The sequence below is a fragment of the Acanthopagrus latus genome, chromosome 2 (genome assembly GCF_904848185.1).
Source record: "Acanthopagrus latus isolate v.2019 chromosome 2, fAcaLat1.1, whole genome shotgun sequence".
NCBI lineage: Eukaryota > Metazoa > Chordata > Actinopteri > Spariformes > Sparidae > Acanthopagrus > Acanthopagrus latus.
In genome coordinates, this window is record NC_051040.1 from 13,901,575 (window position 1) to 14,158,454 (window position 256,880).

At 42.6% G+C, this 256,880-nt stretch overlaps 9 protein-coding genes and 1 long non-coding RNA gene across 16 annotated transcripts; 5 read left to right on the forward strand and 5 right to left on the reverse strand.

The window, feature by feature from the left end:
• The first annotated feature begins 579 nt into the window (after window positions 1–579).
• prkd2 (protein kinase D2) lies at window positions 580–39,277 on the forward strand. 2 transcript variants are annotated; one of them, XM_037077817.1, is made up of 19 exons: window positions 581–1,635; window positions 24,817–24,955; window positions 25,402–25,533; window positions 25,690–25,889; window positions 26,819–27,002; window positions 27,113–27,181; window positions 27,364–27,381; window positions 27,611–27,770; window positions 29,143–29,254; window positions 29,934–30,011; window positions 30,105–30,423; window positions 30,627–30,679; window positions 30,774–30,849; window positions 31,258–31,364; window positions 32,923–33,084; window positions 33,300–33,398; window positions 34,405–34,672; window positions 35,789–35,874; window positions 37,709–39,277. In XM_037077817.1, the coding sequence occupies exons 1-19, from the start codon at window positions 1,309–1,311 to the stop codon at window positions 37,925–37,927; spliced, it is 2,808 nt and encodes a 935-aa protein (XP_036933712.1). In that variant the 5' UTR covers window positions 581–1,308; the 3' UTR covers window positions 37,928–39,277. The 2 variants fall into 2 exon arrangements, with proteins under 2 accessions (XP_036933720.1, XP_036933712.1); XM_037077825.1 differs by lacking the exon at window positions 27,364–27,381 and having other exon boundaries at window positions 580–1,635.
• A 5,735-nt stretch (window positions 39,278–45,012) lies between these two features.
• gpr184 (G protein-coupled receptor 184) lies at window positions 45,013–54,993 on the forward strand. The gene is made up of 2 exons (XM_037084640.1): window positions 45,013–45,354; window positions 47,676–54,993. Exon 2 carries the CDS (start codon window positions 47,718–47,720, stop codon window positions 48,762–48,764), a length of 1,047 nt encoding a protein of 348 aa, XP_036940535.1. The 5' UTR covers window positions 45,013–45,354; window positions 47,676–47,717; the 3' UTR covers window positions 48,765–54,993.
• Window positions 54,994–55,400: 407 nt separating this feature from the next.
• On the reverse strand, window positions 55,401–65,880 carry si:dkey-202l22.3 (7 transmembrane receptor domain-containing protein). The gene is made up of 4 exons (XM_037084630.1): window positions 65,717–65,880; window positions 58,097–58,569; window positions 57,515–57,912; window positions 55,401–56,343 (listed from the first exon to the last, which is right to left on the reverse strand). The coding sequence occupies exons 2-4, from the start codon at window positions 58,551–58,553 to the stop codon at window positions 56,116–56,118; spliced, it is 1,083 nt and encodes a 360-aa protein (XP_036940525.1). The 5' UTR covers window positions 58,554–58,569; window positions 65,717–65,880; the 3' UTR covers window positions 55,401–56,115.
• Window positions 65,881–74,956: 9,076 nt separating this feature from the next.
• Window positions 74,957–83,852, reverse strand: si:dkey-202l22.6 (interferon-induced very large GTPase 1). 2 transcript variants are annotated; one of them, XM_037088386.1, is made up of 6 exons: window positions 83,796–83,852; window positions 82,229–82,443; window positions 81,958–82,088; window positions 75,399–80,394; window positions 75,024–75,259; window positions 74,957–74,991 (listed from the first exon to the last, which is right to left on the reverse strand). In XM_037088386.1, exons 3-5 carry the CDS (start codon window positions 81,998–82,000, stop codon window positions 75,121–75,123), a joined length of 5,178 nt encoding a protein of 1,725 aa, XP_036944281.1. In that variant the 5' UTR covers window positions 82,001–82,088; window positions 82,229–82,443; window positions 83,796–83,852; the 3' UTR covers window positions 74,957–74,991; window positions 75,024–75,120. The 2 variants fall into 2 exon arrangements, with proteins under 2 accessions (XP_036944281.1, XP_036944290.1); XM_037088395.1 differs by lacking the exon at window positions 82,229–82,443 and having other exon boundaries at window positions 83,796–83,848.
• Window positions 83,853–85,458: 1,606 nt separating this feature from the next.
• Window positions 85,459–89,727, forward strand: LOC119013663. The gene is made up of 4 exons (XM_037088408.1): window positions 85,459–85,881; window positions 87,381–87,494; window positions 88,848–88,890; window positions 89,157–89,727. Exons 1-4 carry the CDS (start codon window positions 85,828–85,830, stop codon window positions 89,303–89,305), a joined length of 360 nt encoding a protein of 119 aa, XP_036944303.1. The 5' UTR covers window positions 85,459–85,827; the 3' UTR covers window positions 89,306–89,727.
• Window positions 89,728–90,649: 922 nt separating this feature from the next.
• LOC119006323 (Down syndrome cell adhesion molecule-like protein 1 homolog) lies at window positions 90,650–202,963 on the reverse strand. 5 transcript variants are annotated; one of them, XM_037074957.1, is made up of 37 exons: window positions 202,914–202,963; window positions 200,074–200,160; window positions 199,819–199,957; window positions 183,579–183,899; window positions 174,603–174,749; window positions 129,932–130,078; window positions 129,460–129,738; window positions 127,979–128,254; window positions 126,994–127,293; window positions 123,751–123,893; window positions 123,142–123,271; window positions 120,719–120,997; window positions 120,173–120,301; window positions 119,823–120,002; window positions 118,344–118,549; window positions 116,864–116,960; window positions 116,623–116,751; window positions 116,183–116,350; window positions 115,831–115,901; window positions 115,078–115,318; window positions 110,522–110,668; window positions 110,269–110,424; window positions 107,882–108,021; window positions 104,989–105,142; window positions 102,769–102,886; window positions 102,467–102,630; window positions 102,195–102,293; window positions 99,400–99,588; window positions 98,652–98,780; window positions 98,334–98,492; window positions 98,043–98,198; window positions 97,839–97,869; window positions 97,594–97,712; window positions 97,277–97,429; window positions 96,968–97,162; window positions 96,534–96,842; window positions 90,650–96,272 (listed from the first exon to the last, which is right to left on the reverse strand). In XM_037074957.1, the coding sequence occupies exons 5-37, from the start codon at window positions 174,703–174,705 to the stop codon at window positions 95,683–95,685; spliced, it is 5,886 nt and encodes a 1,961-aa protein (XP_036930852.1). In that variant the 5' UTR covers window positions 174,706–174,749; window positions 183,579–183,899; window positions 199,819–199,957; window positions 200,074–200,160; window positions 202,914–202,963; the 3' UTR covers window positions 90,650–95,682. The 5 variants fall into 5 exon arrangements, 4 of the variants coding, with proteins under 4 accessions (XP_036930852.1, XP_036930843.1, XP_036930833.1 ...); XM_037074948.1 differs by lacking the exons at window positions 199,819–199,957; window positions 200,074–200,160; window positions 202,914–202,963 and adding an exon at window positions 194,962–195,183 and having other exon boundaries at window positions 120,182–120,301; XM_037074938.1 differs by lacking the exons at window positions 199,819–199,957; window positions 200,074–200,160; window positions 202,914–202,963 and adding an exon at window positions 194,962–195,183.
• LOC119006340 lies at window positions 202,920–206,903 on the forward strand. Its single transcript, XR_005070754.1, has 4 exons — window positions 202,920–205,110; window positions 205,287–206,358; window positions 206,526–206,562; window positions 206,788–206,903. It is a non-coding gene; the product is annotated as an uncharacterized LOC119006340 (long non-coding RNA).
• A 3,879-nt stretch (window positions 206,904–210,782) lies between these two features.
• fxyd6 (FXYD domain containing ion transport regulator 6) lies at window positions 210,783–225,018 on the reverse strand. Its single transcript, XM_037118057.1, has 8 exons — window positions 224,797–225,018; window positions 217,043–217,096; window positions 216,509–216,532; window positions 214,914–214,949; window positions 214,693–214,767; window positions 214,404–214,440; window positions 214,241–214,299; window positions 210,783–212,090 (listed from the first exon to the last, which is right to left on the reverse strand). Exons 2-8 carry the CDS (start codon window positions 217,089–217,091, stop codon window positions 212,056–212,058), a joined length of 315 nt encoding a protein of 104 aa, XP_036973952.1. The 5' UTR covers window positions 217,092–217,096; window positions 224,797–225,018; the 3' UTR covers window positions 210,783–212,055.
• Window positions 225,019–225,232: 214 nt separating this feature from the next.
• Window positions 225,233–236,672, reverse strand: tmprss13a (transmembrane serine protease 13a). The gene is made up of 13 exons (XM_037118095.1): window positions 236,505–236,672; window positions 232,836–233,010; window positions 232,595–232,705; window positions 232,131–232,295; window positions 230,840–230,966; window positions 230,263–230,358; window positions 230,049–230,092; window positions 228,816–228,978; window positions 228,365–228,546; window positions 227,690–227,788; window positions 226,909–227,051; window positions 226,188–226,340; window positions 225,233–226,068 (listed from the first exon to the last, which is right to left on the reverse strand). Exons 1-13 carry the CDS (start codon window positions 236,520–236,522, stop codon window positions 226,054–226,056), a joined length of 1,491 nt encoding a protein of 496 aa, XP_036973990.1. The 5' UTR covers window positions 236,523–236,672; the 3' UTR covers window positions 225,233–226,053.
• A 5,864-nt stretch (window positions 236,673–242,536) lies between these two features.
• On the forward strand, window positions 242,537–247,170 carry il10ra (interleukin 10 receptor, alpha). The gene is made up of 7 exons (XM_037087996.1): window positions 242,537–242,813; window positions 243,502–243,622; window positions 243,841–244,010; window positions 244,111–244,256; window positions 244,585–244,756; window positions 245,373–245,491; window positions 245,739–247,170. Exons 1-7 carry the CDS (start codon window positions 242,750–242,752, stop codon window positions 246,651–246,653), a joined length of 1,707 nt encoding a protein of 568 aa, XP_036943891.1. The 5' UTR covers window positions 242,537–242,749; the 3' UTR covers window positions 246,654–247,170.
• The last annotated feature ends 9,710 nt before the right edge of the window (window positions 247,171–256,880 follow it).

Below are 256,880 nucleotides of genomic sequence, written 5' to 3' on the forward strand. Positions count from 1 at the left end.
GAAGACACTGGAGAGTCACAGTCACGCTGGTGATTGTGGCAAACCCAGCCTCATTTCGAAGTGCATCCTGCCATGTGCAGAGTGCCATCTTGCCTTGCCCCGAGAGTTCCCCATCTCACTGAGAGTTGCATGAAAACAACTCTCCGGGAGGTGTGGTCCTATTCTGCAGTCTGGCAGAGGTGTGCCTGCTGAAAATGCAAGAGAAAAGGTGGTTTGAAATGACAAACAGGGCAGGAAACAGGAGTTTCAACGAGGGACAGAAAGAAAGAAAGGGGGAAGGGATGGGAGGGGTTTCTGCCCCCTCAGGCTACCGCAGGATCTTTTGCTGGGCTGGACTCAGGGAGGGAGCAAACAAGACGGATAACCCCAGCCCAAGGAAGGGAAAGAGAGAGAGCGAGAGAGAGAGAGAGGAAAGGGAGGAGGGAGAAGTTAGAGTGCAGGGAGTCAAAAGGCAGGACTCGCTGAGAGCCCATTGGCCCCGGGCTGTGTCAGTCATTTCACTTCCTCCTTGGCTGTGGCAAAAGCACAGAGGAGAGGGCAGGAGGAGGGAGGGGGAGAGGGAGGTACCCTCAGACAGCTCTCTCTCTCTCTCACACACACACACACACACACACACTGTGCTTTTTCACAAAAAAGACTCAGCTGAGGCTGAAACTGAAACAGGGCAAGACTCGTAAAAGCAGAGCAGTCTCTTGCTCTCCTTCATTCTCACAGTTTCCTGTTCAAGGAGGCCATTTTGTAACTCAGCCTGGAGAAGGAGCACAACATTTGTTTGGCATTTGTTTTTGTCTTCTCACTCCCACGGCCGGGAGTTTCTCAATCCACTTTGGACTTTCTCCTCTGCAGAGCAACTTCTTTGGACGAGAGAGGTGAGGGAGGGAAGGAAGAAGGTGGAGGAGGAGGAGGAGGAGGAGGAGGAGGAGTAGAAGAGGGCAGTTTCCCCCCTCTACACCCTCTGGCTGTCTCTCTTTTTGAAGAGTCTCTCGCGCACATTGCTCATGTTTGTCATGCCCGGACTGTGAGACGAGCCTGTGGACGAGAGAGCACGAAAGAAGAGGCTGAAAGCAGGAAAACAAACAAACAAAAAAAACCCACGCTGCTTCCTGGATAAGGATTTCTTCCTTGATCTGCCGGGAGGGGGTGGACACAGGACACAGAGGAACTCATGCTCAGTGTGTGTGTGTGTGTGTGCCCCCCTCTCTCCTCCACCGAGACAGTTTGAATGACTGTGGGTTTTCTGAGAACTCTTGACTGCACCTGGGGCGTGTGTTTGTGACTGTGTGTATGTTGATAGAGTCAGGAGTCTGAATGGCTAACGCGAGCCCTTGTATGCCCTCGGGGGCCATGGCTCAGGTCTTCTTTCCTCCCGGGGGCTCCTCGCCGCCCGGCTCCGCAGTGATGCAGCAGGGGACCCCCATATCAATGCCCTCTATGCCGGCTCAGGGTGGGTTTCCTGTGATGGACCTGTCACTAGGGCAGGGTCCAGGCGGGGCTGTGATGCCTTCACTGCCTCCTACTCCAGCAGGGGTGTCCTTCATCATCCAGATCGGCCTGACCAGAGAGTCTGTCCTGATGCCCCAGAGTGCAGACCTGGCCTACGTGAAACAAATTGCCTGCTCCATTGTCGACACAAAGGTAGGAAATGTGTGTGAAATCGTGCGTGTGTGTAAAACTAGGGGCTTTTTGCGTTCTCTCTCCAGGTGGAAAGCTGTTTTAAAGCCGCACATTCAGATTGGTTTTCCAAGCTGCCTGTCAGATGCCCAGTTTGGGCTGTACACATGCTTTTCTTCTCTTCTTTCACTCTTTGTCTTTCACGTCCCGGTCTCACACTACACCCTTTTTTTTTTTTTTTTTGTTTACTACTCTCAGAGGTAATTGAAAGGGTTTTGAACACGCAGCCAGACAAAGTGAACAGGCAGCTGTGACAGAGGGAATGTACAAAATGTCACAACTTGGCTCGGGCTCTAATTACAGCAATTAGCATTTTTCCCCTCACGCAGTCGGAGGAGGGCAGCGCTCTGCGAGGGCTCTGCCATGCACACATCCAGCACAGCAGACTAGCGGAGGGATGTTCGGGCTCAGTGTTTGGGGCAGAGTCGGGCTGATTTATGCAACACCTGTGCTGTATACGTGAAGTTTAAACAGAAGAAATGTAGGACACTAATCGCAACACTTATCTTACTGCATTGCACCCTGTGAGCCAAAAACAAGCGTGTCTCGACATGCAGTTAAAATGAAGTCAACATCCTTTTGTTGGGGAGCACCTTGACTTCACTTTCAGGAGGAATCTGAAGTCGTCTGAGGTGCCTGTGACCTCGATCTCTGTCAATGCTTCTCAGTGCAACATCAGCTGTTTTGCATTTCGTGTGAGAATAACAGTTCACACCAGGCCAATTTTAGTCCCCTCACTGAGCGCTTCATTGATTTCTTCTTTTTTCTTCTTCTTTTTCTCGCTGTCACCTATCGCATTATGTGTCCACAGGGCGTCAAAGGCTGTAGCTGAAGGACCTGGCATGATTTTAAAGGAAAAGTTCCGCCCAAAAATGATCGACTCAGCCTCATGCTGACAGAATCTCGGAGTAGACAGGGACTTATTTTTTTCAATTAGCTGCCCAAACAATTTCAGTGATTGTCAGTTTTTCTGTTCCTCTGGAGAACATACTTTGACTGCCTTGGCTTTGACTTTTGTGAGTGTGTACATCGCTGTTTTTCTGTCTACTCATTGAGTTTTTTCCTTTTTTGTCCACAGCAGCATTACAAATAACTACTCCAAATAATACCAATGAAATTCAGCATTTTACTTTTTTAGACAAAGATCACGATCATATATGAATATATGTATATATATATAATTCTCTAATCACTATTTTCAGCCACTCTGCTTGTGAGTTACATCACTGGGTCACCTCAGAGTCTTGAAGGTGCAAGGTGGTTTAAGTAAAAGACCTTTGGGAACAGTCCCAAGCTGTGGGACGTACATTACATTTGATGTTAAGCAAATGTATCTCCATTAGTGAACTGAAAACTTCAAAACAAACATGTGCAGGGTTGGGGAGGGGGGAGAAGAGCTAACATCCTCTTTGCAACAGGAAGCGATGGGTGTTATGGGAAATACAGTCTTTATTTGAGAACTGGCAGCAGTCTGAGAAGGCCATGTGTTTTTATCTGCCAATTAAACTGGTAGGTGATTAGATTAGCAGATTTCCACTGCCAGCTCAGCAGCTTTGTAAAAACTCCCCACAATTGCACATTTTCCAGCAAATACTGGTAGCTCTCTACAGCCAGCTTACCCGCGCTGCTAATCTGCTTTAGTGCAGCACAGTCTTTGTTTTCCTCTCTCATGTGAGTGGTTCCCTGCCATGGTTTATTCCAGTCAGATAGATCTGCTGCTGGATCTTCCAACTGTGTTTCCATATGACTGAAGTCAGATTGGGCTGCAACGAGTTTGAGGTGTTGCGGTGGTGCCGCCCGTGCGACTCACTTGTGGCTGCATCTTCTCCTCTTCCCCTTTTTTGTGTTTACTTAAGATAAACCAAAACTACTCCCCTGAGTAATGTGAGACAGGCTGTTACTGTTGTTGGGAGTTTTGATACTCTTGCGCCGTTTCTTTTCCTTTGCCTTGCTCTTCCTGAGCCATCATAAAATTCCAAGTTCCTTCCTTGCATAGTATTCCACTGATTGGCCATAAAAAAGCACCAGAAATTATCCGACACATGCAGCTGCTTCACAGTAAAGGACACCTCAAAGTACATTATCATATGGCAATTATTTTCATGTTAAAAACACTGTCTTTGCTTTAGTAACTGAGTGCATAGATTCACATTATGCTGTACATTTGAATCACTATAGATTAACACTGTTGATTAGAGACACGTGACAAGGAGACAATTGAGAGCTCTGTGTCACAACACGTGCTGAGAGAAGACTGCTAATTTTCAGGTTCAACATTTTATATTGGGTTACTCCTAGATTATGTTTACATGCTTTAAGGTTCAACAACCGCGTGGGTTTTCTTATACTGTCCAGTGCAACAGCACCGTATCGCCCCCCTCTGTCTGAAACTCCCGCTCTGCTCTGATTGGTCAGCTCAGACATGCCTGAGCTAGCACTGCCAACAACAACGGAGCAGCTGTGCTAAATCAAGTCTTAGGTGTCAAACTAGCCACGAGACATAAATTATGCAAATGTGTGACATGATGCCGTAGTGTGATGGCAGAAAGTCACGGAATTAAAGGCGGGACAGTGTTTTCTGTGGGAGAGAGATGCTTCCGTGGGTGCGGACTTTAACCTTCTTAACTTTCAAGACTTTTTACCCACCCAAGAACATATAAGGAAAGGAAAAAAGCAAAAAAAAAGCATAAATGGCCTCCTTTATAATATCTTAATTTGGGTCTTCTCCAAGCAAATATTTATGTGACCGTTAGTGATTAAGCCAGTATTATATATTTCTGACACCCATCAAAGTCTCCATGCCATAATCTTGCTTGTTTATTTCTCTAGATCAGCCCCATGATACTTTCTTGGCGAGTTAAGTGATGCTTGTTGGTCTGCATCAACAAAGGCAGACTTGTAGTTTGGAGTTGCTGGGACAACTGTAGCAGAAGCAAAAACAATTTGTCTCTCTTATTGGGCCATTCCTGTTCATTTTCCTCTGTGTGTGTGTGTGTGTGTGTGTGTGTGTGTGTGTGTGTGTGTGTGTCTGAGTTTTGTTTTTGATAACCATATGTAAGCAGTGACATGCTGGTGTCAGGGAAAGAGTGAGATGTAAGGGAAGCGGCAGGGAGGTGAGTTTGACACGCAGCAAGGTCACATTAAGAGTTATTAATTAACAAACTAGGCTAAAAAAATCACAGCGCTTCTTACATGGCAGCCCTCGTCTAGTCCATCTGGATTCTTTCTGGAATGTTGATTCATCCTAAATATACATTGGGTACCAGTTTGCGGCTCCCTCTCCAAAGCATCCAATTTAGACACAGACTCCGCCGTCAGCAAAAAAAACAGAGAAATTAGCATTCTTTTATGGTCTGCTTCTACCTCACTGTTTTCAACTTTTCAAGTCCCACTCTCCCGCTGCAACCAACAGACCAAACACACAAAAAACTTTATTTTAGATTTCTTGAGAAGATCCACAAGTTCAAACAAAAAACAATCCCAAATATGTGAGGTTGAACTGCGGGTAAATGTTCATAAGTTGATGACAGATATTTCAATTTGATGAACAGGTGGTGGTTTAAAAAGAAACACTGGTTGAGTGTTGGAACGCTTCATTCAGTAGAAACATTGTAAGCAAGAGAAAATAAATCTGAAAGAAAGTCCTTTAATTCCCTGCAAACAAAAAGACACTCTGAGCCTGATCTTTCCCAAGTCTTGTAAAACCAGTCACACACACACACACACACACACACACGCACGCACGCACACACACACACACACACACACACACACACACACACACACACACACACACACACACACACACACACACACACACACACACACACACACACACTCAGCAATCCCCCTAAATCCCCTAAATACAGAACTCCTGCCCTGCTCGGAGCTCCAGCTTTAGGTGAGACATTTGGACAATAGACAGCTTGTCCTGGTTGGGCCAACTGAGTGCGACACATGAGTTGGACCGCGTGCGTACGCATGAATGCCCACATTGGTGTGTTTTAGAGGGGTTGTGCAGGCAGGCCGGTACCCCACACCCCCCCGCCCACGTTCATCCATCTCTCCCATCCCAGAAAGGGTGAGTCACCGGCTCTGTTTATTCACAGGCTCCCTGCTTGTGTTCCATTGACACGTTTTTCCATTCACTTCTCTGCGGAGGAGCACAGAGGAGCTTCAACTCCCAACACCACCCCTGAGTTAATAGTCATCCTGATCTGAGCGTTAACCCGACTCTTTGAGGCCGTCAAAACCCGTCACAATCATCATCTTAGACTCCCCACTTCCCACGCCTGTGTGAAGTCTAACCTGGCTCTACACACCTGGCGGTAATGCTTGCCAGAATCCCATTTATTCTACCCCTCCTCCTCCCTCCTCCTCCTCCTGATGGAACAAGAACTAACAGTGTGGAAACCAGAGGTCTGTCTCCATTCAACCATGATGCAGCTCTGGTGCATTTGCTCTTTTGTTGGACAGGCCTCACTGACTCCCTTCTTCTGCTTCTGTCGCTATTTCCTCTCCTCAGTTTACCTTCTTTGAGTTCCCCCCACGACACAATGCTCTCATTCTACAGCCTGGAAATGAGACTTGGATGCTTTTTCGCCCTTAATGATGATGATGTGTGAGGTGTTTCCTGAAAATAGAATCCTAATATGAATGTAAATCCTCTCATCTCCGTTCCTTTCCTTTCCTGTCTTCTCCTCTCTTCCTTGTTTCCTGGTATAAAAAGCTCCTGACGTTTGTTTCCTCTCACTCTCCTTGGCACACGTACCTCCCGCTCTTCCTCCTCTCGTGCCTTCGCCCCCCTACCTCCTCTCTAGATCCCGCACTTCCTCTCCTTATCCGCTCATCTCCGGCCCCCTCTGTCCCGGCCTTATCGTCGACTTCCTCTCACGCTCTGCTGCCTCCTCTTTCTCCTCGCATCCCACCTCCCGTTCATCTACTCACCCCCCACCCCCCTCCACCCTGCTCATCTTTCTCCTTCGGTTGTTGGCCTCCTTGCACACTTCCAGTGAGTGGAAAGACATGGGGGGGGATTCACACTCTGGACAGGACAACACAAGTTGGGGCATTTACACTATCTAGGACATGATGAGTCAAAAATCCCCTACTCCCGAACAGAATGATTCATGTTTTCCAGCAATTGTTACACATCATCTACAGGTTAAGCCAAGCCATACAATTTAGAAACACGCGGAGCAGTACGGTGAAAAATGCTGTATGGTCACAGCTCGTTCTCAGCTTTGTGTTCCCCCACTTCACCTAGTTTGCCAAAAGGTGTGTCAGCTTAACGGTTTCCATTCTTCCGACGCCAGCAGCTCGCTGTATTTCGTCATCAGCGAGATGCGCTGCGATTTTGGGTTGACGTCAGTGGGTGTGTTGCAGTGTGTGTGAGTGTAAGCGAGAACCTGTTGAGTCTTGTCAGTGTCACCCGTGGTCACATTACTGGATTGTTGAGCGTGTCTGCAGGCTAATCTGCGATGAGTTACGACACATGTAACAGTCAGCGAGCTGTGTTGGAGCCAGCAGTGGAGGAATCACATCTCATATATATATATATATATACACATGTACATATACATATTATATTATAAATTTCACATTAAATGTCAGTTTAGCATGCCAGAGGCTGCCATTTAGTTCTTGAACATCGTCAACTTGCATCTACAATTTAATCTACTTCTGCATTTTGTAACAAGGAACTCTCTGATTAAAGTGTAAAATGAGGCAGCAGCTTCTTCTTTTCTTCGGGTTACATGATTGGAAACACAAAGAAACACCAGCAACTACACACACACACACACACACACACACACACACACACACACACACACACACACACACACACACACACACAGCTGAGACAGAGAGCCCCTGCCCTGGCCATTGTTTCCACCTCCGTTTTGGAAGGGGCTGTTTCTTTATCTCCCCTCCCTAGAGAAGGAGTTTGGCCCTGGGAATGGGATCATACACACCACCTCCTGTTTACCTCACTCTCTTGCACATATATTCTGCGCACACACACATGCACACACACGCACACACACACACACACACACACACACACACACACACACACACACACATTGTAAAGTAACAGTTGGCCCTGATTTTCCAGATAAAGGTCTGGTGTGACAGGCAAGGTCGTATTGTTTGTGTGAAAACAACATGGTTCCGTGTTGAGCGGCGCTGTAGGTGAGGATGATGAATTAATTTGGACTAAATTACAAGCGGCAACCGCACTTTAATTCACTGTCCTGATCTGGGGTCATGCTGTGAGGTGGGTGGGGGTAGTGGTGGTGGTGTTGGTGGTGGTGGTGGGGGTGGTTGTCTCGCTGCTTGGATTATTAAAAAAATCCTCCCATATGTGTCAGAGCAACTGGGCAAATACACTCTGCTTATCAGCCCGGACCTTTGTTGGTCAATGAATAAATGGCAGTCAATTAGCAGGACACCGGCAGGTGGACAGTGCAAGTGAAAGAGCAAACCGCGCCTCTATCAGGCTGCAGGACATTTGATGGCAGAGTGAAGATAACACCAAATACTCTGAATCTCACATTGGTTGTAACTGTCTGTACTGTCATCTGTACAGGATGTGGTGTCTATTTTTCCAAAATGTATCACTTCAGCCTCTCTCTCCTCATGTGTGTGAGCTCGCTCTGCCACATTTGCGTGGTAGCGGAACAGCTTTGCATGACTGACCGTGCTTGGTGTCGCCTGGCTGTTTGGTGGTTAGCTGCAGCGGGGGAGCTGAGTTTGCACGAGGACATTTGATTATTCAAATCACACACCACTGCCCGGAGGCCAGTGGCAGGGGTGTGTGTATCAGAGGGAGGTAGGGAGAGCTGGGATAATAGATGGAGAGTTAAAGGATTTTATATGTTTGAGTAGAAGCTGAGATTGTGATCTTGAAATGACAATTTTGGAGAATGCACAAAACAAATCTGTCACACTGGCAAGTGTATTAAAGGAAGGTTTGATGAGGAGATGAGGCAAGAAACAGTCAACATACAAGATTTTAAAACACATTTTGAATGATAAATCATTATTGTGATGGGGGCAATCATCCCCCCTGGTGCTCCTGTGTTTGACAGAACACTGTGAAAATGCTTTATTGGATGCCACCTATGGTAGATCAAATATAAAGTGGACTAAACATGATGCTCGTGCTCCACCTTGTACAGCTAGTTCCCTTTTAATTCAATTTTTGCCCCCTGCACCTCAAACATCCCGAGTCCGCCACTGTTACGCAGTACTCATGGCAGGGCTCCAGACTAATTATTCATACTGGTTGAACTGGTGCACCTAACTTTTCCATTAAACATTAAAAATCGGTCCACAGACTGACAGATGTATACACACCTGGTGAAATTCTTAAACTTCTGCTGTGTTGGTGCCTGTGACGATGGGGATCTCCAGGACCTCACTGCCAGTCAACGCTGTCGCAACTGTTGACAAGCCCAAATTGTGCCGGATTTATCTGAGAGAGAAAAAGAAGATTAACCGTGATTGTTACTCAGACTGTCCACTTTAAAGCCAGTGTAGGTCCTGTTGTAATGGTGCAAGCACAACAACAAGTGCAAAGCAGTGGATCATGGGCGCACGGGCTGCGTGGACGTCTTCAAGCGCACCTGCTTTTTTTGTTCATGTATGTGCAACAGAGCAAAGTGCAAGAGTGCTGAGTGAAGGTGTATACAGACCAGAGAGGTGGGGTGATTAATGCATACTCACTGAGCCAGTCACATCAGCAGTCTCATGGCTATGAAGCAGCTGATTCTGTGTCATACACGAAGACCTGGTCACATAATATCTTAAAATGTGTCACGGGAGTGCACCATCATGCATCTTGGGGATAAAACATGAAATGCCATTTTTGCTAGAAATGAACCTGGAAAAGAGGCACCTACACTCAGAAAGGATTTGACCTCTGTAATCTGACGTCTCTCCTACGGAAACGGCCTAGTGCTGAGTGTGTGTAGAGTTGTATGGGTCTTTGTACACCAGCCCGGTGTAACTTGTAAGGGACTCACCATGTAAACACTGGGTAGATGTGTATAATACAGATCATCAACATATCTGTCCAGCTGCCTTCAGGCGGCTGCAGAGATGTAATGAAATGCAACAGAGGGTCTTCAATAGAGCCCAGTGAATTCATAACCAGTAGAAATAACAGCCAAAACTAGTATTATGAGGCCCAAATTGTAATAAGGTGGAATTATCCTTTAAGACCTACCTGATTTTTGTCTCATTCATGTGTTTCTTGGGCCCCTGCATTCCTCCTCTTGATCTGGGCAAAGGAGACCTTATGATACTAATCCAGCGATTAGCATCAGTAAAAACGATTTTGTGCTGTAATCCAATTGGGAGCCGCAGAGCAGTGCTGAGCGGCATTCAGTAGGAAGTGACCACGCAGAGAGTTTGTACCAGGAGAGAATTTGTTTGAATGTCAGAGAAAGTGCACAACACAGGGCCCTTTGAGAGCAGGGAGAGCACTGCAGATCAAGGACAGATAAACACACACACACACGCACTTTCATAACACTGAGAGGGAAGCTGAAGTGATGCTCGTCCTGTTAGTGACCGCCATCCAAATGTCACACTTTTGGTTCTTCTTTTTGGTTATTAGAGCATGATCTCACTGAAAAACGGGGAGAGCTACATCGCGACAGCTCATGAAATTGTTATTAATAGTTATAATGCCCAATAAGGTGTGTGTAATGAGCGCGTGAGAGCGGACAATGGGCTCAGTGTGAAGGTTGACAGGGTGGGTTAGGTTCGTCTAGGGCACTACTGCAGTGTGGCCCAGACACATGCGTGTGTGTGTGTGTGTGTGTGTGTCTGCACGCAGACGACTCTCTGTCATGAGGGCAAATGGGCAAAAACACAGTCTTACCTCAGAAGATAAACACATGACATCAATACTGAAGACTAGTCAGTGGAAGAAGCAGTTTCTACACTGTTGTATTAATACTTCAAGGAGACCTATTACCTTTTTTCTTTTTAGTTTTATTCTGTTACTTCGGTGTTTTCTATGTTCATGCAAAAGATTTTGAAAGTTTAAATGGTTGATTTCTAAGTCACAGTGTCACGTGTGCATCATTCATGCCTAGCAGCTAGTTCGGATTCGAGAATTGACCCCACTGCTGTTCTGTCGTTGTTAGCGGTGCTGACACAGCAGTCTCTGAGCTGACCAATCAGGAGGGGGAGCATAGTGTTTCAGACAGAGGGAGGAATACAGTGCTGTAAACCTTTTCTATTAGTAGCTAAAATGAAATTATGAACTTGAAAATGAGCATATGTCTCATTTTAAAGGTCCAGTTTGTACGAAAGTCTGATTCCCCCACTCATCAGATCCTGACAGTTTGGGATGGCGGCGGACCTGACCCACAATCCCAAAACCCCAGCATACGACGCGCTGGAAATGAGACTCAAAAATCCTGTTCCATACAAACTGGACCTTAAAGTGAAAGATCTAGAATACTTCTTCTACCACTGCTCTCATGTTTGACGACTTACAGACGAGAAGCTAGAGCCAGAGCAACGTAACTCTATGTCGGTACAACACCTCTGATACGACATCATGACAATCATAGGTAATTGAACTTAATTATCATGTAGATGTGGCTGCAGTGAACAGAGGGTGTCTCCTCTGCATGTATCCATGTGGCGTCAGTGTTTGTGCAGGGAACAAACCCAAAACTAAAGGACCGTGTAGTAAGAGTCAAAGCATCAGCTGCTCGGCCGACCACATGCTCGTCATATGACCGGAGTTCAGCGTAGCCTCCGGCGCTTGCTCTCTCTCCCCTTTTTCCCTCTTTTTCAAAATTAGGGTTTAAAGCCCCGGCGCACATAGGAGAGAGACGAGAGGAGTGAAAAGAGGGAAAGAAAGAGCGGCCTGTGGAGTGGAGAGAGAGGGGGATCAGGCATAAAGGAAGAGGGGATGACTCAGAGTGCAGTAATGTGGCTATTGTGGCCCTCAGCATGCAGCTTTGAGTGTTTGTGTGTCCGGGGCACTCTGGGCACATGGAGAATGTGCAAACACTCTCCTGATGCCACAGTGTGTGTGTGTGTGTGTGTGTGTGTGTGTGTGTGTGTGTGTGTGGTTTTTCTTTACAATCACTCCTTAATCGACCTCTTCACGGCAGATCAATCTAGCAAAGGTCATAATATGTAAATGGCTCCCCCTGCAGCACCTGTGTTGACATCAGTCATCTCTCTCTTTCTATCGTTATCACTCATTTGATTATTTTTTTGCTTTTTGGTGTTGCACCAGATCTGATGGCACTTTTTAATATTCTGGGGACTTTCTTCTGATGTCAGTACAGGCAGATGATTTAACAGTGACTGGGGCGTCACGCTGTAATTCATGTGCAGCCATGCAGAGATGTTACAACGCCCCGCACTCATATTTCAACATGATTGTGACCTACTGTGAATGACAGCAATAATTTGTGTCATTTCTGTAGAAACAATAATGTACTACTTAAGGGTCATGTAACAACCAGCCAGGCTAGTCTGTTATTTGATCAAACTAGTTTACGGTCCTGTTCGAGGGAAATCTGACTGGATGTGGTTTTAAATTGCCGTAGACAGGTTCTTTGTTTCCTCCGCCTCTCTTTATCTGCAAAAATGCAAGACAAAAGTTGTTCTGCTTCAGCACGATTGGTGAAGTTGGGGAAAATGAATGATGGAAACCATATCTTTTACATTGAATTAGACGCTGAGGGACCTGCTTTCGCTTCTTCTTCTTTATATCCTGTGTTGTAGGTGCACCATGTGTTGTTGTGCTGCTCCACCAGCAAAAGACACCACAGAGCAGACTGCAGCAAACAAAACATGTTTCTAACATACGGTTTACGCCGTTACAATGAGATTAGTTGCAGTCTTTGTGGTGTGCGGACTTTTTTGGAAACTAACGTACATAATGTCACCTCATAAATTATGCATTAACAACTTTTTAAACTACTCTCTCTGTATGCATTCCAGTTTCGATGCTTCAGGGCCTCCAAACTTTAGCAAACATTGACTGTGCAGTGACTCTTAACCGTAGCGCACGTACGCACAGTTCCTCACCTCTGTGTGAGAGACACCAACCCTCCAAACCTCTAAAACTTCTAAAACAAATTCAACATGCATTTCCATAAATATAATTACAATGAACAATCCATGTAAACAGATGCTTCAGAGGATATGCCTTGTACAGTATTTGTTTTCAATGCGGAAAGCAATCGGGTTGCAAGCAACTTACAGTCATGTTGCTCTTGTGGCCTAAGGGGAGAGGGTGCTGTGCATTTAATTGCAATATCCCCAAATCAAGTCTGGCTTAGGGTTGCATGTCATCCCTCATCTCTCTCCCTATGTTATTTCCTTTTGACTCCTTAAAGGGTAAGTTCATCCAACAATGAATGTGCTCACCCCCCTGCTGATGGGAGGTCAGGTGAGATTTTGTAGTTAAACATTTCTGGAGCTTCAAAACAGCGTTGCAGGATTCCCCTACGCTGAAGTAGATGGGGACTTTTTCTAAAGATAACGTAAAATGCTCCATGCAGCTCGACTGGTGTTATCTAAGTCACCTAATTTGATTTGAAAAGACTTTATTTATAACCTTGACGCACAGTTGAGATCGTGCAAGCACTTGAGACAGGTTGCATGCTACAGCACTTTTAGCTTAGCAGCTACGATGAAGATTTTGGTTTGAAAGAGGGGTGTCAGTGACGTCTTTTCAGACCCATTTCAGATCTGGGGCTTCTGGGGACTTTGATCAGTTGTTTTGGAGAATGCTGCAACACTGTTTTCCTGCAAGGCTCCAGAACCACCGATGATTATGAAAAGGTACTGCTGCAGCAAAGCTTAAAAAAAGAGGTATTCCAGCAAAGATTTTACCCAAATATTTTTAATTTTTACTTCAAAATGATAATAACAATATCTGCATTATAATGTCTTTTAACAACTTACTTGTTGGTTTGTGTACTCACAGTATTCCAAATGTTTCCAGCAATGTTCAAACTCAAACATATGACGGTGCGTTTCAATCGGTCCCATGAGTTAGAGGCAGAGATAATACTGTGCTTTTATTGACACAAAATGATGTCTAGTTTTTGTTAACCTTACATGTGAATTTTATGCTGAAACACAAAGAAGTCTGATGGAGCAGTTTTGACATCAGCTCTCTCGTTTTGTTTCCATCTCAGACTCGCCTTCTCATCTCTCACACTGGCCTGTTTTCTGTCTCTCCCTCATGTCATGAATCACTGAGTTGTTCATTGTACACAGTGGGCTGAATCCAATGTTCCTATCAATTTACCTGCTCAGAACCAAGCCAAGGAAAGACAGAGAGAAGGAGGAGGCGGAGGAGGAGGATGGGTGGGGGCTTGCCAACAAAGGCTGGTTCAGAATAGCAGTGCGTGTCTCCTTTATCCCCGGACCCCTCTCTCATGCCTGGTCACGGCTCTCATGTTACCTCCCCGTCCTCCTTGATGCTCGGAGCAGAATGAGACGCTTTGTCCCTGCGCTCCTGCTCGAGACTAAGCCTCTTCCACTCGCTGGCTGCACACACACACACACACACACACACACACACACTGAACAGAGCTCTTTACGTCTGTCTCTTCTCTGAACTTTGTCCATTTCTATCAACTGTATGATCTCTCTGTTTGGTCTCCTCGCTGCCATACACTCTGAACTCTGCATCTGCTTGATCTCCAGGCTTCTGTGTGGCAATAATATCTTTGATTTTTGCTGCTTCATGTAAAATCATGTATGCATGTACTGGCTGATTATGTTTATGTATATGGATATGTGCGCAAGTTTTGCTTTTTGTTTTTCACTTCCCCCTCCAGTCTCTCAGGTTTACACAGTTATCTCTGGTATGCAGAAACTAGCAGGTCAGGAATGTTAACCTGATTACGTCTCTGCTCCCCGTGATGACACAGACACATACACGCATACACATGAGTAAGGGGAAAATACGTGTAAAGTACAGTAGAGTAGCTGGGTTCATTATGGAGAACATGACAAGCTAGCAATCGATACCAAATGCTAGAAACACATTGAGAGCTTTTAGAAGAGTTAGACTTTAGAGAGACCTCTCTAATCAAAGTGTGGGATTTCTTTTCTTTTTGCTTGTCATACTGTTCAAATTGTCTTATCAGATTATCTTATTATAAATTAATCAATTATGAAATTGCTGCATTAAAGGAGACGCACCCCCTCACCTGAATACCCAGTCTCCTGTGATTGGTCAGCACACACACGCCTGAGCCTGCAATACTAAAGACAGCAGAGCAGCTGTGCTAAATCCATTCTTCCGTGCCAAACGAGCCGCTAAGCATACATTATGCAAATGTCTGAAATTTGAACATTCAGGGGTGGAAAGACTGAAAAACAAACTCACAGCAGTCTGATGTATGGGTCAGTTTCTACCAACTTGAATGTAGGTCTTCTTGAAGAGCAGAAGCTGAAGCTCTGTTTTGATCCAACAAACTCCTGAGAAACATTTACTGTCCATTTAACTAGCAACTTACAGTGATTTCTCCTGCCATGCTTCTCCATGAGTAAACTAGTTGGCAAACCAAAGATAAGTGACTGACAGCTGCACAGATCTGCATTTTCTTTTGTTTTGCGAAAACACGCTATTTTTTAGCATCATTCAAACAATAAAACTTTCTTTATTAGCCAGAGAAGTCCTACTGGTTTACACTTTTAATGCGTTGTTCCTGTGTGTCGTATCCTTCCTCAGTATCATGTTTAAATAGATAACAAATCAAATCCAGGAAGAGAGAAGCCTTTGCATTTGCCCTTTAATGTCTCAATGGAACGATCATGATTGTACTGATTGTTATTATTTCCACTGATAAACTACATCCTGCTGCATGGGCTCTCAACTCATTGTGAACCTCCTACCACATGTGTGGTGTATGTTGTCACACAGGTACACACACACACACACTCCTGGGTGGTTGTTCCTCTGTATGGGTGTGTGTTTATGTGCGAGAGAATCAACATCACAACTGGCAAGTGAATCAATGAGTTATGGGTTGTGACATCATGAGGGCATGAGAAACTACGCTTTTCACTTGTCCTTCCTTGTGTACACACTTTCTGCGTTGATTTGTCCTGGTTTATGTTCTGCTTCTTTGTGCCTGCCAAGCCCAGTGATTGGCTGACGTCATGGGTGTCACGTCATTCCCTGTCCTGCCGGCACGCAGCTGTCACTCGATCCTGTGATTTAATGCGTGATGTTAGTGTAAAACCAACAGGTGCTGTTCACTTCTTGTTTTTTTAAAGGCGGTGAGTTTTTTTTTTTTTTTTCGCACTGACTCCACGGGTGCCTGAGGGCACAGAGAGGGCAGGGATGGCAGTCATTTTTGCCACCTGCTCCATCTCTATGTCAGCGCGTGACCTCACTCGGAGTTAAAAATAACACGTCGGTCTAGTCACACATTTGTTCCGTCCCCGACACTGTCAGCAAAAGAAAAAAAAAAAATTCCTGCGTCGCACCGAGTTGTTGTCAGGAGCTAATGAGGGCAGATCGTTGACGTCTTTACATGCCCGTTGCCAGGGCAACCCCTCATTAAACACTTCATCACTTTCAGAAAGGTGGGGCGTTTCTCTTTGAGTCCCGTGCCTGACATGTTAACAAGGACAGAGAGTGATGTGGTCCAACTATTAGGATGGTTTATGTAAATAGAAATACACACACACACACACACACACACACACACACAGAACAGTGCACGGCAACCCTCCATCATTATCCTCGAGAATGTGAGTGTGTACATGCAAACACGTGTGTAGAGGCTGTCTGATTTTTTACACAGTGAGACGTGGATGTTTACACAATGTCTGTTGTTTGAAGGGATGCAGCGTGTTTCCTCTCGACTATAAAATGGCTGGATCAGGTTCCTGTTGTGATAACCAGCTTCTGTTGCAGAAACACATCGGCGTGCAAGACCATGTAGGGCTATAGAGGTCACACTGTTTACAGAGCTCGGTGTCACAAGCGGCACGTTTTGTGTTTTATCCATGCTGATTCTCAGTCGTCGGGCCTGATTGATTCTGCAGAACTGCAGTGTTTCTCTAACACACTTCACTATGTAAACACGCATCCAGCTCCTGTCACTCTGTAACATCTCAGTCCACCAGTTGTTCTGAAGCAACAACTGCAACAGCTCACAGTGGTTGGAGATGATTTTTAATTCCATTTTGGTCTTAACTTCTGAACCCCTGAACATAAAACTGACAATTTAGTCACTTATTCAGTTAATCCTATTCCTCAGTTTAAGCCAAAATGGCAAAAGAAACACTGGGACGCATCATTTTTCATGTTTTTATCTGTTGAAAAAAACACCATTATCCCTCTACACCAGTGAAATCCTGAGATGGCAGTCGTTTGATTGAAAACAGTCAAATGAAGTGACCCACTCTCTCTTCTTTCTCCTCTCTCCTGCGCTGCTTACTCACCAGCCTCCAGATGACTGATAGCCACTGAGATTTCATATCAAGTGCTGTGTAGTTTAAAGCAGTTGTTGTAGCACTAAACTCAGAAATGATGCAAGTTTGCCTTGGACCACGTAAGACTGTATGATGTGGATCCATTGCATTTTCAGCTACAGGTTATCCCAGAATGTGGCATTTCAGCTGTAGCTGAGGTTGAATAATAAGCTGCTATTACAGCCTTTTTTCTTTTAAATTACATTTTCATTACTGTGCGAGTGTCTTTGTCTGGGTTTTTTTTCTTCCTGCGACTGACTGGGGGTCACTGCCTTACATTTAACATGTTGCCATTCTTACTCCTTGGACCCACATTGTATGTTTACAGGCACGTTACTTCACACCTTTTGTAGAGCGATGAACCACATTCTCAAGTTTGCAGTTTCCTGTGTCAAGAAGGTAACATTAGTACTCAAAATACTGCTAATGCTAATCATAGCACTATGGTAAAATACTGCTGCTGAAAGAATATGTGAAACTAATGGTTTACGGTGCATTGACTTTTACAATGCACAATGACGTAGAGTCAGAAAGGTCCTTTCTTAGTCAGTTGACAGAGTTTTCCCTCACATGTGGAAACGCATGCCAATGTGTTAATATCGAAGGAACTACCAGCAACAACCCCTAACCATGCAGGTTTCCTGCTCCCTGGGTGAATTCACAATGTTACATGTTGTGATGAAGAAACAAACACCCGTACGACTGCATTAATACCCATTTTATAAGAATAAATCCATCAGTGAGTCACTAAGCGGGCTTGATCTTGGCTGCTTTCCTGATGAATAACAGCCTAAATTTGCTGCGTGCCCTCAAACTACAGAGCTCTCTTTGGTTAGATGGCACCAAAGTTTTCTGCATTAATCTCATTATGTGTGAGCGCGTGTGATTGTGTGTTTGGCGGCTGACAGTGGCTCATGCTGAGCTGCTGGAGGGGAAGTGATGGGGAGGATGAAAAGCAAAAGCAAGCGGCTTTCTCAGCAGGACATAAAAGTTTTTGTGTTCTTCACACATACGGCGTCTTCAGATAAAGAGAGTCTATATTTAGAAGCTACGAGCCCTCGAGGTTGAACTACAACCGACGCTGCTGGACATTGGTGTGTGTGTGTGTGTGTGAGAGTGTGAGTGTGTGAGGTGCGTAGATGAGGTGATGCTAACCTGTTGCTGAAGTGTTAATAGAGAGCATCTGTGCGCCCTTTTCTTTCCGACTTTCAAATGAATTTCTCTTGAACAAATCATTGCCGCACTTCATCATTACATGAAGTTCATCTGAGGGCCTGTGCATGTAGCGGCACCGACCTGAAGTGCACCGGAAATGAAGAAGGACTGAGATCAGTGTTTGATATTCTACAGGTTCCAGTTATTCTGTGCTTGTGACCTGCATCCTACAGTATGACCTGGGGGGGTTGTTGACTAGAACCGCAAGAGCATGAGCGTGGTGGAGAGGGAGAGGAAATGGCAGCCGTATGCGTGTCTGAATACAATGTTTTTGAGCTTGAATTTCACTCACAAAGGCCCTGTCCCATGACATCACACTGATATGATGAGAAAGGAGTTTTTGTGTGTGTACTGTACACACGGGGTGATATCATTTGTTTTGAGAGTTTGGATCCTTTTGTGAGTGTGTGTGTGTGTGTGTGTGTGTGTGTGTGTGTGTGTGTGTGTTTGTTTTATTAATGACCGACTGTGTAATCGGGGTAGAGATGTTAGATGTTATTGACAGTAGAAACAGCATACTGAGTCCAGCAACAACAAAAAGTGACAATTGTCATTGTTTATGGCGATGGTGATGTGGGACGCATCGGCTGTGCAGGTACATCGTTGGTTTGTTGACTTTTCATTCCAGTTCGGCACCACTTGGACAACTTCCTTTTTAGCCCATCAGCCCCAGTGTGCCTTGCTTAGATTCTGCCTTCTGAATATCATAGGAGCCAGTTATTTTTTTCATTCATTTGAAAGGCATTTCAGTATCGACTGGCCTCATAACTTCCTTTGACCCACCAACTCCTGAGAAACATGTGCTCCCTAACAAAATACAGTATCGAACCTTTTAAGAAAGTGGGTTAGTCAAGTTGTTGGCGGTGAAGGAGCACTGCTGGCCGACCTTAACATTACATCAGCTCGGAGAGAGAGGGAGTGGACCGCATAGAGGAGAATATTAGTGACTGGTACAGCTCAAAGAAGATGTTGGAATGATTTTCTTTGTGGATCCTTTTCTCCAGTTCAATTTTTTACTTTACAGCTCTTTTGTATGTTGCTCCTTTTCAGAGTGGCACATACAACATATATTGTTAAAAAAAAGGGGAGGTTGATAAACAAGATAAACATCACTGAGGATGAAATTAAGGGTGATGGGAGAAAAAGAGGGAGGGTTAGGGGTAAAAAACAACAACAAAAAAAAAAACCTAGTCCATAATTCATTTCGCCTCATAATGGCTTCATTGGCCCGAAGAGCTGCAGGAATACTGCAGGCAACCTGATCCCTGGTAACCCAAAGAAACCAGCCGGAGACACGGCCCTGTCTCCAGGCAAACCACACTACACTATACTACAGTATGTATGATAATACTGCCAGTCCTTTGTCTCTACAAACACACAATCTCTTGCAACCTCTACCCTCTCAGTCATATAGCGCACACATAAACATATAGCCACGAGTGTCACCAAAAGACAAATAATGCGATTTTTCACGGTGTTGACACACAGACAGAAGTAATGTGCGGCTTCTCTGCTCTTCCCACCCTGCACTTTCACTGAAAAACTGGAACGGGGAGAGGAGAAAAGAAGAAAACGGTCATTTTCTCTGAGGTAACTGTGGTTTGTGGCATTGGGATTCTGTGCTTCTCAGTCGAGCTGTAAAGGCTTGTGGTCTGCACAGACGTGGCGACTGCACTTGCGGTCGGTACATTGTGTATGTTTTGGACAGCAGACGCAGGATAATGTAACTCGTCTTGTGTCTTGAGTCGCTCGGGAAAAGAAGTGTGCAGCAATGGCAACAGCGTGGGGTTAATGGCAGAGAGGCTGGCATCAAACAGCGGCGCGGGGCTTACAAATGACTTAGGCTGAGGGTTGTCTGGGGATTTGGGCAGAGCCGGGAGTCTCCTCTGATCTGGGCTTTTGTGGGTGTTTCTTAATTACACGCGGCAGCAGTTGGTCTTTATTTGCGGGAATCCCAGGTACTGATGCATGCATTTGTTACATCATTCACTCCTGTCAGAGGAGTTGTGGGTGGTTAAGTCTGGACTTGGGAAAAGTTTGGAGCCTCGTCCTTTTAGTATCTGTAGCCTGAAACATTTATAGAGACGTCTGTTGGAGACTGTCACCAAAGAAAACAACAAGATATTTCGTTACCAGTGGCGTGTAGACATGGAGATGTTTTTTGATTTATCTGGCTGGCACAGCAGATGCCATTATCTGCCTCCGCCGGGTACAATGGAGATAGAATTTCATGCGTGTTGCTCACAACACAACACAAACATTGCAAAATTCAGAGGCAGCGGCAGAAACAGTGTCCTTGTTTCTCTGGATGATCCACAGGCCTCATTGAATTGGTTTTACTGGAACTGTACTTAAAAAAAAGAAAAAAAAAAGTCCCTCTGAAAGCTGTTGACAGCATGTTTTATGGAGTATTCAGGCTGATTCTGGAAACACACGATGCTGTGAATTTTTTGAATTCTGCGATCACCACTAATGAAGCCAGTTCAGGCAGCCACGGCTCGAGTCGCTGCTGCGCCTGACGCGACATCCACGCACTGCATCGCATGTCCGACAAGTCCTTTTTAATCATGGTAGCTCATTTAAAACCCACTGTCCTACTGAACGTCACTCTGTGGACCCACCTCCTCCTCAGGGATCCACATGAAAGCTCTGAATCTGTGTTGCTCAAGGGAGGGACGTCATCATCACTGCCCACTCTCTGCTGTGGAGGTCAAAGCCTAGACGTCAAACAGTTTCACATATTAACATTCACGCACAGCTGTTTTTCATATGAGTTGACTTAAATGAAACCCCTTTCACCGAGTCATGGTCAAACTCTAAGGATAGTCTCGTCCCCAGTCTGAAGGCCCTGCAGTCGGTCTTGGTCGAGGCTGTTGCACCGACATTGGTGGATGAACTCTTCAAACTTTTTCATGGAAAACCCACCTGTTCAGGCAAATATCATGTACATCATATACTTAACCATGCCCACACAGACTAAGTAAAAGTTGGACAGCTGAAGTTTAGCATACAGGGCAGACTAAATGAGGTTAGGCTGAAGATGTGTTGAGTGAAACTATGTGCACGGCTAGATACTGATAAACACAAGCTAACAACCTCATCGTCAGAACAAATGTCAACTATGTTTCTGCAAAGCCATAGACACGTTAAAGCTTTACGTTTATTTATGTTGCAACTTCACGTTGTTTGTAGATTGAATTTTCTATTTCTCTCTTGTCTCACTGCTGTGCTTTGCTCTGCTTGGTTACAGGGACATAAAACGCTTGGTTTCGATGAGGAAAACATAAGGACGTTTACAAATATTGAAACCCACTCAAACTGCAGTCACCTGTTTGGCAGCCTTGTCACCTTTAACTGCACCACCACAGTGGAACTAGTAACATTATATCCTGGCGACTGGGCTGTAGTTGGATGAGCAAAACCTTAAAATGATTTCTTTAAAGCAGCTATAATCTGTATTTTATATTGACCACGTATAATGTGAGTTCTTGTATTTGAAGTCCCATCTGATTTACCCAGAGAGAATTACCACCAACTCTGCAGTTCTCTTTTCATTTTTACAAGCTTATTGTTTTCATTTTAAAGAGCCAAAATGTGAAAAAGTATGCTGTACAAATATTAGGTAAATCAAGTTTTGATTGTTTATACCAGAAACATCTCAATTGGGGCTAGGCTAAATTCAAACCTTAAAAGGAGATAATGTGTCAGTCTGGCTGTTTACAGAGAGTTTCCGCTGCCTCCAAGTGCCTAAAAAAAGTTTAACTTCTGCTTGCTAACTGTAAAAAGAAAGTTACTGTTTTTTTTTTTAATGTTCAAGTTTAACATTACCTCCATCCCTCAACTCTCTGTGTAATTCTTTCTTCTTTTACTGTGTAAAACCTTGTTTACTTTGTCCTGCTTGTGAATCAACTTGACATAACAGGTGTTCAAAACAAACAGAGGTGTCAATTTAAATAGTTACGCTATGTTCATTTGCTCTTTCACACCTGGGGGCTTGTGCTCCTCCCCCCTTTGTGATCACCTTTTTTAGGCTGTAATCTTGTGTCTGTGTGGTTCACATCATAGATGTCTGGGAAAGCAGTAACAGATCATGTGTAGGTTTTTGTGTGCTGTTTGTGTGTGGTTGTTGAGTGTGTGCTCAGTAGCAGTAGCCCACTGCTGGGGCGTGGTGGACTCACTGTGTAGCTTGGCAGCGGTACAAGCGCGGCCTGGATTTCAGATGTGGTGATGTGGAGTGCCTGTTGGGAAACTGAGGGGGAGACCGTGTGTGTATTTAGGAGAAAAGAAGGGAAATGGGGGGGGAAGAGAGCTTGTGTGTGTGTGTGTGTGTGTGTGTGTGTGTGTGTGTTTGTGTTGTAAGGAGGGTGTGTCTGATGGTTAGTGAGGAGGAGGCGTGTGTGTGTGTGTGTGTGTGTGTGTGTGTGTGTGTGTGTGTGTGTGTGTGTGTCATTGTGTCGCTCCAAGGTAGAGACCAGGGTTCCCCTTCCTGTAAGCTGTTAGAACCCAGCCAGATGGTGAATCTTGACTCCACCATGAGGAAAAAAACAACAACAAGACACACAGGGACGATTGTGTGTGTACTGTGTGTGTGTGTGTGTGTGTGTGTGTGTGTGTGTGTGTGTGTGTGTGTGTGTGAGTCCAACTGCGGTGTCCTGTGTGGTGTGGCCACTGAAGTGAACCAGGCAGCATTAACTATTCAGGAGAGCAGGGTTTCCCTATGACAGCCTCCTTTGCTCTGCTGACTTCTGACTGACACTCTCATCTCTCATATCTCTGTAAGAGCTTTATGGAAACACCTGTGTGTATGTGTGTGTCTGTGTGTGTGTGTGCGCGTGTGTGTGTGTGTGTGTGTGTGTGTGAGTGTGCATATGACTGATAAGAAGGTGGATAAAGTTTCCTCGTTGTCTTGCTTTCCACTTTGACTAAGTTGCTTGATTTGTGGAATTCAGCCAGCGTGTCCTGTTTATTAGTCAAAGTTTGTGTGTGTGTGTGTGTGTGTGTGTGTGTGTGTGTGTGTGTTGGTGTCTATATATTCCAGGGGTTTTACATAGCAGTGCATGTAATCATTAGTTACGGACATGCTGTCTAATGCTTGAGAACATATAGACATTCCAGTGCTGTACCTATATGAACCATGTTCACAAGGCTGCGTGTGATGTTCCCGAATGTAGACGTCACTAATGATAATGAAAACAGCAGAGCAGTGACTGTTTAGGGTGTTTGACGTTGTTTATAGCCGTAGTTTCACAATACCTGACTCTCCAACTCTGATAAAATCAACACCTTGAAAAAAAGAATGATATTCGATACCATGTTGGATGCCATGGTGAGAAAGGACAGACGCTGTTGGCATCAAATTTCAGATTTTTATCAAAAGACGAAAATGAAAAGGTATAACATGACGAGATATTCTTCTTTCTTTTTTCTTCTTTCTCTAAATATCACATCTTTTTGGAATCATCCATTTTTTTCTCTTTAGCTCAGGCCTCGCTGTTGGAGACAAGATATTGTATATATTTTTGTCAACACTAGTTTATAATATGCACAAAATATTCTCCCCACTTGATAATAAGCAGAATCAGAATTAGGGTTATTACTTGGTGTATATTGGTGTATAACGACACACATCGAAAGAATAAAGAAAAAGAAGTAGCATTGCAAAAGTCAAGAATCACATATTAAAGTGTAGTTTACAATAGAAACAATGACAATTATATATAAAAAAACACATGTAAAATATATATGAATGTGCAAAACTTTATTGATAGAGATATATAAACAAATATTCAAGTACAAAGCATATGAGATACATACACTAGAGAAGTCTGTGGAGTCTTTGCAGGATTTGAAAGTAGACAGGTCTGCGTGACACAGTTACCTGAAGACAAGGTCAAAGGTCTTTAGTTATTGGGAGTTTCTGTTACTGGTAATTCACTACAGTGCTCTAAAGATTCAGTTGTGGTTTAATATTGTTTTTATAGTTTAGTGAGAATATTCAAAAAATATGTAAAGGATTATTTGTTTGTTTTTTGCATTGTAATTTTTTTTACAACCATCATCATTTTGTTTTATTACACACATTTATCAAACAAAAAAAAACTGTATGGTAGCTACATGCTATTTTATCGATATTAAGTGAGTTAGGAAAAACATGTATCTAATTTCTAAAGTATGTTATCCAGTTTGATGATTTGATTAAGGGAATCAGATACAACATAAGGCACATACGTTTTTTTTAATTCAAACCTTTTCAATCATGATTTAAAGTCACAGAATAAAAGGAACAATATGTGTATTTTATATCAAGTGAAACATTTTCCATCACTTCCAGAACCATGTCAGTGACATAAAGCCATTTATTGACTTGTGTGTGAAATTCAACCACATCTACAGTTGACCCTCCTAACTTGTCCTTCTACCATGTTTTTCTTTATATAGTTCCCAGAGTGCGGCTTCTACGGCATCTATGACAAGATTCTTCTGTTTAAGCATGACACATCCACCAACAACATCCTGCAACTGGTTAAAAATGCCGGTGACATTCAGGAGGGAGATCTGGTGGAGGTCGTGCTCTCTGGTAAGAAACCGTCTCCTCTCCTCTCCTCTCCTCTCCTCTCCTCTCCTCTCCTCTCCTCTGATTTTTTTGTTTTGTAGGCCATCTCAGAAGTTATCACTGCCATGCCATTATTATTGTACCATTATTTGGGTACAAGATAACCCTATTCAAATATAAATGACCTTCCTTCTTCCCTCCGCTATCTCCCCTCCGCTATCTCCCCTTCATTACTGTTGTCACTCTGCATCAGCACTTGAAATCAGTCCTTATCTGCTTATTTTACTACCACTTATCTAATGATGGCCTAATCTGTTCTTCCATTGTTTCAAACTATAATAGTCCCCTGTCAGGTGGAAAAACCATCTCCCTTTCTATCCTGTCTCCCTGTCATCTATCGTATCATTCTTTATTCTGCACATTAAAAGTGTACCTTGTGACCTCACTCTACCCCCTGTCATCCCTTGAAGCGGCAGCCACGTTTGAAGACTTCCAGATTCGGCCCCACGCACTCAACGTGCACTCGTACCGGGCCCCGGCCTTTTGCGACCACTGTGGAGAGATGCTGTTCGGACTGGTCAGACAAGGGCTCAAGTGTGACGGTGAGGAAAATGGGGAGACGAGGCGTCACATTTTGATGTAGTTCACACATTTCTCTGAGAAATGAACTGTAACACTCACCAAATATGCTCCGTCTCCTCCCCCCTTGGCCTGCTCTGTCGGTGTCCTGCTTCTCTGATCCATGCTGCCCCCTGCAGGATGTGGACTAAACTACCACAAGCGCTGTGCATTCAGCATCCCAAACAACTGCAGCGGAGCTCGCAAGCGGCGTCTGTCCACCACGTCCTTAAGCAGCAGCCAGTCCCTGCGCCTCTCCACCACCGAGTCGGTGTTCAGTGTGGGAACGGTGTCCACCTGCGCAGAGGACGTCAGCCTCATCCGCTCACACACACAGATGGTACCTATGCACACACACAGTCAGTTTGAGACTGTTAAAGTGGAGGAAGTTTTAATTTAAGGTCACAAAGTAGGTAAAACCACCAGTAGGTTTTTATGTTGAGACTGAAAGCACATATGTGATGGCAATGAAATTTGAAAATATCAGAACAATTCCCAGAAACAATCCCAGTTATTCAGGATAACTATTAATTGGTGACATCAATGCCATTTTGTTAACATAAAATACATTATTTGTGGTTGATTTCTCCTTGATTTTCTCCAAAACAGTATTATGTAAACAAAAAATGGAAGCCATTTAGTTTGACAGGAAACATAAGCTTAAACCAGCTACAATCGATATTTTTCATCATAACAATCTATGTAATCATTAGAAATGTGTGACGAGAGAGCAACTAGCAATAAAGCCACTGAGAATTATCACGTCAATCTGCAGCTCCTCTCATCTACAGAGCCCCTAAAGTCCCGAGGGGTGAATTGATCTCGTTCACACAAATGATAATAACTTGTTGGCACAATATAACACAAGTGTACACACAAGACAAAATGAAGACCTTACTTGACCTCAGACTCCACACTCTGTGGAGTGTTTAGCGTTTTCGCATCACTTTCACCATTAGTAGGCAGCAACAACTGTTGACTATCTGCTCAGCACTAAACGCCAGACAGACACAGTTAACAACTAGCTGTACAGAGTTACAGAGATATTTACCTCAGGAGCAGGTAAAGACACACAGAATGAGACTATTGGATCTTTGCCCCATTGATGTGTGCAATTGTTTCTGCTGTCCCCGAATGGCTTAATTATTGCAAGTTTAAGAAATAAGAAATCAATTAATGGACACATAACAATTTGTGTTCTTCCTGTTTTAATTATGCACATACTATCAGCTTCATTGACACTCTCTGCTCCCTGTCTAATTTTGCCAGCCACGCACTGCTAGCGATGCCCGCCGCTTCTACACGGGCAGACCTGTTCACTTGGACAAGATCCTGATGAGCAAGGTGAAGGTGCCTCACACGTTCGCTGTCCACTCGTACACAAGGCCGACGGTCTGCCAGTACTGCAAGAGGCTGCTCAGAGGACTGTTCAGGCAGGGCCTCCAGTGCAAAGGTGAGAGAGGGGCACCTTCCCGAGACATCTGGTGTGATGCAGAATATTGGCTAAATTTAATCAGATTGCATGTAGTCGGATCTGAATAAGTTGCATATTGTTCCTTACAGACTGCAAGTTCAACTGCCATAAACGCTGTGCGTACAAGGTTCCCAATGACTGCCTCGGGGAGACCATCGGTGAGAGGAAATATAAATCTCTTTTCTAATGTGTTTGTGACTCTGTTAACACTGCATGGATTCAGTATTATGTTCTCATCTGCATGTCTCCATTGTCAGAATTAGCTTTATCTTAACATCCATACATGATATAACACATTATCTAACAAGACTGAAACTCACTAATGTTTTTATCTTCTCAGACAACAGAAGTAACTCCGGTAAGTATTATCAGTACTTGGTATTGTTGCATGTAAAGCTGTACTCTTCTGATAGTGGCCTCAGTAGCAGTAGCAGTAGTAGCAGTAGTAGCAGTAGTAGTAGTAGTAGTAGTAGTAGTAGTAGTAGTAGTCACAGCAGTAGCAAGTAGTTTTTCCACAGCATTTTAAACACAAAGCCACTTTAAATTAAGTCGCACTCAACCGCCCCTCTCCCTCATTTCCCCCCCAGACATATTGAGTCCCAGTGCGGACCCTGAGGTGCCCATGGACTACAGCACCGACTACGACGCTGCAGACAAGTCTTCAATGGATGACTCGGACGAGGCCTGCAGCATCCCTGGGTCCTTCTCTCCTGAAAACAATCAGGACGGAACCAGCGGTGATCAGAGGTACGAGGAAAAACACACACATATTTGGAGGAAAACTGCTTAATGAATGTTATAGGAACACCTGTTAGAACATAATGGTGCACACAGAAACTTATGGAGGCCCATAGAGGACTATATATGAATTTATATTATAATGTAAACTTTACACTGATAACGTAATAAGTAAAAATGAAATGAAAAATCGACAATCAAATTTGCAGTTTCATATGACAATATTAAAATTAAAACGGAAAAACTTTTATTCTGAAAGGCGTGAACTGTTCTCAAGCAGACACAATTCAAATGCAATGAGCAATGAGCCTCCTGTTCATAGCTTTTACATTTACATGTCACCATGCTCTCTTTGTGACAAAATGAAAATGCATTTCTCAAACAATTTGAAAATAAAAGGAGACAGTTGATGTTTAAATTTTTAAAGACTTGAACTGCTCCCAAATAGACAATATTTAAATGGAAATATAAAAATCAGATATTTTCACAATTGAAGTCCCAGTTAAAATGAAAATGCAATTTCTAATAATTTGAAAATGTGCACATTGATTGATATATGAACTTTAACTGTTATGATGTTTGAAAAAACAAACAAACAAAAAAACTTTTTTCAGTCTGTGGCATAAATTTGTTGGTCCAGTTGTGTTTGATGGCATTTTGGGGGATGTCAGTCTGACTGGGTCACTTGAGTCCACAATCCTAATTAAGACAGCCTCCCTCATTGTCTTTTAAGATGAAGGTCTAAGTATGTTGTCAATAAACCTAAATGCAAGTGACGTGGACAGTGTGCTGGAGCCTTCTTTCGAACAATCTGAAAATGAAAGCAACAGTCTATATTTAATTTTCAAACACCCTCTCTGCTGTACAGTGCTCAGTATTCAAATTCAAAAGACAAAGCACCAGTTTACTGCATTCACGCTTACATGCCACCACATCTGGTACTGTCAGGGCTAATACCAACAAACTGGTAGGATTTCATTACTTAAGACCCGCCTTCCTGAGAGGAGAGACAGGATGCATTTTCATTTCTTCCCCAAATGAGTGAGTTGCCATTCACGTGTAAATAGGCTGAGGGCACTTCTTTGCCTATTTCATTCAAACATACAAAAACGCTGAAGTTGTTTGCTGAAATGACAAACAGCTTCCATTTTCATTTCAATACTGTCATCCAGCAGGTGTGTGAAAGTGAAATGCATATTGGATGTATGTTCACTTTCATTTTTACTCAAACGACCTACATGGAGACATGAGGATTACAATGCTATTATGAAATAACATTTTAATTTTCAAACTGACATGATCATTTTAATATAGTCCTTTACTGGCCTCCTTATAAACACACGTTTCACTGACTACTGTCCTGTCCCCGTCCTCCTTCTAGTGTTTACATCCCACTGATGAGAGTGGTACAATCGGTGAGACAGACGACCCGTCGGTCCAGTACAGCTATCAAGGAAGGATGGATGGTTCACTACAGCAACAAGGACACACTGGTAAAAGCATGACCCAGCCTGTAATTCCCATGCTCCCCTCTCTCTGGGTATCTAAACCAGTCTGAACCTCTCCTTGTCATCGTTGTCGGAGCTGAACATATGGTTTTAGGTCACTTTATTCTAGATGCAAGAACTCACTTTCCTCTTTTCCATGACTCACTGCAGTGTGATTGTTGTTTACTTCCATTCACTTAGAGAAATGAAGGACGCACGGGTGAAAAACATAGTTATAGTTTTGTGTTAAGGCTAGCTCTCCCTGAAAACGTAACAGCACTCAACCGAATTAATGTCAGACTCAAGCTAAAAGGCTTTTCTTCTGCCTTTTTCTGTCTCAGAACTCAGTCTATAGATTTGACCTCTAAGAAACTTTTTTTCTGCCTTTTCTCGTGTCGTGTTTCCTCTCCGGCTTCACTGATGTCCTCCTTTCTCTTTCTTCAACTTTTCTCCTTCCTCTTTGTTTCCACCTTCTTCTCCCACAGCTTGTTCTCCTGCTCATCCTCCTCATGAGGCAAGTCATCTCTTTCCTGTGGATGTCAACTTTAAGCTTGAAAAATTTGTTCATATTGATCCCTGAACTTTGTCCCTGTTCCGTGCCCCATCCCTCACTCTCTCTGTCTTCTCTCCATCCAAACCCTTCAACGTCCCGCCATCCCACATCCTACTCCAACCCCCCCAACAGAGAAAGAGGCACTACTGGCGTCTGGACTGTAAGTGCATCATCCTGTTCCAGAACAACACCACCAACAAATACTACAAGGTAACTATAGATTACTCCATGGAAACCTACAATCTCAGCTCGTTTATTGGAAGTGTGCGCTCTTTTTTTAAAAACCGTTGTGTCCTCTTGCAGGAGATCCCTCTATCTGAGATCCTGGAGGTGCGCCCCGCAGGAAACTTCAACCTCGTGCCCCCAGGCACGAATCCTCACTGCTTCGAGCTCATCACTGGCACTATGTGCTACTTTGTTGGGGAGGACCCCAACACACTCCCTCCTGTGTCCCCCAGCAATCCCCAGACTCTCCCTCCGACCCCTCCCTCCCCCAGCCAAGTGGCTCCAAACAGCGGCATCGGCCGTGAGGTGGCCAAGGCATGGGAGAGCGCCATCCGGCAGGCCCTCATGCCCGTCATCTTTCAGGACGCACCACCAGCTGAGGGGAACACGACTCACAGTAAGTTGAGAGCAGCCGAATGCAAGTGGCAGTTGATCATTATGTTTATAAAAGTGGCTCACCTGAGATTTATGGATGGAAGTGAAAACAGAGTGCTGTTTCACCAGCCAACCAGGTGCTCAGGTGGCAAAAGAGCAAATATGAAAAAAACAACTTTCCAACTCACAGTGCCGTCTAACTTGCTCTTGGTGCTGTATTTTCAGGACAAGCCTCGATCAGCATATCGGTGTCCAACAGTCAAATACAAGAGAACGTGGTATGAGTTTAGTCATTTTTTGCAATTTTCTTCCACATTAATGATGATGATGATGATGATATTGATGATGAATGCATTAAATGTTCTTCTGCAGCAGGATATTGGTACAGTGTACCAGATATTTGCTGATGAAGTGCTGGGATCTGGCCAGTTTGGAGTCGTGTATGGAGGTATGTCGGTGTATGTGTAGTGATGCTGAACGAGCTCTAAGTTGCTATATATCATGAGGATCATCATGAATATGTTAAAGTGCTGTATGGGAAATAATGGGGTGTAAAGCTAAAAAGCTTAAAAACACTCAAAAAGTTTGAGTATACCAATACATTTGTAAAGTCTGTGTGCCAGATCTCAAATTGTGTTTCTGCTTGCATAACACGCCTGCATTTTTTACCTAATTGTCAGCAGAGGAGTTGCATTGTGGGTAATGTAGGCAACAGGTTTTAACAAGCAATAAGAAAAAAAGAGATGATATTCTCTTGCTCTGCAGCATCGGTTGGATAAAATAACTCAATCCATGTCTACCACGTGAGGTTCAGTTCACATCCACATCTGTCGCTAACGCTCCGTCTCTCCATCAGGAAAGCACAGGAAGACAGGGAGGGACGTGGCTGTCAAAGTCATCGACAAGCTCCGCTTTCCCACCAAGCAGGAGAGCCAGCTGAGGAACGAGGTGGCCATACTCCAGGTAAAACACACACATGCTGTATGTTTCACTGCAGCTGTGACACAGTACAGGTGCTTTGCCAGATAATGGATATCAATGCTGTTGTATTGGCACATGCATAAAGAGTTTTGACATCCCTTCCAATATTGCTGTCCATCGTGTCATTAATGAGGTTTGTACTGACCCAGTTCAACTGTGAGTGTCAATATCAGCGTGACGTCATGAGCCATGTTCAGGATAACCTCTAAAAGGAAGTACATAAAACACGTTCATCTTTGTTTACTTATAAGGAAGTCACGAGTCATTGTTTGACTTGGTCTGCGACAGGCTTGTTTAAAAAAGGAAGCTAAAGCCCTTAATCATAGTGCATTCTGTCTTTTAGCAGAAAGATTGTATCAGTCGCATCAAAGCTAAAACAGTTTACTCAATAAGTGATGAAAATATACAAGTGTGAGAGTTTTTCCCTTTGCTCTTTCAAACGCTCTCAATTACACCACTGTTCAAACATTTGGAATAACCTTTTGAATGAATTTAATTTCAAAAATTGTTCCCATAATTGTACACCAAATGTATAAATTGTGCACCAAATGTATTAAAATGTCAAGAAATTATTTCACATTATTTGAAGTCATTTGGAATATTGATTTTTGTATATTGTGAAATTTGGCTTTTAAATGGCACATTTTTTTATTTATAATATTTTACACGCAGTAGCTAAAAGAAGGTTGCTAAGTTGTTTAAACTGACTATGAACACATGCATGTTTGGGGAAAAAAGCTTGTGATTCATGTAATGATTGTTTTTTTTTTTTTTTATTAAAGGGCGACTCCACTAATTTTACGCGTCAAAGTGTGATTATAGGTCTTGGGGAGCGCTTCTGCATATGTGGAAAAAAAATTATAGCTGATTTTAAGCCTTTTGTGGCTCCAGAGGAAGCTGCCTGTAATTGGATAAACTGCCTCCAGTGATGTCACTCAGCAACTGTTGCTTTGTTTGTAATATAGACACCAGGATTTGTAAAGGAGGAAGATAGAACAATGATATTGCTGCTTCTGCTGTATTGATTTGGATCATTTAGATTTTTTAATTGAGAAATATATTTGAATTTTATGAACAGCCGTGTTTCTCTGGTTTAGGCTCAGAATTAAATGTACGCTGCATTGTTCACCAGCAGATGGAGTCAGATGTGCATCTGTCTCCCTGTTTGCTGTCTGACTTCCCCATCAGCTCCACTGTTATTCACTTGGCCTTTCACACTACAAAGACTAATTCACATCCTGCAGGTTTCGAGTGAAATACATTTTATAACATCACACCCCTCTGAGTCATATAAATGAGTGGTGTGATTCCCACTTTTGATGGCGTTTTTGGAGAATTGTTTGCAACAGACAATACATTTTCTGTTCTCCTGCTGTGTTTCACATTCCTCTCCTGTGGTTTACTGTCTGACTCTTTTTCTTCTTCTTCCATTCACCTCATATTCTCTCTCCCACCCTGTTTAACCTGCTCTGTCAATTCCTATTCTCTATACCATTCTTTCAACATTCCCAATTCTGCTCTTCTCTCTTCCCTCTCTCAGAGTCTACGTCACCTGGGCATTGTGAACCTGGAGTGTATGTTTGAGACCCCAGAGAAAGTGTTTGTGGTGATGGAGAAGCTTCATGGCGACATGCTGGAGATGATCCTTTCCAGTGAGAAAGGCAGACTACCTGAGAGGCTCACTAAGTTCCTCATCACACAGGTGTGTATGCGCCCAGGGAAGACACGATGATATGCAGTGTTGCCATGTGGCACGTATTTACTATAGATGCCTTGATGCCTTGATATTGTGCAGCACGTTACTGTGGTTCACTTATCTGGGCATCTCGATGAGTTTCAAATGCGTCACAACGTAACGTTAAAAGTGTATTGCTTCAAACTATACAGTATCCTGTTTGTGTGGGTATGTGTGCGCAGATTCTTGCAGCGCTGAGACATCTGCACTTCAAGAACATCGTTCACTGCGATCTGAAACCAGAGAATGTGCTGCTTGCCTCTGCCGATCCCTTCCCCCAGGTACACCACAAAAAAAAACCACAGAAACCCCTTCTTACAAACACGTCAGAGCACTTGAGTGTAGTTGCTCACAGAGTCTTTTCTAGATTTTGTGGCAACGTATGATGTAGGATTCCAAACCCTCTAAGGTGTAACTTTTAACATTTTAAATGCTTTAGTCTTGTGCACTTTCAGAGGAAAAGGTCAAATCTCACATTCCAACATCTCACGTAGATCCCAGCAAATATCATGATCAAACATACAGAATGTGATAATAAACAGGAGACATTTATCCTCCCCTACATCAAGATAAAGACAAGAGCTGACTGAACATATGAAAATATCCCCTTCCTTTCCAAAAAACAATGACATAAATAATGAATAGAATAGATTTGTCCAGATCGACAGCACAGGGCACCCACATGGCAAGACACTGGCATGTTTCCTGATTATATTTGTTATTCACAAATGCCTCTGTGTCACATCACCACTTCCCCTTTCTTTGTCTCGACCACAGAAAAGCTTGGCCAGCCCCATCAATGTGACAGCCTGTCCTCGACTTACTCAACAACGAAATTATAATGAAATTATACCAGTTTAGTGTGGGAGTTCCCGTTGTTCTTTCAGACGCTCTCAATTACGCTGCTGTTTGGAATTAGCTTTTGTATTCATTTTGATAATTGTTCCAATAATTTTAACAGAGATAAAGTACTACAATTCAGACACAAATGTATTTTCTCTAAATCATTATTGGACTGCAATTGGGATCCAATAATTCACAGTTCAGTACAGTAGCTCCTTATAGAATAATAATATCACAAATTGTTGAAAAAATATAAATAGAGGATACAAAAAGAAATAAGAGTGGGTCAAATAAAATATTGAGTTATCGCTATATTAAACTATATTAACACAAGATGATTCATCTTAAGGGACTATCCTTCAAATAATTAAATAAAATAATTAAATATGTGATAACTAAACATTTACAAATAGCCTACCGTTCCTCAATGTTTCCCTCTCTCAGGTGAAGTTGTGTGACTTCGGTTTTGCCCGCATCATTGGCGAGAAGTCTTTCCGCCGCTCGGTAGTCGGCACCCCAGCCTACCTGGCCCCGGAGGTTCTGCTGAACCAGGGTTACAACCGCTCATTGGACATGTGGTCGGTCGGTGTCATTATGTACGTCAGCCTGAGTGGGACATTCCCGTTCAATGAGGACGAGGATATCAACGACCAGATCCACAACGCTGCCTTCATGTACCCGCCAAACCCCTGGAAACAGATCTCCAGTGATGGTAAACAACAGTCCTCCCTTCGTGAAGGTTATAATGTTCCGTTTATGTTGAAACGGTTGCGGTATCATTTCAGCTGAATGGATGGACTCTGTTTGTGGTGCTGCTGAACGCGACTTTGCTGTGTTATACAGACAGATACTCTGTATGCAGTGTATGAGGAAGGTTAACGCAGGACAAGCCATTACTGGTTCAAATGTTTGTATTTCACAGTAACTTCTGCAATAGTTCTCTGACACACATAGTCTGGGTTTCAATGTTACATCATGAGTCATAAAGGAGAATTCTGTTATTTTCTTCATGTACGGGCAGAGAAATGATTCATATAAGTTTTGTGGATGGTCCAGAGGATCACATCAGCTTGCACTCACAGCTGCATTAAACGAATCCTTAGGGGAAACTCCGACCTGAAAAAAGTTATGTCCACTGAAAAGGCTTGTTTTTGCCACTGACACCCGGATGTCGGTATTTTTATTGTCTGAAAACAGCTCAGCAGAAAAGTTTCCAACAGAGAGAGACGCTTTTGTTAAATAATATCTCTTTTGTGACCAGAAACCCTTATCTCTTCTTACCCGAGGAGAAGTCTCGCTCTGAAATCTCTTGAGAAGAAGGGAGTTGTTGCTGGAAGACGTTGGTGGAGAGTCAAGAGTTGGAGAGAGGAGTGAATATCTAACAACAATCAACTTTAACAACCCACCTCGTGAGATTTCAGGGTGTCACTTGTGCTTCCAACTAACCGAATCTCATTATTTAACAAAAAAGTCTATCTCTGGTAGAATCATTTATTCAATGTTGTCAGAAACTTAGAATCACAGCAAAAAACAGGCACTTTTACTAGACGTAACTTTGATTGGTCTGAGTTTGCCTAAGGATTGTGTTGCGGCTGCTGCAGCTGAGGTGATCTGCTGGACTGTTTCCAAAATCTTTGGCAAGTATGAATCATTCACACATTCAGATGGGTAAATATAGGGCTAAGGCGGAATTTCCCTTAAATGTGGTTCCGTTTCATTACTCTTTATTTCTACCACAACTGCAGCCAGAAGTAGACTCATTCAGATGAAACAGGCATGTTAAAGCTTGAAGTTTGTAATGACGATATGCACACTTTTGTGTTCACAGCAATCGACTTGATCAACAACCTACTGCAAGTTAAGATGAGGAAACGCTACAGTGTGGACAAGAGTCTCAGCCACGTATACTTACAGGTAGCGCATAAAAACTACTCGTACGCACACACTAACACACATACTGACTTCTCACCGTTAAAGTAAAGAACAGGAAATGGCACTATTTCCAGAAGTGGTGGCTGCCAGTGACTCGAGCGGCAGAGCAGCACCTCACCTTAGCTTCACTTTCTCTTTTCACCTTCTTACTTCTGCCAACCCCAAAAAAAGTCTGTGACTAAAATGATGTCATCTTGTTCTGCCTGTGCAGTCAGCGAAATCTCACCCAGTCTGACGCTGTGATTTCAGGCAACCTGACCCTCTTTTTCCTGTCAAACCACTGTTTCATCTGCCTCTGACGGTGGGTGGCCGAGGGTTTGACTGGTGTGAGTATGTTCTGGGCTGCGGTAGGTTTAACTCCCTACCCAGCATGAGTAAGGCTGGGGAGACCCCCTGGCGGCCGATTTTGCCACTCACAAGGCATGCTGGGCATTCATTTACAAGGGCCTCAATGTCTTTGTCTATTCCTTGCCACCACACCAGGTTGTGGCATCTCTGTTTAAGCTTCACTATGCCCAGATGGCCCTCATGTGCCATAGACAGCACGCGGGCGTGAAGGGCCCCTGGAATCACAGTGCAAAGCTCATGTGCCACACATATGTCATTACAAAAAGAGAGCTCCTGTGGCAATTCCCTTGGCCATCCCTGACAAATGTAGGTGCAGAGCTGGTAGGTGACTGGATCCTGCTCTGAGGCTTCCCTCAGGTCCTGTAGAGTGACCGTAGACCCGAGCGGAGTGTGTAGCATGTGAATAATCTCACTTTCGATGTGGTTGAATTTGGTAGGCAGGGTCTGGGCAGGAACTGAACAAGAGAGAAGGTCTGCGATGACGTTAACCTGGCCAGGGGTAAACTGCAGAGTAGTTGTACCATCAAAGGTGGTCATACCAGCGATGCAGTCTCAGCGGCTTATGACTGGTGCCAGTAGAGGAGAGAAGAGATGTCAAGGCCAAGGTGGTCTGTTCTCAGCGTAAACTGGCAGCCATAAAGTTAGAGGTGCCATCTCTCACGAGCCTGTATTTGTGATAGTACAGCCCCTTTTGCCATGGCTGAGGCATCACAGGTAACCAGTGTATGACTTGATACGTCAAAATGTGCCAACACGTGGGGTGGGGTAAGTTGGGCTTTGAGAGTTTGCACTATTTTGGTGCATTCTGGAGACCAGACCCACAGCTCATCTCTCGCAGTGGGGCTGTTGTAGCTGAATACTGAGGCATGAACTTCACGTAGTATCCTGTCACGCCCAGGAACGATGCGAGCTGAGCAGCCGAGGTTGGTTCAAGAACAGAGAGGATGGCCTCCACATTGGATTGAAGAGGATAGATGCCCTCAGTGAAGAGTCGGAAGCCTACATATTCGATGGCCGGTGCAGCAAAAACACATTTGCTGCCATTGAGGGTTAGACCGTGCTTGGCCAGGGCTTCAAACACACTTTGCAGGCAACTGTCATGGATACCAGCAGCAAGGAAAACCAGGCCTCTGTTGTTGTTTTTGTTGCAAGAACCTTCATTAATCAAGCTTCAATGTCGCAGTAGCCCCTAATTTGTACCAGTGTTGGGTCATTCAAGTTCTCACTGGAGCACACACACACAGACACACACACACACACACACACACACACACAGACACACACAGACACACACACACACACACACACACACACACACACACACACACACACGCACACACACACACACACAATCTAAATTGATTACTGGATGATGTGCTATAAACACTTGAAAGCCCATTTAACGTTGATCCAATTTCAAAGCTCCTGAAACTGAAACTCTATTCCTCCGTTTATTCCCTTTTCACAGGACTATCAAACATGGCTGGACCTGCGGGAGCTGGAGACCAAACTCGGCGGACGTTACATCACCCACGAGAGCGATGACAGCCGCTGGCAAATGTTTGCCCGGGAACATACCCTGCCTTACCCGGCTCACCTTGTGCCGCCTCCTCCAGCACCAGCCTCAGACGATGAGGAGGGGGACGCAGATGTGCAAGGCCTCACTGAGAGGGTCAGCATCCTCTGACCAGAGAGAGAGAGAGAGAGAGAGAGAAAGAGAGAGAGGTGGAGGACTCGAGAAAGAGGGAGAGGGAGGGGAGGATGGGAAGAGCCTGAAAGAGACATCAAGTTAATCATATGGGACTTAAAAGAATAGTCTCCATCTGTTTAGACTTTCACAGCAACAAATCTGTGTGCCTGCAATAAATCAGCTTTCTCTCTTCCAGCCTGGTCATCAAGCGTCCTTCTAATGATTTATCTCTTCTGTTACTGGTCTTCTTTCATCTTTTTCTTGATGAAGACTGCTTGGCTCTATTTCAAACCCTCTTGAGCGGCTGACCCGGAGATCGGCGTCAACCCCGGCGTGGTCTCCTCCTCTCGCTTCAAACGGCTTCAAAGCGACAGCTGGAAATACCAGTGATCAGGATAAGAATTTGGGATCAGAGTGCGTACTGAGATATTCTTCTCAAGGAATAAGAGTTAAAATTTCAAAAATGAAACCGCCTCCCATTAAAATTAAAGTCATTTAAGTGGACTGACTGGAATGATAGTCCCTTGTATGCCTTCACTAAATACCGGTTCAATCATTTTTCGGAGATGAAGCCCTTTATGTTGACAAAAGACTTCCTCTGTGCTGGTAATTACTAATGTGTCAGGCATGGAGTCAAACCCAAATGCATTCCCATAAATGCATGTCCTGTTGTGAAAACTGGAAGTATCGATCCGGTGATAGCAAATCCTCCAGTAATTACCACTCGTCTTGGGCCACAATAGACGCTCAGAAGACACATGTGATTAAAGACGCCGTTGCGGGTTTAAATGAACTCGCATCGGACGGCTCGATACCTGCCATGACTGGAGAGCTTTTTTACAGTTACCACAGACACAATGACTGTTGCTGAATGGCGGAAATTGCTTCTTATTGTGTCGAGTTGCCCACTGTCAGCCATCTCTGAATTGAAAGCAGTTGTGTTATTTAAATGGTGAAAAAAACATCCACGCAGATTCATATGCCATCAATGGAGGCAGCATTTTTTTTTTTTTTTTTTTTAACACCTGACCAGGTATAAATGGACTGTCGTTGCATAGAGCGGACCTCTCCATATGATGAAAAGTGCATGGACGGACAGCTTGTGTAACTAAACTAGATTTTGGAGACTATTTGTAGTTTGATTATTGACTACCTGTCATGTCAATATGCTGCATGTTTCTGTGAAGTAGAATTATCTAAACACAATATAAAACATACTGTAGTTACAGTGGTCTATTATACACACGTGTGACCTAAAGTTTATGTAGTATGTATGTATGTAGACTGTGTATAACATGTTTGAAGGATCCTAGCCTTGGAAACAGATAATACAAACCTTGAACAATATTTTTCGTGTGTTGAGATGTTTTCATTTATGGTATCAATCATCCATACTGTCATCTATAGGTTGTAATTTTTCAGCTTTCAGCATGCACACAAATCTGTTATGACAATAAAATGGTTATTTATTATGAAAATACTACTCAGTCAGTCTGACACACTGTAATTTTGTCCCTCTTGGGCAGAAGAACAGATGATATCAGATATGACGACTGTAATTTCTGCTTAAATGCCACACGGATGCGCTCATATGGACGCATGCATTTACATATGTATTTGAGCGCACACACAATGCAATAATTACAGCGATGTCTCAGGCGTCAGTGGACAAAGATGATTTTCAAAGACACGTTGCACCTCACAGACTGAGTGGTACTCAGGAGGAGCCTGTGGCTATAGAGGCTGAGAGAGAGAGTTGTTTTCCTTTCTGTGATGAGCACCCTTCAGCCAGCCACTCTGGTGAGAGTGCACCCTTGTTCGCGCTACACTACATTCATCATCGCTGGCAAATGACACCAAAGGATCTTTATCCATTTCCGCTCGTTTTTTTTTGTATTTTTCAGTTGTAGGGATGTTCGTCACTATCGCATCAGCTTCCCCATGCTACTGCGTTTGCAGCAATGAAGAGAAACAAAGTCAAATCTCAGCGAGAGTTGTCCCTGACACCAGCAATCAAGTCTCTATTTAGAAAAAGAAAGCATTCAGAATAAAAGTGGTCAACTTGAGAATTTTCTCAAAAAGAAAACACTGTCTTCACAGTCGGGTCTCAGTTTTGTCCTGTAGAGATTAAAAGTGCTTCCTAAACGGATGGCAGCATTATTGATAAACGTGTATATAAACAGATGCTGGTATCAGTGCAGAACACGAGCATCAGGTAAATTCAACTGCAACATTCAGTTTTTTAAAAAAAACATTAAAGGAGCACTATGAAGCATTGGAGAAGAAATTCAAACTCAGAATTTTCATGTTTACAAAATTAATGAGCTAATACTACAAACTCAGAAGTGCAGAACAGTTTAACAATATATATAGATTATAGAAGGAGCACATATGTTGGGGACTATTTTAAAAAGCAAAAAGCAGAGACGTTGGGTTGTAGAGATCTATACCATGGATAAATATAGAACATATTTGGCTGCACAGACAATATCTGTTAGTAGGTTAGTAGTTAGCGTGCAGCTTCTGAGTGCAGCATCACTGTGGTTATTTTGAAGCTGTTAGTTGCTTAATGTTGCGCTCGCCTCTGCCTTAACCTCTGAGAACAATGAGTCATCATTAAAAGATTAAAATCTTGTAATCAAATTACTCAACAGTTGATGTATACTACTCTTGGGAAATTACAGGATATTGTAATGAAGGTTCTTAGTCATCCAGGTCATGGTCGTACTGAGCGCTTCAGTTTCGAAGAAGCCTCTCGGGTGAGAGGTGAGACGTCTTCAAGAAGCTGAAACAGGTCCAGTTGCCTACGATACAGCACTTAGTATCAGGATGAATGGAGTTTGTGGATTGGATGTTTTTCTGGGTTTCTAAATCATAATCAAGTCGCCTCAGCTCAGAGAGCCTGCTTCCTGAGATAACCATGAACTGAAACTCTGCCAGTGGAGAGACAAAACAAAAACCCTATTAGCTCTGGAAATGTTTTGTTTGTAATTGTGTAACATGATCGCGAATTCTGATTGCACTCTCCTCATCAGACGTACTGACTGCACAACAGATGACCTGCAGTTGGGCCATAATGTACATTAAAAGGCTGTGCCAGCTGCTGAGTTTGCCCTTGCACTCAGGCAAAATGCATTCTGAGAGGTAATAACTCAACAGTGTAAAACAGTTTGCAAAATGACAGAAAATTGCGGAGCAATTACGGTTTTCAGACAGATGCACAAAACCAAAAGGTAAACCAGAGCTCATTTCACAACACACCGGTCTATTCTAACTCTCAAAAAATAAGTGGGAGCTATGAAATACTTCTCATCATATATCTTCACAAAATGAATACGTTTATAGTTTTATGGTCACAGAATGGTTGATTAAAGGATAAAGAGACACTATCATGGTCCACTGCAAATTTACAAAATAAAGACCAAGCATGAATCAATTTATAAGATGACAATTTATTAAATGTCATATTAAACTGTAAATTGGCAGCAGTCAAATGTTACTTAAATGTGTGTGTTAATATTTCAACTTCATCATATTTGCATTTTGAGCAATGGATTCTTGTTTTAATTGATATGTGGATTTGTAAAACTATATTAACATAAACGTGCTTACTTACTTTTCTTCCACAGGTGTTTTGTCGGTTAATACTGACTCATTCAACTAGTTCCTTGTGGAGTCCCCGCACACCCACTCTTGGGTTCAGCAGGTGTTTTTAACAACCAGTGGTGATGTTGTACTGGTGGTGCCAATCTCAGAGTAGCAGTGGCAGTTCAGTTCCTTAAAAATGAAACCCATGCATGTGTTTTATTGGTGCAGCTTTCAGTGGTTTGGAGGGAATTCACATTGCTTTCTTTCAGATTCTTCTTTCCATGACAAAAAGTTTGTTCTTAGTAATGAAAGGGGGAAGATGAGAAATACAGGTGACTTCCACAGACTCTTCAACTTCCAAAGAATTTCTACTTGTACTTGTTAAAGCGACAGATGCTTATTTTCAGGTTTTCATTTCATTTTGGGCCACTACTAGAAAAGGTTTAGATGCTGTTGTGATCAAAAAACTTTGCTGTGATGCACAAGTAGGTATATACAACACTGCTGGAGCAAACCTTTAAAAAATATCAAGTGAAGGCTCTCTGTTGAAAAGGATCTCATATCACAGGGGGTTGACAAACGTGCCAGAATGTGAAAATGCCACTGACCACAAATGATTGCAGTCTTAATACAAATTTGGTTTTCTATGTTATCTTGAAAAAGAAATGCCGTCTGAAGATGAGGGTAAATCAGGAAGCAGAAAAAAAGGACAATAGACTGTAGCTGTAGCTGGAAATGTTAATACTAAAGGTTGTAATGATCACATGTCAAGCACAATAAGTTGTACAGGAAGCGGGAGCACTTTAGAATAACAAATATGCTGCACTTTACATAGTACAACATCTGCACTGCAGAGTATTTCCCTCATCGTAAACAGCTCATGCTTCCTGGAGTTACACTTGTTTATTAGAGAGTCATGTACAGCACAGCATTCCTACTTTCAAGTTTTAGCAGCTAAGCTACACAGTGTAATATTACAGTACATCTGCAATACTGACGTTCAACATCATGACAGTAAGCTGCTGACATTTAAACAACAGGTTGACATTTATTTTGGAGTCATATGCCCATATGTGATTTTTTTGGGTCTGAGCATGAAGTATAATTTGTTTGTGCTTGTTCATAAGTTAAATGCCAGTTTAGTGTAAGAGACAAAATCCTAAAATCACCTGTCCTCAATCTGCTTAAACGCTTCCCTTTAAGTACTAAATAGTCATTACTGCATTATACCATGAGCACTGAGTACTAATGGTTTGGACCAAATCCATCTTTGAACTCCACTTTCTTTTTGATCTCTGAGGACAGACGAATAAACACATGACAAAGTACTCAAAACCACCTCTGTGTGAGTTCCTGCTAGTTACACTCTTTTGAGCACAAAATGTTTGCTTCCAATTGTAGACATGGGATTTTCTTTCCTTTTTTAAACGTGCAAGCAAATTATGTGTCACAGATCAGCAAAGAAACATGTTCAGGGGAAACAGGAAACTAGTGATTTGTCACTGAAAAGGCTTCAAGTTGATTTTACCAACACAGGCTCCTGAGGCCTCATACTAATTTTAGTTGAACTTTGTAACATATTTTTGTTAGTTGATGTTACCTGGTGTTAATTGTTATATCAACCTTTTTACCTTTTACATTTGAGTTTGGATGAATCATCACACATCAAAGGATGCAAGTGAAAGAGAAAACACAAGTCACCACAAACTGCTTCAGGGTTGAGAGCAACTGCGTGAGTGTGTTCCTTGGAAAACTCAATGTGGTAAATACGTTAGTTACTGTTCCCAGAAGCTGTGAGTATGTTACCTAATTATCTATTATTCAAAGTTTTAAAGTGACTGTTAACCCAGACCACAAAGTACATATTTACATACTGCATATTGCATATTCTAACCCTCTAACCTGCAGTGTTATTTATGACTCTAGACAGTTTTAGTGTCAGCTGCTGGATTTGGGAGATATATGGCTGTAGACATGTCTATAGATATAGAATAGATTTGAAAAACTCAGCAGCAATGCCTCTTTCCAGAACTTATGTAATTAATCCACAGGCCTTGTTGTGAGAAGTTTCATGGAGGAACTATTTTCTTTCTACCAAACTACACCCATCAACCATATCACCGTACAGGAGGAAACATATATCTGCTCGTGGCCGAGAGGCTCCTGTTGGAAAAAAGCTAACAAAGCTAGCTATCTTAGGAGCTCAGACAAGGAGAGACCATCAACGTCTACACGATGCACTGTCACGACCACAAGCGTCTCATCTATAAATCACGTAGTTTTATTATATCTAAGAGAAGGCGGATATCTCCTAACCTCAGTACCTCACACCAAAACAATCTCCATGGATACACAGAGTCACAGGTAAGAAGGGTTAGGAAAAATATGTACTTTTGATTTGGGGATGAGCAGCCTTTTTCAGTTTTGTAGCCACATTTAATCATCACACAGAATGATAAAGTAAATAGATAAATAAATAAATAAATATCAAAGCCCTGCTTTCACCTTTGAATTTTCTATCAACTCAAACCTGAACTAAAACAGGTACCAACAGACACTTTTACAAACATCCTTTCTAGTATTTTCATTAAAACCCAACAAAGCCATCTTTATATAATCCACCACCACAGTGCCAGACTATGACATACTCACTTGGCCTCTACGGACAGAGAGAGAGAGAGAAAAAAGGTGATAAATGAGGGGAGGTCAGGCTAGAAAGCCCCTTTTCAAATATTTTACCATTAGACTCATCGGAAAAAAAAAAAAATATAATAACCATTTCCTCTTTCCAGTCTTTGCCTCCCACTGCTATCTCTGGATCTGGCCTCAGGTATGCATTCTTCCTCATAGGAGAACTACACAACATCTACAGCTGCTAAAAATGTTTACTCAACACATTAACAGATTGGCTGCAGGCATCCGTCACAGATTCTTTTCATAAACACAAAGGAGCAGCAAAGGAGTGCGTCTTGCACTGACAGACGGTTGTAAACTGTTTGATAACCACAAAACTCATACCTCTGCCTGGGAATCAGGTTACGGCACTGCACCTGAGTTCAGCATCAGTTCACCTGTCAAGCTCAGTTAGGGAGGGAAATGATTGAATCTGTTTTCGGATTCTTTGCAGAGGCAGTGACAAGAACTCTACGTCACGGAAGTTAAGACTAACAGAAAAAGATGATGAAGTGAAAGCTGCTTCAGTAAAGTTAATGATTACACTGGTTACACAAAGAAAAGTCTTGTATGAGTGATAGGGGAATGGAGGTTAAGGTGCATGACAAGCTGTCTACAGTAGCTGTCTGCCCACAGAGTTTCACTTCTCAAATAAATTATGATGATGATAGGGCGTTCATTTTTTTTCCCCACCTCTCACGAGTATTGACATCTGGTCCATCATCGTCTAGTATTTCCCCCACCCCCGAAGCTTACTTCCTCCGTGCACGTGTGCAAAAACCAGACCTCCCTCCTCCTACGTGTGTCTTCCCCTTTTTGTACTTTGCCTCATCTCTTCCCTGCACTCAGTGCTGACATTTCAACTCTGGCTGTCAACGGCAAGTTGTCTTATCCAGAGCGAAAAAAAGAGAAAGAAAAAAAACATTACACTCCGTAGATCTTGTGTAAGTTTATGATTATCTACTATAGAGAGTACCATGTGGGACTGCAGTGGCTTGGCGGCATGTCAGCAGCTCTGAGGAGTCTCTACTGAAGCTCGTCCTCTGACCATCCCGGGCTGAATTCTACCAATCCCGACACAGCTCTGGAATGTGTCTGAAACCCTTCACCCAGTGGACAGCCTGCGTTTACAATCAAGAGACACTCCTTACACCGAACAACAGGTGAGGTCATTATATTGATTACAAGAAGTGTAAGATGTCTGGAAATTACAGAATACTCAGCAAAGTAGCAGTGAAAAAGTAAAAAAGAAAAAACAAAGAAAAAGACAAGTTTGGTAAGCATGGTGTTAAAGTTAGTTAGAGTGAAAACTCTCGCTCGCTTTCCTAGTTTTCTTTTTGTCCCTGGTGCCTCCTGTCAAGGGAAAGACAGCGTGCTTGAGGCTGTGTGAGTCAGCGTTGCACACATAATTAGGCTAGAAATGTAGATTCTCTGTGGGGTTGAATGTTTTGATGCGGCTGGTCACTATCACAGGTTGAAGAATGCAGCGCTAACAAGAAGAAATAGTGGAAATTCAGAGGAGTGATCTTGACAGGTGGACTGAGACAAGAAATATATATATATTTTTTTCCACTTTGCCTCAGAAAGGACGGCTCCACACGCAGCAAATTCCTCCTCTTTGGTGAAACGGCTGCAGTTTTGCTCTTATAAAACCTCACTGATGACAAGGGTGTATAATAACAACCAGGCTTGGTCCAGCTTATAATGTTAACAAACACATAGTTGGCTCAGATAGATGAAGGGTGGACTGAAGCTCGGGCCAGCTGTGTTAGGTTGGCATGTATTGGGGCTGTGTAATGAAAACAGAAATGCCCCAAAAATGAAAACCTGTGGACTAGAGGAAAAAGTGAAGAAGACACAAAGTAGAGATAAAAGTAAAGAGTACAAACTTCTCATATTTGCCCATTGTCAGTAAGAGGGGGAGGTTAGTCATACGAGGCAGACTGATGACTAAACAGCAGTCTGTGAATAACATCAGAAACGCTTTCAGATTTAGGTGCAAAACTTTCCGACACCACACTCACTGTTGTTTCCCAATCCCCTGCTATCTGAAAATGTGTATGAATAATCCATTTGATCAAACCCATTTGAGGGAACAGAGGCATAAACACACACACACACACACACACACACGCGCGTGCACACACATTACAGTTTGCTAAAGACGGTCTGAGTCCAAATGGCTTCTCCATTATTGAGTTTGGTTGGGACAGCCTATCTCTTTCCAGACGTTAATGGCATTAGATGCTTCCTGAGCGTATAAACACACCAGAGAGCAGCCTGGAGGGGAAACGAAAAAATATCCATAAAGATACAGAACACAGGTTTAATTTCCTAATGCTGGAATCTCAGAGGGAGACAGGAAATTGTCAGAAAAAGTCTTGATATGCTGTAGATACCAAAGGGTCCTTGTCATTTTACATGAAATATGGCAACCATATGTTGTGTTTGTGGGAAGTGATTGTGGCTTCCGACTTTGCTTATGACATAAACCTGTGTGGGCAGTCATTTCTTACTCCTTTCTGTGCAATTTCTGCACCAGAACAATTTAAACAGGAAGCAGCACAGACTGGTATCTAATGTGCGTCTTGAATCACACCCACAGCTTTTTGATGAGCTGGAACTGACCGTGCATCAGCAGTGTAAATCAGGGAAGGAATTAATTGATTAATTCATATAGTGCATGGAGTCCACATTACTATTCCTTCAAGCCACATTAAACATTTAAATCCCTCTTGTCTGGGAGAGATGTCCAAGACAGCCAGTTCTGTTTGGGCTGCTGCATAAGACATTAAACTGGACGGTCAGTCGGTCCCTGGAAGAATAGGTCTAAATTAGCAATAACCGACTGTAAGTTGTTTTGTTCCCGTTGGATCACAAATGCTTATAAATCGGACTTAAGTTGTATTATGCACCGATTACAGTAAAATGCAAATGCTCGCTTTGCAAGTTCAGTCTGTGCTTCCCCTGCTTGCCATGCAGATTTAGAGCGTGCAGGGAAATGGGTGCAACAATTTCAAGACAGTTCAACAAATAGCAGCATTAACATAACGTATTCTGGTCGGCTAGGGGGGGCTGGCAGGAGAAGTTGATACATGGAATTCATCTGGTATGAGGCATTAGTTCCTTAAAACACTTAGATTCTGTAAAAGCGAGAACTCCTTCACGCAGAGCAGCTGAGGCAATGAGGAGGGAATTTTGGGCAATCTCAGTTGCTATAAGCGCTTTGGGTGCAAACTGTTATCGTCAGAGAGCGTGACTAAGCCTGTATCTTCTCTAGGGGGGACTTCAGCTCTCAGCCCGGACAGCATATGTTGAGCCAAACAGCCTCACATTATGGAGACAGGCAAATGATTGTATCGCTTGAGCTCACTGAACCACGAAATAGGATAGAGGATACAAAAATGTCCAAGCTATCCTTGGCGTGGGTTCATGTTTTTCAACAGACGAGCACTCACTGTGGAACTTTTTTTTTTGTCTGCAGGTGAATTTCTAACCAGAGAAGTGACAGAAAACAAAAGGAACAATGAACGTCACATCCACACCGACAGCAATGAGCACAACCGCAAACGCTACATGTGTAGACATTGATATCGAGAGCCCAATCAGTGACTTCCTGATGTCTGTCTACATTCTGGCTTTTGTCTTTGGTTTGATCTTCAATGTGCTGACAATTGGCCCCATTTGGCAGCAAATGCGCCGGCAAAACGTTTTGGGCATCTTCCTCCTCAACCTGTCCATCTCTGACCTGCTTTTCCTCTTCACCATGCCCCTCTGGATGAATTATTACCGACAGAACCACCACTGGCAGCTGGGTGTCCCCGCCTGCAGTGTAGCTGGCTTCTTCTACTACTCCAACATGTACATCAGCATCTACCTGCTCTGCTGCATCTCTGTGGACCGCTGCCTGATGGTCACCTACCCGCTCCGCTCCAAGACCCACCGTACCTCACGCTACGCCTGGACACAGTGCATCACTGTTTATGTCGTAGTGGCGGCACTGCACATCATGGTACTGGTCAATGATAACCTGAAAGACGCTCACGACGACAAAACGGGCAATGACCGTTGCTATGAGACTTACCCCATGGAGTCACCGATCGCCATGTTCAACCTGCTCAGAGTGGTCATCGGCTTCCTGCTGCCCCTGCTGGTGTTAGCCGTGAGCTACTGGAGGGTGCTGGCCACCGTGGGTCAGAGTCCCGGCCTGAGCGCCCAGGCCAAGAGGAAGGTCCGCCTGCTGTCCTTTGGGGTGATTGGCATCTTCTCAATTTGCTTCGCCCCATATCACATCATCCTGCTTACACGCTCGCTTGTCTTCTACCGCAGCGAGAACACACTTCCCCATGGAAGTTACTGCAAGTTTGAACAAAATATGCACTTTTTCTTCTCATGCACGCTGGCGCTGTCCAGTCTGAACTGCGTGGTGGACCCGGTGCTGTACGTGCTGGTCAGTAACGGAGTCCAGGAGGAGTTGAAACTGTGCTGGGCGAGGCACAGAAGGACACAGACAGATACAGACTGTGCTCTGACTGCATACAACAGAGGGAAGTCGAATACCAATTTAATATAAAAAGTAAGCCATACATATGTGGGTGGACAAATTAATTTGGATGTATATGTGCGTGTGACTGTGCATATATATACATGATTATGCATAATGCTGTAGCTCTTTGAACTCATGCCTTCATTCTCAGAGTTGGCCATTAAGTAGCAGCAGGATTATTTTCCTCACATAATCAACCTTTCATGCAGACAGTCAACATCCTTTGGTAGAAACCACATTGCCGCCTTTGTATTTTTTCTCCCTCATATCCTGTAGAGGAGGCGCTGAAATGATGTGCATCTCAGGACTCTGTAATTAGTTTGCACTCCGAGCTTCTGCCCTCCCAAGAGTTCTTCAGTGGCGGCCACTTCTGGTTTGTGGTTGGACGCTGCAGGATTTGAAGAGCTCTTATGTTTTCCCTCCAGTCTATACGAGGACATTGTGATTGTGATTATGTGGCCCTGGTCTAAGAGAAAAGTGCATTAGCTCTAAAGCATGCATGCCGTTTATTAGCATGACTGTCAGTGAAACATGTTGAATGTAACCATAAAATAAACCGGTGGTTGGAACAGGTGCTTGGATTTAAGTTTGTTTAGTTTGTGATGGTCGATTTTGCAGATGGCATGTACATTTCCGCATGGAGGTGAGGCTTTGGGAGATGATAAACAACTCGTACATCCAAACATGTTGCCAATAACGTCTCACACACAAAGGTAATCATAAATCGACCGCAGCACTTGCGTCAAGAGGGCAAAGGCTGCAATCAGGAAACCCATGTGTGTGCATAAGAGTGTACACGTGTGGGGGTGTGATTTATTTGAAGTGTTATAATGTTTGGCTTCTATTCGCATTCCTGTAAATATAGAGTACAGTAAGCAGGGTAAGGAAGGAAGGCAGTTGGAGGAAAAAGGAAGAAAGAAAGACAGGAGATGGGGCATCAACAGCTGTTATTGCTCTGTTTTATGTTTCGTCCATTATCCATACATTGGCTCTTTCATTCATCAGCAGAACGCTCTCTTGTGCACATCGATACATTACCAGCTGAGCACTTCACGTAAGGTGTATCCACTATGGAACCCGGGTCGGCAAGCTTTGTACAACCAGCTCTCTTCATCTAAAAGCCTTTACCGTCGAGCCTGTTGTCTATATATAGTATACAGCAACTCTGCTTCCTGCCAGCTCTTGTAAAATGTTTTGTCTAATTTGCCTAAGTGGAAACATAATTGCAGCCAGGATCATGTTAACAAGTAATGGTTTTTTTTTTTTTTTTTTTTTTTTTTTTTTATCAGTCCATGATGAATTGGACATGTAGGAAAACAAATGAGCGCTGACATGTTTATGCAACTTTGCAGGCACACTAATTTTAAATGTTCCCTTACTACTGCATGTTGATAGAGATGGAACCCTGGTGTATTTACGTACTTTGTGTACTTTTTTGTTATTAAGATAGTGTACACAAGTTGTTTTGCTGAATGTTAGATACCTGAAACATCAAGCCAATTCTATATTCATCTTGTTTTCAACAAATCCTGTCAAAAGGTGAAAACCAAGTGACTGATCCTACCTACATGTATTATCTGTGAAGTCTTATACTGCTTATTCTTCCATACTAAACACCTCTATCTACGTCCAGACACTGTTAAAATTTGATCAACAAATCACAAAATTGCGCTGAATAATGTTTTCCCACATCGTGGTAAATATGGACACTGAAGCTTTTTAGTCAATGCCACATTAACTGTCTTGCTGCAGGCTCACAAGAGCATCACACGTGTTAAACACTGGCCAAAGTTGCAAGATTTACTCATGTCTGAGTTAGATCTACAGTCTTCAACTGTTTTAGGAAAGTCAACAAACCATCATACCTCAACAAGTGAATAGGAAGATTGGCCGAAACAATATGACCCTTGCAGTGTTCAAGCAATATGCGCACTGGACCTTTCTCATTTACTCACAATTTAGATATTTAAGAAATCAATTTGTTTAGGTTTAGGCAAGAAGAGTACTTGGTTAGGTTTAGGTATGAAAACGACTTGGTTAGATTTAGGTTAGAAAAGTACCTGGCTCAGTTTAGGTAAGAAAACTACTTAGGTTTAGACAAGAAAACGGCCTGTTGCTCCTTACATTGCCTGACTTCCTCCTTAGCTGCCGTAATAATTACTATGCCTACTAGATGCCGCAGTCTCACACAACACATAAATATGTGTCATAATGAACTGCTTTTACAGTCAACCTGTGGTTGTTCTTCTGATAAGATTCATGCCAGCCTTTTAGGAGATGCTGAAACTGGTGAAAATTCATGAGCCCTGTCAGATTCTAGAGAAAGGTTCCCAAAAGATGCCCTTCCACCACCTCGTTATTTCCCCTCAGTACTGTTAGCTTGAGGCAATTTGAGGAAGCGCTGCTTGCAAAGGTGTTTCAACATCATATTTGCAAATGTAAAGATGCAGTCAAGTTCACCCCAAAGCTGCAGTCCATCATCCTGTGGCATTAGGCCCGAGATATTACAAATCCATTTTCTCTAGACCGGTCTTTTAATGAGCTTGCTCAGGCTGTAGCCAGACTCCTTGGGTGATCAATATGGTTCCATTGATTAGCTGTTCTGCCTCATAGCCTCATAATGCACAGTTGGTCTAGATGCACGACACACACAGTCAAGGCTATTCTTAGACCCAAGTTATTTTAGAAGGGAGCACTTTCACCTGTACATAACAGCACTTTTTAATTTCTTCAACAATTACAAGCAATCACTGCTAATCAGTTGATATTGATATTTAACTGCTGCTGTCCTGCTGCTGGCTCTCTTATTAGGTGTCTTAAATGACACAGCAATTCCTCATAATCACATCTAATTTGTATGAGCCCTAATGCATTTCTGAACCACAACCTCAAAGTGGTTTATCATTAGCTTTGATGGTTTCTTTAGCAAAACAATAAGTCAGATGTTTAAACATTCATATTCACTTACAGCAGACACACAGACTGCCACAGTTGAATCAAAATGACCTTATTCAAATATGTCATAAATGTTCAAAATACATGTTTATTTGAGTGAACATTTGTGTTTCTTGTACAGTCTGTTTCCAGTAATGTATATTTATTAGTTTTACACTGCATACCTCAATAGCCATTTTCACTGATGTTTCACATACATATGTACAGTATATTGTGTACGGATACTTAGTGGCCACTTTATTAGGTACACCTGTAAAATCCAATGCAATCCGATACAACATTTGAGCCATGAATTCTACTTTAACAGAGAGCTTATAGTTTGCAGTGGTGTTGAACTGGTTGATAGGAACTTTTTCTCCTTGCCTTTTTACCTGTTATAGCCATATACAACCGACTCTATGCCTCAGGTGCCACTGACAGAGAATTGACATTGATGTTAGCTAATGTAAGGACTGTTATATACTGTGGAAAAAATCTAACACCGCGTCACATGGTATTGTATTTACTGGGCATTGGATCAGAAGAGAAATCCCTTTACATCACTGGTGTTCAGTTTATTTGCATAGCAAATCTAAATAGTTTTGCTTGAACGAAAAGTCATATCATGTCTACTCGGAAAATGAAATCAAGATAAAGTTTTGCCTCTGAATGCAATCCTGTTTTGCACCTGACTCTCAAATGTCAAACCATTACATCTGCACATGACAAACGCCTGAGCTTTACTGAATCTCCTGCGCACGAAGCCTCATGTCTTGATAGAAGAGGTTTAAAAAATGACACAAAAGATTTTCCCACCTATTCAGCTCACAGACAGGAACTAACAAGAGCCATTTGTATTTTTACACCTGCGCGCATATGATGCCTGTGGTCGTCACTTGCAACCTAGTGTGCACCACTTTGCTTGCACGGGTGTGAACAATGGGTTTATGTGCATGAGATATCTACAAATACACATAAAATATCTTTTATGCCAGTTAGCAGAAACAATATTAGTTTGCTTTTTTATATTTGTATGACATTAATACATATTTGCAGTTTTTTTGCTTGAAAGGATGCTGCTCTTCATAGCTGCACTATGCATTCATGCTGCAATAACCACTTTCAAGTTATGTTCGAGATTTGATCCGTCAGTTGACTCAAAACCACTGCCCACACCAATTTTAAATATTCTCCTTGTCACTTTGCTACAGCCCATAAGTAGATAGTTGAAAAGAGATCTGCCTGGCAGCCCGGAGGACAGGCAAGTCTAGATCCCTGCTCGATTCTAAGTAGCTTAGTTTATTTCTATGAAAACACGTCTGAGCAAGAATACACTCACCACTATGTCTGTTGAAACACTACGCTTTGTATATCTATGTATCTTAATATGACACAAATGAAGTGGTGCAGCTCTCAGCCTTATACAAGCAACTAAAGTGGCCATGAAAGATCTTCCAAAAAGGGAAAAATAGCATCTCTACAGCATGTTTTTATTTGTATTTAAGATTTATTGTGTTTTTTTCTTTTTCTTTTTTTTTTCTTTTTTGTGGCTCTCTCATGACAGACTTGTATTAGCAAGATTTATGCCAATTTTATACAAAGGCATCATCTGGATGTTACTGATGACTGTGAGAGGCAGCAGAATAATACTGTATTATTGGACTTTTATGCCTGCAGTGCAGTAATTAGGTTTTGATTGTCCTGCACGAGGTGTTATTTTCTTCTTGGAGAAAAATAATCCGGATTTGTCACCTTTTGTCACAGATTCAGTGAACGCTGAAACAAAGCTGCAACAGCTTTAGTTGTTTTACCCATACACAAACCACATGATAATCCACTGTTTCGACTACGTGTGGCTATATAAGGACCAAATTGCAGTTTGTTGCGTGACTTATTCCTTTAACATTACAGTAGAACAAAATCACTGCTTCAACCCAGCTGATAAAAAACAGCAGCCCAACAGTCCCCTTTAATTCAGGCCAACCTAATTTGATACCAAACTCGATAACCTTGCATCACTAATCTAACAACCCAGAAGTGCTTAACCATAATTACCAGATCTTGAATATGCACAGACTCGCTTAAAGATACCAGCCAGGTGTATATACAATGTAAAGAAAGTGAGAAAGAAGTCCAGGATCCGTTCCTTCATCTAGATACATACCAGTGGTCTATGGGGTCTGTTCTGGGCTGAGACCCACCCTCCATCCAATTTTCATCATGAAAATGTGTTCAATAGTTTTTTGTGAAATCCTGCAGACAACAAACCAACAAACAAATGGGTATGGGGGAAACCATAATCTTCTTAGTGGAGCTGATTATGTTCATTCCTATCAAATTATAACAATGCCCCTTTTCCACTGGTCAAATATCCCACTGAAACCTGCATAGATTAGGCTTTTGTGTGCATTGGGAATGTGTAAACATTGCATAAACCAACAAAAACATAAACAAGCAACAATTTTCAACAAGAAATTTCCACCCGGGGTATAAGAGAGCTGGATCTCGAACCACTCTGTGCCTGTGGCCACTTGTGGTATTGCAACAACAAAATCCCAGGGTGTCCACAAAGCATTTTCCCATAGACCGCGTTTATAAAAGAGACGCCTGTAAAACTGTTGACACGATTTCTATCTGTATATATCTAGTTATCGTTTTTCTGACATCCTAAGGTAAAGTCAGAGGGCCAAGTGGGAGTGTGTGGGTGGTAGCCAGCAGGAGAAACACTAATTGGTAGATACAATGGTTTTCACAATGCAGAAGTAACTTTCATTCAAGTGAGGGGGCGCCATCCTTGAATCTGGCATCCAGTCTTCATTTTACAACCATGTGTTTGTCTTGTCATACAAAGCTGCAGGGGCTGTGGACTGGATTGCAGGCAGGTGAAATTCACCCTTTCAAACAAATAACCTTCCTTCAAAAGGACAAAACAGCACCCCTTGTACACCCGTTCAGAAAGAGCATCAGGGCAAACATCTAATTGAGTAGAGCTGAATGCAGTCTCAAGATTCACTAAGAGGGAGACACTGGGGCAAGCTGCTGAGCAACAGGCAACAAAACAATCAGGTTGTTAAAAGGCGACATTTGGAGAAGGAAAAGTGGGTTTGTCTTATCGGCTTGTGCAGAAGCTACAGTGAGGAGTTTAGTTTCTTGTCTGTTGGCTGACAGGAAAAATGGTGTTGTGGCATCTTTCTGTCATAATCTCTCCATTTATTTGTGTTTTATGTGACTTTGTCGAGTCATATGTAGGGTTTCACTGATCCTGCTTTTTGCTTGTTCCTTGTGTTGCCCTTCATCCTGAATAAATGTTCATCCATTGAGATTCCTGCCTTCCATCTTTACTTCGATGGATTGCCCTGCACTGTGATTGTGTGTAATCAATTGTCACAAGTTAACAGCAGAAAAATGTTTACTTTTTTTTTTTATCACAAGCAGACAATGAAAACCAGAGAAGCATTAATAGGATGCAGCAGGAATGCAACACAGCCACAGCCAGTGGAATCAAACTCTTAGAAGTGACTTTGCTGTTAACTACTCCTGCTCTGAATATTAAGATGATCCTTGTTTACCAGACGGAGCCACGGAGCCACAACACTGACACTTTGTTCATCAGATAACACCTTTATGAATTCGATTACATTCACAAACAGGTTTAGGGTGACATATAGGATTTAGACTTTATCTTCTACTGCTGCAGGCTACATTTTAATGTTTTTCACCCAGGTCCAAACTATGTGTATATATATATATATATATATATATATATATATATACACAAATGCACAGAGCCAAATAATAGAATAAATAGCAAGCAATGGGTAATAAATGTGTAATACAAGAGACGTGTAATTGATTACAGAACATTCAGTACCAAAGGGAGAGGAACAAAATAAAACATTGTCTAATACCACATTGTCTCTTTTGCACATCCTCTTGATCTGTACACCATTTTCTGGTGGAAGGGTTCACTGTACGGTCAGCTCCCCGTAGCCAAGTGTTTACTGTTTAAGTATAACCAGACCCTGTAACCCTGTGTAGCCACCCCCAGTGTCAGCCTCCAGCATCAGTCTGCTGCAGAGCCGCACAGCCTGAGGGTCTGTTTATGCCACTGCATGCCCTTCTAAAGCTGCAGGATCTGCTTAGTGTTTATGACAACAGCTATGCTGTCCAAGAAAAACACAGGGATCCCAATGGATGGCTTAATATTCTTCATCTTCATTCTAAACTACAGTCTGGCCTGGATCTGCCTCAGCGCCTGTTTGGCATAAGTGGCCTTATTTAGCTCTGCCTCTGCTGATGAAACTGTACAAGAGAGGGGCACATGTCTTAAAGTCACAAATGCTGCAAATACATGAAGAAATCTCATTTAAATGGACGTAGTCTTTTTTTTCATTCACATCGGTATTATGGTTGCAGGGCGCTGGCTATGAGGCATGGTCTGAAATCAGCTCCTGGACGTTGTTCTCTCCACCATCCCCCCCTGGCGAGTGCGGCAAGGACAGAGGTAGCCTTTCAGGTGCATGCGCACCTTGCTGTGCAGTGAGGCGTAGATGAAGGGGTTGTAACATGCAGAGCTCATGGCCACTAAATGACAGCAGACTTGTAAGACGTTAATGTAGCGCTTGTCTATGATGTGGAAGTCTGGGTCCAGGTCCAGCAACAGGTTCAACACCTACACAGTGACACAGAAAAACTTGTGTTATAGACCTGGTTGTAATTAATTTCAACTTATTGGTAATGAATTCCTTAAAAACACATTCAACTCAAAGCCAACTTTTCCTCTATCTTTCTTCTGAATATGAGGCAGCCTGGAGGCTGATCCCCTGCAGTTGAATTTATGATTGTCTGGCAGGTACCTACAGAGGAATGTTAATGTGACCTCTCTCCCAAGCCAAACTCCCAAAACAAGGTCTTCAACAGATTCCAATTTCATAGGGTACTTTTCATGTCTTATGTTTGTCCTCTATTCCTCCTATTTTGTTTGTTTTCTGATTCACCAGTGAATTCAAATGTGTCAGTCTGACTGTGGGAGAACGAAAGAACAACAAACAACTGTCTTCATTCCTCAGAAACATTTCTCTTTCCATGATCTGTTATAAACACGTGAGGCTGATCATTCCTGAGCGTCGGGTTTCATATGTTACATGATTTCGCTGTTCCCCAGCCTAAATATAGCTTTCAGTGTCCAAGAGACTATAATCACATTCTAGGTTATTAAATGATGATTTCATAATCTGAATATCAGTGAATACTCAGTACACAGTATAAATACAGACTGCAGCTTGTTCATGCACAGCTGTTTGTCAAACAGGTGACAGACAGAAATTCACAGATGCAGTTTGAACTTTAAGATTTGGGTTCACAAAAAAATACAGAAGTTAAATATGGATAACAGAAGATTGCTTTTATGAAAATTAATCATCATGATATCAGAAGGAGCGTCTCATCCCGACATGTCTGATGAGAGATAAAAACTGTGAGAATGAAACAGGAACTGAACTCAAGACAGCAAAGAGGGCACATCATTTTATTACATCATCAACTTTATTGATTATTCAAATCTCTCCGAAAGTTTTAGTTCAGTATTATAATTTGAATATATAGAGATAATTGCATTTTTGGCATACATTCAGCTGTTAAAAGTGACTGACAGCTGATCCAGAGGAAAGGACCTCTCATTTGTCTTGAGACAGATTTCCTTGATCCTCTCTCCTCCTGTGAGGAGAGTGGGCAAGTGAGGGAAATGTTGAAAAAAAAATCAAGAGCCATGAAAAGTACCCAGAGTTTATGTCAAACTGGTTTAGCTTTAGCTTTGTATCTCATAGCTGGGATCTAACACTCACCTGCAGGGGCAGCCAACACAGGGCAAAGGCCAGCACCGAGGCCACGAGCAGAGTGAAGGTCCTCTTCCTCCGTTGGCTCCAGCGCTGCTGGCTATTGGACGGCTCCCCAGGTACAGAATAGCGTTTTAGGCTGACAGTGATGGCACAGTAAGATATGCTGACTGACAGCAGGGGGATCATATAAGAGGTTGTGAGAATGAAGCAAGAGTAGACCAGCCGCAGGTTTCCACTATTCGGCCAGAACTCCTCACACACTACCAGGTCAATGCCAGTGGGTCGCAGGTCCAGGTAGCGTGTGTAGAGAGATGGAGGTGCAGCCAGGGCCAGAGATAAAAGCCAGACACCCAGAGTTACTGCACCACACCCCCACACAGAGATCCTCCTCCGCACTGGGTGAGCTGAAAGAAAGGGCGGAAATATAGTCATCTCAGTATTCCAAGAGGGAAAAAAGACAGCATGCATTGCTTTGTACCAGTGTCTTTTCTAATATCAAAACCATATGGTTCAAAAGAAGCCAATTTTAGAGAACCTTCAAGCAGAGGGTGTAGAAAAAGACTTCTCATTATGCAGAAGGCCCCTTACCTACTACAACATAGCGGTCCACAGCAATGGCAGTGAGTGACAGCACTGATGCAAACACCGTGGCACATTGCAGCAAAGGGACCAGGTGGCAGAGGGGTCTCCCAAAAGCCCAGCCGTGGCTGTCGAAGGCATACGACACAGTGAGTGGAACACAACTCAAACACATCAGCAGGTCCCCAGCCGCTAGGTTGCCGATGAAAAAGTTGGTGGCGTTGTGGAGTTTCTTGTCGGCCAAGATGCAAGCCAACAAGAAGGAGTTCCCAACACCGGCTACCACTACTATGAGGCAGTAGAGCGGCAGGAAGAGAGATTTGAAACGATAAAGCAGCTCCATGCCGATAAACATGTCCATCGGGTCACTGTGGTTGAGTCCGTGACTGCCTTCCAGTCTCGCTAGTCCTGCTTCATGGCTGGTGCTGTTGGTCATGCTGAAATCCTCCACCATGGGGATGTCCATGTCCCTGGTGGCCAACCTTAAAAATAAAGATGAGCATGGTGACAATAAATCAGCAAGTGCTGAGGGAGTCATCAGTCAATCAATCGAAGTAAGTAATCAGACTCACAGTAGGCATTACTTTGGGATCGCGTGGATAATCAATATGTACAGCCTGCACTTGTTCTACAGAATCGACCTAATCAAGGGGAATGACATTTCCTTAGATTTCAGCAGTCAGTGACAGTTATCTGTATGTCTGTGTCTATTCACAGCTATATATATATATATATATATATATATATATATATATATATATATATATATATATATACAACAACAGACTAGCGGGGGACATGTTGCTGTTGAATGCTTTAACTGTAGGTTTTCAGCTCTGTGAGCAACATAAATAAGATTCTTTGTACCTCCATTGTAACGATGCAGGACAATAAATCTTAGTGACTGATGTTTTAAAACCTCAAATTCATATAAAACCAGAGGTGGCTGCATGACTTGATACCACAACAGGTACTTTGCATAACTGCGCCGAAAGTCAGCATCCGTGACGGTACAGTATGGGGATGTGTTAGTGCTCATACACAATTTTGTTCACATTTGTTATCGAATACAGCACTTGCAACCTGGAACACAGCAGTACTACATTTGATCTTCCCACCCTGAGCTTGTTGATGTCAGAGGAAAATGGCACATGGCACCGTTAATTCTGAAAGGTACATGCAGGTTTTGGAGCAACACATGCTGCTATCCAGACGATGTCTTTTTCAGGGATGTCGCTGCCTATTTCACCAAGACAATGCAGGGTCTCTCTCTGCACAAGTTACAACAGTGCATAACAGTGTGGGTACACACTAGCCTGCCTGCAGTCCCAACGTGTGCCCCATTGAAAATGTGTGGCGCAACACAGACCCCAGACTGTCGGGCGACTGAGGTTGTGTATCACGAAAGAATTTCAGTTTCAAAACTTCAACATTGTGTCCTCAGTTCCCAAACACCGAAAGTTATTTGAAAGAAAACATGATGCGGTCTTCTCTGCAGTGATCTGCTGGGTAGGAGGAAGCACAGCGAAGGACAGGAAAAGCCTCAATTAGCTGGTCAGGAGAGCTTGCTCTGCCCTGGCCTGCCCTCTGGACTCCGTAGAGGAGCTGGGTGAGAGGAGGATGTTAGTCAAGCTGGCATCAATCACGCACAACACCACTCAGCCCCTGTATGAGACTGTGGGGGTCGTAAGCAGCTCCTTCAGCAGCTGTTACACGCCACCGCCGCAGGTAATTTATTCCAACAGTCGCCAGACTCTTTAACACAAAGATCACAAAAATGTAACACCACTATTCGTCTCCATCTCTCTCTCTCTCGTTCATCGTAAACAACTTCAAGCTACTTTGCACAACACATTTTTTATAAATGAAATATATGTATATAAATCACATAGTCTATATGCAATCTGATTTTCTGTGCAGTCATGTACACAATGTGTGTATTACAAGTATGGGTGCAGTTACACTGTGCAATCGTCCTCCTTCGTCATGTGTTTGTGTATAAAGTGAATATAGTCTTTGTTTCTTATTAGCAGTAGCATTTTTATTCAGGTCTCATATTATTCTGTTGTGTATTCTGTTGCGCTGTGTTTCCATTTCTTAACTATGACTCAGTCACTGTTGTAGGCTGCTGTAACAAGTGAATTCCCCAGTGAGGGATCAATAAAGCCTTTTCCTATCTCATCTGATGTAACACAGTGGTAATCACGCACCTGTCCCAACTTTTTGGAAACATGCTGCTGCCATCAATATCTCAAAAGTGAAGTTCATCAATTTGAACATGAAGGTTGAGAAAGATTTGCCAATCATTGTATTTTGTTTTTTATCTGTGTTTATACACAGCATCTCAGATTTTAATAGCTAGAGGGAAATTTTGTCCTGTTTGAAGATCAATGGACTGAGCTTGAGAATGAATTACTTCTCACGAAAAATACCTTGAAGTTTTACTGACTCAAAGGTGATCAGTGTATTTTTGCCCACCAGCGCCTTCTGATGTATCATGAATTTGAACATTACGCCCCCCGGGGCCTTTTTATTAAGACCGATTTCTAGCTGCTGATGTTGCATCAGTCTAGTCCACAGCTATAAAAACTATGAAAACGGGAAATCGCAGTGAACTCACTTGAACTGAAACTAATTTCAAGCCAAGTCTAGTGTTTACTTCAGAACACTTAAAGATAAAAATATCTGGTTCGGTAATTGTGGTTAGAAAATCAGACAGACACTAATACAGACAGACAGCAAACTAATTTGTTGGTCTGTGGCAACTGACTTACAATGTTCATTCATTCATTCATTCAAAGCTTTATTTATGACTCGGGGAATCAGTTGAGGGAGGCTCTCATTTTCAGTGATGCCCGAGCATGAACAGAGACATCAAGCCGCCATTTTGTAGGCATTTAATCACTCCAGCTCCAATGCAGCACCGAAAGCTGTCCAACTAAGATGCAACTTGCCTGCTGACAAATGAAAAATCATTTTAGCTCTGTTTAAACGACACTTGGATCATATTCCACAAGCCAGTGTCATTGGGGAATGCCATTCATGCAAGAAGATGGACTGAAAACCCCAAGGACACATTTCAGATTTTGAGAAATGGAGGGCAGAAATTGTTTAAGGAGTCTGTGAAAACAGTACGATGTGTTCCTCCTTCAGAGGCTTGTTGGATAATGGGAATTCACCCGAGTCTGACACGGTGTCATCCAGTTCAATTGTAGAAGATATAAGTTACCTTTGCCGCATTTTTCTATATCTTTTCTTTTCTTCTCTTTTCATGGTATGGTTTTCTTTCTCTAGCTCTGCCTTTGTCGGTACTTTTGACAGTTTTTTTCTTCTTTGTATGCCACCTGCGAACCACAATAGCTGTTCTCCATCACTGTGTGGCCTTTAAGCGTTTGGCAATTAATGCTGAAAGCACCGAACAGCCTCCATCCACTGCGTAAATCACTGCCTGCACTCTTTGAGTCTTTTCATCAATGCCAACGCTTTCTTTTGAAAAAGAGATTAAATCCTGACCTTTATATAAAGAGCAGTGTTTCTCATATATAAGATACGTTCTGACCAAACACATTTATTCTAACTTAAAGGAGGTTTTGTTATTATCTTTTCTTATAAAGGTCTGTGTAGAAAAAGGCAGTTGAATGGAAAAGCCACATTCAGAGAAAAGCCAATGCTGTGTAGCTGACTCTCTAGTCAGTAACATGATATGTGATATATGGTCGAAGTGACACTTCAAATGCTTTTATGCTTGGAATGACCAGGAATGTGTGGATTATAATTGAATGCAAGATATTTGCAAAAATGCCACCTGCTCCATTTGTGATCCCCATGCCCTCATGAGGGAGGCCTGACTCATGGACTGGGCATCACTCATCCATCTGTCGTTACAATAAACCAAACTCAAGTCTTTCATCGGGGGGAGGGAGCACACATGCCGGGCAGGGCATCGCTTTTGAAACGGCAATGAAACTACAGAGTCAGCCCCCTTGTGTGTTTAAATCGAAGAGATATCCAGTGGGGCACAACATGGTTTTGTTTTTCTTTCTTCTGTAACATTTAGAAAAACAGCAGCCCAAATATTTTTGAGTTGTAAATGTTGCCAGCCGTGCGGGAAAGTGACGCAAACCTAAACGATTTGTTTGAAAGATATGTGGTGAATTTCAAGCATCGCATCAAGGGTCAGATGGATACATTAAAGTATTCTTTTCTATTATTTAAGGTTTCAGATCGACTACTGCAGAGAAATGGAAGAGTGCTGGTCGATTGATATGCAGAAGGCATGAAGGGAATAAGAGTCTGCCACACTAGTAGCTTTTGAGGGTTCACTACTTAGTAGGCATTAAAACCAAAAACAAACCTGCATTAATTCAATGCATGGGGCTGCGCGGGTTAGTGTGTGTTGCTTCAGGTACCAATGAGACTCTATTCACTCTAATAAATCCAGTTGATCTGATAGATCTGTGTATTTGAAGGCTGAGACGACACTACGTTTACAGCAATTAAGAAGCACAAAGCACAGCTTAGCTGTATTTGAATGTCATTTGTTTTGCAGGTTTTGTACGTATCTGTTATATTCAAATGTGCAAAGTCATTGAAAGTGAATTGATCACCACCAAAAATGATGATGAGCCATTGTGAGGGACCAGTGAACGTCTGTGTTAAATTTCATGACAATCCATTCAAGTATTGTTGGGATATTCTACTAAACCACAGACTAGAGAAGAAGTCGTCTGATACTCACTGACCAGAATCATTTAAATTCATCATCTCAGCACAATGAAAGTCTGCAACAGTGTTCCAGGCAATCATACCCAATTGTTATTGACACAGTCTGGATATAAGTGGTCGACTGACTGACCGGGGATGATATTGCAGTCCTTTGAGACATGTCAGAGGGGATAAAATCAGAATAAATGAGAAATATAATGATAGCAGCTGCTTGTAGGACGGGACAGGAGTGAAAGCTTTGCTGAATATAAAAATGATGAATGAATCATATGCTCTGGCACTGGGTCACAGCCCATTTGAAATCCAGTGGGAGGTTTTAGACGGATGTCAGACAGTTAAAAGGCTCTATATCAAGGTGCACCCACTCAACCTGTTTCTACTGTGAATGTACCTCTTTTTATGAATGGATTCATGTCTGACACACCGCTGCTTCATTATCTTTAAAAATCAGGTCATGAGCCCAATTAGACTGTGTTTGAGCCCAGAGTGCTAAGTTTGTCAAAACCGAAACTATCGCTTATGTCGATTTATGCACAATTATAAATCATCATCAGTATTGTAATAAGGCCTGGGTTGAAGGAGGTTGCGGTAGAGTTTCTTTCTCTCCCATCACTGTCACGTGGTTGCTAAAATCTTTCACAGATGGATCTACTCCACGACGATCAATTCGAGGGGCCAATTCAAATGTTTTCAAGTGTCCAATTCAAAACTTGTAAGTAACCATTACTTGCTTTGCCCAGTCTCCACTTAAGAGCTTGTGAGTCTCCCATGTCTTTGATTCTTAATTTGTAATGTCCATGATCAGCAGCATGAATACTTCCTCCGAACCCATCTGGTCTCAATCTGTCTATATTATCTGACAGCCTGGAAGAAAACCCACCCTCGCCTAGTAACGCAGTTGCCATGGCCTTTTGTGGAAAACATCCAGACCCTGCAGCTAATTTGTGAGGCGTGATGAGAATTGAGAACCCTCAAAATGCAAAACAGGAGGGACAACTCCTGACGACTCTTTCTCTCGGCCTCACTCTGTTTTTCCTGTCTTTCCTCATGTCCACTTTTTATTTGCGCTCCCCAGCCCTGACCCTGACATTTCCCGAGCACTCGAGCACTTTATATAAATTTTGCATTTCTCACCTTTCACAGGCGGCCACGGCATACAAACAGAGCCAGAGGCAGAGGCCGAACAAATATGTACGACAAAAAAAAGGTCAAAAGTTGATCATATGCAGTTCTGATGAGGCAACTTAATGGTGTGATTTTATTCGGAAATCTAGGATTCCACTCCATTTGTCTCATAAACTTGGAGCCAGGCATAAAGAGTTTGTGCTTTTTAACTTTTGAAAACACATTTTTGTCACTCTATGTATCATCTCCACAGTTGAGATGTTATGCATGAATTGCATGAATATGAATATTTGAACAAAATACTGTTTTCTAATGATATTTCTCTGAAATTTTGCATTGCAGCAAGCTTGTCTCTCCTTGTCTGCAGGTCTAAAGGCCAAATGTTGGCTAAATGTTATTATCTCCTGCCGACCCTTTCATTACTAGAGGTCACATCCTCTTCAATTGCATCGGCTCCGCCAGGGAACAATCACAACTGAAGACGTTCAAACACACACGTATACATTTAAACAAGTGCAGGAAATTAAAAGACCAACTTCAGAAGTTATGAGCTGCCAAGAACTGGTCAAGAACTTTTTATTTTTTGCTGTTGCTGCATGGTAATGGTGTCGATTCATGCTTTACCTTACAGAAATAGAATAATACTCCTTGACCCTCCCTGCCAAAATACATTTCCTCCCCCATATTAATACAAGAAGCTTCGGCAATATATCTTTTGCCCCATGTCAGTCCTCTTGTTCGTCTTCAGGGATTGTGATTTCCTTACAACAGAGCTCATAAATGAAGTGCTGTTCAGCCATCTACTCTGTAATTTCGGCAGTGCCCTTCTCGTTTTTCATTCATGCTGACATTAAGTAGATGCGGATTGCCACGGATGCCGTGGGGAGAAGGAAATTTTAATTTTCCCAGTTGAAATTCCGTTTTTAATAAATTGGCAAAAAATGTTCTTTAACTGGTTCAAAGATACTCAAAACACACAAATTAGCTTGTAAAATCTAAATGCTTCATCAGCTTCATCTGCTGCAGGTCACATAGATTTAGAGAAGATTTGGGGATCAGGTGTGGCTTAAATCTTTGTGGGTGAGCAGCTGCCAACAGACATTCGATTTCTGAGAGAGACTGCGTAACCTGTTCATGTTAGATTCATTCTGTATTTGTCAGTTGTCAAAGGTATTTGTCTATATTTTTCATAGTATTTCATTTCCCATAAATACTTCTTAATTCATTCACAGAAAAAATCCAATATATTGTTGAATGTGCAAAACACAAATATTTGTCTTAAATGTTTACAAAATAGTAGAAGTACCACATGTATCTAAAGGATGTTCATATGCACGAACATAGGATGCATGAAGCACTGACCTTCCCCACACCATGCAAATCACAAGAAAGATGTCATCTTTGAGGACTGATGCACTTGCAGATGCTTTTGCCTCTTTGGTGCTCTGCACTCTGATGCTCCTTTGAAGCCTCACATATCAAACTGTTGCATTGTGAGACTGTCAGCACTCAGGTTGTTTTTTTTTTATATCAGAAAAGAGAGATAAAAGAGTCCCAGCACCTTTATGTTTATTGTACAAAGTGGTACTTATCAATTGGCAACTTGAAAAAAGTGAATTGACTGGAAAATTAAGCGAATTAATATTCATATTGAATTGGAAAGATACTTGTAAAACTGTTGATGCCCTCTATGTGCGTGTGCGTGTGTGCATGCACGGATGATTATCTGTAAATGTCAATGCATGCTGTGAATCAGCGATTAGATATCGTGTATCTTACCTGTGCTGATGTGTGAACCTGAAGATGTTAGGAATGTCCCTACGTGGTCCCTCTGCAGGTCAGCAAATGAGCTTATTTTCTTCTCCTTTCTTTGTCAGCTTTTTTTTTTCCTTCAGTCCTTTTCTTTCTAGTCACAAATCTTAAATCTCTAGTAAGAAAATGCTTTCCTGCAGCTTACGTGGAAGCCCACACTGATGTGAAGAGTCGTACAAGGAGACAGTGTTGCCTCACTCAGCACGGAGTGAGAGTGACATGAGGGGAGGGAGAAAGAGAAGGGACCAACATAACCTCTCTCCTGCAAATCCTTACAAGCCATGCCCCCTCCTACCTATTCTCCTTTATTTTGCCTGCATCCACACACTTTGCACGATAAAGGAAACACACAGTTCTGCACGTGTCTCTCACAACATGTTGCTGTGCAGCAACCGGTTGTTTGTCCTCATGAGAATGGGTAAGCTTTTTTTTTTTTTGCTTTATTCGATGTCCGAAAAGCCTCGACTGCCTGCAGAGTCTCTCGCGCCTGAAGAATAATAAGACAGAAAAGGGGCGAAAAAAGGAGTAAGTGAGAAAGAACCTAATCGTACATATCATTTTCGTCTCCAGGGTGAAGAGGGAGATGAAAAACCTCATTATGTTGCAAAAGAAGGAAGAGAAAAAAAGAACGATGGGCAGTCAGCTGAGTAAAACACATTACTGCATGTGGTTCATTTACAAATAATGACAAAAAAAATTCTAATTTGATTCCATTTCTTCTTCATTTCATTTCACATTTAAACATAGTTAATAATAACAAATGGTCCACATGAAGCAGCGCTTTTGATGTCATGTATGTTTGTGCAGCCGTTTGCGGTGTAATGCCCTCGCAGAGGAACCCCTGTTGACACATCGACAGCAGCTACAATGAAAGCGCCGCCGAATACCGTTCAGATTTTATCCCTCTCCCATCTCTCGATGGTAAACACTTTTGTTGGATTTATGATGAGAATCTGATACTTGAGGTCAGAAATCTGCTCCACAGGGTCTCCTCAACGATTTCATACGGCATTAATTGGGGGACCAATTCAATACAAGACGGACTACTCAATAGAACACTATCCTGGCAAACCCATGAGAGCTCGGAGCAAAACAACACCGAGTAAAAAGACACAGATAGGGCAGAGGAATAGCTATAGATTGCTACAGTTCAGAGAAATTCTGCCCTGCAGGTCTTTTTGTAGGAGCCTGAAAGAAAGCTGAATGTTTGATTGGTTTGTCACGCCGCCTCAGAGAGCTTTCAAAGAGAAGGGGACTGAAAAGGCAAAGGCACTGAGGAGACTTTCAGCTACAGGTCTTAGAAGATGAATGGAAATAAATAAACACATCAAATGTGCAAAAATTACGGGTTTTACTGTTTGAATGCAAAACATTGTGTCTTTCTACTAAGTAATTCCTGTCTTTGCCGACGTCTGAATGTTAAATGTTTGGCATAAATGTTAATGCACCGTGTTTTAAACTAATTGCAGGCCACTTGGACTGAATAATAATTACAGGGGCTTCTCTGCAGATGAGTAAGCTTTTAGCGTTCAGGCCCAGAGGTTTAAGACTACACTGATTCAACCTTGTTATCGGGGTGTCACAGCTATCTGTGTAATAGACTTGTCACTGACATTACTGTGCCTTAAAGGTAGAGGTGTATTAATTGGGTGACAGGGTCGACTCACTGAGCCAGTGTGGAGGGTATTGATATTCACTCAAACACGCAGCGACTATCAATATGTCAACAAGACTTCCATAATGTTGTTTTTTGTAAATTTCATACTAAATTTCCCCATTAAGTTATAATGTTGAATGTTGAAAAGAGGAGGATTCCTCAGAGATTCCTAAAATGTAAAGATTTATGCTACTGTCTTTACTTTATCTTGTTTAATATGAAGCACAGACAGGTGATGATTAGCTTGGCTTTGCATAAAAAATGGTATCAGGGTGAAATGGATCGGCAGGCCAAAATTTGCAGATTTCTCCCCTGACTCCCCAGGGTGGCAACTGGTTGCCTGGCGATTGTGAAGCCGCCAGAAAAACATGGAACCAAGCCAAAAATGTCCTGCACATCAATACAATAACACCTCTCCGTCTGGTTCGTTGCTACCTTCAGAGCAGAGTCAAAGACATACTGAAGTTCAGCACATGATACGTAAATATTAGGTTCAGTTTGGAACTCTCCAGCCTTACGGATGTAATATTTTCCATTAAAACAGGAAAGAGTAAAGTCAGTAGACCGTGAATCTGTGTTAGTAGTGGTATCAGCAGAGAAACTTCAACCCAGAATGTGTGAGAATGAGTACAATCATAGAATAAATGACTTATCGATTCAATTTCTGTTTTACAGAAAGGACATATTGGAGACATAGCTGCTTAGCTTTAGCTAACGTTATTTACCCTCATGTAATAAGAAACGTTATCTCGTTCACTCTCTCTCAAAACCATGATTGTGACACTGGAACATGTAATGTTATTAACAGCAACCAGCTGTCAGCTTATGTTAGACTCTAGCTAGTGTTGATACTCGATAATGAGGGTAAATTGTGTTTTAACAGGCTACATATTTTTTTGTCATTCAGGCCTACAGTGGTGGAGGAAATGAGGGATGTGGAAACAGTACTGAGAAATGTGATAACTGATAGTGATGAGCGCTCAGACAATTTATCATCTGAGGCTGCAGCTCCGCTTAGCTTTATCAAGCTTGATAGTGAGTTTCAGCTCATTGTTACACCATGCGGCCACAACTTTACTGTTTTGATTCTCCCTCACTGTGTGGTTTCAGCCACAGTAGGCTGCTGTTTTCAGCGACGAAGCTCCGAAAAACCTCACTGAAACCTCCTTGCTTTGTAACAGCAGATCAACCACAGTCAGCATCTATCTGGTGAACACAATGGAGCACTTTGCAGCTTGAGCACTGCGGCACCAACCCTCAGGGACCCAATCTAAAGGGTCCTGAGGTCATTAATGTGGCAGATAAGAACATTCTCCTTTCTGTGTGTAATATTTGTATAGGGAACAATGGATAACTGCGCATCTTTGGTGTTTGAGCAAGGATTTTTTTTCATGCATTCAACCACTTTTGACCACTATGCACAGACGCTCTCCCCATATTACCTAAAAGTAATTCAGAATCTCTCCTCGGGGAATCAAAGTGAAGAGCTTCAGTTCCCGCTGCAGAGTGCTCCAGGTTGAGGTGGCTGTACATCAAACAATCTGAAAAGATTGGAGAGGAAATCTCTTTTTCATGGACAACTTTGAAATGCGGCCTTTTTCATCTTCACTGACTTTAAGCTGATCAAACCTTTTTTTGATTGGAAAATATTTAAAGTACTGGAGAAAAGTGACAAAGACAGGCATTGGAGTGGGAAGCAGCATCAAACAGAGGAGAGTATATGTGATTGTTGTACTTGTGACACAGAGGCTGCTTTCGGCATTTACAGTTCCATTAGAAAACTGTGTTACTTCACAGTATGTGGAGTATTTGATTTTGATTCCCACTGAACTGTGATGTTTTCAGGGTGTTGCAGCACAGCACGTCTGCATCGCTGAATGTCACAGTCTGTCTTGATTTTGATTCAGTGCCCCTTTAGGACACCTTTAGTAACAAACAGTCACGGCAGATTAGCTTGACTTCACGCCTCGACTTGGCTCTGACCTCCATACGTACATATGTACATGAGCCACCCTGCAGGAAGGAGGGGATGCCGTGGAGATGGTAGCAGACGAGGCAGAGAGAAGACTGAGGTGACAATGTTCAGATGATTAACTGTCAAAGTGACAGCAGACGGATGGTGCTATCAATGTTGGGCAGTAAAATAAGGATTAGTCCATTGATTTTAGCAAAAAGCATGACTCAAGCAGATGCTGCGCTTTAAGTGACAATAAGACAGGATAAACACCCAGGAGACATCAATGAAAATAACAACACAATAGAAATTAAAGTGTGTGCAAGACGAGAGAAGGCAAGAGGACGAGAGATGTTCATTCATTTCACGCTTGGAAGCCCTTATCATCAAACCAAGTCAAGTGAAAAATCATTGCTTGCCTGTACTTACTTGTACTTATATCTGTTTTTTTTTTTTTTTTTTTTTTCATGTTTTCCACTCAAAATGGCTGATGAATTTACAGCATGGCCTATGGTAGGCATGACAACAGATTACAGCAGACAAGTGCATACAAAGACGAATACTTTCTACGAGAACTGTGTTTTTTCAGTCTAGACTGCAAACACACTTTCACTAGTTCCACTCACAGTAAAATAGCTTTCAAGTTCCCCCAACCATGTTTGGTTCAAAAACCAGTAATGGAAATCCAGGTAAACATTTCAAAAGCAGGAGACAAAGTGGAACGAGCACATCTGCTAATGCCACTTTCACAGAATAATTGTACGACTTCACTAAAAGAAGACCTATCAAGGTTTTTTTTCCTTTTTTCCCCTTTCCTTCAGTTTTTTTTATAGAGGTTCTTGTAAAAAGCCTTGAACATTAAAAAGGCCAAAGTCCGCACCAACAGAAGCTCCTCTGTGCTCCTGAAACACCTCGTCAATAGTATATCCTTTCATTTCCGTGACTTTGTGACCTCACATAATGTCACCATACCACATATGTGCATAATATATGCCAAGTGGCTAGTTTGGCACGTAGGAATTGATTTAGCACAGCTGCTCTGTTGGTGTTAGCTTTGCTGAGTCAGGCGTGTGGGAGCTGACCAATCGGAGCAGACTGGGTGTATTTGGGAGGGAGAGGTCTTAAAGAGACAGGGGCTAAAACAGAACGTTTCAGACAGAGGGGGAAATAAAGAGCTGCCGCACTAGACAGTATTAGAAAACGGATGTGTTTTTCGAGCAGTAGTAACCCAAAATAAAATAATGACTCTGACTAGTATCACAATACGTCTCCTTTAAAGAAATTCGTCAACACTCCAGTGCATGCTAATTGTAAACTGTGATTTTATTGCTCTGTTCTGTAAATGCAACATCAATTTAATGCCTGTCCATCCTAGAAGAGGATCCCTCCTCTGTGGATCTTCCTGAGGTTTTTTCCATCTTATTTTTCTACCCTGTTAAAAAGTTTTTTGTTTTTTTTTCTCATCATGGCAAGTTTTAACCCACAGTAATCGGACAAGTCAGAGGATGTCATTCGCTGTACAGATTTTAAATCCCGCTGAGGTGATGTGATTATGATTTTGAGTTATATGAATAAAATGTATTTGATTTACAAACAATGCACACATCTCCTTGACTCTGACTAAAATAAACATGAATAATTGGCAGCCGAGATGACCTCTCTTGTGCCCCGCTGTTGTTTGCCTGTGCCAAACGGGAATGTTTGCCCATCGTTATGACTGCTGTTAGCTTTATAAATTATGCTACAGCCTGCTGCTACAAGTCTGTGCTTGAGCCAGCTGGGGACATAATGAGCAGCAACCTGCCAGACAAAATAGGGCAGGACATCGTTTGATTGTTTTTGAGAACTATTGGGGGATTGCATCTGTTATTTCAGGCACTATTTGCAGCTGCATGTTCTTTCCTGCTCCGGCACTGGCTGATGGGGAGATCTCTAATGTACAAGACACATGGCAGCAGCTACAAGTAACACCTTATCATATGTGGTTTAGCAGGGGCTGCAGATTTTCTCTGGCATTTCGTTAACCTGAAATGATCCAAAATTACAGACATGTTAGCAATGTCCTGACCTTTTAAAGGCATGTCTTGCTTCTGGACATTTCTGACATATAAGCTTTAGTACAGCTGGGGAGTACATGTAGTCCTGTGGTGATAAAGATTTTTTTCTATTCTATTTTGGGAAACACTGCTCACTCAGTATTCCCTATAGACTGTTGACTCACACTGCCACACAACTGCACTTAAATTCATTAACACAGTTGCCTTACATCACCATCAAATGTACAGAATCATACCGGTGTTTCTGTGTAGTATTATCCATTTTCGATATAAACTTTGAATGATTCACAGGAAAGCATGTAATTGAAATTAGCTTCCCCCCCCCACCTTTCAGGCAGGTGCAGTAAAGCTGCAGATGTTCTTACATCTTGCCAAACTCACGCTGAAAGACAATGATGTATAATCAGCCAGTCTGTTCACTCCCACTCACCGGGCTGAAAAGGTTAAAGCTGTGTATCGCAGGCAGCGTGGGGTGACATTTGGTAGCTGTCTATTTGCGACAGAGTCCGAGGTGAAAATCTGGCAGAGCGTCTAACACTTTCAAAGAAATTGGGCCTGATATTGATGTGGTTTTTGAAACCATTTGAAGTGGATGAAGGACAGACTGCAGTACTACAAGCTAGAGTTCTATCTCAATTCTTGTCAGAGCGTCGACACATAGGGCAGCTTAAATCTCACCCACAGGCAGAGCTGCAGAGGAGACACCGATAGTCTGAGCCTGTGTAGTTTTAAAAGCCTTAATACGCTTTGGACTAAAGGAATATTTGTAATAATTCAGTAAACAATTGAGTGTCAGTAATTGTACAATAATCATGAAAAGTGCATTTATCAAAATCTCTCTTTCCCCGTGTCTTCACAATGAAGTGATTCACTCTCAGTGTGCGTCACTGCAGACACTGTGAACAGATTAGATAAGTTGCTCTGTGGTCCGTAGAGTACACCCAGTGCCACCTCCATTATCGGTGTGAGTTTGTGTGTTTTTGTGTGAGCAGTGCATCGTTACTGTCTGTGTATGTGAGGATGAAATAGTGGAATGACGCAAGGGAGATGCCAGAAATGGATGAATATCAGTATGCACTGTGTGTCACTGTGATGTGTGCTTCGTCTCCCTCTCAGCCTCACCCCACCTGCAAACATTTGTGGTTGAAACACTTTACAGAACGCAAGTCAATGTGGCAACTGTGTCCTGTTGGAAAAATCCAAAAAGGCTTTTCTCTGCTAATCCTTGACTTGCTTTGAAGTGGTCACAGCTAGTGAAAACTGGTCTACAAAAACAAAAAACAATGATACAGCTGCTTACTAGTTTTAACTAGGACATGTATTCCTTTGTCCTGATGAATCATGATATAAAATACTTCTCATGACATTTTAAGTCTTATTTTTTTGTATGTTATTTTGGATTCTTCCCTCATTGTTAGTCTAGACGACATACAGAGCAGCCGACTTAATCCCTTCACAGGGTACGGCTGAATAAATTTAGCTCTATGCCAGTTTATAAATGTTCTGCTAATGGCATACTGCTGGGTGTAAAGCCTTTTTACTCTGTCTGGCTGCAAGGAAGACTGACCCATACTGTGATCAATCAACAGTTTTCTGGGGAAAGAAACAATACGCTTGAACTTGGGCACTCAAATTTTGCTCATAAATAATTTGCACGGAGAAAATCAGACAAGAAAAAAACACTCAGTGTTAACCTTTGCCACCCTGACCTCATTTTCTCTGTACAGTATTTTATCCACTCAGATTAATTTCTGTTTAGAAACCTTTTGCTTCAGTAATTTCATCTAACTAAGATTTGGTGGACACTGTTGGATAAATATGAATTGTTGTACTTGTATGGCTCAACGTATACTGTCATTAATCCTGTCATTTATTTAAACAAGCTAGGTGTAAAGACAACCTGGCATGTAGATGTCCTTTGACCTGTTGCATGAAGTAGAGGTGCCCCTTATTACAAAGTGTTGAGGAGAAGTAAAGGAGGGAATGTTAAAAAGAAAACAACCAAGTGTGGGACTTCCGGACCCCCCAGGGCGACCTGCAACATATTGTTTAAATCTCTACTGCTAGCCTTTACACCACAAAAATAAGGAAAGAGGACTGCACACTTAGGAAAAGAGACTTAAACACTTGGGCAAATAATCGCCAGGTTGGCTCAGAGCCTGGCACCTGCAATTGAGCTTTTAAACCCACACAAGCCTTCAGCCTGAGATCCTTGTTGTCACATGGTTGTACAGAGTCCAAGCTAACGATCGCAGGTGACCTTTGCTTTCAGGCTTCGACCTGTCTGAAGGGATCTGTCTAGTTACTCTCGGTCACTGTCAAGGTCTTTTACTGTATGCAAATATCTTTCAACGTTCAGTTTTATCAGAGAAATTATCTGTATATCATTTATGTTATCCTAGTAATGTTGATCAATCACCGAATAACAATGTCCTTTAGAGGTATAATGGATGGACAAATGATGAATGATCTAGTGTCTAAAATCAATAATCCCTGATTCTTACATCTCCACATTGAGCTATCTGAGATTCTTCCATCCGACATTGCCCTCTTGTGGATTTCAACACTCGACTTTCCCCTATATTCATTCTCCTTGTTTATTCCGTTGGTGTTGAGTCGGTTCAGTAATGTCTATATCTGGTACCATAAGAAAGGCAATGTTTTTCCTGAGTGGCAGAGCCGGACCATGTGCACGGTCAGTGGAGTGTAGTTAAGGTGGCGCAGGACATTAGAGGATCCTGTCTGTGCTCACAGAGGACGAGTTGCGCAGTGTAATCTTCATCAAGTGTGTTGAAGTGAGAAAGTGATACAGAGAGGTTGTATTTTATAACTGTGCATGATACCGTTACACACAAGCTAAGATACTTAAAGGATGTTTGATGGCGATGATGTGGCAGAAACTGTCGGGGAAACTGTGGGATGCACACGATCCAATGCCATGCACTTTTACAGCCCACTCTTTATCCTATAACTCTAGAATATTCTCAGCTTTGTTTTAAATAATTGACACTAAATAGTACTGAATGTAAGCAAATTCAGACGTGACAGTTTGAGCGCAACTTAAGTAAATTAGGAATAAACTCTATGCAAAGTAGTTTTCAGTTCGATTCCATTTTAATACATTTTTCAATTAATGTTAATGAATGTCAATTAATGTAAAAATATTTTCAGTTCAAATGTAAACTGAAACTTTGCATATAAAACAAAAGGCTTATACACTCTAGTTACTTATTTCAAAAACAATGGACTTGACATTCTGTAAATTACTGCTGACTATACCATAAGAAAAAGATGAGACGATACATTTGATATTCCTGCTCTTCCCTAAATCAAACTTAAGTCCTATTTCTTTCTTATGACAAAGGGATTTAAAAGGTAAACAGAATCATCTAATTTTCTACATTGTTTTGTCTCAACAGGAATCAGTAGATGATATGGTTATATTAAAAGTGAGATAAAAAGAAAGACACATTATTACATGTGACATAAAAAATGATATGTATTTAAGGAAATATTTTTTTTCTTTTTTTTAAAAAAAACCCTAATTTTAAACTATTTTTTCAGTCAGTTTGATTAGCTTTTTGTCCAATTTTACCATTTTCATCAAATCCTTGATTAATTGCCAGATAAAATCTAAACCTGATTAATAAAACCTCACATCTGCTATGTTAAAGACAGCACTGAGCACTGACCAGTCCATAAATCAGCACTCTACAGAAAAGGCCACCTTCAGACTGTTCAAGGCCTCCTCCTCTGTGATCTTCCTCCAGTCGTCAGGAATCTTTGCTGCCTCCTGCTTGTATTCCTCTGCAAACCTCTCATTGAACCTCGTCAACACATATCTGTAAATCAAAGAATATTTAGCTCATTTCAGGAACATTTGGATACATATTTTACTGGTATAAAATGTACAGATTATGCATGAGAAACATTAAACCTTTCATAATTATGACATTTAGGCCTTAATAATCCACAAAGTACCTCCAGTAAGCTCTGGGGATGTGGTTGTTTGGGTCCTCAGGGTAGATGCTCCAGTCTGGATACCGGGAGAGGAGGCTGATGCATGCCACAGTCATGTCTTCTGTGTCATTACTCTGGCCTGGGTTGCTCTCAGTCACACTTTCAGGGCAACTGACTGTGGAAAGAGAACAGGACCTACGAGGTAACATGCCTTTAGGCCTGTGGAGCAGAGCCCTGTGAACCTCATGCCCCTTATTCTCCAGCTCACAGGGGGCTCTGCAGACAGGACATTTTTTGTCACAGCCCCTCACTCTGTTAAAGAGGGAGTTGTGAGGCTGAACTGGCAGGCATTGAAGAAATTGGATGATATCCACTTTCTGGGTGAACTCCTGGGCCAGATCCAACCGCATTGCAGCCAGCAACTCCATTAGACATGTGACAAAGCGATCCCACTCTGTGGTGATACTGAAGAGTGGTCCATCCAGAGAGGCCCGGGGGACATCCACGTCTCCATCTTCCTCTAAAATGAGACACGCTCTTTCCAGCAGTGGCTTTGTATCACTCAACACCCCATTGGTACCTTCTGCTGTTGCGCTTACTGCTGCCGCAATCTTTCCCACAATTTCTCCAAGTCTTTGTTGCCTCCATTTTTCCAAGTTGGTTGATTTGCAGAAGTAAGCCACCACTGTCTCTTGGATCTTCTTCCGTCTGTAGTCATCATAAGACTGAAAATATTCCAGGAAGCTTTCAAAGCAGTCTTCCTTTATCAGCTCCTCCAACAAGTTCTGGTGGAAAGCCCTTTGGGACTGATACTGCGGGAGTTGACCTTGGATCTCCTCTACAATGCGCATCCCCACTGGTTTATAGATGTAGTCCAACGCTGTAGGTTTGAGAACCATGGAGGTGAATGCTTGAGCCACCCTCTGACACTGGTCTCTCTTCCTGAACTGATAGATAAACTGTGCCAAGTACTTGCTCTTGGCTGCCGAGATACATGTCAAAAACTCTGTGTCCTTGGCATAGCGGTCATGTAGTTTTTGGAAGTCTTGGCATGCAGCGCTACAGAGATAAACCTTCAGGTCAACTTCAAAAGCTGATCTGATTTCCAGAGTTTTGTCCTTCAAACCGTTCTCAACATTTTCTAACAGTTCCTTAATGTAGCTGTCAGAAAAATCTGCTGGTGAGCTAGATTTATCTGCTGCAAACTGATTGTACTCCTCTATGAGATTGCTTGCCAACTTTTGAGCAGCCATCCTCTGTATTCTGTTGTTGTCTTCAAACATGTGCTTTAATCTGCTGCGGTATCCAAAGTGCTCATCATAAACGTAGAAGTTAGATGTCTGGTTTTGGCCAATGTCTTCAAGTTTTTTCAGGTGTTTCTGAAGCCCACGGCTGACTAGATTCTCTTTCAGGATATGAGTCACTCGTGCAGTGATATCGTCTGGTTCTGAAGGCCTGAAGTCAAAGTTGGACAAGATCTCACTCCACACACCCTCAAACTCCTCTTCCAGCTCTTCATCTCGGAGAAGAACTTTAGTTGACTTGCTTTTCTCTACCAGTGCTTGCATTTTGGATTCCTGTTCTTTTTCCAGTGAGGTCTCAAAGTTGCTCAGCTGTGTGGAAGAGCAATGGCTCTCAATGACCACATCCAACTGTTGTATCATCACTTCAGTTACTCGCTCTTGGAGGTCATCCATGTTACTCATTAGGACTGGCTTGAATGTGTTCATGTTGGGAATGCCATCTTTCATCAGATAGGATTCTACTTTTGACCTGATTTTGTTCACCTCTGTTTTGACTTCCTCCCTGGCTTCATCTTTCAGCTCACTCATAAGACCATTTTGGATCATAGCGTCTAGAGCCTTTGCCTTTGTAGCAATGATTTTCTTTGATGCCCCCGTATGCCACCTGTCCATGTGTTCTAGGAAACTATCCTCCCATTGGGAAAGCTCTGTGCACAATAAAGAGAAAGCTAAAGCAATGTCAGTATTTTGCAGACCAACAGAGAATGATTCTGCTCTCACTGCGTCCCAAACAGCACACATACGATTCATGATTTCAGGCAGACCTGTGGCTGCCGACTTGGCTGCACACTTCTTCAATGCCCCAAAGAGGTTTCGCTTCAGCTTTAACACAGCCTCACTATACAGTGGATCAATTGGTTCAGAGAGGGACATATTGTACCATGGCCATTTGACAGAGGTCATACATGTGGTGGTCTTTGTAAAATGGTTAATAGCATTGTTCATTTCTCTGTCCCCAGTCTCAGTCTGAAGCATATCAGATACACGCCTTAACTGCGAGGCTTGTAACACACTGTTTATGCCATCATCTAGGGCCAGGAGTTGGCAAACGGGCATGGAGCCACATTCTTTGATGCGTAGGAGAGCATTGGCTATAACACCAAAATCAGCTTCAAACTTGGTATCTGCATGAGAGGAGATGTTCTGCATTAAAACATCACTCAGTCCTGTTGCAACAGTGGCCATCTCATTGTCTTCGATCAGTGTATTTCTTTGGTTGTCTGAGTGGAGACCTTCTACATCGATTAGCAGCAGCAAATCACATTCAATCTCCTTTCTCAGGTCAATGGGGGGACACAGGGCGACCATATACACACCTCGAGTTGATCTTTGCCTTCCTTCAGGGAATTTCACCCCAAGTAATGCAGAAAAAACCTCAGCATTTCTAGCATGATGTACACCAAGGTTTGTCAGCACTCGGGTCCTGCACTGTTCTTGAGGCAGACGGCGTCTGAGCTCTGCAAAGACACAGCCCAGCCACTGCATGGGGATGTTTGAGGCATCTCCATCCATTAGTTCAAGTGGAATCCCGTAGAATAGAAGGTCCGTCGCCAAGCTAGGTAGACGTAACATGTTCTGGCTCCCACTGCCGGGGCTGATGTGTGTTAGCTCAAAAATTAGGCCCATCTCACGCAAAAAGTGCTCAAGGCCCAGCCAGTCTGGATCAGGTTCAAAAGGTTGCGACCATGAGGTTACCTGATCTTCAATGCCAGCATCTTGGCACATTTGTTGTTGGGATGACGCTGAATCTGAGTCAGCTAGTGTCAGCTGTGGTTCATTTTGCTGTTTCTCTTGGGAGCTTAAGCTTCCATTTTCTCCCGACTGCAAATAATTATTTTGGTCCTCAAACACTGGATCTGTAATTTGTTCTAACCCCTTGTCAATCACCTCTTCCTCTTGAATTTCTTTTTTATGTGACACCATTTCTAACTGCTGCTCTGGGACCATATCATCTGTGGACTCAAGATGGTCTTTCTCTTGGGGCTGTTGTTCTGTAGTATTTTCTGTAGACATTTGCAAGATGTGCCCAAACTCTTGGTCAGTCTCAGCTTGTAAATTAGAAACTTGTGGGTCTGTGATTACTTCATTTTGTTCCTCTTCAAATGATGAATCTGTGCAGAAACTGTCATCACTGTCCTCTAGATCATCATGGATTCCATTTGTGAGCTCATCAGAATGTTCTGGGATGCCATCTTGCTCTTCTATCTGCAGGTTTGTGAACAGTCCTTGGTGCCTATTTTGTTTTCCAATTTGCATCAGCTGAAGCTTCAGTTTCATCCAACTTAGGAAACAAGTCCTCTCCACTTTATCTGTTGTGAAAAGCGCATCAGTGAAATTCTTCATCGAAGGTGTCATTTTATAGCTGCTCAACTCGACCAAGATGTCTTTCTTTTCCTTTTGCAGTTGGGAGTTGATTTCGTTCCCTTCCTTTCTCTGTTTTCTCTCCTCCTTTTCTACTTGGGCCAGTTTGCCCCACAATTGCCCCTGCAAAGGAAGCTGTTTCTCTCTAAATTGAGCAGATCCCTCATCTAACCCTTTCAATACTTCCTCCACTGTGGCCATTGCCTTTTTAAAGACCACCCCTTCATCCACACTAAGGCCTAGCACCTCTGCTAATGTTGCTGCTGCCTCAAGTGAAACAAGCTTCAGTGTATCTGGTAAGAGATCACTCAGCGTCTCAGACAACCTGTCAGCCAGTTCCTCCTCACTCAAAGCTCTCCCTTGCAGGACTGATCCTCTGGGAAGCCCCATAACTTGACCAAGGTTCTGATCAGTAAACCCCACAACTCTGTTTTCATTTTCTCCAGTGTCCGATAGGTCAATCACTATGAGCTTGCTTGCCAAATTTTTGCAAGAAGCAAGAAGCTGTCTTTCTTTCTCTCTAAGATTCCCACAGAAAACAACCACAGCCGAAGACGTTTGACATAAAAAACTAAGGCATTTTTCATGTGCACTGGCATCACCACGCAGGTTAGAGATGACCACAGGGACAGGGAAAGTATCTCTGGCAGTGTTTCCAGTGGGTAAATACCATCCTATCTCTACAAGGCCATTGGAGAGTCTTCGGGGCAGCTGTCCTCCATCCATCCCTCTGTGGAGAAATGTTTCACTGGGTGATCCCAGTCCATTTATGACATTGTTCAGCACATTTGACTTGGAGACACCACATTGGCCAAGCTTCACACAAGAAATCACTGGCATGAATGTGCTGGCCAAATCCCCCTCGTGGACCTTCCCATGAGACCTCCATCGGCTCACAACACCTCTCGAAGGCCAAAGAAGGAAGCGACTTGGTTCTTCTGGATCTATGTTTGGAAGGATCAGGGGCACAGCAAACTGGCATTGCACCATGCGCACAGTCATCTCCTGCTGAAGGAAGGTGTTGGCAGACATAAAGACAGCTGTGACAAGATCAAGGGGGTTGATGTCACTCTGGCTTTCCCCAAAGTCATTGATTATCTCCTCGGGTGAGTTACCGGCACTGTTCGGAACATCATGCTGTCTTTTGCAGTTAGGGCTCCGTGCATCAGGGTGAAGCAGCCAAAGGCGTCGAAGGAAAGCACTTGGTAGATCTTTAAGCTCTAGTGGAGCTTGATTCTCAAAAGTCCAAGTGCTAATGTCCAACATAGATGCTGGATCCAGTGGTGTAGTCCAGAAGGGACCAAGGCCCAGCTTATGAAGAGTTTCTGTCTGGGCATTGTTCTTTAGAGTCTCTGGTTTGAAAGAAAAAAAAAAAAAAAGAAAAGAAAAAATTTAGGCTGTGCAAGGCTTAATTACTTCATAATTTGAAGCTTGTGCCCACTAACTAAAGCTGTCATATTTGATGAGCTGGGAGAGAGAACATGTTACATAATTGATATGCTGCACAAGGCAAGGATAAACTATTAGTATTTTTCTTATTTTCAACAAAACAAAATCAAATTTGTAGGAAGTATTATGAGGAATTCACGTAACTGAAAATTCAGTTGTTTGCCATTTTCCAAAGTATAACAATAACAAATGTGCAACGCCTGGTTAAATATCATGTTTACGGAAGTCACAGTTTAGTCTTAGACACCAGAACTAATCGGTTAGGTTTAGGAAAATAACATGGATTGGCTTAAAATAAAGATGTCTGTTCTTACTTATGTTATGTAAATTAAAAACAAGACAACCTTTACTTTTGTTCGACACAGGACTCAGTCTTCTCCGCAGCTGAAGTCCAGCGTTTGCACCAACAACCACCCTCAACCACCTCCCAATGTGGATGGTCCTCACTTCTTACACTATTACTCTAGATGTGTGCTTAAATCGTGACCATGACATGTTCGGAGTGAAAATGGCCTTGATTATGTTTATCGCATGTCTTTAAATGGCCTTAAATTGAGCTATTATCAATACTTAAGTCTTGTTTCAATTGTTAAGTAGGAGGGTTTGCTTTTAAAAAGGAAAAGTAGAAAATAACTCATAATTCATGATTGAACTGTCATTACTTATCACACTGACACGCTGTTTTGCTCGCTGTAACTTATTAGGCATTACATGTTATTCTCAGCTGTGACAAACAGCAGTGTTATCTTTAAAAAGACCACCCTTCGGTGCCATTATTATCAGGGGCTGGCACTCGCTGCCACCAACTCAATTATTCCTACATAGTAAACATATTGAAGCATTCAGCATTTCTGAGCTTCTATGCAAGTATATCCCTCCTGACCTGCACATTTATCTCATTCTGTTTCCAAAGCCACAGCACTCACCGACAGCCTCTGTAGTGATCAGCCCAAATTAATTTCTGCTGTCCTTAATTACATAAACAGACCTCGCAAAATTAAACTTCACAGCTAACCAAATTATTCTGTATCACGGTTGCTGTGCACACATTTAGAATTATTAGACAAAGCCTTTGCTAAATGAAGCAAAGGTGCTGAGTGTAGCCGCAGAATGCAAACATATTTGGATTAGCTGAGGTTTTTGGCAAACACAGACACTGTGTTGGCTTGGGTTACTGCAGCAGTGTCTCTGAAAAGATGCCACATGTTTGTTTGGTGAACTGCACACCTGACAGGTGCAAAATAACAAATATGGCAATAACAGATGGATCATAGGTCACCTTGGGTAATTATACTTTGGCTTATCAATTTATTAAACAATATCATGTAGATAAAGCACAAAGACCGATCTTATGAGAGTGTACAACATGAAGACATCTGTAAGTTCTGTAAAATAAATGGTGATACGATGCCACAAACCCTAAAAAAAAAAACAAAAAAAAAACACAAAAATGAAAGTAAACATACTTTTCTTTTTGCTGCTCAGCCTATTTGGGAGCTTGACTGACATGATGGATCCCGCTGAGTGTCTCTCGTCTCCGTTTAAAAGTTTTTCTCTGCTGGTCGACCACTACTCATGTAGAGTGCTGACTGGAAACCTGTGAATACAATTCATAACACAAACCTCACTGGGATACAAAAGGCAGCACTACACAGTCAAAAGTACCTTTGAGATTCTTTGGCCTAATACCGCTAACAGCACGTGCCTGAAAATGTAAAAATCTGTTGTCCTACTTACAATAGATGAGAATATGTCGCAGGCTGCTGTCTGAGGGGACTGATCATTGTGGAATGTATGAAGGAGGCAGGTTTGTCCTGACTTTTATCTTCTTGGAATGCCTAAGTGAAGCAGTGCACTCCACCCTGTTTCATTTTGCTTCTCACAATAAAACCTGGCCCATGACAGGCTGAACACGACCTGCAGATATGATGGCCTCTGCTCAGGTCAGGAGACTGTCAGGAAGATAAAGCACACAACTGAGGGTTCAATATTGGGGTGACTAACCCTTCGTTTTAGCACTTCACAGGTTGAAGCTCAAATGCAATTTACTTTTCGAGTTCAGCTTTTCCAATTTTGAGCAGTGGTCATACCTCATTGTTGAAAAGCTGCAATATGAGCTGAAATAACAGCTGTGGAAAAAGGGTTTGTTTGGTGGTGAGAGTATAAGGAAAGAACTGATATGTAATTTGATTTAGCTCACCACAAAGTACATCATTTTTTTTTAGTTTGGATAGTGTCTAATGTGATTTTCTTTAAGCTAACACTCGTAAAAAGCAACATTTGAAGACCTACTCTCATGTCAAAATTCACTTTTACAAGTAATTGTCCTGCATAAAATCCTACTGAAGCAAAAGCACATAATTGTTGTTAGTAAACTATACATTTAATGGAGTACAGTTTTTATTATATATTATCATATGTATTTATCATATATTACAATATTAAATTGTCAGTATTGATGATGCATATTAAGTATTATTGTACTTTATATTCACTGAGATAGTTTAGTCCAGTGGGTCCCAGGGACAAAAGAAGAACTTTTGTTCTTAGATATTATTTTGGGAGAGGAATGAAGAAAAAACAAAGTTCTGATAAAATTTGAATTGCTTTGGCAGTTTTTTTTTGTGAAATATTTCTGAGAAAGTAAATTTTAAAAGGAAGTATCTTTCTAGTAACCAGGTATCTTTTTTTTTTTTTTTTTTAATAAAATGACAAAAATCAAGAGTTGGGAACCACTGGTTTCATCTTTAACACATTGTATTAAATTAAATTAAAATTGACATTCATCTCTGAAAGCTTTGAATCTCAGCAGTTAGTCAAGTACAGTTTTCTCAGATAAATCAGTCACTTTCTTCTGAAATGTTGTGGCGGATACTGTCAGCATGAAGTCGGTGCAAGTAACTCAGGATTACACTTATGCACAGAGTACTCAGTGGCTTTCTATGAGCAATAATTAGAGCAGTAATTATTCTACACTTCATTGTGAAGATTAATCCAGCAGCCTCTCCCTAATGATCTAATATTCAACTGTATTGTTTTTGATTCTGATGCAGAGACGATGTGTAAGATGCTCATTACTGTAATTAGTTCCTGATTTACCCTTATTATAACATGTTGCCTGAGAAAGAGAACAAATAGAAAACATTTCCACTTAGGTAAAGCCAGTTTTTATGTCTTACTGAATCTTTTATCCTCAACTTATCTTATAATTTCTCCGATTAGACAAATATATACACTTTTAATGCAGAAATGCCATATCCCAGTGTTCCTTCCTAAAATGTGTACTATATAATAATGTTCTTACCTATTTCTTCTCTGGCAAAAGAAAACGGGTATCCTTCACATTTTAACTGTCACCATGTGATTGCACGTCTCTGTCATGAGAGCTCTTATACCAGCCTGTTCAGTGATAAGACACATTCCTGCACTTCTTCCTGATGCCACAAGAACAAAATGAACACCAGTCACATGCACACATCTAGAAACACGCAGACGAGACCACACACGCATGTGACATTGGCGCTTGTGTAAAAACGTCTTTACTTGACAGACTTGATATTCAGATAACAGAGAGCAGCAGTCTGTCTCTCTCAGAGCTGTCAGATCCTGATGCAATGTGTCCACAGAGGCCTACAGAGAGGATTATCATTGTCTGCAGGGGTCAGAGGCAACACTCCAGACAATGACGCACACAAACCCTGAGTCATGTGTGATCTCTCAGATATAGGTCTATCTGATTACTATGGATGAATAGCTGGCACACTGATGCTGACCTTTATTCATAGACAGCCTGTTTTCCTCCTGATTTGCTCGATGCCTAGAAAACCCTGTTACATAACATATTTTACTCTAGTGCAGGTCTAGGTGACTCTCAGGATAAGAGTGGATAATTGGTGCAGAGACACAAGTGGTGGGAGGACCTACACCCAATGTCCTGGACCTCACCTCCAACTTTGTTATTCCAAAAGAAGGTTTTGCAGGTAGACATTAAAGAAAGCCCCGTGGAACTTCCGTGTTGTGCTGGAAGCCAGTTGTTAGTTTATGTTGGCCGACGAACCTTAGCTCATGTTGTTCTACGTCAGCATAGCAAAGAAATTCACTGAGAAGAGTCCTTCACAAATAAGTCCACAGCCAGCATTAAACAACTGGCACCAATTAGGCTTGTATAGACAACAGAGAGAGATGGGGAAGACCGTCTCATTGTTCATGTCACGTTACAATCAGCTGACCAATAAAAAAGGGACTACATACAAATTGCCACAAATTGTTACATGGAGCACCTTAAAACACAAACATCCATGGGGATACAATGATAAGATATGAAAAGCAACAAATAAAAACATAAAATAAATGTAAACAGAACCTTACATTATCCAGACCCAACAAAAGTTGTTTGTTATAAAGTTGTTATAATTGGGGTTCAATATATATTATGTGACATTTTTACAATACAATTTCCGCAAAAGCAGCTAAACATCACTTTAAAAACATTATTGACATCACCTCGGCTGTGAAAATATCTCTGAGACCCTTCATAGTATGTATGGACAAACTTTTTCCAGTGTCAGTATCAATTGGAACAGCTTACCAAAAAAATTACCAAAAAGACTACGAAAATACATTTAGTAACAACTTATTTAGCATTTATTCATGATTATGAACATTAGTAACACCATTGTTAAAAAAGGATAAATACCAGGCAATGAGATTTTTCCACAACCCAGCCACAACAAATGTGCTCCCACTAGATCTATAAAGCATGACTAAATGATTCATTACCCATTATCATACCTCCGAGTCAAGTGTTGCACATGAGCCTGTATAATTAACCCGCAAGATATTTGAATTGGAAGGGAAACTAAAAATATCCAAATTACACTATAAATTAGGTTTTCATATTTATTTCTTCTTTTTGTTTCATTTGTTTGTTGTTTTTTATTTATTTATTTTAAATCTTACATGTGTGAATTAAACCTGATCTGGCTCGAATGCTGGAGCGGTGGAAGCACACCTGAAGGATAAGTGCTGTGCAGAGGAAAAGATTACTGCCTCTCTATTTCTGTCCTGCAAAGCTCTTTAGCAGTCTTACTGTCGTGTGTCAGAGACTGTGAGAATGAACCATGTGCATGGGTGTGAGCTGGCTGTGTGTACCTGAGAAACTCAACACTGTGTGTTTAATTGTCCCTCCACTGAGCAGCCCATCGTTGCTTTCTTGATTTGCCTGAGTCTGTTCCTGTGTGGACTTATCTTTCCGGCGGCAGGACTGAGGAAAGTGACTGAAAAAACCGAGGAAAACATTCAGGATTAATAGAGACGCTAAAGGGAAAGTGGTCAAGATGTTGATCACCATGCTTACAGCCATGTATATGGTGGTCCGAGTCGTAGAATCGGTAAGAAAAATAGAATGATGGAATAGAAATAAGAGCAGAGATGGAAAGGTGATTATTATCTCTAGAAATTAGATCTGAGCTTAGTGTTGAGCTGTTATCATGATTGTTTAAAAATGTTTTTTCAATATTGGAGGAAATGGGAGCTCTTTGTTTTGCTGCAACCACAATGCTGTGTTTTCCTCAGCCTGAAGTGTTGTCAGTGTCAGTATTAATCATATAAATCAGGTTTATTAGTTTAGACTGCAGCTAAATGTAATTATGGTGATGTTAAAACAAGCAGGCAGATACAAATTATAATGAGGCTAGCATCGACAGCATCCAAATATAATTAATGTGATGCTGAAACAAAATACTCATGCACTGCAAAATCTGACCGAGTGACTTTATCCAAAATTACAAAATTAAGTAGAATAATCATTTTAAGGTGTTAGAACTTTTTAGACCGTACAACTTAAATTTAATAGTCTACTTCACTTGGTTATTCAGGGGTAATTGGTTTCCTGACTTTTTTTTAAAGTAAGCTTTTAAAACTTAGTGTTTTCAGTGTTCATCCCACTGATCACTCTCATCTTATTATGTAACCTGTAATGCTCACGTTTCTAAGAAATGATTTACCAGCACAGAAAAAAAAGAAGAGTTAAGTAGATTTCTGGAGTAGTGGAAAAGAATCAAACTCAACTGAAAATTGAAAGGTTTTAAGATTATTAGAGGCAAACCTGAGATGTTGGCGACAAAGATGTTCAAATAGAAAAAAGTTGATGATTGATGGAGTGTGAAAAGTATTTGGATCATTTACTTAAGCGAAGGTACTAAGTACTAGTATTTTTAAAAAAATGAAAGTACTCATTGGGCAATGAAGTGTATTCCTATTTAGATTAATATTGCTTCTGCATGAATGTGTATTTTGCGTTTCTCTGCTGTAAATGTTCATGGTTGAGTTTATTTGAACTGCTTGTTGGTTTCATCTGCAGCACTGCCTCATATACTTTATAATCATCACATGTTTGTACTCTTGCTGTACTATGAGAACCACGTACCTTTAAATCAACTTTCCATTAGCACAGATACACAGCCCAGTTTTCAGCTTTGTGACTTTGTATTTTACAGCTAAACCAATATGGTTTTTAAATAGTTTATGTTGCTTCAGAAGAAGATTTTTTCACTTGATCCTTTGGTTTACCACAAAGATTCAATATAAAGACATCTGGAGATACATGCTTTGGGTATGAGAAATTGTAATCTTAAAAGTAACTGGTAACTAAAGCAGTCAGATAAATGCAACTAAGGAAAGTATAACATTTGCCTCTGAGACGAAGTGGAGTAGAGGTATAAAGTAGCATAAATACTCAAGTGGAACCGGGATTCCCCAAAAGTTAGACGCTGTGTGAAATGTTAATAAAAACAGAACACAGTCATTTGCAAACAGGCAAACAAAAAAATCTACAAATAAATTATTCTAAAATGTGCTCTTTTTGCTAATCTGAACTCTTCACTTTCAGATAAGTGTCCGGTTTGCCCGGCAGGAGGACCCTTTGCCTTACATGGTGTCCCAGCCTTTGCCTTGGCAGATTCACTCAGTGTCGCACAGCCGGAAGAGCAGCAAAGCAGAGGAGGTTAGTAGCTGCTGACGCACCAAGGCAATTGATTCATTACAGCTAATTCAAGGCACATTCATTCTGCATGACTGACTCATCAACTATGATCACATCTTCTCTGCTGGGGTCCTCTCAGGGTTAAATCATACAGGAGCGCTGATGGTAGTTTTTGTTTTTGTTTTTGTTTTGTTTTTTTTGGATGAAAAGCAGGTAATTAAGCTTTTAATTGCAGAGTTTTGTTCACAGATTTGTTTTTTCTAAACTTCTTTTTTATCAAGCGGACGAGACTGAGCATGTGCAAAGTTCAGAGGTCAAACTTGACTCTGCATGTGAGCATATAAGCTTGTCACACGTTCTTTGTTTGCTGAAAGTGTCTCAGAGGAGAACAGCAGCATGGCCCCAGTGAGTCCATACATCCTTATTCAGGGATCACCACTGTCCGCAACTTTTCTGAGCACATCTCAGTCTGGACTATAATGCACTCCTCTCATGTTCTAAGCATAAAAAACATGCAGTTTACCAGTCTGGGGATATTTTGTGCTTTTTTTTTGTGCTGGAGGAAACCGTTTAATTTTGACGTAGAGCTTAGTAAAGATGAAACTGTCGACTAACAGCACAAACATGAGCAAAGAGCTGGACTAAGACAGGAAGAGGAAATGCGGTGGGTAACCGAGGTCACAGGTGTTCGGAAAAGAAGGCGAAAGACATCATCAGTCCTACAAAAAAACAAAAACAAAAAAACCGCTAGAGTTTAAAAACATGGTTGTAGGCAACGCAAGATGCCACTTTGACGTCTCTGGTAAAAGGAGAGAGGAAACCTCACTGATGAGGTCATGGAGCCGGTGTCACAGAAAAAAAAAACTGACGGGTAAGCAGGCTAAACTGGTCCAGTCCTCAGCCTCTCGCCTACCTGCCTCTGCTCTGCTTGAGCTGTAATCCCAATCAAGGGGATTTGTGTTTGAGGTCATTACCATCACTGTAGATAGAAAGGACACACACACACACACACACACACACACACACACACACACACACACACACACACACACACACACACACACACACACACACACACACACACACACACACACGTAGGCAGATGCAGTTTCACGTGAACCGCACATTCATTCCTAGAGGGTTGCACATTTTGTACAGCCAAGTACAAGAATTTTGCAAAAGTGCCTGTGTGATTATCTACTGCATGTCTCTGATTTTGTGCCGCTGGTGGCATGTGAACAACGTCTCAGATAAGATCTACAACACTGATAATCATCATACCTGACTGGTATCTCGCTCGCACAACTGATTCTTCCCTTCTGTGCGTCATTTGGAGTGTCTTCTAACGCCCTGATGTTCTGTTTTCATCCACAGTTTGACGGCCTCAGGAGGAACAGCATAGGGGTGTACAGAAAGAGTAAGTAGTTGCGTTGGTTCATTGTAATGCAGGCTATTTTTCTGCCACAATAAATCATTGTCATGATGTTACCATAAGGTTTTTTTTTCCCCCAATCAAATCAAGCATCAAGAAATCCAACTCAAACTTTGTACAGAAAAATAGCCCGCTCATTGTGAAAGCTAATGTCTACACCGTGTGCTTGAACTCAATCATTGCTACAGAATATGTCTCCATGGCCTTTGCTTCTGCCTCTCTGGCTGTGCCCTGTGCCCTGTCATGCTCAGACTCCAACGGCAGCAACGGGACCTGCTGCAGCATGCGCGCAGTTTCTCCTGTTCCTCCACTCAGCCCTGTTGAAGTGGAGAAGGCCGCCACCACCATCCAGAGCCACTTCAGGAAGTTCCAACAGAAGAAGCAGAAGAATGGCAAGTAGATGGAAATGGAGGGATGGTGAGAGAGGATTTGGAGCAGGGAGGTGGGGGACGGCTCACCGAGGGATGGATGAACTCTGTGCTCACACACATACACACATACATGTAAATGCACACTTGTGCAAATGTACATACATTCAGAATGAGTAGAGCTGGATTAGTGATACAGTATAAACAACAGCATACACTAATAGATTACTTGTAATACCATATTTAAAAGACATGTGAATAATTATATGTGAATTTTACTGTGTATCTGAATGTGAGAGTGTGTGAGTGACTGTGAGTGTGTTGTCATACATATATATGACCAGTGTTTTGTGTATATTAATATAAAAATAAATAATCACATAATTTGTCAATATTGTGGATCTTTAAAAAAAAAAAAAAAAAACTAACAAGCTATTTCAATAAACTCCTCTGTAAGCCCGTGTCCTGTTTCACTGCAGCGTGACGCCCTCTAGTGTCTCGATCCGGTTCTGGATCATGTTTTTTTTTTTTTTTTTTTTTTTTTCTCAGGTGGTTCATTTCTCTTCATTAATAATTTCAAGGGGCTGTTTGGAGGCCTCAAGTGTTCAGAATTAAATGAGTACGTAAGATGCTAAATAACAGCATGACTAAATCAGAACAACAATGACCGTCTAATCAACAAGAACAAAGCCCGAGTCACATCATCATTTCACAATGCCACTTTTCATTACAAAGTCTCTGTTAATCATGGTCACTGGAAAAAAGAAGTGTTGTGAAGTAACAGCTGCGGGAGTTCAATAACAATGACCTGCAATAGAGGAACAAAATTACGTTTTAAAAACAGTTTCATGTGTTTCACTTTTTTTCTATTTGTTAATTGTTTTCTCTCATGTATGACTTAAGCAAAGTTGAAATCTTTTCCCAGGATAAAGTTCCTTAAAAAATGTTTCAAAAAAAAAAAAGTTTAGACTTGGAAAAAAAGAAAAAAAAAGTTTTTGGCACCATTAAATTCCTTTCTCAGGATTTAAAATTGATTGTTATTTTAATTCTCATTTCCACCACAAGAGGGTGAATTAGCACCAGGACATTGTTACTAGGCCACTGCTTTTCTTAGAAAGAACCTCTGCCTTTGATGGGTCGCTTGGATTGGTGAGGATTAGACATGAGGTTCAGACATGAGGACTCCTCATGTCTGAACCTCTTACCTTTATCAGGATAGGCCAATCAGACGAATAGGAGGGCAGGTCTTAGAAATTGGATCACTGGAATTTAGTTTTAATTGGCCCAGGTTTAAAAATAACCCTATGTGATCTCTGTCTCCAACAGGATACATCATGTATCTCAAATTCATGGTTGTGAAAGAATGAATAATATTGTCACAGTTCATAAAAAGATAGCTTTATTGCACAAGGTGTTGAGTACTCTTTTTCTGTTTTTGTTTGTTTTCATAGAAAAGAAAATGTAGAGTTAAACACAAGCAATTGCAAATTGAAGCAACGTTTTCCCCATAAAAGTTTAAGGAACAACCTCTGCAATTTTAAAATGTTTTAATTAACCCCCTTTTTAAATTGTTCAATTCACTGTTCTCCCTTTTTTCTTTTTATAACCAGCAAAATTTTCGGAACATGCAATGCTGCTGTCCTCCCTCCAAAAAGTGGGATAATAATAAAAAAAAAGGCAAACTCTAAATAAAGCAACCTGTGACAAAGTAAAAAAAAAAAAAAAGAAGAAGAAAAGAAACTAAAGCGAAAAATATATTCAAAAATTAATATTAAAAAAAAAGGAGACAATGCAACCAAATGTCCTGTAAAAAAAGAAATCAATATTGTTAACTATGCATGGTCCACTCTGACGTGTTTCAACTGGTCCATAAATGAAGATAAAGCAGTGTCTGTATAATTCTATAGTTTTTTCATTAAGTCCTCTTCTGTTTCATTACAATAACTTCAGTTCAAAGTTTACATTGTGCCCTGGTTTCTAGTGAAGATGTCGAAAATAGTACTCATTTATACAAAACACTTTCCTATGTACACAAGTCTTCTATTATGGAGTAGAAATTATGTTGTATAGGTGGGCGAGGGGTACAGTGGGGAGGGGGGATCTGATTGGTTGAGCAGATGTGGAAAAGGTTGGGGAAGTATCACATGTGAAGTTTGAGCCTTATCAATGCAGATTGTGTCAGTTTGAAAAGGATGCTGTTGCATTTTTAAGGAAATAATCCACCATCAATCAGTCATTAGTCATTTTAAATACAGCCAGATGTTTAGTTCAGCTGCAGTTATCATGTTCAGTGAGAAATTGACCGTAGTGTAAAGCATTTGTTAGCAATTAGCTTCAAAAGCAAATAGTCTGTTCTGGTCTTTGATCTAATATGAGGTTATCCTCTCAGCTGAATATTGGATCTTACATTAGAGCTGTGAAGGGCCAACATCTGGAATTATTTAGGCTGAGTGGAATTAAATACAGCAAAATTACACAATTACATATTGATAGAATAAATAAACAGTACTTCCAAAATACCTTAAAGGAACAGTTCAACATTTTGGGAATTGCTGAAATTCACACAAATTATCTCTTGTTTGCTTAATCTGTACAAAAAGGCTCACTGGGCCTTTTGTAAAACAATGTCATGAAAGATGCTCCATACTAATGTTCTGTGTAGCTATCCTGGGACGTAAGGAAACATTTAATATTGTCATGCAGATGATAACAATGTTGTATGCACTGTAAAATCTGAAAAAGTTACTTTACTTCAAAAACCAAGGAAACTTACCTCAAAATTACTGAAGTAGACTAATAACTTCGGGTTGTTAGAACTGGTTAGCTTGACAACTTATATTTTCTTTACTTGCTAATTCGGAGGTAATCGACTTTTCCTGTTGACCTTTAAAATGGACAGTGTACAAGCTCAAATATACCGTTCTCTAGCATGGAAAATGGTACACTGTCAATTGTAAACGCTGTCTTTACGTAAGAAACAGTCAGAAAAACAAATATCTCAGATCACATGTAAGTTGCACAAGTTGAAAATCTTGAACAAGTTAAAATTATAAGTCCACTGGTAATTTTGAGAAAAATCGGTTCCCTCGATTTAGAACAATCTTTTCAGACTGAACAGTGTAGACAGGCATCAATTTGATCAAAAGAGGAATTTAACCTGTTTAATATGCCTGCAGCCAAAACAAAGTTGACGTGAAAAACGAGAAGACATTTATATAAAAAAAAATAGCGCTTTCAAAAAGATGATAATATGAAACCATGGTAACCAAAGGTGTGACATTTATCTTTATTGGAGAGTTATGAAAGTGTATCGATCTCATCTCACTATTTTCCCAAAATGCTGAACTCTTGTTTAGAATGTTACACACTGTGGACATTGACAGTAAAACTGTGAAAATATCAGATGGTGGACGTTTCCTTAAACGTACACGTTAGATCGAGCAAACTGACAGCAGATCTGCATTTTAAAATAGAGGCAACTTCACTGAAAATCGGGGAGGGGGGAAAGCAGGTTGGAAAGGAGTTTTATTTCATCGCTCCATCCAATATCCATACAACTGGAGTAAGGGAGCCTCTGTTTTTTGGTTGCTAACACAGGCCCGCCTCATTCCCAAACTCTTGTTTGTCTGAAAACACGACTCGAAAAACAGAAAGGCCAAAAGGAAAGGCATCGTAAGCATTAACAGTGAAGAGTAAAAATGAATTTCTCTCCTGTCTAGTTTGAAAATAAAAAGGGAGCATGAATACATCTATGAGCAGTTTTTTAAAAAGTTTTTACTGTGTGGTATGTTTTATTGGCCTGAAGTCCTGGAGTTTGGGGAGGACTCGCTATGACACAGATAAGAAACAGAAATACTTGTCGGTCTGTTTGCCTTCATTAGTTATAGTCAGTTAATGGCATTGAGTCTGTGAACACACCTTTGGAAGGTACAATACAACATTTTACAATAGGCTCACTTACTGTATAGGCTTGTCCTTGTTTTTACTGTTTTCTTTTTCAACACCACACTTTCTGCACTGAGCCATAGACCACAGTTAACCAGCGACACAATCTCACACTATATTTCGACTTTTACTGTGCTTTGTCCTTTTTCAGCCGCTTTACCTGCCGCGCAGGTGCTCGCAGCTGGAACATTTACAAAATCACAAGGGGGGTCACTGTATCATTCTTCAGACCGCAGTTTCACCATTTAACTTTCTTTCACACCATTTTCCTTTCTCGCCAAGATCTCCCATCCATGGTTGTGCTACCCGTTTAAGCTTCCCCTCGTATTGTTTTCTCTTCCTTCTCTTCTTGCAGTTTCTCACTCTGAGCGATTGTCTTGTGATCTTTTATATATATTTTCAATTAGAACGGCTTCTTATATTTCTCTGCTTTTTTCAATATTCATATATTTGCTATATATTTGAATAGAAATATATATGTACATACTTTTGAAAACAAACATATATCATAATCTTTTTTTCTATTGCGAGAGCCCTGATGTTACATTTTGCCATTTGCAAAACATTTGGAGCAACTCTTTTTTTTTGGAACGATCTTTGTTATGGGATTTAAGCTTTGGGAGAAGAAATGGGGGGGAAAAATAAAGTTTTAACAGATACAGTACCATGCATAAAGCTAAAATAAATTTCAGTGAGGTTGAGGGGACTTGAAAACACATCTTTTAGTTTTGAAGACCACTTATTTTCTGAAGAAATCTCTCTGCTATGTAAGCCCCCTCCCCGTTTCCCCGAACGCAACTGCAAACTCTGTCGACACTCGACCCCTTCGTCTATAATCTCAGTCATCGTCCGAAGATCTTTTCTTACAAATATGATTTTTTTTCCCCTTCTTGTATACATCTCAATAAAATTTGCTGTATGTTTGCAACTCGCCATGCGAGTTGTCATTGAACGTCAAATAGCATTTCTGCCTGTCTGTGCATATTAGACCTCTTCTCTCAGTCTGTCTGTCTTTGCAGCTAGCCGCGATGCTAGCAGTAGGTCACAGTGACACTGTATGGATATGATGGGGGACTGGGTGGGGGAAGGAGTGAAGGTGGGGAAGGATAGGGAGAGCGGAGTACAGGTAAATGGAGTTAAACGAAGAGTAATAGCATTCTGGCACCATGATGAGTCATAAAAAGGGGTCTCCTCCTTGTTTTTGTTCTGAGGCAGGAAAAGAGAGAAAAGAAAATCTTCCCTATTGTATGTAACTTCTCTCTCTCTGAACCCACTTCCTCTTCCCATTTAAGCAGTGCTGTCAATCACACTTAAAAACAAAGTTTCTAAACGCTGGACCAAATTAGGATCATAGCGTTACATCGTCAATCCCCCGTTCACAGGTACAAAATGAACAGTGTGTGTGTGGTGGGGGGTTCAGTTTTGACACAGACGTCTGCCCGAGAGGTCAGCATACTGATTGATTTTAAAAAGGTCCACTGTTGGTGTGTGCCTGCCACATGTATACATATATATATTTACACATATACACCCACACGCACACACACGCAGGCTTGTGAAGGTTTCTGTTACTTGGATCCATTCTAACGTTTTCTTAGTGCACATGAGATTATATTTCCATCGTCGGAAAACAAACAGAAAACTGACGGAAAACCCCCCCCCAAAAAAACAAGGTTGGATTCATCTTTTACTTGATGATGCTTGACATTTTTTCTTTTTTTTTATCTCCTCTGCATTGAGTCTGTTTTATAAAAGCATCAATTAAGACAACTATGCTGTGTCATCCATTGCATGTATAAGAAAAAATTCTCCACGTCTCAAAACTGGTATTGAGACGGCAGTCCTTGCGTTGCCTCTCAAGTATGAATCCGCGATGGAGTAACCTCTCAGAGCCAGTGTTAACACCAAGGTTGGTGGTTTATGCATACAGTAAAAGCATCCTGCCATGGCACGATGCTGTGATATGAGCTCTTCTTCCATCGGAGACCAGAAAAGTAACAGATTTAAAAACCTAAAAACCTCAAAACTCAAGCGACCTGGTTCATTCTACAACTGTCTTGATCCAGAAGACAAGACAGTGCACGTGGAAAGCATTTTGTGCATAAGTACTGAGTCCTTACCAGAAAATGAAAGTATGAAGTGAAACAGATAAATCATGTATAGTTTGGCAAGTGATTTCCAGGGTGATGAAATAAGAGAGAGAGAAAGATGACACAATAATAATAGAAAGCAATCAGGCAGAAAGAAAGGCAAACCCCTGTGCTGTGGAGACCCAACTCTGACCCCTTCCTACAGTAGTGTCAATGGGAACCCAACCAGCCCCCTGCAGCCTGGCACAGCGCAGGCACTGACGGGTCAGCTGTGCATGTGTGTGTTCCTAACCCCATTTTTCCATAGAGGCTCCAGGCAAGCGCTGGCTCGACCAGCATTAAGAGTTACAGTGACAGGCCGCAGTGATGGCAGGCTACACCAGCGTGTATGACTTGGAGTAGGCCCCCGCCTCCCTCCCTCCATCCCTCTGCTTCTGCAGTCTGCCTAAGCCCGAGGAGCTGCTCTCCAGGAGAGAGTCTCTGGATCCTCCCATCTTGGAGGAGGATGAGGAGGCACCTCCAGGAGTCCCTCCTGTGGCTCCTGCTACCCCACCTCCACCGGAGGATGATGACGCCCCAGCAGCTGCAGCGGTAGCAGCAGCGGCTGCCGCTGCACTCTGGGCCACTGAGGCAGAGGAGCCGGGCATGGTGAGAGTCCTCTGAGGGAGTGTGGAGCTGCTAGAGCTAGCAGACACTCCTCCACTCCCACTACCTCCACCACCAGCTCCTCCAGAGGAAGCCCCGGAGGAAGTGAGGTTGGACAGGCCAGAGTGGCCCATGCTTAGGGCCTGCTGCTTTGCAGAGTCCATAGTCACATGACGGCCCTGGGTGTGGTATGCCCGCTGGGCGAGGCCACGAATAGAGGCTTCACGTGGTGGAACCACTGGACATGGGTCATGATGCTCCGACTGCTTTCGGAAGAAGGGATCTGACTTCATGTAGAGGGGTAGGTTGCAGTAGTCACCTGGAGGAGGAAATGTCAACATTTGTGTTAATCATAAAAGGTTTTACATTGTGCATTTTAATCAACTTTACAGTTAATTGTATTAACAATTAAAGATAAGCACTGATTACTGATTTACGGTAAATCATTGTATCTTCAGCTTTCCAATGTAGTTTTTTCTATTCTGCTGCTATCTCAAGTTGATAGTAAACATTTAATTAAGTCTGATTCAGATATCTACAATGCCAAGTTGAAAGTAATTAAGAACAGGAAGCCACTCACTCTTGGCGCGGTGTGGAATGGGCACAGCTACATTCTTGCCACGATCATAGTCCTGGGGTTTGGGCGGCGAGGCAGTGAAACGGCAGATACCGGGCTCTGACGGCGTGCTCATGGACGTCATGCTGTCTGCATTGTCATTGGTACCTGTGGTCATCTGATCCGATGAGCTGTCAGAGATAAAGCACTCAGTAATCTCAAACTTGGCATGCTGCAGGTGTTCCTCTAGCTTGGCATGCTCGTATGCTCTTGCCAGCTCCTCGTAGGTGGACGAGGCGCTCTCTGTCGACACCATGCTGTTGCGACCCTTATCTATGGAAGGGAAAAGAGAGGAAATAAGGATGAGTACATATCCTCCTGTTTTACACAGGATTCTTGTGCCTTTTCTCATCTCTGCATACTACTGGCTGTAAGTGTCATTTCATCCATGTGCCAACCTGTGTCCTGTGAGAGGCTGGCACTGTAGCTGTCGCTCTCTGTGACAGTGATGCCGTGCTGGGAGCCAACTGTGCGCCAGTCTGAGGTGAGAGTGCGGGCTGGCGTGGAGGCCTGGCACTTGGTCAGAGTCCACTGACTGGAGTAGCGGTTCCTGATGCTATGGGCCGACTTGACACTCTTCCTCGACACCGGGTCTGGTGGTAAACGGATGAGGAAATAAGAGGTCAAAGACAGGGAGACGTAGCAGTTGCAACAAAACAGACTCAACTTCACATCCCTTACAATGAAAGCTTTCAGAAAGAACTTACTCGTCCCTGGTCTGATGTCTGACATGTCGATCAAAGGGCCGGTGTTCTGGATGAGGGCCGGATGATGGACAGACACACCTGTGCAGAAGCTCTGAGGGTTCCCAGTTTGGTTAAACTCTGTATCGGTCACAGGGATAGTGGCTTTGTCCTCACCTGTGGGAGACAGAACAAGTATTTCAGAAATACAACTTTAACCCTAATGCCTTCCCAATTTTCATGATGCATTTAAGAGAAAGACGGTTCGATCCGATGCTCATGCAGAGACACACAAACACACACAACAACTCCCTCTGTCTGTCTCTCTCGCTTCCTCTCACCAATTTGCTTGATGCCTTCTTTGTCTTCGATCAGCAGCTGCACTCTGGGGATGTCGATGTGTAACCGTGGGCCCTGAGGAGGCCCCTTCACCGGGGTGTCAAAGCTCCGGTTGTTTTTACTAAACCAGTGATACAAGACAAACATTCACAGTTTTAGAAAACTATTGCAAAGTGAAGATCTGTGAAATTATCTTGAGACAAATATATAACATTTCAGACTTTCCGTGTAGGAACAGCAGTCTCACCTTATCAGCATCTCTGCCAGACTTTTGGCATCTAAAGAGAGAAGTGAACATAACAGATTACTTTTTCCTGATAAACAAACCAATCCCTCAAAATAAATTAAACTCTTGAGACTTCATTCATGGTCCCCTCTGCATTCTACTTTGTTCTTCTTGCCAGTTCATTCCTACCACCTGGCTCCTACTCCTTTCAATTTTTTTCCTTACCTCTTAGTCTCTTCAGCCTCTTTTCCTTGCGTTTCTTGCGAATGATGAAGAGCAGTGCGACACAGAGGGTGACCAAGATCACAGGACAGCCGATAGAAAACAGCTTCTTGACATCGTCGTTCTTTTCCAGAGGAGATTTGATTGGAGGTATTGTGCCTAGATGCACCCAGGAAGAGATTAGTCACTGCTACTCTCAACACCCAACAACATTCAATATTTGTATTGATTTAATCATCAGAAGTAACATATATCATTCATCCAAAACTGAATGTCAAAGAGTCTCCTACTCACTTCCATCATAGTCCAGTGTTGCAAACTGGGAGCTCTGGTTGCCACAGCCGGCGCTGTTACAGGCTTTCATCTTCAGCTCGTACCAGGTGGCCTCACGCAGCTCTGCCAGGAACACATCTGTGGTGGCATTGGTGCGTACATTCTGCCACGCCCATGTACCTGCAAGTTCACATACAAACACTGAGTCTCTAATGGCTTTTCGTATTCTTACTGGATCCCATGAAAAGAAAAGGAAAGTTAGTTCAGTACGCATTCTTTTGATCAAACATCAGTTCTCCCCGATTCATTTGTTGTACAATATCTCAAGATATCACTCACCTTTTGGTCTGAACTCCAGTGTGACTGCGCTGATTGGACAGCCTCCACTGGCCCAGCCCTGCAGGTTGAGTCGGGCGTGGCTGGAGTTAATGTGGGTGAAGACAGGCTGGTCCTTGTTAAACTGCGGTTCTGTAGAAAAGACAAGATAATCAAGTAATTTTACAATTGTTCATATTTTTAAAGGATTGCATGTGTTGTGTTATAGAATAGGTAACTGGGGAACCTAAGGCAACATGGGCAGGCCTGCATGTGATTCAACAACATCAGTACCTGGCGAGCTACTTATCTTGGCAACAGATAACTTCTCCACCCTGGTGTTTCCAAGTGGTGTCATTATTAGCGCTGCTGTCTCAAAGACAACTTGATAGTTTCGGTTTTTCTCAGAGTTGCAAATAACAACAATTCGGTGGGACAATTAAAAGGTGCGTTAATATAAACATTTAGCCTGTAACAGAAATGTCAAAGCAGAGAGAATTGGTGCCAGGCTGCCCACCTGACTGGATCACCAGATAACCTTTCCTATCCAGAGATTTCATGCCCAGAATTTAATTGCTGAATTCTTCACTGTACATTTAAACCTTCATTGTTGACGACAGTGCAGAGACATCTCACATGTGAGCAAAACACCTATTCTGTCCTACAAAAATGGACGTCCATTTTTCTTTTGGGAAAATATGTATCTAATGTTTTCTTTTGATGTTTACTATGCCACACGCATTTCCTTCACCCTCCGTTCCAGGCATCTCACCTCTCCCGTGGGTCTTTGCCTCGATGATCTCACTGATGCGTCCCGCTCCGACGCTGTTCTTTGCAGCCAGCTTCACTTTGTACCAGGTACCGCAGCGCAGGTTGTCCAGTTTGAAGGAGCGCTCAGTGGAACTGATGAAAACGTCTTTCCATTCCTCTGTGTTGTCCACAGAGTATTGCAGCACAAAGCCTACACACACACACAAACACACAAACAGAACACGCAGTATTATATATACATTAGAATTATTTTCTTGCTTCATTACACGATTCCCTGTTTTGTTCACAGTTAAAATGAGGAGCTCCTTGCACTGCTCAGCTTTGAACATTAGTACCGCTGCTCTCCACGAGGTGGCAGTGTCAGACTGTGCTGCTCTCTCTTCGATCAGCCCCCCTGATTGGAGGACGCTCTAGCTGCTCCCTGTCTGTGCTGCCATTAGTTACCTACAAACCCCAAGACTGGGATGGCGCTGACTAAGCATCTATGTAAATGAGGGTATGCAATGTGGTGACTGTTTTTATAATCAGCTGCCTCGGAGAGCCAACTCCCTGCTGCTCTGAGACACTTTACATCTAATCCTCCAACTCTGTCTGTCTTTCCTTCTGCCTGCATATCATTATGTGCATGTGAGCATCTCCGTCTCTGCTTCTTTGTACTCTTCCTGCCATCTTTGTTTCCCCTCCCTCTCTCTCTAGCAGATGGTGCGATAGAGTCCAAAACAGTAGAGGGGTTAACATGTGCAGATCCTGCAGTGTTTGTTTATAAGTTTCACCGTCAACCTGTTTATAGAGGAGGCAGAACACAACAGAAGGTAGAGGAGAACAGTATAGAGCAGCACAATGACGGACTACTGTAGAACAGATTAAATGTGACATTGATTCTTACTGCAGGATTCATTTGTCTGTTTATTCACGTTAACCTTATCTGCACACAACCAGCTGAGATCTTTATTCATGAAAATATGCTGACATGTGGCTAAAGCCACTGCAGCTGTAATGCAAAAATACATGCTTGAAGATATACAGAAGCTTCCTGGATGTATGAGACACTGACAGATGTGTGTTATTCCTGCCTGGTGGCCCATCGTTGTTTGAATACAAAGCTGCACACGCAACACGCTGGTTGCCCCAAAGTTTATTTCACCTCCATGCAAATTATTGTCTTTCTCTCGGTTTTTCCCGGCAGAGTGCTCATCCACATGCAAAACACAGAAATAACTTTTTGTCACGGCTTTGGCAGCTTCACAAACTGGGAAACTGTTTGAGAGAACATTATTCCATACATCCAAGAAGCCCAATCGTCAGCTGACTCACTCCAGGCTGTGTCTGAGGGCCTGCCACGCACCGCTTGTGAGATTCCATATGAAACAGACAGCGAACCCTAACTGTGACTTGTGCAACCTCAAGACAGGGAGGAAGGGTAGAAAAAGGGTGTAAATGTATGTGCATTGCAGTGTGTTCTGTGAATTAGCAATAAAAACAGTTGTTCGCAAAATGGTTCTTAGAACAGTGTGGGACGATAACTCATTCTGAGCGCATCACATCAGAATCATCACACACCAAAGGCCTAACGTCAAAAACAGTCTCACAATCATTCAGATCTCAAGTCTGACTTAAAATGACACTTAAGTAGTTTCATTTTGATTTCGTATTGATCTTATCTCTTATCAAAGGTTAGACTTGACGTAAGTGGTTTCCTGCCGGTAGGGGATTAGTGATTTGCAACATGTATACATCCAAGCCTGTGGGGAACTTTGCATGAACTTAATGACCAACGTGTAGCGGCGACACTTTCTTCAACGCATGTTACCAAAAGTATTAAAGTGCAGTAAAATACAACATATAATGGCGTCGGTTATCTCATGTTTCATTTAGATACCATGGAGGCTGCACTGCTGAGTAAAACTGTGTGTACATCTGCCAAAGAGACATCATATTGTGAAGATTTTGGTTCACTTTTGGCGTCTTGCGCTGGGACTACTTTGAGGTTGGAAACTAGACGTCTCGACTAGGAAATTTCGATCCTTGATGTTGTCTGAACAGCAGCAGGTCCTCTGAATAATTTGAGTTACCTGGCTTCAGTCTCTTCTACCATGATTGTGATCTAGCTTTCTGAACCGCTTCATTTTCTCTTTTGGTCGATGCTTATTCCAGACCGTATTTTTTACAACAGGGAAATCACAGGGCAGGTATATAAGTTACAAATGAAGATTCTCAGAACCTGCTTAAGCTTTTCATGCTCAGCAGCTTTTATGAATCGAATATGAGCACACTGTCAGATATGATCTTGGTTATAGTACGTGGATCAAGTATAAATGTAAGAACATTTTCATAAGTGAGGTTTCTGGTGTTTGAGAGTCTGCTAAAGCTACAATGGGAGTCAGACAGATGCCCCTGCAGCACACTCACGCTTGCAAACAGCATCAACAAAGCAAAGGGATTGAAACCACATCTGCATGCCTATTAAGCCAACACACCTTCACAGCTTCTTCATAAAGAAACCACCAACAATCAGATAATCAAACAGACACATGGGTAAGAGGAGAACCGAAAACCAGATGGCAAATCAATATACTAATAGATCAGTATGCACACTAACAATGGTGAAGGTGAAAGAAAGACGGACAGAGGGTAAACTCAGATCAGAAGTCACAGGGACTTTTTTTTGTATTCATTCACATTCTATATATGAACCCATGTTGGTAACCTCAAGCTAAATCCTGTAAAGTCTCAGCTTTACATCAAACACGGAAGGACAGACAGGAAGATGGCATTGTTGTGCAGGGCCACACGTACCTCTGATGGAGCTGCCTCCGTTGTCTCCTGGTATCCAGGCCAGTGTAATGGAGGAGGTGGAGGTGGTGGAGACGGTCAGGCGAGGCTGGTCTGGAGGGACTGAGGAAGAGACCCAAAGAGTTTAGCGCACAATAATACCTGTACTTGCATAAAAGATTCTTTTTGAATCAATGGAAAACTCAATGTGTAAAAAGTCAACCATTTTTTATGATAAAAAATGAATTAGACTAAAAAGTATTTGAATTCTGCTGTCATGATTGCTATTTTCCTACCTTGCACCAAGAGGTTGACTATGATGGTGTCAAAGCCCAGCGTGTTGGTGGCCGTGCAGGTGTAGTAACCCGAGTCTTCAGCTTTGACAGAGCGCAGCACCAGTGTCCCATTGGACAGGATGAGACGCTGTCCATCGAGAGACACGGGGATGGCTGTGTCCTCACTAACAGGGAGGAAAAGAGGGCATCATAAGGTTTTTGATAAAAGGCGATTCATTTTGTTTCTCCTGAAATCACAAGCTTTACTATTCACTCTTAACGGGTAACACCTTAACCTCCACATTTGTTGGCAGGATTCTCACCTGTCTTTGGTCCACTTTATGGTAGGTGTAGGTTCTCCTACTGAGCTACAGGGCAGTCGCACTTCCTTCATCCAAGGAGTGGTCACCGTGCCCCCGAATGACAGGATCTTAGCCGGAGCTGGTGGAGAATGAAGAGTAAAAGCGTAATGGAGAGAGAGAAATAGAAGAAAGACCACTGGCACACACACAAAAAAGGCAATAGCCTAATTAATATCTACCAATTAGTTAATCTCGCCTTTGTCAAATAAACAATTTCCAAACACGATAATGAAATGCTGTAAAGATCCCAGAATGTGTCGAATCAATACAGAAATGTGATGCTTGATAAGCAATATATACATTGATTTGTTTTCCATTTGGGAGTCTTTCAATACATTTGATTTACTGGTAGAGAGAGAGAGAGAGCAGTGCATTCACCGTGAGTCACACCTGGCCGAAAAGAAATCTGTGTTAAAAGCAACATTGTCCGGCAAAGAATAGCATATGAATAATAATATGGAATGGGGCAAAGAGTGAGCAGAGAGGATTTGAAAAAATATCCGTACATCCAGGCACACAACCCTCTTATTCTCCGTCACTCCCCCACCCGCTCTCTCTCGCTTCCTTTCTCAAGCTTGGCGTCTTAATGCTGGCACTCTAGTGCACTTATGTTAAGGTTGAATGAAGTATTGAGTGGGCAAGCCTGGAGGACACTGCCTTTTACAGCTGCCGATCAGCTGACGCACCCACCCGTACGGGCGTGCACGCATACACTCGCAAACCTTTGCAGCCAGCAGTCAAAAGAAGGGAATAGCTACAGAAAAGGATAAGATGGTGGAAAGTGCACTCTATTCATTCTCACTCCTTTATCCTTCCTGTCTTTTAATCCAAAGGCTATTGATTTAACCGCCCTCTTCATTTTCTTAAACACTCAGCCTCTCTATTGTCTTGAGTATTTGTTAGCTCTGCTCCTGTCGTGTCATTTTCTCTTCTCTGCCCACCCCCTTCACCTGCCATCCACTCTTTGGCTCAGCCTCCTATCATTTCCCTGATGCGGGCCAGTTTATCTGGTGGCCTCCTGAACTCTGAAATCAATAGTGCCTGCCGCTCTGTTGCGTGAAGTCAAACAGGTGAGGTTTAAAAAAATAAAATGGGAAGGATTATATAGAGCAAGTGAAAGAGCAAGAGGGAGAATATTCACATGGTTCACAGCGAAGAGGAATGTAGAGCAAAACATCTTTAGAAAGATGTACTTTTAGTTCAAGGCATTGTCATTAAGTGGCTTAAAGAGGAATACTATTCTAGTGGCAGTTATGCAAGTTCTTATAAGAAAGTGTTGGCAAAGAAAGATTTTGAAATGCTCAACTGCCTCAGTGCCAGACTTTTGAAGACTGTATTTGAAGGAAAGAGAGTGTGAGAAAACACATATTCTAACACAAAGTAGCAGCTCCAGCAGTTCCAGTTTTCCATATATTGACGAGATAAACAACATGCTAGGGCACCTTATGACATGGCTGCATATAAGAGTGTTCATTTTCATTGGTAATATAAACAGCTTGCAATCTAGGGGGCTCAAACCACTTGCTCACAAAGACTTCTATCAAATATAAATCACCTGAATGGGAAATTAAAGTGGTAAGTACAATGTAGTTGTTACAACTCATTCCAAACACAAACACCACATAAAATAAAAACAGATGAATTTCACAATGAGCGCCATCATACTGCTGTGATGCCATCTAAGTTTGCATCGTTGAGTAAAGCTTTGTGGATCTTGCTCAAGTCTGTGACCATTTAATAGTCACTTTCCTGTGTTCTGATAGTAGCGACTAATGCTGGCTCAATCAGAAATGAAGAGTGGGCTGCAGATATCTGGTAACCTCACCTGGTAACTTTCTCCACCTTCACCAGATTATTTTCATTTTTAATGTTCTAGTCCTCAGCACAAACTGACACTTGATTTAACATTACTTGAGTCAATTTATCACATTTCAACTCCCTCTGGAGACTCAAAAGTTTGTATACAACGTTTTCATATACATTTACAGTAGTACGCTTTAACACCTATAAACAGACTGTATTAAAGTCATTGCTCCTCAAATATTGATCAGTTTTAACCATGATTTAACCAAGACTCTTTTTTTTTACTTGCAAACTTCCAAAACCATGTTTTGCCGGGCGTCCAACCTCTATACTGTATGTCTCTTGTCATAAATATCCCTTTCATACTCAAGGACTCACCCTTGGCTGCTGGCTCCACAGTGACCTTGTCGCTGAAGTTGCCCCGGCCAGCGGTGGTGACGGCTGCAGCCCAGATCAGGTACTGCTGCCGGTGATTAAGGTGAGTGATTCGGTAGAACAGCAGCTCTGGATTCGCTTCATATTCGCTGGGCAGCTGGGGAGAGCCGCGAGTGGAAAAGGAATAAGTTAATACTGGAGGATGAACATGTCACATGATATTCCTTAAATATTAAGGGAAAATAAATGTTTCATATCCACTTTGGCCTAAATACTTTCACTTGTAACATTTTGTTGAAACAAGAAGTTTATTCTAAAGGCAAAAGAACACATAAAATATAGACATTTTGGACAGTTATATTCACCTAGGAATGACACATTTAAAGAATTTAAGTAACAAATATCATGTGACCGAGTCTGCTTTGCATTACACATGCTGAGGGGCATAACGTAAAATCTGGGGGATGCCAAAGACAAGATCATTTTGTCACTTTACTGGAGAGGAGGACATAATGTGAAGGACTGACTGAACATCATTCTAATGTGAACCAAGCTCTATATTCTCTCCTGGAGTTAGCACTACGGGAATAAAGCTGCAGAGGGTTCTGGGGCATAATATATTATATTACATTACATCATATTATGATATGATATGCCGAAAAGGCCGTGTGGAAGGATGGAGCTGGAGGAGAGAGAGAGACAGAGAGAGAGAAGAAGAGACAAGAGGGTTGAATTGGGGGGGAGTGAAGCCCACTCCCTCTCCTCCTCTGTTCTCCTCAGGGAGGGCAAACAGAGATATGAGACAGAGAAAGACAATGGGGGACAGACAAATGAGTCAGTCAGAGATATCATGAACAGTCGTACACTAATGAGGCCTATCTACTGCAGGCAGGAGGGGAGGAGAGGAGAGGAGAGGAGAGGAGAGGATGGAAAGGAAAGGAAAGGAAAGGAAAGGAAAGGAAAGGAAAGGAAAGGAAAGGAAAGGAAAGGAAAGGAAAGGAAAGGAAAGGAAAAAGGCACAAAGACACAAAGACACAAATATACAGACACACACAGATCCAGTGGCATACATGACCTGGAGGTGGATGTGTAATTGCAGTGTGTTTAACCCAGCCATGTGTCTGCTATCTAGACGTATATGCATCACTGTCCCCTCAACACACACGCACAACACTCACACACACACAAACACAACACACACACACAAACACAACACACACAACACACACACACACCCTCTCAGCAGTTCTGTCTGTTACTGAGCTTCCGTACTCTGATCTCAACTATGAACATGAAAAAAACAAAAACACGATCACAAATTTAACACACACGTGCTCTGAAAGGTGGCACCTAACATTCATCATCGTCCTGTAAATCACATGTTTTACTCCAGCGTGACACTGACTTGTGTCTCTGACTGACAGGCGCCGCACACAGATGAAATAGGGACGGCGATACGAGTGTCAAATGATTTGAAGAGTCTTTAAACGCAGCAGACCTGCAAAAAACCTGGCGAAGACACTGCAGCATAGCCTGAGCCTGCTGGGTTGTTGTCTGCAGAACGGTTTATTCTGGCCAAATAGATTCGAGTATTCATGTTGTTTTTCACATTTATGAGCAGGCCGTCATGGAGGAATCCACTGGGCTTTTTATTGCTTCCCTGTGTTCCCTGTTCATCATCCATTCCTCTTGTCTCCGTCCTTTTTCTATATTTTCCTCCCCGCCTATCCTTTTACCACACTGCGCCATCCTTTCCTTCTCCTCCTGCCATCACTCTTTATCCATCTCTTCATTTCCCCATCCCTCTGTCATCTGCGGGCCTTGCTTTTTCCTTCCATCTATCCACCAGGACCCCCCTCTGTTTTACATCCACTGCATCCCCCCCCCCCCCGCCTAACTCTCACGTACATCAACGTCCTCTTCTGTTCTCTATACTCTCCACTGCAGGCAGATGTATGGATGGATGGATGGATGGATGCATGGATGAATGGCTGGGTGGGTGGGTAGATGTTGGGAGGAAGGAAGGGAGGGAGGGAGGGAGGGAGGAGTGACAGAGTGTGTGTTGCTGTAACGGATATTAAAATATTCCTCCGGCGTGGAGATAGCGGTGATCCGGGGAACGATAGAGCGAGATAATGAAAAGAGGAACAAAAGTACTCCCCGCGCGTTGTGTCTGACCCCCCCATCCCTCCTTCCTTCTCTCCAGTTGCACTCATTTACATAGTAATCATCCTGAACTCTGCATGGGGGCTTCAGAGGGAGAAAGAGCGAGTGAAAGAGATAGATAGATAGATAGATAGATAGATAGATAGATAGATAGATAGATAGATAGATAGATAGATAGATAGATAGATAGATAGATAGATAGACAGATAAAACATGAGTTGCATATATACATGCACCTCTATACGCATGGTGTGATACATTTATGAGTGTGTGCGAGTGTGCGTGCGTGTGTGTCTGTGCGTAAGCGAGAGTGTGTGTTTGCTGTCGGCTTGTTTTCTGCCCTCGTTGATGAACAGATGAGGTTGTCCTGGCAACGTGATGAGACGCAGATATGCAAATGGGGCTGGAGGGTGAGCTTGCACGCACACACACTGCGGTATGAGGAGAGCTCATTTTCACACACACATCTCACCAAGACTGCAGCACTAGACCACACACGCAAACACACACACACACACAAACGGATACATACACATATCCACAAACACACAAGTGCAGAACGTCGTCATAATTGCATCAATTTTCATTTATATTAGCATCGTGTGTGTAACAAGAGATATATGCTGCATTAGGGAAAAGGATCCTCTTTGGTGTCGGCCATGTTTGGATGCTCCTCTTCCCCCACTTTTACCTCTTTCCTGAAACTCACCGCACCCCTCTCATAACTCACCGGTTGGCCTGACCCGGGGCTGGAGCAGTAGATGGTGTACTTGCGGATGATTCCATTCGGCTTGTGAGGGGGTAACCAGGACACCACGACACTGCTGGCGGAGGAGGGCACAGCTTTGATGCCAGCTGGGGGTCCGGGGTCTGAATCATAGAGGGGAGAGAAATGGAGGGCAAGAGAGTGAAGCGTGAACCAGTTTTCCTTTTTTTTTTTTCAGTGTGTACAGTAAACAGAGTTAATAGTGTTAAGCACGAACAGATCTGGGAGATTTGCCAATTTGTTGTTTTTTTGCCTTTTAAATTATTAAAACACAAGTGCTAAAAACATCCATGTGTTTCCACTAGACAGTTGATGAAGTGGTCGTTACTCCATATTTTCTCCTTTAATATATGAGGGGGGTGAGCTAACATGTTAAGTCTTATAGCAGCCATCCTAATTTTTGCTCATGATTTCAAGACAAATGTTTAGTTGAACAAACCAAAAAAAAAAAAAGGTGTCAAACGCCAGGTTCAGCATGTAATCATTACAACTTTCTCAGTTTTTCGGTACATTTAAACAGCTCTCTCCTTGTTACCATGATTCTGCTGTAGCAGTGATAAGAATAGAACAAAAATAAAAATGACAGAACAGAAAATGAGAGGTCCCTCCAAACCTAAAATATTTTCAACTCTACCACATGTATCATTTCAATATATCAATATCAATCAATCGTCATAGTCGTTATCAGGTAAATTAGCTTCCAATATTCAGCGTGAATGTTGACTAGGGCAGAAATTATTATCTGATCAACAGTACATTAAACTTTTTTCCGCATTTGACAAAACAAGTCATTTGATTTGGTTGGCTTGGGGAAATTGTAAAGGCCATGACATCTGATAGACTACACAATTAATTGATAAAATGATTGGCAGATTAATTAGTAATACAAATATTAAATTGTCTGGCACAGGCTCCCAACTAGTAACCTGTTAAACCTGCAATTCTTCATATCTAAGAAGCTGGAGAGAGGTTTTTCTTTTAATAAGTCAATGAAGATCTTTCTCTTCTGATTAAAATTTCTTCCCTAGAAGTACATAGTGCACCTTTAAGTGTATAGTAATCAGTGCTCCAACATGGATTCATGTTTACTGTTTTGTGTATTTGCTCTGATTAAAAATAAGATAAACATGTAATGTTTTCTTTCTTTTGGTGCAGCACAGATGATTATCAACACCTAGGAGGTCAGAAAACCGCAGAATTAGACATCAGGCATTAATTTAAAGTTAACACATTGTGTTAAATATTAAATCCACAAATTAACACATATTCAAAGGGACCAAATGAAGTTGCTCCTGGAGACAGCCTATAAAAGAACTGAATAATAGGTCTATGTCTTCCTCAGTGTCTACTGTATTATTGTCTTGATACAGAGGCAGAGAAAGGCGAGCTGAGAACTGCCTGTTTGCACAATTCCACAGCAAACACTTTTTTTTCCATATGCTGCAGACAGAACTGAGGGCAAAAGGGAAGGCAGAGACCCGGGAGAGACAGAGAACGTTGAACGTATGTGAAGAGGTTGCCCCTGGACACAGTGTCAACCCGCATCAGGGAAGAGGAGACACTCAACTTGCCCCTCGTGAACACACACACAGATTCACACACACATACACGCACACCCAAAGACGAGCTCAACACACATATTTGAAGACCTATCGCAGCAAGGCCAGCTCATAAAATGGAGATATAGTGAGAAAAGAGAGAATAAAGGCCTTTTCTCAAATGACACTTCTTAGAATGTGGCCCCCTCCTCTCTCTCTCTTTCTCTCTCTCTCTCCCTCATTTTCCTCATCTCCAGACGCTCGCCTCCTCCTCTGCCTGGCCCCAGGGAGGGAGAGGAGAGGCGGATACGGATGTAATCCACAGCCCGCCAGTGTAAGCACAAAATTAATTCTCTTTAAGCCACAAAGAATTAATCCCTCTCCTTGTGCTGGGTGCTGAGCTAGACTTGCACACAAACAATAGCGCATGTACACACACACGTGCGCGCACACCAACGCTAAGACACGGTACACATGTGCACACACACTTAACCCCTGCCAACACTTCCGCATATTCACACGCACAGACCCACACCCTGAGGCACCTTTTACCACACACACACACACACACACACACACACACACACACACACACACACACACACACACACACACTTTTTGGCTTCTTAATTCTCATTAGCACTGGTAATGGCACATCAGAGCACAAAGAGGTTTTAATCAGAAACCCTCAGCCTTACAAAGACCCCCTCTACACCCACTACAGCCTGAAACAAGGGCAAAAATAAACCCTGAACCTGCTCTGAAGGTGTGGTCAAAGCTAAATTCTTTTGATCTACTGAAATATGTACTCACAGTCTTCACGGGTTTGGATGTAGAGCACGTTGCTGCGGACTCCATCTCCAGCCTGGGTGTAGGCCAGCACCTGGATGCTGTAGTTGGTGAACTTCTCCAGGCCCCGGAGCTCCACCTGCTCCTTGATGGTTGTGATGTTTTGCATCTCGCCCCATTCTGAGACGCGAAAAAGAGAGTGACACAGAGATGTTCAGATTGAGGACCGAGATGTTAGAGGTCCCGCAGGTTTCAGATAAAGACGCGCTCAGCTCACCTCCGTCCGGGAAGACGGCCCAGAACACCACACGATATCCCTTCAATACACCATGCAGGGTCAGCCTGGGGGGTTCGGCCCATGTGATGACCGCTTCGTCCGATGTTACGGAAATGGCTCGCACGTTCTGAGGAGGCTGGCTGGGCACTGAAGACAAATAGACAGAGAGAGGAGAGCAACAATGAGATAAGTTATCAAACCATGCATCCCCAGTTATCTGACAAGTTTAATTTAAATAGAAAAAAGTCTATTAATTTATAAAAAGGTGCATCAAACCTCTCTGCTCCAACTCAAGGTTCTCTAATTTTTGGATGTCATCCTGATCAGCCTTGTGAACACAGTCTTGATGAACAGCTACAGTAAATTATCTGTTTTTTAGAGCAGGGATTTTTAATTCAATGAATGCTGAACTTTAATCAAATTTCTGTGGATGTTTAATGAGACTCTAAACTTTGATATCATATATGCATTTTAACTATTCTAAACCATTTTTTCAGGCTTTAAGTTGCTTATTCCACACTGACAATATCTCATATATCTTGTATTTTTTATGCCTTGAAACTTTGGGATCTGTTCCTCTATCATGTCAGGTTCTGTATGGTTGAAGGGTTTTGAAACCACCTGCAACAGTCAACTGAGCAAAAGTTCAAATCCACGACTCAACTTTTATAGGAAGCACCATTCCAACAAATGAATGTCCTCTGCATCACTGCAGGCAAACTTGCCCAAAATGTTGATATTTTTTGGATCTCCACCATAATTAAAGTAGCTATGCTGTTTCCTCTGTCTTCTGTATGTGGTGTGGAACATGATATCCAATACAATACCAATAAGAGTATTCTTTAAATTTGTAGAACCAAAGAGGTCAACTGTCTTCAATTTCCTGATTTCAAATTGTGGGATATAAAATCTTAGGATTGGATATAATGAGGTCAAATATCTTGGACTTTTTTATCGCGGGGCAAAAAGACAGATGACGATAATATGTATACAGTCAATGTCAGTGCTGTGAGATGTACGCACAACCCAAGTTCAGTATGTGTACAGATAGAATAAAGATGTCTCTGTCACTTCATACGCACATGGAGACTTCAGGTAGCTTTAAAAGACACCTTGAGAACAAAACTCAAAGAGAACTAGATATTGTGGTGCAAGTGGAATGTTTGTGGCTGCAGCAGTCAGGTGGTGTTTTAATGCTGTGAAGCAAGGGCTGCCATTGTCTCAAAAGCAGGACTGCATTGGCCGTCTTATTAATAAATAATTCAATAAACCCTCTCTAAAAAATCCTAGAAGGGATTTCCATATCAAACCTGAAGTGAGTAAACAGGCTAGCGATAGATAAAAAAGCTCATGACATGCATCCAGCCTGATGTATAGGACCATCTCTACAACCGCCATCTCTCTTTCTCTGTACAAGCCTCCTTCTGTCCCCGCCAGTCCAGGTGTCTCATCTATTGGCCACCGCTGACCATTAGTCTTTCAGGCTTTGAATAACGCGCACTGTTGACGATGAACAGAAGTCAACTTGTGAGAGAAGGAGGGGCAGGAAGAGAGGAAGAGAGGCGACTGAAAGACAGAGAGCAATGAAAGAGAGATCGGGCCAAGTCCACCAGGGAATTTCTCTGCAGCTGGTGGTGAGCGAGGAGTCGGGGAGGAGGACGGAGGAAGGGAGGGAGAGGAGAAAGGAGGATTAGAAGACTGAAACAGGGTTTTGCATGAATAAACCTGTAGGCTCCGAGTCTAAATAATTAGTCGGCAACAAAACACAGCCCAGTTCCTGTCTGCAGTCGCACCTTCGCAAGAGGAGAAATGAGGACTGAGAAGAAGGGGTGTGAAGAAAAAGGTGAGCTAAATGAGTACATAAGTTTTGGAAGAGAGGGCGGGGAACACAGGAACATAATGAAAGGCAGTTTTGGACTGGGGCTACAGGGGGGAGGAGACGGAGGGTGAGGGGGCAGAGGAAGAAGGGAGGAAGGGAGGAAGAGACTTAAAAGCAAGGGTAGCAAGGGAAGGGCAGAAAAAAAAGATGAAAAGAGGGGAGCGGAGAGACAATGCGCTCAGCTGTGGATAATTACAGCAGGAAGCTAGCAGAGGGAACGAGAGAGAGAGAGACAGACAGAGAGACAAGCTAATTATAATTATTTTTAGTATGCTTGTTGTTATCACTATTATCATAATGGCCATCAATATCACTGTCGCCACGGTGACAGCCACAGGGAAGAACTGGAGGGCTCTGTCTGCTCTGGACCAATGGGGCTCAGCCAACTGTTCACTGGGTGGACAAGTTTGTATGTGACGTGTGTGTGTGCGTGTGCTTGTTTGTGTGTGTGTGTGTATGTGTGTGTGTGCGCACGCGTGTGTGTGTATGTGTACCTGATTGTATTCAGGCAAATGTGGATGATGTATGAAAAAGATGCTACATGTTTGCATGATGCAAGAATAAATGATAAAAGAAAGAACACTAGAAGGACAATTTTTAAGTTTTTTTTCTCCAGAGATTGTTTAACTGTAGTTATTGGTGTTTCTATGCTGATGTCTGTCAGCTAGTTCGAATTTATTTAGCTCCTTAGTGGCCAAAAGTCAATTAATGCAGCTCACTTGGAAAATTTAATTTAGCAGGAAATGAATAAATAATTGACTTTTGGAGCTGCCAATGCCTTGTAAATCATAGCCTTTGAAAGTCCAAGTGATCCTACTGCTTTATCACTACACACCCTCCGTATCTCCCACAAGACTACCTTTGGCCCCACACACTATCTTGCCTTTTCAAATCTTCAAGGACCAGATTTATATTAATTTATGATCACTTACGTTGGATAAAATATCTTCCACCTTTCAGCAAAACTAAATGATAAACAAACTCAGCCCACAACACTGACCAGTGTCTTCCACTATGGAGTTTGTGGAGGATATCGGTGGCTATCGAATGTTTAAGGCAAAATGTGATTGTCTTTGATTTAAAAAAGATATCCTGAATCTTGTTTAATCATGTACCATCATTTGGTAGAGGGTACACATAAAGTAAACTCTATAAATATTGCACCTTCACATAAATGCTGAATTTGTTGGCAAGGGACAAAACTTTCATATCCGAGGCACTCTGTTTTTTTTTTTTTTTTGTATTTGTGATCCATCTGTAGTCCATTTATAGTCTGAGTGGAACTGACTCATCACGTTAAAATGGGAAACAGCCTGCGTGGAGAGCGAAAGAAGCTGAAACCAATAGCCGAAATGCAATCTCAAAACTCATCTGCTTCCGTCAGAAAACTGTTTTTGATTTGTTACTGATTGATTCATTTTTTTTTTTTTTTTTATGTATCTGCATCAGCTCCATCTCCTTTCTGTGTCTCAAGCTGCTAATCAGATTGTGAACACACAGAAGTCTTTAGGCCCATTTATCTGTTATCCACTGTCCAGATCTTGAGCCCAGAGGCCCTAAAAAGCAGCAGAGGTGCCAAAACTATTTTCCTTGGAGAGCCAAACCTAAAATCTAAGGGTGGGACAAGGGCCTATTTTATTTTATCTATTCATCATTCTATCTTATTGTGAATATGCAAAATGCTGCTAGGATTCCAAGATCCGATAACTCCAACTTTTTCTTTGCAAATGTCACATTCCCTACCATGCACATAAAATTAGGGATCCTGGATGAAGTGCATTTTATCTCACAAAAAATAAAACAAACAATCTATAGTATATCTGTATTCATTTAATTCATTCTTTTATAACTAAAAACATTTGGGCCACTTTTGGCTAGATCGGCTTCAGACAACAGTCGATTGGTACTGAGATTGCTGAAATTGAAACCGGAAATTACATGAGATTTGTCTTCGGTTCAGAGCTTGACAGACGTGTGTAGTCAGGACAACATATGTTTTCCGAAAGATTTCTTAATACTGCAAGACTGGGAATTGTTGAACATTTTTGCTATTTTGCGACTACGGCACTTACCTGAATGAATAAAAACCTGGCACTCGTATTCCTATGATTGTCTCTCATTATGTGCATTTTCCTGCATACTCACAGCCAGAAGCAGTTTAAATATCCCTGAACACTGTTCAGGATTTGTGCAGCCTAGGAAAAGAAAAGTGCTTTTGTAGTTCATTCATTCATCTAGTCGCTCACTGAACATTTGGCTGATCTACCCGCCAGCCATCGGGATGCATGGTGGCATCTCCACATCAATCACCCTCTCTGCAGTACTGCTGAATATGCACTGTGTCTACGAGACCATGTGTGTCCTTGGTATTTGTTAAAAAGCATTTGGACTCCAGCAGCCCACATTCATTTGTGTTGAAAGAACAGAGAAAATGTAGTAATTTTAGGTTACAAAGCATGGCATGATTTGACACAGATCAGACAGCGAGGAGGCAGAAAGAACAATGGCAACAGAGAAAGTGCAGTAACTGTGAATCAAAGCCGGCGTGGACAGAGGGCGATATTTCAGAATGTAGGTCTGGCAGTTTGCTTTTCTCCAGAATATAATGTGCCGATCGCTAACCCTTTTCATACATGCTGAGTTACGTTCTGAGTTTCTCCTTTATCCTGATCCTCACCATCCTCCAGTGTTGTAGCGTTGATCTCTGAGCTGGAAGGCCCTGTGCCGGCCCTGTTGAAAGCCTGGACGACCACGCCATACTGGGCAAACTTCTTCAGGTTGTCCAGAGTGTAGACCTCACTGTCGCCCGTCGCCTTCATCTCCACGATGCTGTACTGGCCGTTGCTGCCCGGTCCGTTCTCTCTGTAACCGATCTGGTAACCGCGGATCACCCCGTTCTGCAGCTCCTTCCTGGGAGCCTGGGGAACGCAAAGACAGTACTGACATCATACAACGTTTGCTGGCTGCTTCTGGATGCCTCGAAAAGACTACCAGTGTAACACAATCATACAGATTTTAAACTGTAAATATCAACCATGTCTGATATCATCGGGGTTGGCCCAATGAGTCTACGAGCAGTTCCAATGGAACTAAAACTGGATCTTTCAACCCCTCACCTTACCAGATAATCTGCTGAAGAGTGTTTGTTTGAAACAGACACTGCACTAGTCTTTTGAAATTGACTTAAATTCCCTCATAGTAACCAGCTTTGTCAATTTCAAGTCCCTCTGTTAGTTATTTGAAGGACAAAGGTGTAACAAAAAGCCATGCGCCTTGTTTTGTTCCAACACGACGAGGTAATAGCACAGGCCATAATGATGTTGTTTTATCCACATGTATGTACGCAGATCGGAAAGAACCAGCCCAAGGAGAGATTTGTAAATAAAATTCAAAAAAGCTGTTTAGACGTAAGACAAGTCTAACACTTTACCTTCCAGGTGACCCTGATACTCTGAGAGGTCACAGGCTGCAGGATCACCTCCATGGGAGGACCATCGGGCTCTGCAGAAGGAGGCAACAACACAGGGGTAGAGGTGGAGGCATTTGTCAACAAACATTCAGTGGCTTTCATTTTTCCAGTAAGTCTCACAGCTCTGCAAGACTCAGAGGTGCATTTTTTTTCAAAGATGGTTTCCTTTCTTAGATTCATTGAAATTGTCTTTCAATACAAAATGTGTATTCAAGGACGGCTATCAGCTACAACTCAGTTGAGAAAGCTTATACAATAAAGCAAAAGTGAAAGATTCACTCACAATGACATTAGTAAAAAAGCAGATACTCACGGGCTTCCTCTGTGCTGATGGTGAGCTCCTTACTGGCCTCGCTCTTGCCAATAGAATTGTAGGAGTACATGCGGATGCTGTAGACGGAGGCAGGGTGAAGGTCCACTATGTTAGCCTGATTGTTGGTGGGGGAGATGTTTCGAGTGGCGTGTTTCAGCTCCCAGGAGTCTGACAGAAAGAGAGGACAAATAACAGTTTTATTAAGTTTTCATTTGGATTTATTTGTGGAATCTTATTTTCTCACCCTTTCTGAATATCAGAGTCTTGCTTTTGTAATCATACAAAAATTTAATACAGAAATGGAAAGTCAAAATGTGGCAGTTTGTATTTTGACACTGTCAAATAAAGAGAATAAACACCAACTTCTAAGCATATTTTTCCCCTGTCGGACTCACTTTTCTATCTTCATTTTCGATAAGATGACAAATCTTTTCACTTACCTGTCTTGTTCTTGTACTCGATGTCGTAGGAGGTAATGACGCTGTTGCCATCAAATCTCTGTGTCCACCGCAGATTCATACTGCGATCTTTCACTTCTCGGACCTCCAACTCTGGAGGGTCTGGGGGCTCTGGGGATTACAAACAGAGGTTGTCATGAAAGGGAGGGAGGCAAAGTTAAAAGAAGAAGCCGTAGCACCTAAAGACGGAGTCAGTACATGCGGTTATACAGGAAATGGTTACCTTGCACAGTGAGCTGGATAAGGCCTCGTCCTTCTCCATAAGAGTTGATTGCATGACAGGAGAAGAAGACTGAATCTTCACGCTCTGCTGGCTTTAGCTGTAGGGACAGAGGCAGAAAGAGAAATAAGAGAGAGACAAACAGCTCTATCTTTGTGCAGGGAAACTGTAAAGCACAGCTTTGTGATGGAAAAGGGGCCTAGTGAGAATTGTTTCTCTACAGGACCAGTCTAGTGATGAATTGCATTTTGGGTGTCAAGACTTTTTGCACCATTTGACACACACAGGCTTGAGAACTTGAGAAAAGTGCGCTGAGAAAAGTGCACTGTGTCTGATGTACCCTGCGTGCTATTCATGTCTCTTTAGCTGGTGAAGGAGTGTCCGAATAGACCTCTGTAAGCATGTCAGCATCAAACGGGCTGCAAAAACAGTTATCTTCATCCACAATTGGTGCCATGCACTCCATGAATGCCCTCCTTTTTTAGTTTAAAGGCAATTTTGGTTGTTCTGTCTGTTTTAACTTGTTTACATTCTGTGTAGATACCATGAAGAGTAGCATATAATCTGCATCAACTAATGGGGATTCTCACAAAATCCCAATCCTAAAATTTGTACAGTATTTCGTTTGAGCACATTGTCAACCACATTTACTGACACCAAATCCAGTCGAGTGACCTTCATTTATCAGAACATGATTCAGCCCCTCTTTACATCACAGGCCTGTGTTGCTACCCTCTCTTAGTAACCTGACAAATCATGTTTTCATAAATGTAATAACTGTGCAACCTTGGAAAAGGATCAGATAGTTTAAGTTTAGAAACAGATGGTTTTGGGTTAAACAAGTATTGTTGTTGCCTAAACCTAACCAGAATTTTAAGTTAACCTTATAAGTATAACAGTAAATTTCATATATTTCAGACAGGAAACAAATCCCAGCCTCCCTCTGTGAAAGTCATTTACTCAAACCTTTCAGCCACAATGGCTTGATCCATCACCATTTTCAATCATTCTAATACTTCAAGAGATGTTATCTTTTGCTGTGCATTCAAACATCCATGCAACTCTGGATGTCCCAGAGCTGAACTTAGTTTCCTCTCAGGAGATGGTGATGGTAAGTTGTGGTGGGAGGAAAACATGGTAAACCTTTGCACACACTGTCGGTACTGAAGTCTACCTGCGGGCTGTAAGGTCATCTGAATGAGGAGTGTGCACCAGTTTTTCCTACTCTCAAACAATTAGACAGACCACGACTGTGACCAGCTTTTAACAACTCTATAACACACTGACTGATATGATAATGGACTCTGCTTGATCTCACCTTTATTCAATACACCTCAGGCAACAAAAAAATAAAGCACACAGCTCACTAGATTCGTACCTTGACTCATAAACACAGAGCTCGAACAGACAAAAGAGGAAATGGAATCTATTTGTCGGAGTCATAAAGACACTGCTGTCTTAATGTGTTTGAAGTGTTTCTCACCTTGAGCGTGGACAACACCTCGTCCGTCTTCTCGTTGGGACTTGTGGTAATGGAGTACCGGGGGTTGCGGTCGGGGTCGATGACCGTGTCGCCTCTCTCCCAGCGGATGATGATCGGCCATTCTCCCCTGGCTGTGCAGTTCAGCTCCTTCACATGACCCTTCTTAGCCATGGTGGTGTTGGGGTGACTGGTGATCATCGCTGGGACTGGAAGGAGACAGGAAATGAGAGTGTGAGATGAAGTTGGGGGGGGGGGGGGGGATGGAGCAGGGGGAAATGGTGACAGTAAACAGATTGATGAGAGGGATATTAGGCGGATAAAAGAGGGAGAGGGGGAAGGAAAAGGAAAGAGTAAGTGGATAATGAGTAGAAAGTAGGAAGAGAGCGGGGAGCAGGGGCAGTTAGAAAGGTGGAGTTCAGAGTCGCCAAGTTCCATTGCAGTAGAGTAATGAAGAGCTATGGTCAATGAGGTAAAGTCAATAAACCTCCTCTCTCATTCTCCAATAGTTAACATCGGGGTCTAGGTGAATGAAGAGGCGAAAACGATACACTCTACCTTTCCTGCGTACAATGTACACACAGATCCACTCACACACTCAATCTCCCGCCCGGCACACACACATACACACACACAATACCGATCTGAGGAAGGTTCTGCTGTTTTGTTTTCATCACTTATTCATCTCGGCCTCCCCTCTTTTCCTCTTTTCCTCCCTCTCCGCTGAGTGAAACAGACAGAATTGAGGGAGGCAGAGGAGAGGAACGGTTCAATCAATAACACTAACACCAGAGGAGGAAAGAGAGACGGAGAGGGAAGGAGGAGGGGGGGTGGGCGATCCTGTGATAGCAGAACATGGTGCAACTAGTTGTAGTATTTATGTGTACCTGCTTAAATGTGTCAAAATGGAGCCAGAAATGAAGCCTCGACATCTCTTTTGTGTGTATGGCTGCTTTGTAAGGTCATCGTATTGCATGCAGCTACATGCCCGGCTTGATGTTGACATTGTGTATGTATGTGTGTGTATGCGTGTGTGCACGTGCATTTTCCCTACGCATTTTCACAGGGTGTGACTGACAGCGAGGGCAGGATGGAGAGATTGATTGCAGATAATGATTAAGCTCAAAGTGTTTTTGATTGTCTGTAGACAGATCCCAAGAGCCAAAAGATCAATCGCTCAGTAGCACGCTTTCTCACTGCACACACACTTCTTCCTCTCTCTTTCTCTCTCACTCTGCTCCTACGGTCACCTTTGCTCCACCAATTCATCAGCGCGCACGTATATATGTTCGTGCCCACAGAGCGCAGGGGGAGTAGTGCGAGCCGGCTCATTGGTTTGACACACTTAGCGAGTGTGTGTGCATTAAGACTGATAAAGCAGGAGCACTGGAGCATCCTAGATGGCCTCGCTGCAGTCATGAAAAAAAAAAAAAAAGAGAGAGAACCCTGCTACATTAGCCCTTTGTGAGTGTGTGTACTCACTCTTCACAGTGAGGACCATGCTCTTGCTGATGTCGGAGCCCACTCCGTTGGAGGCCTGACAGAGGTAGAATCCTCGATCCTCTTCCAGCACATGTCTGATGAGCAGAGAGCCGTTATTCATGATCTGGATACGGCCCGTCAGAGGCACAGGGTGGTACTGCTGCGGATTCCCGATACCCGCTGGACAGGAAGAGAAGCAGGAGATAATGATGAATTGTATAAGTCATCGACATTTGCAATCAAATTTACTATGGGAAGTATGGACCTGTGAATATGACAATGGGCTGAGAAAAAGCAGACAGAGACGCATCACAGTACATAGATAAAAGAATGAAAGATGGGTCATGTACCTAGTGTACCTTTGGCATGCTTCCACATGACCTTAGGAGGAGGGTATCCATCGACGGAACAGTTAAGGATCCCGGCCTTCCCATAGATCCCATCCTGGTTGTTGGGTTGCACTACAAACCGAGGAGGCACTGGAGGAGGAGAAGAGGAAGGGAACAGAATATAAAGACAAAAACGTAACTGTTGGTTCTTTCCCAAAATGGAACCATATGTCATGTTTCCTTCATGGCCAGCGCACTGAATTTCAGTCAGAACATTATCAACTGTCCTAATGTTCCACTAAATCCTAACTTTTCATCTGCCATGTTCATTGAAATCAAGTTTAACAAATGTACGCTCCAGTTAATGTGACGCACTGCGTTTTCAGGGATGGAATTAACTGAATGGTCCTGCATTCAAAATCCTGCTTATGTAATAGCACAAAAGCATTCTGTCTCAGTCTTCACCTTCAAATTGAGACTGTTTCATAACCAGTTAAAAGTTCTTTGTAGTACGTTAAAGTGCAATACCCGATCACTGCAGCGCTGTCTCATCCCCTCCATCCTCACCTGTAACTGTGAGCTGCCTTTCCGTGCTGACAGTGGCGGCGTCGTTGCTGGCAATGCAGGTGTAGTTGCCGTTGTGTTTGAGTGACACCTTGGATATCTGGAGGGAGCTCAAGTACTCCTTTGTGTCGATGGTGATGCCCGAGGAGGGCACGATCTCCTGCCCGTCCTTGCGCCACGTGATGCGTATGGGCATGTCTCCAGACGACACCACGCAGGCGATGTACATCAATTTACCGATGGAAGTCGGCGGAAAGTCAAATGGCTGGATCAGTGGTGGAACTGAGCGAGAGGTAGAGGAGGGGGGGATGAAAGGGCGAGCAAGAGAGGTGAAGGGAGGTAGAGAGAGGAAAAGAGAGCGAGTAGAAGAGCAGTAGAAAGTGTTTGAGGGGAAAACAGTGAAATGAGATAAAGGAAGATGAGCAGGAAGAGATAGAGCAGGCAGATCAAGTCGAGGAAACGAAAAGGAGAGCGGGGGAGAGAAAAAAAGCAAGGACAGGCAACAGGGGGAAACAAAGGGTAGATAGAGAGAGGGCAGAGCAAGGCAAAGAGGGAATGGAAATAAAGAAAAAAAAAGATGAATGGAAACAGTTAAAGGGGTTGTTTAAATGAGCGGGGTGAAAAAGAGGTGAAGACAGAGATTTGAGGCAGATATGAATAAGTGAAGGATAGAGAATAGAAGGGAAGTCAGATGTGAGGACGCAGGGAGAATGACGGGAGACACACAGATTTGATGTTTCGGGGGCATCGAGAGGACACGGGGTGGGAGAGTCGGCGATGTGGAGGGAGAAGAGACACAGAGGAGAGAGACACAAAGACAGAATCTGTTATTTTCACCTGAAGGGCTGATTGGTAAACTCTCTGTTTTTGAGTTTGTCATCTAAGCCTGGACCCTCAAAGCCTCCACTTCCCCGCAGCATGGCCTACTAGCCCACTACCCACTCTGCAGCCACCTGTGCCCCCAACCAACCCCTCCACTCCACCCCACCAAGCCTGCCCTGCTAAAGCCAGCCCATAATAGCTGCTCTAATTAGAGCTCCATCCGCAGGGGGAAGAACGGTGTTGCTATGGAGAGCGGCGGAGGTGATGGCGGTGGTTTGGAGTGGGGGAGGCGGGGAGGGTGGAGGTGGTGGTGGTGCTGGCGGTGGGGGTGGAGGGGGTGGTTACAGCTGAGACATCTGGGGGATTTAATCTGGGCCTCGTTAAAATTCATCTAATTAAATCAGAGACATGACGAGCACACATTCATACAAGCACATACCTACACCCACACACAGCATACACACACACGTGCGCGCAAACAGTGCGAAGACCACCACGAATTTCACACATCTGCTAATGTCAAGTCGAAACACACGCAACTCACACCTGCCAACTCGACAACTTCCCCAAAACAAACATGTCATGCTATCGCCGCGGAGAGCAGAGCGAAATAACATACAACGTGACAGGCAGAATATATACACTACACACACACACACACACACACACACACACACACACACACACACACACACACACACACACACACACACACAAATCTTATACAATAGCACTCATGCTCTATGTAATTGCTGAGTGGTTGAGAGAGCGCACTAGGCCACTCCGCCCCTTAATCAGGGGTTATTAGAGGCAACGCACACAGCTTTCTTCTTTCCTCTGCCTCTGTTTCACTCACATCCTCCTGCTACAAACCATTCTTACTCACGCTACATCCCTCTAACAATCACCCTGTTTTACATTCATAATTTCTTTTTTTTTTTTACAAGTAAACCCAGTAAAACAAAGCTAGGCTCATTCAAAACATATTAGTTTACTTTTACTATATTCACCTCTTTGGACAAACTTCCCAAAAGTATGTAATAATAGTCCATATCAATTATGCAGAACACCAAATAAGGATGTGCAGACAATTGTGTGATGCTTTTTTTAGACCTCCACAGCGCTGTGGAGAAAGGTGTCCATTTTAATCCTAGTATAAGGGGGAAAAATGCTCTGGCTTGTTTGTATTTCTTTAAACCACCTTGTCTCAGGTGCAGCACAGTGTCGCAGGTTAGGGTTCAGAAAACATAACTGCTTGGCATAAAATGACTGTTTTGGTCACCACAAACCTGTCTGGAGAAAGCCCAAGCTCAAAATTATGGAAATTTTTGGAAATTGTGCCGTGGTCTCCTTACAAACACCCAGTGGTGACGTGTTTACAAATGCCAAAGCATCATGATCCCTATTCAAAAATCATACTTACAAATGCCGAAACACAAGCTCAGACTGCATCAGTACAGCAGTATGCAAGTCAGGTAATAAGCATCTAATGTGAACTTGATATAACGTGTTTTGTAAAAATGTCAACCACTGGGCTACTAACTATATAAGCACATGCCTATGAAACTTTTCCACTCTTCTTTCAAAATAACCCTGTGACTGACCTTTGACAGTGACGTAGACGGTCTGTGTGATGAACAGCTGTGGTTGGATGAGCACGCTGCAGACGTAGGCGCCCTCGTCCATCCCCTTTTGGACATCGCTGAGCTTCAGGGTCCCGTTCTCATACACCACCTGAGCAGATGCGAGCAGTGTGACATTCAGAGACGGTATCTATTGCACGTTTGGTCTTTTTGTTTTTTTACACAGAACTGTGAATTTAAATGAAAGCTTTGTGTATTATTTTGTGCATTATTTGTGTATTATTTTTATTCTAGAATCTGTTTCTTGCTGTACTGATAAATAAAAAAACAAAACAGTGTAATGGTGTATTCAACGTACATAGGTTCACAGGGAATGTAGAATTCAGTGATTGTAACCACCTTTTATCTGACAATGAAACTCTTTTTCTCGGTCAAATGTTCACTTGAGCCTACCTTATATAGACATGAGAGCATAAATGTCATTTATATGCATTTTCATCACTTGAAAGGGCACCTTTTTTTCCAATTGTGATTCATAAAGAAAGCCCTAATATTGTTCCCAAAATCATTCAATGGTCTTTTAGGAAACAGACTGACACAAAACAATCAATAATCCAAAGCGATCTCCACCTGGCGATGGTTGTCAGGCAGCAGAAGCCCCTCCTTGTACCAGTTGATTGAGTAATAAGGATATCCGATGACACGGCAGTTTATGAACGTGTTTCTTCCAGCCACCGCGGTGATGTTCTTCATCGGACGAATCCTTGGAGGACCTGGTGGATGTACGGAGAAGAGACAGAAAGGAAGAGGAGAGAGGAAGAAAAGGAGAAGATCATTAGTTGACGGTGTCAGAAGCAGGTCGTGGAATTTTTAGGAATAAAGGGGAGGGGTGATAGGGAGGGGAGTTGGGGAGAAGGGAAGGGAAAGAAGAGGTAAAAAAGGACGTAGGGGTGTAGAAAGAGAGAAAGGTAAGAATGTCTTGCCTTACTGTCAAAAAGCAGCTTCAACTGTAGAGTTTTTTCTGGTGGAACACCTGCAAAACTCCTGCACAATATCTGACCATTACTGCCCAGGTGCACCCGTTTTTAGGTCTAGAGAGATACAGTTACTCAGCTGTTTACTGAGCCACCTTTATGAAATGCAAGCTAAAAATAAGCCATGTCCAAAGCCTTTAAAAGTCAATAAAGGAGAACAAAAAAGTGGATGAAAATGTTATGGATCAAGCCTGTTTCTCTGATAGTTCCTGTAATGAACACGAGCCAAACGCTAAACGTTCAAATGAGAATGCCAGACTCCAGAGCAGCAGCAATAGTTTTATTGTTTACAGGTCAGATTGGATTAGTGACGGCAATTCCATTTAATGTTACTGACATTTAAACAAACCAGCATTGAATGTAACCGACATAAGTAGTCTAAAAAGAGCGAGTGACAGAGCGAGGAGAAGTGAGTGGGTGAAACAGATGAGAAAATCTAGACACGCTATTCAGTGGTTTTCAGCTTTCTGGAGGGCAGCGCATCAGTGGGCCTGATAATAACACAGCATCACACTGTATTTTGATGTATTTATTTTCATTCATGCTGATCAGCTCCTGTCAAGTGTTTTATGATCGATGCATCCTTCACCTGCCACATCTGTGTTGGATGCTGCCGAGCCCTGACCCTCCGATGCAGAATTTACCAGCTTTAAATCACCGCTTTTATGCTTTTTCGTTTCCCTTTTCCATACCCTCAGAGTCTTGTGCATGTAAGAGATCTTGAAAGTTTAAAAGGTCAAAGTCAATGGAAGCTCCTCTTGCCCAGAGAAAACACAGCTCCTTAAACGCCTCACCAATAGACCTGCCTTTAATTCTGTGACTTTGTGACAACATAAGCGCTAGCAATAGCAACTAGTGTGGTGTGTAAGTATGAATTTAGCAGAGCTGATCTGTTGTTGTTAGCGGTGCCGGCTCAGGCGTGTGTCAGCTGACCAATCGGAGGACGCTGAGTAACCAGGAGGGGAGGCCAGGAGGTCTTAAAGAGACAGGAGCTAAAACAGAGTGTTTTAGAGAGAATGGGAATACAGTACTGCAGCATTGAACAGAATGATATAACTGATGTATTTTTGAGCATTGAAGCATGTAAACCTATTCTAGTGGGAACCCAAAATAAAATTATAAACCTAAAAATGAGCATATATGTCAACTTTCACAGCCTAATCATGGATTTTCTATTTATGTTTGATCCGCTTTTATTCACTGTGGGGCATGAACAAAGTGCATTTTCAATGGTTGCATACTGGAACAAATACATCATTCCCCCCCTCCTGTTTTAAAAGATGAACATGTCACTCGAGCTGGGGTGACTATTAAGGACGTGCTAAATGGCCTACAGTATATTGTGTATGAATGACTTGAACAAATTGAAAGTGAATGATGTCAATAATACAACAAAAATGAAGCTTGACGTTCTCAATATGTTGCACATATGTCATTGCCAAAAGACAGAGTCTGAAGGCCGCGGGCAGGCAGGCAGACTGACGGTCAGACGGACACAAAGTGTGTTTAGCACCACTGGAAGACACTGGGAGCTATCGCTCAATCATCCGTCACTTCTTCGCTGACCTTCTCACCATTGTTCGTCTTGTGTCTTGTGTTTTGGTCTCTCCTTCCAACACTCCTACCCCCACTTCTCTCTCCCTCTTTTGCTCTCCTCCCTTTCTCAGCGTGTGCTGTGCTTTGAAGTTCTGACGAGTGAAAGATGTATTATTCAGTAGCACCGTCGCACAGACACACAGACACACACACACACACACACACACACACACACACACATACAGTAGACACGTGCATGCGTGGTCAACTATGTCTGTGTGGCTGAGTATCTTTGCTGTTGGCCCCTCGCTGAATGGGATAAGTTGACTGTATCACATTTCAGGGGGTGAATAAGCATACTAGTGTGTTACTGCTACTTTTCATGTGTGTGTGTGTGTGTTGGCTGTGTTTGTGTCAGTTTGTGCTCAATGTAGGGCTGAAGCTCTCTGGCAATGGGGCTCATTCTCAGTCCAATGATCATTCTGGCATGTCTGCTTAGAGCAGACTCACATGTCACAACTACACATTTCACCGAAGGAGAGAGAGAGATAGAGAGAGAGAGAGAGAGAGAGAGAGAGAGAGAGAGAGAGAGAGCCCTGTCCATCGGTGTCACTCCTCATCCTTGTCGTCTCTGTCGACAGTGACATCACCAGTCCTGTCACCAGAGTTCATCATCACTCCACCAACAGATTCTAGCACTCCTCTCCTTGTCAATCCTGTTCTCTCATTTCATCTATTCTGTCTCTTCCCTCCATCTCATGCCATCTGTTTCTTTCCCTCCTAAAAGTTTCTTCATCCATTTGTCTCACTTCTTATCCTTTAGCCGCTTCTGTCCACGTGTTATGCTACAATCTCTTCATTATAACATGTCGCCTGGCCGTACACATGCCTGTGTGTTTCCATGTGAGAGCACGTACAGGTAGGTGGATGAGTGGGTGTATTTGTGTTTTTCATGTGTTCATGTGTATGAGCTTTCACACAAGTGAGAAGACAGGACAGTCAGACCGCGAGAAGAAAAAACAGAATGACACAGATGATGTACACTCTGTGGGTTTCTGGATGAACAAAATAGCTGCAAGAGCTGTAGATAATTAACATATAGGTGTAAAAAAAATAGCCAGACAGAATAAAAAAGAAAATTGAAAACGTAGATCTATATGCAGTTCATGAGAGAGCAGAACAAACAAACAGAGATAGAGGTAGAGATATAGAAGGGTACAGGATAGGATATGGGTCAGGGAAGGGGTAGGGGTCAGGCTATGAGAAGCCTCTGTATGACTGATATTGAAAAGTAGACAGGCACCTCTTACGTTTATGCGCGCTTGGTACTCGGCGCTACCGGCCGAGTTTCGTGCGGCGCACCGATACACTCCTCCGTCGCGAATCTGCGGGTTGCTGACGTTGACGTGGCTCACAGTGCTGCCATCGGAGAGCGTGTACTGGCTGGCTCGAACACGAGACAGGTCCCGGGCCACAGGCTCATCGTCCAGGGTCCAGGTGATGGTGGGAGGAGGCGCTCCCTTGGCGGCGCACATCAAGGAGAACGGTTCACCCGGGACCACCACCCTCTCGCTGAAGGAGGCAACAATTCGGGGTGTGCCATCTGAGGAACAATCACATCACGAGTGAATATTTGTTATAACTAAGTTGGCAGATGACCTATAAATGTTTCCACATCATATGTGAATTACTGAAAATGGATCCTCAGCACATGTTTACCTGGCAAAATAATAAATAATAGTTTGTGAACTCAAAATACCCCGGCTTACAGCTAACTGGAGCATTAAACGCATGATAGTTATCTATTTCTTTATTTACACTAACTTTGTGCATATAATCTGGTCCAAAAATGATTACTTGGTTGGCATGTAAGTGGCTCATTAGAGAGGTGATGGAAGACAAAGTTGGTCTCCTGCCTTCGCATTCACTCGTTGGCTGTTGTAGGCTCCAGTGCGTCCATATAACTCCTCACTTCACGGTCACAGTTACAGATTATCGGAAATTATCTAGAAACCATGGATGTTTGTTTCCTAATATCTGAACATGTTGTATAAGTGCCTGTACTCAAAATGAATTAGAAATCAATGTTCTATCAAGCTTGATGACATTTTCAATGCATTTGTTTTTTGTCAATCAGTTCTCCACTGCCCCATTCACTCCTTCTCCAGGATCTTTTGTGGAAATTCAGACAAACTGCAAACATATATGCCACTAACAGGTTCCCAGCTTTCTCAGTGGATGTAACATTTAAATGCAACACCGACATGGCAACACCTGTCTGCCCTCACCTTCCAGCAGTATGATGGAGAAGTCCTGGGCGGTCTGGCCCTTGCGCGTGGCAAAGCACTGGTAGGCTCCGGAGTGTCTCTTCTGCGCAGCGGAAATGAACAATGTTTCATTGTGAGCCCCCTGGATGGAAAAGTGCTGATCGGGCAGGACGGGTTCTGTGTTACGATACCAGGACACAATAAAGTGGGGGGAACCCTGGACGGCACAGGACAAGATGACCGTGCTGCTGATCCCCGTCTTCAGGTTTTTGGGAGACAAGGTGACCCGCAGCGGCTCTGGAGGTGCAAAAAAGGACCAGGTAGAGACGAGTTAAAGAAGAAAGAGAAGAAGAAGCAAATACTTTTTGAAATGTCAGTCAGTCAGAAACGACTACCTAAATATTGAAGCTACAGTATTGGTGTGATTCCAGGCTTGTCTCATGTCTTGCATTGCTGAACAAAAGCAATTTGAATGGAGCTACGCCCTGCTGGCAAGGCAACACAAATCATATTCTGGTGTAGTGTGATTGTGTATTTGTTGTTTGTGTTTCAAGATTTCTGCCACTGTTATTGCATGTGTGTATGTGTGTGTGTGTGTGTGTGTGTGTGTGTGTGTGTGTGTGTGTAACTGTGCGCGCTAAGCAGCGAGGAAAACTGAGACAGAAAGACAGAAAGGGGAGAAAATGTCAGTGAGCAATAAAGCAGCTGGTGTTAAGTGCTGGAGGCTGCTGAATGTGAGTGAGCATGTGTGTGAGGGAGCGACAGTGCATGTGTAAGACTTTCTTCACGGGCAATAAGTGCATGTACTGTAAGTGTGTATCCAAATATGCGTGTGTGTGTGTACCACCTTCCATGCCCTGTCATAGGAGGTTTGCGGGTTGTGCAGTGATGTGCCCTGTGGCCAGTCTGCCCAGCGTCCACTAACTTCACCTTTTCCCCGACCACACTCCCTCTCCTCCACCTTCCTCCCCCATTTTCTCCACAAGTGTGCCTTCTCCTCTAGCTGCACCACCTCCTCACATGTCTTTCATTCATACGGACGGCATTATGAAATTCTCTCTGTCTTCCCCCCCCCCCTCACACGTTCCGGGGTAAACAGAGCGACAGGCCTGCTGTTCTGCTCCGTCACCGTTGCGAAGCCTCGCTGAGGTTTGAGAGCACAGCGGGGGGGAACGAGCCGTCCTCGGAGATCAAGCTCATGCCTGCTCGGCCCAGACGAGGGCGGGTTGGAGTCGGGGGGGGGGCATGTATGAGGCACGGGGCCAGGGCAAAGCCAGCAGAGCTTAAATGATGTCTCCATCGTGCCTGTCCATGACCTGACATCACATTCATTACCTCTGTCCATCTCACTCTTTTTCTCCATCTGTAGTTGTCAGTGTAGAACAGTGGCGGTCAGGAGAGGTGGATAAACTGTTGCTTTGTTGTGTGAGAGAGGGGTGGTCATGGGTATTAAAAGGAGGTATTTTATGACTGTGCTATACACTCTTCAGATCTTTACCCACCTATGACGTTGAGGTGACCTGTCACCTCTTTGGAGCCGAAGCTGTTGGTGACCTCACAGATGTAGTTGCCGCTGTCCTCGAGCCTCAAGTCGGAAACGGTGAGGCCGGTGATGCGCCGCGTCCAGCGGGAGTCTGCGGGTAATGGCCGACCATCCTTCAGCCATCGGATCGTTGGGTTTGGGTATCCAGATGCAATGCAGGGTAGCTCCACACTGTGCCCCACCTGCACCTCACCGGACTGGAAACTGTCCAGCACTGACGGGGTGGACTCCGTAGGGTCTGCAGGTGTAGCACGTCACAGAAATTACACATGTATTTGAGATCAATAGTCCTTTAAATCATTTTTGGATTCTTCACTCATTGGCCGTTGTAGGCTCCAGTGCGGGCATATAATCGCCTAACTGGACAGTTTGAGGAATAACCGAAATGGTAACTCATTGGTAAAAAAAAGAAATAGTAACTCATTGCCTACCCATAACAGAGAGCCTGGCTCCATTGCTCTGGCGGGTCTCTCCGCTGTACTTGTGCTTTGTGATGCAGCGGTAGGTGGACAGAGCATCTTCCTTCTGCACTTCTGAGATATACAGCGCGCCAAATGAGGTCAGGAAGAAGCGGTTACCTGTGGAGGACAGCAGAGAGGGAGAAGAGTCTGTCAGCGTTACGAGTTACAAATACGCCATCATGACAAAGATGTTTCATTTGACTGTAAAGCATTGCTTTCATGCGGATGTATTTGCTTCAGGATGGGATCTTTTTCATTTCAGAATCAAGATTAATCCATTGCATTGGGGGTAATGCAATGCAGCAGGCCGCTGGTCTAGCATGCTTTCTTATAGCACTGTGGACAGTTTAAAAACAGCAGACCCAGACATGTCATTGTTTTTGTTCCATTCCTTTTCAAAATGTGGTGCCAAGATCACCCACAATGCAATGCAGCTACAGAGTTACATCACTAGAGGGAATTTATCAGACCTTATGCAGCTTCCTCTTAAGCCACAAAAGCTTTATACTACCTTTTCTTAGCCTGACCATGACCTGTAAACATACTCATACTGTAAAATAATTGGAGCTACCCTTTAAAACTTCCACAATTCTCAGTCAACACATATACACTATGTAAAAGCGAAGATGCTTGCATGTCTTTTCAAGTTGAAATGACTATTCTGAATGCTGTGAGAAACATTTATAACCCCTTGGTATCATCAAAATCTTCTATATTCACTGGATTCATTATTCTTCATTTCTCTATACATCTTCAATCGCTGAAAAAAAAAGAAAAGAAAAAAAGCAACCCGAGCAAAGAAAAACTGCTGTTTGGTGAGGGAAAGGTCACACGAGATATGCGCTGCTTTTGAAGTAGATGCCAACCTCTCAATCATACGACCCTCTTGGCCAACCTTGAGCACATTTTCCAGAGAAATCACTGAAAACGCCGGGCTTGAACATACACGTCTTCAACAAAGACCCGACCGCAGCACTTAGGTGAACACACGGGAGCTTTTAACACTCTCGGTCCCATCCATCCAGGGAAATATACACAATAGAGAAAGACAGATGAGGGAGTAGAAAAGAGGAGAGTTATTGTAGGTGTTAATAATTGATGTGTCTGTGTGTGTTATGGTAACAGCAGATTAGAGTCATTTTCATTTCACATCACTGACGGCATGGTCCTCCTCTGATTTATCTTCATGTCAATAGAGACAGTGTGTGTGTGTGTGTGTGTGTGTGTGTGTGTGTGTGTGTGTGTGTGTGTGTGTGTGTGTGTGTGCGCGCGCGTGTGTGTGAGAGAAGAAGAAGTAGAGAAGAGAGAGAGATGAGGAGAGTGTATTTCAGTGTTTGATTCTTTCCGCTTCTCTGAATCTTTTTGTATTCTGTTCCCCCCAAAGGGTTATTTTAGACAGTGTGCACTTCCAGAGTTTGTAGTATATCGCAGATTGTTTGGTTATGTGAATGCCGCTGCAGTTTGTGTGTGTGTGTGTGTGTGTGTGTGTGTGTGTTAACATGGTGGCTGTTGTTTGCTGTACATGATGTTTTAATGTCTTTTTGCAGTGTTGACAAGAGAGGACGCGAGTGAAGCACAGGTGCATTGAACAGTTGAAGACTGGAAGTATGAAGCGCGCACAGACACACTCAAACACAGCCAGGAGCAGCAGTGTTAGGTCAGGGCCTCACAGCAGCTTTGTTAGAAAACACTTCAGGAGTTTGATTTGTTCGATTTTATTGATACATTCTTGTTAAAAAATAGAGGCTGCTATAGTGTTGAAAACAAGCAGCTCAGTATGGTGTTCTTAAATTAACATGTTCGAGTCAATGCTGCTAGTTAATTACTGGAATTTCTCAGTTTTTATATTCAGATGTTTAACAAAGTGACATGTGTTCAAAATGTTAGCACGTCAATACGTGGTTTTCTGCGTGTGTTAGTCTCAATGAACATGTGAAGATATGAATGTGTAGGTGAGTATCAATAACCAAGCGTGTGTGTGTGTGTGTGTGTGTGTGTGTGTGTGTGTGTCCAGCCACAATGTGAACAACGACAATCGATGCATTTTATTGCTGCACAACTCCATCCAAAGGAGATTTATTAAAACAGGAAAGACTGGCCTGGCTCCGTGCCCCACACACACACACACACGCACGCACGCACGCACACACACACACACACACACACACACACGCGCACACACACACAGGCTCCATCACTCTAACAAGACGATGTGAAGAAGACCGAGGGCTTTACAACCTGTGTCAAAGCTGAAGTAAAGCCTGAAGTAGGGCTTTTTTTTAATTTGATGTTCATTCATTGATTAATCTGTTGATTATTTTTCTAATTATCCAGTTAGTGAATACAAAAATCAATAAACTGTGAAGAATGGCCTTCACAATTTCATTTTTTCTTTCGTTTTGTTCAAGCAACAGCACAAAGACCCGGAGAATATCAATTTACAGTGATAATAAACATGTGCAGACGAATGCAGTTCACATTTTTTTGACTTAAACCATTAAATGCTGAGGATCAAGTTATGTGTATTATCCGCACTTACTGATCATCTTTACAAAGCCTTTGAAAACCTAGTATTTTGTATCAGAACATTCCAGATCTATCAAAATGTCTTTATGTATTTAAGTCTATAAAGGACTTCTGAACATTGTATAAATGCACAGAATACACGCTATGAAATAATGAATACACACATGCAGTAGGTGTGCATGATGCCTGTAAATCTGCACTGCATATGTTAAAGTTCACACACATGTGTTTTCATGTGAGTCAGACTGTGCTGAGTGCTAAGCGACGTAAGCTGTAATTTCCAAGCCTGCCCTTTTGTTCCAACCTGGGTATTAAGCCTTACAGGATAATATGCACTTGGCGAGTAGAACCCTGTATAACACACTGCTACACTCTGTCACAACATGCCTGTAGAGAGGAAGACAGACCAGGGGGGGTTTGGAGGGGGAGAGGGAGAGCGGGTGGGGGGGTAGAGTAAGACATTTCAGAGATGGTTAAGAATGGAGAGAGAGGAAAATGGCAAGTGGTGCAGGGGCCGTTAATGAGAGGGAGCCTGTCAACGCTGGGTGTAAAAGAAACTTATTCTATGATTCCTCTCTGTTTTAACTTACAGTATTTTCTGTTTTTTTTTATTAATTCATCAATTAATTCCCAGAGACTATAGTGATATCTTCAGGTTTCTTGTTTTGCACTGTACAAACCCTCTCTGTTGTCACATGTATCTATTAATATACGTACATATACTTACCACAAGTTAAAACACGTTCAGACAATCAGTCAGAAAGTTGCAAAAGTATTGCAAAAGCTGTTTTTTTCATAAAAGGTGTCTTAGAGCTTGTATAGCACCACTTAGCCCTTAAACTGCATTAAAGATAGTGATGTAAGGCAGCTGCAGCATACATGACAATGCGACACTCCTGTAAATGACTGGAGTAAAGAGATTAAAGAACGGGACAACAGCGAGGCCAAATAGTCAAGATTTCGGTGATAAAAGTAAAAAAATATTCTTGAATAAAATCCTTCCGTTCTCTATTTCTCCTTATCTGCTCGGAGTTCACCCGGCTCCTCTTCACTTCCTCTCCGCTCTCACTTCACCGCTGCTCTTTTTCCTACCTGAGATCTAATTTCTAGTCTCTGCCTGCTCTCCTGCCGTCTGTGAAGATGTGACACACCTAAAACAGCGGAGAGAGGGCGTAGAGGAAGGCAGCGGAGGAGAGGAAGGGGGATGACCCTACAGGGAGGAGCACGGCAGATGGAGATTGATGGAGGGAGAGATAGGGAGATAAAGAGAAACATGCCGTTGGGAGTGACAGAGGAGGGGAGTGAGAGTGAGAGGGATGAGGGGCCCGCAGGCCTGAGAGCCACACATGGGTAAAAACAATTCCTCTACGTCTTCCTCTGTCTCTCCCTCTCTCCCTCACTCTTTCTCCCCTTGCAAGCCTCTCCTTGTGGGAGAGGAGATCAATTCTCGTCTAGTCTGCCTACGCCTCCAGGAGTTTGTTGTTGTTGTTGAGTGTGTGTGTGTGTGTATGTATGCGCTTCTGTGTCTGCTGTGTTTTTTTTTCTTTTTCTGCTGTGGGAGGCAGGATGAGATCTTTTGAGGTCTATCCCGCACCCCAAGGGAGGCGCAAAATCCTCTCACTTCCTCCTTATTTCCCAACCCTTTCCTCCCCTTCTGTAAAATTCCATCTGCGTTGACATCTATTCTCCGATCCCAGCCTCCTCTGTTCCTCCAGCCTGCCCTCTACCTCTCTCTATCCCCTGCCCTTCCAGTTTTGCTTCTCTTTCAGGGGGGTCTGTAAGTAATGGAATCAGTTCAGCTGATCAGCCCGAGGCAGGAAGTCAAGCCAAGTGCAGAGAGAAGCCGACGCTGCTGCTGCTGCTAGATGTGTGTGTGTGTGTGTGTGTGTGTGCTCAAGAATGTGTGTGTGCACATATGCCAGAAATTCCACAGACAGACACATACATGCAAATAACGAGACAGAGAGACAGGAAAGGGGACAGAGAGAGAGAGAGAGAGAGAGAAAGAGAGACGCACAATGAAAAAAGGATTAGGAAGCCCTGGAGCATCAGTTGTCTTCCCCCAAAGTTCCCCCAGAGAGAGGACACCCCTCTTCTTTGAGATAGGGTGGGGGAGACAGCGGAGAGGAAGGGGAGGTGGTGGAGGTAAAAGATGAAGGGATGCAGGCAAAAAGGCACAGCTAAATATATCTCGGTATCGTATACGGCTGCCATTTTCAACAAATTATCATCAAGCGAGAAGAATGGCGACGCGAGCGATCATAAGGAGCAAAAACAATGAGAGGAGGGAAATGATAATGGAGGAAATGTTGGGAGGAGGAATGGATCAGATCAGACAGGGGGAGCAAGACAGAGACGGCGACTAAGAAAAGATATACATATTTTGAGACGCCGGCCAGACCGCAGAGGCAAGAAAGAGACAGGAATAGATAAAACAGCGAGGTGAAAGCGAGATAGGAAGGCGATAGCAAAAAGAGAGGAAATGGCGTAAGTAAAAAGGGGGCTTGTTCTCGGTGCTGCCATGTAAATGAAGGCGGCGCTGCAGCAATGCTAACTAACAGCAATTCACACTGTTGGACTCATCACTTATTAATGCTCTACGGCTCCCCCCCTCCCTCCCTCCTCTCTCTCCCTGTCTTTACCCATTCCTCTCTCCCCTGCTCTCGCCAGGATCTCTCTTTTTTGTTCGCTCTCTCGCTCGCTGTTGCTAGGGCCCGTGCACTCACGTGACAACAGCTGGGTAGGGGGCGCTGCGGTGGCACACAGCGACACGTAAGAGCGTTCGTTTCATGTGTGTTGTTTGGCGCGCGTGTGTGCGACAGAGTACCCTTCATTAGAGGTAAAAAGAGAAAAAAAAAATGGGGGAAAAAAAAGGAATCAGCCATTTAAATGATGGCGGCGGAGATCAGAGGAGAGGAGAGAAACTGCTGAATGGATCTGTAATTGATTCACAGGCCCGGGCTACAGGCCACGGAAGAGCTCAACACATCTCTCTGTGCACCATGTCACTTTATTTTTTCACTCGGCGCCTTTCAACAAAAACACACACTGAAGACTGTAATGAGCATTATCGTCAAGGTTTGCCTTTCAGATTTCTGAGGCTAAATGGACCACGAGCTCGGCACAATGCGGACCGGCAGTTGCACAAACAGACTGCACACACACGGATACATAAAAACGCACGCACACACACACACACTTGCACGCAGAGCACTTGCAAAATCCGTCTCACGGTCCACACAGTCTTACTCCCACTGTCTCACAATCCACGTTCACGGCGTGCACTGCGAGTATGTGTGTGTTTTTTTGTGCAGAGCATCCTCACTACAGGATGCCACAGCGATGAGCAGACAGTGGAGTACACCTACACATTCCTTATTTATACTCCTCATCCTGATTCGACTTTGCATCGCTGCTTTTCTTCTTTTTTTCCTTCCTCTCCTTCCTCCAACAGTGTTTCTATTCATCCCCTCATCATCACAGTGCTAATTTTACCGGCCCTGTCTCTCTCCCACAGTTTGTCCCTCGTGCTGCAGTGGCAACGAAGACTCGCGTGATTTAAGTCGTCAGTGTTTTCGACGCTCCATCATCCCTCTTGTTGCAATATTTGGGGTACCAGCTGAACCCATCCCCTGAAGCTCTAGAGACACTGACATTGGGGCATTTTCCACCCCTGTGGCCCATCAGTGAATACTCTTCACCATGCCTTTCCCCCTAGCTAAAAGATATACAGTATATTTTTTTTTTTAGTCTTACTCAATCACAGGCTCTAACCAGTGCTTTACCTTCAAATGGCATTTTTTTTTTCATATAGCGTGTCACATTATTCTCAGTAGTCTATCTGTACCGTCTTTTTTCTTTGTCGCTTTTTTGTCTGCTGATTCATTTGACACTAGACTTCTCTCTGTCTTGTTAACCTTGAAAAAATATGTAACATACACACTGTGATAGAAGCGATTGAGCATTTGCATTTTTCTGCTACTTGATATTTCCACTCCACTACATCTTGGAGTCACATACTGTACTTCTTACTTCACTACATTTATCTTATAACTTTAGTTACTACTACTACTATCAGATAAAAAACAAAAATCCAATAATCGCCCAGGCATTTAACTGGTCAAACCTGACATATCAATAGTTCACTTTATCTTCTAGCTTTGAAACTTAAGTCCATTCATGGCTAGAAGATTATTTTTAATACTTAAATACATTACATATCAGATTATTTTTACTCAAGTACTATTTATATGGGTGTATTTCACTTTTAGCAAGTGATATTTGAACGACTTTTGGGAAATTCATATATATATCTACATGCGTAACCTACAAACAAATGAAAAGGCTAACAGGGCTTGGTCTGTGCAGGTGGGTATCACTTGTGTTTATTTGTTTTTTTGTTTATTTATTTGACAGTGGTCTTTGGAAGATAGAAAGTATCTGTTGATGGAATTCCATATATCCATAAAAACCTCCATCTTAGCAGATATTCTTCTGTAATTTTCTGCAATTGTTTGATAGATGACTCGGTTTCACTGCTGAGAGTAAGGGAGCAAAAAAGGACCTCGGTGAAATCGTTTCTATTTTAATAGTCTGCAGTGCTTGGGTGAAACGGGTCCATTGATAATGGAATGTTTTATTGCTGCTTTTGCCAAAAGATCACTGAAATCCACTGGAGAAAAAATGGATACACACACCTCAAACTCATTTCACAGTAAACACACACAACCAAATGTCTATGAATATACAGCAGGAGGCTATAAGTGTGCAAAGGGATGCATCTATATTTGTGCTACAATAAGAGTGAGGTTGGAGGATGTTCAAAAGACATATTAGGGCTGAGGTTACCATTAGATCTGTTGTATAATTGATAGAGTTAAACGAGATCTATCTACTGTACTTAATTTAAACTTAATTCATCAACCATATACGTGAGAGGAAACACAGTTGAGGACTTGCTAACAAGCTAGAAAAGATATATCAATGTTCTCATCAGCACATGAGAGGTGATGCGGTAAGGACACATGTTCAAGGTCGGCAGCAGATCAGCACCATGGACAGCTTCATTTCAAATATCAAGGAATGCTGGGTGAGGTGGCACCACGGACAGCGCTGCAGCCCAAAATAGGAAAACCTCCTCGTGCACAGTCTCATCGTATGGGTCTCCGTGGTCCCATAGCTGGCACCATAAAACTGTGTGTCTGTGTGTGTCTGTGCGTGTCTGAGGGTAGTGTTAGGCACGGTGGATACTATGGCAGAGCGATAAAATAGTAATGTGGCATATGGCCCAGTGCTACAGCCCAGCCTAGCAGCAGTCAGTCAACTCCCCTACCAGAGAGCATCTAACAGTGCTACCCAAGCTGGATATATATTAGTGATGGGTAAACACAGGGGCGACAGATACTACATATAACGAGAGGGCAGAGGGTGTCCATCAGACGGTTTAACAAATGAGGCAGCGAACAAATGTCGCGAGCAGCAAAAATAGACGATCGGTGAGATGCATAAAGCGAGAGGGCAGGGATAGTGACGCACACGGCCAGCAGTGTAGCACAAATGTGACACCATGTTTGTCCAGGCTAGTGTTAAATTTCTCAAGGCGTCACAGTGTACTAAGTGAGTAATAAAATGGTGGCAAAGAGAGTAAAGTAACAACGATTCATGGTAAACCTAGATCACAACGCGTGCAGTCGTTTCCATATATTTGGAAGATTCAGCACTTCAAGATTAATTATTTCACCACATGGAACTTTTTTGGTTCCAACGTATTTTGATGATTCCTTGTTTCTGCTGTACTGAACTGTATTATCACTACCTTCTGAAAAAAATAACATTACTAAAATTAAGTTTATGCAGCACAAAACAATTTTGATCTTCGAACTGTCTCTTAAGATGATAGCTTCTAGGAGCCTGAGGACATGAGGACTGAAACTCAGATTTTCCTGCCTGTCTCCATTCAGGCTTCCTAGTCCTGTATGTCTTTCTGTCTCATACTGTCGTACACTGAATCATCTGAGAGGACACTCTGCTGCCACTATGTCTGTTCAATTGCCTTATTTCAGATCTTGTTTAAATCAATTCTAAATGTCTTTAACTATACTGTAATTCTGTCTGTTCACTCATCATTTAATTCATCAATTGCGGTTTATTCTTCAAAAAGTGTTATTATTATTATTATTATCATCCTGTGTTCGAACTCTTAGCTAATAAAGACTGTTGCTTTTTACAGTTAGCTGTTTTGTTTGAAAAGCTCTGTTTTACATCTCAACACCATTGTGAATGAGCAAGCCTCTTCGATGGTCTTTTGAGGTCCAATAAAGGTTGTGAAATTCAGCAACTACCTCAGCTGATGAGCACCATTTTATAGAGAGATATAAACATTTCTTCATTCAGATATTGAACAGGTAGAGAAGAATGTTTCGCGGAGAGAAAAAAAATGAACAGTCCTGGTTTCTCCTCCTCCACTCTCCTTCCCCTGACTAATTTATTTGATAATTACCAAGGGCCCATTATGGCTGATTTCAAGGAGGCACTGGGAAGGCCTACTAAAAGCTATTTCATTTGAGCTGCTCATACTGTATCTAAGCGGCCTCCTCGTGGCATTCATATGCATGCACACACACGACACACACATACATACACACACTATATAAAACATCCATGAGTCCATTCAGCTCCAACATGTAATTAACACCCTCACCCCACCTTCACTCGCATCTAGAAATATTGAGTGTGTGTATGTGTATGTGTGTGTGTGTGTGTGTGTGTGTGTGTGTGTGTGTCTCTAAAGCATGCCGTGTGAGTGCACACATGTATGTGCACCGATGCAGACATGCATGTCTGGAGTGTGTAGGGGGGCCGAGGGGTGGGCAGGGGGTGAAGGATAATAACGATTGGATTCTAATAAAATGCTCTCATCCTCCTAAATCCCCGTCCTGCCCTCTCCCCCCTACCTGCCATATTAACACCCCCATTACAAGGGCAGATGAATGAAAATGAACAGAGCTGTGGTGTGATTCCCCGAGTGTCAAATCAATACCACTCCCCTCCTCCTGTCCGCCCCCTCTCCCCTCATCCCTTTCTCTGCTGCTATAATTTTCGTATTCTCCTCTCCTCTGTTGGCTCTGAAGAATTGACATGTGTTTGACAAAGGGAAATCTACACCTAGTGACAATAGGCTCTCTCCCTATCTGAGCCCCCCCCCTCCCTCTCTCTCTCTCTCTGTGTAGTATGAAATGAATGACGCTTGCTCCTATCTCCTCTCTATTCACATTCAAAGTAGTCTATAATAGTTAAGTGCTACTGAGATCAAGACAGACATAGAAAGAGCCACAAGGACGGCACATTACTGCCACTTTCTTTGACTCAACAGGAGACAAAAGCTTGTGTAAGGACCGGGAAGAGGTTATGTCAAAATAACGGGGGAAGGTTAATAAAGGACAGTTGTGTGAGTTTCACAGGCACAGTCTCTTGTTTTTTTCCTCTCCCGATGAGTCCAGGACACACACTGGAATCGGAATAATTGAAGAGGAAACACACACTCTGTCTATTCTTATCTCTCTACAAGTGTTTCGGTTTTTCAGCCCCAACCCTTGACCTTCTCATCCCTCCTCTCTTCCCCCTTGTTTACCAGGCTCGGCGTGATGCAGTGATCTGAGGATAGGTATGCGGAGTACTAATGCACTCATTAAAAAGGCATGCTTCACCGTCAAATGCCAGCTGCCGCCCTCCCCAGCACCGCCCGCCACCCTCACTACCACCGCCACGTCTCCTGTTTTTCTTTGTCTTTCCCCATCTCGATATCTATCCGTTTCCTTGGTTTCTCTGTTCTCTCCCTCCGTCTCTCCTCCTGCTGCCGTCTCTCTCCGTTTTCTCTTTCTATATCTGTTGTTAGAAGGTGGCACCCCTTACACCCACGCAGCCCTCACCCTCTCTGAACAACTCATGCTTGAGACTAGAGAGAAGGAGAGAGAGAGAGAGAGAGAGAGAGAGAGAGAGAGAGAGAGAGAGAGAGAGAGAGAGAGAGAAGAAAAACAAATAAAGGAAATGGAAAAATGCACTCATCCAAACCAAAAGAAATAGAGCGAGGGAGAAATCTGATAATCTGTCTGTTTTTATCATCAGCCCACTCCCTGCATGTTCATCTCCGTCGTCTTTCCCTCTGTGATGGTTAAAGGCCTCCACCATACTAATTGGAATGGGCATAAATATTCAAGCAGCAAGATGGAGGCAGGGGTGGATGTCTGAGGAGAAAATTGATAGAATTGTGGGTAGAACGTAGTGCTGCAACGATGGATCAATAAGTGGTCAATTATTAAATAAACTGCCAACTATGATAATCGATTAACAGGTTTGAGTAATTTTTGATATAAGGAGTAACAATTCTCTGATTCCAGGTTCTGAAATGTGGTTATCAAGTGTATATATATTATTAACTGGCTTCTTTTTTTACTTTACTTTTCTGACACTTTATAGACCACATAACTAATCAGTTAATTGAGATAATAATCAACAGGTTAATCAACTATAAAAATAGCATTTAGTCAAAGCCATACGTTTGCATAAGGTCACAGTTTGCAGGTAGTTGTAGAAGCTGCAGGCAGCATTTTCTGTCATTTTAGAGACCAACAACTAATCAGTTAATCAATAACAAATAATTATCAATTGCATTAAAAGGAGACACAAAACTGTCGTCCTCAGCCACGTTTGCACATTTCTCTTTCCTGTTTTTTGGTCTGTTTGTGCACAAAAACACCAAAAGAAATGGCTCTGACTACATTTATCTGCAATTCCATTTGTTGTCTGACGATGACACACACATGCACACAAACACAAACTCCAGACTTGTCAACATGCGCTGCATTGTGTCGCTTTTGTCTTTAATTATTTAGCCTCATAGATAATAGATAGAGACATGCTCGCCAGTCATGAGAAGGCTAACGGGACTTATCCAATGCATTATAAACACCACAATGCACACACACACACACACACACACACACACACACACACACACACACACATGGAATGGGGTCTACTAAAGCGTGACCTTATTTCTTCTGTGGAAAGCACAAAAACAATGGAGTGTGAGCAGTCTAATTTCACACAAACGTTGGTTTTGTGTGATTGTCATCCATTATGAAAAGGAAGACACGGCCGACGGGGAAAACACTGATCAGGGGTCCTCTGAAAGCGGCGTGCTGACTCTCTGTTTGGCTGTTGAACCTTATTCCGCCGTCTACTTGTGGCAAGTTAATGATACCGTGTCAACAAAGGTATCTGCGCACACACACACAATACTGCTGCTGAGAGAGGGAGAGAGCGCCGGCACACGTGTGATAAACTCTCACACGAATCAATAAAGCCTTGCCCTTTGTAAAGCTATGTTGTCCCCGGTGGGAGTACTACAGTGCCACAGCGTGTAAGCAGCACCACAGTGACACATACTGAGTCTCAGGGAGCAGGAGGTCACCGGGGAGCAGGGCCCGTGTGCGGCTGAGTGCACCTTGCATGGCAGGCGGATGTGAGGAGCGAGGGAAGGAGGGGGGTGGTGGTGGTAGTGGCGGTGGCGGTGGAGGGGGAGGCCTGCGATTCTCCTACGCATTCCTTCCCTGGCTCTCCCCTCGTTCGCCTGCGCCACCGTGATGATGCACCCTCACCACTGTTGCTGGGCATCTTGGCGACAGAGACCCAAAAGAGGATGAAGAGGAGGAGGAGTCAGAGGAATGAGGGATGACGGGAAGCAAAAGAGCTGCAGAGACAGATGTTGCAGATTGGAGTGGAGTAGTGGTGACATGCTAAAAGCGGGTCCCCCAGACGTCGTGGGGAGGCCTGAGGGGCCAGGAGTGCCCGAGGTACGTGCTGGGAGGAGGGGGGGGCACCACAGCAGAGCAGCAGCTCTCCCTGCCTCCCTGCCTGGCTGTCTCTCTGTCTCTTCTGCCTCACTGCCCCCCTACACTCTGTCCCACTTTAGCCCAATGTCACTGCCAGACCAAGGGGGAAGGGAATAAAAAAAAAAGAGAGAGGGAGAAAGAGAGAGCAAAAAAGGAGGATGGCGAAGAGGAACTTGGAGGAGGAAAGACAGATTGAGGACTGGAAGAAAAAGATCCCAGGGAGGAGGATGATGATGATGAGGACACTGATGCCGGAGGAGACTATGGGGAGTCCAGCTAAGGTGCCATTTCATGCTTTCATGTATCCAGATTTTTCTCTCCCTTCCTCTCTCACAATGCCTTGTCGGGGAATTCTTTTGTCTCCTTGTCACACAAAACACACCGCTCTCAGCATATGTAGAGTTACACAAGCAGTCAAGCACAAAGTCCCCGCTGCACATACATGCATGTGCACACACGCGCCTACACACACACGCACGCACACACACAGTGGCTAGTCAGGCGTGCTTTGTGGTCTTGTCAGCTGATCCAGTGTCCCATGGCATGGTGATGTGTGATACTCAGAGATAAGCGTGCTTTACCAGGACAGCAGTACAACAATCCAAACGGTTCAATAAACACAGTGTTTCTTTCCCTTTGCTGGGCTCTGATACTGTTGAAATTCATTAACTGTTCTACATTCCATTTACCATTACAGATAGCTGCTGCCCCACGGACACATGCAATCCAGCCCTGGACTCCACACTACAGTGGGAAGTCATTTTAAAGACAGAAAATGTGGGGATGAAATAAATGGCAGAAAATAAACTCAAGTTATATAAGCATCACACTGTTTGACTCATGACGGACAGTTTAAAGAAAAACTAAAGCAGCATAACCAGAGAATGGCATCTGCATTACCTACAATGCAACAGAGTGGAGATGAGGAGTGGAACATGATGAGGAGATCTGCAAGCTCATGTCTCTAATCCTAAACTGGTAACATTCAGCCCCAGCTGACGCTGACTCAAGTGATATCACACAAGGCCGTGGTAAGAGACCCGTAAATAGGCTTTTCGGTGGAGTTCCCTTTTGAGGGATTAAAAGAGGTATCTCACTGTTATTGTTAGTCAGGTCAATAATTCATGACAGGCACCATAGAATCAAGCGAGATCTGTTGTCGTGCTGCTTTTGGCCTTCTTCAGTTTACCCACAAGTGGGAGAGAGATGGGCTGAGAGACAGAGAGCATATCTGAAGGCACCTGATCCCATTTTCAGACTCATGTCTGCAACAGAAGCTAGAGCTGATAAGAACTAGAATTAGAATCAGTTCTATCATCTTTGACATGACTGACAAAAGTTAAACAAGTTAAATGTATCCATCTGATAACTTTACCTGAATCAAATGGCTTACTGTATACTGTACAGCATGCAGAATTAGTCCACTGTAGATTAGATTATAAGGGAGTGTGATTACCATTACTGTACTGTATAAACAAAGCCCTGAAGGCTTATCAACCAGCTTGAACAGATTTATAGACACATTACTACCACAGCCACACAAATCCAGTTATTCTACACTTTACAAAAAAACTATCCTAAACATCTGGATTTATTCAACTTTCGAATAACGTTCACCTGGTTTTACTACATCCAAACCTCAAAAGCCTCTCTGACAATGGTATAGTCAAGTTCTTGTAAGAATTATACTCATTACTTGACGCCACATGCATCAACATCTAACTGATTCTGCGTTCATTGTCAACTGGTGGTCTGTCACCCTCACCTATCCTTGTTTCATTTTCAGGTTCTTAAACACAACATGCATCATGCACATGAAATGGTGCTGACACTGGCTTTCTTTTATTGCTTTTTTTCTATTAATGATCTCTCTGGGCACACGTACATATGGATCCAGTCAAGTAGAACAGAGGAGGGTAGCGTGAAAGAACCATGGCAATCTCCTGGCCCCTGCCCGTGCCCCTAAGTTTAACGACAGAAAGCCCTCTTCCACCTTCCCCTCTGACCACCATCCAATCCCTGCACTGTCCTCGACATCGCTTCCCTGAAGAGTGGGAGGTCTCATCAAGGGCTGGCACTGAGACATGGCAGTTTGGCTAGAGGTGGCATTTGCCAAGGTCATTTGGCATGTCTGCATGTGTGCCACCGTCTCTGCTGCACGAGAGAATTCCAAAATAATGTATCTGGACACAAGAACAGCGCAGAAATGGGCCATTTCTGTGTTTCAGTTCTAAAATGCAGTATGCAGAGTAGAGGCCATCTTATGAGGCTGCCTAGCTGTCTGCCTGCAGTAAGAGGAAAGGCAAGGCTTGCTGCTGCTGCTGCTGCTGCTGCTGCTTGGTTTTAATGGGCCAGCAACTGAAGCTGAACCTCAAATCATCATAATGAGAGAGAATGAGATCCACATATGCAAGGGGGAGGAAGGGAAGGTAGATAAGGAAACTGGGTAAAGAGAGCGAGAGAAAGACAGGGGAGCCAAAGAAACAGAGGGGGGGAAGAGAGAGAAAAGGGAGAGATAGGAGAGGGGAAAGAGGGGTGAGAAATGAGAGAGATTCCTCTGCATCTCTGATTTGCTTGGGTGATATTCATCAGAGCGACAGAGCGTAGGGGAGGAAGAGATGGCAATGGAGGGAGGCAGCAGCGGAAGGGGGGAGGGGGGAGGGCAAAAAGGGAGAAAGAAAGCATAAGTATTTTTTGTTTCTATAAGCCATTTGTTTTTATTAAGCTCCCCTGCCTGTCCCTGTAGATGTTCCCTGCTCTCTCCGCTGGCTTGTATTTGTTTATGCTTGGTTACAGGGGCATGCCTATAGCGGTATTTACAAGCATAAAGCAAAAGTGTTGCATTCAAAATGTCTGGATTTCATTTTATTTGTGGTGGTTTGACTATAGTGAAGAAAAGGGAGGAAAGGATCAGAATGTACCCTCTGTGAATCCTGCTAGATTTATTTTATTTCAATTAAGTCCTAACTGGCCCTAAAACCAAACCTGGTTTAATGATGTCGCGGGACCATGAGCGTCGTTCTCATTGTTAAACAACCACCATTGCTGATGAAAAATCTGACGCAGACAGAGAGATTGACGGACGAGGAAATGTTTTAAAGTTTTATTCATGTTTAGGTTCATGCTGTGGTTCCTTCCTCACTCTCTGACGTATCACTCGCCGTTCCCCAGAGGTTCTAGCGACAAACAACCAAATGAAACACACCTTGAATAAAATCAATGATTTCTCTGGGTTCAAACACTATTGGAACCATCTGGGAAATAGTAAGTACACGACTTAAAGAACTGTTTTTCATTTTAAAGCAGATATGTTACCTTTTATATCTTTAAGGTAAAAAAAAAAAAAATACAGAAACCAACTATGACAAGTAATATATTGTAACGAAAGCCTGATACATAATTTAACTCCAATCTAATTAAAACACATGAATGAGTCACACCTTTGCACTGGGCAACATGATCTTTCTATATTATTTAGGAGTTAATCTCACATTTACCATTCTGCTGCCATGAACACTCACTAATGCACCAAATGTGTGTTCATCTGTGGCTGAAAGTGTTTCCAACAACTGCACATTTACTCCTATTTTCTCTAGATTTGCATCTTTATCAAGAATGAATGGGCTTGCGGCTGAGTGCTACGGACAGGCCAGTGAAGTCATAAAGCATGTGATGGACTAAGGTGTCACAGATTTTTTTTTCTTTTAAAGAGTTTAAACTGTTGACGATGAGAAAAATAGAGAACAATGCCGGTCTTATTCTTTGGTATAAAAGGAGACTGTTTCATTTAAAAAAAGACGACGCCACTGCTGTTGAAATGAAGTGGTCATTTGGAATAACAACACCTCATAATTAATAAGGCAGGTGAAGGTGATTATAACAGCCACAGCCTAAAAAAGCTGTGAGGGGAAAAAAAAAACTGCTGAAAAATGTTAAGAAACTGGGTGCAGTGCAGTGTGGGTGAAGAAGGTGGAAGAGAATGAGGGATGCAGGGAGGAGAGTGGGAGAAGAGCGAGGGAAAGGAGGGGGAGGGAGGCAGAAGAGAGGGAATGTGACAGAGTGGTGACAGAGGGAGAGAGCGGGAGCGCTGTGTGTGTCAGGACTGTGTGTGTCTCTGTGCTCGTGTCCCCAGGCGCAGGCAAACATTAGCTGCATTAAGTGAGCTGACAGGTCCCTCCCCATTACCACTACTGGTGGCCCAGGGAGGAAGAACAGAGAGAGAGGGGAGAGTAAGGGGGGGGAGAAGTGGAAGGAAGACACTGTGGTTCTTACCAACTGTCTGTAAAAATCACAACATGTGACGTGCTTCCCCTTCTGCACACACACACTCACACATATTATGCTGCATTTGCATAGAAACAGTGGAATTGTTGATACTGGTCACCAGCATGAAGAACAACCCTAACAGAAAGGGCACATCACACAAAAAAATTAAAACTAAATAATGTAAATTACTATTTACTGGCTCTTTATACATGTTGAATTCATGATTAGTAATTATTAATAAATATGTTTGAGCAGGAAGTGAAGTCATCAAGGGAAATTGGGATCCTAGTACCATTTTGCATCTTAACAATACAAAACACATTGGGTGTGTACATCATTACATTTCAGGATGCAGAATATGGATCTTTTTCAGATGATACCGATAACCGATAATAACCTGCATCTCATGGCAGATAATGATAAGTAATAATTATATATGTCTAAATTTAAAAAGAAGTTCCTCTCCTGTAGTTTATGTGAACCTGAGGGTCAGGTAAGATCTTTCTTGCTATAAAACTTGCCATATTGACTTTTTCTCTCCATTCTGAAGTCCTATTAATCATGCATTGCAAATGGCAATTGCATTGTATTTGGCAATCGCATGTTTGCCATCCTCTCCTCTTCTTCTTCTTCTCCTCCTCTCTACCTACAGTATCAGAGTATGTTGATGCTGCACATGTTAAGTCAACAGAAGCAATCTGTCTCCACTATTGCATTTTGTAATACATGGTCCGATGAAGCGTAGAGAAGAGGGGAAAAGTCTACAAGGTTTCACACAAAAAATCCCATCAGAGCTATAGAACAACCTTAGGTTTGTATAAACCACAGGAAAGGACCTTCATTTTAAATTGAAAAAAAGATTGCTTTTTTATAAGATCGGTTATCTTATCTGCATCGTTCATGAGAAGGAGTAATTATCCGCTATCCTATCAGCTGAAAAAAATCATGCATTCCTTCTTTAGATCCCATCTAGCTCCCCTTGCAGACACAAAACTGAAATCTAACGGTGCGACACAGGCCAACAGCCAACAATGTGTTGTGTTGCTGGGGCCTTTGACTGCCTCACTTCCTGAAGTATCACTCTGCCTGCTGTGCTCAGATTATGAAAAAAATTACAATTAAACATTTAATTTCATTACCAGCCGATAACCGATAATACACATGTCCTCATATCAGACTGACACATACTGTGAATCTCTAATCTAAAGTAACAAAAACTACACACACCAAAGTCTTAATTCTAAACTCTTGCCACAGCGCTTCACACTACAAATCCCTCCAGTGTGCAGAAAAACACACTCCATATATCACACACATTGACAATATGGCTGTCTCTCATGGCAAATTGTAACTGACTTTATTTACAGTACACACGTAAACATGTGTGTGTGTGCATATGTGGTGTATCATTCTGTTTTTCTGCTTAAATATTGATTGTTGTCTTGTCAGGGGTTCAGGGTTAAAGACTATCTGCTGCCTCCACCCTTCAATTATTCATTCACCACACCACCACCAACCTCCTCTACCCCAACACACACACAAATTAGTCCATGGGAGTGTATTTCCTTTTTCCGTGTGTGGTAATAACCTACTAATACTGTGCTTGCTACACTGTGCTATGCGAAATGGATGCGTTATCTTTCTACTGTCATTCTGACGACGGCGTCTCCTCCTTCATGTTGCTTCCTGACAGCACACACACAGACAGAGCACAAACACACTGTCCATTACAGGAGTTTAACTAACGGAGTGGCAGGAGGTCGACCCCTGCTCTCTGAGAAAGCAGCACTCTGTGGGGGGCTCGGAGTTAACATCACACTGCGCTGAGGCCAACTCCTCTGACCTGAACAAGAGCACCGCAGACAATAATGAGATGAAGGAGGAGGAGAGAAAGCGCGGAAGATGGAGGGAGGAGCGGGGGAAGGGGTGAGAAGGAAGTGCAAGGAGGACGGAGATGAACCATTGAGAAAGCAGCGCAGGAGAGTTCTACGGTCGCAGAGACAGTGTGTGTGGGAGAGAAGAAGAAGTAGAGCGGTGAAAGACAAGCGAAGGCAAGAGAGGTTGGTGACCTCTGGCTATGGAGCTTGTCGCTATAGTGCAGGCAGCAGGGGAGTGAGGGGAATGAGGGGAGGTGGTTGAGGCGGGGAGGGCTTGTTTGTTAGTGAAGATGTTTTTCTCTTCTTTTTTTTTGCACAAAACGCAACGTCAACAGCGTGATGCAGTCCACGAGCGCGCGAGTACGTGTGTGTGACTGCGCATGTGTTTGCGCGTAATCTCCCCAGGCAAATCCCTCTTTAGCCAAAGCAGGGAAGAATAGAGAAGAAAAGGAAAAGCCATCTTTATCCAAATCCAATTGCAGCTGGAAGCAGAGTGGAGTGAGGGAGGTGGAGGAGGAGAAAAGAGGAGGAGGAGAAGACGTTGTAATTTGTCTGAGGGATTACAAGGAGTGCTGGCAGAACATGACTGCTGACTGTGCGCGTGTGTGCGTGCATGCGTTTGTGTGTGTGTGTGCCATGGCCTAACCCTGTGAATTCAGAGCATAACAACATCAGAGACAGTATTTTTGTAACAGAAGTAGAGCAGAAAATAAAGAATATTTCTGTACAGCGCCGCTCACTCCAGGTAAACATCAAACCCTCCATGTGACTCAATTCATAATAGCAGCCAGGAGGTTGACTCAGAGGGCAGAAGACTAGCCCTCTCTGTAGCCCAAAGTCATTATTACTTATGATTGTCTCTCATAATAGATCAGAGTTCCTTCGGCTCCACTTTCATGACATTAGCAGTGCCATGAAAACACAATTATAGTCATATCACAACTAAAGCAAACTAGACACATGACCCACAAACCTCTGCTGAGGGTTAAGTCTTGTGCTGCTACAAGGCAAGACACACGGCAGTAATGTGGCAGCAATATGGCAGCCGTCATATCTCTTAATATCAAGCGAGCGCTTTGAACCCAGCCACTGTGTGGAAAAAATATACACTTGACAAGCACAAGATTGTGTTTCTGAATGCTGCTTACATTCTGAGTTTGGTTAAGTTAGTAAATTACTTCTTTGTCAAATGCTGAATTTATAAGTGAACCTTTAATCTGTTTAACTCTTTTTTTTTAAGTAGCAAAGAAAACTGACCAAAACGTTAAAGAAGTGGTTTGTCTAAAAAAAACAAAGAAAAGATTTAAAGAAAAATGTTAAGTAAGCTGAATGGCAAAGTCTAACATTCACTTTGGACCTAAATAGCACTGAAAGGATTCCTCAAACTCTATTACTAAAAACCATTGAGGCAAATGATTTGCTGTTGATACACTGCAAGATGAACTTGAGCTGAAGCTCAGATCACAAAATAAAGGAGAAAGAGAGAGAAGACAATAGCGAGGGGCAAAAAGAAGAGACAGCACAGAGAAAAGTGCAGAAAATCTGCAAGATATGGGATCACTACAAGTGACCATATAGTGTGTCTATTGTAAAATGGAATTAGCTTACCAAAAAGTACTTTGTCAAAGCTGCAGCGCCTCAACAGAAACATCCGGTCTGTGCATCCACTCCACAGCGCCTTTAACGTCATGATAACACTTGGTGTTAATCGATGTGATTGCTAGTTGCGATTAAGGCTAGTAAAGAAAATACATTAATCATGGCTATATGTAATGGCTCGCAAAGAACATGCATCAGTATTGTGGCTACCTGGCCGGGTATTATGTGTTCCGAAAGCCAGCTAAGTTTTGCTCAAGAAAATAAGATCCCACAGAAAAATAAATGCTCCGGTCAATTTGTTAAAGCTACAGCTTCATTCATGTGATCATCGTATTTTCTCTTATTACTACTACTCTTAAATAAAGGAAAGGTAATATAAAAGTAGTATGAAAACATATTTTCTATCCAATAACCACTCGAATAATTGGTGGAATAATCAGTGGAATATTCTGTTACTAAAATAATCAATAATCAAAGTTACTGGTAGATTTAAAGGCACTGTGCCACCCTGCCACGCTGGTCGCTTGTGGATGTTGGTGGGAGAAAGGAACAACATACATACAGGACTCAGAAAGTCATCGCTTCTGCAGCTTGTTTGGCCTCCTTGATGTCAGCACTGAATTTTTGACATTTTCTTGCATCACAAGCTTATTCCACATCACAGGTAAATTGACACGCTTTGCTCAGTAAATTAGCAGCTTCCCATAAAAAATTAAATCGTCGCCAGTTTTTTTTTTCACCTACAGTGTGCCTAACCCAAACCACTGCACTGCAACACTGGATCCAAACTCACTTTAAACCAACCGACCCCTTACACACACACGACAAACAGGAACAAAACCACTCGTGTCCACTCCTAAATCTTCCAGATTTAAGGAGGTGTTCGGACTGCTGACGGGTTAGGGGAGATAGAAAACGAAAAGAAACAGGATGAATGAAGGGAGAGAGCTGAAAAATGACTCTGGAGGAGAGGACTGGGCTTTAGGCCAGGGTTTTGGTGCCATGGTTTGATGTGATGTGACTGTGTGACACACAAGAACACATATATCTGCCTGGAGCAGGGTAGGAGTTAAGGACAGTGGAGTCAGATAAGTGTCAGTGTGAAACAACATCAGTGTCTTTCTCCGTCTCACTGAGTGACAGCGATACAAGCCAGTCTGCCCATTGCACGTATACACAAACGCACGCAGACAACAACACAAACACGCACACACACTAACACAGGTGCCCAACGGCTCTGTGCAGGAACAGCTGTTTTGCTGTGACACACAGCATACACTGCACATCACATCAGATACACAGCAGCTCCTTACCCAGAAACTCATGGACCACACTGACACACAGATACCGACGCTTGGCTTCACCAAATGCTGACACACTCTTCTAGGCATTTTATACTGTCAGGTTACATTTAACAGATACACACTCACACACACACGTCTATGTACAGTATTGTCCTGCAGTATTCTGAGAGGGCATAGGAGTACAATGCGTGCGCCTACAGTACAGTATTAGGTTGCTTTGTGACAATGAAAGCCTTTTTCACAGCAGACATTTTGACTTGGAGCAGGAAGAATACAGGTGTTGCTAATATGCTTACTAAAGCTCTGACAGTGTGACAGTGAGCCTTCATGCATTAAACCAGGAACCTGAAATAGAAGCAGCTAAACAGATTTCAGCCATCGTTAATTTTATTATTTACACTCATGCTTTTTCCTATTTCCATGAAAACGCTCTGATGAGTTTATATGATTTAATTCACTTTTGAGTGTTTTCAGCATGTCCTATTGTTGGTTGGTTGGTAAAATTTACTTTTAGTCCAGATCTGGATAAAGGGATAAATCCAGGAGTTGTTTTTTTTTTCTCACTTTCTTTAAGACAGGATGTTTTTATTGGACTTGGACGGAGGTATACACTCTACGGAGTGCTGTTGTAATTAACTGTTACAGAATAGTTTATTAGTTTATTTACAGAATGAAACTGTCAAAAATACACATTCCTACATCACATTATTTTTATGCCAACCAATTTTGTATTGATTTACCATGAAATGTATTTCAATTCACATTGCTGCTGTGATATAAAATTACATACACATTTAAGATATGATCCTGTCCGAAGATGGTTTGAATCCTGTTTCCATTTTGAAATTGATAAGCACTACACTTTCTTCCCCTGCCCACCCTCTTGTTATTGAATTTCATGGATTTAGATTTGATAAAATGTCATAACTCATACTCTGATCCTAAACCGAAGCACATTTTTTACAATGGGCTTGCAAGTTCCATTTAGTTAGACAGTTGATTGTTTATTCCCAATTCATCAAATACTGATGCTTCGGTTCAGATTACAGCCCGGCCTATTAACCCAAAGTGTCAGTATTTGATGAGTTGGGAATGAGACTCAACAATGAACTATCTGACAGCCTGAACCTTTAAATCAGATACATTTTGATCCCCCATAGAGGCAAAAAGTACAGGTTACATTTGCACCAATTGAGCCTGGAATAACCATTACAAAAGTCATTTAAGGTAGTGTAATGACTGAAGTGGCGTGGGCGGCACAGGGGAAAAGCACATATCAGGGCTGGGAAGCTATTGAAGGATCACATCATTGTTGCATCACTAGCAACTCATTATGGTTGGTCTCTCTACACTGTATTGTCTCTTCAAACTGCTCACACCAAGAGTAGGACTTAGCAATAACAAGGACCGCAGCGGGCGCTGGGCATTCAAAACCATAAATTACCAACATAAATTAAGTTGGTGCTCTCATTTTTCTTGTCTTTTGATAATTATTATGATTTTGCTCTCACTAGACTTGTTCTGTTCAGGGTAATGCTCGAGTGACAAGCTCTTGTATTTCAAAAGATACGACTGTGCTCTCTCTTACTCTGAGAGTGTGGCAGACTCGCACACATGAACACACGAGTGCATGATAAATTTACACATGCACACAGGTGTATGCACACGTGTATTCATTATACAAATGTGTCATTGTAGTATCAAGGTGATTCCTTTATGCAGAAGCCCTCACTTCGTGCTCTCCGTTCTTATTTTTATTTTGACTCCTGCCTTTAGTCCAACAGTCCAATCATCTACTTGTATGAAAATTTAACACAGTGCAGTCTCCCTTCAGACATGCAGCTGATGCTTTTACACAGAATGACTCACAGTGGGTACAACAATTGAATGAGCTTCGCTGCCCGGTTCAATACAATGGAAAGCTCCTTCAGCAACACTACTGTGATCACAGAGGAATCAAAGAAGATGTTATGGAATTGACGTACTATAAACTAATAAGTGATAATGCAAATGAGAGAAGTTTGTATATTATGTATTGGTGTTTTTTCACTTTGCGTAATCAGTAAGAATGATCTGTCTTGATCTCTCATCTTTTCTACTTCCTCCTTTGTCTCTCCTGTTGCTCAGGTAAACCCGTGCTACTGGCTCACTACCAGCCACAGGTAGGCCCCGAAAGACTGGCAGAGATTCTGAGTGCTTTTCTATGTTTCCCCTCTGTGCCTCCTCTCCTTTATCTGATGGAGGGATGGAGGTGATGAAAGAATGGAGAGAGGGAATAACAGGGGGGAAGACAAAGAATGTAAGCCCCCACAGCAGCACTTAAAGTAAGTCTGCATTATTGATGAGGAGACAAAGCGAAACATTTATTTATCATCATGGATGTGTAGAAGCTAAGACGATCCCTGCAGAGCTGAAAGAGAGAGAGAGAGTAAGTGAGGGTCAAGAGACGGAGAGAGGCAATGTTGAAAGAGAGATGTCTAAGGAGGTTCAAGTGTGTTTTGTGTGTGGGTATACAGTAGAAGGTCAAGACTAAGATGTGTCCTGTGCATTTTCCCTGGTCAGCTGTGGGATTTCCTCAGGGCTGAAGGATCAACGCCAGGCCAGAGAATTATTTATGAGTCCTAAACAGACTTCCATACAACACAGCGCGCTTAACCCCTCACTACACTAACTTTGATGTTCCAGGCTCAAGTGAGTCCCCTGACTCTTGTCACACACTGGCTGAAGAAATAAGAATGGATGCAGGAGGATTTTTATGGGTTTATCTATCTGTAATATTTTTCTTTTTTGTGTTCAACATTTAGTCTATTCAGTCTCAGATTTTGTGCAGATGAGTGCCCATCTCAAGTTCCCAGAGCCCAAGGTGACAACACGAAATTGCTTCTTTTGTCCAATCAACAATCCAAAAAGTAAAATAATTCCACTTAAAATGCTATAAAATAGATAAAATTCATATAGAGCTGTTGAGACTGAACACAAAATGAATTTTAGAGGTTACTTGATTGTAACCAAGGGTACCAGACAGACACTACTTCACTCCAGGCATGCAGTGCCAAATTAGGTAAAAGCATGTCTCTGTGAACTGAATGTGTTTTTTTAATTTTGCTTTACAGTTGTGCTGATCCCAAGATCCTTCGACCCGACATCAGAAGAAAAAGAAGAGACACACTTTTGAAAGCAAAAGCAGGATTGGCAATTCTCCCAACATTTTGCTTACCCCACCGCTGCCTACAAGAACAAGACAACACAGGACAATACAGCTCGGTTGCCTAGCAAGAAAAACAATCAGCTTACTGGTATTTGAGCAAACTGTGACAGTGGGGCAGATATTGTTGTTTGCTGTTTAAATCGAAAACTGAATCGCATCATGACCCTAAAATCGAATTCTACCCTAACCTTGAACATAACTACACAACAAAATGCAATCCTAATCTTAACAAAAAGCTACTTCTTTGAGGGAATCCAGTTGTATGTCCTCACATGTGTAATGGGTCCATGTAATGTCAATGTGTGATGCATGTCCCCAAAACGTCATTGATACAAGAAAACAAACACACACACGCATTATCAGAGATGTTGGCTTCTATACAAACAGTAGTAATATCAGGTGTCCATTAGGTAACAGAGGAACAATTGATGTATGGGCAAAGTTTGTATTGCTCGTAGTTAAGACAACGCTCACATTAACAGTAGTTGCTATAGTGATTTGGCTTTGTATTAGCAGATCAAACTGTCACCTGCAGGAACACTTCGCCGCATGTCAGATTAGGCAGAATGTTTGGTTTAAATAAAGCACATTGTTCGGCTGTGACTGATGGATTTGCAGGGAGCTGACGTGTGAAAGTGGCTGAGCATGGACGTATGAATAGCACAATTTTATGGACATGGCTATACATTGTGTGCGTGTTTGTGTGTGTTTATGTGTAGGGGAGGCCGTTAGGGGATAAGCACTCAATAACAGCTGACACTGAGCTGCCCTCTGCTCTCGCTCACACAAAGGACTATGATTATATTACTGTTTGACTGCCCCCCCACCATCCCCTCATCATACCCTATACTGCCAAGCCCTCTGTGCACTCAACAGCTAAGATAATTACCACTATTGTGTGTCACACGCATACACACACTGCCATGCAAAGTGTGCCACATGCTTGCCAGCTCCCCCATCTGTCCCTTACTCTCTCCCCCCCTTTCTTTCTCTCTCTGTTCCCTTTCTCCATTTTTTTTTCATCTGTTTTTGTTTCTGCACCCTTTGACATTGGTTATTTGGCAGGAAAGGGGAAATCCACTACAGAGGGGGGGAAGATTGGTGGAATAAAGGCGTGTAATTTTTTACTACTCGCATTGATTCAGTGTTGTACAGTAGGCCGTTGATCCCTTTTCAATGAAAAATCATATTGATATAGTTGTCAGCTGGTCATCGTACTCAGTGGTGTGAAATTTACAATAGAGTGATGCATCAGTGGTGTGATGGACTTATTACTGAATATCAATATTCTTTCCGATACCTGATTGCTCTCCACTAATTCAATCCCCCTCCCCCTTCAGCCTTGCATGTCTCCACCATCCTCTAACCTTTCCCATTTAGCCACAAAAGAAAGAAAAAACAAGCACAGATTTCAAACTGGGAGTATTGGAGGGGAGAATAGCGTGTGCGACAGTACTCTGATGTCCCCCTTTCTTCCATTCCTTCTTCCTTTCTCTCCTCCACCAGTTAAACTTTAATGTGTTTTCCCGCTCAAGTACTCAGGGAAACTCCTCAGAAATGGCTTTGGTTGCAGAAACACCAGAGTGGTTGTAGTGTGGCTTCTATGTGTGTGTGGCAGTATTGCAAGAGAAAGAGATTTAAGTGGTTAGTGGCTGGGTTTGTGTGTGTGTGTGTGTGTGTGTGTGTGTGTGTGTGTGTGTGTGTGTGTGTGTGTGTGTGTGTGTGAACGGGAGGGGGGGTCACAACAATATGATGTTGGAGCAGTGTTTACACGAGCGAACGAAGCCGCAGACAAATGTAGCCATTAATAACGAAACCCCTTTCCACCATTTCTCCATCTGCCTTTTCCTTATCCTTCCGTCCAGTCTCCTCTACCTGCAGGAACAAACACATACCTGGAAAACACACACACACACACAAAGCTCTCTCTCTGTCTCTCTCTCTCTCTCTCCCTCTGTGTTGAAGGTTGAGGTGACCACCTTGAGAGTGTGTAATTGTTTAATAGCCTGAGAGCTCCCATGTCTACCCCAGAGGCCTTTGCTCGCTGAAGATCGATCAAATACTCTGGCTGCCGGTGACAACTTCGGAGACGCACACAGGCAGAGGGGCTAACAGTGAGTGCTGCGGGAGAGACGGACGGAGACAGTTAAAGGAAAAGAGAAAGAGAGAGTGAGAGGAAAGAGGAGTACCTCCCTTAGCGGCTGCCATGTGGCTTTAGCCATCTGTTGGCAGAGTCTAAATTAATTAGCTCCACTCATTACTAGTTTGCAAGAGGCCTGCAGTCTTAACCAGACACCAGCTCTCCAACGTCCCTTTCTTACAATCTCTTCTTCTTTCACTCTCTCTCACAACTAAAAACATTCTCAGATTAAACCTCTGAAAGCCTGCAGTGTTTGCTGTTATATTCAAATGTGATATTAAATCAAAAAGGTGTAAGGTGAAAGCTGATTTTTAAACAATATAAACCAGCTTGTACCTTTAAAAAAAAAAAATAAATAAATAAATAAATGGGGGGGGCAACTTGCCAGGTTGGTCATTCTTAAGGTGTGCTCAGGCCAAGCACAAATCAAATTTTAGAGGCAGCAGTAACAACAAAAAAAGGCATAAGTGGTTGTTCAAAGCTGCAAAATTGAAAAATGTGCAAAAATTCAAGGTTGTCCCGAGTTATTAGAGATCTGCTTCATAGTTGCGCATAAGCAGGTGGTGTGGGCAGTGACAGAAAGGACTGAGATCAGTCAGAGGCTCAACACGCACATACTCAGTCAGCACATCTGTTGCTAGAACGCTTATATCTACTGTCTGTACAACTGGAATATTTGTCATTTGCAGCTGGATACTTATTTTTTCAAGGACAGAAAGGGATTCTGATTGGCTTACCTATACATTCTTACCATAACCTTAACCAATTATCAATCCTCATGCCTCAACACAACCAGGGCCCTTCAGTACAGAGAGCTGCGTCATCACCAATGGACCATTCTTTCTTTAAGGTAAATGGTGGATCATGGAGCCTCTCAACAGTTCCTGGAAGTTAGCTGCATATACTTGCAGCCGTGTACTATAAACCAACCAATCAATAAACACATGTTAACAACGAACTACAAAACGCTGTAGATCTGTCTCTCCGTATTCATGCATTTATATTGCCCGCTTAGAACTTCTTGGAACTGTCCGATGTGACTCATGTGACGATCAGCATTTTGAACTTCCGATGATGAGACTCTCTCTACTCTCTTTGCTGCTCTGAGTGAAAATAATCAGATGCAGAGGAGGGCTGGCCAAAATGGTGGTTTAGAATAAACAATCAGATCTGAAGAAATTACTCAACATGCACCATTATAGAGGCTATTTAAACACACACACAAATTAATTCAATTTAAACCACAATACAAGTCACTTAAAATTTACTGACTGGCCATTTTTTGTGCGCCATTCATACAGAGGTTGTTCTAACATAAAAAAAAAAATCCAAGTTGTAAAGCTATTATATGTGGACCAGATGTAAAAAAAAAAATCTAAACATGTGTCTCGCTGATTTGGCAGCTGGCAGTGAGACGACCTTAAAGCCCACAGCGTTCAGTGTAATTATTTGCTGTGATACTGAATTCAAAAAGCTGTACGGGGAAATCTTTCATTCAGACGGAAACAAGCCCACAACCAGAAAAATCTCAGTGTTGACACTAAACGGGAGACATGCTCCTGTTATCCCTCTAGACACACCTTGCCTCACCCTCCCCTCCCCTCCCCTCTCTCTCTCTCTCTCTCTCTCTCTCTCTCTCTCTCTCTCCTTTTCTCTCTCTGCCCTCTTATCCCACTTTTCCCTCTCATCCTTGGGGAGTGCTCTGTGCCACCGCAGAGACGACAGATGGGGCTCAACATCATCCAGAGAGGGAGCGAGAGGGAGAGAGAGAATAGAGGGAGGTTGCATTCATTATTTACATCACTTGGTATTGGAATATTAATGCTAAAAGCAATCGGGCAACCCTTCATTAAATTAACTGGAGATGGAGGGAAAGAGACGAGAGGGTGAGGTGGAAGGATGGGGAGCGAGGGAGGGAGGCAGAGACAGTGGGAAAGAGGAGAAAGAGAGAGAGGAGAGCACACTCTGTTAAATGGGCCCTAAAATTAGTGAAGCAAAAACACCTCCATTAAGAAAGCCTGCATCTCCCTTTTCCCTCCCTTCCTCCACTCTAACTCCTCTCTCCCCCTTTTTCTCTGCTCTCTCCCTTCTTTTAAACACCTCTTTCTCTCTCATCCGCACACACAAAAAAATCACTGCTTAACCCACAAGTGCCTGCTCCGAAACCTCTTTCAGAAATATGCATTTCTGTGCTGTCCCTCTTAAGTGCCTGTTCAAAATTTAAACATGCTTATGGTGGCAGAATGTGCCTTTGGTCCCCATGTGCATCCCCCTGGAGAGCACTCCTCTGTCTTTCACTCTCTCCTCGGCAACTGCTCTTTCTTCTTTATGCTGCATCTCTCTCTCTCTCATCACTCCATCTTACCCTCCTTCTTCCTATCTGTCTTTCTCTCTCTCTCTCTCTCTCTCTCTCATCTTCTACCTGTCTGCAAACCCCCAATATTATTGTCACACGTACAAATGTGTACACGCTGGATGTGCAAGCACGCATGGGCGAACACACATCTGTACGCAGGCACACAACCATGCACATGCATACATAAATGTACAAACTCATGCACACAGACAGTATCAGGACACATCGGCGCACACACGCAGACACTGACAGTAGCAGAATGGTTCTCTCCTGCACAGCAACACATTGCGTATATGCAGAGCCACTCTCCCTATTAGTGGAACGCTGCTATGCGCTGTTGACTTCTGGAGAGGAAAACATACAGTCATGTCCACCGGTTATCAACTGATGCCACAATTACCAACCCCTCCACCTGCCACCCGCGCTCTCACAGTGTGTGTGTGTGTGTGTGTGTGTGTGTGTGTGTGTGTGTGTGTGTGTGTGTGTGTGTGTGTGTGTGTGTGCGATACAGAGGTGACTACTCTATATGAAACTATAATGATCATAGGAATTCATCAAGGATCAAGGAATTCATGTTATTGAAAAATTGGGTCACTTCCTATTGGTGGAGGAGGATCAAAAATGGAAACTGAGGCTTCCAGATGCAAATGAGGTCCCAGTGACTCTTGTGAGGTCTTAAAAAGACAGGACTAAAAACTTGCTCAGACAGTTACTCTGATTTATCCATACCGTACCAGCATTATCAGACTTTTTTTTTTTAAGCACAACAGATTTTATGCAGAAGAAGTGTTCATCTACATCACACCATGTATCCAAGAATCAATTCTCCCTGTTCAGATTGTAGACAGACCAAAAGCAAAACAATGGGCAAGGCACTGGGTGAAAGAAGGAGTAAGGCATCAACTTTTACTCATCTACATATATTTAAACAAAAACTGACAGTATCAGTATCAGATTTATAAAGATGCACAGACTTAAGAAGAAGGAGGATGTATGAAAGTTCCAAAAGAGAGTGCCTGAAGCTGAAACTGTGAAAACACAATCCTCTGACTGCCTGCTTCAAATAGTTTATAAACTAGATCTGTCTGGACAAGATTCTATATGTCCATGGATGTGAAAGAGACTCCCCTAAGGATCCCACAATCATAAACAATGTAAAAGCTGAGTAAAGGATTGCGTAGGTTGGTTTAGCCAATTAGAAGACAGCTGTGGAAGTAATGCAAACAGCTGCATCACTGAAACGCAGTTAGGAGAGGACAGTGGAGAACTTGAGAATACACAGAACAACATATCTATTACTATACTTAACATCCCAGTGGAGTTTCAGACCACCGAACAACGTCCACCCAACATCACAGTTTTGGTCTCGTCGAGCAACACTTCACTATCAGCCACTTGTGCATTTGTACTCACTCTTGTTTTGAGAAGTAACACACCCTCGGGTAACATACAAAGCATAAACTCAGCTTGTCTGATGTTATTGCCAAATGTTTGAAGTATCAAAGACTAACCCTCTATAGACTTTAGAAATAGCTAATGCACTATGTTTAGATCTTGACGGGTGGTCCTTTAGAGCTTGTGTGTGCTGCAGGTTGGTTGTTATTTGGTTGGTTAGTGGGTTGGTTGGTAGTTTAGTAGTTTGGTAGTTGGCTAGTTGGTTGGTTGGTTGGTTGGTCGGTCCTGAGGACTGCTTTGTGATAGCTCCCTGACAAGTTAGCTCGCTGTGATAGTAGGTAGTGCCACGGGTTCACCAAGTGTTTCCCCTTTGTAAGAAGAGTTGATTGTTGAGTCTCTCTCCCAACTTGTCAAATACTGATGCTTTGGGTTTCCCCAACTCCACCAACCTGAAGCATCAATATCTGACAAGTTGCAAATGAGATCCATTAAATCTGAGAAAATTCTGACACAGTCACATAACTGTTTAATAATACGCTGCCTTTAGATAATATAAAACTGAAAATAACCCTTATCAAATATCATTCAAAATGTGAAGAAGACGCTTCAGTTTAAGGCAGAGGGAACCAAATATGATATGATAGTTTATGCTGTTTCCATGGCAACAGATGCTAACCTGATTCTGGCATGTGAGACTTCAGAGAACAGTGATATTGTGTTGTTGTTTACAGATCAGACTGTATTCGATTATGTTTGGAAATTGCAAACGTTATAGTTCATAATTGCATATAACTCAAAACAGCACCAGTCCAGACAGAAAAAAAGGAATGTAAGTGGGTATATAGAGAGACAAACAAATTCTATTGAAATTAAAGTGTAATAGCGTAATGTAGATGATGCCGAAGAGTAGGAAATCAGGTGACTTAAGACAGTAAAATTAGTTAATCACTGAGACAGATGCATGAAACATTTGGAATGAGTTGACTGAATATAAGTGAGAGGCACAGATCACTGAATCCACCTTATTGGACAAATATATACAAGTGTTATTCCCACTTCATTAAGTCACATGTCGATATATAATCCATATAAGCTGTCATAACATTAAGTTAGCTACACAGCAATGTAACCTACAATAAACTCTATGAAGGTCATTAATCCTCATTTGTCCTCACTCAAACATCCTCACCTGGATGAAATATTAGCTCATTTACTGTACGATGCTCTGCTGTGGCTCCGTGTTTGTCTGAAGATGTCAGAAAGAAGGGGGGATGAGAGCAAGAGAAAGAATAGGGCGGTGGGGGAGCGATGGAATAAATACCCGTCTGTTTTCCCCTCAACAGAAATAAACAAGGCGTTCACTTGTCAGCCTGCAAGAGAAGGGCACAGTGTTTATGCAGAGGAAAAGAGAGACGCACACACACAAATGGCAAATCTGGAGATGGGTGCTGCTGGCGAGTGGGGACGTTTAAAGAGGGACAGGAGTCAAAAAATGTGTGTGTGTGTGTGTGTGTGTGTGTGTGTGTGTGTGTATGTGTGTGCGTGCGTGCGTGTGCATATTATTGGATGTTTGTGGGACAAAATGATCACATGAAAGCCACTCTCGTGATTCTGATCCTTCACATTACAAGAAAATGCATCATCTGCCATCTGCTCACCCGTCGGGAAGCTGCTGACGAAGTAGGCTAGGTAATAACGTTACTGCTATATCATTAAGTAGCACATAAACTTCGTTATCCCTGGTCATTTCATCTCGCACTGTTCAGTAAATGTTAAGTGTACTTATTCAACCACATTCATGTCGTTAAAGACTTGTTTCAGCGTTAAGTTGCTCAGAAAGTAGCCTTTGCCAAGTGTTAAGCTAACTGGCTAGCATGCTCTGTATTACTACACAAATATACATAGCAGTGCAGAGACACATGAAGTGAATATGATGATACAAGTGCAATAAAAGATGCAAATATTTTTATTTATTTATTTTTTCTACAAAACCAAACCCAACCTCTTCTCCTGTGGCCCATCCCCTAACCCAAATCAAACAACCAAGGGGAAACGCTGTTATGGCCATGTAAGAAATATATTACAACCAAGTGGCGACAAGTCTATGATTCTTTGAGTCCGAGTGATAAACACTTAAACACTTGGTTCAAAAACGGCTGCATTCCTCCTCAGAGAAGGTGGTGATGGAGCATTGTGTTTCCTGGGACAAAAGAAGAATACATTTGGAGGGAGAAAGGGCGCCAAGACAAATCAGTTTAGTGCCTACAGTTTGTGTTTCCTTCCTATTCTTTCTATTTCACAGCTTCTAATGTTGTATTTGGGGGTATTCAAGTGTGCAAACGATCAAGGCTATTACAAGACATTTTATTTTGCAGAGAGGCTGCATCTGACATACATTATATTTTCAACTTGGCAGCAGAGACGTAGTCAACAAGGATGAATGAGCTGTAGTGCGAGCACTCAACTGTCAATCTGTGCTCATACACAAGAGCTTTGTCCATGAGGACGGGTGGGTGGGGGGGTGGAGGAGTGTGTGTCTGTGTGTTTGTGTGCGAGGCCGACTCCAGAGAGAATGTATCAAGGCTAGAATGACTTTCAACTGAAATGTATATGAGATTCAAATTACATTCTCTTTTTTCGTCTATACTCTCTCTTCCCCCCACTCCTCTCCCCCTCCTTTGTCTTCTGGGAGCCTTAGTCAGCTAAGCTCAGATGTAAAAAAGATTTTCTCCATCTCTCTCTCTCTCTCTCTCTCTCTCTCTCTCTGTCTCTCTCTCTCTCTCTCTCACACACACACACACACACAATAAAAAAACAAACACATACACCTACATTCCTAGTCGAAGGACAGTGGGATATAGGTATGAATACTATTGAATTCCCTTGTGAAGGAATAGATCAACATTTGACAACACATGATGCGAGTTGGATCAATCAGTCAAAATCAATGCTACTTTCAAATACATGTGCTAAACATGAACTAAAGCCAGTAGCCATTTAGCTTTGCATAACATAAAGACTGGAAAGTTATATGTTCTCCTACCTAAAAGACTGAATGCGTCGATCGTCAGCGTTTCCCAAAATGACACGACCCTTGCAGCGTACCAGCACCACACATATCCGACCTTTGTACAGTTGCAGTTCGGTTAGGGTTTAGGTAGGAAAATTACTTGGTTAGGTTTGGGCAAGTCTTATTATCACTACAGCTACTAGAAATCATTGCCTAACAACAAACTCATTTTTTGGGCCTATATGTTCGTTTTTCCGATGAGGACAGGCTCCTGGAGCTTGAGGTAAACACCTAGTCTGACAGTAATCCAGTTCGCTGATTAATATGTAATATGTTATGTTTGTTTAATCGTTACATGAACAGAAAAATAAGATGTTTTTTTTTACAAGAGGGTCTGAGATGGACAGCTATGGGCACAGGAGTGCTGGAGTCTTGTCTTGTCAGAAAGTTACTGTGAAGTTGACCCGACTAACAACTGTTCTCTGTTTAGACCGAGGCTTGATCCAGCTCTTTCCTTTGTGCCGCAGACCTCCAAAAACTATTAATAACACATCAGTGACTCACACCATTGAACTGGACAACTTGTTCCCTTCATTACCATGAACATTGGCAGTTTATTTTTGAGTCAATCCCACATAGACCTCCCTGCTGCTGCTCTCAACCGCACCAAATCTGTGGCTATCACAAACAAATACTCTACTTAATCTTATTTGAGAGATTTTTTAAAAGAAAATGAACATTTGTGATTTTTATGTAATGGGCTTGAGGCTGAGATCTATATGAAGGCTGTGAAAGAGACACTGGCTAACACAGAGACATTTGACCAGCATCTGTGCAGCCAAAAGCCAAAATGACCATACACTGTCCTGACTTTGTTTAATAAACTTCATTTTTAATATTAATACTTGATAATTTTTCATACATGTAAGTGGCACTACTCTGGTGTGCGAATAACACTTGACTGGTGCATACGTGTCCTTTAAGTAGAAGAACGAGTGCATCAGGATCTTTCATCTGATGTCTACATAACACATTTTCCCCAATTTTCACTTATGATGCCTTGTTTTGGTCTTTTCATGGGATTTGTTGACAACAACAACAACATAGAATATCCTGAGCCCTCATGCATTACTTTAGGTTAGGATGTTGAAATGTAAACTTGATAGCGAGCTGTTTTCATGAGCTGTATTCATATATGCATTGAGGAGGGACGTTCATGCAGCATGTCAAAATCATAAAGCACAGACAGTGAGTAAGAAGCGAGCCATTAGCTGGGTGAGGATTGACTCAGAATGAGAGGAGAAAGGGGGGTAGGAAAAGGAAAAAGACTGAGAATGCCTCAGAAGACATGTTTGAAACTCACATCGCTGTTTTCAAACAATGTCTCCAGCGAGACAGAGAGGAGGAACAGAAAACTTGCATTGCCCTGGGCATTATAACACAATGGCTATGCACATGAACAAAACAGACCAGGAAAAAAGAAAGGAAAAGCCGACTGCACTTTCAAAATACCAAGAGCTTAGGTAGAGAAAGTGAGAGCGGCGCGGAGAAAATAAGTAGGTGAAGGAAGAATAGGAAGAGGGCAGGCACGCTGAAAATAGCAGAAAGGGAAGGAAAATAATGATGCAAAACAAGAGGCGGTCAGGTGGGCCTGATAAGCGCTTGAGAGGAATAAATGTCAAGTCAGGCAGTAAGAGAACCCTGGGAGGAGGAGGTAAGAGGGAAAGTGAGAAACAGAGGGTGCGTTCATGATGCAAACAAACCAAACAAGGGAACGTGGAGAGCAAATCTGAGGCCGTCGGAAGTGGATCTGAGCTTCTTGCATCGTTTTGTCGCAGTAGGCCAGATAAAAACATAATGAAAAACTTTTTAAAGAACACTATTGGCAAAAATAACCCTTACGTGTGTTACACTCCGCTGACTACTATGGGATATTGATATGTGTGTCTGTGTGTGTGTGCGGAAATGTTCGTGTGTGTGCTGACACGCCGGCATATGCCTTGTGGGAGTCCTCAGGGCATCCCATACATCCCAGAGAGCCCATTGATTAGCTATTAATAAAGCACAGAGATGCCATTGCTCACAGGGGAGGTCAGCGAGGGCTCGCACACACACGCACACACGCACGCACGCACACACACGCAGGGACGCACGCGCAAGGCGGCTACACAGTTTAAATGAGGTTATGTGAGGTTGGAGGGAAAGAGCATGACGGGGTTGAAACATCAGAGCATTAAAAGAGGAGAGTGTCAGAAGGGGGGAGAAAGAAAAACGAAGTGGGAGTGGAGAAAAAAATGGAGAGCAGGTAAATTGTGCCAATCTATTTCACCTGTCTTCTGCCCACTCCCCTCGCTAGTTATTCTACCTCTATCACCCTGTCCTCCTTTCACTTTGAGGCTCTCTATCTTTCTCGCGCTGCCCCCGCCAGTGCCCATTGTGGGCTGCATGTCAGAGCTCCGTTTGGCTGTCTCCATCCTTGTCTTTGATTAGCCGTGATCTATGAGCCCCGATGAAAGAAGTGAATGAGGAGAAAGAAAAAAAAAGCGAGCGGAGACGCGGAGAGGTAAAGAGGAGGAGTTCCTACAGCTGACGGATTGGACTTCGGTCAAGTCAGGACACATCCCGGCAAGGAAAAAGTGAGAGAGACCGATGCGTCACACAGGACACATTTGCATCTCTCATTCAGCCTTATTTGCTGCAGTTTTCATCCATTTTGTTCCCCAGCTTTCCACAACCCACTGCCTTCCTCCTCCCCTTCTGTCCCTCCTCGGCTGTGCCCTCCCCTTCCCTAGCATGTACATCTTCAGGTCACGGGTCATTAAGTCGGCTCCAGAGGGGATGTGTCTGAACAGGATATCTCTCATATTGCCCTGCCCCCACCACACTGCCCAAAACACAAATACGAACATGCAAACACAAACGCTGGATTTGCTTCACGTTGAAATGTTAGCCATGTTTGTCTGGCCTGATGACACATGAGACAACTCAGTGCTCCGCGCTCTAATAAACCATGTCTGTGACTAAGTCTCTGATAGGTAGAGAAGGTGAATCTGGAGAAAGATAGCTGATTGTTGAGTCTTATTCCCAGGTCATCGAATAAGGATGCTTAGGATTACATTTCAGGCCAAACACCCACCCAAAGTGATGGTATTTGACAACCAGGGGGGTGAGACTCAAAAAAAAAATCTTTCTCCAGTTTGGGGTCAGGAACCAATGTGGGGCTGCTCGTTATGTTGTGCAGAATTCCACAGACTGATATTTGTTTGTCTTTTTTTTTTGTAGAACAACCTTTTAAAATTAAATGTACAGATATATTCACACTATATCTATGGAAAATATCATCCTTAAAACAACTTGACAACTCTCGAACTGAAGGGGTCTAAAGATCTCAAATCAAAAAATAGAGTCACGGTCCAGAAAAGGTGGAAAGACACCCTGTGTTTACTGACAATAGACAAATAAAGTTAAAAAGTACTTCTGAATACAGGATCATTTTAAAACATTAATGGTAAATAAATACCCTAAAGCCTGCACTTTGCAGAAGGTCATGATTATTATACAACAGAGTTTTGTACAATATATTTAATAAAGGGTCCCTGCTCCATTTCTCTGTCAGCTATGTGATCCTTGACCAGACAAACATTAAAGATCCCTGATGTACATGATTAAATATCAAATGTTTAAAGGTAGCAGGTGGAGGTGCTGATCATTATGTGTCCTTTCTGTTTTTATTTTTTTAACACATTTGTTCACTTTGTGTTTGGTAGTGCAACAAGAAAGGTAATGATGTAGAAGACTGCAAACTAGTCAACATGAATGTAAATAATGTAAGATTTAAAACATCAAATTAGCTCTGCAGAGGTTTTATAAGGGGAAACTTGTCCTGTTTCGTTCCTTAAATTTTCCCACAAATGGATGAGACGCTGCCCTACACAGCATAAATACTTGTCAATTACAGCTGATGCTGTATAACACAATTCAGTTATTTTCAGATATAGCCACAGCGCATTTAATCAAACAAACTTTTAATAGAGTTAAGAACTGACTCATTTTTGGCTTGTGAATATTTTTATTTGTCTACTTCAACTGACCAACAGAACAAACCTAACTTTAGGAAAGGTCACACTGAACACATTCCCATGTTAGCTTGGGCAGATGTGACAAACTCTCTGAGACTCCAGCAAATTCATATACATGCAGACACACACACACACACACACACACACACACAGTTCTCCACCATGGTTGTTGGTGCACTGTCAAACAACATTAGATGGCGGGTGGTGTCAGTGGGATAATTAGAATAACACATCCACTGTATTCTTCATTATGTGTGTCATCTTCACTTACTGCCTGTGCTTCCTCGCTGACACCACCCTCTTCCCCAAACACACCCCATCCCCCACCCCACCCCTGACACACACCTATACGCTTTCCTCACCCTACAAGTGACGTGCTTTTTAAGGCAAAGTCATGATTCCTATTAGTGATGGCCTAAAGTATAGATCTGATTATCTGAACCCCTACCATGTATTTCCCTAATTAGCTCCTCAGCCTGAAGGAGAAGGAGAAGGAGAAGGACGAGGAGGAGAAGGAGGAGGAATGCAGCAGTGATACACAAAGTTGATTCACAGCATCACTGTTTGAGGAAGAGGGTGTTGGCGAGGAGATCACGGTGGCTGGTGAGTAATGCCGTGACGTCGGTTCTGCATTTGGCAAAACACCCGACAGCGATTCCGTCTGCTGGCATGAACTTACGCTACCATCGTAAGTATACATGCAGGAGGATATGAGACGAGGCGGGCGGTTCATTCAGTCAGAAAGATGCGGACGTGCCCGCCGTGCTGCTGCAAACATGGCGCGCGGTGATCTCGTGCACAAACAGACGACACATATAGGTATAAAATTAAAAGCATGTCGGCCTTCAGGTCAGAAACAAACAGGAAGCGTTCCACAGGCGTGTAGCCGCGCGCACCTTGGCTGTGTGCGGTTAATGAATAACTAACTAGCAGAGAGGAAAAGGGAGCCATCTTCTCTGAGTAAGGCCAAATGAATTCGTCGAAGCGCTATGCAAATGTTCCCTGGGCTAACGAGACTGCCTGCATGATTGGAGTGCCATTGAAATTCTCCTCGTGCACAACCCTCTCTCACTTCCTACCTCCCTCCCTCCCTCCTTCAATCTCCCTCCATCTCTCCCGCCATTACAATCTCTACACAGACCATCCATGTTCCTTTGCATGTATACCATCTATCTATCTATCTATCTATCTATCTATCTATCTATCTATCTATCTATCTATCTATCTATCTATGAATCTATGAATCATTGTTTCCCTTCAACATGCAAATCATGTCAACCACACAGATACACTGCAGCCCTATCAGTGCTTGGACAGCAGTGAATGCCCCTGTGTCTCTCTCTCTCTTTCTTTCTCTCTATCTGTCTGTCTCACTAACACACACACACACACACACACACACACACACACACACACACACACACACACACACACATACACACACACACAGACACGCACACACACAGTCCGCTCAAACAGAGCGCACTCAGAGTTGCTCTGCACCTGTTCTCTCTGTAAAACATCCAAACACGAGTGCTGAATAAATAACCCAACCTAACACGAATCACTGCCAGGTTCACACACACACATACACACACGCATACACACACATGCACACAGCCCATAAACACACATCAATAAGTAAACACCACCTATTTCCCCTCCACAGCTACCCTGTATCCCCCCCCCCCTCCATCCTCCACCAGTCACTCTGTACAAACTGCCACCATCCTAAAGACAAACACATAGATGCGCACGATGATGTGTGTTATGGTTAATGGTCAGAACAGGGATGAATAAAGGAGGTCTAACGGAGAGAGAGAGATAGAGGAGAGAGGGTGGTTAGATGGGTGGGTGGGTGGGTGGCTGTAGTGGTGGGGGCATTAGGCACTTGTCAGATGCATCTTTAATGGCAGGACACAGTGGCTTTAGAGGCCTCCTCGTCCTCCCTGGGGTGCTGGGGACAGCAAGAAAAACAGAGCGCACACACCTCTCTCTTTGTCCATCTTCCCATCCTCATATACCTACCAGCCTCATTCCATCATCCCCTCCGTCCTATGCCCACTTTACCATCTGCATAATTCAGCATGTCATGCTTTTGTGCCACTTTGTCTTTTCTTTTTCTGCCGATTCTGCCATTTTTAAAAAGAAAATTGTGACTTTTTTTGCTCCTATCTGTTGTTCACTACCAGCGTTGATGGAGTGGAAGGAAAAAACAAAACAAAAAACGATGCTTTGTCACTTCCCTAATAAGAGCCTCCAGAAAAGGAAAAGGGATGAGAGGGATAAAGTAGAGTGGATAGATAAATAGATAGATAGATAGATAGATAGAGAGAGAGAGAGAGAGAGAGAGAGAGAGAGTAGGGCCTCTGCAGAGTGGCCACAAAATGGAGACTGGGACAGAAGCTGCAGCAGCTGTGGTGACGCTACACTTCACTGAGAGAGAGAGAGAGAGAGAGAGAGAGAGAGAGAGGGAGTGAAAGAGAAGTGGGGATTAAACAACCTCAATCAATGGATGCAAAACACAGACGTCACACTTTTCCACACCCTCTTCACCCTCAATACTCTCCCTCCCTCCGCCTCTCTCCAACTAAATCAACCAACCAGCGACTCGATGACTCCACAGGAACTTTGTAACAAGTCAGGATTAGTATTAATGTCATCTTTTTGTCTTAGAGCGGAAGCAGATTGTTTAAAATGTAAAAGCTAGGTCGGGTTGAGAGAGATGTATATTGCCTGTTTTTATTACAGCGAGATGACTCACGCTGTCAATATCTTCTTTAACATTTAATGAGGCACACTACTCAGCTGTCACCAGTTTAATGCATTCAAAGTGTGTAATGTGATTCACGTAAGCATGGTATTTGTAACTGAAGGGGGAAACTGTATCTGATGTCGCAGTGTGTGACATTTTACAGTCTTCATTCATTTCGACGTGAGACAAAATAACATGTACTGTAAAGACCAGCTGTATATTTCTATCATGTGTTAGTCACAAGTCATGTTTTCCTTTTAAACTCCCAAGAGACTGAACTGAATACACACTGCACAAACTCATGAGGAGAGCTGTGAATATCTTCAGACACTAAAGATTATGCCTATGTGAATTATAGACCAACATGTACTCGAGTCTAATAAAATTACGGATATTTGAGAATTTAGAAAAATCCAATAATATGTATATCTGCTTACACACACAGTAAATATAGAACTTTGTAATGGTTATGCGATGCAGCGAGACAATAACTGCAGATACATCGGTGACATGACAATTTACCTGCTTACCTCGCTCTAATATGGCAGGACCATGCACCATGAAATGTACAACAGAGAGAGAGAAAGAGAGAGAATGAGAGAAGGAGAGAGAGAAAGAGAAATCAAGGAAAAAACGAAACAAAGAAACTAAGACAGAAAGAAAGAAGAGAGAAAAAGAAAGATAGAAAATCAATCAATGAATCAAGAAATCAAGAAAGAAGAAATAAAGAACAAAAAAAAGAGGATTTGATCGATCAACCAATCAATCAATCAAGAAAGAAAGAAAAGGAAAGAAAGAAAGAAAGAAAGAAAGAAAGAAAGAAAGAAAGAAAGAAAGAAAGAAAGAAAGAAAGAAAGAAAGAAAGAAAGTTTACAAAGGTTTATCTCCACATTTGGAGATGGAAGTCATTCTCCTGACAGTGACGACATGTATATCTCAGCTACCTGTCACTGAAGTGCATGGAAATATGCAGCTATGTCCTCTGTGTCTGTTTGTGTTTATGTGTGTGTGTGTGTGTGTGTGTGTGTGTGTGCGTGCCTGCGTTTGTGTGTCTTTGTCTGTTTGTGTGAACGCACGAGTGTGTGGCAGAGCTGAGCCGTGGTGATGCACTAATAAAAATCAGGCAGCGATGCGTCCTCACACCTTCCTCATTCCGCCCGCCGGTTCGCACCCGTTACCATGGTGACCAGATAAAACTCACACTGTTTTAAGCTCCAACTGGAGGAGGAGATGGATACTAGCAAAGTGACACACACGCACGGACGCATGCACACACACAGATGAAGTTCCTCCATACACATCGGCAGTGCGTTCTCTTTCAGTTCCTTAACTGACAAGCAAACAAATGCTAATTTTCTAACCAACGGCAACACCAGCAAACCATCAATTAGAGGGAGAGACGTGGCTAGATAGAGAGATAGCAGGAGAAGGGGAGGGATGACTGGGGAGTAAAAACCAGGATAGCCAGTCAACACACACAAAGCCCTCCTCTGTTTGACTGTCTGCCTGTCTATCTATCTGTCTACTCCCCCCCCCCCAACACACACACACACAGACACACACTGCTCCATGAACGGGCCTCAGCGCAAACAGATTTGGCTGTCAAATAGTGACACGACACCCAGGCAGGGTCGTCTCGCAGTGAGGCCAGCTGTCAGCAAACACCCTCCTGCCTCTTCATCAAAGCCCATTCAAACTCCGCTTTATTGACCAACACGGCCGTCTGTGTGACATGTGTCATCCTGTCAAGCCAATACCTCGGCACACACTGTCCTTAATAAATGGTGAGCCACTAGAGCATCTCGAGTGCTATCGAAAAGACAGAAAGCTGTACATGCCACCAGGAGCTGATAGATGGAGTGGATGGATGGATGGATGGATGGATGAGGTGTGCGTGGTGGAGTGGAGTCGGGTGGGAGGGGCGCACATGTGCACTCTGTGTGTGTGTGTGTGTGTGTGTGTGTGTGTGTGTGTGTGTGTGTGTGTGTGTGTGTGATGCTGACACAGGCCACCAGTCTGTACCAGGGAGGGAGAGAGATGAGAGGAGGCTACGAGCCAAAGATGGATGGAAAGAAGAAGAGGAGCACTGTGTTACTAATAAGACCTATTCATTAGGCCCGGAGAGAGAAAGAAGGAGAGAGAGGGAGAAACATGGAAAACAACAAAGCTCTCCAACCTTTACAAACCCGGAGTCAGGGAGTGAAATGTGGGATTATTATTTTCAATATCTGATAACCTCACAAATATTTTCTGGATGAATCAGTTAATCATTTCGACAATAAAATATGAAACAAAACAAAATTTCCACACCAGCTCACCCGATATGCAATTTTGGAGTTGATGCCGATACTGATATTATGGAGTAATATCGATAAATCAGCCAAGGTACTAAGCTCTTTTTTTGTCAGTGGTTATTAAACAGTTTTTACAATATTTGACAGATTAAACTATTGTCTAAAATGAGAAAATTAGGGAAATGTAATGATTTTAAACCACCATAACCATGTTTTTTTAAAACCAAAAGTTTTCATATCTGCCCATATCTGACAAATATATATGCCGATATAAAATAGAGATGAGCAGCAAATTGTCATACTGGAGCAGCTGGAATGAGCAAATATTTGGCATCTTTGCTTGAAAAATAACTAAAATCATTAACTGATCATCAAAATAGCTAGGTGAAAATTGAACTAGTCAAATTGTTACTGCCCCTTTTCTATTCTAGCACATGGCTGACTTGTCCTGATCAATTTAGCCACATAAACCTGGTCATGTGAATATATGTGTGCGTGTGTGTGTGCGTATATGTATGTGTGTGTGTACATGCTCTTGCTTGTTCATATGTGCATGTTTTGCCGTCAAACACACTGGCCCGCTCTCACCGCTCTCACACGGAGGGATCTGTGACAAGAGAGAGGGGAATCCAACAGCAAGCTTTATCGATCCAGACTGGAAACCCCCCTCAGGCCACACACACACACACAGACTCACACACACACACACTACAGCTGTGCTGGATCAATGAGTGCTCCCGTGTGAAGGACAGAGCTATACAAAGAGGCACGCAAACACACGCACCTCTGTACACACACTGTTGAGAGGGATGAAAGGGGTGCTTGGTATCATAGAGCCAGATAAGGGGCAGAGGGAGCAATGCGTATCATCTGACCTAAACAGTCTCATCTGACACCCTGCAATTTGCCATTGCTCCACAGAGCAAATGTTAACACTGCATCGCACAAGCCTGCACACACACACACACACACACGCACACACACACACACACACACACAGACACACAGTGCACATAGACACCACATACAGAGGCATGTAGGTGGCTTTCAAACTGACAATATCATTCTTCAGCCAAACATCGGAGTATTTGTATAGACGATGAAACGAGGCAGAGAGAACAGACTCCAGACACAGCTCAGCCCTAGAGGTGTGGCTGCTCTCTTTTGGGTGACTGTGATGAGCAGCTAAACAGATCTATCACTCATCGAATTAGATTCCCGGAGCCCACGCACACACACACACCCCTCTGTCCTTCCCTCACACACACATACACACACATACACACACACACTGACACACACATACACACACAGACCACATGTCTACTAATGTCTGATTTATCCCTGTAACGCAGCTATTAACCACAGCAGTGTCAGCCAGTGAGTGAGGAGCCAGGGGAAGGCCATTTCATCAGACTTCTTTTTGAATGATTGGACCATTTTTTTTAAGCCTTCCTCCATCTTCTCTCCCTGACAAAACAGGGGATGTCAGTGACACAACTGAATTGATTAGTATCGATTAAGAGCTGTCAACAGTCACAAACACGGCAAACGAGGAGAAAATCTTCGCTACAATAAAAATCTGAAAGAAAATCACATCTTTTTTTTCTTCTGTGGCATGTAGGTGGCTTTTCATTTGGGGGATTTATTCAGTCTAAAAATAACAGGAGAGATTTCTCATCTCTCTGAGGGCAAATGCTCTCCCGTCCATTGACATATTGGGATGACATGAGATCATTTGCTTTCCATTATTATCCACCATCTGATCAAACACAGCGAGCACACACTCGGCCAAATACGACCCACGTGGTCAAACGAATGGAGTTTGCATTGACGGTATGTGTAAGCTGGAGAGGCACATTTGGACAGTGACAAAAGGTGGATGTGGGGCTGGTTTCGTCTGCAGACTATCTGACTGTCATTGGTTGAATGTTCCTACCTGGGACGATGGAGACGGTGTCTTTCTCCCAGGACACCACGCTGACGTACTCCTGGACGGCTGAGGGGATGAGGCACTTGAACACGGCGACATTACCCCGCATGGAGCGCTGGTCGGCCACACGGACAGTGTAGGGCTCCCTGAACACTGGTGTATGGAGAAAAGAGCTGAGGTTAGTCAAATGAAGGACAATGGTTGGTGATGATGGAGGTCTCGGAAAGGGAGAATAATGCTCAACAAACCTTTGACTTTTGTTTTAACCGATGGCATGATGTCGAAACAGACAAATTACATTGTTTAGAGACAAAATTAGGGCTGAATATTGATCAGCTGGTTAGAGGATGCCACAAAATAGTTAAAAATGTGCATCACAGTTCCCAGGAGTCCAAGATTAAAGGGGCCGACCACATTTTAAAGATAACAATGTCAGCACCCACACTGATGAAGGATAGCGCCAAATACCCACTGTGCCCTCCAGCTGTGTTGGCTGCTAATCAAAATGGGTATTGATGACCTGATACTGGATATGGGTCACAATATTCCAACACTCACATGAGTTGTCATCTTTTAAATATAAATTGTATTCACACTTTCACATGAGTCAACATCTATGACCCTGGAGATCAACAAGGGGGACATCAGTAAGGACAAAACACACTGCAGAGACCTCATCAGCCTCCAACAAAGACTGTTCCTCTGGTGTAACATTATGTTTTTACAGTAAGTGTAATTTGCAGTCCATCATTACATTATAAAAGCATTTATGTTGTGAAGCTGACGTCCTGGAAATTCAGCTGGATTTTGATCCTGTCAATGCTTGTTTCACTCATCAAATTGCTTTGAACGTGAAGCCAAATGATATCGTTCTCCACTGTCCTTGTTCCTACAGTTGTGGTGTGGAGTTGCTGTCTATTTATAGCAACAGTTACAGTTATTACTGGTGAGGACAGCCTTTAAAGGATAAAATTCACCGCATGCTGATAAACAGTCAGGTGAAGTTTAGTCGTCCACAAAACATCTCTGGCGCTTCACAGAAAAACCACGTCGTAGCATCCTGCTGAACAACTGAAATAGCTGGGGACTTGACTAAAACAACAGAAAACAAATGTTAAAAAGGCTCCATACAGATCGCCTACCTTAATTCAAGTCTCAAGAAGTTCTGTGATCCAAACTGATGTGTAAAGACATTGCTACGGTTAGCTAGTGCACCCACTTTAGATTGGGTGCATGCTAACACTTTTAGGCAGCTACAGTGACGATCAGAGATCAAAAAAGGGCGTCTTTTTAAATCCACTTGGGATCTCAAGACTTCCAGAGACTTAGATTACTCTTGATAATCTGTATGGAGGCAATTTATGTTTATTTTTACACAGTTTGTTCTGTTTTTTAAAAAAAAAAAAAAAAAAAAAAAGTCTCCATCTACTTTGGTTGTTAAGGATAATGCTGTGGTGCTGTTTTGCTGTGAAGCTCCATAAAATGTTTTGTGGAAGAAAACTTCCTCCAAATTTCCATATGTCACATAATGACAGAATTTTCATTTATTGGTGAACTTTTCAACTTCAACTTGTTATTTGTGGGGTTTTTTTTGTCAGATCATCAATCCAAACCTCAAATTATTATTATAAATATTATGAAGACATAAAACATGATTGTCATTATAGGCCTGTGGCAGATGGTTGTGAGGATACCCCAGCAAAATGACTGTGACACATAAACTTCCCAGAGCCCAAGGTGACAACATCATGTTGTTGTTTTCTCTGAACAACAGTCCAGGACGTAGAGATGAGAAGACACTGACTAATCGTTTCAGCACTGCATAAAAGTAAGAGTTCACTCTTCTTCAGTACACATGTTGACACTGTACAGTTGACATCCTTCTGGCCTGTTTCACCCGTGTTAAAATCAGGGGCAGGCCAAGTAAACAAACTTGTCTGGTGTTCTGCTGAACCACATTAAGCCAGCGTTTCTCTCCTCAGCTCCAGATTTGAAGTCGCACTATGATCTTAAGGAGGGTTGACACGGAGCCGCGTTGAAGGGGATCCGCAGTGAGTGGCCCTTGGCCTTTTAAAGAACAACGCCACAGATGCTATGAGACGGCGAGGAGTGGAGGGACGCTCACGGCCGATGGACCTGTCACATGCAGGCGCCAGGCATCAAAAACACACCCGGCGCACATGGCATGCAGAGCACTAGGCTGTGAATCTGTGCCAGTGTACAGAAAGGATGGTGGTGATTAAGACGGGCTTAATGATGAAAACAGTAGCCTGTAGCTAACCAAATTATCTCTCCAGTTAACTCCGTCACATTTAGATTAGTGAGAAATGTGAAATGCTGAATCAGAGCATACATTTTCATTAAATAAATTAAGCAAAGTGAAATTAAATTAATGGATTATTTTGGCGAGGAGGAGAGACAGGTAGTTCAAGGGCACGCTGGTTCGACTGAATGAATGTCTGAACTGAGCTGAGCTGAGCTGAACCGTGCAGGCTCACCCTCCACCCTGATCTCATTTGTGCCATTTCGAAAGTCTTCTCCAGCAACTTTTAACATGAGAGTGAGATGAAGAAAAAGAACAGGGTTGGTGTCGCAGAAAGGCTGATGTTGGGGAGTGTTCCTGGTATCATAATCTAACACAATCTATCACTGCTATTCAACCAGGCTTCCCTTAGAAATGAGGACAGTAATGGCTTAACAATGTAAAACACACACACACACACACACACACAAACACAGGGAGTGGCCCCGCCCTCCCGTGTGCTCGCTCTCTCCCCCAGCTCTCCAGTGATATAATTAACGCCTAGCCTGAAGGCCAGTTTCCTTGGTCATTAATAATGCTTTATGCCAGCCGCCACTGTCACTGGAACCCAGTGGAACCAAAGCCGATGTCCTTGTCCAAATGGTGGGGAGTCTTTCACCTTAAAGTCCGAGGTTTAATCTCCCAAGTCTTTGTCTGATTCCGTCCATTGCTTTTACACTGTTCTACTTTTTCATAATTGGCTGAACCTTGGACCCTTTCAATCCTTTTTCCTGACTTTTGAAGGGGTGCAGACTGGAGTGGATTATCTGTCCACAGTGTTGAAATCTAACCTTGCCAAACATAGATGAAGTACACAACACTGGATTTTGAGACTACCAGTTGTGGTGTTACTGATGCTACTTTGTGCCGCGGCTAAATGAATGGTTGCAGTAAGATATCCTCCGGGGAGCATATTACTTATCGCTTTGGTCACCCGACACACAGGCCGCTAATGTGAGCCGAAGTCTCATTTGTAAACAAGTCAAAGCTAAAGGACAAATAATTCCAATCAAGTCTTCATTTCAATGCTTCATTCAAACTGCTGCTGCCTCTCATTGATGCCATCTACCTGCGGATCAATACTCAGGATCGACTGAGTAGCCTCGGCTGTTGAGGCCCAGCCAATTCTTTCAATCTTTTATTTACTCTCCGACTGACCCTTCTGCCTCCCGTCAATATCAGGGAAAATCCCCAATGTGCCTCTGACAGAGTGTTTAAAACCAGTTTGACAGCTTGTAAATGTTTGGTGCAACGATGGCAGTTATCGCATGTCAGCTCAGCGGAGATTCCCAATCCAGTCAAGGTCACCTGAGGTTTGTAATTCCTCTGCTTTGACCCCTGCACTTGCTAGCCTCTAAAAAGGTGTTGTCCCACCACTTCATCTCCCCCATTTAAAAAACAGTCAAATAAGCCCTGTGTGGTAACAAGCCCATGTAGACAACCATGTAACCAGCACCAATAAGAGGCAACTGTTGTGATGGCATTGTCATTTAACACACGTTCCTCTTCCAAGATATAAAAGACACAGAGTAAAAAAAACAAAAAAACATTATATATTCATCCTCTTAAGCCTTGTGACAGGATGCAAATGGTAGCCCAACTGATTTGTGTGTAAATTGCACTCCCCCTCATCGCATGCGCAGCAGAATCATTAGGATGTTACTGATGCCTGACTATATGCAGCCCGGTTGCCTAGGAACGAGCTAAAACATGGGTCTGGTGCACTGGGCGCACTGGGAGGCAAGTCTTGTATCACTGTCGCTTCAATAATTAACGACGGGGAAACCAAATACTGCATTTACTTATTCATAAAGCAAAGCAGCAAAAACACAGAGAAGGAGAGAGATAGAGATGGGGAAAATAATGAAATGCGGGAGAAATGAATGGACGCGGGTTTCATTATTGAAAGCAGCCCTTGTGTATCAGGTTCAAGAACCCTACTTACTGTATTAGTAAGGAAATGTCAGCCAGAGAAAAGATGACGAGGGCAGATGGAGGAAATCGATCTAAACACCTCCTGCCCTGGCCCGGGCCAACATAGGGTTGTGCGTTTTTAGTCGGGACAAAAGGGAGACGAGGTGAGCTCATTGAACAGGTGTCCTCGTTTCATTTTTAAGTTTGTGTGAGGAGGCAGAGGGGGCACAAAACATGAAACCCTCTGACTCAGCCAGAATATTTTTCTGGCACAAACAACTGCAGTGACTAATTGTATGTGCGTACGGTGTACTTTCATGAGGAAACGCAACACATTTTGACATTATGTCCTTTCAGGATATAATAAGAATATGAAAAGAACAACCAGATCTTGGTTATATATTTTGTTGAGTGACGTACTTACATTATCCCAAATGTTCCCAACAATGTTCAAACCAAAGACATTCATTTCATTCAGGGTAATGGTGTGTTTCATTTAGTTGCCTGTCAGTGGCTTCATATCTCCTTTTTCCCACTTTAGTAGGATGATTTTATGACACACCCTTGAAACAGTCACAGTTTGGTTTGGTTAAAGCCCCAAAACTGTTTGATTCAGTTTTGGAAAGATCTCAGGGGTGTGTTGTTCAGTCTGCAAGACTGGAAATAGAGGGTTATGGGTAATCACCATGGATCAATCAATGGTTAAAATCTCTTTACAGTGTTGGAGGTGGAGCAGAGTTCATTCCTATGAAAGCAACTCGGGGGTTCTTGAAGCCAAAAAAGCTCAACTTCCAGGATATAAATATACCTGGACCTTCCACATTGTTGGACCTATAGAGTCCGTGCAACTTGAATAGAGATTAAATGTGATGCTCAGAAATCAGCATTCACCATTTTATAGCTACTTTTTTTCCCAGTGTAAGCTTATGGAAGAAAGTGTTTTTGGGCTGGGATGCATCACATAATGTTGTAATTACATAGTTTGGCCACTGGGAAATTTGGCTTCTAAGCCTGGTGCTCTTCCTGCTGGCTTGAGAAACGCAATGAATACCAGATGCAGAGAGCAAAAGAAGGAAGTCAGTTAACCAGCTCAATAGCCATGCTTTTGTTTGCCATTACTTGTATTGCTCATTTTTGATGGTGCACATTTATTGCATGATTATTCTTTATCCTTGGCAATGGTCCCATGATCCCCCGTTACTTCACGACATAATCAATTTTGGTCTTTAGTTTTATTGTCAAAAAAAAACTAGCTGCAAAAATTATGTAAAAGTGAAAATGATGTAAATCATAGAGGAGGAACATGTTAAATGTATTATGAGGGGACTCAGCTGTGAGAGGAGAGAAGAGGGGATCCTGAAAAATACAATAAGGCCTTATTCCTGAGGCTTTACAATGCTCCTAAATGTCTAGATATGTTACACACAGACAAAAAACATTGCTTTAGGGGTTAGGGTCCTATTTGCAAAAATAGCGGAACACTGAATCTTTAAGTCAGTGTGGAATTAATTTTCTCTGCCTTTTTTCAACAGATTGGCTTGCTTTTCCTGTCTGCAAGGAAGAATAAGTAGAGCTGATATGTTCCTTTATACATAGTTTTCAAAACTGAAACAGGTAGAAGACCCTGTCTCAATGATGTGTACAGTTACATGTGACTGTACACAGCAACAATTATATTTATCAAACTGTATTCCGTCACTTTGATCGTGACATGTAATAGAACAATAATACATGCTGCTATAAAGTTATACAGTATTTGCCACTGCAAAATAATCAATACCATATTGATGTATGCAGTGCTCATATAGGATGCTCACTTTTTTTTTTTTTTGAAGACCTTACCACTGACTACCAATGCTGTATTGTTTCATGTATTGTTAATTTTCCTTCCTTCAAAGCCTTCATTGGATTGAATTAATTTCCATATGGTCTGACAATTAAAATGGCAAACGCTTGAATGTACTTGAATGCATAATCCATGACAGCAGACATCAACTCTGCTCCTTCATTTATCGCTTATTTTTGTGACAAATCAATCTGGACTTCAGACTTCTTTAGTGTGATGCATTACTCAACTTTGAAAAAAACAAAGTTTTAAAAGCCCGCCGGATGATTTTGATGACATAAAGAAGTTAATGGAAACAAATGGCAGCCTGAAACTTGAGAAAAGATGCATTTTTTAAAAAAAGGTACTCAAAAAAGACCAGTAGTAAGTACACATGATTTTAAGTTAAAACTGGCAAATAGAAGACATGACCCAACTGAGGCCACACTGATAGCTTTTTGAGGGCCGGATACATTTAATCATATGATGATTTTGTCTGTAAAAGTCCTAAAATAGTTTTTGTCTGAAAAAGTAACTATTATTGAAGAGTTATCTGGTCATCTTTCAAACATCATCAAACAATTGTAACCCAAAAAATAAATGCATTCAACAGATCACTTAAAAAAAAAAAAAAAAGCCTGTGGAGGAAAAAAAAGAAAAACTGAAAACTAAATTAGTCGCACTGACAGAGCCAAAAAAATGAAACATATACAGGAAGAAAAACAAGCAGCCCACATAGTGATTTTCATAAATGTAGAGCTATCCAGACAGGTGCTGGTGCTATTATTGGACCACAATCAGCATGCATGGGAGAGGGTGAGAAAGAGGGAGAGGGATAGAGAGAGAGAGAGAGAGAGATGTGAAGATGTGAAGAGAGGGGAGACAGAGAGGGAGGGAGAACGAGACGGATGGCGATGGGGGAGTGGGGGTGGGGCAGACTTTTTTTTTTTTTTGGTGGGGGGTGTCACACTGCGAGTTGTCAGCTGTCATCATTCTCCTGCGCCACCTGAGACAGGGCATGCCACACCCTAGCGCTCACGCCTCTGTCGCCCATGGCAACTGCAGGGTTGTGTATGCGAGCGCGTAAGTGAGTGCGTGTGTGTGTGTGTGTGTGTGTGTGTGTGTGTGTGTGTGTGCGTGCTGTGTAGGACTCTGGAGGTAATGAGGTGCACACGCATGCACGTGAGCCCTGGTTATGGAGCTGTGGAGTTGTGGTTGCCTCAGCATTTAATTGATTAATTGTTGTAATTATTTGGGTGGGAAGGTCATCCCAACACTGAGGCTGGCTAGAAGGTCACTCTCACGCTGGAGGGACTGTCCTCCTCTGGGGACCACGCAGGCCATATGGGTGTGTTTACGGGTGTGTGAGAGAAGAGAATCCGGCAGCATTTTGGAGAATACATTTGCTCGTCTCCATGTGTGGTGTGGAGAACTGCTGACTGTCTCTTCATGCAGGATTGATCAACACAGTCAAAATGTCTGCCTGGCGATTACCATGACCTGAAAATCCACTTTTTTTTTCATGATTCTGTTCACATCTTTCCATGTCTGTAGCTGACTCTCCAAAATCTTTCCTGCCAAACACCCTGACAAAGAGCTGGCAACTAAACACCGAGAGCCAGCTTGACGAAAATGGCTGTGTGTGTGTGTGTGTGTGTGTGTGTGTGTGTGTAGTTAGGGGACTTTCCAGTCCATGGACAGATGGAGAGACTGGGAGACAGGAGGCTTGCTGGCATGAGCTACGCACAGGCTGGTGTGCATGTGAGTGTGTGCGGACGAGTGTGCACGCGAACATACATCCGTGCAAGTCTGTTGTATACACGTGTATCCAGTGTGTATATCACATTAGGTCGTATGCATGTGTTTACGATGTTTATATGTGTGTGTGTGTGTGTGTGTTTGTGTGTGTGAGAGAGAGTGTGAGAAAGAGCAGTAACACCTTCCCCCGGTGTGTTCGCTGCCTCTCTCCAGCTTTGACCTTGGCTGGGAGTGCGGACAGGTCACAGAGCCAACTGCCTCTGTGGCAGTGTGTCTGTCTTCTGGAGGATTTTTCAATACACGGGGTCAAGACACTGAGCTTTGGGACACCTCACCCCCACTGAGAGGAGTTGTTGGTTTGGGAGGCCAATATGGCTGCCGTTCGGGTGACCATCTTTACAGATGCTGCGCTGTAGCTATGTAAGCGCTGTTACGACGTTTTCAGAGTGTGTAAAAGTCAGACTTTTTTTTCCAGGTATGACCTTAAGGTTATATGGACATCAGTTCACTTGTCCTTAGGAAAGCAACAGTTTTCCACAGGGTAATCTCACATTCAACATGAGATTGTTATTTATATCAAGAGAAGTTTGTGTTACCAACTTAAAAATGTGTAGTTTGAAAGATGAGGGGAGGGAGGATCTTATGCAAGACATTATTAAGTTGCATTATTGGAAATGTAGGCCTCTGTTTTTTTTTTAAGCCTGACCCATATTTGGGCATAAAAGTCAGCTCTCCCTCGTGGGCTTTAATTTTAAAACCCTTAAAGGCATAGTATGTAATTTTTTGTCTCTCAATCAAAACAAAAAAGTAGCTTCAGGGATCATGGAGGTTGTCTTCGTCGCTCAAACCTCGCTACGACTTCCATCCTTTTGCTCTGATTCTATAGAGAACAGGCAACCAAATGAGACGCAGCATAATCTTGAATTATTTCATCATTGTTGGAAACGTGTTATAATGTACACAGCTTAACAAAATGTACAACAAAGGACCTTTTCAGACATAGCATGAGCAAAGCCAATTGGAGCCAAGCCACTGGAATCCCACCACACTACCACGGTAGATTTCCAAATATATATAAGGCGCAGACTAGCTGAGAAGGCAGTGTTGCCTTGTTAAGGCATGCAGAGAAAAACAAGTGAAGTGCCTCATTTACTTAGTTGTATCTAGAGTGTCGAACCCTCACCTGCTTTGACGTGGATGCTGGGGCTACGGATCTTGCCCGCCTGGTTCTCAGCAGTACAGAAGTACTCGTTGTCGTGGATAATGCTGTTATAGGCGGAGGGAGAGAACGGGTAGAGCTGGAGGGTGCCGTTGGCATGCACGTGGCGGATATGGGGCACGTCGTAAATGTCGTCTCCGGCAGCCAGGTACCAGCGCAGGACGGCATGGGGGGCGCCGCCCGCAGGGCAGGGCAGGGACACCCCCACCGAGCTGGAGAAGGTCACCCGCTGCAGGGAGGCGTTCACAAAGTACAGCCGCGTAGAGACAACATCCTCACTGTTGACTGTTAGGATGACAGAAAGGGAGACAGTTGGTTAGTTGGCAGGAAACATTCACATCTCAGAGCGAATGTGCAAATGCAAAGTGCATCTCTGAGGAATAACTGGAATGCTTATCGTTAATGCTACACTTAACACTCGATTTGAACACTGAAGAAAACTGCATTGTGTAAAAAGTTTATTCATTAAAGCGATCAAAGAACACTGCTAGCACAGAACGTGCAAACATCCAGTAGCCTAATTATTTACTAAAAGGAGTGTTTGTTTCTATTTTTTGCTAAATCGTGTTGAACTGCAGTGGGAAGACATTGTAAGACATGCGACCCTGATCGATCAGTTGCCAAAAAGACAACATTGACATTATTAGAACAGCACATTTTCTGAAGATACAACATGAACGTGTGTTTACAGGTCTTGGGGAGTACAAATGTATATGTGAAGAAAGGAGTACTAAGTCTTTCGTGGCTCCAGATGAAGCTGCATGGAATCTGATAAATTCCCTCCTAATCCAGAGATATCACTCTGTGGTTCAGTTGCATTGTGGGATATGCTGGACTCATTATGGTCAGTTTAAAAACAAATGATCAAAATCGATACAGCAGAACCAGAGATATCACCTTTTTAATGAACACAGTTTTTTTTTTTTTATCTTTTGCAAAATCTGGTGCCTACATTACCCAAAATGCAAGTGAGCCACTGAATGACATCATCGGAGGCTATTCATCAGATTAGATGCAGCTTCCTCTGGTGCCACAAAAGGCATTTTACGACTTTTCTTTCACGTACGGAAGACACACACCTCAAGACCTGTAAACACACGTCAATGTGTAAAACTGATGGCTTTAAAACATGTTTTTAAAATGAATGCTCTATCTAAATGTTCTTCATGCAACGTCTTGACAGTTGTGTACATCGTATAAAGCAGGGAGTGAATATCAATAGTTTGGTGAAAAATATGAATGTCTGTGTGCTATATGCTCTTAAGATTCATTAAAATATTTTCCATCCATGACTCAATCCACTGGAACACAATATTTACGTGCGTATGACTCACTTGAATGTATTACTCAAAAAATTAAACACTACCTGATCTCACACAAACTCGCACAGAAACACACATACAAGCTGGATCTACTGGCATTCGGGTCACCTCAACCCAAACAACTTCCTCCCTGTGTGCCAAACTGCAGCCGTCCATCTCATCCCATATGCATTATCCTAATATCTCTAATCTAATATATGTGTCCAGAGAGCCCTTTGGAAATCTGCCTCTCAATATGAGGACGAAACGGATCACATGATCTGACCCTTCCAACACCCTCATCTTCCCTGTTGATATCCTCAGTCGTTCAAACAGCAAAGCATTCGCACAGGCGTGACGGCAGACTGCTGCGCTCCTCAGGCCTGCTCACGTCCGTCATATTTGCTGTAGCCAGTATCTGTAGCCGTACAAGCCGGAGGAGCCGGATAACGCAGATGTTTGCTGTAAAACAATGGTTTTGTGGCGCAGATGAAGAGCTGCTGCCAGATAAGTCGTCCTCGGGGAGAGAGACCACCATATATCCTCTCTCTCAAAACGCCCTCTTCCAGTTTAGAGGCGGGTAGCGAGGCGTCTTTTAAGATCTGTGTGTATTTGTGAGTGTGTGTGCTTGCTGTGGGTGGTGGTGGTGGTGGGTGTACAGAGGGGAGAGTAAAGAAGTGCTGAGCTCAGCTTGGCTGGAGGCCAGGGGAAGACGCTGTGCCCCGAGCCAGAGAAGTTTCTTCTCAGACAATGATACTTAATTAATCCCTTTTCCCGGATTGTGTCAACAATGCCTGGATTAGCCCCATCTCTTTAAATTCGCTCTGCGCTGGGAGAAAATAGGGTGTCGGCAAAGACACATCAATAGAGATATAAAGACGCTATCAGATGTCATTTAGGCTCTAATTTCTACTGATCCTCCACATCAATGGAGATCATTAGTAACTAGCTATTAAAGGAGAAGACAGAAGCCCACTGGCTGTCTTTTTAAGATCTTAATACACACCGAGATGGATGAACAGTTGATACAAAAGACAGCTTTCTTTTTCTTTATATCTGCCTCTGTCCAGTATAAATAGTAACAGGCAATGACATTAATAAAATGACATGAAAGGGATGAATCACATGAGAAAAGGCTCTGAAGTAAAATGCAGGGATTAGGGATAACGCCCAAAGTGGCATAAGGTGATTTTCGCTCTCTCCTCCTTATCTCCCTCAGTCGCTTTCTTTCGTGTCTCCCCATCTGCCGTCATTCTTTCACCCCGACCAAGACACAAACACGCTTCCCTGTCTTCCTTGTCTTTTTCCTGCCACACTTGAGACAGGCAACGTTGTGCGATTGGAATTTGTATGCCAGACGCAGGAGAGTTAAACCCACATAATCTCCTCTCACATTTAACACACACACACAGTCTATCCACCCTGTAATCGCACTGCTGTGGGAGGCCGGCGTCCGACTTCCCTGGTTCATGCGTGTGCGTGGGCGTGGAGCGGAAGGAGAGACCGGGGAGCGCAATATTGTAGACAGGACACGGGTGGCTGGCTAGGGGGGAGGAAGGTGCTCAGGTGCAAAGGTGTTTGGATGCAGCTGAGTGAGGCAGCGAGCGTGTTTATGCGTGTGCGCGTCCGTGTGTGGTAAGGTCAAAGGGATAGAGAGGTTAATGTTAAATGACTGCCTCGGCTCCTGATGTCAAACTCAGCCGACAAGCCGAGGCTGAGGTGTTGCGGGAGAGAGAGATGGGATCGCTGCTCGCAAGCGCGGCAGAGATGCTGAGGATGTAGAGAGTCATTGTTCTCCTGCCTACCGGCAAAAAAATTGGAGCAGATCCTCTGTGTTCAAATAAAAAAATCCTGAATTCAGGTCAAGTTCAATCCATCCTGCCATTCGAATCCGTGTCAATCACTCTCGCAGGCTGCGAGGCTGACTGATCTGCACTTTCAGCACCGGAGAGCGGCGCAATGTGCGGAACACACGGAAGAGTTTCCGCACAGAGTAAACAAGGAGGAAACTGTTAGCAGATGATACCAGTGACAGTGACCTGCTTCTCTTTGATGACAGCTGCTATTTTTAGAAGCAGAATATTTCCATGACAAAAACAAACTATTCTAACTGTAAAAGCCCTCAAAAAAAAAAAAAGAAACAACATAACTGTAGAAGAATCTGTGCTCAGAATACTGTCCCCCTTTCACATACAGGTAATCACAAAATACTGTGTTATTCTTCAAATGTGTGGTTCCTCACTTTTTTCTTTGTCCACTGCATCCAAAAAAAAAAATGGGCTCAAGTTACCCTTAATTACACCTTCAATGGCCTTCATCGAACTGTTTGATGGTATTCTACCACAGAGAAAAAAAGATTTTTTTATCAGGCAACACAATATAACACATTCAGGTGAATTTCCATGATCAGGAGAATCATGGATATCCTCACATGAGTGACTTGACATAGCTGTCTAACAGCTCGCTGACGCACAGTCCGATATTGATTTCCTGATCTATTTTGAAGTGCCACGAGGGGGATCACAGGACATGAGCCTGTCACCATGACTGGAGGACTCAGTTTGTCCATTGTACTCCCCTTACAAAAAAAAGTTAAATCTGTTGTTTGGAAATATTGTATATTCCAAACAACAGAATGACAGGGAGAGGAGGTGCCCACCTGCCAGAGGAAGGTTTCTGACCTGCGGACCAACACCTCCCCTCCATCTGTGACCACCATCCATCTCTGTTTGCCAAACGGTTTGTGTGTCACTGAAAAGGCTGTTTTCCTTTAAAAAAAAAAAGAGAGAGAGAGAGAGAGAGAGAGAGAAAAGATGTGTGTCCTAAACAAAATGTCAGGCAACATGATTCCAGTATGTTTATGTGGCATTTTAATAGCTGAAAGCAGTATTTTTAGGATATTTTACCTTCCTGCTGCTGTCAGACTGTACAACCAGCAGATCACAGCGCTCCCCTTTACTGATGTAACAATGCAAATTTCACTGTGGAGGGACTAATAAAGGATTATCTCAACTCACTCTCTCTTTTCATGCCTCATCTTATATTGTGAATTAAAGTTATTTTGGTCGAGATAGTTGTAGTTATTCTTTACCACTTGAAATGGGAGCAGCTGGATGTGTCTGCCATTTATCCATTACTTTTACCACTCGATTTCAGCTTTTATGCTCACTTGGTAACAATCGTTCATGAAGAACTTGGTCAACTCGTCATAACTTGAAATTTACTGAATAAAAATCAGTATTATGTCAATTTTCATTCCCATGTGTACTGATATTCCACCTAAGCACACATAGAGTGACTCTCGTGTAATTTTCTTAAATGTTTTTATTAAATCCTAATCTGCATTTATTTAATGATCTGAGCTACTCCATTATCTTTCCAGGTACTACCTTGAAAAAGCAGAAGTACCACTCTGTGTAAAAGTGCCTGTCACAGGAAATGACGGCTTTCTACTGTAGTTTTTAAACTTCTGCCTCTTTTTTTTGTTTTTTTACCTTTTTCCTTTTTTTAATCTGCCTTTTCTCCTGTAAATAATCATATCCACTCAGATTTGTTCTCTGATCCCATTGTTGGGAAACCTCTACTTAATCTCAATATGCTGTAAAACTGGACAATCTGTTCAAAGATAAACAAACCTCACACCATCATCTGACATAATCAAAAATGGCCTCAAACAGCAACAACAGCTCGGATGCAGGAACTGAAACTCAGAGGGGAAAACCCTTCAAAAAGCAGCAGCTTATGATGCGATGCCTAATCGCTTTGTCCTATGGCATGAATTCAGGTCACCGAGTTCACAAACACACACTCATGCACGCAAAGACACATGTGTAGCAACCACACGGAAGCGCACCCGGGTCTGCGCTCCGCGGATTACGGCCTCCAGAGGAAAGGACCAATCGTGACGATGACAGCCACGGGTCTCATCGCAGTAATGGTTCAAGTTTGATGTCAAAACATCGAAATGGAATGAGAAGGGATGAAGGAGGAAGAGCGGATAAGAAGATCTGAGTAAAAAGGTCAAAATGTTGTGACTTGGCAATAGGTGTTCCCAGGCTGCAGCTGTGGATCACATATGATGTGATACAGGCTGTCTTGGAGTTTGTATTGTCTCGCCTTCCCTGGGGCCTTGGCCCCTTCATGATATCTGACAGTTGAGGTTTGCAAATGGGACAGCAAACGTCTGATTTTCATATGAAGTACAGTAATCTGCCTTAAGTAGCTGAATTAAGGACATAAACAAATCATCCTCCCCAGACTTTCCATGAATTGGGAATGAGATGCAAAGAAACAATGCAATCAGTCAAATATATGTAATCAGCTGTGAACATTTAATGTAAACAACGTGAAGCACAATAACCTACTTTGTCCTCTTTATTTGGGCAACATCTGGCCTCAGATGGTTATCAGAGTCCTTTCGTAGCCCCGGGCTCCCTCTCCAGCCTTTCCCCAGCGGAGAAAAACGGAGCAAAGGAGCAGCACGCATCCGATCATGAACTGTATTTTTGATTTTCTTCCTCACATCGAATACGACGAGGAAGGTCAAAGTGATTTGGGGGAGGGGGGGCACCCACAAACATCTTCCCAGTCAGCTGAACCCTTCACAATCTTCCTCCATATTTGTTCCCTTTTCTTAACCTTCACTTTCTCTTTCGACTCAAATCTTTCTTTGCTGTACACTCAAATACATTTGCACTTTCTTCCTGTTCTTGCAGTGGATATGAAAATGGAGTATGAATATGTATGCTGGAGAAGCAAGGATATTGCCTATGGTGAACCGCTATGCATAATGCAGCTTTTTCTGTCTCATCTACATTCATTCAGACACGCACGCACGCACACACACACACACACACACACACCCTGAGATTCATACCATCACGTGCATAGAAAAACAGGGCTATAAATCCCTCCCGCTCACTCTCTCCTTCAAACACACACACAAAGTCACATAAATACGTTTGAGATTGCACATATATACGTTCATAATAGCGAGTAGATTTTCCATGTGGTGAACCATGTAGCACTACAGATAACAGCACACAAAAACACATTCAGGCCGAATAACAGCTGAAGCATTGAAGTCAGCAGCAATACAGCCTTTGCAGTGACGCCACAGCAAAACAAAAAAATAAAAAAAAAAACAACCAAAAAAAAAAAAACGGCAGCACATAAAAGGCAAAAGATACGATCATGTTTGATAGTGGGTGCTGCTCATTCACTATACAATGACTCCAGATTGAGATATGCATTAGGGTTGCATGACAATGTGTCTCTCCGCTTTTGTGTGCAGTCAGAGAGGAAATCATTTCTAACACGGTGTCATTTCGCTGTGGTGAAGACAAGAAAAACTGCATGGCGTGATATTAGTGGATGTGAATACACTTTGCATCTGCACAAACACACACACACACACACACACAGACATACAGGGGAGAGAGCAGGGTAGGTGGTGGTAAACAACCCCTATACACAGTTTGTGCAGTGTCAGTAAAATATTAGGCAGCAGCCATTTCAGCATTTGAAAATTCACATCTCCCACTTCAAAAGGATGATTTCCGCTGTTGAAGTGAGTGTCAGATTTGTAGAGATGTGTTGTTTCTTTTTTTTCTCTCCCTTCCTATTCTCCCTCAGAGACAGGGCCATAAATTGCTTGATAGTAAGCAGAGTAAGGAGGAAGAGAGGAAGAGAGAAAGAGAGGCAGAGTGAGAGACAGAGTTGATTGTGAGATGCTGAAGTGCGATTGTTGGATTATTTTGTGATTTCGAGACAGGAGCCTGAATCTTTCTCCGTGCGTAATGGAGAGGGCACCGGGCTACCGGACACCGCTGTTGTGCGTAAAACCTGTTGAGTGAGCGGTAAAAATTCACTTGTGCGCGCGTGCATGTGTGTGCGTGTGTGCGCGTCAAGGCTTAGTGCAGGCACATTGTTGTTGCTATGGACTACAGCTTGGTGATGATAAACAGACATTTTGGAACAGCTGGGATTGTCTTTTGAGAGTTTTAACTTATCCAAAAAAAACAAAAAACAAAACAAAACAAAAAAACTCACCCTTGAGCGAAAAGGAAAAGAAAAAAAAAACAGCTTGAATACGCCTTGAAGACAATACCACATCTTAACCATCATCTCATTGGCTAATGTGTTCCTGCGTTTCAAAACCCAAGAAATAACGTTGACTCTAAATATATGACTTGTTCAGGTTGGACATGTTTGCGCTGCGAGTGGTTTGAATGCAAAAAGCGGAGCGCCAACACTCGACAATGAACAACATGCTTTGCTCGCCGGAGCACAACGAGGGAGGCGAGTTAACCTGAGAGTGACATGTAGCTATTATACCTGTCTCTCTCCGAGGAAACTGACAGGTAGAGCAGGCGCAGCGGGACTCAAGAGCCGGAGAAATACGACATATAGAGCCCCCCTCCCACCCTTCTTCGTGTTGGGATCCGGTGGGACTTCGTGCGTTTTTGGAGCGATGGATAGATTGTGAGAGTGCTCTATGAACATTTTCGATTTTTTTTGTTCACAAACAAATCCTGTCATATAAGTCTGTAGGTGTCTGAAAATGACTGAGCTGTGTGTGACCTCACCGACGCAACAGCCGAAACTTTTACGCACACCCTCGCCATCTCCAAGTTCTCACACAAATCACTTCATATTGCCTCAAACCAGACCAAAATAGTCAGTCTCGAACTACACGTCACGCAGCCCTCTTCACACCGATCCACCCGGCTCTCACAACGTGATATAAAAAGACAGAGACAAGAGGGTGGGGGGGGGGAGTTGCTGTCTTCCATCATCCACTGAAGCCTCAGTTGTCCAACCCAGACGCAACAATCTCTGAGAGCATCGTGCGGGTGTAGCCTGGTAGCCACCGGAGTCTGACTCATCCCGCAATTACTGGGCTCCCCCTCAAAGCGCTTCTCCACTAGTCGGTATCTGTTTTGATGCCACATTTACACACAGCCCCGTGGTCTGCAACGCCGCAGACGAGCGGCTCAGCCCGGCCTCGAGAGCGCACAGGAGCACCTGGAAACACTGTGAACTATACATGCAGACGATCCGACAGCAGCTGAGACCAAAGCTGCACTTTATACTTCACTACTACCATGATTATGGTCCTGAAAGTTGATGTTGTATTTACTGAAATCAAGCAACAAAAAAAAATGGCACAAGTGACATTTCCTCTGATCCTCTGAACACAAACACAAACAATAACTAAACGGGGAAAAAAGGTCCTTGGTCCACAAAAACACACAAATAAAAAGAAAGTGCATGCATAAAATAGACGTCAAGGATTTTCTCCATCTCTGTGGGATCAACACAGTAACACAGTCAATATCCAGTTTAATGTCGAGTGTGTGTTGCAGAGGGGCCTGTCGACCGAAACTGGATAAAACCGGAATCACATTAATTGATGAAATAATTATAGCCGGAGCTCTCACTCCATCCCCATCACTGCGCGGCATTTTTTTCTCTTTTTTTTTTTTACTTCAAATTTGCACAATCACTGTGTGAATCTCCTTAAATCCCACACCAAAGCGACTGTCCTTAACACTATATTCATTGCTATAATTATTTAAGCCCCTTTTTTCCAGTTTTCTCGGGCCCTGTTCTGGCCTATCAGGCCTTGAAAGCAGATTCCCACGCAGCCCTCAGCTGAGTTTGTCTCAATTCTATTTCCATAAAATGACAAGCAGCCTCCCAAATCATGACAAAGAAGGATGAGTGTACCCCCCCTTCCCTCCTCCTCCTCCTCCTCTCCTCCCTCTATCTATCCATCTATCCATCCCTCTCCCCTCCACCCCTCCTCTCCGCACTCTTGGGTGCAGGTGTGTTGATATGCAGCCAGAGCAAAGCAACAAACGGTCAGTAATAACCTAATGAATGTCGTGTTAATGACAGAAAGAAAAAGAAAGAACTGACTGAATTCTCTGGAAAAATTATACATTGGCGTGATCTGATATCTATTCTCATGCTAGTGTAAAAAAAAAAAAAAGAAAGAAAGAAAAAGAAAGAAAGAAAAAGAAAGAAGAGAATTGTGTGCCATTCTGGGAGGCGCGGCCGAGCCAGGAAAAATACGCAGTACTAATGCATATGCATGTATGATAACAGATCTACCTTTCCCCCCCATTAAAAAACAAAGTTTATTAAAAATCACACGCGTCTCAAACGCACCGCAGACACACGAGGCGCTGGGTCGCAGCGGACTCGTGCAGAACGAGCGGAACATGGCGCGGAAAAACAACAGAAAATGGAAGTTTGTTTTTTCCACTGCGTTATCTACATCTCTCCCATCTCAAGCACTCTTTCCGCTCCAGTGGCTGTTTGCAGCCCCCGACCCTCCTCCCCCTCCTCCTCCTCCTCCTCCTCTCATCACACACAGACACACACACACACAGTACATCTCGTTCAGTCACGGGACAGGGCGATGTACAGTGTGTATAATCGAAATAGACCCTGTAATCCAATTACATACAACAAAAAAAACAGCCCAGAAGTCCTCGCTGCAGCTGCAGCCTGACAGAGGGCACTGCCAAGGCCAACGATGGAGACCAGGAGCACCCAACACACCCACAGTTATGAACAAACGCTTTCACATCCTCCCAAATGTGTTAACAATCAAGGCTTACAATGAAGTGTGTTCGGTTATAAAAAAACAAAAAAAACAAAAAACAAACAAACAAACAAAAAGGTGTGAGCGAGTGACGAAAATGGATGAAAATGAATCAAAAATTCTAAAATCTGGGTTCCTTATTCCCACTGTGCGCTTGGAACGAAGTGGTGGGAATTGAAATGAAAGAAAAGAAAAGGAGATTTCGTGTAAAACAGAGGCTCACTGGATCATTCTCTCCCATCTGCAGCATTTGGAGCGAAAGCCAATCAGCAGAATCTGGTGCCACAGAAAATGGTGGATGAATAATTAGACCAGGGTGATGATAACAACCGAGTCTGCACACACCGACACTCCTACATTTTCTTTTTTCTTGTTTTCATTTATTTAATTTTTTTTTTTAATCAAAGAAAAATAACAAACTGTGGGCTGACAGACGGCCTCGTCTTTTAAACATCCCAACTGGGGCGCATTATCTGCAAATTAAAGGCCAGCGCTCGATACCCCCAGCAACAGTTCACACGTCTCTCATAAAATGTATTGACCCTTGCTGCCACACACGCACGCACGCACACACACACACACTGGTGTTCATGCTCTATTCCAGTGTTTCAAAATAAATAACTCATAAAAAAAGGGTGCTCTAACCCCCGAGGGACGCCCCCCCTTCTCCCCTCTCCTCCCATCCTGACGCGCGCGCACACACACGCACACTAACATGTAATTCGTGTTGGGACAGGAAAAGTCAGCCTATATGTTAAACTCCTCTGGCCCTCCTCGGACTTTTTTTTTTTTTGCGAGTAAACAGCCTCCAGCTGTGGCCAGCACCAAGCGCTCGAGGTCGCCCCGATCTATCCGTGCGCGCGCCCGCAGATCCTTATCAGCCTCTCCTTCTATTCAACAGCCTCCATATTCACGACACCTCCACACACACACACACACTCATCATGCAAAATGCAAATGTCTTTTCTTTCTCGTCTTCAACGAACGCACTGTGCACTTTTGGAGATCTGTGGCGGCTTTCCCCCGCTGCGCATCCCCCAAAACGAGGTGCACGTTGATTGTATGCACATGGGTGAGCTTTATGATCATTTATCTTTGTGTCAAAAAGAAAGGATTATGTTATCAGCTAATCATTGTGAGCGCGGGAGAGGAATCCGAGCCCTACTCCAGGAGGAAAAACGAAGGCTCAATCAGGAGAGCATCGTTTCAGTACATAAAGAAAGAAAAAAAAAGTTGCCAGTCCTCCTCAAAAAGGTGATTTAGAGTTTGATTTGACACCTCTGCCCCTCCTTTGAGGATTCCATCGATTCAACCCAACGCCACTCATCATCCTGATAAGCTAATAAACACGCACGGCCAACTTGAGCATCGCACTGGAGGGCAGGCGGCATGCAGATAAGCAACACTCGCAGAGACACATTTTCCAACCTACCTTCTTGCAAAGAATACAGCAGAAGTAAAGTTACAAGCCACATGCCATTAAAAGCAGTTATATTTCGCAGGAATGTTGTGCAGTCCCCCCGAGAAGAGTGCACGGCGCAGCGGTCGGCCAGGCGAGGCTCCGTGCTGGACTGGTTCTGCTGATGCTCCCCGGCGGTCTCTCCAGCCCTGGTCCCACACTCTCCGGCGCCGAGAAACGAGCCGCGGAGAAAGTACCGCCTCTGCTCCCTGTTCTCTCCTCCCCTAACCGGGACAGGCTGCTGTCGCTCCACCCCCGGTATCCTAATGATGCGCCGTGATGGAGAGGTGAGCCGTACGCACTAACGGGGGACCGAGCGGAAACCACTGGGACCTCTGGATTACGCGCATAGGATCGATGCCTTTATCCGGCAGTTTGATGGACTTCCAAAGTTTAAAAACGCACCCTCATACAAGTCATTTAAATTGTTCCGTTTACGCAAGGAAATAAAGAAAGCACCAGCCGTTGGAGGTAAAAGCCTGCGCGTATTTCCCATGCAAATCGGCTCAAGAATTTCCATATATCAGTTGTCATTGTCTGAGCAGCGGTGCGCGCAGGGAGTCGATGTAAAATCGTCCAGAGTGTGCCATGGTAAAGTTAGAAAAGAACATTTTGGAGTGTGGATTCCAGGTGAGGAGGAGGAGGAGGAGGAGGAGGAGGAGGAGGAGGAGGAGGAGGAGGAGAAGCTGCAGCCTCCGTCTCATTCAAGGGGAGAGTGGGAACGCGCTCTGCGCTGCGCACCTGCGTGTCACTACCGACACTCGTGGCGCTCAAGTCACTTTTCTTTAGCGCAAACTGAACAGTTTGGATAATAAAACACAGCACGAGGCAGCGATCGATAATCAGCTTCATTAAAAATGTGCGTATCGGGCTAATACTGTGATCGAGATGGTCGATACTTTCGATCCGTGAATCTCTCCCTTTGATTCTCTCCGTCTCCGACACGCGCGCGCGCGCACACACACACACACAGGGACACAGGCCATGCGCACACAGACGCACTGAACAGGGTCATCTTTCCTTGGTTACTGACACTAGAATCACGTATTCCATTAAAAACAGAGCTACCAATTTTCACAGACACCTGGGCCGAAGTCATGGATACCTTAAGATCTGAACCAACCAAGCAAAAACCTCGTTTATTCCCACAGCAATAATTCAATTAAACTAGATGCAGTAGCCACAGGAGGTCTGGGGAAATACAGATACATGTGCAGCATACATTAATGATAGCTGCTACAGATGATCTTTGTGATTTTAATGTATCAATATGCAGTGCTGTAAAGCACTGAAAAGTCGAACTTTGGTAAAAGTAAGGATATTACATAAAACATTACAATAATACTTGAATGAAAGTCTTTAGGTATCTGATATTGAATGTATTTAAGTTTTAATCGGCCAATCATCAGATCCGATATTTGGCTTTTGAATCAGCGTTCATTTTGATACATTGATTCGTGTCTCTTTGGCTGCAAAGTAACTAGTAACTAATGTTATCAAAGAGATGTAAATGAAGAATATTTGCCTCCAAAATGTGGTGCAGTGGAGGTACAGACAAGGCAGAAAAAGGAAATAAATTACCTCAGAATTTTACATTCAAAAGCCGTACTTGAATAAGTAACAATCACTGTTAGGACATCGGTTTTCTGAGTCAGAGTCTGACAAATGGTAATGAAATATTGAAGAATACCAGAAGGAACAGACAGAAAACCACATCAGACAAGAGGAGTGAAGGAGGAAACAACCTGCAGTGACACCAGCCTGTTTTACATGTATTTACACTGCAGCTCAGCACCTGACCAGGAGACAGTCAACAATGGGAGTGCACCATGTGATGTGATTTCACCACTGTACCAACAGATCTACTGACACGCTGGCTTCTTGTTTTGGAAGTATTTTTTTCTTTAAAGGCCCTTGAAGTAACATTCATTTTGTTTTTGATTCTGGTAAAAGATTTACTGCCGTACCACCTGACTGAAGAGCAGCTACTTTTACATGGGCTGTGAAACTCAATTCAGCACCCCGTTATAAAAAAATCTGATTTTATTACTTATCCAAATCCGATAAATCAGAATCGGACCTGGTGACAGGCATGAAGACCACCAATGTCAGTTACAAGTAAATAGCTAATTTTCTCCCTGATGGTCTCTTCTGCTTACATAGACAATAAAGAAGGATCAGTATTAAATTGAGACTGTTTCATAACCAGTTGGAAGTTCCTTGTCGTAGCTTTAAGGATTCCCTCCACACATGCATATTGTACCTCATTAAAAATTTCACAATATATGCAGATCATTTTCATTTCACAAGTTGAGCAGCTGGACACAATGGCGTCTCCTGCTTCACTGTGAAGTCCATTCTCAGTGCATGCGCACTAGAGGCTGCATATTTTACACATCACCTTTGTGTATGCTGAATATTGGACCAGGATTGGGCTTACAAACTACTTGTGTCACAAATGCTGCCTGTCGCCCCGCCTCTTAAAATCAGATTTCCAGTGAGCGCGGGGAAAAAAATGGACGCTTTGAGCATGAAATGTGAAAAACAGCCTCGTCTCGTACATCATTCTGCACGGGGACACTCAAACACTCGACTGTACAGAAAAGAAGCAAACAACATTTTTGAATAAAGTGGGACTTTAATAAAAGTTTCAGGCCATTGTTGTTCACAATTTAATCAATTATAAGGGGGAAAAAACAATCAACTACCTCTGAGAATTCAACACCACGTGGGCTCACCGCTCCTCTGCTTTTATCATCAACACCTGAATGATCAACGCATGATGAAACAAACACCCGAGCACAGCTGATTGTTGTTGTCATCCATTTCAGTCCGACCGCAGACGCTCTCCTCATTGTCCACTCAGTCGCACTACTTATCTGACAGCACACACCTTCCACTTGACATAACCTCCGCCATCACTCTCTCCGGGTCTCTCTCTCTCTCTGTAACATAACGTGGTGGTTTTTGTTTTTTGTTTTTTCTTGTGAGTGCCGTAACCAGAAGTAGTCCTGGTTGTGGAACAGAGCTGAGGCAAGCTGTGGCCTCTCTCTCACTCCCACTGAAGAGCCGCTGTAGTGTGGCAGGCGAGGCAGCACACTCTGCCTCCACTCTCTATTATGTAACAGGTGGAAACACACACACCCACGCACCCTCTCTGTCTCTCTCAAACAGACCCACGAACGTGCACAAGCGCCGCGACGATGACAGGGACACATTTGGAGTGGGAGCACTTCCATTATGCATTCTGTACATCCGGATGTGAAATTATTCTTACAGGGTGGACACATTTGCAGCTGGATGCAAGCTACGAAACCGCAGTCCAGGTTTGAAAGTGCAGCCTGGAGTGTATGAGTGATACGGATACTCGTGGGGAATATAATCTGCCTCAGCGTCGCCCGTCCTGCACCTCGACGCTCCTCTCCCAATGACAAACTGGTCACAGCACCCAACGCCTTGACACTCAAACCGAGCTCCGCCCCGGCAGCAGCCCCGCACGGTAACGCGTGGAGTCTCCGTCAGGACTTCAAAAGGCAGCGTGGCAAGCTGGTTAAAGGGCTGATGTGAGTCGGCCTGACAGCGCCAAGCAGGTTGTACTGTATGTCAGACAGTGATCATCATGGGGGCTGACAGGCTGAGCTGGGCCAGCCAGGCCGGAGAAAAGGCAAGCAGCTCCCAGACAGCTCGAGTGACTGTCACCGAGGACAGGACCCAGGACAGGCTGCCACCACACCATTCAAATAAAAAAAAAAACACACACACACACACAGTAAGGCCACGTGACTCATCTCCATCTCCATCACACCGCTCTGTCGTTGCCTAGAGATAGGGAAGGAGATAGGAAAGGAGGGGAGTGAAAGGAAGAGAGTTTGTTGACTGAGGAGGGAAAAAAAGTGGGTGAGCAGGGCAACAGAAAGCAGAGGGAGGGGAGGGTGAGGGGCAGACGGAGAGAGTGATGAGGTGGATGAGTTAATGTGGATGTTAATGTTAATGCTCAGACAATCAAAGCTCCCCTCAGGCTCTGACTACATGCTAGGATCATATTAGCGCTAATGTATCCAGTATTAATGCACAGCCTCCGGCCCAGATGAAACCGCGGCAAGGTCAGAATTAGGAGACGGAGAGGGCACGCGGCGCTGCTGCTCAGCTCTGCGCAAGGTCACCGGGATCCAAATGAGACTGAGGGAGCTGCAGGAACGGGGTTGGAGGAGCTGGAGGGCGGATTTACCCGACGATGGGTCAAACGGGGGAGTTGTGTTCCTTTAAAGGCGCATCATGGCACGCAAAGAACTGCAGTTTTTTTTGTGTGTGTGAAGTGTCAGTCCTGAACATTGTCAAAAACCACAATGTGCCGCAGAGCTGCTTCCCCTCAGTGGGGGCCGCCAAGCTAGCTCCGCATGCCGCCATGTACGAACGAGCCTCTGCATTAGGCTAATATGAATCACACACCGCTGTGCTGCAGTACATTAACGGGAAAGGTGCCGACCAATGGTGTGTGTTTGCCTTTAAACCGAGCACGCATGATTGTTGTGGCAGATGTGTGAGAGTGTATCACCACATCAGAGGATGTGTGCGCGCGTGTGTGTGAGCATGTGTCTACATGGCGGTGAAGTGCAGGACATATATTTGTGGCGGCACCCCTATCCTACAGTCGGGTGTGTGTTTGGGAGTGTTTGCTCGAGTGTGTACGTGCTTGTGCGATTTCTTGCATGAGGGTACGTGCGCGTGCACGCGAGACATCAAGGGGTGTTAATTTATTCAAATGAGCTGGGGAGGATAACGAGAGGATGGGGTGAGGGGTGGAGGTGGTGTGTGTGCGTAGGGGGGCACCTTCTTCTGCTGGAGGTTCAGCTCTCCATTTCTCTCTCTCTCTCCCCCTCTCACTTGTTTTTTCACGTTTACAAATGAGACTATTTGCATGGCTGAGGAGGAGGGAGGCGAGGGAGATGGGGGGAGGAAGACGATGAGACTGGAAAAAGAGAAAGACAAAAAATAAAAAGTAAAAATTGGAGATGGGGGAACGGTGCGATTCTGAGGCAGACAGAACGCCCGCAGACAAAAAAAAAAAAAGAAAGAAACACACACCGTGCCAGGGCGATACCACCGCTTCCAAGATGGCTGCCGCTGGAGGCGTCCTCTGTGGGACCAACCCAGAGACCCGCTGCTCTCGCTCTGCAGTGGGTGACACACAAACACACTTTCTGACTTTGGCTGCGTTCCTCAAGCATAACGAGACAAATGAAATTTGAACGGCTCGGTAAAGGATTAACATTTATCTTTGGAATCTGAATACATTAAAGGGTGAGTCAGGTGGATATGTTCGTGGCTTGTACAGAGATATTGATCAGAGATATCTAGTGACACCCAGTGGTCACAATTAAAGATGTTATCATTAGAAGATCTAATGCTGACTTATCGAAGTTCTCAAGTAGTGACTCCAACTCAAGGTCTTAGTCTAAAGATCAATAATGGCGAATTATTTAATTATTCAAAGAATCTAAAAAAAATATCTGTTAAACTTCTACTTCAATGAAAAATAACTTGACAAAATAACCCACCAGAACCACTGCCACAGTGCACAACACATTTAACTTTTCCTTGACTGTTTTCTTGTCATTTTTAAGTAATCGAGCCTCAGCAATGTTCCTGACATCAACCAAACAACTGGATTTCAGCTGGTTTTGACAAATTGCACATTTACACAACCGAAGTACAACATCAGCTGATGAGGGCCCTGCCTCCTAATGTTGTGGCTGTGGTTCAGCAGTCGGCCATCTCCGTGTCAAAATGTGTTCGTCTTTTAGTTTTTCGTTAAAGTTCAAATCCCTCAGAGAGGTGTGGTCAAATTGCCACAAACTAACTGAAAAACATAAAACCTAGGGCCAGAGGGTATTTCTCCAGAACCGGAGCACACATAAATGGTGAAACCTAACAAAATATTACTTGAGGATTGCCTCCATTTTTTCCCTAATTGTTCATCTATTTCAACGTTTTAAACGTACAAACAAACCAGTAAATACAGATATGATATCAGAGGGAATAAAACCAGATTTAGATTTTCTCAGGAAGAGGACAAGAAGAGGATTATCTTTACTGTTGCTCTGCCTATCTATCATTTTGAGGTTATACAAAGACAAGTTGAAGTGTCTGCATTGTGGGGTCAAAGGTCAAATAATTTGTTGGGATTTTTAATAAATGAGAAGCAGGTAGGACATAGGGAAGTCAGTGGGGACCCAAAACCCAGCCCTTAATTAATGCAATACATTAGTCTAACATATACAGAACGCACTGTGGCCGATGGTGGCAAGATAAACGGCTGGATGACAAAAAACATAAAGCAACGTAATGATACAAAAAATAATCGATTAACTTTGAAAACAGTTTATAATCTAGGTCGATTCTTTTTCTTTATCGTGTTTACACGATACATACTATAAAACTAATACCTGGCTGGTTATAACATGAACTAGGTCACTGAGCATCTTCTCTAGTCATTCAAATTAGCTTTGAGACACTGTGCATGTGAACTCTGTTGCCATGTATCACGACCGTACATGAATAAGGGTCGAACAAATAAATAACCCTGCTGTTGACACTCAAATCTTTACAGTTCCGGTCTGTTACATCACATTAAGCCAACAACGAACTGATGTGAGAGAGGGAGAGTTGGCAGGTGTGCAAGGACGCTGTGGAGCTTAGCTGAGGGCAGACTTTCCATCTTGACCCTCTGTGCTTTGATCTTATCACTTTCCCACGCTTTAAAAAACTCCTGTACCTGTTATACTGCTGAACCTGTTCCACACACACACACACGCACACACACAAAACACACTCACAACATAAAGTTGCAGCTGAACAGCAGAGAAAAGCTTCTTTAAGCCTTCAGCTTGAACAACTAGAAGAATGTAAAAACTGAACTTAAATCATCTGTATCTTTTACGAAACTGTGACTTGTCGATCACACCAACAAATCCCATAAAAAAAATAAAAAAAAAAGTTTAAAAAAATCAATGAATTGTTCCGACTACAAAGCATATCTTCGCAGCCAGAGCCTGATACTGAGGCCTTTTTCTGGATTAAAAACATCAAAAAGCCACATTGCTGATTTGGATGACAGCATGTTCCTTCATCACCATGAGCATGGACACTGAAGATTCTATTCATTCATCAGGTGAATCAAATCCTCATCTGAAGACGTATGCAAATACAGCATTTACTCCAAACTATTGCGCCCTTGTTTGTTTAAAATGAACCTGAGATGCACGTTTCAAATGTTTCCCTGTCCTGACACGCCTGATTCAAATGAACGTGTCATTGTCAGCAGAGCTTGACGCTGAGCTGATCATTTGAATCAGGTCGGTTGGTGCGAGGAAACGTCAGTGGGCCCCCAGGGACCGCGTTGCAGAACACACTCTGCTTATAATCCCTACACACTTTTACTGAAGTCAAGCATAAAACTTCCACTACAGAATTGCAAGCGACATGAGATGACCAAGAGAACTGCAGCGATCATCTCAACTCAAACTAAAGGTGAATTATTAAAACTGCGAACCTGTTTCATTCGTAGAGGGGACACGCACCGTTAAAATTAGACACAGTCACCAGCAGTGCTGCCTTTGTGTTATAGTCGCTTCTCATGAAGTGTTTATGTTTCTTTGTCAACCCCACGCCTTTAAAAGTGTCAAATCCAGCCATGCAATAAAAAAAAAAACACATTTGATCCACTCTCCACCTGTTTTGTCTCCCGCAGTCGCCCTGATATGATTTTTGCCTCTGCAGTTAGTAGGTAGTCATCTTAAATGCTTATGGGAACAGTCAGTTATCAGCCCTCTCACACCTGTCAAGCGCAGTGTGCATTTGTTTCTGTGTGTGTATGATGTTATCAGCTCGAGTCAACCGTGTGATAAATGGCCTTTCACGCTTACCTCAACTGAAGCCCTTATGGAAAGCAGCTGACCCAAGGCACTGAAGGGTCCAACTGGTAAAACCGCCTGCTTTCACCGCCTGTCCTGGGGCTGTGTTGACTTCTGCAGCGCAGGTCCTTCATTTTTACACAAAGGGGAGCAAATACACAGTTCACCGTAAATATACGCAACATTCAACATAGTGTGAGTTATGCCTACTTTACCTTGGTATAACTGTGACCGCATCAGGGAGTTTCAACATGGCAGTGAATGCACCGCGAGAAAAAGGTTTGGGACAATTTTAAACGCAATTTAGAAAGAATTCTCCCAATTCCAATTAAAGCTTGCTTAAAATATTTGATAGTGTCATTAAATCCAGCCTAATGCACCAAGTGGTATTGAGGTACGTGGTTCACTCGGCCATCATACTTTTCATGTAGACGTTAGCAGATACGTTTTACACAAACACAGGGAAAAACACTAGCAAATGTGGGTGAAGAGTCAGACCCACTGATAGTTAACATTCAAAAGTGAGCACTCAGTGTTTTTAATTATCCCAGATCACCCGCCAAAACAAAAGAGCTGAGCCCAGACAACAGTTCCCCACATCAGATATCACTTGAAGAACCCTGTTGGAAATATTGGAACGATAGAAACTAAAATCCAAAGTAGATTAAAAAGAGATTATGAGCGACCAGAATATCTCCCTCCTGTCAGATAGCAGAGATAAATCCTGACCAAGTGCAGCCTCGGTGGCCAAAAAACTGGCTGTTGTAAAAAGGGATGACAACAAGAAACACGGCAACCAAAAGACAAACAGAATAAATGGTCAATGTTCAACAGGTGAGGCTGAGACAAAAGGTGCTCTTATTTCTAATCACTTTGACAATTTCAACTTGGTCTGTTCTGTGCTCATTATATTGCTTGTCAGCCTGTCCAATGGGACGGATCCCTCCTGAGTTGTTCCTTATTTAGGACAGAGGGTGTCTTACACTTTACCTATACGTTGTAAAGCCCCCTGAAACGCTGTGATTTCTGATTTTGGGCTATATAAAAATAAAAGTGACTCGTTTAGACCTCAGCAATTGTCGCATCTTCAAGTCTTTTTTGTGTATATGTGTCATAAAATGAAAAGTTCACATCAAATCATGTCCTTGTATCAGACATTCTGTCACTGAAATGTATGATTTGTGATTTTTGAATGAATGTGTGATTTTTGTCACTCTATTCTGTACATGTGGCATCTACTGCATGTCCTGGGAGAGGGATCCCTCTTCTGTGCGGCTCTCCTCGAGGTGTCTTCTATCCTCTTTTTTTCCCCTCCGTTAAAAAGTTTTTCATCTAAGAACAGTGGATGTGGTTCACTGTACAGATTGTAAACCCAACTGAAGAAAAAGTTGCTATGCAAAAATGGATCTGATATCTGTCAAAATAGCTGCAGTGTGATCTTTTGACCATATTCGCACGCATTTTGACACTTCGGCAACGTTGCCCCTGACGTTTTAATGCAGATAAAACCCATTTCAATTGAACTGACACACACACACGCGCACACACACACACACACACACACACAAAGTCACATATAGGTGAACAGTAAATTTAGGCAGCTCTTACTGAGAGGATTTGCTGAATTTTGAACAACTGTTAATAATATTGCTGTTTAGGTGTCCAAATATTATGTTGCCTTAGAATTTCCTTTTAGCTTGATTTAGTTATTTCCAGGCTAATAAAGTCCTTAAATTGTATCTTCAAAAAAAAAGAAAGAAAAGAAAGAAAGAAGAAGAAAAAAGAGAGAGTGAAAGGGAGAGAGAGAGAGAGAGAGAGCGCGCGCAGGGGGTCCTTGGGACTCTCCCGGTTGACAGCTCCTGTCTCTGCCTGTAACGACTTATTTATTCAGGGATAATTAATCAGGCGCAGTTTTGTGCGGGATGATTAATGCGCTTTGTCATCTGTACTGCAGCGGTGAGAACACAGTACAGTGTGCCTCAGCTGCCTCTGATGTAAAGGGGACGTCCTGTCCACAGAGCAGTGAGAGGAGAGGAGAGGAGCTCGGCGCTGCTGCTGCATGATGGAGGCCTTCTCTTCCCAACTGAGGATCTGCTGCTTTCACCACGCTGGGACCACTGAGGGAGGTCTGCTGCTGCTGCTGCTGCCCATCTGATAAGACCTGAGAAAGTCTCCATTATTATATTCCCGTCTCTCTGGTGGATTTATGGTGCGTCTACTTGTTGTTGTTTTTTTATTTATTTCCTTCCTGATGTAATCTGCAGCACTAACGTCACTCAGATTGTCTGATGTATTGCTCGTGATAGCGTCCGTGACCATCCATCACGACTCATTTGTTGATTGTCAAAGCTCTTTCCCACCTACCGTCTTGTTTCTTTCCCACAGTGTTCGGTCAGTCAGCGGCTTTCACGTCTCCACCGGCCTGTCGAGGGAAGACGTGGCCGGGGCAAGCGCTTCTTCCTGCGGTCACGCTGGTCTCACGACGCCACCTGGTGACCGGCGTTGTTACTACAAGTCTGAGGAACTAAACTACCGCCCGTTATGTATACGCTTTCTGTGGGTTATGAGGTGTTCTGATAAAACCGTGATAAAAAAAAAAAATAAAATAAAAAAAAACTTTTTGTTATAATAGCCTTAACACATTTACCGCCAGTAAGTACACCATGTCAAATGAATCACTGCTGAATGGACAGAATTTTACACAGTTTTCACAGAAAAGCTTTGTTTGAGGAGCTTCAAGTAAAAAATGTAAAGTGATGAAGCAAGAGGTAAAGCAGCTTAATACATGGTAAAAACACAGCAACCTGTTTAAGGCACTGAGTATCCAATGTGTTTGGCCTGATCATGGCTTTTCTTGATAAGACAGCATTGAGAAGTGACAGGAGGCAGGATGGAGGGGGGTGGCATGCAGCAGACTCAAACCAGCGAGGACACAGCCTCTGTACATGGGGCACCTGCTGCACCAACTGAGCTACCGGGGCACCCAGGGGATCATTTTAGAGTCGCACACTTGATCCAGGCTGATCAAGTGCAGATCAACAGGTTTTGGACCCGAAAGCAGGTGACAGGAGAGGCTTCCATGATTTAATGCAGAACCTTACAAGCAGACCAGTAGGCAGGCAGGCAGGCAGGAAAGTGGACAGAAAACAGGTCTCAATATCAAAAAACCCAAATACTGAAAACAGTAGCAGCAGGGATAAGGTGAAACAGGTGTGTGGAGCTTTTTCACAGCAGCCATTTTGACATCAAGCAGCAGGGGTAAACACAGGTGTAACCAATGATACTAACAGAGATTGTGTTCCATTCTGCATAAACAGAGTCACGGTGCCGCTGTTGTGCATGTTGGCTCATCAGAAAAGTCTCCGCTACACTAACTGGAACTGAACCTTCATCGATTGTCATCAATCAAACCTGAGTTTGCCTTCTGTTTCATGTCAAGATGGCTGCCGTGAAAAAGGTAGGTGATGGGAAAAGGAGGGAGAGTCCTGTCTGGTTTTCAACCACGTGCACATACCTGTTAACAATTAAATAGCTTACCTGAACGTGTGCAGTGGTTTGAGCAGCTCAGATATTACATGTTGCTGAAGCACAAAAGCTGAAGGACGAAACATTGCTCTCCTTAAGGTACTGGGATTGCACCTGAGGGGGCGTGTCCTGTCAGGTAGGAGGAGCTTGTTTTGTTCCTGTTCCTTATTGTGATCATCCTGCCATATTGTAGTTTGTGGGTTTCTGCTTTATATTGTTGGTGTTATACGTCTAAATGACTTGAATCTTGGTATAGTGTTATCTTTAACACTACAGATACTCCACAAAAAAGGTCTGCGTAACGTACTGAATGATTTATAAGTGCTGGTTTGCGCAATAATCTAAAATTCTGTTTGTCCAGACAGGAGCAGTTTTCAACGCCATCTATTTTTCTTTCTTTTTTTTTTTTTTTCATCTTTTCTCTGATGATGTCACTATGATGATGGCAACGCTAGCAACCGATATTAAACTATTAATGCTGCACAGTAAAAGTTCTGCATTCAAATCTTTGCTTAAGTTAAGAATGAAAGAGAAGCATAATCGGCACAATACTTACATTCACTTAACTTCTGTTCAAAGTGGACTTTTCCATTTTTAAATTATGCCAGGTATTTCAATGAATAACGTGACAATCACACAAACAGATCAAGGTTATGCACACTTTATTAATACAAAAGCCCTTTATTCTCACACACATAACAGCTGACAGTATCATAGTACATTGTGGCACTCTCCTGGTTCCCAGCTGGTTCTGCTCAGTTTACTCCTCTTCAACAGGCCTTGGCTGTAAATGATAAAGCAGTAGCTGTAGTAGGTATCTGGGGATTAGGCCACCTAATATGCAGTAATTTTGATTTCATGTCATGGTCAGGTAGTCTGTCACATTTGACCTAAAAGTTTACAGAAGTCTGTCATTTTTAATAACCTGTATGACCAGCAGATGTCACTATAAAGTCATATTTTATGTCTGCTGCTTGTTTCCTTACCTTGGACTTGCCACAGCTGGTGATCTTGTTTCCTTTAGAGAGAAGAAAAAAATAGTTCAAGTGTTTAGTTTTTCCAAAAAGCTCAGAACTGTTGTGGTTTTCTTCCAAACGAAGCTCCTCTGATCACAACAATGACAGAAACAGAGGTTTGAGATGGGAGCAAGAGATACATTTCAGCCCCTCCACTCACTGAAAATGGTTTTAGAGGCACCTTTGTTTGCATTCAGCTGCTCTTTACAGCAACATGCTGTATGATAGAATCTCAACCCTGTTCACACTTCTTGTGTTTCACACTGTTTTGTGTTTTCACTTCCTGTGCCAGATCAATCTTTTCTCTCACATTGCCTACACAGGATGTAGTTGTTGACTTACCTGCCAACAGAAAGATGGAAAGGAACACAATGACTCCGGCGAAGACCAGACCTCCGACACGTAGTGTGTGGTAGTCTGAAAAGTCACACAGGGCATTATCACCACATCACTTTCACATATGGCAACTGTTTCTGTACCACACCGTCTTGGACTTCCTCCTTCGCTTTCCTTCACACCTTTTTAACCTGCCTGTGATTTTCATCCTCTTCATCTTCTATTTTCCATTATCACATGCACCTTTTACTCCCCGGCTCCCATTACTCCTCCTATTTTGTTCCAGCAAATCTGCATATCCACCCAAGAAACTTTCCCCAAGGACTAGGAACCTTTTAGAGAAACTTTCTGTGTGTTTCCATCACAGAAACCTAAATTACCCAAATTTAAGTATCTGTGACATTATTTTAGATCACAAAAAGTCCCTGATCGGGTGTAGTACTTTCCAAAAATAGAGGAACTTCGGAGTTTTACATTTTCTGATTGGTTGAATACTTGCATTTTATTTCAGCCACCGTTTTTACAAATCTGCAGCTACAAACCACTGTTTTTTTTCTAATGTACTAGTATGTCATTTCAGGAGAAGGCATATATGACCGACAGATGATGTACACATGCAGCAGAATAATTTGACTAATCTTCTAGGGTCTTTAGAAAGCAATTGGAACGAGACAAAAATGAGAGAAGTAGGAGTCTTTTAGCTGCTTGAAAAGTAGTTCCTGGTACTAAAATTTCTGGATACTTTCAGGAGAAATGCAACTCAACCCTCCTACATGCCTATTTTATTTGCCCATCTAATCTCTGTGCTGGCAGAAACACCCTTTATTCTGTTCATTAATTCTACATGCTCTATTTTCAGAGTGCAGGCATGAGGTAAATATTGAATTTCTTCATCTGAGCAGACAGACTTTCAATGTTGCCGTTACTCACCATATACAAAATCTGCGTCATAGTCAATGTCTGCACCTGGGGATGGACAGAAAACAGACAGGGGTAGACATGGTAGTCTCTGCAAACACTACAATACATGGTGATCATAATGTAAAAGATGCTCTTTCTCCACTGTTGATAATTTTGGTTCATTTCTGAATGTGCTCTACTAAAATTCTTACTTATTGGCCCTTTAAGTAAACTGACCCAGCCCTGACTGTTTGGCTTCAGGATTCTCCTCAGTCTTTGTCAGATTACCAGGGGACACCTAATTTAAGTTTCATATTGTTGTTCTTCATTACAATAGATATGTCTCTGTTGTTGAAGGGACAGTGAATAAGTCACCCATGCTCTACCCAGGTACATGACTTACACATTGTTGTCGGTGATTGTGACTCAGAATCGGAAACCAAGAGCGACTGTGACCTTGCAGGTATTGTGTCATTCGAAGTGTGTCATGTTAAAGTGGCTGTCTCATTCATCCCCTGTTTGTGGATAATCAGCAGTTCAGCTGCAGTGAGGCTTACCTTTAGAAGACATGATGCCTCGTCTGTGTGTGTGTGTGTATGTTCAGTCGACAAAACTGGAGGGGACAAAATGCAAACAGTTAACGAAAGGTTGGAGACAGCAGCAGCCGCCGGCAGGTGATCCATCCGTGTCTGCTGTTTTCAATAATTCAACCAGGAGCATCTGGTGTTTTTATAGAAAGATAATTAAAGTATTCACCATCATGACTCCGTCTGAAAACTGTGGATTTGGTTTCAATAGCCCCGACGCTTTAATTAGGTTAGAGGCTTGTATAAATCGGCTTATTCACTTTAGATGAGAGGTGGTTGAAAGGCTCCGAAACTCTACACGTCCTGACAAATTGCCTCACTGAGTTCCAGACTTAAGAGCAAAATGATTGTCTTGATCTTCACGGAGAACTTTAAGAGGCTAATGGCTATATTGATCCACTCCTTCCCCACCGCCACCCTTTCTTTCTCCATCCCTCACAAACACACACATACTTTTCACAAGCTCCTCTACATCTCCTGACCTATAATCATTAACTTACACAGATTAACAGAGTAAAAATTTCCCCTTGCTGTCTCCGTTTGTTCGAGTATGCCACCGTGAATTGTGTACTCGGGTGCTTTCATTTATTATGTGTCGGGGCCTTTGCGTTGCACCACTGCGCGTAAGGGCATAGCAGACAGTTACTCATTAATATACACCAGCTCCAGTACTCATTAACCTTGAACCTTGCACAATGTGATCGAGGTTATAGATGTGGGCAGGAAAGAGTATTCCACCTAATAATGTAGAATTTTGGCAGATAACCACAGCACCCCTTAAGTACAGCAATGAATTCAATTGACAAGTAGTAGACAACAGAGTGCCGTCTGTCCTCTAAACCCACTTTTACAACACATTAACTGGAGCATGTCAGCGTTTATATTTTGCCTCATTAAATAATGGAGTAACTTAACTTTTCATTGCAACAATGCCAATCATTCATCATCAACACAGACATACACACACATCAACTAACCCCTCAAAAAACAAAGATTAACATTACACGCACAAGAAACTTGGTCCTATATCCCACAGTAACAGTTATTTTATGCACCTGAAGTGCACACAACAGGTTGATTTGTACGCACATTTATTTGGAAAAGCGAGGTATCACTCACCTGAGCTGAGGAAGGCTCTGCAATACCTCTTTCCAGGTGTACGTGTGTGGCACAGACTGTGTCATAGGCAGGTGTGGACCAAGCTCCCACTTCGTAGATCCACCCACACGCACACAAACCACCTCTACACACCCACAGCCATGTATCAGTCTTGCCGCTCAGTTACATATTTACCGTTTCAGTCAGTAAAGTTTGTGCTCTCATGCTAATAAAGAGCATATATCTGCCAACCTTTGGAATCAAAGGAGAATGATCAACATGTTACCAACTCTGCACATTCATAGCCTCGGGTGTCATCTTGTAACCTTGGTTTGACATTGATGGGGAAATAACCAGATTGATTTCGGAGCCACCTGTAGAATTCGATGTTCAAGGATTAAAAGAAAGACTTTATTATGTGTGGTCAGACATACTTTTATTTACTTATGCCAAAAGTACAACAGGTTGCTACACAACAAGGCCTCATGCGTAGAATAAACACAGCTTTTACTTGTACAGCGTTCGCCTTTTAAAACAGATATACTCGAAGTTGAGTTTGGTGAGCGCCTGGCCTGACAGGAGATTCACAACAGACACTGTTCATCTGTTCTCTGGCTATGATTTGGCTCACATTCGGCTACTATTAATGTAGTCTTGCACATAAATGATATCAAATGTTCTCTCAAAATGCTCAAACGTTGTGTCTCTCCTTTCGGAAATGTTGCACCGCTTTTCAGAGCATCATGACATTTTGAGTGAAAGACATTAAAGAGAAAAGAAAGAGAACAGGCTTCACAGAGTGTGTGTGTGTGTGCGTGTGTGTGTGTGTGTGTGTGTGTGAGGTGAAACTAATCATAGTCTGCTGGAGAATAGTTAATCCAGGCGGAGCCAGCAGTGGAGAAGAAGGCAGTGAGACAGCTGATGCAGGAGCTCCCTCCACTCTACATGTGAAACACTGTGCTGGAGGAGCTCACGCAGAGACCTGCAAACTATTCCTGTGCTCAGTCAGAGAGCTGTGGCGGTTGAGATTGTCTCATATAAGGCTCATTACATTTACATGTAGAAACACACATGCACGTGTGACATACACACATACATATACAGGATATGCACGCACGTATACACACATCTGCACGCAAACACACAGCAACCATTCAAATGTAGACCTAAATTAGGAATATTCAACTGTTTATCTTATCTGTAAACTATATGTATTAATATAGATGTACTTATATATGTTTATAGTATACAGTATATGCATATATGTTATGATCCAAATGTGACAAACATTATCCAGGACAATTAACAAAATAAACAACAAATTGACAAATCCTAAAGCCTGAAGGCATTAAATACAAAACAGTGAACAGCAGACTACACAATATTAAAAATTCTTCTGGGGCTTCAAAGACAATCTTGTGTCAAAGGTGCTACTGGCTAAGACATACAACTGGAGTGAGAGACTGTCACATAAAGGCACAGGAAAGGACAAGAGCACTAAGGGACTGGCACGGTCACAACTGAGCACAACGGGCTAAAGATTTATGTACATGTTACACTTCTAAGATACCTCCTCTTACCCCGTCATATAACCGGTTACCATAATCATCATTTTCTCCAGTGTTTTAGTGGCTAAATATCAAATAGAACTGATCATCATTGCAGAAGGCAGTCCAGTCCGGTGGAGTAGCCTCAGTTCTCTGCAGCAGTCTCTGCAGGCGCTGCAGCTGAAAGAGGTCACGGACGAGTGAGTTAGATGAAGCAAAACATTAAACTTGCATTCACACAGTCGGTTCTTCTTCAATATTTTACTCCTTCCCTTCTTTGCTTTTTCTTTTACATACAGGCAATAAACTGAAGGACTACTTTAACAGTTCTGCTATTTAAAGGGCATTTGGAGTTTTCTACAGGTCAAACGAGTATTTTGTTTGAGCGTTACTCTGTACTTCTATGCCAATATATGTGCAACATTTCTTAAACATCTATGGTTATTAGCTTCTTATCAGATAAATAGGCAAAACATTAAAAAATATGGTGCATTATCCTAAAACTTCCTAACAGCATGTACGAACTTGTTCAAATTAGCTCAAGCTTGACCAGCTTGAAAATTAGAGTTCTGTGTAACTCTTTTCAGCAAAGAATTCAACTTTTACATTTTACCCAAAATATAATTTGACTTGCGGTGGAGTATTTTTAAACTGTGACACTGGTACTTTTACATAAACTGCACATCTGAATACTTCTTCCACCAGTGCCCTCCAGACCCCATTATAAAAGCCACATCATGAAAATCGGACTGTTCAGAGTTGCATAATTCAAACTTGATCGAGATTGTTAATACAACACTCTCATCATTTCATCAGCTTTATTCTAATAAAGCAGGAGCTGTTATGAAACTGTCTGTTTGGTGGTGCGTTCAAGGATATCAGAGCATCCTTGAACCGAGAGCTGCATGAAAGAGCACTGTTGCCAACTTAATGAATTCTATGTTCAGTAAAACAACTTTTCAAACTGGTTCGGTGACTGCAGTACCCTCAAGAAAGATGCAGTGACATTCTGTTTAAACATTAGCTCTCCATTTACTGGTTATTCAGGATGGAGGAGCCTGATGTGGGCAAATGACCAGCAGGAATGAGCTGTGCATGTGGGAGTCAGAGAGAAACCTTCAAGTGCTACTGTAGCTCTTGAGGAGGAAAATAATTTGGTTTCTTTGAGCATGGTTAAGAGATACCACAGAGCGATTAACAGTATAATATACTCTGTGAAGAAGCTGATTACACGCACCACACACTACAAGATGCAGTATACTTTTTGCTGACAGCCTATAATGAGAACGTCCCAAACTTTTGTCTCCATTCAATCTCTGAAATCACAATCTTTGAAATAAGAACAGTGGGACTCAGAGATTGTGCTAAAACAAAAGCATGAAATTCTCTGGTGACGACTGGTGGCTTGAACAATCTCTAGTTACATCCTATTACAAAAAGTAGGCACGGGTGACACTGTCGGGAGATCAAACCCACAAATTAAACACAGATCTTGTGAAAATTATCGTACAGTTGGTTGTTTCTTTCATTTAAAAGGATGGCAACTTCTGAAATATCTGATGTTGGAGCTTCCTCAAATGCACCCACAGGGAGGGTAAAGGTGACAAAATGTGCTCTGTAATAAATAACTGATTACAAGTTGTAGTTTTTTTTCAAGCTGAATGTAATGCAATCAAACGTAATATATGTCTTGGAAAATGTCTGTCTGTCTGTCTCCCCAACTAAGTATCACCAAAGCATGTTTTGCCTCGCCTTGACATGAGAAGCAGGCATTCATTCTTATTCCACATGACAGTTACCAATAATAAATACACACTATCTGATAAGACTTTAAAAATCAAGCTTGCTTGAGTTTCACAGTTTGGCAAGATTTTTTTTTTCATCTGGAACTACTTGTTTAGGTAGAGGAAAAGTTCCTGGTTTTCACATGGGAAACTAACCCTGTCTCCTGTGTTAAAGTCCTGTGTTTGAACCATAAATCAAGTTCATGCCTACGTGGACTTTGTTGCTCTTAATACAACAGTGATCCTTTGTTCCCATCATTATCGCCCCCTGTTGGTACTGCGCCTTCATGCACACTTGTACTTTTCCCGCCTTATCAAGGTGAAACATGACACTGACACAGTATCCTCTATCAGATCGATTTGTCTATTATGCTCTTTGCAGGATACCGGGCTGGTATTGCACATTCAACCATTCAACATATGTGAACACTGAGTCAGCCCCCCCTCTTCCCCTGTGCTATGGGCTCTCCCAAAGGAAAACTCTATTATGGATGTGTGTCAGGGGGTGAGCCAGAGGTGAGGGAGTTGACAGAGTTTAAATCTCACCCGTCTCACCCACGGGGACAATCAGGTTCTCCTCCTGCTTCTCTTCATCTCCGGGGGCCCTGAGGAGAGGATCCACAGGTTGTCATGGAAACCAAATCATTTCATAGTTACACAGCCGAGTGTTTGGGGTGATTTTCAGTCAGATAAAAGGACACTGACATACCTGGGCTTCTGGTTGATACTGCAGCGGCACCGTCGACCTAGAAACATAAGCAACCTTTAGCTGCATTGTCCAGAGATCTAATTAATCAGACACAGTACCTGTATCACAGTTACCTGATAATGTAATGCTGCAGTAACACAGCGTGGAAATGCAATAATGATTAATTGACTCATGATGAATTGTTTTTAATGTGCTTACGATACTTGATTACATTGAGTTCATGTGCATTATAATAAAATGATACACAAGCTCACACTTACACACACACACACACACACAAATAACTTACTGAGGATGAGGAGAATGCCCAGTGTGAACAGCACCACGGCAAATGCCAGCCCGCCAACCCTCAGGCTGTGATAGTCTGCAGAAGTAGTTCAAGGAGAGGAGAGACATGAACATGAGAAAGAGATGTAATCAATGCGACATTTATTGCAAAAGTCTCTGATATGTTGACTCAATCTGATGATGGCCGCTTTTGAAAAGAAGAAATATTTTTTCTAAACTCACCATAAACAAATGGGTCTTCAACTTTCTTTTTGTCATCTGTAAAAACATATAATAATATAAACCACACACTCAGAACCAAGGTGTTCACATTTATCATTCTTCTTACTATGTGCCCCTTCTAGCTGTTAATTGATGTCTCCCTCTCTCTCCCTCTATCTGTAAAATGTTTACATAGTTTTGAGCAAGGGGGCGATTACAAGAAAGCATCCAATCAAATGTAAATAGGGTAGACTGGCTAACCCTGCCAATCACATAAAACCACATTTGACCAGTGGCTCCTGGGTAGAACACAATATGGTAGTAAGACTGAAGTAAGTGTTTAGATTTCAGGGGCCAGTATTTCAAGATGATGATTTCATATTGGTTAAACTGGATTAAACTTTGATCCGATCGAAAACATGTCATAGCAATTCAAAAATGTCTGATCTTGAAGATTCAGATACAGATTTGGCAACCCTATAATAACTTTAATCCGGATACAGTTCTGATTTGTGATATTTCAGATTTCAAGGCAGAGACTTCAAGGCTAGATCAATTTATTGCCAGTATCAAGAATCATTTGGATTCCACCCCAGAGGTGGTTTTCAGACAGATTGACAATTATCCTTGGCATCACTACTCATAGATACTGTTATCTGAAATGTAAATACACTTAAAATCTAAATTCAGTGTACCCTTAAAATGTGACAGTGTTTTAGTTTTAAGAGAACGTGTTAAACCAATCTCAAGCACTTCAAAATTTTGTTAGGTCACACAATTCATTTCTTTCAAACTTGGCTCAGAGACACAACTCCACTGCATTAGGGACCAACACCGGAGCTCAGTCCCTCCTGCTCACAATGTATACTCATAACTGGACTCCCAGACTTTGAGAGAACACTATTGTGAACCTGGCAAAGATACAGTATCTGCCGCACCATCTGACTACAGAGCAGCTTCATTCATCAGGCTGTGAGACTCTTCAATTCATCCTTCACACTACACTCAGTCTATGCAATAGTTAGTTTTGTTTTTCTGTGATTGTTAAATAATAAATAAATTAACCTTGTTCTTGTTTCTTGTACATAAAGCTCAATAAGTGGTCATAGTCATAGTGGTTTTGTTCCTAATATCAATCTTAGTTAATTTGATGTATTGCTTAATAAAAAAAAATAATATAAATCCTTATCCTTAAATCCTTATATCCTTAACTCCTCTGTAGTTGCCATGGTCAGATATTGGAAAACAATACTGTCATATGATATAATCAAGGGTTTTGCAGAACCTTCCAAAACTGATTTTCTTATCTGGCGATGGAATTTGAAAATGTAATAGGGCCTCATATTGTTTACACCCACATACTCTCTCATACAAAAACATTATCGTCTCTCTTTCCCACCAAACAGCTACTCTCATCTCTTCAATATTGATTCCGATCTCTTAAAAAATCTATTTCTAATCAGCACACAGACTTAATCCATACATCTGCCACTGTTCACTGCAGCGGGCCAGTCCATAAAGGTCGGATCTGATCTGGAAACCAACAGACCCGTCTATATGTGGCTGTTGGGAGTGAGGTGTGACCCCTTATTAGAGATTATATCAAGGGTACTCACCCTGCTCACTGGGCTCTGATACAGCTGAGAGGCAGCAACGAAAGGATGTGGTTTTGGTCAGGGGGCGGAAGGAGAAAGGAGAGGATAGAAACACAGGAAATGAGACAAGAGACCATGAGTGAGAACTACTTGAACACCATCTATCTATCTTTCTATCTATCTATCTATCTATCTATTTATCTATGTTTACCTAACACAAGTGCTGAGTTTAACACAAAAACAGTTGGCATCACAGCTCCACATCATCTATTTGTAGTGTGCGACTGTGCGAGCGTGTGTTTACGTGTTTTACACTTAATCATACACTATAAACAGACCTCACACACACAGTCAGTGACTAACCAACCAGCACACGAAGCCCTAAAGTACTAATTGATGTTTTGCTGCAAGCACACACCCAGTGAGAAGCCTTTTCATGTAACATAACCGCCTGCCCCAACACTGCCTCCCTATGGACAATTACTGTGTGCACGGATGTGTGTGTGTGTGTCTGTGTCTGTGTCTGTGTCTGTGTCTGTGTCTATGGGCACTTACCAGCCACACACACCAGGAGTGAAGAGAGGAAGAGCAAAATAGTTTCCATGGCAACTGTTGACATAGAGTAATAAAGAGGGAGGGTGAGGGAGCGAATGAAAGACAAAACAAAATACAGCGAGAGGTCTGTTTTACTACTCCAGCACATATGCCCCTGCACAGCGAGACATAAACAATAACAATGAACACATGTACACAAACGGTTTGTATATGCACTCCACAGACTATACAGTAAGTGGTGTGTGTGAGAGTGGGAATCACATCACAGCACTGGCTCTATCCAAATCCCTGGAGTTTGACTGATGCCTCAGGGTATAGTTTTTATCTTGCATAACGATCCATGTTCGGAGCCTGCTGCTTACATGTTCTCCTTTCCTGGCAGAGATTACGCCTTCTCCTCCCTGCGGACATCACACAACCTTGGCCTATTTTCACATAGGTTGTTCACTGCACACAGACAAAGTGTGTCTCCAGCGAAATGCGTTCATGTTAAACTCTTTTGCTTCAGTGAATACATTTTGGAGGAGGTGCAAAGTCGGCCAGGTACGTTTTTAGCCGTGTTAGCTGCATGGGCGGGCAATGATGACCTATCAATGTGCGGGTCCGCCACTTTGCTCCAGACAGAAGTATTTTCACGTCACTGGCATGGATTGCAATGAAATCTTGTACAGAATTCCATTGTTCTAGAAGGATAAAGCCTAATGCATCACCATGAAGTTGACGTGTGGTTTTCGTTATCAGTCCACTTAAAAAATTAAATTATTAAAACATTAATGGCTATATTCCTCATACCAGGGAATGTCACGACAGCCTTTTCTGTTCTTTGCATTCAGTGCTGATTAAGAAATATAAGCATGCTGATTTTCAGTTCAATTCAATTCAATTCAAACTTTATCTGTCCCTGGGGGGGGGCACCCATAGGACCACAAAACACATAATGTTTTGCAGGTCCGGTATGTAGGAATTTAGGGGGCTTAAGAGGCAGAAGTGTAATATAATATTCTTAGTGTTGGTCTATGTTTTAATTAGGGTAAACGAAAACATCCCCTTAAACTAAGTATCATTGTGTTTCTGTTACCTTAGAATGAGACTTTTTCTTCAAGGGATTCTGCCATATTGCAACACCATATTTCTACTGTGACCCAGAACAGACAAAAAAAAAAAATCTGATTCCAAAGAAGGCCTTTTGCATTTTTCCTGTTTTTTTGTGGCCACCATTGGCCACCATATCATGGGCCTCCTGGAAACTAAATTGTGAATAAGATTTAACTGTTACAGCATGTATGTTACAGCCGTGCTCTTTGTAACACTTGGGTCCTCACACTTATAAATACACAATGACCAGAGCACTTACAACTGCACAGATACAGACCTATTGGGAACAACAACTCGTACGTCAAGATGTGGTGTGGTAATTTCCCATCAGTTCACCACTGCAAACAAAGTGTTTGGTAATGTATTGTACACCAACCATCAGGAGCAAACAAACAAAATGAAGGGGACAGGACGCGAAGTCAGAAGCGCTTGAATGGTTTTATGTCTTTGGGAATCAGTCTGATTCTGTACACTCTGGGCGGAAGCATTGATTGATTGATGTTTCGATAAAGGTAAATACATACAGGCCACAAGATCTGAAAGCATTGCATTTGATGAAACATAACAAAGCTTCACACGACCATGTGTCGAGCCTTCTAAGTCTAAAAGCTTTATTTACCTCAGCTTTTACCTCGGCTGTTTGAGAGTGCCACCTGGCTGTCCACCTGTCGGCTGGCATGTTTTTTTCTTTATTTCCATCCATCCAACTAGTTGGCTCTCTGACTGACTGGGTCCATTTATGTCCATCTACCCATCAGGCTGTTTGACTGTCAACAACTCTATCAGTGGTAGCGGACACAGTGCACTCAAATGACAACAGTCCATTATCGTCATTAACTGAGGAACCCGCTGTCGCATTTCTGCCGAGTTGCTGTTTGTATGTGTGTGCGCTTCACATATTTGATTTACAGACCTGAGCAACACAGTAGTAATTAGGGCATTCATGAAATAATGTAACACAAGATGACAACGGAGGAACAGAAGCCCTATGACATCCATTAGATGAATGGCATCTACCCTTACAATTATAACCTTGAGCAGAACAAGTATTTAGTTTGAAAGATGGTTTACTTGAGTTTATTATTTTTTATCTTTATGTTTGTTTCATTATTTTTAAATGGATGTCAAGTTTTGATGCTGTCTTTTGTCGGGGAATATTTTTGATCAAAGGCTTTTCTTGTTTGAATACACACGTTATCATTAATCTTGCTAACACGTTGTTACCACCAGCTCTCCAGGAGGCACAAACTAGTGTGCTTACATTTAACACTATACGCGTCGGCATTTCTCTTCAGTGAAACTAATGTACTGCTAATAAACATCGGGGACAGGCAACTCCAGTGTGTATTATTGTTTTATGCCATCGCTTGTCCAGATCTCATTGAGCCTCTTGGAGTTTTCATTTCTTCAACAACGATTTATACTCCTGTGGTTTTTCTTGACCCTCCATTCTTTATCAGATTGTGGTTTCAAATGTCTCACAATACAAATTGTCTAGCAGGAAACAGAAGCCACTTGCTTTTCCTCTTCCTCGTCTTCCAACTTGGTAATTTCTGGCAGCCCTGCAAAACACAAAAGCCCTTCACTAGAGCCAGGTTTGTCTGTTCGGCTCTACTGTAGAGACATGGTGGTGCAACATGGCGTGGACGAAGAGCCGCTTCCTATATTGATATAAACGGCTAATTTTCTGAGGTAATGAAAACACAGAAACCCTCGTTTTCAGGTGATTGTACACTAAATAAAACATACTTATGAATATAAGTCTGTTCTGCCAGGTACTAGATATTACAGACAGAACTGTTAAATTTTTACAAATAAAAGAGAAAAAAATATTTTTAGTTTCAGTGGTGACGACACAGTCAGAACGGAAACCTCTGCAGTCTTTTCTCACGGTGTACTACTACGAACAATATGGTATACTCAGAGTGGAACATTTACAGCGCAGTTAAAACCAAACCTAGATATGACTGATGAGAAATGACAATATTAGTGGTTGAAGGCATGTCTGTCACATCTCCAAAGAGACATCACTTTTTCACATCAGAGGTGATGATTGATGGCTGCCCCCAAACTGTACATCACATTCAGTTCAGACACATTAATAAACGGTGATCTGACTCGAGTACAGTGCGCCGGGGGGGGGATTATTCACGCTGAGGCAGTGCTTTGGCTTTTTAATACAATCTGGACAAAATTGTATAGATTAATTACTTTGGATGCGTGATATTGAGTTTTTGGAGCCGATACCAATAACTGATAACTGGTAATTTCACACTGTTATAATTTAAAAGGGAGTTCATAACTCATAGATAATGTACACCTGCTATAATGTAATTAGAGCCGATAAACAGCCAAATGAAGTCATATATATGTATATATGTGTATATATGTATATATATGTGTATATATATAGAGAGAGAGAAATAGATATAGATATAGATACAGATACAGATATAGATATAGATACAGATACAGATATAGATATATATATAGATACAGATATAGATATATATATAGATACACACATCACAACAGGTCCTGTGATAGACTGATGACCTGTCCAAGGTGTACCCACTCTGTCAGACTGGGACAAGCTCCAGCTGCCTTGACACAAGTAAAGCAGTGCAGATCCAGTTATGGACGGATGTGTTTCTACAGATGGTACTACTTTTTCTTGGCAAGAATCTCCCAATTTGATTTCAGGAAAGTTTGTAACGTTGACTGTCACAGTTTTGTTTTTCATTTTACATGTTTCCTGTTTGGGTTTCTATGTTGTAGGGTAATGGGTTGTATTCATTTAGTTTTGTATTTTGCTGTTTGCTTCTCTATCATTTTTGTTGCCTGCCTTTAATTTATTTTGAAATGCAGCTCAGGTCATGAAAGCTTGCCTTTTGTTCTTTCAGCCATCTGTCTTGGTGTCTTGCATTTGGGGATGTGAGATGTTGATTTTATGCGATAACAAGAAAGTTAGGTGATATGATAAGATAAAGTGATATGTTTTTTTTTTTTTACAAGAAATGTTCAAATGTGGCACCTAGAGTGGTAATATCAAGAAAATGTCTTAACAGCATGAAAGATTATGTGGAGAAATAAAAGTTTCTAACTATACAAAAAACTGAGCTGACTACCATGAAGAGATACTGTAAGTACATTTGACCATGAGACATCTTGCGCTCCCTCTTCAATAGCAGTCTGAGTCTCCCATAACCTTTTTCTTTCTCCTCTAAAGCCTCCTTGTCATTTTCAATCATCACATGCTGCCCAGCTGGTGTGACACCTCGATATATCCGAGAGGAAGAGGGATAAATTGGAAAGATGGGTGGACAAATGATCAACCAAAAATGAAAAATATATATATCTGTGACAGAAACCTTAATTTATGAATAAATAAATAAATAAATATTGCATGAGGCAGTTACTTATCCACTTGCTAAATGATCCTATACAACATCCCCGGAGTGTTTTCAGCCGGATGCTCTCCTGTTCCAGTGGTGTAAAGATAGTTCTGTCGATTTGAGACTAATGGAAAGACAGGATGTTGGAGTGAAGGATGACGCTAAGCTGAGAGTGGTGTGATGTCCTGTTGTGTCTCCTCTCACTACGAGACGTGTTAATGGCACAGATATGACAGTACGTGTTAATGGTTAAGTGGCCCGCTGTACAACCTCCCTCAACTCTGGAGGAACCACAGACAGTTTGGGGTTCAAGGCCGAGCAATCAGTCTGACTCAGAATACATTCACTCGTCCATTCCCACCTGCCCCTCTTTTTAAGGACAAAGGAAGCAGACCTTTAGGCAATAGAAACCTCGATTTATAAGAGATTCAGACAGAGGTGGCATGACAGCTGGACAGGATGGCTGCAAAACAAGAGGTGGCTTTTCAAAATTTGTAAGGGTGAAATATTTGAGAGTAAATATTTTAAAACCCTAGATATTTCCAACGAGCCTTTGGTCCAATTTCCAGCCATGTTTACAGCAACCAAGCCAGGTAAGCCAAAAGTATGATCCTTTTCCAATCTTGACCACACTTAAAGCCCAGCTGACCTTGTATCAAACTTAGATAAGATGCTGGAGCCTTAAGACATCAAAGTAGAGGAGAAAAAAGCATGGGCACACTCAATCCATCCAAAAATCTGCTTAAATTTGCATTTTAAAGAAATGTAAAGTTTTAACTAATCCCTGTTTTACAGAATGGTACAACATCTATTCTGACAAATCTATTCTCATCTCACTATGATATATCAGCAAATAGCAATCATTTCACAAATTTTGGTTTTCTTTCGTATGTTGAATCGTGACCAAATGGGGGAGTGATTTAAGATGAAAAATAAAGCAGTCAGTTCTCTCTGGGTGACAATCTATTTAATGTTCATATTGTAGCAAAATGCCTTTTTCAACATACCTTTGTCAATTCTGTACTGCGGTTTCTTCCTATATTATACAAATAAAACAAAACATTTTGACCGTCAGGTGATAAAAGAAATGACGAGTGATGAGATCACAAAAGAGCATATCACTTTTGTTAGGGTTCACTGGAAGTCATGTCTATGAGGGAGTTTTTTTAACCATCAGCAGGTCAGTGTCACATTTGTCCCGTGAGAATTCTTCAGAGATTCTCGGCGCATTGGCACTGGCCGATGTAATGTATCACGCAGCTTTTCAGCAGCAGCCTTTCTCTCTCTAGGTGTGATAGAGGGTACCTGAGCAGTTGGCTCTCCATCTTTCCTTTAACCTACCTCATCTGCACTATTGTTTAGCAATATTAAGTTCCAGCGCCAGTCCCATCTTTGTCTGAGGAGACAGAATAAGAAAAGGGCAGGCAGGACAAGGGAAAAGGCAGGAAAGGAGGCTGTTTTCTGTAATTTGGGAACAATGAAAGGGCAGGCTGTGAGACGGAGAGAATGGGAGACGAGCAGGCGTTATTTGGCAGGGGAGAACAAGGCAAAGGGCACCCAGAGGAGACACTGTCTGAGGGGTGAGGGCAGGGGGAGGGCAGTCTGTTGTATGATTGTGGCATTTCCAGTATAAAAAAACCACAAAGCATGATAAAGGGAAGGTCAGGAAATGGGATAATGGAGGAGGGCGACCAAAGAGACAACATAACCAAAAGCAGCAGGAACAACAAGACGATAACGTAGACTAGATCATGGCAGCAGAATGATAAACGCTCACTGATAGATGATGAAATGATGATCTAACCTTCTGACATCAGACAATCTGGCTTTAAATCAGTCTAACACAAACTTCTGACATCTAAATTTACAGTTTAATTAGCGAAATATCGAAAACATGGACGAGACGGGAGAAAAAGTATATTCAAATGACAGATTCTGCCCACAGTTTCGATAGTCTTACACAAGACCACACCCAACAAACCCCTGTGTCTTTAGTGTGATCCTCATGTTGGACATTATGTGTACATTATGCATGTTACTTGTTTTTATGTGGAAAGTTTTTAATATAAGGTTGATTATCGTCAATTTGGAAAATGTCAGATTTCGAACTGTGCTTTTTTGCGTGTGCAGGTCTCTGAAAGCGCATCCATGACTAATGACCCTGAGGCTTTTATGTGTTATGTGTTATGTGCAAACAAATTAAATACAGAAGTGTCCCGGTGTCCATTTAAAAAAAAGCTGTTTCCTGTTTTTTCGACAGTAATAAAAGATAATGTAGGGCAGATAAGTAGGTCACTCCACAGGTCTCCATAACCTTTGTGTGTGTGTGTGTGTGTGTGGGGGGGGGGGCGGGGGGGGGGACAAACACCCACCTATATGTGCCACCCTTATGATGTTACATCACGATGACAGCAGTGTGCGTCGACCCGCACTGTGCGTTATCACCATGGCGACTGCCTCCAAATAATGGGTTAAAATGACATGTCTTATCATATCACAAGGGGCAGGAGAGAGGGGTGTGGCTGTTGAGTGATGGACATCGCGCACACACTCATTTAGAGTTTTTTGTTGTTGTTACAGTACGTGTTAAGAGCTTCCGCTCACTGACTCACGATTAACAATCGGCACGATATCACCTCGACATCTGTGACGTGCGTCCCTCAACCTGTGGATCGTCTGGGGGAGCGGAGGAATCGTCCGCCTGGTCCCTTTTCTGTGCTTTTTTTTTTTTCAGTGACAGCAGCTTACCCGCTCAGAATACAGACAGTGACATCATCTGATATTTTGCTTTTTTTCTTTTTTTTTTTTTTTCCGACTTACTGTTTACGAGAGCAGTCACGGCAGATGATCTGGGTAAGGGCTTGTATGTATTTTGCCGCGCAACCAGTGAAGGTTACAGTGACCAGTGGCAGCAGACACACCCTCATGTTATAGCACTGATACACAAGGAAAAGCCTTGAGAATGGCATGAGCATCTCCAGCAGTGTGTGGATGTTGCAAACACCACACGTGTTGGTGTAATAAAGCCTAATTTTACCTAATAGATGTGTGTGATTCACTGACAAACATGAATAATTGAAAATGTATTCACACTCTCCATGCTCCATGTAAATATATAATTTTTTTCCAGGACTATCATGAGTCCTCTGGAGGTAAAAAGAAAAAAAAATGAAGAAAATTGAAAAAAAAAAAAATTGAAGAAAAAAAAAAAAAAAGATAACACAAGCACTATCTAAGACATCAAATATGCGCGTGTCAACTTACCTCTTGTTTCTCCAAACTGAAATCCACCCCACAGAAATCAATCAGCTCGTCTCACTCACACGGCTTTAGCTCCAGATATTCTCATCTGTCGATATGTGCCGCTCACACTGCACACATCCACCTGTCCTGTGAAAAATAGATGTGATGGATAACAGTGCGGCTCCTGGAGTGACTGCTTATCCAGCGCGTTGAACCCTCAGTGTCGCTCCCTCTCCTTCTCCCTCCCGACCGCTCTCTCTCTCTCTCTCTCTCTCTCTCTCTCTCTCTCTCTCTCTCTCTCTCTCTCTCTCTCACACACACACACACACACACACACACACACACACACACACACACCCATCACATAGACCCCGAGCATAATGCCAGCCCCGTGTGTGATTGACAACTCCTGATGGTCTTTTGGCTTCTCTATGATTAATTGACTCCATAATATCGATCCACCCTGATCTTTATTTTGTATGCTCAGTGATCCCACACAACAGACACAAAAACACTCACATAAATATGATGCACAGAGAACACACACCTTTACATAAAATGCAAGAAGATTAATTTTCTGAACAGTTTCACAGTGTGAGTGTAAAGGAGGGGAGGTTTAGGTGCACGGACAGAGTGCCAGCTCAATAAGGAAGTCAAGGGTCACACTGCTTTCCTTCTTCACAAAGTGAATACATAAAGTGTCCTTCATTTTAGCAGGGTAAACAAAGCTAAATGCTAAAAAAGCCTGGGATGTGTCCCTGAGGAATAAAACACACTTCTACAATCATTAATCATTTAAAAAGTGTCACTGTCAAACCAATCAAGGAGATCACAGTAGAGTGGACTATGTTTCATTGGCACAGAACACAAGAGAGAAGGACCAGCCATCTTTAAAGCTTGCTTAAACATGTAGGTAAACGTCAAGTATACTGGACGACTGACAACCACAAGAGACAGGAGAGGAAGATCAAGAATGCAAGACTGGAGTCAGTGCATTGATTAGTGTGTTTAAAACAATCAGGTGCAGGTAATACACACTCTGCCGTCTGACAGAGGACGAGTACAGATGATCAAGAACATTGAGATGTCCTCGTGTTCAAGCGTAAATTCTGAATCATGTCATGGGGCTGATCCCCCGAACCAGCGTGTGACCTTTCATCCATCTCCTCGTCAGTTGTCCGTGTGTTAACCCATCCGTCTCTCTGAGAAGACTTCATAGTGCAGAGTTCACAGGGTGGCGTGAGGACAGAAGACCTCCAGCTGGAGACACGGGGGGCATCACGGCTTCTCCAACTGTGGGAGGGAGAGAAGAGTTAAGATGGCGAGAAACAGGTTAATTACAGAAAATCATTTGGATGTAAAACTTTCTCTTCAATACTAATTGTTTTTTCTCTCTCCCTCTCTCTTCTTACCTGCATATTGCTGTAGATCCATGGCAAAACGCTACTGACTTTGGTGTAAACGCCGGGCTTGTTCACTTCACCACAACCAGCTCCCCAGCTGGTGATGCCCACCAGGAACCAGCGGCTCGTCCCCTGACACACCAGAGGTCCACCACTGTCCCCCTGGAACATATAGTTCGCACTGAGTTAAAGCAATGTTATAGAACTGAATTACCTTGAAATAACAGCATTAAAATCATTTTGATGGTACAGTGTCTTGTAATAGGCTGAATGGTGTCTGTCACAGCAACTCTGCCCCCCATCACTTGCCTAAACCTAACAAAACATTCTTATAGCCTAAACCTAACCAAGTACTTTTGTAGTCTAAACTTAACCAAGCTTTTTTGTTGCCTAACCCTGACCACTTATTTTTGTTGCCTAAACCTAAGTATGTATTTTTCTTGCCTAAACCCGACCAAACAAAAAACTGAAAACTGAAAAGGAACAGACACGAATAACTGAATTTAGTGTCAAAATAGTAAATCAACAGTATAATTATATGTTCCAAACAGGATACAAACCCCTGTCTGTTTTTTATTGCTTGTTATTCGATGAGGGCATGTTTTTTCTTAAAATATATGTTTTGAGGGCTTGTTTTGATGGTGGAATCAAAGACACATTTTCAAATCTGAGGACAATACATTTTTTCATAATTACTGTATACACCTTGCCTCTCATACTGACTGCTCACCTGACAGGAGTCTTTTCCTCCATTTAGGTCTCCAGCACAGATCATGTTCCTGGTCACGCTGCCTCCATACACAGCACGGCTGTTACACGTTTCTCTACCAATGATGTCCACAGTCACCTCCATCAGATCCCTGGAGACGGTGCCTTTGATGGAGGAAACAATACGTTAATTCATTTTAATAATCAGCCTCTTAAAAATGTCAAAACAGTGGCTGAATGAAGGTGAAACTTTGTCCACAGCTGCCTCAGTACAAAGAAGACAGACATGAGTCAGTCACTGATAAATCAGCCATGTTCCCTCAGGGGGTCCAGATTTTGTTCTGCTGTGCTCCACCTGCCTGCTTTATGACTACTGTCATAGCTCTCTGCAGTTGCATGTTTTAATTGTTCCCAAATCTTATCCTGCCTTTTAACCAAGTAAAGACCAATTCTGGTACCAGATCCACGGTTCAGTGCTGCATTATGTAATTCAGCAACAATTGTTAAATTGCATTGCCCCATGCTTAAGAACTAATTCCCTTACCCACACAGAAAGATCTAGTTTCTGAATGAGAGTCAGAGAGAGTAAAACGTGATAATTGTACTTGTACTGTATATATTTGCACCTTGCTGTGTCTGGCTGCTTCTCTTCATGTGGAACGCCATATTTTTATTTAAACATTGTACCAGATGGAAATGTAATTGCGGGTTTGCCCATCCCTGGATCTAATAAAATGAACTACAAACTGTCTTTTGTTACAGTTTTAGTATGCTGCTATAGGATGCTCCATATCTCAGCTCACCTGATCCTGCCACAGTGGTGCCAAAACCAGAGGTCCAACATTTGGTTCCTTGGACGAATTGCTGGCCAGAAGTTGGCAGACAAGCTGGCTGGACTTTATCTGGATAACACACACATACATACACACACACACACACACACACACACACACACAAAATAAAACAAAAAAAAACAAAATGTGTTTAACTTATGCAAACACACCAGCAACTTTGTGGGTTCAAAGGGATATTGTTGTAGACACACACACACAAACACACTGGGCTGGGTAAATCAGATTACCAGTATGACTGTGGATTCTGCACAGACCTTAAAAACTCAGCATCAACAGAAACAGAAAAAAACATTTCTATGGCAGTCACGGCCCATTGTATTGTCTGCTGTGTACTTCACTCTATGAAACAATGTTTTATCACAGACATTCACTATTTATTGACCAAATTCTCGGATATTAATTCACTTCTTATATAAAACTAAACAACATGAATCAAATTGTAGATTAATGGGACAATAATGAAATCAGTGAGTGACTGTTAATAGATTTTTTTTTTGAGATGTACAATTCACCATGACTTTTAACTAGGTGTGAGGACCAGATTCTGCAGGCAGCCTCAGTAAGCCTCATGTGGGTAGGATGAAAATATACACACAATTTGATTAGAGTAAAGCTGTGACTGACCATTGAAAGTGACTTGAGATGTGAGTTTGAGCAGAGCGATGTCCTGGTCATTAGTTTTGTTGTTATAGTCCTCATTCAGTATGATCTTCTCGACCGAGTAGGCGACGGCAGGTAGGCTGTCCAGAGACACCACTCCACTGTACACTTTCCAGTTCCTCAGAGACAAAGCTGCAGGGTTGTTTCTGCGGCACAGAAAGAGACTGTTTAGCGTGAAAGCAATAGACTCGCACTGATTCGGCATCAGCGCATGGCTTTTCTCAGCCTGCAAGACTGAATCTGTGTATTGTAACTTTGACATGCCTTAGTTCAGCATTGTGGACAGTGGCCAAACAAAATGAGCTCTACCATTGAAATGTGTGACTTCACTTTCAGGAATAAATGATGGATTTTTGCAGTATAGCAAAAAAAAAAAAACAGGCATCTTCAGGAATGCATTTTCCATGTCAGTCACCTTGGGAAGCAGTGTGCAGCAGTCAGAACAAAATCGGGGGAGATCAGGACTCCTCCGCAGACGTGGGAACCTCTGAAGTGGAGCGTCAACTGCCAGGGCCACTGACCGACCTTGGCCACGCTGCCCCCAATGATCCGGGATGTAGACTGCTGCCGACCACAGTCTGGGAACAGAGGGCAACATGAGATACCAAAGAAACAGCTACGACATTCTTTACAGAGGGCTGAGAGATTGTTTAATAATATTTTTTGCTGAGTTTAGAGGGGATCTGTGGAATTTCGGTGAACTCCATTTTGAAATTTATGTTAGCTGCTTTTGCTCTCTGTTAGCAGATAGGATAGAGGCTCTGAGACTAGATACTCGTGAATGTATTTTAAGTTACATCCTTCGGACTGTCGGGAAAATCTGACCCAAGTCCTTCACAAAGAAAATCCACAGTCTAACAAAAAAAACTCCACAAATCATCCACAGGCTCGTACAGGCAACCGAGTGAAAGAGAGAAGGTTTGATTTTTCATGTCACTTTACAATCCTCACACTTTATTATTAAGAGGTGTTTATATAATGATCATATTGTGTTACCAGTTCACAAAACTCTGCTTTCCAAATGAATGATTCTTTAAACCAACTAAACGAGTTACAGTATATCTTGATTATACCCATCACTGATAAATAGTAGATTTGTAGTTGATTAAACTGTATTTAACAGTCATTTGACTGTCAACACACAATGAAAGGCTTTGTGAAACATCTGTCAAGTAATTGTAAAGACTTTATAACATTACATGATTGTAACAAAGAGAACGTTTTACTTGATTGGACACATAACAGTGAAAAACTGTTCCTTACACTATATATCAATGTATTCGCTGCATATATAATTTGGCCTGTTCAGTCTGCTAACTCACGAGAACAGATTGCTACGTAAATGTAGAATGTGTACACCGTTAATCAAGGCTCTGACTTCATCGCTCCCCACAATGAAACACCAAGCTGAGCGCAGCAGGGAGTGGGTGATGACAAACAGCGGCTGCTGAACGCTATTCCATTGTTGGTTTTTCTCGTTGTCGAAATTTGACCTTATCGCCCAAACTCTCATATAATACAGCCTGTAGATAGGCAGCAAAAGGGTGGCTGTGTGGTCGTAGACAGTGCACTGTGTTTGTGAGATTGAGATAGAGAGAGACAGCTCATGTGTGACACATGACTGTAGGAACAGATGGACGCTCCTTACCCATACACTGCAGGGAGACAGTCTCTTGGTTTGGACAGGAAGAACTGCGTCATGCCGCAATGAGAAAAACGTGTCAGTAAACATGCGTACTTAAGGCAAAACAATTTGCACCTCACTGCTGGTTTTGTTTTGTCATATTCTAAACCTCAAGAAGCAGATAATTCAAATCACTATTGTATAAAAATAATAGTAGTAGTAAACTATTTTTTTTTACCTGACTGTTACTCGGCCCTGGATAGGTAAAGATGATTTGCTGGTCACAGTTAAACCAGTGGCCTCCTCTGACTCAATTGCTTTGCTGGCAAAGGACCTGGAGAGAGAGAGAGAGAAAGAGAAGCGCCGTTCAGAAAACTGAGCAGATAAACTTGCACCACACAGAGACCATTTTGTATAAAACAATGCCTGATTGGGTCTGAAAACTCATTCTGGTTCTGTCACACTGAGACACCTCAGAGGGACCCGTGGAGAATCAATTCAGGCCTAAACACAAGGCAGCAGTTGAGCAGAAATTAGATGGATCTCAGCGGGTAAATTACAGGCTGGAGATAGAAGCCCACATGTTTCACTAGTGGCTGTTGAAATAGGTTCTGGCGAGATGACGTGCTCAGTGACTCCTTCATGAAGCATGAGATAGATCTGAGTAGGGATGAGGAATGGTGATACATATTGTGATGCTGAAGCACTGATCCAAAACAGTTTTCCGTGTTCAGCGCTGCTACTCTAAGACCATGTTGTTTAGCTCACTCTGAGTCAGGTTAGCTTTGACAAAGTTTAAGGGATGATTTATTTACTTTCTGAATCCAAGCTGATTGCAGATCTGGTCAGCCAAGGTTTTGTTCCAGCCTTGGTAGCAGACTGGTAGGAAGCGGCCATCTAGATTCGTCTTGACCTGCAGACCACTGTCTGTTCCAAACCTCACTGAGGAAAACGAAGAGGGAGACAAAACAAAGCAGGCTGCTCAGATGATTAGGCTTTACACAATGTGACAGTAATGAGGAGCCTATGGCTCATGTGTTGCTGCTGTTGCAACTACAACAATTAGATTGAAAGCAAAATCAAATATGAAATAAAATGGCTGCAGTATGCAAGACTTGGAAAAATGCAAGTGTGCTGCTGTACAGCAGTGGAAACGTAATCAGATCTTTTACTTAAGTAAAGGTAGCAATACTACAGTGTAGAAAGTACTGCAATCTAAATCTTACTAAAGATGAGACACAATATGCTTTTTCAGTCTTTACTTTCATTCGGTGTTTATACGTTGTATCGTGTGTAAAAGATCTTGAAAGATAAAAAGGTCAAAGTCTGAAAAGAAGTTCCCTTTATCCCACAGAAACACTGTTCCTGAAACGCCCCGTCAGTAGACCTGTCTTTAATTCTTTGGCTTCATGCCAAGCAGTTAGTTTGGCACATAAAACAAACAAAAAAATTGCACAGCTGCTCTGTTGTTCTCGATGCTGGGTCAGGCGTGTGTGAGCTGACCACTCAGAGGAGACTGGGTATTCAGGAGTGGGGCCTTAAAGAGACAGGAGCTAGACGGGGAATACAGAAATGCAGCATAAGACAGTATGGGGAAAAAAGCTAGGTTGCATTCTGGGTAATGTGGGCTCCAGGTTGTGAAAGGCTGTTCTAGCATTGCACTCCTATAACACTGTTGGACTCATTATGGGCCAGAACCAGAGACATCATCCACACATGTTTCTGCCTTTTCAAACCTTGGATACATTACATTACCCACAATGCAACGTAGCCACTGAATGACATCACTGGAGGCAATATATCAGATTACACGAAGCTTCCTCTGGAGTCACAAAAAGATTTATACTACTTGTTAAAAAATACACGCCAAGATCTGCAAACACACTTTAATGTGTAAAATTAGTGGCTTTATACTTTAAGTTTCAATGATGCTGAATACACTTCCCTGTCATAGAATGTTATCTCCACAGCAGCCTATGTAAAAGATCATATAGCCTGTTTTTCATTTTTGAGGGTTTCCTCAGTGTCTGCCCATCCTTCTCCACCATCTGTCCGTGCATTCGTTTGCTGCTGGGGAGGTCTGTGTGTGTGCATATGCCCGCTCACCACAGTCCGTCTCGTCCGTGCCTAGTTGGCAGTCTCTTCTCGCATCACATTGGACGGTATTGTTGGGGCAGGTGTCAAACCTTGGTGGAAGGGCATTTTCATTCCTCGAATCATCGTCGTCATCCTCGAGGATCGCTACTGTCGCCAACCGGGTTCCATAACGAACTGTTGTTGCGGTAGAGAGGACAGTTGTGAGTGAGGGTCGGTTAACTACAGCAAGACACCTAAATTAAGTGTCACTTCATGAATATAAGCAGCTATTATAATTCAACATGTTCAGCTAGTTTTAACTCATCCAGAATCCAAGTCAACGGCATCTGGGACTAAATGACAGTCAAAAGTCATTGATTATTTCAAAACATATTAAATTGTGACTATCATGTACTTTGCATGCAGTTACAATAGTCTGACATAAATTTTTCGAGATGACACTGTCCAGGGATCTGCGCAAAAAAACAGCGTACCTCCAAGCCAGATGGCCAGTGCCAGCAGACCGAGCACCAGCAAGACTCCCCCTGACCCTCCATAACACTGGGAATTGTTCTCACAGCATCTCCTCCTCTTACGTCTGGGTGCTGGACACAGACAGTACACAGCAAGCACACATTAATAATCCTCACAGCGTCTCTGTCCCCATTTGTATCGCTGGTACACCTGCATCCATTGTATTTCCAGGAAAATGCGAGAGCTGCGGTTAACACTCACGTATGCTGGAGTGTGCGACTTGCGGCACAGCCACAGGTGGTGGATACTGGGGGATGTAATGCGGATAGGTGGGGGGTGTCAGGCCTGGACCCACGCCATACACCACCTCCTCATAGGGTTTGAGGGGGGGCTGGGTGTGCACGGCGACAGAGTAGTAAGGGGGAGGGGGCTCGTTCTGTGAGGAACAGACAGAAAAGGAAAGTAAATAACCAACTGATCCGAGGTAGCTGTCCATCAATGTGTCATCTGTTACCCTTGGAAACAAGACACCCTGCTATATTTATCATGATATCATTTCACAGAACAACAATAGATGGGCAGGTTAATCACCCGCATGTTTTTGGTTGTCAAGACTGAGAACATAGCCCATTGTCCTCCATGCAATCCTAACACTATTATCACGCCATGCTTGAGTCCACACCCGGGTATAAATAAACACAAAGACGCAGGTGATGTTTCCCGGCAACAGTATCCAAAAGATATGATTTTAACAGTTCATTTAAAAAGAATGTTTATTCATGTTGCCTTTTCCACCCTTTTTGATTCACAGCTCCCTGTAGCCATATCAGATTCTTAAGATAGTTTCATCAGTGTCTTGGGACATGTACGTCGCAATCTGCTGACAAATTAGAGGTAACAGGTTGAAGGACGCAGACAAGGCTGAGACTGGTGAGAGTGTTGGTATCCAGTTGGCAAATATCCAACTGTCAATGGCTTGTAAAACACAAATACCCGGATTAGTCACACTCTTTCCCTGACTAAACAATAGCCTACTACAGGTGATATCGCTTTGTTTCTCTGCCTTTCTCCTACAATGACTTGCAAAACTTTGTTTTGTTCAAATCACTTCCTGCTTCCCTATGGTTGACATTTAGTAGGCCATTGGACTGTACTTGCTAATATAACAAACAAGTTGAAGGAATAGCTTAACATTTTTGGGAAAACACTTTGAAGAATTAGATGAGATTGGTACCATCCTCAAGCCTTTATGGAAACGGTGTAAAGCTTAGCTAGAGGCAGCTGCCGGTTAGCTTAGTGTAGCACAAAGACTAGAAACAGAAAGAAATCTCTCGCAACTTGTAAGCTCTTTAATTTACACACCATATCTGGTATGTTTTACCATACAAAGACTCAAGTGTAAAAACAACATGTGTTGGTGTTGTGTGGGATTGTTATTCATAATTTCTTGGCCGAGCACTTCCTGGTGTCTCTGGGCAGCTCATCCTGACCAGAATAATGGCTACGTAGGTTGTCTGTGCATGCAGCTTAGTGCGTCCTATGATTTATGTTTGTTATTGCGCACTTACCTCTAGTGGCTGTACTAAGTATGAAGGGAGAAAAAGAGATACTTCGGTGACATAGTGGCCTTAAAGACCCACAAAGGTTAAGATGATGGTTGGGAAAAAAAAAAACAAAAGCCATCGTGGGTTCTTTCAGCTTACATCACTAACTATGCCAATGTAATGGCTGCATGACCTTTTCAAACTAAACCAAGCAGTTTTGTTAGCTACTGTAAACTGATCGTGTATGTTGTTTTTGAAGTCGTTGGCAATGGACCTCTTCAGTCGTTTTGGTTCAAGGAAGTGACTGGTAATTGGTAAGATCAACATTTTGGTCTTTATACTTTGTACTATGTGAAATGTCACTTTGGAAGACTGAAGGATGAGGAATGTTATGTGACTAAACTTGCTGGAGCACATTGTGACCTGAACACCTGTTTACATTGTCCTCCAAGCATTTACAGAAAGTGACACATAAGGGAATGTTGTGCGGGGAATCAAGCACGTGATAAGGAGTTATCATTCTGACAAATCACAAGAGAAATAGAACAAGATGCTGGACAGTGGGCTGATTCACCCAAAATTAAGTTTCATGAGTTTGAGTTAATACAATCAGAAGCTGCTGTTACATGTGCATCAACTTACATGAAGAAACTTTTGATGGGGCTAAAAATTCTGATATGAACAGTTATATGATCAGGCTTGTTACTGCCTTTTCAACACAGTCTTGTTTTGGAGTTGGGAGTCTATTGTGGCAAAAAGAAAGGAATTAATCTATCGAGGGGACGCCAAGAAGACTATAGGTGGACCTGCTACAAAAGGTGTTTCATAAGACCCTTTCTATAGCATGCTGATTATGTTTCAAAATTCGCCTACAGCCAGCATACACCTCACTTAATTGAAGCAAAATGGCCTAGCTGAAGTAGGTGGAGGAGCAGGTTCATCATATTTCCCAGCAGAGAGTACAGTTGGATTGTCTTGCATTGTTTGCCTATCGGCCATTGTCATGGAGGAAAAAAAAAACATTATCGTGGAAAAACACTGAAGAAAAAATTAAAAGATTAGGGGTTCAAATGGTTTAAAAGGTCAGTGTTGGATCCAAACAATAACTGTGATTTTATAAAGTTACACAGCTCCCAGACATGAGAAGGTGAAACTAAAGCTTTCTGTTCATAAAAAATATTTATTTTAATTACAGAAACTACAAATTTAAAACCTTTTGTGCTCATCATTTGTCAAGTCAGGTTTATCTCTATAACTCCAAATCAGAGGTTTTTGTCAGAGGATTTTACAATCTTTACCACACACTGCACTCAATTTGGATAAGGAAATGCTCTCTAAAGTGTGTGTGTTGTTGTTGGGTTCTTTTTTGAGTGTTTATCTTGCAATAGTTGCCATGAGTACAGATAGATATCGCATAAAAACATCTATCTCAGACTTTGCAGATAAATCTAGTGCTGAAGGATAAAATGTTCCTGTCATTATAAAATCTGGCACATTACATTACAGATTCCCTTGTTAAGTTGTTAATACTTTGTAGCTTATACATCTTAAATTTCACGATCAACATTACTTGGTAATTCTGAGGTAATCAGTTTCCTGGTATTTCTGAAAGTCAACTTTTAAAATGTAAAGTACAGGTGGAAAAAAATTGCCTACTTTTTAACCCCCCCAAAAAACAAACAAAAAAACATTAATAAACATTTGTTTATCTGAAAAACATATTTTTCTCACAAAGTTGAAAACGTCAACATTTAATCACAGCTCATAAAAGGATTACAGTTTTCTGTAGTTTTAAGAGCTGACCTTACTTTTATAAAAGAAAAAAAACAATTACCTCAGATTTACCAAACAAGGCGGACTATTAAATTAAATGTAAACCAGTTAAAATGTTTCAACAGCTATTAAAGGTAAGATCTCTTTGTCAGATTTTACAGTGTAAGTAAATAAAAGTGCTATACTAAGAGTTTCAAGTAAAATGTAGAAGTGTTTTTAACCCTAACCCTGAACCTAAAGACACAAACCATTTTAAAGAATTTGTTTAGGTAAAACCTATATTCAAACTTTAACTTTGTACCTGCCGTCCAACAGGTAAATTGAAGCAAACAAAACATCTGATGTCAGCCTGCAGTCCCTACAACAAACAGCACTCTTCAAGCTCATGAAGGCCACGCAGTTTTACAGGCCACAGCAGCCTTTAAACGAACACACTGAAACTCAAACAGAGCAATCTAAGAGGCAGATAAACAGAACAAGAGCCACCATTCAGAGTCCAGGGGACAGGTGAGTATTGATTATGGAGGAATGGGAAGAGGGCTGAAGTCAGAGGGGACTTCAGCTAGAAGAAGGAGTTGTTTGTTGTTAGAGGAAGACAAAAGAAACAACCTACCGGGTCATGCTTTGCCATCGGACTCAGGTCAGCAGAGAGTGGAGAGTGGCGGTGAGAGCAGGTGGGTGGAGCTTTTTCACATCCAGGCGTTTACTCAGTCACAGAGCAGCGGTCAGAGCATGGTGGTGCACCATTAAGCACCTCTCCTCTCTCCTGTCTACTCTACTGTGTGTCTGTCACTGACCTTCATCCGAGCCACAACAGGTAAGTCTGCCCTCCCCCGATCCCTACCTGACACCTCCCACATCCAGCCTCCATCATTCCCTCAACTCTTCATTCTTCTCCACACAGAGACGGGCGTGCCCAGTGCACCAGTTTCCCACCTGCCAGACCGGTTTCAGTGGCTGTGACTATCAGAGATAGTTTCACAGGTTGAACCTCCATTAGGGCTCAAATGACACCAGCTGAGCTGACAAGGCCCCGAACCAAAATGTCCCCCTGGCCACAGAGAATGACAGGAGCTTTTTTATACTAAACAGAGGCATTTAAATATTTTTACTAATTTATGCATTATGACAGTTTAATGCACAATGTCTTACCTGTACATACTATAGGCTTGTAGGCAGTATGAGGGAATGCTGGAGCAATGCTGTTTTCATTAAAGTGAGTTTCCAGGTCATGGGGAGTAATACTGCATATGTTAAAGAAGTAGTATGGAGCCATTTGCATAAGCTGCCTCCAGTGATGTCACTCAGTGGCTAAGTTGCACTGTGGGTAATGTGGGCACTAGGTTTTTAACAACGGAGAAACGTGTAGAATAACAAAAGGTGATATCTCATTCTCATGTATTGATTTTGATCATTTCTTTTTAACATTATGAAAACTTGGTGCTGACATTACCCACAATGCAAATTATACTCTCATTTACTTCACTGCAATATATCAGACTAAAAACAGCTTCCCCTGGAATCACAAAAGGCTTTGTGCTACTTTTTTCACATAGTAGCAATACTCCCCAAGACAGTTAACACCCTTTATACCATATGTGTGTGAATTTCAGACCTCTACAAAACATCTTTAGCTTTAACTTTCTCCAAACTGACCTCTGATGTTGTTCTGGAGTTTACTTCTGAATACTTCTCCCTTTTTACATTTGCTTTCTAAACGCCCTCTGGTTCCTCTTTCAGCCGCTAATGTTTCTCCTGTTTCACATATTCCCTCATCACCCCTCAGTTTCTTTCACTTGAGATCCTCTAAATCTATCACCACTGTCCATTTCTGTTCCCTGTCCATTAGCATAAGGTGTGGTTGAACAGTACGTGTCGGGGTCTAGTCATCCCACTTGGTTAGTCTTTTGTGATGCCGCCTTTTGTAAACCTCCCACTGCTTAGACTAGTTTTGCTTCTTAGTCTAAGTTCTTCATGTATCTTTCTGTTATCAGGAACAATTTAGCTTTCAGGAGTCTGAGATCTCTCCCTCTACTGACTTGGTGCTGTGCGCCTGTGCTTGTGTGTATATAATGTAGTGACAACACATAATCATGAATATTGGGCATTGTGGCGGCCTCGAGGTGTGAGATGCATACCACATAACCAAGTGCCCTAGATCTGAAACTGGCAGCGGATCTTTGTGGCTTGATCAACATAAATCAAAATCAAATCAAATCAATCTTTATTTATATGGCGCTTTTCATACAGAAAACAGTACCTCAAAGAAATAAACAAACAACAGCAGAAAAATAGAAACAGCAAAATAAAATTAGGAGAAGATAGTTAAAAGAACCCAAACCCTCCCACCCCTTCAGACATGGACAGAGACATACACACTCATACACACACTCACACATATGCACGCAGACACACACACACTCATACACACCCATACAGTAGCTGTCACTAAAGCGACATGGCTGGACAGCGAGACCTGGTGCATGGAGGAAGCTACCTTTCAGGAGCCAGCCACACCGGGAGAGATGTCGGGCCAAGGCCACAGGGAGCACCACCACAGAGACCACCCCAACCCGGGCAGACAGGAGGCCCTACACCAAGGTGCAGAGCCCTCTGGTCACCCGGGCCAGAGCCGTCCACGGGACAGCACCCCCCGCGGCCAGACCAGAGACCACCCCCAGCCCGGCAGGCCCCCATGAGGAAACACTGGAGATTAAAAACTGACAGACTAAAACAGTAAAATAAAGCAAAAAGCATAGAAGCTGAAAACACGAGGGACTAAAACATAAAAGTATAAAGGCTAAAAGCACAAGGGACTAAAGGGTAAAATATGAGAGATTAAAACAGTAAAAGAAAAAATAAATAAATAGATAAATAAAATAAAATAAAATAAAATAAAATAAAATAAAATAAAATAAAATAAAATAAAAAGGATTTAAATGAATAAATAAATAAATGAATGAATAAGTAAATAAATAAATAAAAGTGCTCTGATTAGTACGGCATAAAGGAATTAAGAAGAATTTAAATTTCAATTAAAAGCCTGATTAAAAAGGTGGGTCTTGAGCCTCTTTTTAAAAACCTCTACAGTCTCTGCGACCCTGAGGCTCTCTGGCAGGCTGTTCCACAGTCGGGGCCCATAACAACTGAAAGCCGCCTCCCCGTGCTTTTTGAACTAACCTGTGGTATGGTTAAAAGGCCGGTGCCGGAGGACCTCAGGGTCCGCGGGGGCTGATAGACTAAAAGCAGGTCAGATAAATAAGAAGGCCCAAGACCGTTAAGACATTTAAAAACTAGTAAAAGAACCTTAAAATCAGGTCAAAGAAAACAAAAGGCAACAATAAATAAAACGATTGTGTTAGTTCATGTCAAGACTTGGGTTTGAAACAATGTAGCAGTCATTTGGAATGACAACTGTCTGCATTAAGCAGCTTCATAGCAGATGGAACAAAGGAATAACAAGCCAATGTCAGGCCGTCAGTGAGCGTCTCTGGCCATAGTTTTTGCAGTGTCTCCGGCACACGTGGCACTAGTCAGCCGTCATCCGGAACTGTTCTGGAGAGTGGTATTTCATCCACAATCAGTTTAATTATTTATCAGAAAAATGCTGAATATCAGATCCGGTCATTTGCCAGGCTGATAAGCGGTTGACAGAGTACATGCATACATGTAAATACACTAGAGGTGACTTAACATTTTAGCATGATATCTTTTGCTTTTACTCAAGTATGACTGCAGGGAACAACTGTAAAAATATGTACCAAAACAATATACAAACAAATGAATGTTAAGCAGAATGAACACAATACTTAATACCAGAGTGCTGAAATAGAGATATTAAAGGTTTTGAGACTCATCAAAATCAACTTTCTCACAAACTAGACCTTTAAATGTTCAGTGTGTCTAAATGTCATCATTACTGAGATAATGAATGATAGAGTTATAAGAAATACTGTATCACAAGATATTCAGTGCGAAGATGTGTTCACATTGTGCCATGACCACAGGGTGACATTTTGCATATAATCACTTCCTGGGTACCTATAGCCATCGACCTCAACTCACGTAACAAGTGACTTGTGGGAAAAGTCCCCTTCTGAATAGCAACAGATGATGTCTGACATTTAATTTAAGCCCCCACAGATCAGATTCACTCAGCAGTTCTCTGTCCGCCCTGCGAGATAGAAACCAAAAGATATGGCTGAGGTACAGCTCCATGGTTGTGTGTTTGCATTTACCAGGAACTAAAACTTAGTCACATGTACAAGGTGTGAAAGAGAAGGGGAAACTGAGGTCATGTATATTTGAGTACGTTTAAAAGAAAAATGCTTTCTCAGAATTGAGAAGTGGATTTTCTTAAAATTCAAGATCTGACATATTGATAAGAGTTTGAAGCAACATAAAATGAATCAACAACTAACGTCGATCCTGGTTCCTCTTCAGCCCGTATCAGTGCTGTTTCACTTGGACTAATTACAAACATTAGGTTAGCATGCAAATGACAAGTTTGGAATGGAAACAACGTATTTAGCAATCAAACAAAGTCAAACCGGCGAAAGGCCTGTCTGGGATTTAATGTAAACAGAAGAGATACAAGGGATAGTTGGGCTTGATTCAATGGTAAACATCCCTTTAGTCTGAGGTTTATTGTAAAGATAAATTCCACTTGTTATTTCCCATTCATCAGTGGACACAGGAGGAAAATCCAGAAGTTTAACGTTTTCACATCGTGTTTTTCATACAGTATCCTCATGGTCGAACGGCCACATTGTAAGTCGCGTTGGATGAAAATGTCATCTAAATCTGACAGCTACTTCTGTGTAATATGACAGAAGAATCTCTTATCTCATATCTTCCTTGTCCACCCACAACAACTTTCATATCACCAATTTCTTTGTAAAAATCTGCAGAAACTGACAAAATGAGCTGTGTAAGACGTGCGGTGGAGATAACGTTCCACAGGTGCTGTGGTTTGTCGAGACCACAGAACGAGAAAGATATGTGATATGTTTAAAGGTCATTGCTCTCGTAATGTCACTTTAGGTAACACGTCTTTATGACTGTGAGACATTACATAAAAGAAACATGTTAAGGCTTTTTAACCTTAAATTAAGAGCGTCAAAATCATTTTGACGGCACAGTGTGAATGGTGTCTCTATCACTTGTTTCCTCCTCCGGCTCTTCATCCAGCGGCTAGGGTTAGGGCTCTGCATTGAACATTTGCAATGTTTTACTTCATCAAATTCAATGATTTTTGAAAATATATGCTAATTCTGAATATGTTGACTGTTCATAAAACACCTGTTTGGAACATTTCCACAAGTTCGTTGGCAACAGCTGATAGTGTTATGGTTGGGTATGAAAGGGGCATCCTCGGAAGTCTTTCAAAAGCAAGGATGTGGTGAGGTTCACCACTTCGTAAAACCCAAAGGATATGAACCCTCACGAACACAACAAGTGTGTTTGCCAATGATTGCATTTTGGTTTTATTTACGTTTAACAAGGTGTCCCAACTCTTTCGGAGTAAAGATTGTACCAGACTCATAATGAATATACAGTAGTTAGAAAAGGTGACACATGTAAAATCATGCTTTCTGTCATATTAATATTATCAGTAAATCAAGTAATGCTCTCCTGCTTTCAGATTTCTTTAGCTTGTTTAAAACTATTTGTATCGATTCTGTATTTTCACATATAAAAATGTTAAATATACAATGCATAATGAGAAAGAATGGGAAGGGGAATTGCCTAAAAATCCTCTAGGGGCTTGCAATTAAAAAAAAAGAATTGCATGTATCAATTAAATTTAGATGTAATAAAAGACACAGACCACACTTACTCATGAATTCAGTGCATTTAGCGCACATGCACAAACACTGCCATTGACAGTCTAAGAACCTACTCTGGTGTGATATCATTTAAAGATTACCCAAGACGAGAACAATAAAAAGGTTGTGAAGTTGTGAAGACAAGTTTCCAAATGTATTGGTTGTGAATTCAAATTATCTCACATTTAATGTGCATTTTGGTCGTCCACAACAATCTTCATCATTGCACTGTGCATAAACCACCTGCAATGCAGACGACCACAGCTGAGGTTTGACAGACATGGACCACCACAGGAAAAGACACATGTCGTCAAAAAGGCAAAGCATGCACAACTAACCAGATGCAAACAAAGACAAGACGTGTGTGCTGCACACAAATTGTGTATATTTCATGGATTACGATCACACTATAAAAACAAAGACATTTTTAACTAGTCTCTTTAAAAGCACCAGAATGTCTCTCTTATCTCGTTACACTTAAAAGAAAAGGGAAAGGGGAATCCCTGAACACTTCCCTTTTCTTGTTTTACTGCCATGTACAGTCCAACAAGTTGGTTTGCTTTTTTGCCATCACGAGCAGTTCACTGTACATCATGAACCTGCTGCGAGCGTGAAAAGGGGAAAAGAGGAAGGAAAAGGCTTGGTGAGACAGACAAGAGAGCATGTGGCAGAGAGAGAGAGAGAGAGAGAGAGAGAGAGACGAAACTAGCAGCAGCGTCACTGATGTAGACGCTACAGGAAATGTGTCATCTGAGAGGGCGGGGAGTTGAGCAAGAGAGGCAAGAACTAAGTAAATGAAATCATCAGGGGAAAAAACACAAGCTCCCTCCTTTGATTTCCTCCACAGATCACCAGCCACAGGAGAGAGCAGCTGCCTCAGGCCTGTTAACACTTTTCAACAGGTTCGCTAGTCTGAGGCATTACACAGAGATTAAAGAGAAAATATGTTTCTACAGTCTAGTTCCTGATGCTTGGAATAAGGGACTTTCTTGGCTACTGTGTGGATTATCACTGAGTCCAGACAACAGAAATGGATGTGACCAAGGGGCCACTAATTCCTGTCTTCCTGCTCATCTGTATTAACTGTGTGACAGGTAATTATTAACAACTTTTATAACACTTAATCTGTTTTATTCAACCTTGTTGTTGTTTGTTTGTTTCATAAATTGTTTGGGGGGGGATTGTTATTATTTTACAATAGTTAGTATCCTGACAATGATTTCTGTTTATCATTTTGGATCTGTTACTGCAGTGAAATACAGAAAACCTTTTTAAAAAAAATGTTAATCTGTTAGGATGAAACAGTTAAAAAAAAAGAGAGAGAGAGAGAAAAAATCTAACAAAATTCTATTTTTAATATGGTTTCCCCCATGTAGATGTCAACATGGCAAAATGTGATAATTTCTTTCCCACTTGTTTCACTCTAGTTAGTGTGGAAATGAGTAAAAATCAGTTCCTTTTGCGTAAAAACCCAGTGTCATTATGATAAGAGAACCCATACATGATTTGCAAGATCACTGTTTCTTTTTGTAAACCAGACTTCCTTTTTTCTCCTCATAACCACAGCATCACATTTTGAGTAACAATGAGGGTCTTGGCATTTGGCTCAGCGTGAACAGACGATTTTTCATTGCAGTTTGAAATCAAAGTAGTAAAAAAACATCTTATCTCTTGAACTTGAAAATATGAAGATCTATTTTATTTGGTAAAACTTTAATAATGAGCAGTGAATTTACATTATCATTTAAATTGAATTCTATTTTTATTGTTTTCCTGTTGCAGGACAGGTCGTCCCTCAGCCTACAGAACTGGAGGTGAATATTATGGATGGGGAGGTAATAGTACTTTGGAAACCTCCTGCGGACGTTCCCTCAAACGCCAAGTACAATGTACAAATGGCAAGGTGTGTTTAACTTCAAAATATCGGTTTAACACTTTCCTGTTCACAAATTTGCAATTTGAATGTCCCAGCATCCTGTATTTCTATCTTTACCTCTAACCTGCTTACATCTGTTTCCCTGTTGGTTCACTGATTCATATCATTCACCACATATAACTTTTCAATGATGAGTCAGAATTCAACTCCCTCCTGTTTGTGACCGGTGTTTCTTCTGTCCTCAGGTACAGTGGTGAATGGGAGGTGGTGGACAGCTGCACGGGGATCGAAAATACCTACTGTGAATTAAGCAGACTCATAGAGGACTTTCAGAGTGGCTACAAAGTCAGAGTTCAGCTGGTTGACGGAGATAACGTGTCTGAGTGGACAAGAAAGAAATTTCTCCCGAATGAAAGTAAGCAGAGTGCTCTCAGTTTGGTATCATGTCAGGGTTGCGTTGTTACATGGTTATATCATCATTAAGACAGTGTTGGTTTCTTTCTCTGTTCCTACAGGCGGACTGACGCCTCCCTCCTTCACGTTGTGGGCTACAGCCAGCTCTCTAACAGTTCGTGTGCACGAAAAACCTATTCTGAGAAAACTCTTTCCTTATGGACTCATCTACACCATCTACCTGGAGGAGCGAGGACAAGACAAAAAGGTGGGCATAAAAATAGGCACAATACAGGAAATAATGTAAGACAGCATCCACATTTTTGGGGCCAATTGTAACACTCCTAAGTTCATCAACAGGGCTTTAAATACAAATTCAGTCAAGTCAAATCTCGCAATTGTTTCGCAAGTGATTACACATGTTTAATAAATCCTGTTGGGGCAATGGTTAGGTGAATGATCCAATAGCACAGTTTCACAATATTTCATCCTTGATAAATCTCCCTGAATCTGAACCTTACTCATCTCTTTACTGCAATGTGGTCTACTGTACAACGGCCTAAACCTGCATGACATTCTGATTGACACTTCCACAGAATACCACATTAGTATTGCCGGGAGATGTCATGGAGGAGGATCAGAGGACTAAGACTTTCAGTTCTCTCCGCTATGGGACAGAGTACTGTGTCAGCATCATGATGGAGGGCAGTGGCTCGCTCTCTGCCAGCAACCTGTCCCCTAAACAGTGTCTGAGGCTACCAGAGCAAGGTAAGAATGTAAACACTGTAATGATGACGCACGAGTTGATTTACGCATTGAAGTAAATATTTGTGTTTTACTTCAACATTACAGGGTTGAAAAAAACAAATAAAGTCAGTTTGACATTTTTGAGAGATATGCGTATTAACTTTCCTGCCCACCATTTGATGAGCACATTGATACCACACCATGTATGTGCGCTAAATGTAGCCTAGCTTAGCTCAGCTTAGCATAAACACAGGACACAGCTAAACTTGCTCTATTCAAAAATAACAAAATCCACCTGCTTGCTCCTTTAAAGCTCAATATTACTAAATTGTATCTTGTTTATTCCAGCACATTAGCTCCTGTTTCTCTTTGTTAACCCTCATGCTCTCTTTTTCCAATCTTTGCGCTAAGTCATGCTAACTAGCTGCTGGTGGTAGCCTCATATTTACTCTACAGAAAAAGGAACTTCTTTTGGCAAGACAGCGCTCGTTTCCCAATATGTCATAGTGTTCAAGCCTAAATGTAAAGTTTGCGAGAAATGAACATTTGCTGCAACATGATGGAGGTGTAAACCTACAGCTTGGAGAAGCCTTTTCACCTCGCTCCTGTTAAACATCCTGGCTTTGTTCTTTTTCAGAATGGATCATCATTGCATTGACGTCTCTCACTATTCTGGGAGTTCTGGCCGTCATGGCCATTGCGGCAGCCATCCTCCTTTGTTACCTGAAAAGTCCAGGGAAAACACCCGCTGTGTTGGTAAGTACATTAAACTACACATTGTTGGCAGGGATTATAGTTGTGAAATCTTGTACCTTCAACTATGGTGAAAACACAACCAAAAACATCTACGTAAAGATGCAAAGAAAAAGCAGATTAAACAAACCCCCTTAATACCACCTTGCATCATATTCTTGATTTTAGCCTCAATTGGTTTTAACTAACCCTCTTCCTAAATGTGACTTGAATACTACAACAACCTCCATCTTTTTTCTCCTCACCCCAGAAATCCCCTGTAAGTGGCTGGCTTCCACTCTCTGTTGGCGAAGGGACGATGGAGGTTGTGACAGACAAAGGATGGTTCCTGTCCTCTTACAGAACAGAAGTGAAAAACTGTGTCACAAACCCTGTGACCCATGTTACAGTAACAGAGGACAATGAGGAGGAAGACAGGAGGACAAGCATGGACAGTGGGGTCAGCGTGGAGTCCAACTCCGCTACGCACAGTGAGGGAAGTCCTCCAGTAAGACAAGAGGACAGCGGCTGTGGGAGCATGGGAGGACCAGAGAGCTCCACTAGCAGTCAGACTGTTTACCCCCTGCAGGAAGACACAGCCAGGAAGAGGGATGACAGCGGGGTTGGGCTGGGCTGCCAGCTTCATTCTTCTTCTATGAATCTGGACGGGCAGGACAGTGTGTCCCTAAAGGAGGCGGTTGTCGGGGGTAACTACCGCACCCAGGGCCCCTCCTCCGTGCACATTCACGTCTGCGACGATGAAGAGCCGTTCAAACTCCCTGACTCTGTTTTGGCCGAAGTGGTCACAGGCTACAGGGCTGCAGTTCAATCGTGCATCTGCTCAGGAGCAGGTCAGTGCACCTGGTGCCACAAACAAGGCCTGTATGGAATAGGAGTTATGAAACATTACAGATCTATGTGCATTGACAATGGACTAGTGAGCGGCACATGTGATTTTGTGGACTCTTATAAAGGAATTACATATTCAAGTTACGCTAAAAAAGCACAAATGGACGCCGTCACGATGGCTGCCTTAGACACAACTTTCATACAGCTGGGGGACACTTTCCCTCTGCTAACAGCCTTAACACCGCTGCCTCTAGAGGACGGAGGTCAGGACTTCAACATGAACAACGTGACTCTCTCTCTCTGTGACGTACAGCTTACAACAGACTGTGGGATGTAGCAACGCTATTTATAAATGGATGCTGACATAACCAGATGTGAGCTCTTTTCCAAAGAGCTAAACTGGAGATACACAGTCCCTTTTTTCCCACATGACACACTATCTGACATATGCAATGGAGGCATGACTTAGTATTTGGGGAAAAGAAATGCGAAGGGAAGAAAGGGGGAAAGCAGAGTGTGCCAAAGGTTGTTTTTTTAAGCACAGGAAGGAAGCAGAGGTTAGACCGCACATCTGCTGAATGGCGGCAGTTTAGAGTTTCGGGAGCCTCTAGAGCCGAAGAAACACGACGTCAAAGACCTCACCCGACCTTGTCTCACTGGGTGTACTTACGCCTCAACAAACGACAGCTTGCCGGAAGTGAAGCTGGTGAGGGGAGCCGTGCAGAGAAACAGTTTGGCGGTCACGTGCGTTTGGATCACACCTCTTGTTGTTAATTCACCTCTTCAAGTTTAGTTGTTGTGTGTTTTGTCACGTTCTGAATGTTCAATAAAGTAAACCCGAGAGACACTTTCAAGTAAATGAATTGTCAGATCATTTCTTAACATCTCACTGTTCCAAAAACAGTATCATATCCGTAATAATATCTTTTTTTTTAATCATTTTCAATAACATGCAGGACCATTTGTGAGATATTCTTTTTAAAGATCTGACTCCGTAAGTGACATTCATACTGTGTGTCTGAAAGAGTTAACTGCAAGCCTGCTTCCCTGTTTGACAAATTTATGAGAAATTTAGAATTAAAAAAAGTCACTGTTCCACTGTCAATATATGTGACTTTGTCCTTCATGCGATTTAAGACAAACTGTCTCCCTTGGAATATTCCTTGAATACTGTACACTCACATAAAAAACCCAAACCCTACCAGTCATCAGACGATTTCAGAGAACATGACATGAGTCAAAGAAACAGGCGATCGGTAGGAAAACCCTGAAGCGACGAAATGATACCTGCTGGAAAACAAACATTACAGGTCACGTAGCCGTACGTGGGATCCCCATATTAAAATTCTGTACAGGAACCAGGGCAGTGGTTTTTCTGAAAGTCTAAACTAAGGTACAAACACTTCCTCTTTCAGGCTCACTCATTTTAAAAAAGTCCCGCTTCACACTGAGCGCAAATATTGTCAACAGGGCTGGGTCCCCAGACAAATCTATGGTACATTTGCAGCTCGTGATTGAGATGAAGCAGATCCATGGCAGCGGTGGACGAATCGCGTGACTTGCTTCTCCAAGTGTAGCATACAAAACATACAGGGGAAGTGAGACAACTTTTGGGTAGTTCGTTGGGAGAAGGATCATTCTTTGAATTCAAAAGATCACATGCTGATGGTTTTGCAGTACGTGTGCACTGATCATCACTGAATGTAGATCACAGGTCATCGTCCTCTTATACCTTTCTATATTTGGCTGTTTTAACCTGTGAGAAGGTCCAGGGGTAAACATTTCCTGTGAAGTCCCAGAGTGCAAACCATAATCTGTATATTTTATAGAGATACTTTCCCCCCCTGCAGGTTAATTAACAAACTGTCTACAACAGGTTAACTTTCGCACTTGAAATTAGTCTTCAGATAATTTCCAGTGGTTTACATTTGGATTATAAATGATGCTGAGCATAAACAAAATAAACTTACATGAGCAGGTTCTTAGAATTCTAAATGTAACTCATGCACCTGTGAGAAATAAATCTCAAATCATTTTGAATTGACAGCACCTGCCTTGAGACTCCCCCTTATATAAAACCAGCACAGATGAGAGTTTTGTCAGGATCAGTAAACCTTTTGGAAGAGAAGGTCGTGATTAGAAGAGATTGGGGCCAGGCAACGTATTTTATTCGATGGATTAAAAAGTGGACAAACATGCAGATTACAGTCCAAAATGAATGACTGTGGGTCTCCTGATTACACACAGCTTTAACTGATACATGTCAGATTGTTTAGAAAACCTCATGCAAAGTTTGTCACCCGTCACTACCATCGTGGTTACATGCCCAACCTTGTCCATTTGTTGGTTCGTTGGTTTGTCAGTAGGATTATGCAAAAATTACTGAAAGGGTTTCCACAAAACTTAGACGGAGGATGGGTCTTGGTCCATGCTTTCTGTAACATTGTGAGATGGGGCAACATCTCTGTTGATTGCTCATGGAATAATGCATGGAACCAGGCACATTTAGTGGGCTGGTATACAATGCGGATTAGATTTAAATATGTTCTCATAAAGGGAAACCTTTTTTCACCTGTTATATACTATAACAAACAGGGATAGAAACCTGCAGCTTCACCAGTGTGCAGCTGAGACAATGGGGATTCAGAAAGCTACCAAAAGTAATTAGACCTCATTGAATTAACAGGGGCCTTGGCTATTCTAGTTTCAGTCTGCGGCACAGTGCTATAATTCATGCATAGCTAATGATCGATGAGTGCACAGTCATACTGAGAGGAGGAACAGACCAGCACAGCTGCAGGTAGTTAACTGAAAATGGAAGTGTCACATTGTAAGATTAGAATGGAAAAAGTAACTTGTCCCGCAGAGCTATTTATGTGTGAATTCAGGTCTGTTGAAAAACAAAGTATGTATATTGGAAACTTGCCTGAAGTAATTTCCCCCAGAATACGAAGAAACCGGTGGAAGTTTTGTGGAGATTCACAAGTGAGCAACATAAACAAGAGGTGTTTTTTTTCATCATAACCAGACATAAGAAAGTGGTACTTAAGACTGCCTGGCATGAACTGGCCTTTTCACCACCAAGGACTTAAACAGCAAAGACTCTTTAGTTTTGTTTTGTTATGCTATGTTTGCGTTTGAATATAATGAGATATGGTAGAACGGGGAAATGTAGAAATGTGTTTTCAAACGTTGGATCTTGGACCTTTTGTCATTTATGTTTCTGTACTATTAAATATGGAATCAACACACGGAGCGTAAACTAAAGTAAACTAAAACAGTAACTTTATATAAAAAAGCTTTCTAACCCCATTTTTTTAGGTTAAAACTGTGTAAGGTTGACCTTAGTTAACTTTACTGTAGACTGAAACAGAGAAAAGTGATTAAGTTTCTTTCAGGGAAACAACAATGAGACATTAAAAAAAAATCCACCAACTATAGAAAGTATCAAAAAGGTAGTAGATATGTGACTTTGGAAGGAAGTCGCCTGCAGCTTACAAGAAAACTGATGCGCCTGGTTACTGTGGTTGAGCTGTTGATATTCTGCCTTCACCTCAAACGTTGTTCTCATCAGCAGCACAGCATGTGCATTTTGTTTTTCTGTGGCGTGGTCGTGAGTGTGGGTGTGTGTCTGCGTGCGCGTGTGTGTGTTAACGCCAGGAGCCACAAAATATCAAAATGACACCATCGACATGACAAAGATCAAAACTGACAAGGTGAAATTGCATAATTCAACATTTGTTTTATAACTTTATCTTCATTTTACATTTAACGGGCATTAAGGTACGGCTTTGCATACACAGTAGCATATAATATCCCTCTTTCAAGACAAAGTGGACCCTTTTGCTGCCGAGACACAGCTCAGGATCAAAACTGAACCAAGAGTACAGGAACCTTGTTTGAAACCATGACATCACACAAAAACTTAGAAGTACTGTAGAAAATAGCATGGTAAATTCCCCCCTCAGTATTCAGGTTGAAACAATAACATGAACTACAGCAGCAAAATACCGGAACATGCTGAGCGCTAGACGTGATGCGTGGGAAAGTGGCAGGCGAGGGGACTGCCTTCCTTCATGTTGGTGAGAAAGAATCAACTGCCACCAAGACGGCTGTCATTTGATGATGCCGCTGACAGAGAAGGGAGGAGGAGACTTATTCAAGCCGACTTTTCTGCGGACAGAGGGGTCAGGCACGTCACCCATACAAGCATGAAGCAGTTGCTTTTATGAGGAAACAAAACTTTGTATTCGAAAAGGCAGTTGGGGGTAAATACACTTACTTGAGCACTTTGTCTTTCAGTGACGGCTCTGTAGGGGAATAAGAGGAGAAATGCATTTCTATGTGACAGTGTAACACTGATTCATCACACTGTGGTCATCATGTTGGCAACCATTTAAGCAAGTGCACGCCAGTTTTATGCGTGAAGTATTTGAAAGGGCTGCTTCACCAAAACCATTAATCCCATTTTGGTTTGAGAAGGTTTTGAGATGTCTGTCAGGTTAATGAAATATGAGGAACACATAGCATAGAAAAATATTACATTTTTGGATGGATGCATTGTCAGGATTACTCCTGATAACTCACAGTCAATCTGTTTTAATGCAAACTATTTCAGTTCAGTGTATGAAAAGTGTTTGGATTATGAAGAGCAACCACGTTGATGAGATATTGCCCTTTGACATGAGCACAGGGGTCTTAACTCATTCCCAGAAAAGAAACATTTGATGCTCCTATGAGAGATAAAACATGATAAAGTGGCCTTCTCTGCACACTGGCGCCCCAAAGCATTAAGCTGATACCATTTTTTTTTTCTTTGTATGCCTGCCCTTCAAACATCCTGAGTCTGCCACTGCATTGATGTAAGTTGCACATACTATAGGAAAAAAATGCTGTTCACTGGCTAACACTGGCTATGTTCATTTTTAATGTACAGCATTAATCTTTGATGCTTTTATAATAACAGTAAATTGATAGATAAGGTCTTTCGATACAGGGCTGTATGAAGTACTTGTCCCTAGTCAGTGTGTTACAGTACGGCATTACTGTGTAGATGAGGATGTTATAAGCCCAATCAATTTCTATGAAAGCTGCTCGTTAGCGCATGAAGCCAAAATGACTCAGCTGTCTTCTGCACAGCTTCCACATTGTGGGGCCCATAGAGTGTGCCCACTAACTTTCAGTGCTTGGCTAACGTCTTGCAGCTCTTTTAGACTTTGCAAATGTTATTAGACATTAACTGTTTCCAATCACCTCCTTTATATAAAACCAAACCAATCTGCATGGCTCAATACAACTAGAGCAGATTGAAAAGGTTTTTTATATGCTCATATTTGTTGTATTTTGTTAATTCTGACTCATTAAAGCTGTACTCACCCTTTTTCTTACAGCACTTTTTGCACTTTTTGCATTTGTACTTGCAGCAGAATTGTACAATGGCAATGGTGAAGAGGATCGCCAGGATCCCAAAGCCAACAGCGATCCCTACTGCCGTGGAATTTACTCTGCTCCCTGTACAATATAAACACAGTGCTAATTAGATTACTGCCGTTAGATTAACACATCATCACAGATCGTCTTATGAGTATTCCAGGAGCGATAAACAAGCCATCTAAGGGACAACAAGTTTCTTAATGAATTTTGCATAGAATTGTATCCCTGACATAAATGATTACCAACTCAAATACTCATCTGTCAGGTGCCTGGGCCTAATTGAATCAATAAATCTCTTCATTATGGATTAATATTCACTCTGATGAGACGAGATTGGGAAATCAATCTCTGGGAGAGAAGCTGGCTCTGCCTTCATTAGCTCCGGAGACACAGTGCAATGATGAGCGCTGGCACATGACGTCAACAGCTGAGATTTCCTTTTTCTCTTGACTGTTGGCAGCAAATGGAGAAGTCTTGACAACTTAACTTTTTTAATTTGGCTCATTGTTTTAAGGGACTCTTTTATATTCTATAAATTCCACGGAAACATCTTGTAAATTATTGTCTCAGGAAACAAGCAGAGCTCAGTGACTGTGTGAAATGCTCAACAAGGGACCCAACAAAACATTAAAAGACACTGAGCCCAAAGAAGGCAGCTACATTTTGCTGAGGAACAAAAATACCAGCAATCTGACTCGACAAAACACAGTTCTTTGAAAAATGTGTCATGTTGAGTATAAACAGAAGTGAGATTAATAATCTAAAAGACTTACCACCATTCCCCATAGCTGACTAGCCAGGACGACCAAAGTTATAACTCGTCTGTCTTCCCTCTTTACTGACCTTTCGGCGTTGAGCTCTGTCACTAACTTGACTAGACTTCACATCAGTCTGCATTAAATGGTTTGTCTTCACAGTGAAGGAAACAAAACAGGGATCTTTCTAATCTGCCTCCTTGACGTACGTCTACGCGTCCATGTCCCCATACCAGTCATTCTTTTAAACTGGTCCATCTTCTTTTTCTTGCCTGTCCTCCACCCTTCCTCCACCAGTGAATGTCAACAACCTGTGGTTCTCACATGGACAGCCAATCAGCCCTTGCTTTAAAAATTCACAGTGATTGCTTAGATACCCCGCAGTGCAACAGCCTCTTCAGATGTTCACCCTTTTGTCGGACTGTCTCGCCGAGATCCAACAGTAAAGCTCGAACACAATCAGAACCGTCAGACACTCTCGTCTTCTCAAGTTTCAGGACAACTATCTTGAAACTACAGCATGAAGTGCCCTTCCTTGCTCGCTCACGTTGCCATTACCACAACTGAAACCTCATTAACAGACAGCCAGGTACAGATGTCACACCTGAACTAGGTGGTGCATGGGGACTCCCTGTTGGACGACTGAGTTATTACACCTCTTCATCATCACAGTTGAAAATGAAGGCTGGCGAAACCAATACTTGTGTGGGCTGGAAACAGAACCTAGAAATATGACTCAAACAGGATCACTTTGACTCACAAAAATACACAGAAAAATACTGAAAACGTAATCAGGGTAAAGGTGTATCAGATAGTATCAAAGGTTACAAATCAGATTATTTACATTCAGATTACATGTCTGTTTGAGGTCCGTCAGTCCAGACCCACTTTTGTACATCTGATCGACATTCAGAACAGGTTTAATATTTGGACGTCCAGCTAACCTTTTTGGAAATCTATTGATGTGCAACACAGATTAAATATCCCAGCATCTGGCAAGAGAACTTCTTGGGCGTTTATGGACGTACAAAGCAGGTTTGCTATCTGACTTTCTGACTGGGACGCCCTCTGGGACGTGCAACATGGGTTAAACATCTAAATGTCAGGCTATTTTAATTATCTTGTGGATTCATATCATTTAAGAGGAAGGTGGTCAGCTGGTCCAAGGTCTGCTGAAGCTCTGTCATCCTACCACATGACTCTTTTCAAAGGAAGACATTCACTGAATCTGCAGCAGGCGAATGAGTAGCACTAACCACCAGTGTTTACAGACAGATTAACAGTGTGCAACGCAGCAGGGTAGTTGGTTGAAGTCAGCATCAGTAAAATGTGCTGACAGTAGCGCAATACACACAGAATGTCATGCTTCCAAACCGCTTCTGCTTTCTGTCATACTGTAAACGTTCGAGCTAACGGTGTGCGTTTAAAGCAACGTGTAACGTTTTCACCTTAAAATACCAGCATGAAAATCACGTTGACGGTACAGTGTCTCGTAGTAGACTGAATGGTGTCTCTATCACTTGCTTCTGCGCTGTGTAACTTCAGCGAGAGGGTCGGATCACAGAGTTAGGCACATGTTTACTTCAGCGCACAAGTTTTCAACACACAACATTGTTATGACATAATGAGTCAGCAGCTTCGTAACGTCTGGCAGATTGTTACAGACCTGGGATTTGTATGTACAGTATGACAGTGGTGTTGCACTCATGAACTGTGGGGGGCGCCACATCACAATCAGTGCCAACCTCTATGTAACGTTGCTTAAACTCGTCATGCTAATCGCTGTAGAATGACAAGGAGGGTCCTGAAAGTAGAGGCCAAAGTAAGCACACGACATGACTGATATGTTTCAACTACAGGTAGGTAGAGGTGAAGAGGTCAACACACCTGTATTTGATATTTGACACCTGTATTTCACAGTGATGAAAACAAGTCATGTCTTGTGGAGAGGCTGTAGTGTGCCGGTGTTCTTCTTTTTCCTTTTTTTTTTTCTTTTTTTCTATCTCTCTGCTCAAGTAACTTAAGTATGTTCGTTCTTAATCTTGAATAAATTTTCTGGCAACTCACATGGTTTTGCGTAATTGAAAACACGGAATTACCCACAATCAATCACTTCATATCTTCACCTATTGGTGGGAAAGTACAATGGAGGCCAGGATTGAATTAAAAGTAAAAGATCTGCATTCACTTTCATGATTAGATACAAAAGATTTTTGTCAAGATTGAAAGTTCTGGACTTCATTTTGAAAGCTTGTCTCTTTTTTTTCCTGGATGTTAACGACTGCCTGACGCACAAGTGTATAACACCTGATGGCTGGTCTAACTCATTGCGGTGTTTTCCCTTTCAAAGGAGAAGAACAACGTGACACATAAATGCGGGGAAGATGACTTTTTAACTCAAATAATGTTTCTTTAAGTACTTATCTTAAAGGCATGTCACAAAACATTATCAGTTCTGGGAGGTGGAAACTTTCCTGATATTTAATCTGCGTGGGTGATTCACAATCTTGAGATGACGACAATGCAGAGCATGACCACAAAAACATGTTCAAGGTTTTTTTTTACAGAAGGTTTCCTGTCTTCCATTTACCAACATGTGTCCGGATGGGTGACTGCATATCTTGCTCTGATAAACAAGACTGAGCTGTTGCACTGACAACTGCTGCAGAAAGGGGCAAAAGACTAATAGCCCTGAATTCATGGTGATTTCAAGTTCCCCACTTCATCCATCACATGTACAGAGTCAGCCTTTTTGTCTTCCTTTATTTATCTAACTGTATCCAACTGTGACTTGTCTTCCAGATTCTAGGTGTAGATTTGAGCCTCTCTCACCCTGTTTCTTAAATTAAATTCTGGTGTTGGTATGGATGCTGGAGCAAAATCTTCCATGCCCCCAACAAAAGGAACATAAAAACAAATGAGCGCTGAGAAACTGGAGTGTCTTGTCCCTTCTCCTGACCAGCAAATGCAAACTCGGTTAACTAAGACGTTGTGCAGGGTAAACATTACACCTGACAAACAACGCCGTGTTTACGTTGTCACTGTGTGCATGTTACCATGTGGATGTTGGCATTCAGCTCAACACACACCACTGTGCTGCCCCAAGGAGCTTGTAAGCAAACTGCCTTTTTTTTTTTTTTTAAACAGATAAACACCTAATAATTCTGACTCATTTTCTGTCCCAGACCAAACCTGAAAATCTCTTAAGCTTGTGTTGACCACAAGCCTTGATCAGGCATCCAGCCGTGAACCCACCCAAAAGACCCGTTGACTTTGAGAAGAGGGAACTGGACGGTCAAAAACACTAACCATTCCAGGTTTTAGGAAGGCTCTCTGTATAAAGAGCTATCTTAGTATTTGCATGCATTTCCTGCTGCTTCCAGTCTTTCTGTGAAACTACAATAACAACAACAATCTTCCAGCTGTAGCTTCATATTTAACAAACAGACACGAGTGTGCTATTCACTGAACAGTTCCTCAAATGTCAGATGATCATACCTGGCTTAATGTCTAAAAATACAACAAAGGTAAAACTGCATTCCTAACAAAGCCTTTTGTTTTGATTCATAAATCTGTAAAATGTATATATAGAGATATACAGACACACAGGCATATGTGGAAATGTATGTATATATATATATATATATATATATATATATATATATATATATATATATATATATATATATATATATATATATATATATATACATTTCCACATATGCCTGTGTGTCTGTGTGTTCATGAGGTGAGCGCCAACAATCAGCAGTGAGAAGAAAAATATTTTCAGGAAATATTTTTGAGATTTCTTGGTAAGATGGCAGCCATTTTCCAGTAAACACTTATATTACATCATTACACCACACAGAAGAGTGTCACAGATCCTCTTTATAGTGATCAAGACAATAAAAGAGTCGGGCGGCAGAGCCCTCTGTATGATACCATCTGTCATGATTGATAAATTGCTACAGAACTTGCGGCCTTCTAATGTTACAGTGATAGATTTCAGATTTCGCAGCACAAGTTCTTCCTTTTACTGTAAATCCATTCAATTAAAAGTGTAGGTCGGGTGAGGTGGGCGTCAGCTTTGGCACAGGACAATGGCACCACGACTTGGATCACAGTTAAACCTCTTGACACAGTTTGAATGCCTGAGATAAGATGTTTAGGATTTAAATATATAGAAAATGTACAACATTCTGGACAGATCCTTTGAATTATCACAGACAGTCTTGGTGACGTGTCTTTGTTTTAGCCTGTCTTTCCATGTGTTTTCCTCTCTCTCTCTTTTGTCCTATATCCAAGCAGAGTCATTCATAGGCTATCTTCCAAACTCCATTATTTATTAAATCCCTCCTGTAACCTTTAATGCAACA

Bases quoted from the DNA above. Each gene is read 5' to 3' on its own strand.
- prkd2 (XM_037077817.1), top strand. From the start codon at position 1,309: ATGGCTAACGCGAGCCCTTGTATGCCCTCGGGGGCCATGGCTCAGGTC. The intron at 25,534-25,689 runs GTGAGGAAAATG...TGCCCCCTGCAG, and splicing joins ACAAGGGCTCAAGTGTGACG to GATGTGGACTAAACTACCAC. The intron at 34,673-35,788 runs GTAAACAACAGT...TTGTGTTCACAG, and splicing joins GAAACAGATCTCCAGTGATG to CAATCGACTTGATCAACAAC.
- gpr184 (XM_037084640.1), top strand. From the start codon at position 47,718: ATGAACGTCACATCCACACCGACAGCAATGAGCACAACCGCAAACGCT.
- si:dkey-202l22.3 (XM_037084630.1), bottom strand. From the start codon at position 58,553: ATGGACATCCCCATGGTGGAGGATTTCAGCATGACCAACAGCACCAGC. The intron at 57,913-58,096 runs GTAAGGGGCCTT...CCTTTCTTTCAG, and splicing joins GGACCGCTATGTTGTAGTAG to CTCACCCAGTGCGGAGGAGG. The intron at 56,344-57,514 runs GTGAGTGTTAGA...GTCACTGTGTAG, and splicing joins TGTGTTGGCTGCCCCTGCAG to GTGTTGAACCTGTTGCTGGA.
- si:dkey-202l22.6 (XM_037088386.1), bottom strand. From the start codon at position 82,000: ATGTCAGTCAAGCTCCCAAATAGGCTGAGCAGCAAAAAGAAAA. The intron at 80,395-81,957 runs GTATGTTTACTT...CTTTCAAACCAG, and splicing joins GCTGAGCAGCAAAAAGAAAA to AGACTCTAAAGAACAATGCC. The intron at 75,260-75,398 runs GTACTTTGTGGA...TTTGATTTACAG, and splicing joins ATCCCCAGAGCTTACTGGAG to ATATGTGTTGACGAGGTTCA.
- LOC119013663 (XM_037088408.1), top strand. From the start codon at position 85,828: ATGTTGATCACCATGCTTACAGCCATGTATATGGTGGTCCGAGTCGTA. The intron at 87,495-88,847 runs GTTAGTAGCTGC...TTTCATCCACAG, and splicing joins AGAGCAGCAAAGCAGAGGAG to TTTGACGGCCTCAGGAGGAA. The intron at 88,891-89,156 runs GTAAGTAGTTGC...TGTCATGCTCAG, and splicing joins CATAGGGGTGTACAGAAAGA to ACTCCAACGGCAGCAACGGG.
- LOC119006323 (XM_037074938.1), bottom strand. From the start codon at position 195,004: ATGTGGCTTGTAACTTTACTTCTGCTGTATTCTTTGCAAGAAG. The intron at 183,900-194,961 runs GTAGGTTGGAAA...TCATCCTAACAG, and splicing joins GCTGTATTCTTTGCAAGAAG to TCAACAGTGAGGATGTTGTC. The intron at 120,003-120,172 runs GTACATGACCCA...CTTCCTGTCCAG, and splicing joins GCATGCCAAAGGTACACTAG to CGGGTATCGGGAATCCGCAG.
- fxyd6 (XM_037118057.1), bottom strand. From the start codon at position 217,091: ATGGAAACTATTTTGCTCTTCCTCTCTTCACTCCTGGTGTGTGTGGCT. The intron at 216,533-217,042 runs GTAAGTGCCCAT...GCTGCCTCTCAG, and splicing joins ACTCCTGGTGTGTGTGGCTG to CTGTATCAGAGCCCAGTGAG. The intron at 214,300-214,403 runs GTATGTCAGTGT...TCCTCTCCTCAG, and splicing joins AGTATCAACCAGAAGCCCAG to GGCCCCCGGAGATGAAGAGA.
- tmprss13a (XM_037118095.1), bottom strand. The intron at 232,296-232,594 runs GTACGCTGTTTT...CCGCAACAACAG, and splicing joins ACTGGCCATCTGGCTTGGAG to TTCGTTATGGAACCCGGTTG. The intron at 226,341-226,908 runs GTGAGCAGTCAG...TATATGTTCCAG, and splicing joins GAGGAAAAGACTCCTGTCAG to GGGGACAGTGGTGGACCTCT.
- il10ra (XM_037087996.1), top strand. From the start codon at position 242,750: ATGGATGTGACCAAGGGGCCACTAATTCCTGTCTTCCTGCTCATCTGT. The intron at 244,011-244,110 runs GTAAGCAGAGTG...CTGTTCCTACAG, and splicing joins GAAATTTCTCCCGAATGAAA to GCGGACTGACGCCTCCCTCC. The intron at 244,257-244,584 runs GTGGGCATAAAA...ACACTTCCACAG, and splicing joins AGCGAGGACAAGACAAAAAG to AATACCACATTAGTATTGCC.